General features: G+C 38.7%; 20 protein-coding genes, 2 long non-coding RNA genes and 5 pseudogenes across 47 annotated transcripts; 13 read left to right on the top strand and 14 right to left on the bottom strand.

The window, feature by feature from the left end:
• Nucleotides 1–3,568: 3,568 nt before the first annotated feature.
• Nucleotides 3,569–7,372, top strand: LOC121800877 (box C/D snoRNA protein 1-like). Of its 3 annotated transcripts, none has more exons than XM_042200372.1 (7): nucleotides 3,569–3,687; nucleotides 4,377–4,456; nucleotides 4,556–4,791; nucleotides 5,378–5,579; nucleotides 5,700–5,768; nucleotides 5,905–6,037; nucleotides 6,582–7,372. In XM_042200372.1, exons 3-7 carry the CDS (start codon nucleotides 4,563–4,565, stop codon nucleotides 7,188–7,190), a joined length of 1,242 nt encoding a protein of 413 aa, XP_042056306.1. In that variant the 5' UTR covers nucleotides 3,569–3,687; nucleotides 4,377–4,456; nucleotides 4,556–4,562; the 3' UTR covers nucleotides 7,191–7,372. The 3 variants fall into 3 exon arrangements, with proteins under 3 accessions (XP_042056306.1, XP_042056312.1, XP_042056310.1); XM_042200378.1 differs by having other exon boundaries at nucleotides 4,553–4,791; XM_042200376.1 differs by having other exon boundaries at nucleotides 3,596–3,735.
• A 4,435-nt stretch (nucleotides 7,373–11,807) lies between these two features.
• On the top strand, nucleotides 11,808–13,168 carry LOC121800871 (annotated as a pseudogene).
• A 9,564-nt stretch (nucleotides 13,169–22,732) lies between these two features.
• On the top strand, nucleotides 22,733–30,269 carry LOC121753134 (gamma-tubulin complex component 5-like). 4 transcript variants are annotated; one of them, XM_042148333.1, is made up of 17 exons: nucleotides 22,733–23,301; nucleotides 23,388–23,651; nucleotides 23,757–23,854; nucleotides 24,396–24,558; nucleotides 24,647–24,757; nucleotides 25,248–25,515; nucleotides 25,645–26,204; nucleotides 26,286–26,438; nucleotides 26,518–26,617; nucleotides 26,702–26,796; nucleotides 27,809–27,994; nucleotides 28,091–28,147; nucleotides 28,231–28,302; nucleotides 28,464–28,562; nucleotides 28,786–28,917; nucleotides 29,029–29,202; nucleotides 29,903–30,269. In XM_042148333.1, exons 1-17 carry the CDS (start codon nucleotides 23,194–23,196, stop codon nucleotides 30,041–30,043), a joined length of 2,781 nt encoding a protein of 926 aa, XP_042004267.1. In that variant the 5' UTR covers nucleotides 22,733–23,193; the 3' UTR covers nucleotides 30,044–30,269. The 4 variants fall into 4 exon arrangements, with proteins under 4 accessions (XP_042004267.1, XP_042004275.1, XP_042004258.1 ...); XM_042148341.1 differs by having other exon boundaries at nucleotides 23,388–23,451; nucleotides 25,248–26,204; XM_042148324.1 differs by having other exon boundaries at nucleotides 25,248–26,204.
• Nucleotides 30,270–30,569: 300 nt separating this feature from the next.
• On the top strand, nucleotides 30,570–33,149 carry LOC121753160. Of its 2 annotated transcripts, none has more exons than XM_042148361.1 (5): nucleotides 30,570–30,973; nucleotides 31,048–31,114; nucleotides 31,188–31,499; nucleotides 32,353–32,693; nucleotides 32,773–33,149. In XM_042148361.1, the coding sequence occupies exons 1-5, from the start codon at nucleotides 30,896–30,898 to the stop codon at nucleotides 32,989–32,991; spliced, it is 1,017 nt and encodes a 338-aa protein (XP_042004295.1). In that variant the 5' UTR covers nucleotides 30,570–30,895; the 3' UTR covers nucleotides 32,992–33,149. The 2 variants fall into 2 exon arrangements, with proteins under 2 accessions (XP_042004295.1, XP_042004303.1); XM_042148369.1 differs by having other exon boundaries at nucleotides 30,573–30,973; nucleotides 31,191–31,499.
• On the bottom strand, nucleotides 32,938–35,961 carry LOC121753177 (octanoyltransferase LIP2p2, chloroplastic-like). Of its 2 annotated transcripts, XM_042148387.1 has the most exons (5): nucleotides 35,659–35,961; nucleotides 35,322–35,586; nucleotides 34,867–35,017; nucleotides 33,662–33,883; nucleotides 32,938–33,072 (listed from the first exon to the last, which is right to left on the bottom strand). In XM_042148387.1, coding segments are annotated over exons 1-5 (753 nt in total). In that variant the 5' UTR covers nucleotides 35,772–35,961; the 3' UTR covers nucleotides 32,938–33,070. The 2 variants fall into 2 exon arrangements, with proteins under 2 accessions (XP_042004321.1, XP_042004314.1); XM_042148380.1 differs by lacking the exon at nucleotides 32,938–33,072 and having other exon boundaries at nucleotides 33,511–33,883.
• An 8,910-nt stretch (nucleotides 35,962–44,871) lies between these two features.
• On the top strand, nucleotides 44,872–46,867 carry LOC121803213 (annotated as a pseudogene).
• Nucleotides 46,868–47,108: 241 nt separating this feature from the next.
• Nucleotides 47,109–50,719, bottom strand: LOC121753113 (F-box/FBD/LRR-repeat protein At1g13570-like). 3 transcript variants are annotated; one of them, XM_042148305.1, is made up of 5 exons: nucleotides 50,458–50,719; nucleotides 49,627–49,713; nucleotides 48,400–49,245; nucleotides 48,005–48,160; nucleotides 47,109–47,644 (listed from the first exon to the last, which is right to left on the bottom strand). In XM_042148305.1, the coding sequence occupies exons 2-5, from the start codon at nucleotides 49,636–49,638 to the stop codon at nucleotides 47,366–47,368; spliced, it is 1,293 nt and encodes a 430-aa protein (XP_042004239.1). In that variant the 5' UTR covers nucleotides 49,639–49,713; nucleotides 50,458–50,719; the 3' UTR covers nucleotides 47,109–47,365. The 3 variants fall into 3 exon arrangements, with proteins under 3 accessions (XP_042004239.1, XP_042004247.1, XP_042004231.1); XM_042148313.1 differs by having other exon boundaries at nucleotides 49,627–50,719; XM_042148297.1 differs by lacking the exons at nucleotides 49,627–49,713; nucleotides 50,458–50,719 and having other exon boundaries at nucleotides 48,400–49,620.
• A 5,110-nt stretch (nucleotides 50,720–55,829) lies between these two features.
• On the top strand, nucleotides 55,830–58,916 carry LOC121800865 ((+)-bornyl diphosphate synthase, chloroplastic-like). 3 transcript variants are annotated; one of them, XM_042200362.1, is made up of 7 exons: nucleotides 55,830–56,162; nucleotides 56,251–56,530; nucleotides 56,982–57,360; nucleotides 57,499–57,666; nucleotides 57,812–57,953; nucleotides 58,101–58,352; nucleotides 58,487–58,916. In XM_042200362.1, exons 1-7 carry the CDS (start codon nucleotides 55,944–55,946, stop codon nucleotides 58,775–58,777), a joined length of 1,731 nt encoding a protein of 576 aa, XP_042056296.1. In that variant the 5' UTR covers nucleotides 55,830–55,943; the 3' UTR covers nucleotides 58,778–58,916. The 3 variants fall into 3 exon arrangements, with proteins under 3 accessions (XP_042056296.1, XP_042056293.1, XP_042056290.1); XM_042200359.1 differs by having other exon boundaries at nucleotides 57,448–57,666; XM_042200356.1 differs by having other exon boundaries at nucleotides 56,982–57,666.
• Nucleotides 58,917–60,362: 1,446 nt separating this feature from the next.
• LOC121753094 (protein DA1-like) lies at nucleotides 60,363–65,702 on the top strand. 2 transcript variants are annotated; one of them, XM_042148274.1, is made up of 13 exons: nucleotides 60,363–60,725; nucleotides 60,814–60,837; nucleotides 61,469–61,620; nucleotides 62,176–62,260; nucleotides 62,680–62,989; nucleotides 63,279–63,399; nucleotides 63,495–63,578; nucleotides 64,074–64,193; nucleotides 64,288–64,500; nucleotides 64,587–64,649; nucleotides 64,764–64,870; nucleotides 64,962–65,020; nucleotides 65,178–65,702. In XM_042148274.1, exons 3-13 carry the CDS (start codon nucleotides 61,510–61,512, stop codon nucleotides 65,483–65,485), a joined length of 1,581 nt encoding a protein of 526 aa, XP_042004208.1. In that variant the 5' UTR covers nucleotides 60,363–60,725; nucleotides 60,814–60,837; nucleotides 61,469–61,509; the 3' UTR covers nucleotides 65,486–65,702. The 2 variants fall into 2 exon arrangements, with proteins under 2 accessions (XP_042004208.1, XP_042004201.1); XM_042148267.1 differs by having other exon boundaries at nucleotides 60,363–60,837.
• Nucleotides 65,703–65,836: 134 nt separating this feature from the next.
• On the top strand, nucleotides 65,837–67,774 carry LOC121753105. Its single transcript, XM_042148285.1, has 3 exons — nucleotides 65,837–66,214; nucleotides 66,306–66,503; nucleotides 66,726–67,774. The coding sequence occupies exons 1-3, from the start codon at nucleotides 65,926–65,928 to the stop codon at nucleotides 66,773–66,775; spliced, it is 537 nt and encodes a 178-aa protein (XP_042004219.1). The 5' UTR covers nucleotides 65,837–65,925; the 3' UTR covers nucleotides 66,776–67,774.
• Nucleotides 66,787–67,688, bottom strand: LOC121792162 (lysM domain receptor-like kinase 4). Its single transcript, XM_042189998.1, has 2 exons — nucleotides 66,878–67,688; nucleotides 66,787–66,812 (listed from the first exon to the last, which is right to left on the bottom strand). Exons 1-2 carry the CDS (start codon nucleotides 67,686–67,688, stop codon nucleotides 66,787–66,789), a joined length of 837 nt encoding a protein of 278 aa, XP_042045932.1.
• A 5,699-nt stretch (nucleotides 67,775–73,473) lies between the features above and the next one.
• Nucleotides 73,474–74,822, bottom strand: LOC121800860 (probable galacturonosyltransferase-like 1). Its single transcript, XM_042200353.1, has one exon. It carries the CDS (start codon nucleotides 74,751–74,753, stop codon nucleotides 73,656–73,658), a length of 1,098 nt encoding a protein of 365 aa, XP_042056287.1. The 5' UTR covers nucleotides 74,754–74,822; the 3' UTR covers nucleotides 73,474–73,655.
• A 9,833-nt stretch (nucleotides 74,823–84,655) lies between these two features.
• On the bottom strand, nucleotides 84,656–87,187 carry LOC121803076 (annotated as a pseudogene).
• An 8,344-nt stretch (nucleotides 87,188–95,531) lies between these two features.
• LOC121753070 (B3 domain-containing protein Os01g0723500-like) lies at nucleotides 95,532–100,955 on the bottom strand. 5 transcript variants are annotated; one of them, XR_006040342.1, is made up of 8 exons: nucleotides 100,603–100,955; nucleotides 99,310–99,844; nucleotides 98,940–99,073; nucleotides 98,080–98,497; nucleotides 97,802–97,968; nucleotides 96,900–97,231; nucleotides 95,914–96,036; nucleotides 95,532–95,827 (listed from the first exon to the last, which is right to left on the bottom strand). XR_006040342.1 is itself a non-coding variant. In XM_042148232.1 (7 exons), the coding sequence occupies exons 1-6, from the start codon at nucleotides 100,666–100,668 to the stop codon at nucleotides 96,938–96,940; spliced, it is 1,614 nt and encodes a 537-aa protein (XP_042004166.1). In that variant the 5' UTR covers nucleotides 100,669–100,955; the 3' UTR covers nucleotides 95,532–96,036; nucleotides 96,900–96,937. The 5 variants fall into 5 exon arrangements, 3 of the variants coding, with proteins under 3 accessions (XP_042004166.1, XP_042004175.1, XP_042004188.1); XR_006040341.1 differs by having other exon boundaries at nucleotides 95,532–95,824; XM_042148232.1 differs by having other exon boundaries at nucleotides 95,532–96,036.
• Nucleotides 100,956–101,305: 350 nt separating this feature from the next.
• LOC121800855 (lysine histidine transporter-like 8) lies at nucleotides 101,306–104,262 on the bottom strand. The gene is made up of 5 exons (XM_042200349.1): nucleotides 103,716–104,262; nucleotides 102,912–103,045; nucleotides 102,257–102,684; nucleotides 102,036–102,167; nucleotides 101,306–101,951 (listed from the first exon to the last, which is right to left on the bottom strand). The coding sequence occupies exons 1-5, from the start codon at nucleotides 104,093–104,095 to the stop codon at nucleotides 101,466–101,468; spliced, it is 1,560 nt and encodes a 519-aa protein (XP_042056283.1). The 5' UTR covers nucleotides 104,096–104,262; the 3' UTR covers nucleotides 101,306–101,465.
• A 2,220-nt stretch (nucleotides 104,263–106,482) lies between these two features.
• On the top strand, nucleotides 106,483–110,845 carry LOC121792154 (annotated as a pseudogene).
• Nucleotides 110,846–110,872: 27 nt separating this feature from the next.
• On the bottom strand, nucleotides 110,873–113,965 carry LOC121753062 (thylakoidal processing peptidase 1, chloroplastic-like). The gene is made up of 6 exons (XM_042148220.1): nucleotides 112,984–113,965; nucleotides 112,231–112,299; nucleotides 112,077–112,145; nucleotides 111,910–111,996; nucleotides 111,748–111,815; nucleotides 110,873–111,474 (listed from the first exon to the last, which is right to left on the bottom strand). The coding sequence occupies exons 1-6, from the start codon at nucleotides 113,761–113,763 to the stop codon at nucleotides 111,318–111,320; spliced, it is 1,230 nt and encodes a 409-aa protein (XP_042004154.1). The 5' UTR covers nucleotides 113,764–113,965; the 3' UTR covers nucleotides 110,873–111,317.
• Nucleotides 113,966–114,750: 785 nt separating this feature from the next.
• Nucleotides 114,751–115,733, bottom strand: LOC121800848 (protein MIZU-KUSSEI 1-like). Its single transcript, XM_042200345.1, has one exon. It carries the CDS (start codon nucleotides 115,631–115,633, stop codon nucleotides 114,929–114,931), a length of 705 nt encoding a protein of 234 aa, XP_042056279.1. The 5' UTR covers nucleotides 115,634–115,733; the 3' UTR covers nucleotides 114,751–114,928.
• Nucleotides 115,734–121,666: 5,933 nt separating this feature from the next.
• Nucleotides 121,667–128,245, top strand: LOC121753055 (acylamino-acid-releasing enzyme). Its single transcript, XM_042148209.1, has 18 exons — nucleotides 121,667–121,944; nucleotides 122,748–122,935; nucleotides 123,386–123,490; nucleotides 123,604–123,675; nucleotides 123,764–123,911; nucleotides 124,413–124,495; nucleotides 124,886–124,941; nucleotides 125,503–125,639; nucleotides 125,773–125,863; nucleotides 125,970–126,035; nucleotides 126,224–126,446; nucleotides 126,575–126,676; nucleotides 126,776–126,861; nucleotides 126,946–127,068; nucleotides 127,398–127,467; nucleotides 127,550–127,641; nucleotides 127,757–127,861; nucleotides 127,927–128,245. The coding sequence occupies exons 1-18, from the start codon at nucleotides 121,682–121,684 to the stop codon at nucleotides 128,038–128,040; spliced, it is 2,124 nt and encodes a 707-aa protein (XP_042004143.1). The 5' UTR covers nucleotides 121,667–121,681; the 3' UTR covers nucleotides 128,041–128,245.
• A 588-nt stretch (nucleotides 128,246–128,833) lies between these two features.
• On the top strand, nucleotides 128,834–130,770 carry LOC121792148. Its single transcript, XM_042189975.1, has 2 exons — nucleotides 128,834–130,125; nucleotides 130,236–130,770. Exons 1-2 carry the CDS (start codon nucleotides 128,834–128,836, stop codon nucleotides 130,768–130,770), a joined length of 1,827 nt encoding a protein of 608 aa, XP_042045909.1.
• A 2,723-nt stretch (nucleotides 130,771–133,493) lies between these two features.
• Nucleotides 133,494–139,693, bottom strand: LOC121792131 (uroporphyrinogen-III synthase, chloroplastic-like). Its single transcript, XM_042189956.1, has 11 exons — nucleotides 139,682–139,693; nucleotides 138,344–138,400; nucleotides 138,004–138,111; nucleotides 137,513–137,600; nucleotides 136,845–136,911; nucleotides 136,119–136,237; nucleotides 135,842–135,937; nucleotides 135,115–135,170; nucleotides 134,307–134,392; nucleotides 134,061–134,195; nucleotides 133,494–133,824 (listed from the first exon to the last, which is right to left on the bottom strand). The coding sequence occupies exons 1-11, from the start codon at nucleotides 139,691–139,693 to the stop codon at nucleotides 133,716–133,718; spliced, it is 933 nt and encodes a 310-aa protein (XP_042045890.1). The 3' UTR covers nucleotides 133,494–133,715.
• Nucleotides 139,694–141,362: 1,669 nt separating this feature from the next.
• Nucleotides 141,363–157,183, bottom strand: LOC121753030 (xanthine dehydrogenase 1-like). 5 transcript variants are annotated; one of them, XM_042148171.1, is made up of 14 exons: nucleotides 156,867–157,181; nucleotides 156,377–156,476; nucleotides 155,713–155,821; nucleotides 153,311–154,816; nucleotides 148,327–148,569; nucleotides 147,389–147,703; nucleotides 146,640–146,879; nucleotides 146,014–146,298; nucleotides 145,632–145,853; nucleotides 145,362–145,523; nucleotides 144,681–144,815; nucleotides 143,425–143,661; nucleotides 142,259–142,432; nucleotides 141,363–141,815 (listed from the first exon to the last, which is right to left on the bottom strand). In XM_042148171.1, the coding sequence occupies exons 1-14, from the start codon at nucleotides 157,006–157,008 to the stop codon at nucleotides 141,573–141,575; spliced, it is 4,113 nt and encodes a 1,370-aa protein (XP_042004105.1). In that variant the 5' UTR covers nucleotides 157,009–157,181; the 3' UTR covers nucleotides 141,363–141,572. The 5 variants fall into 5 exon arrangements, 4 of the variants coding, with proteins under 4 accessions (XP_042004105.1, XP_042004114.1, XP_042004132.1 ...); XM_042148189.1 differs by lacking the exon at nucleotides 141,363–141,815 and having other exon boundaries at nucleotides 142,299–142,432; nucleotides 143,425–143,481; nucleotides 143,568–143,661; nucleotides 156,867–157,183; XM_042148180.1 differs by lacking the exon at nucleotides 156,867–157,181 and having other exon boundaries at nucleotides 156,381–156,476.
• Nucleotides 157,184–160,833: 3,650 nt separating this feature from the next.
• On the bottom strand, nucleotides 160,834–162,298 carry LOC121805576. Its single transcript, XR_006051512.1, has 3 exons — nucleotides 162,166–162,298; nucleotides 162,016–162,085; nucleotides 160,834–160,889 (listed from the first exon to the last, which is right to left on the bottom strand). It is a non-coding gene; the product is annotated as an uncharacterized LOC121805576 (long non-coding RNA).
• An 8,883-nt stretch (nucleotides 162,299–171,181) lies between these two features.
• Nucleotides 171,182–190,772, bottom strand: LOC121752991 (chromatin structure-remodeling complex protein SYD-like). 6 transcript variants are annotated; one of them, XM_042148121.1, is made up of 38 exons: nucleotides 190,607–190,771; nucleotides 190,151–190,260; nucleotides 189,995–190,056; nucleotides 189,358–189,473; nucleotides 188,354–188,500; nucleotides 187,720–187,934; nucleotides 187,435–187,598; nucleotides 187,280–187,344; nucleotides 186,506–187,201; nucleotides 186,148–186,329; nucleotides 185,341–185,438; nucleotides 184,913–185,098; nucleotides 184,642–184,822; nucleotides 184,361–184,549; nucleotides 184,194–184,237; nucleotides 183,853–183,909; nucleotides 183,570–183,666; nucleotides 183,281–183,453; nucleotides 182,977–183,190; nucleotides 182,730–182,855; nucleotides 182,549–182,638; nucleotides 181,907–182,023; nucleotides 181,546–181,626; nucleotides 181,225–181,332; nucleotides 180,795–180,964; nucleotides 179,919–179,997; nucleotides 179,752–179,826; nucleotides 178,425–178,522; nucleotides 178,228–178,335; nucleotides 178,043–178,100; nucleotides 177,717–177,947; nucleotides 176,311–177,568; nucleotides 174,462–175,742; nucleotides 173,177–174,322; nucleotides 172,812–172,889; nucleotides 172,556–172,627; nucleotides 171,766–172,380; nucleotides 171,182–171,619 (listed from the first exon to the last, which is right to left on the bottom strand). In XM_042148121.1, the coding sequence occupies exons 2-38, from the start codon at nucleotides 190,253–190,255 to the stop codon at nucleotides 171,324–171,326; spliced, it is 9,078 nt and encodes a 3,025-aa protein (XP_042004055.1). In that variant the 5' UTR covers nucleotides 190,256–190,260; nucleotides 190,607–190,771; the 3' UTR covers nucleotides 171,182–171,323. The 6 variants fall into 6 exon arrangements, with proteins under 6 accessions (XP_042004055.1, XP_042004078.1, XP_042004086.1 ...); XM_042148144.1 differs by having other exon boundaries at nucleotides 173,177–174,310; XM_042148152.1 differs by having other exon boundaries at nucleotides 187,435–187,586.
• Nucleotides 190,773–191,362: 590 nt separating this feature from the next.
• LOC121800838 lies at nucleotides 191,363–192,316 on the top strand. The gene is made up of 2 exons (XR_006050546.1): nucleotides 191,363–191,638; nucleotides 191,712–192,316. It is a non-coding gene; the product is annotated as an uncharacterized LOC121800838 (long non-coding RNA).
• Nucleotides 192,317–200,403: 8,087 nt separating this feature from the next.
• LOC121792120 lies at nucleotides 200,404–204,215 on the bottom strand (annotated as a pseudogene).
• Nucleotides 204,216–210,989: 6,774 nt separating this feature from the next.
• LOC121800829 (zinc finger A20 and AN1 domain-containing stress-associated protein 5-like) lies at nucleotides 210,990–211,808 on the top strand. The gene has a single exon (XM_042200332.1). The coding sequence runs from the start codon at nucleotides 211,198–211,200 to the stop codon at nucleotides 211,618–211,620; it is 423 nt and encodes a 140-aa protein (XP_042056266.1). The 5' UTR covers nucleotides 210,990–211,197; the 3' UTR covers nucleotides 211,621–211,808.
• The last annotated feature ends 10,460 nt before the right edge of the window (nucleotides 211,809–222,268 follow it).

Genomic DNA, 222,268 nt, shown 5'->3' with positions numbered 1-222,268 from the left:
TTTTTTAATGATTAGAGCATCGTTAACGCTCACGGCCGGGCCGCAAAAAACGAGTCCCGGCCCGAGCGTCGCGTTGGAGGGGGAGGATTTGCGGCCTAGGCCGGTCCCGGGGTCCGGCCCGGGCTCCTGTTAGATGGTTCGGGACGGGACGCAACGCTGCCCGGCCCAGGGTTAAATCGTGTTCGGGCCGGGCCGCAACATAATTTTTATTTAATAAAAAAAAAACAAATTTTTTTATAAATACCACTCCGTCCATTTTCATATACACTTTACTCCATTTCTCTTCCTAAAATTCGATAAAATGCCTACTCGTCAAAGATTTTTCGAAGCTGAAATGTTCCGATTTTTAGAAGAGGCGGTGCCGGCAATCCAAGAAGAAATCAAAAACGAAGTGGAACGATACCAAGCTGCTATTCAATCTTGGAACGAACAACAAATCCGGGTACCACGTTCTCGGATGTATATTCACCGAGACCGTGAACAAGCTGCTTTGCGGCTTTTCACAAATTATTTCTCTACCGATCTGCGATGGAGTGATCAGATGTTCCGTCGCCGGTTCCAGATGCGGAGGCCTTTGTTCCTACGCATTGTCAATGCAGTTGTAGCTCACGACTCGTATTTCTGCCAAACCACTGATGATGTGGGCCGGCAAAGTATATCGACGTTGCAGAAATGCACCTCTGCCATACGTCAACTCGCTTATGGTACTACATCAGATATGTTCGATGAGTATCTACATGTAAGCGAGCATACTGGATGGGAGTGCCTAGCTAAATTCTGTCGAGCAGTAGTTGAAGCATTTAAGGATACATACTTGAGAAAGCCAACGACCGACGACGTTAGGAAGTTGGTGAACTTGCACGAGCGGACCCACGGCTTCCCGGAGATGCTTGGCAGCATCGACTGTATGCAATGGCAGTGGAAGAATTGTCCAACGGCTTGGAGAGGACAATGCACTAGCGGGCACAAGGGCACACATCCCACGATTGTGTTGGAGGCCGTAGCCGACCAACGATTGTGGATCTGGCATGGCTACTTTGGTGTCGCGGGGTCCAACAATAACCTCAGTATGTTGAACAAGTCTCCATTGTTCAATGACTTGTGTGTCGGGCGAGCGCCGAACGTAGAGTTCACGGCCAACCACCGTCGGTATAGTATGGGGTACTATCTGGCAAACAGGATCTACCCTCGATGGCCCGTGTTCGTGAAGACTATCACATGTCCGACAACGAAACGGAGGCCATTGTTTGCCCAAAGGCAAGAGACGGCTCGGAAAGATGTGGAGCGTGCATTCGGAGTCCTCCAAGCACGGTGGGCTATTATTAAGGGAGCGGCCCGTGGTTGGCAACGTTCACTAATCGCCGACATCATGTGTGCATGTATCATAATGCATAACACGATCGTTGAGGACGAGGAAGAAAATGTCACTTTGTGGAGCGACGATCCACTCGCCAACACCGCGAGTGACTACGTTGTCACCGCCCCGCCCGTGCAGGGCCTTCCTCCCGACATCCGCAATGTCATGGCCCGTTCAACTGTGATGCGCCAAGAGGAACAATACACTCGCCTCAAAGCTGATCTAATCGAAGAGATTTGGACTCGCAACAACGTGTTCCGGCATTGACGATATGTTTTTAATGGTTTTTTTTGTATTTTTAAATTTCTATGTTGTAATTTTCAATCTTCGATCGAAAAAATAACTTTTTTGTGTTATAAATTTTCCGACGTTTTTTATTTTATGTGTGAAATAAGTTGAAGCTGTGAATAGTGTCATTTATTAGTTGCGACCCGGGTTGTGGTCTGCAGGATTAGAGCAGTTGGGGCCTAAGACTCAAATTTGGAGGAATGATGACGTGGATGGGACTTGGGGCCTGAAACGGGACCGGGGTTAATGATGCTCTTAGTTCTATCCTTTATTGCTTTTGTTGAAGAGTGCTAATAATTTGATTACTAATTGTTTTCAAGTAAATTTGACTATCCTTTCCCAATAAATTAACCTGAGATACTTGAATTGGGACTCAAAAGTTGTGTTTAAGTTTATCAAAGTACTCCATCAAGTCTTTCATAAAAGTAGAAAATATAATGATGTAAATTGCATAACATTTATCCAATTTCCACAAATATTGCTTATAATTGGTAAAGCTTTCTAAGATATAGTAGGTGATTTCTTTTGGACTTTTATTGTATAGGGTCTGTTTTAGGTATTCTATCGCACACTTTATGTGTGCTTGACAAATCGAGGTTTGATTTATATAAATTTTAGAGCAAAGGCCAAGATTGGTTCTAAACATATGCCCATTTTATCATTTTGGTCCTAAACATTATCTTTTGAATTTTTTGGTCCTGGACATTTCAAATCGGATCACAATTGGTTATCCGTTAACAATTTCGTTAATATTTAACGATCAAAAATTTTAATAACAATTTTGACCAACTTAAACAATTTTTAACACAAAAATATTTTTTTAAATAAAATCATAAATAATTTGATTATTTAAAAATTGTTTAAGTTGTAATAAACAATTTATGATTTTTTGATGATAAACACAATTTTGACCAACTTAAACAAATTTTAAGTATTTAATCATCAAAATTATTATTTTTAAATAAAATCATAAATAATTTAATTATTTAAAATTTTTTTAAGTTGTAATAAATAATTTATGATTTTTTTACGATAAACACAATTTTGACCAACTTAAATAATTTTTAATTATTTAATCATCAAAATTATTTTTTAAATAAAATCATAAATAATTTTGTTATTTAAAAATTATTTAAGTTGGAATAAATAATTTAATTATTTAAAAATTATTTAATTATTTCTAATAAATAATTTATGATTTTATTTAAAAAAATAATTTTGATGATTAAATAATTAAAAATTGTTTAAGTTGGTCAAAATTGTGATTAAAATCGTTGACCGTTAAATATTAACGGAATTGTTGACGGAGGACCAATTGTGATCCGATTTGAAATGTCTAGGACCAAAATTCAAAAGATAAAGTTTAGGACCAAAATGATAAAATGGTCATATGTTCAGGACCAATTTTGGCATTTACTCTAAATTTCATGAAATTAAAATTTTCTATAACATTTTTTAATATATTAAAATTAAACTAAATATATAAATTAAAATAAACAATATTAAATATGCGTTAAACGAGAATGTTGTTCACATAAGGTATGTAACATATAATTCCTCCGGATATAACATATTGGTGGTGCGAGATCAAATAAGGTGACATTTGATGATGACCTTTAATTTTCTTCCAAAAACAAATTGTACAAGAAATATTACCAATATTTATTTTTATAAAAATAATTATTTAGAAATGAATGATACGATGACGTTTATTATTCTTTCTCCGAAAAATAATAGCTTTAAGAAATATTAATATTATATTTTTAAAAATAATTTATTATAAAATGTAAAGAATTTGGTAGAATGAAAAATAAAACAAAAATTGGAACAGAATGATAAAATTAGCAAAAATTTGTTACTAATAGATTTATAAATTTAAAATAAATGTATAAACTTAATAAAGTAAGTATATATTCGATCATTAATCCCAATCCAAAATCATCTAAAAGCTTTCACAATACCTAACCCAAAACCTCAAATTGAAAGAACACACAAACCCTTCTTCTCTGATATCCCGCCACCGCCGCTCCCCGCCGTTAATGGTGAGTTACGATCAGCACTTGGATGATGATTACTGTACCTTCAAAAAAGTATGCTGGTTTCGCATATTTCCATGGTTTACCTTCATATTCACAATCTTGGGGATTCACATTACTGAATTTAGGGCTGAAGCTGTGTTTAATTTTGAGTTTTTGGCCTAAATTCATAATCTCATCATATATTTCAGTGGATATGCAATTATTAATATGGTACTTGTCCTTATGTTTTCCGCACTTATGATTCTATAATCATAATTAGACACATACATCACTTAAGCTTTTGACAATTCCCGAGCTCGAACTGAACTCACAATAGGTTTTTCAACTTGTTCGATTGACAAAAAAAATGGAGTTTTACAATTTTGTGTCGAGCCCAGTAAATTGAGCTGTTCGGAGCTGTTCGGCTTGATTCGGTATGACTTCATCAATTGTAATGAAATCCTACATACTATGAGCGATGAGCTTCGCACTGGGCTTCATTGTGTTCTATACTTTTTTTTTTCTTCTGAAAATTGAAACATCTGAATCTAAATAAATTGTCATCTTTTACTTATTGAGTTCACCTATTGGTGTAAGTGTTCTATTTCGTGCTTGTTTAAGCACAGTCTTCCGAATTTGGAATTTGACATGTACTAATGTCTAAGTATCTTCATATTTCATTCTGCATATAACCATATTGCCGGTTGTTGCAGATACTTATACCCAAATGAGATGGCTTTTTGAGGTTTGAAAACAATTGATTTTTTGATCCCCAAGAGGCTCTTAAAAGAAGGTATAGTATTTAAAGATATTTCATATTCGTGTAATTTCTTGTAAGATGTGTTACACGTATATGCTTTGTTACATAAGTCTTTTATGTGATCGGCAGCAGATTTTTAATGGAGGAGAAACAAGAACAAGTGACATCTTCAGACAACAAACCGAACCCTAATTTATGTAATGAGTGCAACATTAATGCATCAAAGTACAAGTGTCCAGGATGCTCGCTCCGCACATGTAGCCTCTCTTGTGTCAATTCCCACAAGCAGCGTACTGCCTGCACTGGGAAACGACCACTTACTAATTTTGTCCCGATTTCCCAATTCGATGATAACCAGCTTGTTTCAGGTATTCAATAATCACTTTGCGAAGTCATTATCTTTCTCAACTGTTTATGCATCAATTTATTGACCACTCTTGTGATCATTTTGGAAAAGTCTTTATATAATTTTGCGATTCTTTCATGCTTTGTGGGTAACAATTTTCTTGCTGGACGAAATGCTTGATGGGTTGTTGCCGAAGTAGACAATTGAATACTTAGTTTTTTGTAACAGGAAATATTAAGCTTACTTCTGTTTTTCCCTCAGTGGTGTTTCATCTTATGGATCGTAGTATAACCAACAGATGAATTGATTTGTTTGTCACTTTTGTCATATCCTCTTATGTTTTTATGGTGCTAAAATCATCTCTACTTTGCCTCTGAATATGTTTACCTATTATTACTGCATATTGTGGTGGCTAATCTGCTTATTTTTCTGTAGTTCTTAGCAATAACTTTAGGACTTCTCTTCTTCTTTGTTCTAGTTTCTTGATTTGATAATCTGTAGGGTGTCACGACTTAACTAACTTGTAAGTATGTGACTCTGAGTGGTCTTATCTTTTTTAGCTGCATTGGTAGGGGACTTTGTTTGTAATTATTTTGCCTATTTGATAGATTATAAAATGCTTGAGGATGTGAAGCGAATTGCTGATTCTGCTCAGAGGACCAGAGTTGCAGTATGTGGGAGTTCTCATTTTAGGCTTCCCCACCCCCTCAAACATCTTCGGGGTGCTGCTGCAAGTCGTAGGATAAAATTACTTTTTCTTTCCAGTGGAATGTCAAGGAGAGTGAAGAACAAGACTTTCTACAACCATAGGTGAATTTGCAACCTCATGAGATGAGATTACTTTCGTGCTTGTTCAAGACTTCAAGTGTTCTTCTTTGCCTTTTGTAATTAAGAATTATGGATTACTAAATTTGTTAACATTTGTTTCAGGAAAAAATCCTTATCTTGGACTGTCGAATGGCGGTTTCATTCCACTGATGTTGTGCTCCTTGATCATGGGTGAGAAGTCTGGGTGGATCATTTACAAGGAGAATTTCCTTTTTTCAACATTATTTCATTTACTCTGATACTCCCTTTCACACTTACATGTTATGTTTTAATTTGTAATCCTTACATGAAATTTGTTTGCTTTCAGAATACACGAAAATTCCACTTTCTTTTCCGTGATTGAGAACCACTTAAAGCCTGGTCCTTGGAACCACCAGTTGAAACAATTCTGTGATGAGAGCATAGATTCTCTTAAATTTTTCATCCGCAAGTACCCAAAGGTTTGTATTGCACCTTTTTCTTAGTGCTTACTCTACTTTTGGATTGCTGACTTGTGAAATATTCTAGATTTTAGATTTACCTTCTGTACCACATTCTCCGACATGGCACAGAGGTTCTATAAATACTTGAACATTAGCTGACTTGATTTTGGCTTTACATATTAAGTAAAGTTTATGGTGTAGAGATAGCTAGCCATTCTTGATTTGGTGTGATCACTGTTGAGTATGAAATCGGAAAGGAAGTGAATCAGTTCACGATCACACGTTTGTGGACTTCCGTACGTATGTTTTTAGGGTCAATCCGATTCATGTTGTTACTAGGATTGTTGGAGTTCACTGTTTTTGCCTATATATAACTGTTTCTCATTGTAAGTCGTATCTGAAAATTATAGTGAAATCTTGGCTTGACATTGCCCCAGACGTAGATATACATTGTACACGGTATTGGGTAAAAAGTTTCTGTGTTTATGTATTTATGTTCATGGTTACTTGTGCGTTTATTTCCTCACAATCACTCCTCTAATTTTTCTTATCTAACATGCAGGGACCAAAATCACCTTTTTGCCAACTAGACATAAACGCTCCCATCCGCGAGCAGTTAGCCAATGTAGTCATTCTGGAATATCCGGTTATCCATGTCTTTCTACCCTCACACAGCTATGATTTTGATGTAATACAAGTTGCCAATCGGAGCCAAGTGGAGCCTGCTCAACGTGATTACCCAAGTCCTAAAGGCGTAACTTTTAAGGAGGAAGAAATCGAAGATGGGGGCTCTCCAGATCCACTTGTCTCGGATTTGTTGAGTCATAAGATAAAGGGAACTGAGTCTCTACCAAACCAGTTGGTTCACAGCCCACGAGCTGTCAAAGCAGTGAGGTCAGCCGATCCAGATTCTCACCGTGATACATACACCATCACGACTGAAGATAAAAAAGGCGGCGGCCGTTCCTGCATTGAGGAGTTGGCTGAAATTCCTGATCTGGATATTGATTTTGAGTCTGGTTTTATTGATGTATACCCAAATCTGGATACTGCAGATGCCAACTCTGATGAGTTTCTTGATTTTGATCGGATACTATTATCCAAACAAATGGAAATCGAGGAAGGAGAATATTTAATGGAGGAAGAACTAGAGGAGGGAGAGATAGCATAAATACCTGAACCTTATTTTGTTGTAGCTTTGGTGCTACATAGTTTCTTTGTCCAAACCTTATTTTGTTGTAGCTTTGGTGCTATATAGTTTCTTTGTCCAAACCTTATTTTGTTGCAGCTTTGGTGCTATATAGTTCCTTTGTCCGCAATCAGTAATTTTTAAAAAGTATTCCATTTTTACAACATGGTTTGAATATGATCGCAATTATCCCAATATAAAAAATCTGGTCGCCTATATATATCTGACTGTTATGTTTCATCCAAACAAAGTTGTTTTATATTTGTATAAACGACATCGTTTATTCACTTAAGGTGGTATCCCTCTGCTTCCAAATGAACACAATTTCTCCAAAAACTTTTGCATTGGATGATTGTGAATAGTTAATTATATTATAAGTTTGATATTTTTCTTAATTTTCTTACAACAAATTTTTTTGGCATACTACATATCTGAATTTATTGGCGTGATGCGTACATGTCTAAAAATTAAAGACATGACTAACTAAATGTATTGAACAATGTATTTAAATAGTCGGATGTTTTATCAACATAGTATATCCTGTTTGCCACATCATACATATTATATTTCTCTCAAAATGTGAGATTATGATACAGTTAAGAAAGATATTAAATTAATAATATAATGGATCATTTTTAAAAATTACGGAATTGACCAAACTTGATGATTTTTCGAAACCATTTTCCAATAATGCATTTGTATCAAAATTAATAACTTTATAAAGACGGACGATATTATATGAGACATTATTCTTGATCTAAACAATGAAAGAAACATGTTGCTACGCATGAAGATTGATAGTAACCTACTCAGCCAGAAAACACATTTTTTGTTCATAGTAACTGCAAAAATGTTTGAAATCTTTGCGTGATCTAAATTTGTTAATAAATTCAGGAGACTTTGATGTAATCTAGATCTTTGAATAAAAAATAAATAGATATAATTATGAATACAAAGAAAATGTTTATTTTTATTTTTATTTTTATTTTTATTTTTATTTTCTATTCATACATGAATGACAGTACTACAACATAATTTTAAGGGGTAAATCTATTATGTGAAAATGATTTGCAACCTGAACCTGGAGTGAACTAAATGAAAAGAGAGAGATTTTTTAGGCTAACCATAAAAAATATCTCTGAATAATTGTGTTTGCATATTTTTTACATAATATCATTATAGGTTATAATAAACAAAGACATAATTATATTTGAGAAAGTTTTTACTATTTTTGGACTTATTGCCCTTGACTTTTTTTGTTATGGGTTGATTTGATACATTTACATTATGTATTTCTCTATCATCTTATTTTGACTATGATTCCTCTCTCTTCTCTCAATTTTTAAAATTTGATTTTATCATTTCTCTCTTATATTTATTCAATGTATCCATTTTTGTTTAATTTGGAATATGTTGTCTTATCATTAATATATCAACAAAATTAGACTTATTTTACAAAATTGTATGTACATCTGTTATATATATATATAGGATAGTGATCAAGATATAACTAATCTTAAGTGTATAACTAGAGAACAAATCTCAGCCACACATCATCTTAATCCAATGACTAAAATAAGTAAACATTTTTAGTTAATAAAAACTGTATAGGGGTATTTTAGGAAATCAAAAAGTTTCAATTACCTGCGATAGAATTGGTGGAATCGAGCAATCTCGCCAGACTCAATCGCGGAAGAGGAAACGCCCCTGGCGGATGCATCACACGGAAATCGGCTGGCCTATTCTGCTGAAACATAACTCGCCGCTTCTTTCCGACGGAGACGGCATGGCGCCGGCGAGGAGCTGAGAGGCGGGATTCGCTGCAGTGTACGATGAATGTGATAGGGACTATTACCGATGAAATGAAGGTTATGAAGATGCATGGAGGTGGACAGGAAACGCTGGAGAGATGATAAAATTAGAAGCATATTGAAGCATACGAAAACTTGGAGATAGATTTTTTAACCTAAACGAATTTATTGAATTGTTCATTTATTTCATTCAAATTGGTTATTTCTTGCTTAATGGATTTGATTGATGTTGATTGTTAATTGATTTCAGATTAATAGAATTATTGAATGGTAATTGATTTTTAGTTAAGGGGTGAGCTTTATGTAAAATGATACATGTGAACAAAATAAAGTAAATGTTGTGTGTTTTTCATTTTTATTTGTTTCTAAGGATTAATTGCAATATAAGTTTAAAGACGACCCAACTTGTACTTTGGGATTTAAGGGTGACAGAGAACACTGAAAAATCAATATATCATCCTTAACAAAACACATCACTCTTATTATGATTTTACTTCACTCTTGTTCACAAAACACATCACTCTTATTATGATTTTACTTCACTCTTGTTTACAAAACACATCACTCTTATTACGATTTTAATTCACTGTTATTCACAAAACACATCACTCTTATTATGATTTTACTTCACTCTTGTTCCCAAAATACATCACTCTTATTATGATTTTACTTCACTCTTGTTCACAAAACACATCACTCTTATTATGATTTTACTTCACTCTTGTTCACAAAACAAATCACTCTTATTATGATTTTACTTCACTCTTGTTCACAAAACACATCACTCTTATTATGATTTTACTTCACTCTTGTTCACAAAACACATCACTCTTATTACGATTTTACTTCACTGTTATTCACAAAACACATCACTCTTATTATGATTTTACTTCACTCTTGTTCCCAAAATACATCACTCTTATTATGATTTTACTTCACTCTTGTTCACAAAACACATCACTCTTATTATGATTTTACTTCACTCTTGTTCACAAAACAAATCACTCTTATTATGATTTTACTTCACTCTTGTTCACAAAACACATCACTCTTATTATGATTTTACTTCACTCTTGTTCACTCTTATTATGATTTTATTTCACTCTTGTTTACAAAACACATCACTCTTATAAGATTGATGGTAATATGATTCTAAATGCAAGAAGGTTCGTTTGAATATCTCCAATCCTCTGAATGCAAGAAGGTACGTTTGACTATCTCCAAACCTCCGAACACGCACTTCTCGTATTATTATATACTGATTAAAACACTAATTGGCCAAGTTCATTGAAAGGAAAAAAAAAAAGAAATTAGAAAAAGTCAACGTACAATCATGATTGCTAGTTGCATACACCTCCTGGCTCCTATAAATACTCATCAAATCCTTTCACTACTAAAATCATCACTCAAAACTAACACAATTGAAACAATTGTAATTGTAATATCCCCCAAATTAAAATCGTAAACACAATGGTTTGCTTCTGCTTCCTGGTTGATCAGACGAGAAAGGTGAGGCAGCAGAAGCCGGCAGCCGGAATATGCTCGCGATGCGGCGGCGGAGCGAGTGTGGCTGACATGAAGACGGCCACCAGATTCTGCTACGTCCCCTTCTACTGGAAGACCTGGAGAGCTATTAGCATGATTTTACTTCCGAGCTCAACTCCATTTGTCGGTTTAATTTTCAGAACAGAGAAGAGGAGAAGAGAGAAGAAGAATCGCAGGTTCCTTTTCAAATGAATTCAATTTGCCAACCTAACCTGACGTTGGAGTAAATTCAATTGGCTATGCAATGACCATAATACCCTTGTCTTGTTATTATGAAGTAAATTTGTGATTGAGGGAACTAATTTCTCCTTAAATTCAAAAATTAATACTAGCCTTTGATTTTCTTGATCTTGTGGCTATGATTTGTTCTCTAGTTATAGGTTTAAGGGGTGTTTGTCATATATCACTACCCTATATATATATATATATATATATATATATATATATATATATATATATATAATCATGCAATGCGATATTATATCTAACTATTTATGTATTATTGTTATAAATATATATTCTTAATTTTATTTTATTTTTTTGCATTTAAGTATTAATAGAGTATATAGGATTACGTAAACAGCTCTTAAAATTTAGTATGAAATTTATCTATTTTTATAAGGTACTGAACCACTATCCGGACCTTTTTATGGTTAATTCTATTTTATATTTAACGACGGATAATATTGTGTAATATTAAGTATATAGATCTAGTTAATGTAAACCCATTGTCATATTCTATACTTCTATACATAACTGTTTCATGAGACAAAATATATGTTAATGTAAGACAAACAATACCCATATTCAATATTAGTATTAAAGTATACAAGGGTGCATTACTTGAATTTAAATATATTTGCACTGGGGAATGAGTGCCCCTTACCATATGGTGTACTTAATAATTACTAAGAAAAATTAGGAAATAAAACTTGCAGTACTTTCATTATTCTTGAATTATGGTTACTCTATATTAGTCAAATAAATAATCCATTAAATATAGAAATTTTAAAAATCTTCAACCAGATCATTTCCCCATGGTATAGAATCCCTCAACAAACTATCTTTGGATTGCATTAATTGTGATTACCTTTAAAATCTTTATTTGTGAACAAAATATCAAGAAGGATATTTTTTTAAAAAAAAAATCATTAGTTTTGGTAAGTACACGAATTGCTATCCCACGCCTCGATTATAAATAGTGGCAATACCATTAACCTCAAACACGTCCAATTATAATTATTCCAATTTCTCCCTCAGTCTTTGCTCCACAAACATGGCAGTTATTCTCAAACTCAAGCTTTTTGCTCTCTTAATCATAGGTAAATTTATTTCTTCCAGTTATTTTCAAGATTGATTTCTTATGCTAATTTTTCTGTAATTGAATTGGTTATACTCCATACTTTAATTTTATATAAGTTAGATCCTTCAACCATCAATTTAGATGAGGCATGTCATTTTTTTTATTTAAACGAGCACATAAAGTCCTCAGCATATAACGATCACTTTAATATGTGAGAAATGTCGAAAAATTGTGATTGAGAACCTCCATCTGCTCGGAATCTCTATGTGATGTGCTCGGAAACTTATGGACGAGCCTAATATATACTAGCAATTTATGTGCTTGTATTGTTATTTTAATTAATCTGAACAATTTTTATTTGCAGGAAAATTATCAATATCTTCGGGGGCGATTTTCACTCTCCAAAATAGCTGTAGCTACACAATCTGGCCGGGAACTCTCTCCGGCAACGGCGCCGCCGTCCTCGGAGGCGGTGGCTTCGCCTTGCCACCGGGAGGCACAATCCAGCTTCCGGCCCCGCCGGGCTGGTCGGGCCGCGTGTGGGCAAGAACCGGATGCAACTTCGACGCCGCCGGAAACGGCCAATGCGCCACCGGAGACTGCGGTGGCGGGATCAAGTGCATCGGAGGCGGCGCGCCGCCGGCCAGCCTGGTGGAGTTCACCCTTGGCGGTGATGCCGCTGCCAAGGACTTCTACGACGTGAGCCTCGTCGACGGCTACAACGTGGGGCTCGGCGTGCGGCCGTCGGGCGGGACCGGCGACTGCCAGAACGCCGGTTGCGTGACCGACCTCAACGCGAGCTGCCCGAATGAGCTGCGCGTTGAGACCGGTGGCGCGGTGGTGGCGTGCAAGAGCGCATGCGCCGCCTTTAACACCCCCGTAGTGGCGACCACGCAACTCCGGATAAGTGCTCGCCGACGCAGTACTCGAGGATTTTCAAGGCGGCGTGCCCTACGGCGTATAGCTACGCGTACGACGACGCGTCGAGCACGTGCACGTGCGCCGGTGCCGATTATCTCATTACATTTTGCCCGACGGCCTGAGATGGAACGTTGGTGTTTTGGTTTGGAGCTACACAATTGTTTGCTTTGATATAGGTTGGTTGTTAGTTACATTTTTATTAATTATTCATGGGAAATATGATTATTTGTTTAGTTGCGAAAGATGACATCATGGCTATTGCGAGAAGAGTTGATGTCATCGATTTTCAATTCATCCTAAAGCTTGTAATCGTGTTGTCCACTTATTGTCCAGAAATCCAAACTTTATAGGAGTAAACTTATTCCAAAAAATATTTTGGCTTTTGTATCCGTAGAAACATCTTAAATTTATAAGGCCTCATCTTCTCCTCATAGGTATACGTGCGAATACAACTACAGCTAAGAGTATCCACTACGCTGCCCCCACCTCCCTTAACCGTCCCTTAAATTACTATTCATTCAATTTCATTTTTTATTTTTTATTTCCAACCCAATTCAATTAAAAAAACACACTTTATTAGAATTAAAATAACATTACAGCATAAAATAAAAATACAACTTAAAATTTCAAAAAAAAACATAATTAAAATCTAAAAAAAAATAAAAATGACATAATTTAAAATACAATTTTATATGGACATCTTTGAATGTTTTATGTTTCACTTTCGATGTGGGACAAAATCATTCTTGGATGTCTCTATAAAAGAGAAACAACCAAGAATGATTTTGTCCCATATCGAAAGTAAAACATAAAACATTCAAGGATGTCTCTATAAAAGAAGAACAACCAAGAATGATTTTATCACACATCGAAAGTGAAACATAAAACATTAAAGGTTGTCTCTATAAAAGAGAAGCAACCAAGAATGACTTTGTCCCACATCGAAAGTGAAACATAAAACATTCAAGGTTGTCTCTATAAAAGAGAAGCAACCAAGAATGACTTTGTCCCATATCGAAAGTGAAACGTAAAACATTCAAGGTTGTCTCTATAAAAGAGAAGAAACCAAGAATGACATTGTCGTCAGCGTGACGACAGCCCGTCCCGTGTCTCGCAGGCACGGGCCGCGGGACGGGCGTGGGACGGGACGGCGTGTCGCAATGCGTCGCGCGAGCGTTCCGTTCCTCCGCGACGGAACGCAGGACGGTGGCGCGCCGCGTAGTGGATGCCCTTAATGGTTTACATTATCATAACTAAATAAAGAAATTATCATAGGTATACAACCAAAAATGAACGGTTGTTAACATGCATATGTTTTTTAATTAAAAAAATTTGGAATATTTTGACTGTAAAACAATAACTAAGGCTTATTATAATTTATAATACTATACTTCATCACTTTCAAGATAGTTGGATCGTATTTCTTTTGGGGCTATCCAAGATAATTTATTCATTTTCTTTTCAATAAAAACTTTGTTCTCGCTTATATTTTATTCTCTTTTCTCTGTCATACCTTATTATATCCACTTTAACATTTAACCCATCAATTTCTTAAATCTTGTGTTAAAAAAAATATTTCAACTACCTTGAGACAAAAGGAGTACTACATTTTTTAGATAAATACTCGTACTATATATTAAAAAACGTGCCAAAAACGTCGTATGTGTTATAATAATTTGAATTCGCACGAGATCATAATAAATTGAAACACCATATTTTTTTTATTGCAACGGTTCATCCTTTTAGTATGATGTCGACAAGGTAGATCCGATGCACAACCTGACTTAGGGTGCAAGAATCTACGACGCCATGATGTGTTATTGTCAGCCAGTTCAATAGGGGGATTAGCCACAATCTTATATTGTGACAAGTTCAAAACACTATTTGAAAATACTACTTAGGTTTAAATGGCTATCAGATTCTGGATTTTTTTTATCCATGGAGAGCATTTTGTTGGAGTTGATTGGAGAGAGAATCGCTTCTCCAACGTGATATCAACACATGGTTTGACGAATTTGTTGCCTACGTTATGCACATCTAAATTCAATCAAACTCTGTGTTTCGTTCCTAAAAATTTGGTCAAAGATGTCAAAACTCTACTATTTCTAATCGAATCAGCCTTCGACTGATTTCAGATCTCAGAAAATGTGTTACGAAATATAACTCCAAGATGACGCGATTGCACATCTGACTTGATGCTTTACAATTCGACTAAGATAACAATTATGAAGGATTTTAGGAACACATTCCTAAACACGTTTACAAATACTACATTTGCTGATAGCTCCTCAAGAATAGGCTATTTTGTACACACCTATTATGTGCATGGCCACCTATATAGAAAAGTGGACACAATATGGTTAATAATAAGACGATAGCACAAGCCGTGAGTGATTGATACTTTGACCAGAGCGAATTCGAGCATACGGACATTTGCAACGACTTGCCACAGAACTACACTTTCATCCGTTGACAAACTTTTCTGCAAAAGTGTATGCACCATGAAATGCCACAAATTAATAGCCTTTGAATTCTAATTTTTATTTTCAGTTAATGAATGAAGGGTCAAAGTTTTCGGTTAAAAAAAACGACACCCCATTTAGCCCTGCCAGTTGTATGAGATTTGAGGCTTCGCTGAAGTGATCCCACTCCAACATTTTTGTGGAAATCTATTTGATGAGAAAACGAAGATGTGAGTGGGAGGTAATGCCATGCGAAGATGGTAAATTCTAGTTTATCTAGCAGACATAATATATACTCCAATATTTATAGAAATATACTCCATAATTATTACATTTTTGGACAAATCCTCAAGTATATCCAAAAATGCCCAGAAAAACGTAATATATGTCATAATAACTTGAAATTCGCACGCTGTCATGTTTACTTGAAATTAGCAAGGTGTCAAAATGACTTGAAATCCGCACGTTGTGATACGAACCTATATTATATTTATTTAGTTTAGATATTATAGGGATTTAGCAAATCTTTTCCATATCTTAGTTTTCTTATTCAATAAGTTAGGGTAGTATTCTAGTATTATAAATAGGAGAGCTTGTTATCATATTTAATCATCCATCAACAAATATATTATTTTGGCCAAATGCCTCGAGTTATGCTTTGAATCCATAATTCCCTACGCTATCTGCTGCCCGACGGAAGGTCTCCGCGCACAGCCGGAACGTATATCTGATCTGTAGCCGTTGCCCGACGGGTTGGAACCCGCGCACAGCCGCCCAGATCTTTATCTCCGCCGACCCTCACGAGCGCCGGATTATCTTTATCTCGTTATTGTCCGTTTTATCGGATCGTTAGGGATTAAGTCCTTAACAACTGGTGCTTTCATCGTGAGCTCACCCTCCCACCATCTCGAACCAAAGCTACACCACTGCCCGACGGAAAACATTCCGCGACAGTAACTGCTTTGGTTGTCGAGCCCCGCCTGTCCGCCGAGCTCTAGCCGCCGGACAACTCTACTTCTGCAACGCCCGAAGTGAAGGATTCCCGCGTGCCGCGTCGAAGTCAGACGATCATCACCACCATTTCTACCACAACCACGATTCAGTCCGTCGACATGTCATACGACTACGCCGGCTATTGCCATCGTAAATACAATTTCCCTCAACCCGTGCAGCCGTTTTACCCCTGCCACACCCGACAGCCCACTTGCTGGGACCCACCCTGCACCCGTCGGAGACAGCCCACTTGCTGGGACCCACCATGCACCCGTCGGACCACTGCATATCAACATTCTTCATCCTACGAGCTAGATATGTACTCACCATCACCGCCCAAGCGCCGACCTACTTGTTGGGACACACCTGTCTATCGAGAGACACCAAGGCAACGCCCCTTCAACGAGGTCTCGGTGTATGATCAGCCGCCACCCAAGTACAGGCAGGAACCCGTTTCCAGTAAACTAGATCGCGTTTTGGACATATTGGACAAATTCGAGGCTTGGAGCGACGACACAGATCACCGCTTCGAGAAGCTTGAGGAGTATCCGAGGCGACACCAACATCTTCATAATGGCCGCGCCGAGCAGCCTACATACCGGTCACCGCGGTCCGACCGATTTCTGAGTCACGGCACAGCTCCGTTGACTGTCGTTGCCCCGCCACGGTCCGGCGTCACGCATCGGCCACAACAGTCCAGCAAGTTTATTGATTCGGGGAAGCAGTGTGGTCTACCCAATACTCCCAATCTCATGGTTCAATCACTCACTCCTGTCCAACAAGCGGCCTTAGACGATTACAATGAGAAATTACGTATTTATAGGTTAGAGCAAGCCGCTTTGCTCGCCAGTTTGAACGGGTCGTTTGAGAAGAACATTCAAGATGAGAATTTAGCCGAAGAAAAAACTGATAATACTCCCACGATAGTATTCGGTGTTGAGGTTCCCAATGACATTACCGATGTTCACAATGATGGCGCTCCTCCTGATGTTCCAAACAACGAGTCCCCTGGAGAGTTCATCAAGAACAAAGGGATTGTCAAGAACGACAATGAGCCACCACAAGTGCTCGTTGGGGTATATGATGAGAAGATTGGTGAAAAGGAGGAGACATTGCTAGTAGATAAAGAGGAGGATGGTTCTATTGGTGAAGTGGAGAAGATAATCGCCTCACTCAATGTTGTTCAAGTGTCATCCAAAAATGTCGTTGGAAATTGTTGGGGCAAGAAAGGAGATAGTGCTTATACCGATTTGCCCGTAATTGCTTGTGTCAATGTGGATTTGAATGTCAGTGATGATCCAAATATGAATCATCGATCAACATCGTTCGACAAAGATGCAAGGTTGATTCCTCCGGGAAATGACACGCCGTGTTTGAGCATTCATGGAGGTGTGGCAAAACTTTTCATTTCAGCGTTGAATTGTCGTGACAACAATGTGGCGGGGGTGTCCACCATATCTTATACCCAACACGGTTCTCTATTGGTGATTTTGGGTGGAAATGATGAAGGGAGACGCCCAACTATTCGGTGGGCATTTGATCCAGGAGGAGATAAATCGCCAAAGCTGCTTCTTTCAACTCTTCGTAGCTTCGTGGTTCCCACCTTGAGGACAAGGTGGATTTTAACCGTGGGGGAGTTGATACGAACCTATATTATATTTATTTAGTTTAGATATTATAGGGATTTAGCAAATCTTTTCCATATCTTAGTTTTCTTATTCAATAAGTTAGGGTAGTATTCTAGTATTATAAATAGGAGAGCTTGTTATCATATTTAATCATCCATCAACAAATATATTATTTTGGCCAAATGCCTCGAGTTATGCTTTGAATCCATAATTCCCTACGCTATCTGCTGCCCGACGGAAGGTCTCCGCGCACAGCCGGAACGTATATCTGATCTGTAGCCGTTGCCCGACGGGTTGGAACCCGCGCACAGCCGCCCAGATCTTTATCTCCGCCGACCCTCACGAGCGCCGGATTATCTTTATCTCGTTATTGTCCGTTTTATCGGATCGTTAGGGATTAAGTCCTTAACACGTTGTCATACGGACTTAAACACCATTTAAAATTCTATGAAAACCCCTTTTCAATTTTGAGCTTCTTCTATGTCCTCTCTTTGATTTATTTACTCAGTAATATCGAACTCTGGTCTTCGAAATTTAAAAGGAAAATTTATCATTTCTGAGATTTACCATCAACCTAATCTTATGAATACTCAATTCTCTTCCATTTCACCATGATTTTGTGAATGTACCAAGATTAATGAAATCGTTGCAGTTCATCAACGAGAAAGTGGCCCAAAACAAGTCTCCAAACCTTATTTAAGCATAATTGTATCTCTCCACAACTAAAACCCCAACAAGAGGAAAAATTTAGAAACGAAGTTATAGAAACTTCAGGAGTATCTACCATGCCACCATTTTATCCGTTAGTACTAAATTATTGATATGTTCTAATTTTATGACCGATTGATATATGTAAGTGTTGACATGACTTGATGACTTATTTACGTGACACTATCAGACGCTAATGAAAATGATGTCACATTATAGACAATGAACCGATATTATATTATTGTTGAAAAGCAATATCGATCGTCAACAAAATCGTAATGTCAAGCTGCTGAAAATTGGAGAATTTATGCTGGAGTCGTCGATTTTCTTCGACAGCTATTTTGGGCATGTCATGCCTCTACCCCCTTGCAACAACATTGCTGCCTATTCCGTGTATGTGAATTGCAAGTCAATTGGAGGAATCAAATGTGAACAATGTCTTTTTTATTGGACCATAATCCACGTATCATCCTTTTTATTTTAGACCTTTTCAAGCTTGAGTAATTTTTTTTTGGACAAAAACACCTCCAGAGGGGTAGAAGGCAAAAATTGAAAAACAGCTAAAAAGTGAAGAATATTATAACGTGCATAACTACAAGTATATTTTTAAAGATGTTAGAGCATCCACAATAACCGGCGTCACCACCGCCACGCCGATTTTTCGCCCACGCCGGTTTGACGCCGAACCATTGGAACCGGCGTGGGCGAAATCGGCGTCAAAATCGGCGTCGCCATGCCGATTCCCGCGCTGACGCCGGTTCCGACGCCGATCCTCACGGGCGCCATTGTGCGTCCCGGATCGGCGCCAAACCGGCGTCGGATTTAATTTTTTTTTTCGAAAACACTATATATACGCGCGTTGAACCTCATTTTCATTCGCACCACTTGTTTTAACGAGTATTCTCTCTACCTTACTTTCTGTTCAAAATCAATTTAAGAAATGAGTAATGCCGGTGGTAGTGGTGGGGATGCGGATGAGTACGAGCGTATGATGAACGAAGAGCTAGATGCCTATACGAGCCGTGAGGTTGATCGATGGATGCAGAGTTATATGCAGCAGGCGGCACCTCGCCCACGACCAGTTGTCCAACGTCGACAAGTGGTGCATCGTGATCATGAAGCTGCACATCAGCGCCTGTTCACAGATTACTTCGCAGAGGAGCCGCGTTTTGACGCCAACCATTTCAGGCGTCGTTTTAGGATGAGGCGAGACTTATTTATGCGTATTGTTAACGCATTGGAGCAGCGATATCTGTATTTCCGCTTCAGGCACGATGCGGCTGGCAGACCCGGCCACACCCCTATTCAAAAGTGCACTGCGGCAATCAGGCAGTTGGCCTACGGCACCGCGGCAGACATGTGGGACGAATACCTCCACATCGGTGAGACGACTGCCATCGAATGTATGAAGTATTTCTGCCAGGGCGTGATCGAAGTATTCGGTGATCAGTATCTCTGAAAGCCTACCCCCAAAGATTGCCATAATCTGCTGCGGATGCACGGGGATCAGCACGGGTTCCCGGGAATGCTAGGCAGCATAGATTGTATGCATTGGGAATGGAAGAACTGTCCCGCTGCCTGGAAGGGGTTTTACACGACCGGCTACAAGGGAAAAAATCCCACGATGATCCTCGAGGCCGTGGCTGATTACCGGTTGTGGATTTGGCATGCGTATTTTGGGATAGCCGGTTCGAACAACGACCTAAACGTCCTCAACTCGTCGCCCCTTTTCAACGAGCAGTGCCAGGGCGTCGGTCCGACCATCAGTTTTGTCGCCAACGGCAACCAGCATGATATGGGCTATTACTTGGCGGATGGGATATACCCTAGGTGGCCCGTCTTTGTGAAGACGATCCGGTGCGCATCAGATCCGAAGAAGGCCTACTTTGCGACGCGGCAGGAGTCGGCGCGAAAGGACGTGGAGCGCGCATTTGGTGTGCTTCAAGCTCGATGGGCTGCAGTTAAGGGACCAACGCGTTTGTGGCATGTCGACTGCATTGCTGATATAATGTACGCATGTATTATCATGCACAACATGATCGTCGAAGATGAAGGTGTACAACTGACTGATTGGGCCACCGACGATAATGAAGCAGGTCCAAGCCACGGCGTCACCACCGCCAACGTACGAGGTGGGGTACCGCACGATGAAGAAGCCCTCCTCCAAGCACATGCCGACATGCGTCAGACGGAGGCTCATATTCGACTGCAAAAGGATTTAGTTGAAGAGTTGTGGGCGCGGAGGATTGCAAGGCGTTAGTTTTTATGCAAATTTATGTAATTTTTTAAATGTAATTTGTTTAATTATTGTACTTTTTTTTTAAAATTAATGTACTTTTTAAATTTTAATATTATTATTCGAATTTTCCGTATTTGTCTCGTAAATTAAATTCCGTATGTTGATACGAGTGTAAATTAAATTATATAATTGTTATTAGTGATATGGATAGGTAGTGTGAAGGCTATGTGAGGGCTATTTGATGTCCAGTTGATGTGGCAGGAGAATTGTAGTGCTGATGATGTGGCAGTGTGAAGGCTATTTGATGGCTATTTGACGTCCAGTGCTATTGGAGATGCTCTTACAAGTGTTGGGTCTATGAGCATCTCCAATGGTTCTGGACATGCAATAGCCCTGCCATAGCCTTCCCACTGTCACATCATCTGCACTAAAATCCTCCTGCCGCATCATCTGGACATGCAACTGGACATGCAATAGCCCTCCCATAGCCTATCCACATCACTAATAACAATTATATAATTTAATTTACAATCGTAGCAACATACGGAATTTAATTTACGAGACAAATACAGGAAAATTGAATAATAATATTAAAATTTATAAAAAAGTACAATAATTTATAAAAAAGTACATTAATTTAAAAAAAATACAAAAATTAAAAAGTAAAAAAAAAAATACATAAAAAATCACTCCTCGCCCCGTCCTCGCCTCCGTCGTCGCCCAGCCCTTCGTCGCCGTCGCCGTCGCCCCCAACGCCGCCGCTACTCCCGCCGGTATCCCTCTGAAACCCCTCCAATTCTTCACGCATGCTCCAGAGCAATACGCGAAGATAAGTCTTCTCCTCGGGGTCCATCGCCGTCCGGAAGTCGGTTAAGGTCTTCACCATTTGAACGCGCGTTTGTTGACGCGCGAAGAATTTGAGCTCATCGATGGACCTGCCGAGGGGGGATGCCTACTGGACCTCCTGGGAACTCGGGGTGCCCCCCTCGCTTCCCGTTGCGCCCGCCTTTGGCCAACCGGGCGAGGTCGGCGACCGAACGAACGAGGGGTCGGGAGCTCCTTGGCCGTCTCGGGGAGGTCGTGGGAACCACCGCTGCTGCCGCTATACTCACCGGTATAGTTCAGTTTCTGCTTCTTCGGCCAGCCAGCCTCGACACCTGCCCGGAATTTCTCCGACTCGTGGAGCACAAGGTAGGAGGTCCAGTAGGCGAAGTCGTAGTACTTCCCGGGATCCGGGTTGGCTCTCTCCGCAATCCTCCTGCAGTCCTCCTCTGTTTGGCCACTGGTCCGCATGCGGAGGGCGTTGGCGTACAAACCCGAAAATCGAGAGACGACAGACCTAATTCGGTCCCAGCATTTCCGGCACTCCTCCCCGGTTCGCGGTCTCCCTTCAGGGCAAAATGTCCTGTAGGCTGCGGCTACCTTGGCCCACAAGTTGACGATCTGGTTGTTCGAAATGAGAGGATCATCGCAGACACTCACCCACGCCTTGGCCACCGCAACGTTCTCAACGTCCGTCCACTTCCTCCGGACCCCGCTATCCTCAACCGGATGCGACGACTCGCCGAAAGCGGGTATATATAGTGTTTCGAAAAATTTTAAAATAAAATAAAATTATGACGCCGGTCTGACGCCGATTCGGGGCCTACAATGGCGCCGTGAGAGTCAGCGTCAGAATCGGCGTCAGTCCAAGAATCGGCGTAGGCGCGCCTATTTTGACGCCGGTTTCGTTGACGCAGGCTGCAATGGTTTGGCGTCAGCACCGGCGTCCGCGAAAAATCGGCGTGCCTACGCTGACGCCGCCATTGGAGATGCTCTAAATATGTTACACTCTTTTAATTATAAACTCTTTTCTTTTATTTGAGTGGGAATTTTAAATCTATTCCTTTTTCTGCTTATTTTATTTCAAAATTTCAAGTACTAAATTCTAAATCTAAATCACACTGCCACCACAGCGCCACCGCTGCTTCTCCCATCCCCCACCGCCGACCACCACAACTACTGCTGTTCTCCCCACCATTACCTCTTGCACCACCAACTAATCCGTAAAACCCAGCCCGAAGATACTCTAGATCCATCCCCCAGAGAGAGAGAGAGAGAGAGAGAGAGAGAGAGAGAGAGAGAGAGAGAGCACTAGAGAAGGCTGAGTGTCTCTAAAATTCACAATTCACAATTCCTTCCCTAGAATCTAAAATCCTGTTATAGCGCTTCACGCTCTCCTTAACAGCATGATACGGAAAGATCTCCTGAGGAGAGTGCGTGGCTGAACAATATTTCAGTCATTGCTGCTCAACTGTTTGACAAATTGCTCCAACCAAATTCTGTTTTCCTTCCATTGATTTTTACGACCATTAATTAGCACGGTTCGCGCAGAGATGGACGTATCAGCAAATCTAATACATACAATCCATAATTCCCTCACTGGTGGGGGAATACATTTTGCAACTCCTGTTGCATCTTTGAGGACAAATGAATCCGACTTGGTAATGTGCTTCAGTTTATAGGGAAAGAACTTTATTTCTAATACATTTTTCTTATTAAGTATTTGAATTTTCTTTCCCGGGTTTAGGTCCGAGGATTGTTGCAGATGCTTCAAGGTTTATCGAGTTCGCTATTTTATTGGGATGACACTGGTTTGTTTTTTCGCTTCAAAAGTGGGATCTATGTGACTCATCTTTCCCAGACAAGTTTGTTTCACATTCTTGAACAGTTTTTATATGCTGGAACATGCTTAAAATTGGTTGATATTGTGGTGAACAAAGTTGAGAAAACCAAGAGCTTGACTCCACCAACTTTAAGAGCATTTGCTAGCTCCGTTAGCACTTGGCTTAGAGTATGTCACATTAATATGGACTTTTTATGAGTATTAATTTTTACGTGGCCTATTCTTTCTATGCTTTTCATGATTTGATTCAACTAAGTCTTCTTCTCTTTGCAGAGGATAAGGGACATTGCTTTGCAGGAACATGTGAAAATAAACAACCCAAGTGTTAATACTGCTGTGTCTATCTTGGGGTTGTCGAGTTCTTTATCAAGGTTTGTTTGCATATCACTTGGTTTTGGGGCTGTAATATTGTGTGTCATATTGCTTATCAGAAATGGAATTGAAAAGCTTGTGCTGGCAATCAAATGGCAGTTACTCCCTCGAAATTTTTTTGTTGATGTTTTAGAAACTGAATTATGGTGCATCTCTCATTATTGGTATATGGATGGCTGTAATTGTGGGTATTCAAAAACTATAATTCGCCTTGATTCTTAGAAACAAAGAAAATGCATATTGTCAAAATCCAATCAAAGAACAGCACTAAATCTTTCTCTTTTTCGATTTCAGTGTGACCGACATGAATTATTTGTTCGGAACAAGCTTAGCTGTATTTTTCAAGACATTTTATATTCAACAGATGCTCTTACACCTTTCCGTTTCTGTTCTAGAGTGTGCACATCTTACAAGTTTAAGCTGTTGTATCTTAACTTCTGACTTAATTTCACTGGCCTTTATATTTGATGAGCTTGTCTTAAGAGCCTCCCTACCTTTCTTGGCTTCCTTTTATGGTTACTAACTGTTTCTGTGGTGCAGTCTATGCTCAGGAGCAGAATATTTGTTTCAAATAGTGCATGGGACCATCCCTCAATCATTTTTTGAGCTTGATCCCTCTGCCCCTGCGGCAGATATTGCTGTGCATATTCTGAACCATCTTTATGGGAAGCTTAATGAAGTTGCTCTTGTGCAAGGAGGGGAGGTTATAGCTAACTCTGCTAGTGAGATTTCATACTTCTGATATACACTTCTTAACTCTTGAGATTTGATAAAAAATATGCTTGTTACAGGAGGATGCATATCGGATGCTGCTTTATATATTCGTAGGAAGTTTGCTGCCATATATTGAGACCCTTGATTTTTGGCTTTTCCAAGGAACTCTTGATGATCCCTTCGATGAGGTAAATCCTTTTCAAAATTTTTTATTCAGGTGTATATTGATGATCTTTTGAAGTCAGAAATTCAGATTGCCTATTCTTCTTTTACTTGATGATCTCTTTTCATACGTATAATACATGCACCTTTTTGCCTTACTGAGGGACTGCAAGATCACTAGCATTCTCTGTGATTTTCCATTTTCTTAATCTTCTACTTAAAAGTCTGTACCTGGACATCCATTATTGAAGTTGCTGGACATCCTTTGATCTATTGCTGATATTAACATGCCTTGCTTATGCGCTTCAGTAATGTCATTGTTTGCCTTCATCTTTTGCTATGGCACCTGAAACCTCATTGTAGTTTTCTTTATTTTTTCTTTGTGATCTAAACTCGATGTTATACATTAATTCGGAAGCATGCCTTGCTGTTGATATGGTATTGTTGATTGTTCATCCTTCTTTATGAATTTAATATGAATGCAATTCCTATGTTGGTGCTGTGTTCTTTCTGCAGATGTTTTTTGTTGCAAATAAAAGAATTGCTATTGAGGAGGCTGAGTTTTGGGAGAAAAGCTATCTGCCTAGATCATCTACATCAGGGAAATTAAAATTTGCAGATTTAGCTCCAGATTTTCCTCACTTGTCTAAATTGAAAGAAGTTCTGACTGGCAGAGCTTCTGTATCTTTGTCAAGTGCGGTCATGGGAAAAGAAGATACTAGTAATGACTTTCAAGCTTGCCCGTTATTCATGAAAGACATTGCAAAAGCTATAATTTCTGCAGGTAAATCATTGCAGCTGATCTGTCATGCTCCTTTGACATCTCTTTCAGCATTTTCTGGTGATGGTCTTAAAAGTGTGTATAGCATAGCTGGGTTGACTTTGTCGGAAATCTTTTGCCTGTCACTAATAGCTCTTGTTGGTCATGGTGATCACATCGCTAAGCATTTATGGCAAGATGACAAACACTTAGTTGGATCTGTTGGAAACAGTGAGGAGCCAGATACGATTGATAAGATCTCAGCAGCAAAAAAGCAGCCAAAAGAATTCTGGCAGAAGTTATTGGATGACACCTTAGCCCAGAAAAGAAATGTTTGCTTGACATCATCTTCGAGGACAGGTGCAATTAAATTCGACAATCTGAATGCATTCGAAGGTCATTCAAATAAAACGGACACACTTTCCCAATTATATTGTTTGCAAAATCCAGCGATTACTGTTTGTCGTGAGATTCTTCATGAAAATAAGGATTCTTGGGGCTCATTGAATATTTCTCAGGCATTTCATCTCCCCCCACTAAATGATGAGTCACTGAGGCAGGCTATATTCAGTAACAACAGTGCAGGCTCTTTGGCATTTAAGAACATAGATAGTACTTTTCTTTTTGGTGAGTTACAAGATATGAGATTCCTGGAAGATACAAAATTACTGGAAGTCTTGCTTCCTTTTCCCACTGTGCTTCCATTTTTCCAGGTATTGTATCATGTATTTGCTTTATTGAAGTAAGATTAGCTAATTTTAATTTTGTCTAACATACTTTCTTTTATTTCACAGGAGGACCTTCAGATATCAGAGGTTTTACCTTTTCAGAACAATTGTACTCTTCCATCAAGAACCCTTACCTGGATCAATAATACTGAACATAAAACAACTCCTCTCCCTGTGGTTATTATTCAAGAATGTCTTATCTCCTATATAAAGAAACAGGTTCATGACAATGATTACCTACTTTACAATTATAACGCTAACGATGCATGATACTACAGCTTTTAGATTCCATATGCAGGCTGATTATATTGGGAGGACTATGTTGTCACAGTTACTGAATGACTGGAGATTGCTAGATGAGTTGGGTTTTCTACGTGCCATATATTTATTAGGATCAGGTAACAATGTCTTACTGTTCCAGATATTCACACATCACTATTATTTACGTATTATTGATTGGGCTGGAATCTTGCAATTTACAGGTGATCTGTTGCAACACTTCTTGTCTGTAATCTTCAATAAGCTAGACAAAGGAGAGTCATTGGATGATGATTTTGAGTTGAACACAATATTGCAGGTTAGTTCCTGAACTCAAAACTGTAGTATTCTGGAAATTAAAATAAGATAACCTGTGATAATCAAATGGATAGTTATGCTCATAACCTACTACTCTCCATGACGTAATTAAGTCTACTTTGGAGTATACAATATTCAGTTGACTGATTTTCAGATTTCATGGCTCCTGTTAGGCAATTTGGTTTTCCCTTTTTGGATCGTCGAGTGACTTGAGTCTCCTTTTGTGATGGTTATTTTCATCTCGAGGAGACTTTAACGAGCTAGACTTGGCTAGTGTTGTTTTTTGAGAGCATGGTCCATTAACCAAACTACTGCATTTCTCTGTATGCTTCTCCTAGATTGCAGAATAATAGCATCCAGAGAAATGCAGTGGTTTGGTTAATGACAGATTGCAGAATAATAACATCCATCCTGAGAGTTGTTCGTTCCTCTGTACTGGTGACTTTGTAGATTGTCTTTCCATGAGGGTTTTCTCTATGTGATTCCTCATTGAGTTTTACTTTTGTATAGAGTTATGTTTTCTTATCCTTTAATGTTAAAGTAGGTTTAACGTTTTAAAACTCAATCTTTTGTTTGTTGCTGATATTGTTCTAGAACACAATTTTTTATTGGGCTTGTTACTCTACCTTTTGTTTCAATAGCTGATGACATTCCATATTGCTCGCTATGTTTCTCAAATAAGTAATATGGTTCTCTCTCTTAGATTACGCCCCATATAGTGTTTTTGAGAACTAAAACCAGCAATTTCTTTGGAAAATAATTCTGTGTTATGCGAACCATGGCATTTGCAGGCTCAAGTTAATTTCAGAAATGAAAAGATCACTACATAGTGCAGGGACAAAATTGGGGTACTCTATTTGTTTAGAAGTACTGAAAAGCTCAAGAGTATAATTTATTGAAGCATGAGTGGCATTTTATTAACTTCTGCTCTGGAAGTCCTATGAGTAGTATTTCTTTCATTGTTTCTGAATATCAGCTAGAAGTGTTTTAATACCAGATTTACTTTATTTCAGGAGTCAATTAGGAATTCTTCTGATAATGTACTGCTGAGTACACCTGATTCGTTAGTCGTATCAGTAGGGAGAAATCTTGGTGAAGACGAACAAAGAAACCCATCTAGTTCTGTCTCCATGCCTCGCAAAGGCGGAGGACTGAGCTTTGGCATGGATGTCCTCGAATCTCTGAAGTTCACATATAAGGTACGTGCTTTCAAACATGTTTATATCTCGTTCAGCTTTAATTTAGTGGTGTAGCTACGATTTGAACTGAAACATCTTTTGTATAAAAAACAATAGGTCTCTTGGCCACTTGAATTAATAGCGAACCTGGAAGCAATGAAAAAGTACAATCAGGTACTATTCCGACGTGTTCATAGGAATAACTCTTGTTTGTGATAAACTAATAATTGACGATATCATCACTGTATTTTTTGCAGGTTATGAATTTCTTATTGAAAGTTAAACGTGCAAAATTTGTGCTTGACAAGGCTCGGAAGTGGATGTGGAAGGTACAGCTTGCTAATTTGCAGCCTTTATTTTGTCTAAAGTGGCTGGACGTTCATTTTTAAGACTATTCCGGCAAATGAAATTGGTCTATGTTATGTTGCACATTATTTGTCCTCTAATGACGGTATTTTGAATATTAATATTTTAACTTTGGATCTTTCAGGATAGAAGCACTGCAAGAAGGAAACACAAGCGCCACTGGTTGCTAGAGCACAAACTGCTTCATTTTGTAGATGCCTTTCATCAATATGTTATGGACAGAGTAATGTGGCTCCTAACTTCTCAAACATAAAAACTTCAATTTAATTTATTATTGTGCTTCATTGAAAATAACTAGGTGCTGAGATTTTTTTATGAACAATCTGTCATGTATGATAAATTTCATTTAGACCATGAACTGATAACTTTTGTGTAAGATAGCTACTGTGAATAAGAAGTGTTTGTAGAGATGTTCCTTTTAGACGTAACCTGGATATGATGAACAGGTCTATCATAATGCATGGCGAGAACTTTGTGAGGGTGTGGCAGCTGCTGGAACTCTTGATGAAGTGATTGAAGTACATGAGGCCTACTTGTTGTCGATTCAGAGACAATGTTTCGTGGTTCCAGACAAGCTGGTTTGTCCTTGCCGTTTTCTCTTTCAGTATTAGCAGTTATTGATGCAAACCTTTATAGAACCAACATTAAAATTGTGAGCATCTGATGAGAATATCCCTGTTTACCCACAGTGGGGTTTGATTGCTAGCCGTATAAACAGTATTCTTGGGCTAGCGCTGGACTTCTATTCTGTACAGCAAACTATAAACAGCAGTGGGGCAGTGTCTGCCGTAAAAGCAAGATGTGAGAAGGAAGTGGAGAGAATAGAGAAACAGTTTGATGACTGCATGGCCTTCCTTCTCAGGGTATATTCCTCAGTCATAAACTTTTTTTTCCTGAAGTTTTATCCGGATTATTTCTACTTTCTTATATTTCCACCTTTTTGCTGAATCCAGCTTCCTTCCAAAAGTTATAGAACCTTAGACCCCCACGAGTTTGTTTGGTGTAGGGTTCATCGCTAAACAATTCACGACCTTTAACTGTTTATGCAATTAGATCACACCATTTTAATAGTAGCAATGTCAATAGCCAACTTCTGTTGTTTCTATCTGTTTCCAAACCCCTAAGTTTGGCAAGACTAAACTGAAATTAACTCAAAACTTGACTTCTTAATCTGGAGTGTGTCAGCTGGGAGTGTAAGATTTTTCATCATGCAAACGTCCAAAAAAGAGTTCACTAAAATATAGTCCGTGAATTTCTTACTGACACAATCTTTGTTTTCTTATTGCTCTGTTTTTCACGTTTGTTGTGGAAACATCTCCCAAGTTATCTCTTTGGCTTCTCTTCATCTTTTTTTGGTTTCCCTGTAGTTGGTTCAAAGCACTTGGAGGTGTATCAGTAATGCCAATTATGAATGACCAACTAACTATAAGTACAGAGAGCCAGTAACTTCAAGCATTCTTCATGTGACCGAGAATATATCACGTACAAAACACGAGTATTAGGACATTAGTTTTATATGACAAATATGGTTTGCCTGTCTTAATTATCTATTTGGCATTTCAGATTCTCTCCGTGAAGCTCAACGTGGGGCAGTTCCCTCATTTGGCGGCTCTAGTTACTTGTATCAACTATAACCGTTTCTACATGTCCGATGGTGGGGTATTAACTAAAGCTCCTGGTTCAGTTACCTTGCGTCCATCATGAACAACCTATAATGTATGTATGTATGTATGCGAACCCCTGTTTCTCATTTAACCGCACAAGCTTGTAAGGCGAGCTCAGCATTATTCGACATGGTCTAGGAAGAGGTCTGGAGTCGTAAGTCCGTGCTGCGTGGGATGTGTGTATATTTTGTACATAAACTGAGAGGTACACTTAGATTGTTGTGAAATTCTTTGGAGGAGCCTTTGTTAGATGAGAGTATTGCAGATTTTTATCAGCTTGCCATCTATGATTTGTTATAAATTTTGTTTGGTTCTAAACATATGACCAATTTATAAATTTTGTTTAGAACATTATTACAAATTACAATCTAATTTTGGCTGATATTGATGGCGGGGGAGGTCGAATTTCCAAAATCACTTTGATACCGGAGGTCGAATTTTGGAGGCGAAACTAACGTTTGAATTCGCATGCAACGATGTTTCTCCATAAAAATCGTGTTCAAGCTCAATTTTATTAAAATCTCTTAAAAGGAAGCTAGAAATAAATGCTCGAAAAATGTGCTCTTTGATCAATGTGTTAATCGCTCAAATGAAGGTTTGACTATAGGCTCGATCAATATGTTACTGGCACTCAAATGTTGGCTTGAATCAACCAAGCATCATCATTATTGAGCTCGGTTTGATAAAGTTATCGAGCTCGAAATTGGGGTCGAGCTCACTCTGTTTATTATCGAACCGAGCTCGAAATTGGGGTCGAGCTCACTCCGTTTATTATCGAACCGAGCTCCGAACGAGCCTTTTTCTTAGCGAAGGGTTTTAGGATAATTCATCTCTGCTAAAACCCCACCCTTCAAAATTCCACCGAAATCGTAATCTATCAAACAACGGAAAGATGAAGCTTCAATCTGCCTCTGTCTTCCTTCAAACCTGTCCTCCCTCAATCCAAATTTCGCCCCGCCGCTTTCAAGCTGTAAGTGTTCTATCTTCAATCTCTCATTTCCTTGCGATAATTTCCATAAATTAACAAATATATCTACTCCCAAGGTCAACAAGCATCACAGAAATCAACCTGGTTTGATAATTCCGAGGCCCGTTCATATTCAGCTCAAATGTAAGTTTTTCCTAATTTTGTTCCTATTTTAAAAATAAATTCTGCGTAGCCGACTCATTTTCCCGCATTTCAGCAGTGGTTTCATCTTTAAGAAGCGAGGGCTTCATACGTGCTGCTAATTTGATTTCTCCAAGGAAGTTAGATTTTCGGGTTTTCGCAAGAAAGGGGTCGGATGAATTTCATGGGAAATCGGGCTCTGTTTCTTTTGGTGGGTTGAGCCATCAGTCGGTGGAAGAGGGCAAATTGGTATCGGCACCCTTTAAGGAAGGGACTGGCTCCTTACTGTGGGCTTTGGCTCCAGCTGCTTTGATTGCGGCGTTGATTGTTCCCCAGTTCTTTGTTGCTACCGCTGTCGAGGACGCTTTCAGGAATGAGATTTTTGCAGGTGTTTTGCAAGTTCTTTTAGCAGAGTATGCTTATTGATGATTGATTGCCTTTTGGATTGGTTCTAACTTGAATATTGTGATTGAGACTACAATGCCGTCATCTTATTTTACTGAAAATATAACTGTGTTTGAAGTTGCTTATCTCAGATGTTGAGTGACGAACTAATGTATCTGGTAGTGTCATTGTAATACTTGTTATAATCTTCATTCGTAATTTGCTAGCCAAGTAATAATGCTTGAGTATGACACTCCATCTGAGACTTGTTTTTACTATCCTTTATCTGAATTTATTTGCCTTACTGGAAATGGTACTTAGTGCAACTCAGTGTGGATAAGTTCTCCTGCAAATCGAAGTTCAGATACTTCAGTTAGCGATTTCATTGTTCTCTCTTTTATTTTCATTGAACTGGACATGATTAGGGGTGATTTGCTCGAATTTTTTCTGTATTATGTATAAATGCCATGATGTTTGCTTATGAAAAAGGCGGAATGTAATGTTACTTAGCAGATTTAGGTTTCACCATGCTTAAATGCCGGGCTTCAGAATACCTGAATTTGTTTTAATCAAAAGTGATCTTAGCCTATTCATAAAATGGACTTCAGCAAACAGGTGGTTGAATTGCATAATGAAAGAAAGTTCTTCTGATATTGCTCTTACTAGAATAAATTCATTGTCTGCATTTTCTTCTCATGTATGATAAAAAAAACATCAATTTACAAACATTTTATATATTAAATACTACATTTATTATGAGTATCAGAGGGCCAGGGATTTACTTTTTCTTATTGCAGGAAAGACAAATTTTCAGATCACAAAACCTTAACAATTTTTAACTTCGATGTTTGTTGCAGAAATTATCTCTTCCTTCTCAACCGAGATAATCTTTTATGCTGGACTTGCTATCTTTCTGCTTGTAACTGAACGTGTACAGAAGCCATATCTTGAGTTTAGCTCTAAGAGATGGTCCCTCATCACAGGACTTAAAGGATACCTGGCATCAACCTACTTTACTATGGGCTTCAAAGTATTTGCCCCGCTTCTAGCGGTTTATGTTACCTGGCCAGTGATTGGTATTTCCGCATTAGTCTCAGTCGCTCCTTTATTAGCTGGTTGTCTAGCTCAATATATCTTTGAGAAACGTCTTGAGAGGAATGGCTCATCCAGTTGGCCTCTTATACCCATTATCTTCGAGGTACAAAATGCTTGCATTGAATTTTCATTTATCTTGATTCAAATGGAGTCATCGCTTAAAGTATTTGCATTGTCCTCAGGTCTATAGGATATATCAGTTGACCAGGGCTACGAGTTTCATTGAGAGATTAGTATACGGGATGAGGGAGGCATCTGCAACCCCTGCAGTTATGGAAAGAACTGGGGCTTTGATTTCAATGATAGTCACTTTTCGAGTTCTTGGGGTCGTCTGTCTCTGGTCGTTCCTGACATTTCTACTTCGTCTATTTCCATCAAGGCCAGTTGCAGAGAACTACTGATGTATATAGCGGTAGATCTATTTTCATCCCCTTAATGTCGATACAGTATTTCGTTTTCCTTGCTTTAGAGAATGTAGTGTTCTGCATATGAGATCGAGATTATGAATTTTGCAGCATTGAAATACAGATTAGCTAAGAAATTTCTACTCCCTCTTTTAGTAGAATGTGGTCCACTTTTATATGCTAGATTTATATAAGATGAGAATGGACTTTCTACATCAATAGTAAAAGTAAAATAAAACTTATACTATTAGAAAACGAACAAAATGACAAAATGAGATTTTTAAGTGCGGATACCTCCTTTTAGATGATGTGAACTCAATAACTAAGTTACACTACGTCATCACTAAATAATTATTGAAATCGAATAAAAAATGAAACATAACCTCCTTCCATACATTCCAAAATTGCTTTAAAGATTCTGGATTAGACTAAGCTCTATAGTTATTAAGAGTGAATCTGCTCAAACCTTCTTCCTCGCTGTATTATGTTAATGAAGCACACAAATGCAATCAGAAGTACGCAGAATGCTGTATCTTTTCTAAATCATTTGTGAAGATTGGCTCTTCAAGATGTTAGGCCAACAGATTCCCAGTAGCTGGTCTTTGTAAAGTTTTTTGGCAAAAGTCAATTTCAAAAACATTGCAGAACTCCCTAACAAGCGACTTACAAGTAGTGTACATCAAATCTTGATCATCATTGAGATCATAATCTTCGACTGGGCGTCCATTTTCATTTAGAAGCCCCTTGATGCTTCCAACTTGACGATCCCTAATCCCACACGGGATGATCTGATCAAAGGGTGTTAAGTCTGTGGATACATTTAGTGCCAAGCCATGGTATGCTATCCATTTTGATACTTTGATACCAATGGCAGCTAATTTAGCATCACCTGAAACAGTTGAAGATGTAAAGATTTTATATTGTTCATGCCAAAACTCATGTAGGAAATCATTGCGTGTGCAGCAAAAAGAGGACAAGAAAGAAATAAAGATGCATATGGCCATTAATTTCAGTTCAAGAATGGTAAACCAAACTGAGGGGAGAGAAAGTAAGGTCAAAACAACTATCAGTAATTTCAAAATTTTCATAATTTATGTAAAAGCTTTGATATAGCAGCAAAGTTATGAATGGGGAATGAATATAGAAGCAGCAATCTGAAATGAGAAGACATCTTCCAATCTTTCATATACCATGCTAATTTCTTTGAATATTAGATGCAAGTAAAGATTGCCAAACACAAATGAATTGCATCCTTGAACTTTCTACTTACATTTTCAGTTTTTGTTTGTGATAACGAAACATCTCTAGACAATTTCCAGGACTTGAAAGCAAAAAGTATGAGAAGTCATTTGACATACACGATTTATATAACCAATACACCAGAGTTCCAATCATACAATACTCAAGAAGCTACAAGAATAAAGATCCTTAGTTCTGCTGTGCTGCTTTTATGATTTTCCTTTTTCTCTACTTGTTTTAAAAGATCACATCAACTCAAGGGAAATCACATATTTTTTTTGTTTATTGTGCATTTGAATGGGTTTTGCTATTACCAAATCAGGATTCTCTTATGCTCTCTGAAGCAAATTCTTTAGTATTATCTGTATCCCCCCACTATTATTACACATGAATCCGCAAAGGCAATCACAACAAGTCAATAACTCACATTCAAGTTCTAAGGACTCCATGATTTCCATCCCGCACTATCCGATAGTGCAGAGAAACCTATCTAGAGGGGATCCTTGTATGTCTTTTAACTATATAGGAGTAGTAACTTGGATGGACAAAAACATCAATCTTATCTGTTTCCATGCAAATGGCCGCGTGCCTTATAGACTAGCAAAAAAACGAAACTGAAATCACAGTACGTACCAACCCAAACACCAGTTAAGCCCTCAACTCTTGAAGCTTTAATAGCAAATGTCGAAGAAAGAGCCCGAATAACCACCTCTTCAAGTGATCTCAGGTACCAATGGAGATCCATCTTGTAATACCGGAGATTGATGACAGGATACATGACTAGCTACACAGAAAACAATCACATTGGTCAGACCAAAAGAACAATCACCCACCACATCTACAATGGAACACATTTATCTCTTCACACACTTCCTAAAGTGAAAATTCCTCACAAAATTTAGTAATTTTAAACTTCTGCCAAGCCTATTATGCCAAAGTCTGCATTCCAAGATCCATTATTCAAATAACTAGAACTGAGATAGTTAGAGAAATAAGAAATTCCTCAAATTTTGACCAATTCTCCATTGGTAACAAAAATATGAATAACTAACAAAGCAAACATAGTGAAAAATGAGGAAGAGTGATACCTGACCAGGGCCATGATATGTAACTTCACCACCTCTTTCGGTGCGATACAAATCAAAAGGAGCATTGTTGACATCAAAATTCAAGTAATTCTCACAGCTGCCGGTGCCCATGGTGTAAACAGGTTGGTGTTGTAAGACAATCAAACTGTCCGAGAAATCTTCATTTCTGTCACTCAGTGCACTTCTCTCCCTCACAATGGCCTTCTGCCACGACCACGCCTCTGCGTACGGCACCACCTCATTGTGCAAGTCATACAAATCGCAACTATATTCAAGCATAAATTAGTACTCCACAAAAACCATAAACAAGCCTACAAGTGGAATTCAAAGAAAATACCTTCTTCTGGTTGAGATGAGATGACAAGAATGGATTTTGCGGGTGGTTTTAGAGGGGTTTTGATTCAATGGCGTCGGCGCATAGCTTAGACTAGGATTGACCAATAAATTCATATTTGCACTTCATCTACTACGTCATAGAATCAGAATTCGAGTATGGAAATGCACAAATCAGACAAGAGGGAGGAGAGTGAAAAGTGGGCGAAGCATCAAGGCTGGTGTTGGTTTGTAGCAGCGGAGCAACCAAAGCGAAACCCAAAATGTACACCATTCGAAGGAGAAGACTGGGTTTTGTACATTTGGCTCAAATTGCAATTCGTAAAATAAAAGATATGGGCTTATTCGTCATTATTTACCAAGCCTTTTTTCCCATTTTCTCGTTAACTTTAAATAAATAAAATATTAATACTACTAAATAAAACTAATTTTTATGGTATTAGATTAAAATCAACTAAATATATAAAATAAATATTTTAATTTTTGTAACTTGTCCTCGGTAAACCAAATCGATGCCATATTTAAAAGTTTCAGTGGCTTTGATTCAGTTATACTAAGCAAGTTATATTTTTGGATTTTATTTATTTTTTAGTTTGTAGAATTAGTAGATGAAAAAATATAATAGATGAAAAAATATTAATTGTTTTTCCCTCACAAATTAGGTTTTCCTTATTTTCACTTTACTAGTTTTATTTTTCATAAGTTTAGAATTTTCCTTTGCCTATATAAAAACCTCATTGTTGATCTTAAAAATCAGACTTTGAATATTAATTATAAATTGAGTTTTTATACCCGAAGTAGTTCTGAATTGGTTGAGTTGTTTATTGCATCATCGTAGCCAAATGCTAAGGGTTCGTTTGATTGCCATGTTAGGCATTGATAGTGCCTCTTATCTATGCTTATATGATGTTTGATTGCCATGTTATTAGTATCTCTAGGCCCGAAAAAATGGTCAAAGCCCGCTGAGGCCCGATGGACTACCCATAAATTAGAGATTACACTATACCACCCAAATGTTGTGATAGTGCACTGTTTATCTAAGACAGCCACTTTTACCCTTTCACTTTCTCTCCAACTCATCTTTCTCTCACCCATTATTTTTTCTCTCTCTTCTGCAACTTCATCTATTTCTTCTACAACTCAACCCAATTTTTCTACAAGTCGTCTCTCTCTTCTACAATTCCATCCTCCATAGTCCCTTCCTCACTTACAATCCCACGAGATTCTTCTTCTTCTTCTTCTTCTTCTTCTTCTTCTTCTTCTTCTTCTTCTTCTTCTTCTTCTTCTTCTTCTCCCCCCGACATCTCACGCGCTCCATGGCTCGTATCGTCAGATAGCTCCGCGTCAACTCTCCGTACTGGAACCGGCGATCATTTCTTCATCTAGAGTTTAGGGCTTGAGTTAGTGATTTGGAACTTGCTCCGGTAACTTGGTCAGCCTTCAATTTGTTTGGAACTTGCTTGGCGGTTTCCGTTTCATCGTTATTTTGCTTGATTTTGGATGGAATGATAAGTTTGACAAAGATATGCGTTTCTCTTTGTCGAAATTCAGATTTAAATGTTTTCTTTTTGAGGATTCATTTGCTGAATTTTTATTTAATCATTAGAATTTTGATTTGTGGAAAAGCAATTGCTGCTTGGGAATTGGACGAAGGCGATGTATGAGAATTGAAATCAAGAACATGGGAATTGAAATCAAGAACATGGCTGTGAAGATGATATAAGCAAGGAGATTCTACAATGAAGAGCTTTTGTAGCAAGGACATTTTTGTCATGTTAAACCTTATCTATGAAACATTATCTTGTTAATCAAACAACATCATAAAAATACTATCTGACACTATCTTACTTTCGGCCCGAAAAGACTATCTTAAGATAACTATCTTGTTATTTTCTAACATGGCAATCAAACGAACCCTAAGAGTGGAGTCTTGATATACATAGAGGATTGCACAGAATTCAATCATCATTACAAACCAATGTGATATGAAGTAGTCACCTACAACAAGCCAAGCCCTTCCACAGGCTCAAGAATCGAAAGCACGATTACCCTTCTTCTTACTTTTATCACTTCCAATTTTAGGTTCAAGAAGATGAGATAAGACAATAAATATATGAATGCAAGCAACCAACTACATAAACTTGGCTTGTTTTGAAACTAGAAGTGCTCCGTCCCGTCTTAGTAGCATCTCTCTATATAAAATCATTGCCCAAATAAGTGAACTACACCATAATTCTGTGCAAATTCACCCCCCATACCCCATTCCAATATGAAAGCTTGTAAATTGTAATACTAGCTAGTATAAGGTTTCTACTTTCTAATTCTATGGTTTTGTTTTGTTTATACCAATTCAATCAAATGCATTTCACATTTTCCATAAATCAGATTTTAACAATAATAATCGAATCAACGCATTTTACATTTCGCTACCCTAAACTGCACTACATTAGCTAGAATATCCAAGTAACTTCTCCAAGTCCTCCGTCTCAATGTTGGGGTCTGCGACGGCGGAGGAGGGAATCTGGAGGAAGATGATATGAATAGGTTTCTGAGAGATTCAGGAGGAGAAAGAGAGGGATGAGGTGAGAGCAGAAATTGAGGTAGGGAGAATCGGACTTTGTATTATGCATACACATGCTCAAACCGAATCCAACGCGGGAATCGGAATCGGAAACCGCCGGTCAAAAAATATAGTACTATTAATCTTTTATAAAATTAATTTTCACAACCAAATATATACAGCAATTTCATAATAGCTCATATTTATTTGTTGGGCCTATGAATTCCAAAAAACTATTCTGGTTTGTTTCTCTTTTATAGAGACTTTCTCGAATGTATTATGTTTCACTTTTAATGTGAAACATAATATATTGATGTATTTTCTTTTAGAGTAAGGTCAATTTTGGTCCTAAACATATGACCGAAACATAAATTTGGTCCAAAACATTCACTTTTTGAAAAACAAGTTCATAACAAATGAAATCCGTGTCAATTAAGCCCATTTTTTACGGTTCCGTCAATTTTTTACGGTCAACCGTCGATTAGCGAAATGTTGACTCGATTAGGCAATTTTGATTACTATAGCATATATATACATTTTTTTTGAAAAAAATTGAAAAAGCAAAATTATAAAAGCAAAATTTGAAAATTTAAAATTAAAAATACAAAATTAAAAGCAAGTTTCTAATATTAAAATGCAAAATATATGACACTTTTAAATTTTCATTTCCCCCTCTCTTTCTTCTCCAAGAACCCTACTTTCACCTTTCTCTGCAACACCACCATACACCATCCGACCGACCCATCGGATATGGCCGACTCGAGGTGCAGCAGGGTTCCGGCGATGGCGGGGGCGAACAAAACCTACGATTTAGCTACGTTTTCTGCAATTGCAAGAAGGTAGCATCTCTTCAGATTGTCACCAACCAAGCAAAACCGGCAAGGGGGAAGCTTTACTTTGTATGTGACACCAAGGAATGTTGTTTCTTCAAGTGGTGCGAGCTATTCATGAAGTTGAAGCCATTTCTTCATCAACCTAAGTGGGGGTTCCGGTTTTGAGGGTTTAACATTGAATTTATCGGAAATAAAGGATAAAATTGAGAAACTGGTGAATGTTGTGTCGTATTGTATATGGTTTGTTGTTGTTGTAACAATTGTCTGTGTATTCAAGAAATTTGATGGATTTGAATGCCAAACCCTAATTTTGAATGATGAATTTTGGATGAATTTTGAATCTGAATTTGATTTTGAATATGGATGGATGGATTTTGAATCTCCTACATACCATTATGGGATGGATTTTTGACTTTCGATTAGCAATTTAGGATGGATTTTTTTATTGTGAATCTGAATCAGAACTTAATAAACGTCAAAGTAGTCCATGATATTCATAATCAAGCTCAAATCAGTCCTGGACATTTTACAATTAGATGACTAATAATTCAAGATTAAGCCTAATCGGGTCAACATTTCGCTAATCGACGGTTTACCGTAAAAAATTGACGGAACTGTAAAAATGGACCTAATCGACACAGATTTCATTTGTTATGGACTCATTTTTTAAAAAGTGAATGTTTTTGGACCAAATTCGTATTTCGGCCATATATTCAGGACCAAAATTGACATTTAGTCTTTCTTTTATAACTATATGGTTCAAATCATTCATTCATCCTTTTTTTCCAACGTGGGTTACAAAAGTTTCTTCCGTCATCTACTTTTCTTTATTATCCCTTTCTAGATAGAGTCCAATGTTATGTCGGCACTAGGCATTACCTTGAACTTCTAAGTTTTTAACCATATAAAAGATAATATGCACATGTTGCATTTAAAAAAAATAACATCCTCATATATTTACAATATTTTTAGTATATATATATATTACATTTAATAATAATTGTAATAATTACTATACCATTATTTTATTATTTAAAATATGTAACTAATATACACTCAATTGGTGACGTGGGTGCAGCAGGTCATATCTCCTGTGTTGATATAGTTTAAATCCACTTGAGATAAGTGTTCACCTTTCTTGAAATGTCAAGAAATAGGCTCAATTCTGTTCAATAAATGTCGTTTAGTGTCTTTTATTAAAAATTGACAGGCCTTTTATATGGATTGGGCCCGCACTGTAGCATTAAGAAAAGTCAACTTTTTATTTCTTGCACATGAGTTGATAATTGAAACTGCATTGAATTTTGTGTCAAGAATTGAGCACGAAATGACATTTATGTCCTGGCTTTTCAATATTTCACCCCAAATGGCCCTTGTCTCTGGGGGCTTTTCCGCCAACTCATAAAGGAGGAAATAATATTTAATTTTTATACAAGGCAAAACACACTGTAAATCTTGAAAACTGAACATCCGTTTTAAATTTTATTTTTGTGGGATCCACAGCCACATATCAACCATGTTTCATTTCTCATCTTCCCACGTCAAACAAAGTGAACAAGCAACATTGTTAGAATCTGGAATTTGACTTAATTCTATCTTTTCTACTAAGAATATTATACTCCTACTACATTTGTCTACAATAACTAATGATATTTTTCCATTTTGGTTTATCCAAAAAATTAATATCTTTCTGATTATAAAAAAAAGTATATTTGTAATGAACTGAGCTTCATTCTCTCTTAGTAATAATAAATCATATGTTCACTCTAATTTTCTTTAAATTTATTATTTTTTTATTAAAATACGTATAGCCCATGATTTAAATATAATTATCTATTTTCTACATTCAAGAATATTAATCTGATTCGTAAAAAAAGACATGTATACAAAACAAATAATCAAATAATACACTTTTGTATAATTTCTTTGATAATGATGTGACTTCGGGTGACCCAACAATTTTTATTGTACTTTTAATTCGTTATCTCTTCACTTCCTATATTAATATTCTTCGTGTATCATAGTAGATGTTATATTTGGGTGATGTCATAAAATTTTTAGAAGATGCGGTTTTGTGTGTTAAGTGAAGAGAAAAAAATATACTTGCATATATCGATATAAGGGAGAATTTTAAAAAAAAATGTGACGTTTTTTATACGACAAACTAAAAAGGAAAATATGACATCTACTTTTTTGAGACGGAGAGAGTGTCACTTTCTAATAATTCAGCTTCACTCTTTGACAAGCATCACCCAATAATTCAGCATGTGATTGAATAGACCCATAATACTAGGTTCTATGACTGTGTGACATTTACTCTGTGATAAAGGGTATCGCTAATTAATTAGCAATAATTCAGCTTCGCTATTTTGACAAGTCTCACCCAATAATTCATGATGTGATTGAATAAACCCATAATGCTATGCTCTATGTCTCCTAATAATTGTCTATTTTTATTCCGATACGGGTTTTAATTAGAAATATAAAGAAAAGTGAGTTGAAAAAATTAGTGAAAATATGAGTTCCACTTTTATATATTAATTTTATAATAAAATGTGAGCGAAATGAGTTAGTGTGGTAAAAAATGAAAGTGGACGATTTATAGGGGAAGAAATACTTTGAAATAAATGGAGTATCGCTTTACCAATTATTCAGCTTCGCTCTTTCACAAGTCTCATCCAATAATTCAACATGTGATTGAATAAACTCATAGTATGACGCTGCATGGTTACATCTGCCCTAATCTCACCTAATAGCACAACGTGTGATTGTCTGAAACTGCCCTACATATGAAAACATAGACAATCATAGGACATATGGCTTAATAATTTAATTGACAGGGGTGAGAGAGATGCCCCTTCTAACCAAGACAATATGGTACATATATGACTATAAAAATTTTGAGTGACTATCCATACACTAAATTTTTATAGATCATTTTAATAGTGGATATTATTTTCATTTGGAGCCATTCAATTTCTCCAAAGAGAAATACTTATATTACGCTAGACACTTTTGCATAAAACTATGATCAAGTATAGCTAGCCAACAACACATTTATGTCATTCGATATGAGTTCGAGTTCTAAAAATCGAATTATATTATACTAAGATATATAAATTTTTGGAAATTGAATTGCACACATTTTATGAATTCTATACCATTTTATGAAAAAATAGCAATAATATAGTTTGTAATTTTCACGATCATTCCATTCATTTCATTTTCGGCGAAATACATGATACACATTTTATGAATTCTATACCATTTAACGAAAAAAATAGCAATATTTTGTGTAAAATAATTGGATTTTCGCAATAGTAATTTAGATTAAGGATTTTAATATATGTCAAATTCTGATCCATCCTCAATTTTCAAAAGCAGAATTATAAATCATAGAGCTAGTAATTTTCATGATCATTCCATTCATTTCATTTTCGGCGAAATACATGATAATTTGGTAGCTTGTTTTAAACGCATGGAATGGTAAAGTAAGAGAGAGTCTCAGTCACTTTTGCGCACTCATTTTATAAATATGAGAATAAATAATTAAAGTGGAAAAATGATAAAGTAAGAGAGAAAAAATAACCTTCTAAACATTATTCTCTCTCTTACTTTACAATTTCTTCACTTTAACTATTTATTATCATTTTTATAAAACGAGTGCGCAAAAGTGACCGAGACTTCTAATGGCGGACAAAGGGAGTACTATGTTATGGACAGGGGCGGACACACGTAGAAACTGGGTAGGGCTGAAGCCCTTACCCAATTTTTTTTTTTATATTTTCTACTTTCAAATTTTTTTAAAATTTAAAAAATTGTATTAAGCCCTTACCAAATAATGCCACTGAAGACCAAATTATCTTGGAATGAATAACTGTGAGGGGCTGAAATTAAAGAAGGAAAAAATAAGCATCTGCAGAAGAAAAACGTAAAAATGGTGTTTGAAGAGTAAGGAAGATGGAAGTATATTCACAAATGAATTAAATAATTAATAGTATAAAGGTAAAAGTCAGATAGACCCCACTTTATATTCATTGACTAGTTTGTAGAGTAACTTTTTAAAAAGAGAATGTACTCCTATTCTTTAAAAGTGCTATCACCTTTTCAAGTTGGCACACGATTTTTTTGTTAAAATAAGTAAAATGGGTATAAAATTTAAAGTACATACATCTTTAGAATTTTAAAAAATTAAAGCGAGAGAAACAGAAGAGTTTTTGAAGTTTACAGAGAGCGGCCGCAGCAATACAGAAACGGTGCAATTTTGTAAAGGAGAGTTTGAGTCTTTGAAATTTTTGGAGAAATTAATATTCAAATTTTACACAAATTGTGAGTAGGGAGTATATTAAAGTTATTAATTATTAATTTTATATTATATCTCTTGTTTTTATAAGATTTTGATAGAATAGGTGCAAGCTAAAAAAGTTATAACAATGGTTAGTTGCAAGCTAATATTCGTGATTGTCGTATAGAATACAATTTATGTTAGTGAGTGTTGATAGTATCTTATGGAGTTATGGATATTGTACTTCAATCATTATTTTTTGGCTTGACCGTAGAAGATGGAACGCTTCTTTAAAAAAAAGCGTTGGAATGAAAACACATAGAATTCAGTTGCTACCACTTTAGATGTAAAACCACAGCTGTCACATGTTTTTTATTAGATATATTTTGGACTACTTCGTATTAAATATATATGCATTTTTACAATTTTTGCAATTTTTATATTATATAATTATATTTGACTGTAAAAAAATATATAGTGAAGTTCAGCCCTTACCGTCAATTTTTTCTGCGTCTGCCCCTGGTTATGGATGTTAGCTCACTCTCTTAACTATAACCATTTTTTTTCTGATTTGACAATTTTCTTTCAAAATAGGAGTACTACACATTTTCTGTTGCACATCGTATAAAACTTTAGTTTTCGCATGAACCCTTTTTTATTATTATTACTATTATTATTTTATTGTAAGTTCATTAAAATAAAATAGTCCACACACACAAAAATACAGTGGCGGACGCAGGATTTCAACTCTGGAGGTCCAAATTATTATTAATATTTACGAGATATTTTTTGGTATTTGCATCAACGAAATTAGTTGGGGCATGATGGCAGGGATTTGTAAGAGATATAAATGAACATTAAGTATCAAATAATAATAGGTTGTTGATGGTACGTAACTAGAAATACATATTGTGATTGTCGTTAAAAATAGGGTCGACATTGTTACAAAAGCATGAATACTCTTTTTTATGACTAAAACATGGTAACACCGATAAACAATAGTAATATCTTTTTTTCCTTTTATCCACCACTATTAATTATTAAAAAATATATAATTTTCATCATTTTGCAAAAGTGTATGTTGAATGAAAATAAAATATGTAAATAGAAATTTAATATCCACCACTATTAATTATTGAAAAACTTACAATTTTTCATCATTTTGCAAAAGTGTATGTTGAACAAAAATAAAATATGAAGATAGAAATTTTAAATCCAAAAAAAAAAGAAAATGCAAATGTAGAAACAAAAATAAAATATGTAAATAGAAATTTTAAAGCCACAGAACAAAAGAAAAAGCAAATGTAGAAAAAAAAGACTAGCAGGCAACTTCACGTTACGTATGTTAATACGATGTATAGTATATACTACAAACTAAAATTGTTGGGGGTTTCGTGGGACCCCCATACCCTTGTGTAGGTCCGCCCCTGCAAAAATATCTAGATTGTATATAGTTTTAAACTTTAGCAACTTGTTACATTACTACATTATATATAGATGAAACACAAGAGCTCATCCCAACTCAAACATTGACAGCTTTTCTTATATATATACTCCTCTTTATACGTGTATATTTTCACATTTCAATTTCAACTGAATTCGATGGAGTTCAATTTACAACCCCAAAAGGCTGACACCACCGTATTTGAAGGAGAAGGTGGCGGTTACTACGCGTGGACGGCGGCCAAAACTCCAGGCGGTGATCGGCGCCGGTAAACTTGTTTTGAAGCCACAAGGCTTCGCTTTGCCTCACTATGCCGATGCTAGCAAGATTGGTTATGTCATCCAAGGTAACTCAACGTTGATTCAATTTTGGTTGTGCTTGTAAAGCCATGTTAGTAACTTTGATCCATATCTTAATATAAATATAATAATATTAATAAATATATATTGAATATGAATTTCCAAGATATATATATACGTTCTATTCACAAGAAGTAAATTTGGCTTTTATCACTTTTATCCATGGACGTGGATGGAGTGAGTAATACTAGTATATGTTTAATTTTTAAATGACCATTTATTCATATAACATGACTCTTTACTATTAATATTGTCGTAGGTACTTGCACCGTAGGAATCAGACAACCCTCAAGAGAAAGTCGTAATCATCAATAAAGAAGACGCCATTCCATGTCCAAATGGGATAATTTCTTGGTGGTTTAATGCCGGAGATTCCGACCTCACCATAATATTCCTAGGCGAAACCACCCAATCGTATACCCCCGGCCAGTTCGACTACTTACTATTGACAGGTACTATAGAATTTATTTGAATGCACATCTATTAAATTTTGATTTATTACTCATTATTAAATGAGGAACATAGAAAGTAAAGAAAAAGGTAAAAATAATGTTGTTGATAGACATAGTTTTAAATTAGGTTAATCTATATTATACGTTCTAGTTTATAAATTCACCGAATATATTAAAAGTATGATTTTTATACGAGATAGTATGTATATATACTCATTCGACTATAAGAAAATAGTGATCACGTTCGACGTCTTCTTGATAGGCACCGTGGGCATGCTCCGTGGCTTCTCCACTTAACTCATCAGCAACGCATTTGGTCTGAGCCACGACCACTCCAAACAATTGGTAGAAAGCCAATCTAACGTACTGATCATCAAGATCGACGATCACTTGCCTGAGAAATCTAAGTGCAAGAAAGAAGAACATGTCATTGATCTCGATGCTATGTTTAAACAAGGAGGATCCTCCAGTGTAGAGATCACGTCGCGGGATTCTCCTTTGGTGGATGGAGTTGGGCTTAGCCCGAAATTGGTGAGGCTCGAACCTGAGACCGTGCTTGGCCCTTATTATAGCAGGGCACATCAGATCATCTATGTGACGAAGGTGGAGGTCGGGTTCAAATTGCTGGGTTGAATGGTGCGAGGGTGTTGGATGAGTTCGTTGAGGAGGGCCACCTCGTCGTTGTGCCCAAGTTCTTTGTGGCTGTGCTTATGGCTACTACCGATGAAGGGCTTGAATGCTTCTGTGTTTCCACGTCTCCGAGGTACGTATAAGTTTAATGGTGCGTTGTCTTTGGTTGTAAGAAAACGAAAGAGATAAGAAAAGATAGGAAACATTTTTTTTATCTACTCCTGTCTTGTCTTTTCTATCTCTCGTGTTCTCTAAGAGATAAAAAAAAAACTTTTTGCTTATTATTCGTTCACTTCAGACCGCAAATCATTAAATACTTAATAGAAATGTCCCACCAAAATTATGTTCAATATTTGCCACTGGGATCAATGATAAGTAATTTTATAATGTTGGACTCTAAATTGTTATTTCTTGTCAAACTAAAATAGTAGTAAATGGATTTATTTTATATTTTTGTTGTATGCCTTTATCAATGGAGTTAGGCGCAGCCTATATAAAGCATTGTCTTCATCAGTTTTGAAGGTTGCGTTGAATGTGTCCCCTGATTTGGTGAAGAATTTCAAGCATGAAATTTGAAACAAGCTTTAAATAAAATTTGGGGTTTAGTTTACTGGAAATAAATTTGTCATTTATTCTGTACACAACCTTAGCTGGTAAAACGTTTTATCTCCAACAAACAAACTAGAATTCGAGTCACCACAACACAGTTTCCATGTCCACGATGCTAGCTCACGGAAAGAGAAAGGATAACTAAACATGGACTATATCATAAATCAAGGGGTTCAAAATGAACGAAATAGAGAGACCCTTATTCACTCAACTTGATACAACTAACTTACTAGTAAATTTTAGTAACCTTTGAACAAATTGACTATATAAATTAGGACACCATTTTTCAAAATAATACTGTATTCACTAAAAGTAAAAAAACAAAAGTCACAGCACGCATCCTAGACATAAACAGCAACCAATTCCAAGCAAGCCATCATACATTCCAATATTTCAAAAGTAACAAGATACTTAGAAGAAAATGAAATGGATAATAATGATGTCTCCTTCTCTTTCAACAGCATGAAATGCTCATATTAAAAGAAGAAATTTATCGGCTGCTTTAATGTGGTTATACCATATTACCATGGTCGACTGCCCTATGGATCGAGATAAATGATCTCTGCAAACATGGAAGCTCGTCGAAAGCGGAGTAACTCCTTCACCAAATCCCATCCGCTATCCACTGAGGATGGTTTCACAGTCATTCGTTCAAGAACAGGTGTATTTGCAAGCAAGAAGTTGATGAAACTGAGTTCTTGTCTAATGCCAGAAATTCCAACAATCTTAATAAGCCTCAGTTGATTGAAAGGGAAGTTCTGAAAAATGTCTGAGATTTTAGAAGCCATTCTAGCAGTAACCTGTTCCTCTGGGCGAGCCTGTAAAACGAGTAAACGTTTCAATGTTGCGATGTGTAAAGGATTTGTTTGGTCCTAAATATTTGCAAAAGGCCACGAGCCTTGTAGCTTAGAGATATGTCTCCACTTTAAAAGGGCAAGAACAGTATGAATTCTAATCCCTACATCTCAAATTCAGAAAAAAATAAGTTACAAAGAGAAGAAATTTATATCCACTTTTCTATATTGTCATTCTGAAGGGCTACAAGGAACTAAAATATAAGAACCGAAAACTAAAAGGACAGAAAAGAAAACAAAAATGAGCACGTTATATCGATATGATGATTTGAAGCTGAGTAAATATGAAGTATACAAAGACAAATGAATTGAAAGAAAACTGACCAGTAGCTCAAGCTCCTGAAGATTGGGAGAACTTCTCAAAAGGCAAAGAGCAGCCAAGTTCTCTTCCATATCATTAAAATTGATGCGAATTGAAAGAAAACTAAGCTCAAGACACGGAGATGGTAGTTTTCCAGGAATAATACCAGCAGCCAAATACTGGAGATAAACATTAATGAGAGAAGTAGAAAGATAAAACATTAATGACAGCTGAGATGAACATTGTATGACTGCATGCAATAACTCTTCTGATGATAAATCTAGTTTTGTGTAAATTTTGGGGTTACATTAGAAATGCTTGGAAATAGTACAACAAATATCATCATATTTCTGCTATCAAAATGCCAATGCCACAATGATAGAGCACTCTGAACAATGACAATAAAAGGAGATCATACCTTTAAGAAAAAGCTTTGCACCTCAAGCCGTTGAATATGGGGTAGACAAGCAAAGAATTTAATCAAATTCCCCGTGCTGCCAAAAGCTAGATTCCTCTCAATTCCAGAATTAACATACAAACCAATAGAAACAACGGCAAGATGGAGAGTATCCTGGAAACTGACGTCTTCGAACACACCTCCAACATCAAAGAAAAGGAGATTTGGAGTGTGAATATTAAGAAGGGAAAAGCCATCAAAGTTCATTAATGTCAGCCTCTCCAGTAAGGGGCAACTTGATATCATAAGCTCAAAGGCCAATTGGTCCATCGTGATATGCTGAAGATCAAGGCTTTTCAAGCTCTTAAAGCCATTGAAGAGTGGTGGAGGTTTTAAGAGGCAGTTAAAAAGCTCCAAGTGTACGAGCTTTTGACATGAGTATATAGACGATGGAAGCCTGTATCTATGACCTTTCCATATTTCAAGAATAAAGTCTTTCACAGAACCCCTTGATAGGTATAGAATCCATCTATCAATATCGCTAACACCTTGGAGATCTTTATGGGAAAGCTTAAATTTGTGTATCGGACCATTGTGAAGCAGTAGGACATGATCAACAATACTCACTAGTTTGTTCTTTGTAAGTGTTTGATCTTGGGTGGAGACTAAAACAGAGTGATTATCAAACACGAGATAAGGGAGGGTAACCCATCTGTATCTCCACTTGCTCGACAAAATACTTGTTCGAACAGCATCCCTCAGAGGTAAATGCGACAGGATTTTGTCAACAATGTGCCCCGGTAAGTTGCTTATTGTGTCAACCTCTATATTTAAACTGCAAGGAATTTCATGATGTTCTCTTTGCTTCTGTAAATTTGAACTAAACAAGATGAGTAATATTGTCACCCAAAAACTTATGATAGCATGAACCTGATAAACATCAACGTACCCTAAAAAACCACAGCATATATGCACGATAAGCAACACCGATAAACATAAACTACTTGATGATACAAGCAAGTGATGACTACAGTATAGAAAATTAAAGTACTCATCCATATATATGCTTTGTAAATCACATGCAATGCATACCATTTTATCACATTGTCATTGCCTAACAACATCCAGAACCATAATCGAACCCATGAAGAAACCAATACAGGCACTAAGCACACATATATATGTTATTTATATGATCAAAATGAATGAAACATAGAAAACTAGCACCCAGTGAAGGTAGAAACATACCATATTACTCATGAAGCACAATAAAAGTGTTCGGTGCTTCGTCTAAAGAAGGCTAAAACTCCAGCTGGATGATTGTAATGGTCATACCTATTTTTCCAAACAACAATTTATGTGACGGAACAACACGACTGTCCAGGAAACTCTACATTTCTGAAATCTCTACATAATATAATACACAGAGCACATACTTTGAATTCTTGTAACATAAGCATATTAAACTGAAAATCACTTTTTAAAAATCAAATTAAGGACTATTTGTCTAAGTTCAAACAAAATAGGCCCCATGCATCACCAAATCCTCGATTCCTTGTGACTAACATACAAACTCACAACAGAAACATTCCCATCACCATTACTCAGAAAGTCAAACACTCAAAAAATGAACACATCACAAACAATATCTTGAGTTTTAACTTTCTAAAGTATGTCCCAACTAAACAAAATTGAATCCCTAGCAAGTTCTTTCAGAAGTAGTACCAAATATATTGAGAAGAAAAGACAATAATTTTAGGGTTTACCATCACCCTAATCTCATGAATACTTCAATTTCTCTTACATTTCATCACGATTTTGTGAATTTACCAAGATTAATGAAACTGGTGTAGTTCATCAACAATAAAATGGCCCAAAACATGTCTCCCAACTTTATTTAAGCATAATTGTTTCTCTCCACACCACAAAACCCAGCAACAGGCAAAATTTAGAAACGAAGTTATAGAAAATTCTAGAAGTATCTACCATGCCGCCATTACACAGAAACAGAAAAAAATTGTACAGTACTCCACAATAATTAGAGCAAAAACGGAGAAGCAAGAAGAGAGGAAGACTAACAGAGTTGAATGTTTCACATTACGCCCAACCAATCCACATATTTTTAGGAGTGACACTGAGAAGATTATGAGCTCTGGTGGGTTTTATCTGAATTGGTGAGGCGTTGATGATTTTACACAGACTACTGAAAAGATAATCTTTTTTACTCAAAGCAGAAGTTTTTAGCGAAATCGCAATGTCGGCCGGCTAGAAAATCGTTGTTGATAGTATCAATCGCCCTATTTTTATTATACTGTTCTTATCAAATTCTTGAGCAATTGGGTTCAGCACCATAGGTTCACAAGAAAAGTGAATCCTCAAAGCCCATTTTATTTTTATTTTTTACTGTTCTTATTATCTTGGATTTTGTATATCAATTTTTAAGATATTACTTGCAAATTAGTAGTACTAAATTATTGATATTTTTAGATTTTACAATCGATTACTAAATTATTGATATGTTTATAAGTATTGTTATGACTTGACTTACTTCCGTGACACTATCAGATATAAATGAAAATAACGTCACATTATAGATAACCGAACGTTGTTATATTATTGATGAAAAACAATATCAGATGTTAATTTAATTGGAATGTCGACCTGCAAAAAACTGGACGATTTATGTTTGAATCGGCGGTTTTCTTCGGCAGCTTTTGTGGGCATGTCATGCCTCTATTTCCCCTTGCAAAAAATTATTGCCTTCCATGTATGTAGACTGAACCAAAGGCAGTTACGGAGTCACGTTGGAACAAGGGATGTATTTGGTGCCAAGGATTGTTGGTGGTGCAGTGGTAATTTGCCCCATGTTTGTATCGGGATGCTCGTGTTCGAGTCCTTTCAGCAGCGTGTTACTTCATGTTAATTACTTTTATACTCCCTCCGTCCCGAACTACTTGCACTTATTTCCTTTCTAGGCGTCCCAAGTTATTTGCACTCTTTCCATTTTTAGTAAAAATTATCACCTACAGCCGCAATTGTTGACTTTGTTATACACTCATTCCTTAATCTCCGTGCCGAAAAGGAAATGTGTGAGTAGTTCGGGACGGAGGGAGTACTAGTCTAGTAGGAGTATTATATACTCTCTCCGTCCCGTAGAAATAGACCATATTTTCTTTTTCGTCTGTCTCATAGAAATAGTCCATATCCACTTATAGAAACATTTTTCTCCTTCTTTTTCCTTTATCATTTATTAGTCTCACAATCCACTATACATGTTTTAAATGAATAGCTTTTATTTTGTATCTATAAAAATTGAATCTAATTTACTCATATTTTCTTCTATATAATAACATTTCTTCTACAATAAATATTACCTTAGTGCTATAGTATTTCAAATATTTTTTTTAATTTATAAAAAAATGAAGTAAATTGACATAGTACATTTTTTCTGATACAATAAACATTATATCGGTTGTTATATCTTTTGAATTCAAGCATTAAAGTATATTATGTTAATCTTAATTTATGCTAACATCGGATTTTGAAGTTCCGAGTTACTTTACTTATTTATTGCACTCCCTAACTGAAAATCATAAATCCGCCACTGACCAAAGGTTAACAGTTTTATTGGACCATAATCCACCTATCATCTTTTCGATTTTAGTATGGTTTGGTTCAAAATCGTGGTCAATAACCGATAATTACCAAGCTGGTTATGGACCGAATCAGCAGTTAATATTGTTCTGATAGAAAGGTTGAATGAGATAAACTAAAATAAAATCATTATTATGTAATGGGATGAGACATGTGCAATACAATAAATCAACAAATATAAACTCAAAATTGATCATTAGTATTGCGTTATCTATACTTGTAAAATGGGCATAAATCAACAAATATAAACTCAAAATTGATCATTAGTATTGCGTTATCTATACTTGTAAAATGGGCATAATAAAATATTTCTCCTTTATTATGTTTATCAGTTGAACAATAATTGGACATAAATAAAATATCTTTCTTGTAAGATTGGACATGATAAAATTGAACATAGCAAATTAATCATTTTATTAATTATGTTCAAATTTACAAGTAAAAGATTATGCAATATTTTGATTTGATATAATATTGTATTGCTAATCACGTGTTGGACATACCACGTCTCGTTTTGCTTATTGTACTATATATTTTTTACGAAGATATACAATATTGATTTAATTTAATGGCAATTTGTAGCAGTTAAATCCTGTATTTTTCCCCTTTCCTTATTTTTTTTTTCTGGAGAAGACCACTTGAAAGTGATTATATACCCAATTTATATCGAAATCACGGCTACAGTAGATTTAAAGTTTGAATAATTTTTCAAACAAAATATCACACTTATCTTTTAGAGCACCCACAACCGTGCTCTTGCCAGCGAGCACGGTTGTGGGCCCGGCCCCACTTTTTCTGTCTGCTCTCTGGCAAGAGCACAACACCCACAGTTGTGCTCTTCCGCAAGGACGGACACAATTCAATTTAAAATTTAATTAAACAAAAACATTTCCATAATATGAAAATTCATTAAAAAACCGAAATAATATTACAAATTACAAATAAATTTAAAAAGACATAATTAAAATCCTAAAAATTAAAAATTAAATAATTAAAATCCTAAAATTAAAAAAACCACTACTTGTTGCCGAATTTTGCCCACATGTGTTTGATTAGGTTTTCTTGTAGCTCAATGTGGGTTCGGGTATCGCGCATTGTGTGCCTTGTTTCGATCCTCTGGCCCACCGTCGTATGCACCCCTCGGCGTGGGGGAGACCTCGCGGTTGAGCTTCCGGCTTCATCCTCGTCGTAGAAGCTAGCCGACCTCGGTCCTTCGTCGGCTATAATCATGTTGTGTAAGATAATAAACGTGTACTTGATGTCGGCGATATTATTCACGTACCACAGCCGAGCCGGGGCCTTCACAATGTTGAATCAGGCTTGAAGGACCCCAAAGGCTCTTTCGACGTCTTTTCGCGCGGACTCTTGACGCTGCGCAAAAAGAACCCGTCTCGGGTCTCACGGGTTGCTGAGCGTCTTCACGAAAGTCGACCACCTTGGGTAGATACCATCGGCGAGATAGTAACCCGTGTGGTATGTATTTCCGTTGATGGTGAAGACGATCGCCGGTGCTACACCATTCATCACATCATTGAAGAGTGGTGAAGAATAGAGCACATTCAAGTCGTTGTTGGATCCGGCAACGCCGAAATATGCATGCCAAATCCATAGGCGGTAGTCGGCGACCGCCTAAAGGATAAGTGTTGGGCCGCCACCTTTGTGACCGCTTAAGTGTTGCCCCCTCCAAGCAGTCGGGCAATTCTTCCACCTCCAATGCATGCAGTCAATGCTGCCAAGCATTTCGGGAAAGCCATGGACTGATTCGTGAAGACGAAGCAACCGTTGACAATCATCGGTGGTGGGTACCCGAAGGAATTCATCACCGAAAGCTGACCGAACGCCCTCGCAAAAAAATTTTAGACAAAGGGTTCCAGTGGACTCACCGACATGCAAATACTCGTCGAAGAGGTCGGCCGTTTGCCCCGTAGCGAGTTGTCGGATGGCACATGTACACTTCTGCAATGGCGTGATACTTTGCCGGCCGGCTGCATCTGGACCTGTTTGGAAAAATTCAACACGTAAGGACAATGTGTTGACAATTCGCATAAACAAGCGCTTTGACATGCGAAAACGGCGCCTGAAGTAATCTGCCGAAAACCGCGGCTGGTCGGCAAAATAGTCGGCAACGAGCCTTTCGTGGGCTCCCTCCCAGTCACGATGGATGTAGCGACGAGTTGATCTTGTTCGTTGAGGAGGAGGAGCGGGGGTATTCGCCGCGACATATGCTTCGTAAGCGGCACGATGTTGTTCGTAGTATTCTTATTCTTCGCGCTCCGCTTCCGCCATAAGATGGGTGAAATCCATTTGAGGTTTTGAGTGAGAGATGAAGGTGTAGATAGTTTGTATGAGAATTATGAATGAGAGATGAATGAGAGATAATTTGATGTGATAAATGGATGATGAATGTGTGTATTTATAGATGATTTTGGGAAAAAAAATTCAGAAAAACGGGCAAAAAACGGCCATATTTTTGGGATTTGGAAAAAATATATATATTTTTATCGGTTTTTAAAATAAATACCGAATTTAAAAAATATATATATATATTCAAAGGCAACGGCTATGCCATTGCCCAATCGCGTGCCGCCACATCACCTGCTCGCTGGCACGGACGTGCTCGATGCAGCGGACGACCTCCTCCGTGCCGCTGGCACGGACTGACGGACGGCGTCCGTCCACTGTTACACATGCTCTTAGTTGAACGAACACAGTTATCGGTGCAATTATTATATGGAAATTAAATAATAGGAGTAGGAGTATCACTTAATCCGATCTTGCAAGTAAATAAAACTTGCATAATTGGTTTTATTTAGAGACAAACAAAACACCTTAATAATCACATGTTCACATAATATAAGACGTGTTAGGTTAGTCTATCGATATCATATGTAGGGAACATTCGTGGGTTTCTTAATTTGGGGAAACACAATCAAGTTGTGGAGTAAAAGATGTTACGCAATAGATTTTATTTCAAATATCTGGATTTTAAATAAATGTTACACAAGTAGCTTTTTTAAAGCGCAAATAGTTTGTATGTTATTGTTGCACAAGAGTTGTCACACATTAAAAAATGAATTTTTTTGAAAAGAGACTAATTTAGTGATAAACGTACATAATTGAATTTTTTTTTAATATTTTACATTGAAAATTAATTTATAAACATTAATTTATTTAAAATAAGTTTCATGCTAATCATTAACTTAAATATTTATAAATTTAAGAAAAAAATATTTGTTTTTACTAAATATTGTATAATTAATTCGAATCAAGCTCGAAATCATGTTACAATTTGATATAAATTTTCCATATCACTTTTTTCTTATTGTACAGTAAATAACAAAACTAATTTTTAATTAAATTAAATTAAATTTAAAAATATAAGGATATTATGTACACGTACATTTATCTTTTCTCTTTAAATATATAGTAAGGTACTTTTTTTGTTATAAATTATTTTTCGGACTAAATTTATTAGAGTTTGGTAGCTCTTATACATATATAAGGTGTGCTTTAATGAATGGGACCACACTTAGTCCTCACATGTAAGAGCTTTATATGGTATTGGGACAAAAAAACACGAAGTAAAAAGAGATCAATTGCAGATCAATTGCAAATTCATGTATAGGATACACTTGAATAAATAATATCAAAACTAATCCCCACAAAATCATACAATCATTAAAGAATGAATAATATCAAATTGAACTAGTATCTTACCAACTCCTGCCACTACACGTTATATAACCGCACAATATAAACACAAAAGAAAAACAAATACAGTAGTTATTAAAGAAAGAAATACCAATTGTGTTAGTATCTTACCAATTAATGCCACTACACATTATATATTTAAAGAGCAACCAAACCCTATAAACACAAATTAAGAAAAAAGATTGCAAGTGATCACAAAAATGTCTACACTCAACATGCATGCAACTATCCTCGGCAAGCCAGTAAGTTGTCTCCACAACTTGAGAGCTTCAAAAGCGTGGCCTGTCTCGTGCACTGCACCCGCGGCTCGCCTCAGGGCTTCTTGCTCCGTACAACAAGAAGTTCGTCGATCCGGAAACTACCAGCCTACCCGTTGGGATTTTAGTTACATTCAATCTTTAAACTCTCCATATGATAAGGTATATCATTATATATCCTCAAATTGCTAATTCAATACTCTTTTCATTGCTGGTAAAAATTATACATATATATCCTAATCATATATAGGAGGAGAAACACTTAAGTAGGAGAGAGGAGCTGATTGTGCAAGTGGAGATATTGCTGCAAGAGGAAAAAATGGAACATGTTCAACAATTGGAATTGATTGATGACTTGAAATATTTGGGATTGTCTTACTTTTTTCAAGATGAGATTAAGGAGATTTTAGGTTTTATACATAGCCACCACAAATGCTTCCACAATAATGAAGCATGTGATCAAAGGGGTTTGTATTTCACAGCTCTTGGGTTCAGAGTTCTCCGACAACATGGTTTTGATGTGTCCCAAGGTACTTAATATTGTTAATTATATGATCATATTTTGTTTCTACTAAAATAACTTAGAGATATTTGTCTGTAAAGTACTAAACTTTCGTTAAATTTTGATTTTGCATTCCAATTTTATAACGTACATGTATATTGTTTAGTTATTGATTTGTTATGATTTTGTAACAAATCAAGATTTCAGTGTTGACGTAGCTTCATGATTTACTAATGCTAGCGAAACGTCGTTATATTATTAAATTAAATAGTATCATTTGGCATATTTCCTTCCACCTTGTTTCTCATTTTCTCCCTCCCATCTCATTCTTTCTTAATGTAAAGCTAGTATAATATGACCCCATTTTGATCCCATAATGTGACCTTGTTTTAATTGACATTTGTTACAAAACTAGAGTTAGGCAAAAAATTAGGAATTGACATGCATATGATCATATAACTAATTAATATTAATTGCAGAAGTATTTGATTGCTTCAAGAACGAGAAAGGGAGTGATTTCAAGGCTAACCTTGCTCAAGATACCAAAGGTATTTTACAACTTTATGAAGCATCTTTCCTTTTGAGAGAAGGTGAAGATTCATTAGAGCTTGCAAGGGTATTTTCCACAAAGTGTTTGCAGAAAAAACTTGATGAAGGTGGTGATGATAATCTATCATCATGGATTAAACATTCTTTGGATCTTCCTCTTCATTGGAGGATTCATAGACTAGAGGCAAGATGGTTCTTAGATGCTTATGCAAGAAGGCCGGATAATAATCCACTTATTTACGAGCTTGCCCTACTCGATTTTAAAATTATGCAAGCAACATATCAACAAGAACTCAAAGATATATCGAGGTATAAAATTAGAAAAAATTTAATATTTTTTCTACGTCTGTCCCTGTATATATATAGTCAAGCTTACTTGTTTGAGCCTTGTTATAGCTGGTGGAATAGATTATGCCTTGCTGAAAAACTCCCATTTGTGAGGGACAGGATTGTGGAGTCCTACTTTTGGGGTGTTGGTTTGTTTGAGCCAAGTCAATATGGATATCAAAGAATAGCATCTGCCAAAATGATTATGTTGGCAACAGTTATAGATGATATTTACGATGTATATGGTACGGTAGAGGAGTTGCAACTATTTACTGATGCATTTCAAAGGTTAGTATATTATATATTGTCTTCGTAATACGTATTATTGGGCGTAGCACTGAGCTTCTAGTAGGTTCAGTTTCTAATCAAACCAAATACTTTGTCAGTTCGAGTCAAACAATTATTGATTGATTAATTTAAGATTAAATTTCAGATGGGATACTGAATCAATAGGCCAACTTCCTTATTACATGCAAGTTTGTTATTTGGCACTCTACAACTTTGTTTCCGAGATGGCATATGACACTCTCATCCAAGACCAACATTTCATTAGTTTCCCATGGTTAATAAAATCGGTACCTTTTCTACTCTCTACGCAATCTCTAATCACTTGCTTTCGCAAGTAATTAATTGTGGCTTTTATTTATAAGAACAATCACTTTTATCTAAATGTACAATGAAAGAGAGCTCATACGAGATTTTTTTTGTTATAAATTTGGCAGTGGTACGATTTGGGTGCATCGTATTTAAAAGAGGCAAAATGGTACTACAGTGGATATATTCCAACCCTAGAAGAATATATGGGCAATTCAAAGGTTTCTGTGGCATCTCCAAATATAATATCCCAACTTCATTTCACATTGCCAAATTCAAGTTATGACAAAACAACCATCGACAGTTTGTATGAATATCATGACATACTTTACTTATCAGGAATGATTTTGAGGCTTGCCGATGATGTTGGGACGGCACAGGTAAGTACCTCAAGTATTCAAATTTTATGCAATTTGCAATCAAAGAGGACATGGCCATGATTAATAAAACTAGCTCCGTTTGGAACCAATTTATTTATATTTACTATTTACTATTCTTGGTTCAATTAATCTAGTTTGAGCTCAAGAGAGGCGACGTGCAGAAAGCAGTCCAATGTTATATGAACGACACAAATGCTTCGGAGAAAGAGGCGAAAGAACATGTGATGTCTATGTTGAGGGAGTCGTGGAAGGAGATGAACACAGCCATGGCTGCAGGTCATCCATTTGAGGATATTTTGGCGGAGTCTGCAGCTAATCTCGGAAGAGTGGCACAGTTTATGTACCTTGAGGGTGACGGTCATGGCGTCCAGCATTCTGGAATTCATAAACAGATTGCCGGCTTGTTATTAGAGCCATACGCCTAAATATTTATCTATAGATCGTTGGCTTGTTGTTAGAGCCATACGTCTAAATATCTATCTATCTATCTATTGTTGTCGTGACATTTTGTCACTTGTCTACCATAAGATGGACTTGCAATAAAGGTGGTGGAATTTATTTTTCTATTTCTTAGTACATAAACTTCAATTTTTTATGTAATTTTTCTCAATGAAACTTAATAGCTTGTTTATCACCAGATTTATGTTCAATTACAACTACATTATAAACACTAATTTTTACTAATAATTTTGACTGAGAGCCCCATATTATTGTGTAGCAGAATGAGTCGAATACTCGAACCTGAGCTGAATATTATCCTACTCAAAGCTTGGTTAATTTGAAAGTTAGGAGTGAGTTTTAGTAATCGAACCAATTAATAATTCAGTTATTATACCAATTAGTTATTTAAATTGTGATCAATTAACCTATGCTCAAAATCTTAACAACTTTCATTGATATTTTCCAACAAGATAAGTAACATGCAAGGAATCATAATCCATGTAACCATATACTCCGTGATTAATTGTATACTTTAATTATTACATTAATTAGCTAGATAGTTATTTAAATTTAATCGATTAACTAAGTTTAAAATTTAACAACTTTCTTTGATATTTGTAACACAGGATAAGTATACCGTCAACAATCATATCTTGAGAAATCATAATACATAACATTAAGGACAGGTTCACCCTCCATGATATACCATGATTTGGGGCTGTTCAATTTCCCAGAGTCAAAACGTGAAGGCCTAAGATAATATGTCAAGCCCGTACTGTTCATTAATATTTACCCTGAATTATATCCTACGCTGAGGGTGGTTTATAAATCTGGCCGCAAATGTTGACCATGATTTGGGGAGGTGTTTTACACAATTAACCCCCACAAATTCACGCCCCCCCACAAAATATGGAAAAGACGAGGGTGACTTGGTCCATTCAATTGAAAATGGACATATCACGTTGACTAAAACAAGCCCACTTATCAGGGAAACTAAACGCCTACATTTAATTCTTCTCAGTGGGCCTACAAAATTATTTCCTTCCAGAATATTTCATGGAGTGTGAACACGTCCTAATATTGTGCATTTAGTTTGCACTTATTTTTATGGTTTATAATTCAAAGTGCTTTAATTTCATGATTTTTTTGTGTTTTTAAATTTTCACACACAAACCAAGATGAATCAAACTTTCAACTTATGATTAGATTAGAATCGTTTTACAGTTTTACTAATTAAAATTTTATCACTTAAACTCTCAATCTATTAATTAGAATAGAATCGTTTTACTAATTAAATTATACTTTATTGTTAAAGATTCATTCATTTTTTTAGGAATGTATAATACGAGTAAATACGAGTCCTAGACCCGTAAGCAATAACTTAACATAAGATATGATAATGAAAAAATATGCATATCTTAGTATAGCAATTTTGATATATTTTATTTTAATTATAAATTTAATATATAAAAGTGAGACAGTAAGAGAATATAAGATAAATATTGTAATTAATTTTAACATTTAATTGAAGTCTCCCCTATTTTAGGAGTACAAGTATATATGTTGTTATCCAGCCATTGCAATTCAACAACCCAACGAAACGCCCACCTGCGTTTGATATTTCTTAGTCAAACGTTTATGGGGTTTTAATTTAACCTAAATCAGTCAAAACATGTTCATCTATTTTGACTTGGAGCAATTTTTCATGTGATCGCACTATTATAATAGTAGAATTTTCCCGAAAGATTTTGTTTTTAGCATCTTGGTGGGCTGCCTGAATTATAGAAATTTCTGGGTGTTCATCAATATGCAATTTTGTTTCGCAATTTTGTTCTAGTTGATGAAAATTTAATTTATTGCCGAAGAATTGAGGAGGAAAATACATTTGATTAAAGTCGAGTTTCTTTTGTTTGATATAAATCATTAAAAAAGGTTCTATCTTCAAGCTGTTCTTTGTTATGTTGTTGCTTTTTTGCTAATCCTTTTATTCCCCATTTTGATCCTTCTTCCATTCCTGCAGATTTTGCTGTCGATTTATATTGAGGTAAGCCGCTTCTCTAATGTGTAATTCATGGCACATGCATTTCAAGTTATGAATTTATAATAAATGGAGGGATCATTTGTTTTTGTATTCTTTGTTGCACACATTTTAGCTGCCAATTAGAAGTAAATATCTTACTGGTATCAAAAAATTCTGGGGTTTTAACCCTACTACTTGAAACATTTGGGGTCCTTGACTAATTGATTTTTGGGGAAATATTGTTTCCAATACAGCTTTATGGCTTTATCTGTTCTTATTTGGGCTTTTTATGATTGAGGATTATATGCTGTTGAAGGATTGAAATTGGGCGGCATAACACGAGTGATTGGAATTGTTTGATCATGTATCTCTGAAAGATATAAAAAAAACTAAATGATTTTACTTCTATTAAGACAATGTAACACGGAGAACAAAGATTGGTGCTACGGCTACCAACCCACACATTGTTCATTATTTTTAAATGGGAAGCAAACATATAAGTAGAGGGTTCAGTCAAAAATGTAATAACCGGCATTCAATAGTTGCATTTCTTTCCTCTCTGGTTGTATATGCCCTCTCTTTCTTCTCAGCTTCTTGGTTGTATACTTCATCGCTTTGCATTATTCTAGAACGTTATCCAATTGTTTGGTGGCAGGTTAAGGCTTTGTTGAGCATGTGGACACTGCATTTCACCTAATGGGCTGGTTTAACAAAATTTTCAAAGGTTCAGAGCATAAAGTTTCAGAGGGGCAGTATGATTGGAGATATGGAGCTGAACCAGTGGATAATAATCCATCTACTTCATGGGTAAGCATTATTACATACTCTTTCTATCACGTTTACATGAATCTTTAAATTTCATTAGATGTATCCAGATTTCTTTTACTTTTCCTTTTCTGGTATTGATTCTCAAGTTATCTATGCTACTTTGGAAGACTTGGAATATGGTTTATCAGCCATCATGTGCGAGAATGTTATGTTTCCATGTCCTGGGCATTAGTCATCCCCTGATATGCTCAATATTTCATTTGTGCAACAACAAGAGTTAGGTTGTTTAAACTAACTGCGTTAGGGCGTCATATGCTGTTCACCCTAAGAATGTGCGCCAGTTTGTGAGCTGTTGATTGAAATTTTATTTCACAAAAGATGTATGCCCCAATTTACCAAAACAGGTTGTGAGTTAGGTGTTTTCTATCACAAACCACTGATTATTTTTCAGACTACTACTTTGTCCTTGGTGATGGCATGAATTGCATGTACAAAAATAAAAAGAAACAGAAAAAGAGAAAACAAATCATTTTGTTCTCTTACGCTTTAGTTCCTTTAAGAGAGAACCTAATTTGTAAGGGTAAAATGGTGTAGGACTCATGGTCAGAGATGGAAGACATAGACCGTGCAATTGCATTATCTCTTTCAGAAGAAGACCCAAGAGGAGCTACTATTATCGGTGAGTGCTTTGAATTTTTTATATCTTGCACTTGTATTGCATTATACAGTTTACACTTTACATAACTTTTAGGTTTGGTAATCTATCTCTGGAATGCCTACTCTTGATTGTGTACAATCAATGATCTCGAATTCTACTATGGTGCAACTTTCTGAATGTATGTAATTGTCTGTTTAAGAAAATTTCACTCTATATTGGCTTGGAATGTAGTAGTTAATTGTATTGGTGCTATTTCCTGTTACTCACAGTTGGCTTCTCTATAGCGTGGTTAGTAAAAAATATGTGTACGTAACATAAGTATATAATTGCAATTTCTATCTCAGTTTTGGTATGCGCATTAGCTTATTTTCTACTATAATTTTTTCTCATTATGCCATTTATTTGCACCAGTTTATTAAAGTAAATTTCTGGATGGATAGATAGTGAACCACAATTGGAAGAAGATGAACTACTTGCTAGGGCTATCCAGGAGAGCTTGAATGTCGATTCTCCAGCACAGCCAGGGATCCCAAATGACAGTGGCGTAGGACATGGATATGGGCATGGAAATGGGTACGAGCATGGAAATGCACATGGAAATGGACATGGAATTGGAATTGGAATTGGAAATGGACATGGACATGGAATTGGAAATGGACATGGAAATATCCATGGAAATGGACATGGACATGTACATGGAAATGATAGCCTTTACCAACCTATATCTTTTCCTTATTCTTTAAATCTCAGGTAAACGATCTTCTCATACAACTAATCTACTAAGTATATAAACGAGTTACACTTTTTTTTCTTCATCAGATCTTAATGAAGGGATTAATGTACAAAATTTCATTTTTTTAAGAGGCAAAATGTTTTGATCTTCATCAGATCTTAATGAAGGGATAAATGTACAAAATTTCCCTAATTTCAGCATCAGATTCTGTTGAACCGTCTCCATGAGAGCCTTGAATGCAGATCAGTGAACTACCCAAGTTGAAAAGGTTGTGGTTAATAATCTTATTTGCATCTGTTGTGGTAGGATTTGTGCTGGATGCAACACGGAGATTGGCCATGGAAGATTTTTGAGTTGCATGAGTGCTGTTTGGCATCCGGAATGTTTTAGATGCAATGGATGCCGCCAACCGATATCTGATTATGAGGTTCAAACTTTTTACTCGTGTGCAAACTTTTTAATCGATTTAAGTTAATTTAAATAGCTTTATATCAATTTTTAAACTCTATTTAATGGCTGCAGTTTTCCATGTCCGGGAACTATCCTTATCACAAAACTTGCTACAAGGAGTCTTACCATCCAAAATGCGATCTCTGCAATCACTTTGTAAGTGTATCATTAGTTTGTCTATAAAATTTTTCTTGCAAGGATCTCTTGGTCCTTGGTTCTTTGGAAGGTTAAGGTTGTTTCTTATTTAGTGTATTTCCAGCGATTGAGACATTTGGATGCTCAAAAAATGTAAATGGATGTTGTCATTGTTTAACATAAAACACATATAGCTCAATGAAAAACTCATTCTCTCTTATTTGAAGAAATAATATTTACAGGGTTGGTTATGTAAACTACTCAAAATTCTTTTTTGCAACTTGCATTTAAATCATAATGATGTCTTTTGAATTGGTTGACTTGTTAGATGGAAAAGCAGTGCCACTTGAATGCTTTATGTACTTGAATACCTGAACTTTTTGCTAGAGGGTGATGCATATCTTAATGATCATTTTCACGCTTATCCATTCATATTTGTGATTGACAGATTCTTCTTAATGATCATTTTCTTCTTGTTTGTTTGAGAAGGCTTATATTATGTTTTTCCGTTGACAGATTCCTACAAATGCAGCTGGTCTTATTGAATATAGGGCACATCCTTTTTGGTCACAGAAATACTGTCCGAGTCATGAGCATGATGGAACTACTCGATGTTGTAGTTGCGAGAGAATGGAGGTAAGCTGGAGCAAGCTCCTATTTTTCATACCCTTTATTTTGCTAATGGGACTTCAAGGCTTTTGTCTATTATCCATGTTTCCTTGATTTGCAGTCATGGGATGCTAAATTTGCTGCCCTTAATGATGGTCGAATACTCTGCTTGGAGTGCCTGGACTCTGCAATAATGGATACTGATGAGTGCCAGCCCCTGTTTCTTGATATACTAGAGTTCTACGAAGGGTTAAATATGAGAGTGACACAACAAGTACCCTTGCTTTTGGTAGAAAGGCAGGCACTAAATGAAGCAATGGATGGGGAGCGGCATGTAAGTAATGTTTCTGGTTCAATCCGGGAAAAACCTAATTTCATTTCCATTCTTATTTATCTCAGTGTTCTGTGTTCTCTTTCCAGGGGCATCACCACATGCCTGAAACCCGAGGTCTCTGTCTTTCTGAGGAACAGACAGTCAGCACTGTACATTTTTCTATCACCATATTTAATTTCTATTCTCTCGCGATAGATGCAAGTTTGGCATCTATGCACGCTTTTGATTTAGTTACAAACTCTTATTCTGGTATGGATCTCCAGGTAATGAGACGCCCAAGGACAGGAGGAAACCGCATGCTTACTGAGCCTTATAAATTAACACGCCATTGTGAAGTAACGGCTATCCTTATTTTATATGGCCTTCCAAGGTTTTTTATTTATTCTTGGATTTTGAGCACATCACAGGTCTATTTTAGTCTTGAGTCTGATATTTTTATTTGAAATCCAAAACGTGTTCAGGTTGCTAACTGGATCAATATTGGCTCACGAGCTGATGCATGCCTGGCTGCGACTTAATGGTGCTTTTTCACACCACTTAATTAAATTTTATCTCATAGTTTTTACAGCAAGCTATCAAGTTTTTTTGGCATTCTTTATTCTTTTTTGTTTCCTTAGTCGATCATATGGAAGTTCAATTCGTTTTTTGTGTTTAATTATGTCTTTATTTTGTGTAAGGCTATCGAACTCTCAGACAAGATGTTGAAGAAGGTATCTGTCAGGTCCTTGCCAGTATGTGGTTGGAGTCCCAGATTTTATCCATGCCCGATACTAATAACGCATCAACGTCATCGTCTTCCTCATCGAGCCTAGGAGCACGATCTCCATTCGAGAAGAAACTCAGCATCTTCTTTAAACATCAGATTGCAACAGATTCATCTGTAATATACGGAAATGGTTTTAGAGCTGGAAATGAGGCAGTGCTCAAATACGGCTTACAAAGGACCTTGGATCACATGCGAGAGACAGGAAATTTTCCATATTGAGTTTGGTCCCTAAAATGGATAACTTATTGATTGTTCTTTTGTGAAATTATTGCTTGGCCTTTCACTGTTAGCAGTAAGGCCTTCCTCTAGGACATACATGTCAGTACAGAAGTTTTCAGAATAGGTTAGAGCGTCATTCTTAAACCTTGTTTAATTTAAAGTCCTTACATTTATTACAAGTACATTGAAATTCATATTCATTCTTCTTTTGCTGTGACGGCATGGTTTCTCAGTCACCAAAACTCTGAAGCTCTGGCTTAACTGTCTCTACCCACGTAGAAGTGATTATTATGAACTTCAATGGAGGGGACTCGTTTATTTCTTTTGCAGGCTAGTTTATAAATTACAGAGGATGAGCAAATGCCCTCTTATTCTTAACTCCTTAGTGTGGGGTATGTATAATAGAGTACATTTTCTGAAGAATCGAGACAACCTCGACCATGTCTGGTCGATCGGAAGGGTCTTGTGTCAAACAGCTTAAGCTTAGCTTCACCACCTGGATGGCATATTTTGTCCCACCATTTCCAGCGAGACCAGAGGCAATTAAACTGCATAGGTCAGTTTCTGCATTCAAGCTTTCCATAAGAGCAGCTATCGTTGTTGAAAGAAGTCTTCCTCCACCATCCTGCTCAAAAACTGGGAATTCATCTGTTATAAGCTCCAGCAGTACTACTCCGAAGGCGTATACGTCGACCTTGGGAGTAACTCGACCTGCACCAAGACATTCAGGTGCCATGTATCCTCTAGTCCCCACAACCCTTTTTGTATCACTGCAGTTTGCTTCTTTTGCAAGACTGAAATTCGCAATTTTTGCTCGCAGGTTTCCATCAAGAAGAACATTGCTGCTTGTTACATCATTGTGCACATGAGCTGGGTTTGCGAAGTTGTGGAGATAGAGAAGGCCATTGGCAACATCAAGTGCAATACGCATGCGTTGGTTCCAGCCCTTCATATGCTGGGATCCTCTTCTGTTCAGCCAGTCCCGAAGGGAGCCGTTTGCCATGTGCTCATACACGAGGTACAAGTCATCTTTATCTTGGCAGAATCCATGAAGTCTTACTATATTAAAGTGATTTATCTTATACAGCATCTTCACCTCGTACTCTGCATTCCCGCTACTCTTTTTAACAGCCAAAACTTCCCGTTTGAAAGTTCCCCGGTACTCGTGGTCTTTGATCCTGCTTCTGGACCCAAAATTTCTTGTAGCCTTCTTTATTTCTGAGAATTTGTATGCTTTCAGGGCTCGATGAATTCCTGCGATTTCAAGAATCAAGTCTTGTGGAGAAGTAGCATTTCTTCCTCTACCATCTGCAAGTTGTGCTCTTTTCTTCCAAGACAGAAACAAGAGAACTAGCAGGGATATTAGCAGGAAAAAAGCTCCGACAGTAATGCCAACAATCAATGGTGCCCTCTTTGGTTGGCTTTTCAGAGAAACGGGAGGAGGCAGAGGTGGTGAAGTAGTCATACTACGCTTCCTGCTTGTAGCTTGCAATTGTGACGGTTCACTTGGCAAAGGGATGAGGATGGTCGTGAAAGGCTCGATTTCAGCAAACTCATCGTGAAAATGGTTTGCTACATATACACTCACTGCACTCACATTGAATCTTTTGCTTAAACCAAGAAGAGTATCACCATGGTCAACCGAGTAAGTTAGCAAATATTTCGTCCCAGCATAAGCTTGTTCTGCGGTTGGACATGCACACCTCAGTGGAACTCGCAACTTCTGCCCAGGCAACAAACTCGTCTCCCGGTACATATTCGCATGTTTAAGAGCATCACAAGTGGACAATCCCTTGAAAGTCTTGTCTGCAATTAAGAAGTAAGTCTCGCCGGGTCGGATCTGATAAGTGGTGGTGGCTTGGTAGCTTCGACCCGAACACGAGCACTCAACTGGGACGACGACCTCTTGTCCTTCTGGGAGGACTCTGGACGCCGTGATGTTGTTGATTCGTGAAATTTCAGCTTGGTCCGACGAGGTCAGATTAGCAACGGCCGCAACTGTAACATATGGAGACTTGGCTGTGAAGATCAGGAAAGCCCGGCAAGAAGAGAATTGGCCGTTGCACGTGTGGAGGGACTCTGACAGCGTCGTTGCTTCGTTTCCGTTGCACCGGTAAATGGCAGCTCCTGAATAGTTCTGCTGAGCAATGAGGCATGGTGGAAGGAAAATGAGAGGTAAGACAAATTTCAGAAATGAGTTCATGGTGGTGAAGTTATTATCTTGAGGTTTTCTATAAGGTTGAAGGGAATCTTGTTTCTGAATTTATGTTGATTGATTTGCTACAGGAATTAGCGCGTTGATTATTATAAAAATGATTTAGGGGATAAACATAATTGACTATAGTAACAAGAATCAAGAACTCACAAGATAATATATGAAGCTCAGACAAATTCTTAATCAAAATGCCATAATTTGAGGGTGATCGAATAAAATATGGTTGTCTTGAAATGTTGTTTTCCTTTTGGAATGGAATGCACAGTAGTAGTTCAGTAAACCATAATCGGATTTGTTAATCTATAATTATAGTTTATCAATTATTGTGTAATTATCTGAGGTAGAGACAGGTTAGAGTTTTAAATTTTGCAATTGTGTATATTTATGTATTTCCATATGCGAATACTATTAAAAAAATACAAATTTTATTAAAATTTTAAATGACCAAAAGTAATTACACAATTAAAAATACAAATAACTTTTTATAAATTACATAATTTAAAAATGAAAATTCCTTCTCAGTATACCATTAAAAAACAATAAAGAAGTAAACTTAGTGCGTGTGTTTTTAGGTCAAGTGGTAGAGTGGTTAATGTTCGTAATAAAGATTACAAGTTTGAGTCTTCCATCTCGGTATGCTCCTCGCCTCAAACACAGTGTATGTACTCACACTGTGTCATGCATCTTCTTCGGCAACTTAGTTTTAGTTATGCATCATTCATTATTCTCGTTTTTTCAATTATGGTTGCCCACAAAAATAAGCCATATTTTACTTTGTCTAAGTTTTTTTTTCTCTATTAATGTCAAATAATATTACATTTTTTTTTCTATTAATCAATTTTTTGTTCACTTCAAGACTGATAGTGAACGATAAGAATAAAATTTTGACTAGGTCCGCGCGCATTATGATTTGGACAAATCTGTCATCAAATCTCCGACAGAATCTTTATTGTCATAGACACTTTGAAACATTCAAAGGCATATCCTATATTTCTTCATTTGAATATTACTTAAAAGTTTTATCTGTTATATTGCATAGTTTATCGGTGCAAATTGTGAAATATTATATAGGCGTTATTGATAAATAAATAAAAATTTAAAAATCATGTTACGACAGACTCAAACACTAAACCTCACACTACTCTACTATTAAGTCTACAAACACACAAATTCTTCTTTTTGAACCTTTAGAAGGTGAAATCAAAATAGGTTTTGATGGGCTCAAAAAAATATCATGACTTATGAATCTCATAATAATGCCCAAATTAATAATTACAGCCCAACTCATTTTATTAACTCTGCCCAGTATTTAGTTAACTAGCTTGGCCCTATTGCTCTTTTAATTAGCTTAAGTAAATCTAAATTAAATCAGTCCCAAATACTACCAAAACTTGAGGCTACTCTATTTAATTTATTAGGCCCAATACATCTCCCCCGTTTCCCCTTTCTCGAGTTCCGGCGACCGCTCTGATACCGGTCCTTCAGACACAGTCAAAGTCACCGTCAACAATAACTACCTAATCTTATCGCAAAGGCTCTGTTCGCCGAATTTAGAAGACAAGTAAAATTCGTCGAATTCTAGCGCATTGAAAGGTGGGACAATTGGCCCAAAAAATTAAGATTGCTCCGTACCCAGAGTCAATGTTCGAACTCCTGATCATTTGGTTTAGGATGGATGAGTACATGCCATTCGACCATGCAAGGATTAAAATAAATTCTTTTTTCCATTATGAGAGATGTGAAATTTATGCGTATCTAATTGATCTATCTCTGTGTGGCTGTTTCTATGTGCTTTCGTTGTTCTACCGACACATCTTCAAACAAAATTTCAAACTTTTGACATAAGTTTATTCCTAATTAATCATTTGATATATTTTGAAAGTCATAAGCAATCATTTTCAAATTTGGAACATACGATACGACCTTTCAATGTTTGGTTGATTGGTTCTCCAGAAATAAACATGTTTTTTTTTTCTTTTCTTTTTGTTTGATGTTATGTTTTAGTATCGGTTAGCAAGAGAGAAAAGTACTATAAATAGTGACACGATATTAATTAAATGAGACTCACGAATATCAGATATAGTATTAAATGGAGAAAACTTACTAAATTCGTCGAACAAATTATGGAGACAGAAATTTATTTTAGTAGGATTGTATATAATACTCCCTTTGTCCACAAAAAATAGTTCCAATTTGCCATTTTTGCATGTCCACTAAAAATAGTCTCATTTTGATAAATGAAAAGTCTCTCTCTTGTACTTTATCCAACTTTTCTCTTCTCTCCCATACTTTGCTTACTTTTTCTCGATATCTCTCTTACTTAAACTATTTTTTCTCCTTATCTCTTACTCACTCCGTTCCGTGTTAATGGAAGCGTTTCTTTTCGGCACACGATTTAAAAAAAATTGTGTAAAATGAGTTAAGTAAAGGAAGAATAAAGTAGGAAATGAAAAATGTAGAGAAATGAAGAGAGAATAAAGTACTCCGAGAGAGTAAAGTAAGTGAAAAGAAATGTGTTGACTTTTACTAAAAAGAGAAATGACTCCACTATTATGAAACGGATGGAGTACTTTACTAAATTTCTTATTAAAACCCATGACGTCTACAAATGAGACTATTTTTTGTGAATGGAGGGAGTAAAATTTTAAGCTCATAATTTCAAGATATAAACTTAATTATATTTCATTATTTTGTTATGATGATAAGGGGTTTTCCACTAAAATTTACATAAAATATCAAAAATCGAGGATTTTAATAAATTAAAAAATTTTCGTGATAAATTATGATTATATGGCTAGAAATTCAAACCTAAATAGTAATACTCCTATGTGACATAAAACCATGAACATGTACGAAGGGCAAAATTAAGTCAGAAGCCAAACTCTATTAGAAAATTGACTATAAGTGAAATACCCTCAGATAATACTTGATTAGATTAATTCATCTCTAGATTCTAAATAACTGAAATTGATATTAATTCAATATGATATTGAATTTTAAATAAGAATAGCAACTGGAATTAGCTGTTCCATGTTAGGTGTGTTTAAAAAGGTCAGCATATGTATTGCAGGCTCTATTTTGTCCATTATAAAAATTAAATCGAATTGATTAGAAAACAACAACTAAAAGAGGCATCGTAGCATTTGAATTTAGTTAACAGATAATGTAAGTGGCTGACTTTTTATGTTCTGAAAAGAAGCCATCTGTTATTTCACATATACTAATGATGAAAGTTAAATAAAAGGTGTCACTATCGATTATATTTATATGTGCTGAATCATTCTTCTTTTGTCTTTTACATTTCGAGTTTTTGTTTTTTTTATCATTTCCGCATTCATTGAGAGACATTACTCTTGTTACTACGTTAATTCCCTTGCCATTTACGCTGATCTCTTTTATTTCATGTTTATACAAAGACATTATGTTACTTCTATATTAATTAACTTCTACTAGTTCACTGTATTCATACAATTCACATGTAAATATTTCAATATATAATATTTGAATAGGATCACTTATGCCCCCATCACTTTTGGCGATACACTCAGTTTGAGCATGAAATCTAATTTGATAGCATATTAGATTTTACGAAGATGATGTACGATCTCATTCATTGACATACGAAAGTTAGCGGCACACTCAACTCGAACATTAGGTCTGATATAACAATATTAGATTTTATGAAGGTTATGTAAGATCCCATTCATTGACACATAAAAATAGATTAGCCAAATTTTGGTGAAGTTCCATTCTAAATCTAATTGATTAAAAAGAAATGAAATACTACTATAGTATTAAAATTTTTTGCTTTGTACTACTATTATCTATTCTTATAAGTTATCCTCCTTGCTCCTTAGAGCATCCACAACCGTGCTCTTGCCAGCGGCACGGTTGTGGGCCCGACCCCACTTTTTCTGCTTGCTCTCTGGCAAGAGCACAACACCCACAGTTGTGCTCTTCCGCAAGGACAAGCACAATTAATTTAAAATTCAATTACACAAAAACATTTCCATAATACTAAAATTCATTAAAAACCACAATAAATATTACAAATTACAAATAAAATAAAAAAGACATAATTAAAATCCTAAAAATTAAAAATTACATAATTAAAATCCTAAAAATTAAAATTACATAATTAAAATACTAAAAATTAAAAATTACATAATTAAAATCCTAAAAATTAAAAATTACACAATTATTGGCTAATATTACCCGAGGAAGACTACGCATCCGGCGGCACCAACCCCAATTGTTTTTGGAGACCCAATATCATGGTCTCGTGCGTTTGAAGGCCATATTGAGTTGGGCCAAAAGGGCCCACAACGAGTTGTTCGGGGGTGGAGGTGGAACATAGGGTGTGGGTTCGGGAGCGGGGGCAGATGGAGTCGCGGCGTGACGGCGTTCGGCCGCCGCCTTCTTCCTTCCTTGCGGTCGGCGTCGGGAACCGCTTGGTCCGGCGTCGGGGCTACCCAAGTTAGCTTCGGCGAGTTGGCTAGCCACTTCTTCGCCGGCGTCGGATAGGGATGCCGACCGTGACCGTTTGGAGGAGCCGCTAGAGGAGGATGTTACGCCTCCCAGATACTTCGGGTGCGTCCTCGTTTCCTGCCAAACATTTAGGTACTTGAACGACTTACCGTTCATGAATTGGTAGGTGCTCAGCGCCGCAGTGATGATGTCGACCTCGCTCCGGCCGCTCCCGGCATTCCGCGACTCCTGGAGGAAATAGCCATTGAACTTGCCAATTTCGTCGTTGGCTCGGCCGATGCAGTTGCGCACCATACTCTCGTTGCGCTCGATCGTTCCCGGCGGCCGGTTTGCATTGTACCGCCGAGAGACGCGCCACCAAAAGTGATCGCCGGATTGGTTCGTGTCAACCACCGCATCTTCGGATATTTCCAAGTACGCCTTGAACAATCTATCCATCTCTGCCGGTGAGTACGGTGTGCGGACACCGGCGCGAGATGGAGGAGTCGGAGTTTGGGAAGGGACGGGAGGCCTAGGCTCCGGTGTCCACCCGTATCGCCCATCGGAGCCACCTTGGTCGTCGACCGGGTATGGCCGGTAGCCACCAGGAACGCCCGAATCTTGGGTGAGAGGAGGGGCCGAATAGTCCGTTTCCGGACTAGGAAACGGTTGTGAACCGAACCATTCGGGGTTCCAACCGTGGGAGCCGCTTGGGTTATCGTCGTGACCGAACATAGTGGTGTTGTAGGGTGTGAGAGAATGAAGATGAAAATGGATATGAGAGATTGAAGATGAGAATGGAGATGGGAGAATGATGATGAGAATTGTGTAGTTTGATGTGAATTTTTGGGAGTGAAATTGAGGGTATTTATAGATGAAAGTGTGTATTTTTGAGGTAAAAAAAATTAAAAAAAAATTAAAAAGTGGGAAAAAAGGTTATAAACGAATATAATTTTTTTTTATTTTTTATCGGTTTTTTTAATTAAAAACCGATTTTTTTTAAAAAAATAATAATTTAAACATAACGGCTATGCCGTTGACGAATGAGGGCGCGCCACGTCAGCTGCTCGCTGGCACGGCGCGAGCGCAGCGGCGGCGGGTGGCGTCCGTGCCAGCGGCGCGGACCGCCGTGGCGACGGACGCCACCGTTGTGGATGCTCTTAAGCTAATGTAATTTACCTCACGCTGGCACGGACCGCCGTGGCGACGGACGCCACCGTTGTGGATGCTCTTAAGCTAATGTAATTTACCTCAATCATGAAAAAGAACTTTCATTCATCTTCAAATAATCTAAAATTATGGCACATACAATCAAATTATTATACCCAAAGACAAAATAATCGAGGACAACATTATTCTTCGGTATATTGTGTAGTAGTAACATTTAATAAAATGAAAAATTTATGAATGTAACATCTCTCTATACACCAAAAAAAACAGAGTTTACCAACGAATTTACTTACAAACACGAAAAAATTCCCTTGTCAATCAAGAATCGAATGAATAGGGAGGCTTGAGCAGATCGTAAGGCGCCCAGAGCGCGTCGAGCGGGCAGGGCCTGCTCGCGTCCAGCCGGGCCCACGGCTTGCCCTTCCCGCTCCAATGCAGCAGGCTGACCGGGCCTGGATGCAGGTCCCGGCACAGCCCGCGGAAGTTATCCCCTCCGAGCCCGTGTTGGTTCCACCGGTGATCCACCGGCTCAATCTCTCCGGCGAACACCAGCAGAAACGGCGGCAGCGATCCCAGCTCGTAGATCCTCATCCTCTTCTGCAGCTCCATCCATTCCTCGATCCTCGCCGTGTAGCCGCCGCTGCGCCACCGCCGGAGGTCGATTACCATGACGCCGGTGTTGAAGTAACAGGCATTCCGGCCGGCGAAGGTGCCGGAGAGGGAGGGGCATGACCAGAACGTCGGCGTGAAGTAGGCGGTGAAGTTGGCGTTGCAATACTCCGGCGCCGCCAGGACCCTGCCGGCGGCGAGCGGGATTCCAGCGAGCTTGGCGATGTCGTCGACGAGGACGAGGTCGGAGTCGAGGTAGACGACGCGGCGGACGCAGGCCGGGAGGAGGTCGGCTAGGTAGCTCCGGGCGTAGTTGAGAGGGCAGTCGAGGGCGGACCGGATGGAGGTCGAGATTAGCCCGGCCACCGCGGAGTCGCGGAAGGGGTAGATCTCGAAGGCAAGGTACGGGAAGGAGGCCGCGATGGTGGAGCCGAGGAGGGGCGCGTCAGCCGAGGCCGAGGCGACGAAGTGGAAGACTACGTTTTGCGGGCACGAGGTGTGCTGGAGGATCGAGAGGATCGCGGCCATCGAGCCGCGGATGTAGGCCGCGTCGAGGGTCATGGCCACGTGGACAGCATCGCTAGAGCAAATAAATTGTTTGTTGACGCCGCGTCTGCTATTGTTGTTGTTGTTGTCGTCGTCCTTGATTGGAGGGCAGGATGGGGCATTGTAGAATTGGGGGGCTTCTCTAAATTGTTGTGGGATTGAGGTTGTGACATTTTGTTGAGACGAGGGAGTGGCAAATAGAGAGAAAATAATTAGAGTGAGAGACAGAGAGAGGAGTGGTGGTTGTGTGCTCTTCTTCATGTGGATTGTGGATTTTAGGAAATGAGAGAGGGGGTGGGGCTTTATTTGATAGGGGGGAATTGGATGAGTTTGAAATTTAAATGACTAGTTTTGTCTCTCTTTTTGTATACCATTATTCCTTATGCTTATATAGGTGTATATTTATGATGAAATTTAGTACTCACTTTGTCCTATAATAATCAACACATTTTATCTCTATACTATTCTTTATCATCTTTTAATCTAACACATTTAATCTCTACTTAATTCTTTATCTGTCTACACTTATCTATCGTTGTACCACTCCGTATTTACCTTTTGACTATATTCCTTCTTTAATCATTTTTTATTTTATGTACACTCAACTTAATGAATATCAATATTTTATTAATTTTCATGGTAAAAAAACGTCTCAACTATAGTACTACTGAATGGAGTGAGAAGATGTGCAGGTGTGGGGTTATGCATAGCTGGATGGCTGGCCGGGCCGAGTCAAATATTTTGAAATGGAAGTGGTTTCATACACATTCTAGGTCAGCCATATGTAATAATTAGTAGACGACATGAAAGATATTTATGAAATTTATATTCTTGGCCATTAGTAATGAATGAATTTATTATTTATCCATTCCACTTGTAAAGGGTACCTTCAATGAGATTATGATCTCCTTGTTATTAATATACAAGCTGTATTTCATATATCAAAAACTTCAATATATAGTTACAAGTAACCACAGTACAAAACAATCAAGTACAAATTCATATAAGTGACGTTCGATTTAGTTAATAAGAAAATGTCGGTTTTGATATGTCAAGATTTAGATAAGAATACTCACAAGTTAGAATATTTATCTCGTAAATTCAAATGAGAAGATAATTACTAGTATAAGTTAGCATGATCTTTTAACATTTAGGTAATATTTTGGTTATTCTTTATATAATAATCAAACATTTATAGTTATTAATTTTGAAATATATGCAAATTAAATTGTTAGTTGGTCGCAAATGTTAGGATCGTCGACTGCAACATTAGTTTGATATTGTCCGCTTTGGGTCAAGCCCGCACGGATTTGTTTTTGGGTCACTCCCAAAAGGCCTCAAACTAATTGGGGTTGGACAGGAATTATATACACCTTCCAACTTCCCTCACTCATCCGATGTGGGATGGGTTTGTAACCCAACAAACCTCCCCTCAAACCGAGACCACATCGGGAACGCAGTCGACACGAACATGGGTCGTTCCAGCCCTGGCCCCTGGGTCATCCTGGCCCGACTCTAACTCTGAGTCCTTCAGGGCCCGACCCTAACCGGGGCTCATCCAGGCACAACCCATAGCCACCTGGGCTCTGATACCACTTGTTAGGATCGTCGACTGCAACATTAGTTTGATATTGTCCGCTTTGGGTCAAGCCAGCACGGATTTGTTTTTGGGTCACTCCCAAAAGGCCTCAAACTAATTGGGGTTGGACATGAATTATATACACCTTCCAACTTCCCTCCCTCATCCGATGTGGGATGGGTTTGTAACCCAACAGCAAATGGCTGCTCGGAGGGGCCATATAGTCCTAGGCTCCTAGCAATGTTCAATTTCAGTCTCAAACTTGATTTTAGTTATAAGTATTTCTGCAGAGTTATACCTTAACCTTATTACGCACATGCATGGGCGGACCCATGTAGAAATAGGGTAGGGCTAAAGCTCTTAATAAAAATATTTTTTAAACTATTTTCTTTTATAAATTTTTAAAATTTATTCAAATTTAATGTAAATTATTATATAAAAGCCCTTATAAATGATCTAAAACACCAAAAATATAACTTTAGAACAAAATTTAGAAATCACAGCCCTCAATCATATTTTTTTCTGCGTCCGCCCCTGCGCACATGCACGATACTCGTGTTTATTGAGTGACTCGAACTCTTATATTGCTGGTTGCAGATGAATCGTCTTGCAAATTTAACTTGCTATTGTAGATGAATCATCTTATCAATTGAGGTGTGTCTTATCATCCAATTATAATAATAAAAATCCCTAATTACTCCTAATTAAGGTTAATTAATTAATCATAAAATCATAGTAGTATCACTAATTTCCGATTTTTAAACAAGCCATCCATTTCATTAATCATTAAATACTAGTACATTTTATTAATAATAGTAGTACTAAATTAAAATAAATCAGGACGAAATCCGATGCATCGGTATTTGCCTCTGATCCACACCCAAGGCCAAGGGTCAGCTAAAGTAAAAGCAAAAATTATTAAATATATCGAAAACACACTCCTCAAATTTGTCATATTTAATTTTTTTTTCTTCACACTTCAAAAAAAAAGTAAGGGTTTGTTGAAAAATCTTTGTCTGAATTGATATCTCCTCTATCATATATGACGTATAACAGTAGTTGATAATAATGCTTCATCAAACCTTCTCACTTAGACGTTCAGCATGTGGCGGATTCAAGTGGAGTCGAGGTAGTTCAAACTCATCGTATTAAATTCTGTATTTTGAGCTATAGCATGCCGCCGCACCGCTTCTGCTCTCCGACGTTGCGAATCTTTTTCAACGTGTCTGGTCCAACAAAGTCCGTTTTTTAAATCCATCTTTATTTTTGGCTCGTGAAACACATGGATTTTTTTTATCTATTACTCCTAATTTTTTTTCTGTGTATCAAAGAATACTGGACTTTTGCTTTGTTTGCACATTGAAGTTTACAGGCTGAGAGTTGAGAGAGTCTTGGGAATTTTCCAAAAATGACAGTGCAACTGCAACATCCTCTTATCAAAATTTGTAGTACTATATTTTTTTGTTACGCGACTCCATCTTCCTTTATTTTTATCAAGTCATACACTCTAATGCAAATTTGTGTAGTAACTTATATTGTAAATGAATGTGTCAATTTTATGATATATGAGTTTTAACTAACGGTGTATCATTATCTATTTCTAAATTTAGGTAAGGAAAATATTAATCTAATTAGTATAGCTTATCTTCATATTTATAATTTTCTTATGAATTTTTTTTTATATCTTTTTGCATTTTTTTTGTTGGATATATATTTTGCAATTCCCTCCAAAGTCATCTGAGTTATAAATAAAATTAACCATTTATAAATGCCAATGACTTTTAGATGAAATTTGACACACATGAATATAAATAAGGTAATAGAGTCCTCCAATTTTTGTTGATAATAATAGTTTTACAAGTTTTGGGCTTTAAAAATATTTCGAAAAGAAGCCATGAGAACAATTTTATTGGGCTGGCTTATTCAAGAGGTAAGTCCTGGACTTGGGCTCACTAAGATCAGATTACTACATGTAGGGATGTCAATGTAGCCCGCAACCCGTGGGCTGACCCGAATAGCCCGCCAAATTTATAGGGTTAGGGCTGGAAATTTCTAGCCCGATAAAATTAAAACCCGATTAGCCCGCACCCGATTAACCCGCGACCCGTTAGGGCTAGACCCGAAAACCCGATGGCTGGCCCGAAAACCCGATAAAATTTCTATTATTCTACTTTTTACTCATAATTCGACATTTTATTGATTAATTTTATAATATAGATAACTAAAAAAATAACTTTCAATTTTATATTAAATATACAAATTATATATTGAATTTTTATTAATATAATAATTGATAAATAAATTAAAAACTTCAAATTCACTTAAAAAAATATTTAAATTTCTACAACATACATTAAAATTTCTCGAAATATCTCAAATATTAGTATTTGATCATGTTTATGATTGAGTTTGACCATATATCTCAAATGTATCATAATTAAATATTTTACATTTTATGAATATAACTAATTTTCATCGTTATTTATTGGATTGATTGCATGTTAATCTTATCGGTAGCAACCCGATTAACCCGCTGGGCTAGCCTGAAACCCGAGCTTTTAGGGTTAGGGTTGAACTTTCACAACCCGATTAGCCCGCACCCGATTGACCCGTAACCCGAGTAGGGCCGGCCCGAAACCCGATGGGCCGACCCGATTGACATCCACATGCATATACTAAAATAATGGGTTAAATATCAAATATTTTCACTAACCAATTTAAATATAGTATAGTACGTAGTAGATATTGTAATAATGGAGTGCTCATTTCAGTTGGAAGAAGAAGGCAGAGTTCGGTAAGCTCGGCTTACCGAGCTGGAACTAGCCTGGAACTAGCCGAGAAGAAGAAGGCAGAAGAAGGAAGCTCGGCTTTGAGCTGGAACTAGCCGAGAAGGAAGAGTTCGGTTGTGAGCCGAGAAGGAAGAGTTCGGTTGTAAGCCGAGGAAGGAGTTCGGTCTTGAGCCGAGGAAGGAGTTCGGTCTTGAACCGAGAAGGAAGAAGCAACCTAGCCGAACTAGGCGTTGGAGCAGCAGTTAGTTAGCTGAGATGTAGCGGTTATTCTTCTTGCTTTCTTGATTCTTCTTGTAGTTAGTTAGTAGCAGTTGCTACTTGATTGTAGAGCTTTAAATAGCTCACCGTGTATGTAGTTTAGAGAGTTTAATCAATAAAGAGTTTTCCAGTTTCTCTCCAAGATTATCATCTTCAATACTCAAAGTGTGAGTGTGTGTGTTTTCTGCATTGTGTGATCTCATACAACAGTGAGTGTGTGTGTGATCTTCTTGAGTGTGTGAAAGCCTTGTGTGCGTAAATCCCAACAAGTGGCGCCGTCTGTGGGAAGGGATTTTGAAGCTGATTTGCAGAGGATCAAACGGTTTCAGAGATGGCAGCAAGGCTTGATGCAGAAAAGTTCACAGGCAAGAATGATTATGGCCTGTGGAAGATGAAGATGAAGGCGGTTTTAATTCAACAAGGCTTGGCGGCAGTTCTTGCAAAACCAGAGGAGAAAGGAAAGTGATGGTTGGACGAATTTTTGATAGTAATAAATGCGGGTAAAAAATATATAGATCACGACACAAGGAATTACGTGGTTCGATTTACTGAGGTAAATCTACGTCCACGGGAAGAAAGGAGGGCAAGATTGTATTGCTTGATCTGGTTTACAGCTTACAAATACAGACTTGCTATATGTTATTTGATGTCTAGAGAGCTTTTTTCTTCCCCAGTCTATCTGATCTAAGTTCTATTTATACATTGAACTAAGATCGTGGCTTGCATCACCACTAACTAGGTCGTGGATGTCGTGGAGGTCATGAGATCCTGCATGGGTCCACTATCTCTTTGTTTGGTCCGCTATCCTGCATGAGATCCTGCATGAGTTGACACCACTAAATAGATCGTGTAGTGGAGGTTCTGCATGAGTCCACTATCTCCCAGTTCGGTCGAATACTGAGACCGAACTGCTGAACTATTGCCGAGCAGCTTTTGCCGATCTGAGAGTAGAGCTTGATTGGTCGGCTTTTACCGAGCTGTAGGCTGGGGCCGAACTCTTTGGTAATGCCGAACTGATACTCTTCCTTGGGCTTTGGGCTGATGGGCCGTCACTGCTATTGGGCTTGTTTAGTACGTACCCCATCAGAAAGGCTCCAGTGCTTGATGAAAAAGCTCAGGCAAAGATGGAGGAGATGCAGCTCAAGGCACATTCTGCAGTGATTCTGTGCCTTGGAGATAAGGTCTTGAGGGAAGTTCAAGAAGCCAAGACTGCGGTGGAGATCTTGGACAAGTTAGATGAAGTTTACTTGGCCAAATCCTTGGCTAACCGGCTGTATCTCAAGAAGAGGCTGTATGCCTATAGTTTTTCTGGAGATAGGTCCATCATTGAGCAGCTAGAGGAGTTCAACAAGATCATTGATGACCTGGGATCTGTTGATGTCAAGATTTCAGATGAGGATAAGGCCATTCTCACATTGAATGCCTTGCCTAGCTCGTATGACCAGCTAAGTGATGCAATTATCTATGGAAGAGATAAACCTATCACCTATGCAGAAGTCTATTCAGCCTTGATGGCCAAAGAACTCCAGAAGACAGCCAACAGAGGCTCTGCAAGCTCCAATGTTCAAGCTGCAGAGGCCTTGAATGTGAAGAAGTTCAAGAAGCAGAACTTCAAGAAGAAGTTTGAGGGCTCTAAACCCTCAAGTTCTGATGCTCAGAAGGAAACCAGAGCTTGCTATTGGTGCAAGAAACCTGGACATTTGAAGAAAGATTGTCATGCATGGAAGAGAAAGATGGCCTCTGAGGGACACAACCAATCTGATTGTGTGGAGAGTGCTGATCCCCCGGCTCAACTTATGAATATTAGTGACAGTGGGGTCAGTCACAGGTGGATAATGGACTCGGGGTGCAGCTTCCATATGTGCCCCAATAGAAGCTGGTTTCATGATCTTCAAGAAGCATCGGGTACGGTTGTTCTTGGAAACAATCATATTTGTCAGATCAGAGGAATAGGGAAGGTAAAGCTAAGCCTACAAGATGGCTCTATAAAGATCCTAACTGGGGTGAGGTATATTCCAGAAGTGAAGAGCAATCTCATCTCATTGGGAATGCTGGAGCAGAAAGGGTTCACCATATTGATGAGTCAAGGAAAATTGTTTGTTAAATCTGGAGATGCAGTGATGATGGAGGCTGACAGAGAGCATATTCTCTATTATCTGAAGGCTAAGGCTGTTGATGGAGAAAGCAATGCAGTGTCAGATGATTCCATAATGCTATGGCACAAGAGATTGGGCCACCCAGCTGAAGGAAGCTTGAAAGAACTCATCAAGAAGGGTCTGATCTCTGGAGATTTCAACAAGATGAACCCCTGTGAGCAGTGTATACTTGGAAAGGCTAAGAAGGCACCCTATCCTACAGGTATTCACTCTTCTACAGCCCCTTTAGACTACATACATAGTGATCTTTGGGGGCCTTCACCGGTGTGTTCAATTGGTGGAGGAAAGTATTATCTAGCTATCATTGATGACTATACAAGGAAGTTGTGGGTATATATTCTTAAAGAAAAATCTGAAACACTCACAAAGTTCAAGATATGGTGTAAGGAGGTTGAGCTAGAGAAGGGTAGAAGTGTTAAATGCTTGAGAACAGACAATGGCCTAGAGTTCTTGTCTGCTGAGTTTGATCTGTTTTGTAAAGAGAAGGGTATGAAGAGGCACCGGACTGTTCCTGGTAATCCTCAACAAAATGGTGTTGTGGAGAGGATGAATAGGACAATCCTAGAGAGGGTGAGATGCCTACTTCTTGGTTCTGGTTTGAGCAGCAGATTCTGGGGTGAGGCTGTGTATACAGCAGCCTATCTCATCAATAAATGCCCATCTACTGCCCTGAAATCTGAAACTCCTGATTACATGTGGTATGGAGCTCATAGTGACTACTCAAAATACAAGGTGTTTGGGTGTGCAGCCTATGCTCATGCTAGGCAAAGTAAGCTTGAAGCTAGGGCTCTGAAGTGTATCTTGCTGGGATATCAGAGGGGTGTTAAGGGGTATAGGCTCTGGTGTATTGAGCCCGGTAAGCAGAAGGTCTTGGTGAGTAGGGATGTGGTGTTCTTGGAGGATCAGATGCCATTCCTGAAAGATAAGCTGGACTCCAATGAAGATGAGGGTGATTTCTTCAAGGTGGAGCCTGTGGGGGTTGGCCTAGGAGCAGGTGGAGTTATTGACTCAGGGAGTGAGTCTGATTCAGATAAAGAAGAGGCTCCAACTCAGGGCAACCAGGCTGGTGAGTCTATATCAGACTCTATCAGAGACTATCAGCTTGCAAGGGACAGAGTTAGAAGAGAAACAAGGCCACCAACAAGGTTCTCTGATGTTGTGTATTATGCTCTGTGTGCAGCTGAAAGTATTGATGGCGCAGATCCACTCACATATAAAGAAGCTATGCAGAGTAAAGATAGAGAAAGATGGATTGAAGCCATGAATGAGGAAATAGAGTCTTTACTCAAGAACAAAACATGGATTTTGGTGGACAAATCCAAGCTGAGTACAGATGGTAAGGAAAGGAGGCTGGTAAGCTGTAAGTGGTTGTTTAAAAGAAAGATTGAGACCACTGATAAGGATAGAGACAAGTTTGATCATTGCAAGAAGTTGATCAATGTTTGTGCAAGAACTGAGATGAGCCCTCAGGTGGAGAATTGTAATAATGGAGTGCTCATTTCAGTTGGAAGAAGAAGGCAGAGTTCGGTAAGCTCGGCTTACCGAGCTGGAACTAGCCTGGAACTAGCCGAGAAGAAGAAGGCAGAAGAAGGAAGCTCGGCTTTGAGCTGGAACTAGCCGAGAAGGAAGAGTTCGGTTGTGAGCCGAGAAGGAAGAGTTCGGTTGTGAGCCGAGAAGGAAGAGTTCGGTTGTAAGCCGAGGAAGGAGTTCGGTCTTGAGCCGAGGAAGGAGTTCGGTCTTGAACTGAGAAGGAAGAAGCAACCTAGCCGAACTAGCCGTTGGAGCAGCAGTTAGTTAGCTGAGATGTAGCGGTTATTCTTCTTGCTTTCTTGATTCTTCTTGTAGTTAGTTAGTAGCAGTTGCTACTTGATTGTAGAGCTTTAAATAGCTCACCGTGTATGTAGTTTAGAGAGTTTAATCAATAAAGAGTTTTCCAGTTTCTCTCCAAGATTATCATCTTCAATACTCAAAGTGTGAGTGTGTGTGTTTTCTGCATTGTGTGATCTCATACAACAGTGAGTGTGTGTGTGATCTTCTTGAGTGTGTGAAAGCCTTGTGTGCGTAAATCCCAACAGATATTTTTAAGATACAACAACACAAATAAAATATGTATTCTTGCTAGGGGTGAGCAAAAAAACCGGAAACCGAATATCCGAATCGAACCAAACCGAAATTTTGAAATTCGGTTCGGTTTTTTCAGTTTTTCGGTTCGGTTTGGTTTTAAAAATAAAAAAATTTCGGTATTTCGGTTCGGGCGAAGAAAAAAACCGAAAAACCGAATTATATATATATTCTATTAAGTTAATATATTATATTATATATAATATATATATTCTTTTAATATATTCTACTATATATTATATGTATTATTAATTTTATATTATATATAAATATTCTATTAGTATATATAAAATAAAATAAAATACACATATAAATATATATTTATATTATATTTATTTTTTTCAGGTTTTTCGATTTTTTTTCGGGTTTTTCGGTTTTTTAAGTTCGGTTTTCAGTTTTTTGGTTTTTCGGGTTCGGTTCGGTTTGAATTTTGAACTAAATTCGGTTTTGGTTCGGTTTTGGCAAAAAACCGAACCGAAACCCGAATGCACACCCCTAATTCTGGCTGTTAATATCTCAACAAGACAACAAGAAGGGATAAAACAATAGAGATTGAAATTAAGCTCTTGTATTCTTGAACGAAGATGACCGAATAGTACGCACAAAACCTTTTATCTATTGGTGTCTGATAAGGGTAATTCTCTTATCAAGATGCCGGAGAGGATAAAAGAGATAAAAGAGAAGTTCCGGGATGTGGAATCCGGTCGACAACTCAAGCTTAAACAAAGTGCGTAAAATAAAACAGAAAGAAATGTAAATTCATATATTCATTCATTCGTTGGAAATAATAACAATGTCACCTATTTATAATGCTAGTAACTTAACAACAAGAAAATAGATATCCTAAAGATACGGTAAATCAAAACTAACTAATTAATAAAGATATGAGGATAGATATGCACGTATCAGTGTCTTAAATTGAATGTATAGTGACTCAAATATGTATTAACATGACGACATGAACAGCTAAACAAAAACTTTTTGAGCTTAAGTAAAAATTAAAGGAAAAAATAGTAACAATGTGACGACAATGACGACTAAATTAAACGACATCTTTTAAACTTTAGTAACTAAAAGTAAAACAAATCTTGACAAATAAAAAATTTAAGAATTTTTACAACTTTATTCATATTTTGAAAAGTATATGAAAAAATAAAAAGTAGAAGTAACATATTTTTCGTGATTTTACAAGCAATTAAATTAGTACTACTATTAACCCATGTTGCATATGTATATAGAGCAATATGAAGGCTAAAAGGATGGAAAATGAACCTCAAAAGATGGCAAATAATGTTGGGAAATTAACATAATCAACGAGTGATACAATATACAGTAGAAACTAACCTTATACTATCATCACATTACAATTAAATCAAGAACCTTTGAATTGATTCCTCAATACTTCGCCGACGGAATCGAACTTGATTCCCAATCAAACTGGTACGCCCCCCGCCGCATGTCCGCCGCCGCCACCTCCGACACACTCCACAGTCCACACCTTGACCGATTTATCCAAACTACCACTATACACCACCCACTTCTCCTCCCTCTCCCTATCCCTCTCCACCGCCAGGCATTTAACCGGGCCCGTGTGCCCCGTCAGCACCGACAGGCACGTGTGAGCGCACGTGTCTACCTCCCTCCTCCACACGCATATCGTCTTGTCCGCCGACCCGCTCATCACCAGCCTCCCCGCCACCGCCAGGCACAGCACCGCCAGCTTGTGGCCCCTCAGCACCCCGCCGTGCCGCTCCGCCTCCCAGAAGTTCACCACCCCGTCCGAAGACCCCGAGTACACCACCCTGTCGGCGTCGCTCACCGCCAACGCCGTCACCGCCGACTCCTGCGTCAGGAGGGTTCTCGTTGGGGTGTGTTTGTATGATTTCCCCTTTTGCTCGCGACGCCACGCTTTGACTGTCCCGTCGGCGGAGCCGGTGTAGATCATGGCGCCGGTGGTGGCGACGACGGAGTTGACGGCGTCGTCGTGGGCCTTGACGGATTCGACGCACTTGGAGTGGTCCGGCTGCCACACTTTGAAGGTTTTGTCCCAGGAGGCGGAGTAGAGGATCCCGGTCTCCTTGTCCATGCTCAGACACGAGATGGCGTCCGTGTGCTTGATCCACACCGCGGTCCTCTTGCGCCGGACCTTCATAGGGAAAGATCGGGAGAGAGAGAGAGTAAAGTCAGTTTACAACCAATAACCATATTTTTATCATAGATAGTGGAGTGATATTATTAAAATTAATCACTTTCTATTTTTACTAAATTAATATCTCTAATAAAAGTTTTTCGTACTAAACTCATACTGTACTACTGTTCACTATCAATATTATTGATAGATTGTGGATAGATACTTATTAATTAAATTTTATATGAGACTATACTACATATTTATAATCCAAGTAAATTAATCACAAAAACATGGCTAAATAATTCCATCCAATTTGTTTTATTTTGCCAAAAATGGACGTTTGTGATAAAATATCTTATTTCATTCTTATTTACTGTATATTCTATCAATCCATCCAATTCACATTATACTTATACAGTACTCCTCCATCCCATATTAGAAGTTCCTAATTCATTTTTTTAAATAGGTTCCACATTTTATTAACCCCATTACATTTATATTTTATTAGTATAAAACTATTACTCCCTCCATCCCCCATTAATTGACAATAATTTTCCCTTTTTTCCGTCTCAATTAATTCGCACCCTTATTTTACTACTTTTAGTAATGGACTTCACATTCCACTAATACATTTATAATAAATTAATATATGAAAGTATGATTCATATTCCACTAACTTATTCCAATCATTTTCTACTCTATTTTTAAAACTTGTGTCATATTAAAATGTGTCACTTAATGGGGATAGAGGAGTACATATATAAGTAGGAAATACATTTCACTACCTTTTCAATACACCTTCCTTTGCATATTGCTAAGTTAAAGTGAGATAATTTATGATGAATGAAGGGAATAATATGTAGAATCTTAACTTACTTCATGATATAAATATGACACACAATTTAATGTTAGTGCACGTACATAGGCGCACTAATTATCATGCAATATTTAGTGTATTATTAGGCATGATTTGGCAGTGCGCAGAGGAGATCTCCTCAATAAATAAATAGAGTATATTCGTATCACACCTCGACGTAGTTCCCAGGCTTGATCGACGCCTTAAATATGTCAAAAAAGGTCGGCATCGTCCCCGACCGCTTGTACACATTCGGGTTCTTCGGGCTGATCTTCCAAACCCGGATCTTCCCATCCTGGTGCCCCGTGAAGATCTTTTCATCCGCGATGATAATGGCCTTCACGAGGCCGCTATTGGACTTGAAGGCCGAAAAGTCCTTCATGCCCTTCCACACGCGGATGTTCTTGCTGTCGGACCCCGTGTAGAGCACGTCGTCCTTGGCCGCAAGGGAGTATATGTGGCCTTCCTCGCGGACCAGGGAGCCGATGAGGCTGTTCTGGAGCTGCTCGGACAAGTTTTTGCTAGCCTGGCCCAAGGGGCCAGGCTGGTTCCACGGGGACATCATCATCGGGGAGCCCTCCCCGCTGTTGCGGTTGGGCTCGTACCCGTTGAAGCTGCTGTTGCGGTAGTCGTCCATGTCGCCGACGCCGCTAGAGGAGGACAGGTTGGGGTCGGGGTGGACCATGTTGCCGGCCATGTCGTTCTTGTCCGAGGACATTGGTTGAGTAGTTGTGAGAAATTTGTGTTGGATTGAGAGATTGTGAGGGGAAAAGAGGTGGAGAGAGTGATGGGGAGAGAATTTAGGGAGATATTAACGGCCAAATGAATTTAGGAAATGGACTAAACTAGCACTACTTAATTTATAAGTATGTATATGGTCTAAGGTAGATGGCTCATAGTACTATTTTTGTCATCGCAATTATAACAAATTAATGTGCCCGGATATAATATACTCCTCTCACATGTCTTAATTAATTCGAGGGGACTATTACCTTAAAACAAATGTAGTGCCTCGTCGTCTCGTGGTATAAAATATTAATCTATAATTTAGATTCATCAACAAAGATCTTCTATCCCAACTTTATAATAATCGCTGCCCGAGATTTTCAAGTGGAACCCTCCAAAAAAAAATACTACTATGAATCACACGAAATGGGACAAAGAAAGTGTACATAATTGATCTTTCGACTATGAATAATGTATGTCTTGACTTGAGTCTTGAGACTCATGATAGTATAATTAGTGGTAATAAGATGACATGACGTTTGTGTGTTTAGACAAAATATGCAGAGTATGAATCTTATCTAAGATTCTGATTTAAATTTGTGTTATTGGATTGACTAGATTGTTTCATAATTTTAGTACGGTGGTTGGTAAATAAGCGGGCGGAACCTAACCTATATAAATTTGGAATAAATAAGCATAAGCTCTTGCAATATTGTGTCACATCAAATGTATTAATAAAAGTATGACATGTGTAGTGCAGGTACTTCTACGGGTAAATAGGTGACACATGGATCATTTTTTTAAGGCTAGGGATTGGGTACAAAGTTTACATAGTACTTGAGCATCAGCAGTGGCGGACGTCACCGTTGAATTCCCACTGACATGCGGGAATTCCGTGGCGGATGTCCGCCATTGTGCGTGGCATGCACGGATACGAAATTCCGTCGAGGAATTCGCAGTTCCGCAGCGTTCCGCAGAATTCCGCGGGAAATTCCGTGTGGACGTCCGCCATTGCGTTGAATCCCACGGACGTCTGCGAGGAATTCTCGTTTATTGCATTAAATGTTTTTTTAAATTTCAGCGCATCCGGAGAGTACAGTAGCAGTGCTGGTTCCGATGAACTCCCCCCGCCGAGGCAGAGTTCCCCACACCCACATCGTCGGCCCGTCCCCGTCGCCTGGTTGGGCAAAAGTCCGCCGCGCTGATGTCGAGGGGAAGCACCAGCGGATCTGCCAAGGCCCAATCGACAGCACCCCCAAAACGATCCCGAGAACCCCTCATTCGCCCGCATCGCGGCACATGAAACCTTGTTACGTGCGATGGTTGAATGGCGCCAAGCGACCGACCCCCATTACAAGCCGAAGCTTAAACCCATCCTCAACAGTATGCGGCGCGATTTGGGGTTCGACGAGATGTCGGATAGCAACGGCGAGGGGGGCGGCGGCGGAGACGGCGAGGGGACTGGCGACGGGGAATCCGAGGAGTGAGAAGCCGGTTTTTTTTTAATAATACTTTTTTTAGTAATTATGTATTTTTTTTATAATGAAGTATGTTTGCATTTTCTCCGTATTTACGTCGAAGTTTTAATTCCGGAAATGGTTTAATTTGTGCATTTGTGAATTTTTTTTATTGTGGGAAGTCCGTCGAAAATTCCGCGGGGAATTCTGCCACTGTGCAGTGAGAAGTCCGTATGACGTGACATGAGGTGTTTTTGGTAATTATGCTGAGAATTCCGCCGGGAGCTCCGTGCCACTGATGATGCTGTTATAGTTTTCCTCACATACGGGTGATATCAAATTATCAATGATAGCCACCATCTCCCTTTTCCTTTAATTGGTTCAAGATTAATAAATACAGTATATAAAAAATGAACTGTTTATTTCTCGTGAAAATCTTGCAAATGAGTATATTGTTATGTTTTAAGTACTTATACTAGTGTTTTAAAAACCGAACAGTCAGGTTCGACCGCGGATCGGTAGACTGTCCAGACCAGTTTGGCCATTTAAACCGTTAAGCAATTGGACCGTTTCGAACCGGATAAACTGGCCGGTCGGGCCGGAAACCGCCGGCCGGTTGAACCGTATTTTTGAACCTTTTCTGAAAATCACTGATTCAGATGCCGTCGGGAACCACAAGTGCAGCTTACTCTCAGCTCCAAGTATGTAATCCCTGCCCACTGTATCGTTTCATCCCCATCTCCACACTCCCTCAAAATAAATATCATTAATGTTAAACTCACTTGCTAATAGATCGAAAATTTGTAGATCTAAAGCAATAAACATCACAAGATTGAGAGAGAAGATAAGAAATTAAAAGAAATTGAGAAAGGTTGGAAGAATATCTCAAAAGAGACAGGACAGGGGGTTGAAATGGAGATGGTGAGGACTGAGGCGGCAATTTTCTGAGAGTGGCAGGTTGTGGGGATTGAAAATAGGGTTAGGGTATATAAATATGGATTTAATATGGTAAGTGGCGTTTGGAAGTCTGGGGAAGAATTTTTATTCTATTTTGTAAATAATATTAGAGGCATTCTTTTTTATTCAATTAGTATTAACTTCTAAGAGTCAGGGGATTATGTTAGGATAAGTATGTTGGATTTTAATTTTGAACTCTATTTTGTTTAAAAATACATTATATATTTTTTATGCAATAAATATTATTGCTACAGTATTTTGGTTCAACCTGTGGTTCGACCGGTCGAATCAGTTGAATCGTGAACCGATAGCTTCACCGGTTCGGTTGTCAGACCGATTTTTAAAATATTGCCTAAAACACTAATATCATGTAACACAATCATATACTCCATCCATCCCTTAAATATTGTCACAGTTTGACCTAGGGGTGGCAAAATGGGTAGCGGGTAATGGGTAATTCCCATTACGACCCGTTACCCATCGGGTATCAGGTACCCGCTACCCGACGATAACAGGAAACGGGGTGGGATCAGGTAGTGTGTTTTAGAGTTTTGTGGGTAGCGGGTATACCCGCTACCCACGCGGGTATACCCGTTAATCTCGATAATACCCTACTACCCACGCGGGTATACCCGTTAATTTCGATAATACCCATTATTATTAGTATTAGCCATAACCATCTTTTAATACTCCATCTGTTCCATATTAATTGAAGCGTTTCAAATAGTTAAAGTAGAGAAAAAAAAGTACTACTAAGTAGTTAAATACTAATAGCCATATACACACTCATTTTGAAAAATTAAAAATAAATATTTATAATGGAGAAAAAGTAAATAAGAGTGATAATAATGTAGAGAAGAGTATTTATATTATTATTTTTTCAAAATGAGTTAAGAAAATGAAACACCTCTATTAAGGCGGAATAGTGGGAGTACTTTATATACTCTAAGAGTTCTTTTGAAATATTTTTATATTTCGATGAACATACAATTGAAAACTCACTAGAACTAGCTATAGAGTGTCCCCTCACTTTTATTCTAAATCTATTCAAAGCTTACCATCGATATTAATAAATTAAATTAGATACATTGACGGCTATTATGGTTTTCAAATTTTTTATTAGGATTTCGGGTCGGGTACGAGATACCCGACACGGGTATCGGGTAATCCCGGTATGTCGCGGGGCGGGTATTGAGACAATAAATTTGGCTAAAATCGGGTACGGGTACCCGACTTGTCAGGTGCGTGTACCCGCTGGCAACCCGTTTCGCCACCCCTAGTTTTACCGGGTATGTGTTTTAAGAAATGTAATGGAAAGTGAGTTGAAAAAGTTGGAAGGATATGAGTCCTACTTTTAAAGTTTTAGTTTTATAATAAAATGTGAGTGGGAATAAGTCAGTAGAATGTGGGGTAAAAGTAAAATGTTACAAATTTTGTGGGACGGACGAAAATGGAAAAATGTGACAAAATTTCAGGGAGAGATGGAGTAGTATATATTTACCCAGTTAATTACTTAACATCGAATAAAATCAAATATTTATCCGATTGATCACTTAACATCCACGACACTTTTAGTTCTAACTCCCACTTTGCATGTACTATATATATGCTCTATCTTAACGTATTTCTATTCCCTTCTTCTTTTTTTAATCTTTTAATTTTTAAAACTCTGTACAGTTTGGCTTGCTATAAATGCAAAAACAAAGTCTTCACCGCAACAATTTAAAAGACAAATCAAGTTTACAAATTAGATTAAATTATTTTTATCAATTGAAAATTAACCAAGCTAAAATAATGAGGGCCCCAATCCCTCATGGGAATGAACGGCTTGAGGGAAGAGTCCATTTGGTAAACGTGTAAAAAATATAGTACATCTCGGCAGGTCACATTGCTCTACATCACAACATCCATGTAATATAATTCTTCTTATTTAATTATTTCCATTCAACTTAATAAGTAGAACATATCATTAATCATTGTGATCGCAGCAGAACACTTGATACAGATGGATGTGTGACGCCACAAATGAGATGGATACACACCGTTTGATAAGTTGTAGGTGGAATTATTGACACTTCGGATAAAAGTTTCGATGTTATGAATATTCAATAGAGATAAACTCACAAAAAATGTTCATCCCTCATAATGGGGCCTTTATATACGCAGAACTCAGAAGATAAAACTTAAAGAAAACAAATTACAAAGTAAGCAAATTAAAAGAAACCCTATTTGGTAGAATAAAGTATATAGAATAATAACTTTCTATCTGCGTATTTTAATTAAAACAACTTAAAAAATTTATGATATCCTAATTTAGAGAGAGGGAAAACAAATCAAAGTTATTAGTGTTGAATCATGTCCCCATATCTTTCTTGTATTAATTTGTTTCTTAACTTATTTGTCTTGTATGATTGTCTGATTGGGTCCGGAATCAGAAAAGCTTTGCTACCATGAAATGATTTGGGGCCTTGTTGCTCTTCTCCTTCAAGCTAAGTGTGCTTTTCGAGGTTTTGGACTATATACACCAATGCACTTTATTATACTATCTCAGCTTTCAAGTTATCAAAATTAGCCAAATATAGGATTACTTGAAAACACCATCATAGTTTCACATGCATCCATCTTTTATAATTGATTTTAGATGTTCGTGAATTGAAAGTGTATATCACATTGCAGAAACTTTGGAGCATGCGTTAGGTTGAGAATACAGTTGATTGTTAATAGCAATTTGTGAAATGATTGAGTGAAAATCAGGTCCCAAATTTTTAGTAGTTTTGTAGTGTTTAACTTTTTTTAAGTAATTTGTATACGTAGATACAATAAAAATGTGATTTTATATGACTAAAACATTCAAAATGAAATGATGTTTATGTGTATTAGTAATTGTTAGCAAATGGGGATCTCATTTTTGACAAGAAATTGAGAATATTTCCATTTACAATATTAGAGCTAGCAAGGAGTATAATGGATACCAAACCAAATTAAGATAACCATTTTTACAAAATTAGACAATTAAATTTTTTTAGAAGAATGGTATTGCAATCATTAAGTTTTTTTTATAGTATATAAGGATATTTTCATTTGAAGAAATAACTAAAGAGCATAGAATGAGGTATTTCCATTTACAATATCTAAGGACTCAAAAAATTCAACAAATTAGTTGGAACACTATGTCCCATTTATTTGCTATATGTAGGGGGCCTAAGGATAGGGAAATTCTTGTTTTTTTCCCTAAAACTCCTAAACAAAACTTTCATAAATCCACAACCAACTAAAAGGAAACTAGGATGTGACTGCAAGGCTATAGTTCACGGACACTTGTAACAAGTTCATAATGAAATATCAGTATTACTATACACTACTACTTTTAAGCTACGCCAAGTCATCATACATAGAAAACAACATTATTAATATTTTTCCTATAAGTGAAACTATATAATTGCTTCATCAAATTGATACCATTATTGTCGATTATGTGTTGATTATAGTGGAAGATTAAGGTGGGTGTCAGTCATCTGGGTAGGATTGGGCTCGATCGATTCCATCGCCGACTCAAGGGTACCCAGATTGGGCTCGATCGATTCCATCGCCGACTCAAGGGTCGAAAAACTTTATTAATTTGGTCTTCTTTGGAATTTGTAACTTTTTTTGGGGTTGAAATTTACTTGTGATTTTTCTTATTATCCATTGTCGGTGTAGGTGATGACATCGCACGCTCTCTGTAAACATTAACATTTTAAGTTAATTTCATGAATTTTGTTTACAGCTATTATTATTATTATCATCATTAAACTTGGTTAGCCGATTACGTTGTGTTCAGTAAAAACTAGAGTAATATAAATATTTTGGTCTATATTTCCGAAAAAATGGTTTGCCTCATGGACTAGTTCATTGGGCCTCGTTTGGGCTAGGATTAAATTCATGGACTAAATGTTAATGGATAAAAAATATTGGATCATCAATCATTAAATAGTGTGGCACAATGTCCGCTCGCCGATCGGGTGGCCGTTAAATAGCTGTATTATTTTTAATATTTTAAGAAAATTAAATTTTGTAGTACTCCTAGTATATAGTAATTCATAATTTCCTTATTTTACATCGTTTGGCACCGAGTAACAATGACTTAAAATTAAATTGGTTGATCATTTATTTAAGTCCATGAATATACAAGATCAGAATATTGTAATAAGTATACTCCTGTTGCTATGAGTCATTCATATTTTTGAGAAAAAAGTAATCCCCTCTGTTAATTTATTCTCTCTTCTTTTCTATTACTTTATTCACTTGTCACGTTATTCTTAATCTACGAGAAATAAAGAATTTTCTCTATTAACCAGGAACGAAGGGAGTAATACTTAGTGCTCTTATTTTGTATGATAAAAGTGGAAAATAAAGAATTTAAAGCAATGTCAGCGAAAATGAATCAATTTATGATAAACAGATCATTATTATTAGTAGTAGTATTTGTGGTTAACGGCGTATACTATACTTTATTCTCGAAACAAAATTGGTTCTCATCCTTATTTAAATAGACGGGACGAGACTATAGTCATCTATCCATTAACTAATTGAAACTGATAGGGTACTTGGCTTGCCTATTCGGACGAAATTCCTCTCAATCTCCGGGCTGATTCGGCCTTCCCGGTCGTTTCGGAGTCCCGCTGAATCAAATTGTTGTTGTAGATTCTCGCGTATTCAACCGACGTCGTGTCTCCTCCCGCCGATGGTGATAATAAAAAAATTATACTTAGGCACAAACATATTTTTTAGAATGGTTGTGCCTTTTTTTATTTTTTAATTTAATTCTTATTGAACCAAAATAATGAGTTGTGATCATTCACGTCATCCTTTTTATGCCTAGCCCAATAAATCCAGTAAGGCCCACATTAAACAAAATCAAGTACTAGGAGTATTCAATTTTGAAATGTTTACTTTGACTAGTTACTAGTAGTATTAAATTAGATTAGATAAAAATAAGTACACTACTTACTATACCCACAAATAATATCCAATATTTGATTTATACAGGCTTTAAGAAAATATTTGCTAGATGTTTGAGTGGATAAAGGATATTGCCAAAAATTACACCACGTAATAAATATTTTGATAAATAAAGGGTGTTTATAAGACACCAACCATAAAACTAGTAAAACATTACAACTCCTATCGTTTAAACTAAGAGTAAAGGTCAAAATTGATCCTGAACATATGCACATTTTACGATTTTGGTTCAAGACATTATCTTTTAAAATTTTGCATCATAAACATTTCAACTCGGATCACAATTGGTCCTAAACTAACAATTCTGTCAATTTTTAAACGCTCAAATTAGCTAAGTGCTTGTTCTACTCAGCCGTGTTTTTGAATGTCCCATTCTATTTCATTATCTTTTTTAATATTATTTATTTTATATTTTAAATGATAACTTATTAAAATAATTAAGTATACAATTAGGGAGTAAGTAATCATACTTAACAGCTTTAATTAGTCAAAATCAGGTTAAAAATGTTGACCATTTAAAAATTGGCGAAACGGTTAGTTTATGACTAATTGTGATCCGAGTTGAAATGTTCGGAATGCAAAAATTCAAAAGATAATGTCTATGACAAAAATCGTAAAATGGGCATATGTTCAAAACCAATTTTGGCCTTTACTCTTAAACTAATCTTGTTTGCTTAGTATCCCGATGGAATGGTGGAAATGGACATATATAAGAGATTCCTCGGTTCAGGCCGACAAACTTAACTCAACCATTATCAAACAGACTACAACTTTTTTCGGTCCGTGAAGATCCCACCAGCATAATTGCTTTCTACTTCTACTAGGCCATGAACTAGATCCTAATAGTAATGATACAAAAAGACCCTTGTCAATCATGAAAAGTAAACGTCTCGTTAGAGTAACTTTTGCAATACAGTACTACTAGGAGCTAAAAGGTTAACAAGTTGCAAAAAAGCAGTCACATATGAACAAGAGACTAAGCTCTAATTGCTAACTACAAGCTGTACATGCTTACCATTAGTCTCCTTGTCTTGTTTTCATTCAAGAAAAATGTAATACAACAGACCCTAATGGAGTTTCAAGGCAATTAAACTTCAGTTACAGACACCAACAACATCCAGCTTAAGTTTACACTGTTAAAGAAGACATACAGTCAATAAATGTCTTCTCCTTTGCATTAACCAGTTATTCCCTAACAGTGCCAGTACAAATATGGTGCAGATGAAGAAGAAGACCTGCTTTCACAATCCTGGAAGTGCACTCCGCAAAAACTGAAAGCCGTGATCAAAACGATACATAGCCTGCTGAAAACGAGAGGGGACAACGAAAAGCATAAGTCGAAGAACAGCTCGCACTAAAAATATTCAATTAAGAGCTTAAAATAAGTCACCCATCAACTCTACTATAATGGGTCGAATAGTCCACAGCACTAAATCGGCCCTTCCAAAAGTTCGCAACACAATGACCCACTATGATGGTGCGTATATCACGTTCAGTTACAAACATGAGGACACTGCACAAAATGTATAAAGTTACTGCATTCACCGTTAGTTTAACTACATTCAGCATATGTGCAAATTTTGATGCTTCTGTGAATCGAACATAAGAACTGCATGCATCCTTATCACAGTTCACAGCAAAATAAATCAATTAACAGCTTCTCAACAAAGAAAGGAAAACTATAATTGCATAAAATGACATTAGAAGTCATGTTTTATTGCATTATTTATAATGTTATCATGAGTGAAGGGCTATGACTAGGAAAAGACAGAATCTCCACACAAGAACACAAAAGAACTATGCCAATGTGATAATATGACAATGGATAGGAAAGAAACAAGTCAAGACCTGAACTTAGAAAGGAAAATAGTTGTGCCCACATGGTAGATGATAAAACAAACATTTTCTTCCCAACTCTGACTAAATCCCTTATACAATAACAGTCACCACTAGTTCCCAATTCTTTTCTTGGTTTATTTACATTACAACTAAATAAAATAAAGAAAACCATTGAAAATGCAATCTACATTTACATGTTAACTCCCACATTATCCAATACTTACCAAATTATAGCTCAAAACGTGTATGTCAGACTCATTTAATAAATGAAAAATAGTCAATAATAGTATAGTACTCCTTCCGTCCCATAGTAGATGTCACACTTTCTTTTTTAGTTTGTCCCACAAAAGATGTCACATTTCATTTTTTTGAAAAAGTTCTCTCTCACATTAATATAAATATATTGTTTTCTCTTTCCACTTAACACACAAAACAACACCTCCTAAAATCCCGTGTCAATCCCCAAGTGTGACATCTACTATGGGACGGAGGGAGTACTTATTTTTTAAGGCAACGGTCATATAAAGTAAAGCTAACCTTGGTAGTTACTGTACATATTAACTGGCATCCAAATCTTAAGGCATGGGAAGATTCTTTGTGCCATGCTGGTAATCCAATCCTTTCTTCCCAATTCCACAGATGTGAACACGCATTTCACATATCCCAACAAGCTCAAAGATGCAAATATCTCCCATTTGGATATCATTATCACGAACAAAAGCCATCCACCCTCCACAGAAAGTATGCAAAGTCTGTACCTTTAAAGTGGGGATAGAGTTTACAGTCCAGCATTTTCCACTTAAATTACGAAGAACAATCTCTGTTTTGCTGTGTGGCAGATGCTCCATAGAAAATTGATACGGAATTTTCTGTATTATATAGTAGTGCAAAATTTCTCAGCAATTGATCATGTACAAGTTAAAACAACACATTCATTATACTAGAACCATGGACTACACAGTAGATACATGGCAACAATATAGCAGATAATATCAATCTACAGCTTATATTGCCATCTTCAACAATGGTTACAATGATAATCCTATGTTACAAATGAACAACAGGGACACAACCTCCTTCTACTACATAAATGTAACATTCTATCAGCCGATCCCAAGATCAATGAAGTATTATAAGAGTTGTCTTTCTATTAATAGATTAGAGATGTCAAAGTTCTATTAGTCTCTCCTATATTTATGCCTGCATAAAACTCACCTAAGGTAGAAGAAGTAGAGCAGGCATTGATGCCAGAGTTAACATTAATTAATACCAATGGCTTTAATTTTCGGAGTTTTATACATAAATTTCAAAATTTAAAACATATGTGTGAACTACCTACAATACAAATTCATGTGGTCAACAATGCTAATACTCTACACAAATAATAAAATACAAAAAACAGAGATAGCCGGGGTAAAATGAAACTAAGAACTGCTCACCAGCGTGAATGAACCACTGATGTTGAACTTTTTCATAACTCGAACAAAATGGGGATAACTGGAAACGAAATATTGAGCCGCCATTTTTTCTTCAGGAGCAGACTTCATTGACATACAGCCTTTAAGAGAACCTTGTTTTTCAAGGGAGCCAAACGTTTTAAGGATATCTGTGCAAATTTTTGAATGTAACAAAGTTCAGTGGAGGTGGAGGTCTGCAGAGTCTTAGAAATTGGAAGATAGAGTAGCACCTTTAGCATAAAAAACAAGAGATTTGTCACCTGATTCTGTGACGCAATTATTTGATAGAGAGCATGCAGTAGATCCTTTCATACTATGAGAAGTTTCACTTTTTTTCTTTGGTTTGCGTCGTGACAATTTATTTGATGTTGTTGAGCAACCATTGTTTGTCCCTCTATGATCTGCCTCACCATGATGACCATCTATCCCTTCCTTTCTTACTCTAAAAATTCTCACCTGCATCTCAAACTTGAGCAGAAGCTCAAAGATACAAATGTCTCCTACATCAATATTGTTGTCCCGTACAAAACTCAGCCATCCTCCACAAAAAGTATGCGATGTTTGAACTTTTGTTGTGGGAATTGAATTCACTGTCCAACTCTCTCCTCTTAAATTACGAAGCACAATTTTTACTTTGCATTTTGGAAGGTGTTCGGTTGCAAACTGATAGGGGACATTCTGAAAAGAAATCAAAAGAAACGGTAAATATTAGTGCAGAAAAAAAAGGAACTGCAAATACTTAAGAGGTCTGGTCCTTCCAACACAATAAAATAATGCTACAAGTTCCACATTGAAGTGGCTTCACTAAAGCAAAATCTAGGAAGACATTGCATCTACATGTCATCGGCACGCTATGCTCAAGAGGGCTTAAGAAAATACGTACAGATAAGTTCAGTAGCATTAAACAGCGAATTCATCAAAAGAAGTAAAACATAAAAGAAAATGAAGACGAAAACAAGCTTCAAAAGATGGCCATGCAGTAATTGAAATCACTTACTCAAGGCATTATTACCATTTGTTTTGCCTAGTGTCGTCCACTGCTGAATAATTATAATTCAACATACAAAAAAAATGTTGGCTTAAAAATTGAGAAGAGTCAAGATAGCAGTATAGTGCTTACCAGAGTGTAAGAACCACTTATATTGAATTGCTTCATGACTTTCAGAAAGCTGGGGAAAGACGACTTGAATGATTGGGCCATTTTCTCTGCTTCTGAAGCAGAAAGCAGTACATCTAGATTTGTGGTTCTATGATCTGCATTAAAAGCCTAAATTAGTGAAAATAATTGTAGACAAATAGGAGAACAAGAACGACTCTTATAACGTTAAAAAGCCTAAATCAATTTGATAACAAAACTAGAAAAGTCTATAAGTAACAAGATCCCAAAGCCAAGTTCTGTACAGTGTACGAAATTTGATTATGTCAGTGATAAATTTATATTGGCCATTATTAACCATAGCCTCACAACTAGCACCTCCAACCAACACTACCTGCGTAGTCACGTGGAACCGCTGCAAGAGGCAGTGCAACTGTAATAAGATTCTTCATGCTACTGTTTCCATCAGCTTGCTGCATCCAATCTTCTGTGTTGACCAAATTTGAATGGTTCTCATGAGCATTGCACATGCTATCAGATCGCGGTTGGGAGCATCTCATCTTATTGGGAACTCCTTCAATAATGCTATCTAGGTGAGATGATCTTTCCCTTTGTCTTTTTCTTACCACAGTACTATCATATCTACTCACATCTTGGCTGCTTTTAGCACTAAATGCAGCTTGCTTCTCACACATGCTCCGGTCAAAAATTTGCAATGTAAAATTTGAATCTCCATCATACCTAAAAACTATTGAATCACCATGTTCAAGAAAGTGATCTTTCGCAAAATCAGCCCAACCATCATTGAGGAACAAACCGTTTTCAACCAGAATCAAATCAGCAAACCAACTGTTCCCACTAGGACCTACCAAAACTGCTGTCCCAGGAGCCGTTCCTTCCAAATATTTTACAAAATTACACGGTATGTTCTGAGGGAAAAGAGGTTCATGTTGTCAGTAAGAGGTCAGAGCAATGAATTTAAAAATGAAATGAAATCTACAGACATACTGAATGGCCCCACTCATTCTAAAAGACTAAAACACAGTTCATGCAAATGGTTCGCACAAATGAAGTTTATACTGAACCGTTGATGGTTGAACTGCCTAATATATGTCCCTACCAAAGTATATCTATGAAAGTTAACATTGTTGGCAGCCCTTCTTTAGTTCTTCCAGTGCATCAAAGCACAAAAGGCATAACTTCTAGTACATTTTTCAATTCCAAACTGTCCCTAAACTGATCAAATGCCACTATCTATTATACAAAGAAGAAAGATTTCCATATCCGAGAACGACAAAGGGAGTGACTCGATTTGTATCTCACAATCTGTGAAACCTAAGGTTCTTCCAACAAGATAAGCCGCTAGATAAAGTCGACTTTTCTATAACTGCATATCTATTAGCTAGTGAGGTGTTTGAATAATGTTTGGATTGCATGTCAATCAACTCTTTCATTCTTTAACGATCAAAAAATGTGGGTCTCTAATCTTAGTGGAAAATAATTTTGAAAATTAACTCTCTAACCCATGATTCCAGAAGCTAATAAATTTGATTATGAACCATCAGACACAATCTTGAGCCACATTACATCGTAATCCACTTATTAAATTAAACATATACATAAAGCAAGCATGGTAATATAGAAAATAAGAGATGCACACTGGGAAAATTGCAGAGGAGATATTTACCAGTCTTTCAGAGCAAAAGGATGGGTCAAAACCCAGAAGAAAGCGAGGCCTTCTCGGATTCCACATCTTCTCTATCCCTCTAAAAACCAGAGAAATTATTGATTCTATTGCAACTCACATCTTCTCGAATTGTAATTCGGAAAATGTTGTGAAGGAATCGAGAAAGCTGACAAATCAAGGTGACTAATCGAATTGGAATTTGATGGGAAGGGTTTGTAGCATAATAAATGCAAGCTCGTGAAGTGATCGTTTGCGTGAATCACCAACAGGCGCGTGTGTAGAGATGGTAGCAATGGGAAAAGATCCTCTGCAGCATTTGCGGTGATTCAAACGACGCAGTTTTACCTCAAATTGTTTGTTTCGTTAATTAAAATTGTCTAGCAAATCCAAATTCACGTTATTAAACCCAAGAATATATAAAACCATGAATTTAAGATATTTTAATCTTATTGAGCTCAAATTGACAAATTAAAGTGTTTCAAACAAAAATCCAAAATCATTTATTGCTAAACACAAATGAAAAATGAAGAAACAAAAATTAATAAAGCAAAATTAGGTAAAACAAAATGAAGTTCTTTGTAGTAGTAGTAGTATGTGTTTTTACGTAGATGTATTGTATCTCTAATTTTAAATGAAATGTTTAAGAAATTTGGTGACGAAAACAATCCATGATACAGAAGAATTGACTAATGAATCAAAGGAAAAGGTAAAAACACTGATACTAATTTCCACTTCAAAACCACAAATTCACACACAAAATGTCCCTCTCAACTCAAACCACATTTTTTAGGATCAAAAACACATTACAACAAACATCTATTATCATAAACTACAAACATCAGAGCAACTCTTCAACCCCATTATCAGTTTGGTTTGAAAAACTTGAGCTTGAGGCCACTGTTAACCATGCTCCAAATCCCACCGATCGAAAACGCCAAGCTGAAGGCGATGCCCAACCATCCGAGAATCCAGTTCGAATACCAGTTGAAGCTGTATTTCGGAGGCTTCTTTATCAGAACCCACATGAAACATGGGTATGCAAACGTCACTGGTAGCGTAAGTCCACCCAGTAAACCAGCAAGGCTTGACAGAAACGGAAGTGCAACGCCTATGAATAAGTTGACAAACCCGTAGAACACCCTGAAACCCGACCTCACCCAGATTGAGCATGGCCGGTTAGTCCTGCTCGTGTAACCTGCTTCGAAACTGTCAAACACTGGCATTGAGTATATCTGGAAGCTGCTCAAGCAGTTGAAGACGACAAGAAGGAACGTTACAGCCAGGAGGCCCCTAGATATGTCGTGACTGTGGAATCCGAACAGTGCATTTAGTATCCCTCCAGAAGGCATCTGCAATGATTGTCATTAGCATTAGGACAAGCAATAGCTTCTTGCATATCATTATAGTAAGCAGCAGAAAAGGGAGAGACGTACGAGGTTTCCATAAGCCCAATAGCCTCCGATTGCAACGGGAAATATGCACATAGCTATGAAGACATAGGCAACCTTTGCTCCTCTCCACATTGGGACATGAGCTGGTTTTTTGAAGGTTGATGGCATTGTTGCCTGGGAAGATATCAGATAACTGATTTCATAAATTTATTCGACACAAATGTGTACAAGTGTATATATGTTTGTGAGGAGATGAGACAGACCTGAATTTCGAGGACTAAGTTGTGGCCTCGGAAAGCAAATGCTATGATTCCAAGTGCATTAAGTACAGAAAAAAAGGAAGCTGATGCGGTGGGCATTGAGACCGGTTCATATGTCATGGTCGGGGGGCGGTTTTGGCTCACAGAAAGCACCCACACCATGGTGCAGTATGTGATTGCTGTGACAGCGCCCACGAGTGAGAGCCCCGCAATGGAGTTGAGATTCGGAAGTTGGGATAACACGATGCACAGAGATGTGAATACCAGATACCACTCGACTGTGGTCAGAGGATTCGAGGAACACAGTGGACCGCATACAGTTTGGAAGAACAACTTCATGGTCTCTCCTCCAACTAGAATTAGAGCAGTTGCAGTCCCAGCTGAAAGGTAAACGGTTGGAAACAACGCGAGCCAGACGCCTAATCGCTCCCCTGAAAGAATCAAGTAAGCATACCATAAGTAAACATGTAGAAGAGACATTTTGTGGCAAGATTCTATTTTTATCAGAAATGTCAAACTGAAATAACTTAAAAACAGTGGTGCTTATGAAGTTTTGATATCCAGAATGATTTTCGTAGAGAAGAGAAAGTTTCATTAATTTATGATTAAAGGATGTATTTAGATGTTCTTAATTCTTCTTCAATTGTAAAAGACTCACCAAATGCTGCTTGAGCAAGTTCTACATATCTGTTATATCTCTTTCCTGGAACTGCTTCATGCAGCTGAACAAGTATCCACAGCGTGTACAATTGCCAGAAGTAGGCTATGATCAACGATATTATTCCCCAACTCCTGCAAAATAAACAGAATTGAAACATCGATGTCAGAGTATTACCAGCAGATGGTTCATTGATATTACAGTTATCCGCATCATAGAAGTCACTATAAAAACCATATCTTTACCCAAAATTTCGGTATACCAATATCGTACCTATTTTCGGAATGACATACGGAAATTCGGCATATACGTAAAAAATACAGTGTATGCTGTAATTTATGGTATATACCATACGTCGTGATAGAGACCACGGTATATGGATATTTATAATGTTAAAAAATTTAGTATTTTCAGTAAATTTTGGTATGATAAGTCCAGTAGCATTTTTTTCCCAGCCATAATTAAATATGTGATGGACCGCCAGCTCTAACTATCACTTTCGAAAAAGAAAAAACGGGAATTATACTCTTGGCGGACCCAATTGAAACCGGCGGCACTTCTTCTTCAAAAAAGAGTCGAAGAGACCATCATACCAAGAATTTTTCTGGGTTCCACCAAAATCAGGTTCATAATTCCGAATCTAAAATGAATCTACCACAAACAATATCGACCTTCTAACCAAAAAAAAACCAATGAATTACAGCTACTAGATTAAGTGAAAAGGCTTAAAATTAGCAGTCAATAAAGAGAGAACGAAACAATGTGGAGTAATTAAAATGGAGGGTGAAATGACAATAGCAATACCATCCGAGAAAGGAAAATGCGACGGGGAGGAGCAAGGCCTGGAAGCCGACGCCGGCGTTGAGGTTGTGGAAGGCGGCGTAGTGGGCGTTGCCGTTGCGGGACTCGGTGATGGGGAGCCAGGCGTCCTGAGGGTTGAGCTTGGTGAGGTGGCCCACCTCCTCCAGGTAGCCCTTCATGTTGACCAGCACCCTCTTCATGGGGGTGCCGATTGGGCTCAGGAAGCGGGGAGATATGAAGGAGGTCGGCGTCCACGACTTCGCGGTGGCGGCGCCGGCCTCCCGCCGCGGCGACCGCTGCCCCGAGGGGGTGAGTATCTCCGGCGTCGAGGGGCGCGGCGTTGCTGGGATGGATATCAGCTCCGTCTCCGGCCGTTCTTCCATGAATGTGATTGGAATTGGTTGGGAATGTGGGATTTTTTGGGGGGTTTGGTTTGGGTTTGTTTGAGTTGAGAGTTGAGATTGAGAGTGTGGGTTTTGATGGTTTTGGGTGTTGGTGCTTTTACCTCATGCGCGAATCTCGGTGGTTGGAGAGAGAGAGAGAGGAGTGGGACCGAGGTCTGACTTCTCTGACTGAGGTTTGAAATTTTATGCGAAGAAAAATAAGCAATGTTGGAGTGTGGTGGGGCTAGGCGTGGATGTGCTATCATAACATTGACATGTGAAATTATATTCAATCTCTCATATATGTTTTGTTTTTTTAAGAGAAAATAATTCAACTAACCATCTAAAATACAATATGAATGAAGTAATGTGAGATTGAGATAGTACAATGAAATGATACATACTATAAGAGGTGGATTCAGAAAATGAAATTCGCGAGGTTGGACAAGTCGAGATCATGTTATTGGCATTGGAAGATATAGATGGTTATTTTTCTATGAGCAATGAGTATATTATTAGCTAAAGAAAAAAAGTGAACCACAACCCTTAGAGTTACAGTTGCAGTTGAACCTATGGTGCGGCGACTCCGCCATTAATGCTAACCGTTGTTGCATGAGGTACGCTCTTGTGCGAGAATGTGTTTTTACTATTAGGAAATAAACATATATAATCATAAATATAAATGAGTGTTTACCCAGTTCGATACTATGTGTACTCACATATAGGGTCAATACCGACACAAGAATTTTACTAGTAGTATAATTTATTAATTTTTGACTGTATGATTTACAATGAGAGAGTAACTCTATGTATAGATAATATAGAGAGTCTTAATTATAGGCACACTATCCTTATAGAAATTTATCACAAGGAAACAAATTATAGTTATGATAGGAAATATAGTGGGTCTTATTTACTTTCTTTCACGCTTCATACTCAACATGTAAGCTCTTATGCATGCCACAAGGAACACATAAGCAAGAGGGGGCGACAGTAAAGGAGAAGATTCAGAGGAGACAACGCACACATACATGCATGCAGAGTGCATATGTACACTAATATTTTTCTTTCTGTATATAGATGTACATAATTATCTTTAATCCTTTTTATATATGTCTCTCTTTCTCCTTGTGATCTACCCTTCCTTCGGCAACAAAACATGTCGCCATTGAAGTCGTTCCCGAAGAGAAAGCATCATCGGAGCAAATAACCGTAGTCCACACTAAATTAATTTTGTTGTTATGATAGCATTTCCACGCTGAGAACCCCACCCACTTTTGCATAATTCCTCGCTACAATTTCAAAACTCAAGTAAGAGCTTAGATGTCCCATTCATATGCTCGATGATGATGGATCCATAAAACGAAATTTATCATTTTAGAAATTAGAATTATGCATCTGATTTTAGTGGAACCAAATAATACTTATATTGGAATGATGTTCTTTATCAACTTTTTTCTTAAAAAGAAAAATTGGCGCCATTTTCAATTGGTCTGGTTTGGTACATATTTCCACTTTTTTCTTTTTCAAAAAGTGATACTAGTTGGCAGCCTTGAAGGGTTTTCCGTATAAATAATCAATCAAAAGTCTTTTTTCGTATATATAATCATAACTTTTTTCTACATCCTCATCTTATTGACTTTTACTTTCCCAGATAGAATGAATCTTCGATGGTTTGGTATCAGTATACCTTTTTAGCTTTGCCTCAAGCTCAAACTCCTTTTAAAACCAAACTGAAGTTTGGATGAATTTTTAACTAGCTAGTATATTAAATACGTACACCAACTAAATACATAATTAGCATAAATCATGATACATATTATAGCAATAATTACTCTATCTTGCCGAAACATTTATAATGTATCAAACGACCCTTTTTAAGTATTTTAAGTGGCCATCAACTTAATGTTTTAGACCACTGATCATGGGCTTAATTACGTAGACCTAATTTTTAATGTAGTCACAAACAATCAATGTGTGTGTAAATAATTATGGACTTGCCTCATGGGCTATGACTTTTAGGTTGCTGCCTTATAAGCTATACTCCTCAGTATACCTTTATATGCATTCAAAGTAAAAAAAAATATATAATGAAAGTTTAAATCCTTTCTTTTTGTCTAAATTAAAATATTACAAGAAGAGAACAACTATTACTATATTACTATACCTACGCATCACATAGTACAATAATTAGTTTTAAAAATTAACTACATTACTTTACTTTATAATTAATTATTTTTAAAACATGAAGCAGTTTATGAAATTAATTTATGTAAGAATGGATTTTCTATTTATTTAATTATTTTACTTAAAAGATGTAATATGCATACTAAAGCTGATTCCAATTATTTCAAATTTGTACAAGATAAATAGTAATATTTATGATAATGAAGCGCACCTCAGTTGGTAAGACGTTCAACTATTTTTAAAAAAAGATAATTAATACTTATCATAAATTAAATGAGTTATTTTACGAAATTGTGGGTCTAAAAGCATCCTCTTCTTTTTTTTTTTAAGTTAGTTCACAACAGGGAAAAACATGTTTTCGATTATTGTCTTTAATTGAAAAGCATATAGTTGAAAAAACACAGCATAATATTGCATCATTAGCTAAGCATGCGTCTCTCTCACCACTTAATTAATAAAGTTGAAAAGATTGAATTAAAATAAATAAATGTTGTCGTCGGCCTGCCAATTGCTGACCCTCCGTATTCTTAAATGTGTAATTAGTCAAAGCTGAATATATATTCATGTGTGTTACTATATTATAGACATCAAATCATCATGCATAACTGTTCATTAAATTCAAGTGGGAATTTAAGATCTGCGTTGTGTTATTAGGAAACAAAGACACAAATAATCACCAACATAAATGCATGAATTGTTGTATATAATATAAACAAACGACTCAACTATAGAAGGACGAAGAGGGTACTAAATTATCTTATTCTATGCGCGTTACATGTATCATCCAACTATACATTATTACAGATATGGTTATACTTTAAGATTTGTGTAATTTTGATACATCGCCCCTATCATATTTGATGGATGGCATCTATGAACTTGGCCTTATGCAACACCACCTAACCTAGGATTTCGTTTACAGTCAAAACTAAATAATTATGGCATACTAATAAACAAAGTCAAACATCCATGTCAATCTTCATCTAACTACCTATTTTTGGTTGTCTTAATATTGCTGGATCAAGAGAGTGATAGAGAGAGAAACAGAGAGATCAATTTACAAGAGACAAAAGATGACCCCTTTCAGTTAACTAGGGATAATTATACCAAGATTCCTCACCTTGATTGCCTATCAGTATATAAACACAGTTCAACAGATGGTTTAAGCCATCATTGAAACCCTCATTGGAGCAAACAAACAATTTCTTCAAAATTGGTAAGTAAACTAACCAAACTTGCTTTCTTGATTCTTCATTCTTGATAATATCCTCCAAGATGCCTTCTTTTAGCCTTGATTATGAAGAACTAATCCACTAATTGCTATAGGGGATTCTTGGAAATGAAAATATCCAACATAGGAAGCAAGTGGCGCAGGGAGGACGACGAGCAACTCTGTTTGTTTTTGGTAAGAAACCAAAAAGAGTATCAATGAGTTTGATGTAGGCGGCCACGACTGGATTGGCAAACGCTGTATATTTTTTCAGTTTTTCTCTCTTAGCTGAATCGGCTAAAATGTGTATTCTCGAATAAAATTTAGAAAACGTAAACTTAACTAGTATTTTTTTTTTCTTTTCATCACTCGGGTTTTGAATGATGATATGTATGATGCAGCGATGACAGCCCTGGAGACAATGACGTTCCTTGCAAACAGAGTAAGCTTAGTGACATACTTCTACGGTTACATGAACTTTGGCTTAACCAAGTCAGCGACAACACTTCATGGGGACTGCGTTTCTACTCTCGTTATTCGGAGGATTCATCTCAGACACACACTTGTCTAGGTTTAAATCGTGCATTGTCTTCGGATGCTTAGAGATACTGGTAATTGATACTCCTTATCATTCCTTCTTCATTTAACCAGAGTACAAACCGCACTTCACTTAACAATGTTCATGTTTCACGTCATTCTTTTTCTTTTAAATTTTTCTTATTTCATACTGTTGCTATTTTTGTTCGTGTAACAAAATTAGTCCACATCAATTTTTGGAAACTTTTTAGCAACTTGACAAACTAATGATATGGATCTTATTATTTACTAATAGTACTTCAACTACTTTCTTCCCTCTTACTTCAATTTCGCATTTAAATCAGAACATCATCAAAGTCACTATTTTTAGAAGACGGGGAAGTATAATCATACAATGTGCGGAAAAAGCAAAGAATGTGGGAAAAAAACCCTGATCATTAACACTCACAACACAGTACTAAAAATACACACTGTGTGACATTATTTATGGTTTCTCATCTCTCATTCTTGTAATTCTTTCTTATTTCATAGTATAATTTGCAATTATATGAAAAAAGCGTTTGAGAAAAGTGAGTGTTTTTACCAGTGGGCTATGTTATGTTTTTGTATTACGGTTACCTCAGCGTGCGACTCCCCTCCAACGCAGCACGCCGACACGCGCTTCTCCCCACTCCGTTGCTGAAGCTCTAGCATAAACAGACAGGATTTATGACAAAATGTTATTGAATCTGCAGGGGTACACGCTGCTAGCAGTTCAAGCACACATGAAACAATTGAGGCCCTTCCCATGCAAAGATGTGGATCCAACCAAAGGCATCGAGTGCGAATCAGCGAGCGACAACCAAGAGGCAATCATGTTCACAGGGCTCTACTTGGTAGCACTGGGCGTTGGAGGGATCAGGGCTGCTGTACCTGCTCTTGGAGCAGATCAATTCGAGGAAGACGACACGGCTTCCCTTTCTAGCTTTTTCAACTGGTACATGTTCTCGGTCACAGTCGGTGCATCCTTTGGCGTCACATTTTTGGTGTGGATAAGTACCAACCAGGGATGGGATTGGTCGTTCGGAGTGTGTGCCGTGGCTGTTGTAGTGTCTATTCTGTTCCTAGCTATGGGCAGATCAGCTTATCGCACCAACGTGCCAAAGGTTACGAGCCCATTAGTCCGAAAACTACAGGTACGCAGTATTCGGAACAGTTTCTTCCAAACACCAACTTTCTTGTTTATTCAAGATTTTCGCTGCATGAATAGGTATTGGTGGTAGCTGTTAGAAACAAGAAGCTACCTGTACCAGATATGACACAAGAGCTTCATGAAGTTCATGACAAGGAAGTAGGAAACAAGGATGTCCTTCAGAGGACTGATCAGTTCAAGTAAGTACATACATTTTTTAATACTAAAGGGATAATCATGTTCTGCGTTCTCAACTTTTAGTAAATGTTTCAACAAACGGTAGAATTAAAAAAAAAAAAGTCCCCAGGTTGAGAGCTTGTTAAGGTATACCATTAAAATTGGCTACACAAGTTAGATTTTATGGGGGCTAGGGGCTAGTTACGGTTCCACTCACTGAGAGCTTTTTAAGGGAAAACATGAATTGTCTCACATCGAGAATGTAAAGTAAAAAAACAGCTACTTGAATACCTAATAAACCATTCCTATCACTGATTGGGTTTAGGATGGAACCTCACTTTTGGCATGGAAACTCACTATGGTTTGGTTAGCCTCACGTTGACGTATATGAGACCAAAAACCTCATCAACTAAATTATAATCCAGTTAAGAATTCATTGAGCCGCCTCATAAATTAACACACAAAACATCATAAACTGTGGATAATTCTCAAAAACGTTAAAAAGTACACACAAAGCCACATAAACCGTGAACATTTTCTGAAAAGATGTTTAAAAAGTTAGGAAACTAAGCCTTGAAAGAACCCATTGTGAGGAAACATACCTATTTTTTTCAGGTATTTGGATCGTGCAGCAATCCCAAGGAACTCAGAAGATGCAGAGCCATGGAGAGTGTGCACTGTGACACAAGTAGAAGAGACGAAGATCTTGATCAGGATGCTACCAATCATAGTGAGTACTATTTTCATGAACACATGCTTGGCACAGCTCCAGACATTCACAATACAGCAAAGCATGACAATGGACACAAGCTTAGGAAGTTTCCAAGTCCCAGGGCCCTCAATCCCAGTCATCCCCCTTGTGTTCATCGCCATACTTCTCCCAATCTACGACCGTTTCTTCGTCCCACTGGCACAGAAGGTGACAGGCATCCCCACAGGCATCACACAGCTCCAAAGGGTCGGAGTTGGGCTGGTCCTCTCAATAATCTCCATGGCGGTGAGCGGGGTGGTCGAGACGCGCAGGAAGAGGGTGGCTGTTGAGCACAACATGGTGGACTCGGCGGGGCCTTTGCCGATGAGTGTGTTCTGGCTCGGAATACAGTATGCTATATTCGGGATGGCGGATATGTTCACTGTGGTGGGGCTGCTGGACTTCTTCTACGCGGAGAGCTCGGTGGGGATGAAGTCGCTGGGCACGGCCATCTCGTGGTGCTCGTTGGCATTCGGGTACTACACCAGCACTGTGGTGGTGAATGTGGTGAACAAGGTCAGCGGGGGTTGGCTGTCTACCAACAATCTCAACAGGGACAGATTGGAGTATTTCTACTGGTTGCTCGCGCTTTTGAGCTTCCTCAATTTTGGGTTCTATTTGCTATGCGCCTCCTGGTACAAGTACAAGAAGCTGGAAATGGATAAAACAGAGGATAGAATTGATATCACTGTTAGTAGGAAATCCAGCCACTAAAATGCATTATATATGGAGATACATCCATCGTTACCCACCAAAATAAATCATTACCACATGGATTATATATAGCTCAAACTTTGATCCTATAGTGATTCATAAGACAGAGCTTAAAACGTTACAAATATAGCATGTAAACTATCTCCATTGTCCACTTAGTAGCGGGCTAGTTAGGAGCCCCTACTTTTATTCATGACTTCACCCCATGACGGAGGAGCTATCTATAAGACACTAGGAAAGGAATTAAAAAAAACTAAGAAACCAACAAGTTCACAAAAATAGATGAATGAAATTAAAACAATATTAGCATGTATTAATATCAGCCATTTGTAACAATTGATTCTTCAAAAGGAAGATCCATCGATGCAGCAGTTGAAATGGAACGCATTTGACAGTTGCCATCTTCAAAGGCTCTTGCTAGTCTTGTTATCTGGCAGATTTTTACTGGTACTGATATGTGCGTGTACAAGAAAGATTAGATAAGCCATCTGAATAAACCAGAAGGCAATCCATCAAGAACATGTAACAGCACTCCCCTCTGAGATGCACCGTACATTGTATCAGAAACTTTAGAAGGAGGCCAATACCGGAAGACTGATCTACCAACAATGTTTTCAATAGGCAATGGACCCCTGTAACATCAAAAGTTCTCGATTAAAATCTATGCAAATCTTAACTGTCAACAAAAACACTTCTTTATTTCACCATGTGTCAAAATATTAAAAGCTTACTTCCTCATTTTAGCAAGTTAGGTCAGACATCTTATATTCATCATCACCATACAAAAAATGGCTAATGAACAGAAAAGAAAGAATGAATAACAATAGATCATAGATAGTCTCTTCCTGGCATTAAACATGAATAAATTGTTGGAGTGAGTAATCAGCTAGCAATGAAATTTTTACCAGTTATGAGAATCAAAGCTGTTATTCCTATTGTCTCCCAGCACAAACACATAGCCTTCTGGTACAAGCTGTGAAAAAATAAATACTGATTAAATTTCTTTCCTCATTATATAGAGATGATAATTAATAAGATACAAACCAAAAATAAACACAAAACTATACCACTGGATCCATTTCATACTGAAGAGGTTCCAATATGAATTCTTCATTTTGGGCAATTCCATTTACCAACAATTTCCCATCACGAACCTGAATAAGGAAAAAAATCAAACCATATGAAGGACAAGATGACATAGATACATATAAATTCAACAACCATTTCATATTACCTCTACATAGTCACCAGCTTTTGCTACAATTCTTTTGATGAACACATCAGACGAACTAAAACCAATTTCCTGAAACAAGGTCACAAAAGTCATTAACATGTTAGCATAATCATGTTGTCAACGATGCTAGAACTAAACCCACATGGCCACATACCTGAAGAATCGAAGGAGCTTTAAAAATCACAATATCTGAGACTTCGGGCTTCTTGAATATATAAGAGACCTGGAATACCCATTAAGAAACAAAAGAACAATATATTAGCTTGTGAATCTCAATATACAGAGGTTGTTCTCTAATTGAGGCGATCAGAAGTACACCAATCCTACACATTTTAATTGGAAATCAATCAAATAAGTTAGCTCAAAGTGGAGAAATTGTCAAGGGCCTTATAATATCCTAAAGTTCTGATCCATAATATATTAGCCTATACTATATCTATTTATCCAGGCTAAAGCTCAACAGTCAACACCCTCTAAAAGCAATGCCATGAGCCTCAATAAGCAAGTTCCCATGCTAATTCACCAAAAAAACTGTATTTGTTTTTCGGTCAGTAAGTTCTTATGCTAATACACCAAAAAATACTGTACGTATTTGTTTTTCAGGCACATCAAAGTTGATCGTAAGCCTCATAATCACATCCATGTTAACATGCTGATAACAAAACGAAATGCAATTGCATATTAAGTTAACAAAGGATACATGGTTCAAGTTCTTCGTATAACACAGATTCACACCATAATACCGAAAATCCAGTAGAGATGATTGAGTATTTTTTATCCAATACAACTAAGTAAATAAGCGATTAGCCTACACTATTCTTATCTATCTAAGCTAATACTCAGACGTAAATGCTCCCTGAGAGTGATAAATGAAGTCCAACAGATTCTAACTAGGTAAAAACCGTACCTTTTCTGCTAGAATCCGATCACCCACATCAAGGGTAGGGCACATTGAAGTGGTGGGAATAGACCTAGGCTCGGCCAAAGTTGACTTAAACAGAATCCGAATGCTTAAAGCAGTAAAAGTGGCCTTGGCATCTTCTGAGGTGAAGCCCAAATTCTTCAATTTGAATAACCAACTATTACCACCATCACCAGAAATCGTCTCCGGTGAAACGCCCAAATTTCGAGCAACATCGCCACCGTCCGCCGCTAATCCATTCACACCTCCAACACTCTTTACCTTGACTGGTGCTTCACCACTGGCCGCCGCTAATCCATTCAAACCACTAACACTCTTTGCCGTGACTGCTGCTTCACCGCTGCTGGAAGCGAGGGTTCCTCCTCTATCCAGAGAAGGTTCGTTACATGGAAACCACTTAGAAAGCCGTAAAAAGGAAATTGCCGACGACGCCTTCAGCGGCGAAATACTCATAACGCCTGAGGCCGAAGAAGTCCCCATTGACTGCATCACCAGCGACATTAATCCGACCACCAGCGGCGACTGGGAATCTCCTCCCAGAATCTCGCCGGCCAGTTCGGCGGAAGTAGGGTTGATCGGATTTCTCTTCCATTTAGTGCTGCGGAAGTCGGAGTAATTGGAGTCGGGAGAGTGCTGAAAGATGCGGGAGTGTTGTATGCAGTCATCGATGAAGCGGGATGCGACGAATTTGCCGGAGGCGGCGCAGGAAGCCGTCATGTGGGAGGCGACGGACGCCGAGTAGTTGACGGTGAACCGAATAGCCATGGCGGCTTATTCCGACGAATTCGATCAAGAATGAGTAGGTAATTGTAAAATATCGAGATATAGGCTAATCATCAATTTGAAAGGCTTTTTTCCCCCAAAATCTTCATCAATTCCATGAAAGAAGATATTGGGATCGATAAAAATTGAAAAGGGATGCTTGGTTCTTGAATTAGGGATTCAGTCAAAAGGAATGTTCAAAGTCAAATTATTAGGGAGTATACATATGGTTTGAGTCTATATTGACAATATCATTTTTTACCATTTTTTAATTGTTGCTTAGTCATTAAATTCAAGCATTATGTTTTCAAGTAAATTAGTTTTATTATTTTTTGAACTAAAATTAGAGGTTATTCATAAAGTTCCACACGAATTTATGCAAAAAAGTTAGAGGTAGTAAAAATTCAATTCTATTTTTGAATATCCACAAAAGATGAAATTCAAAAATGAAGTCTTTCAAGTTCCCCACTAGTAGATGAGTTTATTTCAAGCTTTAAATGAGATTATGCACATAATTCAGTATTAGTCTATCATAAACCAATCGGAATAATAATCATAAGTCAATTTTTTATAAACAATGAGATGGTGCCGTGCCTATAAGTCAGTATTAATTTTTAGCTTTTCAAGCTTCAAACAAGATGCTTCTAAAAAGTCAGTTCTCGTATATCAAGAATCATACGAAATAATGCAATGAATAAATTATAATCCAATGATATACTTTAGATCTTTCAAACTACAAATCAAAAGATAATTATAAATTAAATATGATATTTTAAGCTTCAAATGAGTCCAAGGAGTACTATATGATCTATGAATTACCAAATTAGATGGTGTTTGAATAACTTTAGAAAAAGCAAATTAATCATCGATTTCCATCATATTCTACGTCAAATTTACCGTACTTACTATATTTTTAATTTATTTTGTAGAACTTTCAATCCAACGTCAATTTTGCATGAAATTTTCTCAAATGAAAATGTATACTAGGAGTACTATAAAATACCATTTTTATTCTCTCATCCAAAAAATCATTATTCAGAAATACCATTTCATATGTTGTGACTATTGAAATAATATAAATCACGACGTAAAATAATTTCCGTCGAATTTCAACGTATTGCAACTAGTCATGATCTTACTATACCAAAACAAAAAAAAAAGTCAAAATTCATCGAAGCCTGAGAAAGAAAATACTAAGCTCTTGTGGCGAAGAAGCACCTTCGGGATTGATCATGTAAAACGACTCGGAATCCTTGGATCCAACAACCCTATCAAACCTCGCCCTTATATAGGTGAGTTCGCCGTCGGCTGCATACTCTTTTTCCGAGAGGCTGGGCAGCACCCCGGCGCCCATGGAGACTCCTCTCAGCAGCTGCATCACATGCGCCTCCTCCTCGCTCATGTTCTTCCTCCTGATCGAGTACCCGACCTTCCGGCCGTTGCAGTACACGGCCCACACGTACTCCTCCAGCAGCCTCTTCTTGTGGCTCCTCGTCTCCGTCTCCAGCGCGATCCGCAGCATGTCCGAGGCCATCTCCCGGTGGAGGGCGGTGGTCAGCATGGGGAGCTCCACCACGAACACTGGAGGGCGGTGGGGGTCCTCCTGGATGGCGAGGCACAGTCTCGCCTTCCTGTACCCGAACAGGGTCACTGTGGTGGCCCTGTCCGTGAGGAGGGGCTTGCGGTGGAGGCTCCCCAGGAGGGCCGCCATCTTGCATCCGTTGGTGAGCATTGGGAGGAGCTTGAACATGCGAAGGAGGCCTCCTCCCTTGCTCCCGCCTCCGCTCTTGGATGATTTTTTGGGGTTGGTGGTGTGGCGGAGGAGGGAGAAGAGGGAGGGGCTTTCCATGTGTTTGGAATGTGTGGATGGCATTTGGGGGGATGAATTAATTAAGTGTTGTGGATTGAGGTTTTGGGGATGGATGGGAATGGCATATTCGAGGGTTTGAGGGAGAGTTATAAGTAATGTGGGATGATTGGAGGAAAGTGTGAAAAAGGGAGTTAGGGAGGTTGATTTGTCATTGGAATCTTTTTAAGTGGGGAATGGAAAGCACTAAGTTAGATAACATATGGGCTCCGATCACAATTTCAGGTATTTTCATACACTTTCTCTCTCACACACTTGCATATGCAATCCTATCTTTATACCAATTTTAAGGATTGGTTAAGTAACGAAGCATTATATTGCATCACATATATGCAATTTGATTTTTATGTTGATCGCTTTAGGATCAGTTACGTAACTAGCCTTAGAGCACTCTATACATGTGATATAACTACATCGTAACATGAGGAATAATACCACATTGCACACAAACAAGATATTCCCATAATATGGAAAATGTACCATATTGATCATAAATTCTACACTACACACAGATTACACAACTACACTCCATCATAATATGAGAAATATACTAGATCGATATTGCACGCAGATCACCATAATGTGGGAAATATACCATCCGATCCTAAGGGTGTCCACTATGGGGTGCCCATAGCTATAGCCGCGGGTTGGGGCGGAGGGCGGGCGGGCTATAGTGGAGAGGTTGTCCGCCCGCGGGGCGGACACCGAAATGGGGGCGGTAGGGGCGGACGGGCTTCAGCCGACTCCGGGGCGAGGACGCGGCTATAGGCGCGGCGCCTATAGTGGCGGCACCGACCGCCGCGGCTATAGCCGATTTTAATTTTTTTTTCCATTTCAATTCACCTATAAATACACCCCACTCCATTCATTATTTTCACACCATTCCAACTCTACATCTATAAAAATTTCTCTCACTACAATTTGGGGTCGGAAATGAACAATTTGTGGAGAAACAGCTGGAATGCTCAGATTCAACAGGTGCAACACCAGGCTGCCCAGGAGGAAGCGGCCCGTTTGGCGGAGGAGGCGGAGAATGCGGAGGATGCGATCCCTCGTGCCATTACTCATCGGCGGACAATCCCACGAGACCACGTCGGTGCGCACCAGCGTCTAATGGATGATTACTTTGTGGATAACTCCCGTTATCCACCCGAGATATTCCGCCGGAGATTCAGGATGTCGTGACGGCTGTTCAACTATATAGCGACGAATTTGGCAGAGCGTTACCGGTGCTTCACCCTCCGGCGTGATGCGGCTTGCCGGATCGGGCTGTCTACGCAACATAAGTGCACCGCTGCAATCCGGCAGCTTGCCTACGCCGGACCAGCGGACATGTTCGATGAATACCTACAGATGGGTGAGACGACTGGCCTCACGGTGCTTAGGCAGTTCTGTAAGGGGATCCGGGAAATTTTCGGTGGGGAGTTTCTACGGAAGCCCAACCCGGATGAGTGTCAGTGCCTATTGGATATGCACGGTTAGATGCACGAGTTCCCAGGAATGAATATTTGATCCAACGCTTCGCTGATATGCGCAGTACCACATCACATAACACACTGTAGGCCGATTTGATTGAAGAAGTGTGGGCACGTAGGGGAGGTGGTGGCGCAATGTAAACATGTTAGTGATTTGTACTAGATTAAATGTAGCGTGTAATTTTAATTTTAATTTAGTGTGTAATTTTAATTTTAATTTTAATTTTAATTTTAATTTTACTTGTAATTTTAATTTTAATTTTAATTTTAATTTTAATTTTAATTTTAATTTTAATTCTACTTCGTATAGTCGTGTTCTTCTAATTACGTATAGCCCGATAAATTTGTTCATAATTACTTGAAACATTATAAAATGAAAGTTGATTAGAATTTGGGGGCTATTGGGGGTGTCTACTATAGTGGCAGACACAAAATTTTAGGGCTATGGACAACAAAACTGGGGCTATGGACAAAAACTGAGGCTGGGCTATTGGGCGTGTCCGCCTTATAGTGGACACTCACTATACTGCCCAGACAAGTGACACAACTATATATACTACCATAACATGAGAAATATATCAAACCGTATGCAGGTGAGACACTGCAATAATGTAAAAAAATACTCACGCGTACAAATCTAGCTAATGAGAGTTTTGTGATGTCTTACATTTATTGATTGAGATATGTTTCACTGGCAATATTTTGGATAATAATGCGTAAACTTATCGAATTTTAATCAAATTCGATTTTGCATACCAAAAAAATTAAAATTATATAGTGGCGTACTTGTTATATTTTTAATGAACTTTTGTTTTACAATGCATATAGATTTACCCCTAATAGTAGGATTTTAGGATTCATGATATTAGAGTGGTGGAGACCTCCTGTCATGGTTTTTTTTTTTTAATTTTAATTTGCCACATTGATGTATCCACATACAAGTAATTATATGCCACATGATAGCAACAACCCAATTCTTATTTAGGGATAGATCGAAATCAATTGAGAGTATAATAATTTACAAGAAAAACCATTTTGTGAGTTGATTGATACTTGTGAAGTAGTATGATTTCAAAATTGGATAAAATCTCTCTCGATTTATTTGTTGGGCAAGTGTGTGTCAAAAGGGAAAGGGTGATTTGAAAACTAGGAAAGAAGTGGGAAGAAAGGGGAGTGTAAAGTGATGCTTTATTGGTTTGTATGAAGTTTTGATGATGTGACAAAGTTTTGAAAAGAATGGGTCATGAAATAAAATTTTGATAAGATAAGAATATTGGAAAAGCAATGTTCATAAGCATGTGATGTGCCTTTCCTCCACATAATTATATTATGCTCTTTGTTCGTTCTTTCACAATCCATTATCAGCCACACTCTCTTACCTCAAATATTTCTAGCCTCTTGTCAATTGCTACTTTTAAGTGATTTGCCTTTTCTTCCTACAAACCCTTCTTTTCTTTCTTTCTTTCTTTCTTTCTTTCTTTCTTTCTTTCTTTCTTTTTTGTAGAATCAGACTTGGCAACGGTTGGTCTTTAGATCTAGCCTAACAAGTAGTATGATCTTAAAATGCACTTAGAAACAATTGCAATAAAGTATAGAGTGATATAACAGGAAAAAGGGGTGAAATCAGTAGTGCTAAACGAGGTTTTGATTGACTGATTGATGTCTAGTTGTCGAGTCTGTCGACTTCAATTTTATTTTTTAACCATAAAATTGTATGTTTGGTACTTTATGGGAATTACTTAAATGTTGAGACATTTTCGAGTTATCGCATCAATTGATTGTACAAAGTGTGTTTAACCGATAAAAAGAATACTAGTGTTGCTAGAAAGTAGAAACAATGTTGAATACCTAGTACAATCATCACTATACGAACATCTATGTGCTTGTACAAAAGTAATAAAAAAAATGGGTATTCATGATGCTAAAAGTCAAAGTTCTTACACTTGATTCATCGATCATTGCTTACTCGATCGATATGTGTTGTTTGCAAAGTATTGTATATGAATGTGAATACTTACTTAGCAATAATAGCATATATATACCTCGAAGTGTCCCAATGTTGTTCTCCAAATATAAAAATCATTTGCCTATGCTTCAATTCTATCATGGAAAAAGGGAAGATGTAAAATAAAAATCTGTATGATTTGGTCCAAGAATGAGCTGGAGAAAGAAGAGAAATGTATTGTCAAGACAGTTGCCTAGTCAATTTCCAAGTCGGGCCCATTAATATGAGCTAGAGAGATAACTGTGAATTAGAGCATCCACAATAGCGCCCAGGAAAAAAAAAAGAAATTGAAAAGGCATATATGCTGCGAAATAACAATCTGTTTTGCAAATTGAAGTTATTTACTACTCCATCCGTCCCACAATAATTGTCACTTTTATGGTGGACACGAGTTTTAAAAAGTATAAAGAAAGTTGGTTGGAAAAGTTAGTGGAATGTGAGACCCATTTTTTCATATTGATTTTATAATAAAATGGGAGTAAAGTGAGTTAGTGGAATATAAAACCTACTTATGTAAAAATAAAGTGTGAAAATTATTGTGGAACGGACCGAAATGGAAAAGAGTGACAATTATTGTGGAACAGAGGGAGCATAAGATTATGAAAAAAAAGTAAGTAAGAGCTTACTTTTCACATCTTATAAGATGTTTGAAGAGTGAAAACTATAATTTGACACAACCAAATGCCCCATTAGAGCATTTCCAATGGCGGCGTCGGCACCGACACGTCGATTTTTCGCGGACGCCGGTGCTGACGCCGAACCATTGCAGCCGGCGCTGGCGAAATCGGCGTCAAAATCGGTGTGCCCATGCCGATTCTTGGGCTGACGCCGATTCTCACGCCGATCCGCACGGCGCCATTGTAGGCCCCGGATCGGCGTCATACCGGCGTTAGATTTTAAATTTTTTTTTAAATTTTTCTAAACACTATACATACGCGCTTTGGTGTGCTTCAGGCTCGATGGCTACAGTTAAGGGACCAACGCGTTTGTGGAATGTCGACTGCATTGCTGATATAATGTACGCCTGTATTATCATGCACAACATGATTGTCGAAGATGAAGGTGTACAACTGACTAATTGGGCCAACGACGATAATGAAGCAGGTCCAAGCCACAGCGTCGCCGCCGCTAACGTACGAGGTGGGGTACCTCACGATGAAGAAGCCCTCCTCCAAGCACATGCCGACATGCGTCAAACAGATGTTCATATTCGACTCCAAAAGGATTTAATTGAAGAGTTGTGGGCGCGGAGGATTGCAAGACATTAGTTTTTATTTAAAATTATGTAATTTTTTTAAATGTACTTTTTAATTTAAACGAAAATAGTATATTTTTGCGTATATGTGTCGTATATTTAATTCCGTATTTTGTGTGATTGTTAATTGTTTGTTTTTCATAATTGAGTGATGTGGCTGGGCTATTGCATGTCCAGTTGCATGTCCAGATGATGTGACAGGAGGATTTTAGTGCTGATGATGTGGCAGTGGCAAGGCTATGGGAGGGCTATTGCATGTCCAGAACCACTGGAGATGCTCTTCCTCTACACTGCTTTGATTTATACCATTTTTTATTTTTGAGAAATGTTATTTAATCATCAGGAATATGTTTCAAGATTGGTTTTCCCATCATGGATCATTATTTGAACTGTGTTTATCTTGAATTAATGATTTGTTACCTTTAGATTTGATGACATATGATTAGGCTCAAAAGCCATTCCCAAAAAGAATGCATTGCATTAAGTCTGAAATGGCATGTGCCTAGATTCCATGTATGTGGTGGGATCCTAGTTTAACATCTATATTAATAAGCCTGGAACTTATAATTTTAATCCTGTCATCAATTTTTAAAACACAACCACGTTCCAATATATAAATTCTTTTTGCATAGGATAATTTTGTCTTATCCTAAGCCTAATTTGTGGTAATGCTCAAGTAAGAAATGAGTATGTAAGGACAAGGTGGTGGATCCACAATATGTTTTGACAAAGCTATAAATTTTGAGTTCGGAATTTTCTTAAAAAATTTATATGTTCTTGTCATCATGAGTAAAATCTTGTACAACAATTCACAAAAAATAGTTTTACACAACCTATATATTGGCATGTTTCTATTAAATAAGCTTCATTCCGCTCATACCGCCCATACAATACACTAACCAAACTTTTTTTATTTCATAATTTTCTTTATTTATTCAAAACACTATCACTTTTGTAATTGTCACTTTTAATTATAAGAAGTACCACTTTTTTTTTATTACCACAATCAGTTTCATTTATAAAAAATTAAATTTAAAATTACGTAGTCATTTTATTGTTCAAAAATAATTATTCTAATTTTTAAAATGATTTTCTTTAGTAACAATATGATTTGAAATGCATAACTATGACAAGAAAGCAAATAATGTCGTATTTTCCCCAAACCTCATAGCATATTAATATTGATTCAAGTAATATTTCAACTCCAACTAAATAAACTATTTTATACCCTTTTCTTATTTTAATCAATCAAAAAGATTTTTTTACTAGTGTTATTATCCAAAATCTAAAAATATGGGAAAGACAGTATTCATCAACACATGGCATTTTGCGCAGTCATCACTCTCGGTCGCCACTATTTGCATATTTCCAGAGCCCCCAAATCGCCTTTTTATTGCAGAAGACGAGCTTCGACGATTGTAATGTCTTCCGCTTCAGAAATCAAACTCACGGCTCCCTATGGTTCTTGGAAGTCCCCTATCACCGCCGACGTCGTTTCGGGCTCCGAAAAACGACTCGGCGGCTTCTCCACAGACTCTCTTGGCCGCCTCTACTGGCTCGAATCCAGGCCTGCTGAGTCTGGGTTGGTTTTTTACCTACTCTTGCAATCAGGGCTAATAAATACGCTTCTGTTCATTACGAGTGTTCTTCGTGATAAAGAATGTTTACCTATGACTGGAAAGATGGGATTTTTATTTTGACAGATACGAGAAAAACGCTGTTGGTGCATATTTCTTTTTGTTTTTTAGATTGAGTTTGCTGTGCAAGCGTGTGTTCGGATTGATTTTATGAAGTACTCCCTATATGTTGATTTGGATAAATACATGAAGATTGTAGTGACGAGATTGTATTTTAGGAACTTGGATGTTGCTGTTTTAGTGATGCAAATAAGAAGTTTTTGAGGCTAATCTTGATCATGAAATGATACAAGGGATGTAGCCAAGAAATTATCTCGGAGGGGCAAAAATATATATATGGGTTAATTTTGAGAATTTGAGAAGTGGCATTTAGTTTGCAAATGTAGAATGGCGAGGGGGAATTTTCCCCTCCTAGCCAAAGGCTGGCTCGATCCATGATTGCTGTATTAGAAGTGTATGAATATGTACGAGTGTGGAGTAGAGAGTTCAGCTTGTTCAGTGCAAATGTCAAATTGGAGCACTGGTTATCTCACCTTTTGAAGTGTATGAGTGTTAACGCATTTTGGTTGCTTTACTAGTAACCAGTCTTATAATATTGGAAGTTGTTTTGCTTTTTCATGGTTTTAGGAAGACTATGATCTGTGTTTATGGAAATGAATTCATTCTTTTGTACAATACTGGTTGCGTCTATGGAAATAGGAAATCTCATGTTGCATTTTTTAATGATTGGGGATTTTTGGCATTACAGAAGAAATGTGTTGGTAAGACAAGCGGACAGCGAAAATGATGAACCGACTGATATTACACCGAAAGATTTTGCAGTGAGGACTGTGGCACAAGAATATGGTGGAGGGGCTTTTAGCATTTCAGGGGACTTTATTATCTTTTCAAATTATAGGGATCAAAGACTCTACAAGCAGTCGATTTCATCCAAAGGTCAATATCTTTTTTAGCCTGCTCTTTTATATTGATAATGCTGCATAGTGTTTGTCTCATTAAGTCTGTGATCCAGACACAAATTTTAATTTCATGTGTGAAATGTTGGTTACGAAATACATGTTGAAACTTATCTACATCAACTACCGACATCTAAGAGCATGTCTCCATGTGGTCACAAGTTTTTCTTTGGGAAAAAGTGTGTTAGCCTGATTCTTATGGTTCAGTCATATCATCAATGCAATTTTGTTGGATGAGTTCTTGACCTCTTGTATAACAACTTATCTCTATTATAATCCATTTGGCTCAATTAATTTTGTTGTCAAAATGAAAACATTTGGTCAGTTCACTAAACCTCTAAACTGAGTTTTGGTCTATTTATATCTATATATATATATTTTAGCTTCACTTCCTAAACCTTTTCGCCACCCTGTTAATTTATCTTAGCAGATTCAGCTCCTGTACCACTCACACCAGACTATAATGAACCACATGTGTGCTATGCTGATGGAGTATTTGATTTTCGATTAAACTGCTATCTGTCAGTAAGAGAAGGTACTAGGAATTTCTATTTATTTTATTTTGTTTATATCAAATAAAATTTGTTCATTCTTTTTGTTTTTCATTCAGATTTATTTATCTATGGTTTGTGATTGCGTTTCTGTTAGATCGCCGTGAAAGTAGTACAAATGCCATCACAACAATCGTATCTGTTGATCTCCACGGAAATGGTATAAAAGGTAACAACTGCATATGTGTTTGTGGCTTTGTGCCTATATAATTATCATTTTAGAATACTTAGAAGTGGAATATACTATGTATTTGCAGAACCTAAGATATTGGTTAAAGGCAATGACTTCTATGCTTTTCCACGGATTGACCACAAAGGAGAACGTATGGCGTGGATTGAATGGAGCCACCCCAACATGCCCTGGGATAAGTCTGAACTTTGGGTTGGATATATATCTGAGAATGGGTAGATTGATCTGAACTTATTTGCTATCTTGTGTGTACTACTTTCTTTCACTTCCATTTACAAAGGTTTGATAATGCGCCTGGAACAATTGCAAAAGTACAAACCTAACTTTTAAACCCTTGTAGACTATCTGAATGGCCCATTATCATGTTCAAATTAGGATTTATACTATTTTGCAAATTATTTCCCTGGTTCCCTTGTTGACACCCCCATCCCGTTTCTGCTGGCAAACAGTATTTTTCTTTTTCTTTTTTTTTTCCCTCTGCGCTTTTTTTGCACTTATACTGTCTGTTGTTTCCTTAGCTCAAAATGTGGCAACACCAGCAAGTAGTCATGATAGTATCACAATCTTTGTGATGATTGCCGTATCAATCTTGAATGTAATGTAGATGGAGCCTCTTCCTCCTCATTTTAGTAAAAGTTTGGTCAACTTAATGAAATTTTTTTGAGAAATCCCATCTTCATCATTTCCTGCTTCCCTTAATTAAAATTTTCTTCCAGGGACATAAAGAAAAAGATTTGTGTAGCTGGTGGTAATCCATCAATTGTGGAATCACTAAGCGAACCTAAGTGGTCACCGGAAGGTACTGACATATTTCACTAAACTTAGTACACTCTTAGAATGTAAAAATCAATGAAAATAAGCTTTAGATAGTTCTATTTGATTGTGGAGGTCCAGTTATATGTGTTTCAATCATGTTACTGAATTTGCTGCTTTTAGCTTGTTTTGTGAGATGCAGATGTCTGTCAACTGTCAAACAGAGATCTGTCTAGAATTCTAGAACATTGTTTTGATTCTGAGTGGATAAATTGATGCATTTTTATGAGGTCACTGTTGCTGAAAGTAACAACTATGATGTATGTGCTTTAATAAATAGTCTAACATTCCAACTAATTTCGTATGTGACAAAATACAAACAGCCTATTACTGTTACTGCCCATTTGCACTAATTTTACATTTCCTAATATTTCAGGAGAACTTTTCTTTGTTAGTGACAGAAAAAGTGGGTTTTGGAATATTTACAAATGGGTATGTATCCCATTATTCATTTTATTTTTTGTAATCAAGTTGTCTGGAGACCTGTTTTTAGTCGTGCTTTGATTTTCTCCACCATGGAGTTTTGATGCATATGGTCATGTTTCTCTACCTATATAGTTTTACAAGAATCCAATTATTTCAAGTTGCCTCCCTGTTAAATCTTCAGTACCCAATTTTTGTACATGTTCATGACTTAGAAATCTTCAGTACCCAATTTTTGTACATGTTAAATCTTCAGTACCCAATTTTTGTACATGTTCATGACTTCATAACTTATAAATATCAAATGCCAAATGTAACCTATGAGTGTATGTACTAGACACTTGTTTGGCTTAAAAATAGAAGTAATAGATAAACTTAATTTAACTTTTATTTCATGATAAAGATGTTGTCTTGTCAAGTTTTGATGGTTGGCAGATTGTGTAATAAAATTTACCCCTCGAAATATTTTGAGCAGTTAGGTTTTTAAAGCACGACTTTGATGCAAAATTAGACTTAATGAATACTGTCAAGTGTGATTGAGATGTTAATTTTTTTCTTAAATTTTTTTAGGTGGAATCCACAAATGAAGTACTGCCAGTCTATACTTTAAATGCCGAGTTCACTAAACCGCTATGGGTTTTTGGCTTGAACTCGTACGACTTTCTGCAGAAACCTGATAAAAAGAACTTAATTTCTTGCAGCTATAGGTATGAAGGAAGAATTGGTAAATTAACATTATTCAGTATGGTTTGCACGAATTTGTACTGTTATGTTTTAATACGACAACTGTCTAATTTTCATTTTGGTTCTTATCTATTCGATGGTGGAAAATGCCTGCAGGATGAATGGGAGGTCATATCTTGGAATTGTGGATGTGATGCAGAGCAAATTCTTGCCACTTGATATCCCTTTCACTGATATAAATAATATAGTAAGTAACGTTCCTTTTGTTCTGTTTCATTTAGTCCTTATTTTTAACATAAAATTAGTTGTTTATATACAGTTTCAATTGTTCAAATTTATTCCCATATATGCAGCAATCTGGACTTGACTGCCTGTATGTTGAAGGGGCTTCTGCTAGTCATCCTCTATCAATAGCTAAGGTGCTGGTTCCAATTATTTTCCAATATAAACAGACATGATGGCTTGATGTATGGCAGTGGTAACACTTGAAAATGAAACTTCAATATTTTTGCATTTTTGTTTCTGTTTTCGTGTTTCATTTTCACTGTCACCATCATCATCATCGTCAGCGGGCTCATATGCAAAAATTCCGATCATGTCTTCCCAGGTGATATTGGATGATCAGAAGTCTAAAGCAGTTGATGTTAAGATTATTTGGTCGTCCTCTTATATAAGTCCACCCATTCAATCATACATTAGCACACCAGAGCTGATAGAGTTCCCTACTGAAGTCCCCGGTCAAAGTGCGTATGCATACTTTTACCCCCCAACTAACCCTCTATACCAAGCTACACAGGAGGAGCGACCTCCACTGCTGTTAAAGAGCCATGGTACTATTATGTCCTTTGAAATCTGCATTTTACCAAATTTACTTTTAGCGGTTGAGCTGCATAACTTCTGTCTTCTTCACAAATCACCAGCATGACAGATTGTGACAGTCTATTCCTGCACTGTACAGGTGGCCCAACTGCTGAGGCTCGTGGCATTTTAAATCTCAGCATCCAATATTGGACCAGCCGCGGATGGGCTTTTGTTGATGTTAATTACGGCGGAAGCACTGGTACATTTTCCATTTCCTCCTTCTCTTTCCTCTTTTTGGGTCAATTTAGCGCTCTCTCTAGTAGTATAGTCTATACTTACCATAAAGTAAAATTTGAAGGTTATGGTCGTGAATATCGAGATCGGCTCCTTGGCCGCTGGGGAATCACTGATGTGAATGACTGCTGCAGCTGCGCCAAGTTCTTGGTATCAGAAAATTTTATGTGTTTCTAGATGATGGGCGCTATAATGACTTTTCTCTATATATGGTGATGCAATTATTGTTTCAAGGTTGACAGTGGAAAAGTCGATGGTGAAAGATTATGCATCACTGGAGGTTCTGCTGGTGGATACACAACCCTAGCTGCACTTGCATTTAAAGACACATTCAAAGCTGGGGCATCTCTGTATGGGGTGAGTGCTACTGACTGTATATAACTTTTTCCATATTTTCATAGTCGTCGTCCATAAGACCATCAGTGGTCAGTATCTATAAATTGATTATATATCAAGTGCTTCTGCTGAAACAAATTCCAGTGCTTGCTTGTAGTATTTCTTATTTATCGCTGGGCTTCATCGTTTTCTGTGTAATGCATAAGTAATGGGACTAAATTGTGGTTCTTGGTTATATTTCCTATTTATCACAGTGCTTTCTGTGGTATCTTATCTGGAAAGAGAGCTTTTGATGGCTATGCTATGTTCGTTCTGCATAACGAATAGCTTTGTAACTTATATGCGCACAGGTGGCTGACGTGAAATCATTGAAGGCTGACACACACAAGTTTGAATCCCACTATATGGATAATCTCATGGGTAAAAATTTAAGCATACAGAGATGCACTAATCTTCATGATACTAGCTAGATACTCGATGGACTTACTTCAAAACATTGCAGGGGATGAGAAAGCTTACTTTGAGAGATCACCTATCAATTTCGTGGACCAGTTTTCCTGCCCTATGATTCTGTTTCAAGGTTTAGAAGACAAGGTATGCAACTATGCATGGAATGGACAACCCTTTTTCCATATTCGTCCCCTTCAACTTCTCCAGTGCCGCACCATGATATCAAGTGACCAGCATAGTTATCTGTTTCATGTCACAGGTTGTTCCCCCTGATCAAGCTCGTAAGATCTACCACGCATTGAAGGACAAAGGCGTCCCAGTCGCTCTTGTGGAGTACGAAGGGGAACAACATGGTTTCCGCAAGGTATGGTGCTCTCTATTCTCTGCTGTCAATTCTCAAATGCTACTCTGACTAAGCTGTATATGCAGGCGGAAAATATCAAGTACACTCTTGAACAGCAGATGGTGTTCTTTGCCCGTTTGGTCGGGAAGCATACAGTTGCAGACGACATTATTCCCATTAAAGTCGATAACCTTGACTGAGAGGGAACTGATTAAGAGGAATGGATGGAGAAGTTAAGGTCATACTTTGAACTTTTTGCAGCTACTTGCATCTACTCTTCATGAGTATCTTGACTTAGAATGCAATGGTGAAATTCGAATATTATGTAACCTCATGGTCCCTCAGCTGTATGAGCAAAAATTCCCTAGCGATGATTAATGTTTATTTTATTTGGTCTTTGCGATATTTTATACTGTATATTATTGATTGATATTTATTAGAAATTTAAAATATAAAGAATATAATTATGAAGTTAATACATTTAAAAAACATACAAATTCTCAAACTTCTACATGTTTAAAGCTGCCAATGGAACCAAATGTGATACGGCAGGGGCATGGAGGGTCTACCGCCGAGGAAATCGGGAGGTAGTTTGGCCGATGGAGAAAAATGAGGAAGCAGATACGGCAGGCACGGCCTGCGGAGAGAAATAAGGAAGAAAGAGAAGGCAAAGGGAAGCGGCTAGTTTATTAGTTTGTTCCTATTTTATTGTGATTCAATTATTTCTTGTTATATCCATAGTCTATAAGTAGACAGACGCTAGCAAGAATAATTATCTAGTTAGTGATCACTTGTTTTGGACGACGGATTTGTCGTAGGCCTCCGTAGTGAGGATTGTCTTTTGAGTCTTGAATTCTATCAATAAAGTCCGCACATTTCCCTACAAACATTATCGTGAGCTTGTGTGCGTGTGGTGATTACAACCAAAGGGGTACATCTCGTGCCCGACTCAACGTTCTGCCTTTACTCCGCTAACAATTGGTGCGGTGAACGATGGTGAACTCTCGAGGTGATTCTCGCCTTGACGCGGTGGAGAAGGCAAACGAGGAACTCAACGAACGGGTCACATCATTGGAGTCCAAGCTCGACTCCTTGTTGGCCGTAGTGCGCGCGGGATTCGCGTCCCTCACCCCCGGTACCAAGGTCCCTCCGGAAGACGAGGCTTCCTCCGGGAACCGGGAATCAAATTCGGTTTCAACTGGCAACCAGCCCCCATCCCCTATGCCGACGTTTGACGGCACCGACGCCCTCGCATGGTTGGCAAGGGCGGAGCAATACTTCCTGATTTCGGATACGGCGCCCGAGAAGCGGGTGGGCGTAGCCATGGTGGCGCTGGCTGGCGCCGCCCTCCCCTGGTATCAGCTTCTGCGGAGACGGAATCCAGACCTCTCCTGGGCCCGGTTTGCTCGTGAGCTGATGAAGCGTTTCGGGGGAAATGGGGCCCTGGACGAGTACGAGGCCTTTGCAGCAGTCCGGCACACGGGCTCCCTCGCAGAATATGTAGCGGCATTCGAGGCACGCCTCGCTCAGGTACCAGATATAGCCTGCCACCAGTACCTCGGTTTCTTCATGGCAGCCCTCCGGCCGGAGGTACGCCTCCAGATGAAGGCCGCAAAGATCACATCTTATGAAGATGTTGTCGAGTTGGCACTGGACATAGATGTGCTCGCATCACAGCAACCTCCGAGGACTGCCCCTGCCCCCTCCCACACGGTGTCGCAGCCCTACACCGGGCACCAGCGTCGCCCGTCGACCACCGGTTACTCAAGCGCGCCCTCTCCGCTCCCTTCCACAGGCTCGTCCCGGCCAATATCCAAACGCTTCCGGAATATCTCCCCGGAAGAATATAGGCGGCATATCGCGGCTGGCACCTGTGTCAAGTGCGGCCTCAAGTTTAGCCCGACTCACAAGTGCCCGCCCAAGACCCTCAATGTCCTCATCTGCGACGACGACGAGCTGCCAACTGAGGACCTGGAGCTCGAGGAGGAGCTGGAAGATGCAAGTAAACCGGAGCTCTCCGTCCTATCCCTACATGGCCCGGACACGGCAAATACCATGAAATTGTTCGGCCATGTGGGGCAGCAGCAGGTCAAGATAATGGTGGATAGCGGGGCAAACTACTGTTTCATCTCCGAGCAATGCGTCCAACAGCTCCAACTGCGGATCACCCCAACGTCTCCCTACTCCGTCGTCCTAGGGGATGGCTCCACGCGGCGTGCGGCTGGAATCTGCAAAGGGGTCACGGTTACAATGGCAAACGAGGACTTCACCATATCTTGCTATGTGTTCCCCCTTCGCAACATCGATATCATTTGGGAGTGTCATGGCTCGCCTCCCTGGGGTACGTCATGGTCAATTGGCAACACTCCTCGATGGACTTCTCGGTCCACGGCAGACCCGTGGCCCTTAAGGGAAACCCATCACTCATGCGGCGGGCCTGCTCCACCGGGGACCTCCGTCGCTTGGAGGACGGCGACTGCGGTTGGATCCTCCACTCCATCGACACCACGCCGTCGGCATCCCCCTTCGGCATCGACCCGGCCCTGTCGGCCAAGGCCACCGACCAATTACGGCAGCTGATCAAGCAATTCCCCGCGATCATGGAATCCGCGTCCAACCTACCGCCCCGCCGCCAGATTGGCCACAAAATACCACTTCTACCCGGTACGGCACCCGTCTCCGTTCGTCCATATCGTTACAATCATCTACAGAAAGACGAAATGGAAAAACTCGTGGCAGAAATGCTGGAGTCAGGCGTAATTCAGCCCAGCACGAGTCCATTCTCCAGCCCGGTACTCCTCGTTCGCAAAAAGGATGGCTCTTGGAGGTTCTGCGTGGACTACCGGGAGTTGAACAAACGAACGGTTCCGGACAAGTACCCTATTCCGGTGATACAGGAACTGCTGGACGAGCTACATGGGGCCCGTTAGTTCAGCAAGATCGACTTGAAGGCGGGATATCACCAAATCCGGGTGGCGACCGAGGACGTCCCAAAAACTGCTTTCCGAACCCACTCCGGCCATTACGAGTTCTTGGTCATGCCATTCGGCCTCACCAACGCCCCGGCTACCTTCCAGAGCCTCATGAATGATATTTTCAGGCCGGCATTGCGGAAGTACGTGTTGGTTTTCTTCGACGTTATCCTCGTCTACAGTACCTCGTGGCCCGACCATCTACGCCACCTTCACTTGGTTTTCACGTCCCTGCAGGCTCACTCACTCGTGGTGAACGCAAAGAAGTGCCTCCTGGGCCGCGCCAGCGTCGAATATTTAGGCCACATCGTGTCCTTCGAAGGCGTTAAGATGGACCCGGCCAAGATCTCAGCAGTCCTCCGTTGGCCCACCCCATTTTCACTGAAGGGCGTGCGCGGGTTCCTTGGCCTAACCGGGTATTACCGCCGTTTCATCCGGGACTACGGCAAAATTGCAGCGCCCCTCACGGAACTATTAAAAAAGCCGCAATCCGCGACCCCGAAGCGACCATGGGCATGGCCACCGGCGGCAGCCGCTGCATTTGAGGCACTCAAGACGGCTTTGACATCAGCCCCCCTCCTCAAAATGCCAGATTTTTCCAAAGAATTCGTGATCGAGTGCGATGCCTCGGGCCGCGGCCTAAGAGCGGTCCTAATGCAAGATCGTCAACCAATTGCATACTTCAGCAAGAACTTGGCCGGCCACAGGTTAACCAAATCCGCATACGAGAAGGAACTTATGGCTCTCGTCCTCGCCATTCATCATTGGCGGCCATACTTACTAGGCCGCCGGTTTGTGGTCCACACCGACCAACGCAGCCTGCGGCAACTCCTAGCCCACCCCTTGGCGACCCCGGCTCAACAAAATTGGGCAGCAAAGCTGCTAGGATACGACTTCACAATCGTCTATAAGGAGGGAAAGCTGAACCGGGCGGCCGATGCCCTCTCCCGGCGGGACGACGAGCCCGTGGAGCTCTCGGCTTTGTCCCTCCCAGCTTGGCCGGAATGGTCGACCGTCCAGAGCGATTTAGCCGCGGACCCCACACTCCTAGGCATCAAGACAGCCCTCGAGGCAGGCCGACCAGCCGCCCGACACTACGAGCTGGTGCACGGCACCCTCTTCTACAAAGGACGGATCGTCGTCCCTCCCCACTCCCCATGGATACCTAGGCTCCTCGCCGAGTTCCACGTGACGCCAACAGGAGGGCATTCGGGGGCATACCGCACCTATCGCCGGTTGGCCTCCAACGTCTATTGGCCGGGAATGATGAAGAGAGTCTCCCATTTCGTCGCAGCATGTGCGACGTGCCAGAGGCACAAGTCCGACACAAGATCGCCAGCGGGCCTGCTGCAGCCACTCCCAATTCCAGCTCGTGTCTGGGAGGATGTAAGCATGGACTTCGTTTCGGGTTTACCTCGAGCCGGAGGGTTCGATTGCATCTTCGTGGTCGTCGACCGACTATCCAAGTATGGGCACTTCATCGGATTACGGCACCCATTCACGGCCAGACAAGTAGCAGAGCTGTTTACCAACGAGGTCGTTCGCCTCCACGGTATACCCCGGTCCATCGTATCCGATCGAGACCCCATATTTTTGAGCTCGTTCTGGAAGGAGCTTTTCCGCGCCACAGGAACTAAACTAAAGATGAGCTCTGCTTATCACCCGGAAACAGACGGCCAAACCGAGGTACTAAACAGATGCTTGCAGACATACTTGCGTTGTTTCTCGTCGGACCGACCAAAGTAATGGAATAAATGGCTGGCTTGGGCGGAGTACTGCTATAACACCAGCGTTCACTCCGCCTCGGGGATGACACCGTTCGAGGTGGTCTACGGGCGACCCCCTCCTACGTTGCACTCATTCCTTCCCGGGGAAATTCGAGCACAAGCAGTCGTCGACACACTTCGCTCCCGCGATGAAGTGCTGGAATTATTGCGTCATCACCTCCGGCGGGCACAGGACCGAATGACGGCCTCGGCCAACAGGAAACGACGGGATGTGGAGTTTGCCGTAGGGGAAATGGTCTATGTCCGGTTCCGACCACACCGGCAATCCACCCTGTTTTCCTCCCGCAATAGGAAGATGGCGCCCCGTTTCTTCGGGCCATTTCGAATAGAGTCCCGCATCGGGGCAACAGCCTATCGCCTTCAGCTCCCCGAGACGACACACATACACCCCGTGTTCCACGTCTCGCTGCTCAAACGGGCCGTATGGGAGGCCCCCGGCAGAGGCCAATCTGCCCGAAGGCCTGGGCGGAAACGACCCTCCCTTTCTGCTCGAAAAAGTGCTGGACACCCGAACTGACCAGCGGGATGGCGAGGCACACAGCCAAGTCCTCATCAAGTAGCAAGGGATGGACGACGATGAGTCCACATGGATGGACGTGGCGGACGTGCAAGGCCAATTTCCTTTTTTCAGCCTTGCGGACAAGGCTGTTTCGACGGGTGGGGCAGTTGATACGGCAGGGGCATGGAGGGTCTACCGCCGAGGAAATCGGGAGGTAGTTTGGCCGATGGAGAAAAATGAGGAAGCAGATACGGCAGGCACGGCCTGCGGAGAGAAATAAGGAAGAAAGAGAAGGCAAAGGGAAGCGACTAGTTTATTAGTTTGTTAGTTTGTTCCTATTTTATTGTGATTCAATTATTTCTTGTTATATCCATAGTCTATAAGCAGAGAGACGCTAGCAAGAATAATTATCTAGTTAGTGATCACTTGTTTTGGACGACGGATTTGTCGTAGGCCTCCGTAGTGAGGATTGTCTTTTGAGTCTTGAATTCTATCAATAAAGTCCGCACATTTCCCTACAAACAATATCGTGAGCTTGTGTGCGTGTGGTGATTACAACCAAAGGGGTACATCTCGTGCCCGACTCAACGTTCTGCCTTTACTCCGCTAACAAAATGCTACTCCAACATGGATGGATATATTCTCCAAAAGTTGCCAACATCCAACCCTACACCTTCTGCAACTGGTTTTGGGACTCTTAAGGCTTCCAAAATACTATCTATCCATCTGCCAATGCCAAACCAAATTCAGAACAGCATAGATAGCAGATGAGAGTGGTAAAATGTAATTGAATATAACAGTACTAGCATGTCGATAGAGTTGAGAAGTTAAACTGATCGTAATACTAGATAGCTCTGATTTCGTCTATGTTCATGAGTTATACAAAGGGACCACGTACAAGCCTACAACTATAAGGGTCATGGAATTTTCACAAAATGTCACATCAAAAACAGAAGACATACCCTTCAATGCCTGGATTAGAAGGGAAGAATATATTCTTCATCCCCAACTTTTTAGCCACCAAAGCAGTTGTCTCCCCAATGCATGCAACGGCATTATCCCACTGTTGCTCTTCTGGTATTAAGCTGACCCAAGCACTGTCGGGAATAACATCACATATGCATGAGGTAAATAGGTAAACAAGATTTCTATAGGGATCAATTAGAGGCAATCTAGGAAATTACATAGTAAGGAGAATAGAAAGTTACCGAAGTGCAGAAGGTGATGCTACGGCTATAACAGGAGTAACAAGCGCCTGATCGAAAACCATTTGATCCACATTACTAACGGGTTCCTACATGAAATACCCAAAACAATTCAAGATAATTTAACTAATTTATACTCCATAAATTCCACCTTGCTTTCCTGAGCAAAGATATATTACACCTCCTCATGAATGAGAAAATAATTAAATATATATACAGAACTCAATTTGAATACATTGCAGTTCATCCTAACAAATGGAATCCAACCCAACACCTTCAAATTATGAGTGTGTTCTGCCAAGCAGAAGTATTTTGTTTAAAACCTCCAAAATTCTCTAGACTTTATCACTACTATCATAAAATAAAGTTAAACTGAAATGGCACATGAAGAATTGATTGTTTTGGGAAACTCATTACCCCTTCTCTTTTGTCAGTTCATCAAAATACTTATCCAAGATGGAGTGTCAAACCTAGAATAAAGTCAAACTCTACAAGACTCAAAACTTGAGGTATATTATTAATGTTACATAGCTGAATTTTATCCACAAAAATTATCGATAAAGAATAGATATATTATAAAAACAGCAGATATCATCTTGTTCTCGGCCAACGCGGAGAAGTGTGATCTACACAAAACAAAGCCCTACATGAGTAATAGGGAAAAGCAGAAAACTCTTTGAACAGCTTGGACAAAAATTGTCTAATTGAAGACTAACTAAAAGCTTGTATTCTTTTGCTCGCTGCATTTCTGGCCACTAAGGCGCTAACAATAAATAAATGGCATAAAAGTAATATAACACAAATATCATACCGTAGTATATGTGTTTAGTCTCATAACCTCAAATCCACGCTTTGCAAGTCCTTCCTCTAAAATTGAAAGCCATACAGTTAATTGAAATTAGTTTAGAATACTCTATAAAAAGAGGTTTTATGAGTATCGAAAATCCATTACTAACTTCAGTCGGTATTGATTTACGATGTTGATTACATATTTCATGTACTGCTAAGCAGATGATATATTCTAACAGCAACAGCAGAAAACTCCACTTTCGCTGCAATTATTTTGTTTTCAAATGTCAATCTTATCATTCTACCATCTGCAACTACTTTGCATACATCCTTGCTATAGAAAATGGCAATTCATATCTCCAGAGAAGTGGATTCAACAAGTTCATGTGGCCTCTTGGATTTCATATTAACAAAATTTGCATGTGCCAGATATTTTAATAAATTGCAAGCACAAAAATAAGTGGTAAGAGAAGGAAGAGCATTATACCAGCTGTAGACATCTGAAGCAGCAAGAACTCAAATATTCTTATTGACATGCATTTACATGAATGTCAGATAAAGTTTAAAGCATTTGTTTCTACAAATCTAGATCAACTTCAACTATTTAAACTCAGAACATTAATTAATCAATTCCATGTTACATCATACTTTTTCAACAAATTTTTTTTGTTTCCTTGTAGGTACTCTGTAAATATCATTGTGAAAAAGCAAGAATGACAGGGAAGGAAACTCATAATTTCAGAACTCACCAATCTCATTGCTAGCTTTTGCTGATGCTGGGTACAAAACAGTGCACCTTGCATTTCGAAGTTTTGGAAGCTCAGCTGCCAAAACCTTGCCAATAGCTGAAATTAAAAATGAAATTACTTAGCTTCAAGCATTCAATCTGACTGGTATACAAGCTGGTAAATGACTGAGTCAATATGGAAGAATATTACACACTGAACAAAGGCATTCACATATAAGCACCCTCACCCTCTTTAGTTGTTACTTATATTGCAGAAATCAGAAACTAGCTTAAAACACCTTTGGATGGTACAAAAGCTACATTCAGGATTTCTTTTAGAGAAGGCCCGATTTTCCCAAATACACTTGATGTACCAGCTCCAACAACTCCAACCCTAACATTTGGAGTTCCGGCGGCTCTGGAGATTAAAGAGAAAAGCTATGAAATCAGCCAACAGGATTTCAACAGAATCCATCGACAACAATTTAATAAGAGACTCAATGTTAGAGATTAATTCCTGCAGATTAGAAGAGAAAATCTCACGGTTTCTTTCCCTACCTTGTTTCCATAATTAGCAGATTTAGACAACCTAGCCATACTGTAATAAACAAGGATAAGCAATGACTGGACATTGGTTCTATTGAAAATAAAACTAGAGAGACAAGCACACTTGCGAAAAGAAAACAAAGTCAACTTGAGTATTTCTAAGCAAATGCCAAGAAAGTTCCAGCCATGGAGATTTGGAGCCAAACCAGAATTCATGATTTGGACCATGAGATGCATGCCAACGAGAATAGAAATGTCCACCACTGCTATAGAGATTAGAGATGAGAACTGAAATGTTTGTCCAAGAAAAATGATGGTTGAGTCATCTCCTCAATGTAAAACTTGAAAATCACTTAAAAGACTTCGGATCATCACTTGAAATATGATCTTAATTGCATTGGAAACCCACGGACCACTAAGTGATTTTCCCGAGCGCTTAGAAAAAATCTTAAAGTTCTGATAAGGCAGCTGAACCTTACGTCCAAGCATCAAGAAAAACAGTGCCAGCTTCAGGTGAGGTTATGATGATCCAATCAAATGAATTACCTGAAGCATAAATAACTAAATTATTTTATATATTCAAGGAAACAGTGCAAAAGAACAACACAATCTAAGTTGGTCTAAATATGCAGAGAGAGAGAGAGAGAGAGAGAGAACAGGTCATCCAGACAGTAACTTAAGTTTTTAGGAGAAAAATAAACATCCAATAGTCCCTCGCTCACACATCCATTGATCATCTCTCAAGAACATAGCACATACGAATTCACAAGTTGCATGAGAGCTGCTCCAGTCAGAATGATCACAACATCATTCTAGTAAATTATGAAAATGATTACCCAAGAAACATTACTTTTTATCCAATGGTTCATTTTTATTTTAATTCTTACGTAGAATCATTTGGAGAGCTTAAAGGATGCCAATGTCAAACAATATCACTTGTTCGAAAAGAAAAGTAACCAGCTTTAGCTTATATCTATCCTTTTCCTTATCAAACACATAATGAAATCTCTCAAGAGTCAGAAGACGTAAGGGCAATGCAATGACACACATACTTTGCTTGTAAGTATATGACAAACAAAATGCAATCTTTTCCGACAACCACCACTTAAAAGAAAAACAACAAGCGGTGCAATCATGCACATCTTACTGCGTAGTAAAGAAGAAAGCTTGTCAAAACCAGGCAACTGAGTATGCTGAACAAGAGGAAGCTCTAGACAATTAATGCCGCGATTTGCCTGAAAGATGACAAACATTACAGCTTCAGACCATTGTTCTATGATAATTTGCTTGAAGGAGTTTGTTCATTCAGAAAAGGCTAACTCGTCCCGAGTCATAATATTCACAGATTAGCTAGCCAAATTGAATAGTTATTAATAACATTCGGTAATAAAGAAAATGACAGTTCAGAATTATAGGTCGAAAGAAAATGATGGTTGCACCTTAATTTAACATAACAAGTATTCCAAATAAGAAAATAACACTCATAATTACTAAGTATTATTATCATAATCATTTGCCTAAAATGATTGACATTGCAATCAATATACATTTAAGTGCAGAATACAACGGAAATGCCCAAACATTGAAGAGGTTTGAAAAAAGTGATTCGGATAATTGGTAGAGTAAGGATAGAATTACCAAAGCGTCAATAAGTCCGCCATTTTTGCCGCGCTCTCTTGTGACAACAACTTTGGGATTTGAAAGAGATGTAGAAGCAATTTTAAGGAAAATTCTTCTGTTCTTGAACTGGCAAGATGAAAAGGAAGACGAATTCGAAAACGGAGACCACCGATGTGGAGAGATCGAAGAGAAAGTGGTTAGAGAGGTTTTGGCCATCATTTCCAACTCGAGGGCCGTCGCCACAGATTTTTTTTGTTTTATGCTATAATCTGTTTGTAGTTTATCTTCTAAAAAAATTCAATAAACGGTTTATTTCAGTGTTTTAAAAGCCAGACCAGCCTTGCTTCTTAAAACCAACCTTTGTGTTGTTTGGCCGTTTCAGACCGGATAAACCGGGAGACTGGACTGGGAATCGCTGGCCGGTTATCAGCTATTTATTCTCATCGTGTCAAGACCCTTTTTTGTGTGCCCTTCTCTTTACCACAACCCAAAATTATCCTACATGTGAGGCGGTGCAGATCTACAAAATGACCAACAAATATTGAGACAGAGAGTAGGGATTAAGAAGTAGAAGAAAATTAGAGAAACTATCCGATGGGAAAGAGGTTTCAAAATATGGAGGTGGAGGTGGAGGTGGAGGTGGAGGTGGAGATTGGGGGTATTTTCTTAGACTAGGGTTGAGAGTTGAGGTTTAAATATATCGGTGTGCCGTGTGATGGTGTATGGGTAGTGAAGTTTAATTTTTAAAATCTCATATTTTATTTTAATTTAAAAGTATATTATTTGTACATATTTTCACTTCAATATTTGGCTATGAATATGTACCGAACGGGTATAGGGAAAGTATTATTTGTACATATTTTTCACTAATTGTATGAACTCATGTGTAATTGTGTAGACTTATTCGCATTTTAAGTTATTAATGAAATAACACATATTTATTATATATGCTACATTATTTCGGCTCGACCGGTGGTCCGACCAGTTGAACTGTGAATCGATAACTCCACCGGTTCACTTACCGGTTCGGTTTTAAAAATATTGGTTTATTTCCATTATTAGAGCATCCACAACGGTGCTCGTTGGGACGGACGGCGTCCGTGGCGCTGGCGCGGCACCTCCCTGCTCGCCGCTGGCACGGCGCTGCTCAATGCATCGAGCTTGTCCGTGCCGCTGAGCAGGCGACGTGACGCGTTTCTATTAGCCAACAGATTTTTCGTTGGAATTATTTTTTTTAAATCGAAAATAATACAAAAAATTTAAAATATATGTTTTTCAGATTCCCAAAAATATAGCAGTTTTTTACCTTTTTTTTTTATTATTTTTTTGCTTTTTTTTAATAATTTTTTAAAACCCGAAAATCATCTATAAATACACACATTCATCATCCATTTTTCACATCAAATTTATCTCTCATTCATCATTTTTCATACAACTCATCTACAACTTCCTCTCTCACTCAAACCCTCTCTAAAATTGGATTTCATCGATATCATGGCTGAAGCGGAGCACGAAGAACAAGAATAATATGAACAATATCGTGCCGCCTATGAAGCCTATGTCGCCGCCACCACCCCCGCCCCTCCTCCTCGACCAACTAGATCAATTCGCCGCTACATACCTCGTGACCGGGAGGGAGCCAACGAGGCTCGTTGCCGACTATTTTTCCGACCATCCACGGTTTCCGGAAGATTACTTCCGGCGCCATTTTCGCATGTCAAAACGGTTGTTTATGCATATTGTCAACACATTGTCCGCCCGTGTTGAATACTTTCAATCAAGTAGAGACGCAACCGGTCGGCAAAGTCTCTCGGCGTTGCAGAAGTGTACTTGTGCCATCCGACAACTTGCTACTGGGCAAACGGCTGACCTCTTCGACGAGTATTTGCATGTGGGTGAGTCAACTGGAATCCTATGCCTCAAAAATTTATGTGACGTCATTCGTTCTGCTTTCGGTGAGGAATTCCTTCGGGCACCCACCACCGAAGATTGTCAACGGCTGCTTCATCTTCACGAAACAGTCCACGGTTTTCCCGGTATGCTTGCCAGCATTGACTGCATGCATTGGAAGTGGAAGAATTGCCCGACTACTTGGAGGGAGCAATACTTAAGCGGCCACAAAGGCGGAGGCCCAACGCTTATCCTTGAAGCGGTCGCCGACTACCGCCTATGGATTTGGCATGCAGTTTTCGGTGTTGCCGGATCCAACAACGACTTGAACATGCTTTATTCTTCACCACTCTTCAATGATGTTTTGAATTGTGTATCACTGACGATCGACTTCACCTTCAACGGAAATGCATACCACATGGGTTACTATCTCGTCGATGATATCTACCCAAAGTGGTCTACTTTCGTGAAGACGTTAAGCAATCCGCAAGACGGGTTCTTTTTGCGCGGTGTCAAGAGTCTGCTCGGAAAGACGTCGAAAGAGCTTTTGGGGTCCTTCAAGCCCGATTCAACATTGTGAAGGTCTCGTCTCGGCTGTGGCACGTTAAGAATATCGCCGACATCATGTACACGTGTATTATCTTGCACAACATGATTATAGCTGACGAAGGACCGAGGACGCCTAACTTTTACGACGAGGAAGAAGCCGGAAGCTCAACCGCGAGGTCTCCCCGACGCCGAGGTGTGCATACGACGGTGGGCGAGAGGATCGAAACAAGACACACAATGCGCGATACCATAACCCACACTGAGGTAGAAGAAGACCTAATCAAACACATTTAGGCGAAATTCGGCCACGAGTAGTATTTTTTTTAATATTATGAATTTAATTATGTACTTTTAATTTTTAGGATTTAATTATGGAATTTTTAATTTTTAGGATTTTAATTATGTAATTTTTAATTTTTTAGTAATTTGTAATGTTATCAGATATTTTTAATGCATTTTAATATTGTGAAAATGTTTTTAGTAATGTAAGTATTTAAATTAAATAATAGAATGATGAGACCCTGAGCATATCCTTGCGGAAGAACATGAATATAGGTGTTGTGCTTTTGGGGAATAGCAGAGAGTAAAAAAACAATAAAAGTGGATTTGGGTCCATATCCGTGCTCTTTGGCAAGAGCACGGATGTAGATGCTCTTAGTTTTCACTATATTACCCATTAAACTACGAGCCATAACTAAACAATTTGCATTAATAAATGAAAACCAAATTAACTATATTCAGATTTACTATCTTACTCGTGTTCAATTCTTTATCCATCCACAAAAATTAGCTTTAGTAATGAACGGCACATGTTTTTTCAAAATTGACGAGATAAAAAAAAATGATTGAAATATTATTAGTTGAAAATTAGATTTAACTCAGAAAAATTTACCATAGTGAACGTACAAAAATAATACTAACAAATTAGAGCCATGAAAGAACTGAACGTGAAGATCCATTTGCAAATAAATATGGAAGTTGAAGAAGCTGTTTATGGATGTGTCTCTTGTAATACAATGTACATGTTCAGGGCTTTGCCCTAGGACCACATGAAGGAACTACCATTGCATTGGGAATTCAATCTATACTAGAAGACATGATTGGTACACAAATTTGATTTCCTTCTCTTTTTCCGAGCAGTAATGATACTAAACACTGAGCTTCGGATGGAAATCTGAGTTGATGAATGGCTTTGTGAACTCATCTACGCAAGCCATCCGTATACGTTCAGGAGTTGCCGGATTATCCAGAGGAAACCAACCACTAAGACCAGCATCTTCCCTCGCAGCTATGATAGCATCCTTGATTGCGAAGAATACAGCCGAGGCCAGAAAGAATGGAGGCTCTCCCACAGCTTTGGATGAGTGGATTGCCTTCGGATTAGGGGCATCCTAATAAACATGGGTCCACAATATATGGTTTATGCAACGAAATGAGAAGGTACAGAAGTATCTGAGTATCTCCAACAAACAGATTATTAAAATATGTGTAGAATACCCCACCATTTCCCCCCGACTGACTTAACCATATGAGAACGAGGGGGAAAAAAGCTTATACTGCATACGAGAATTATGGCAAGCAAAAAGTCACATTATTAATCTGATTACAGTTTTTTTAACATAGTTATGGGTTAGTAGTATATCTTGCTCTTCTTTATATGTCTACATCTCTAGATTCTAACTCCTTTTTTAGCCTCCTTGGGTATTACTGCTGGTTCATCCCTTCTATTACCTTGACGACAGTTTCTCAAATATTGCAGATAATAATTTATTAACACCTTTGGCAAGCAGTAACTAATACCCAAGGAAGCTGAAAAAGGAGTTAGTATGTTTACCTTAAGGAGGGAGATACTGAATTTCAATGGGACGTCATCCATGGATGGAATCTTGTAGCTTCCAGGACCACAAGTGTACAGACATCCTGCCGGTAACCACTTATGAGCAGCATCACCCCATTTTAGCTCTTCCAAAGCCACCCATCCAAGACCTTGTATAAATGCCCCTTCAATCTGTCGTCAAGGTCCAAATGAATTCTATAAATAAGAAAAAGCTGATTTTTTATTGGAACGCAGGCAATAATGAGAACAGAGGAAATAGATAGTATAGTTGTAGGCAATGATGACAATTATTCCGCAGATTATCATTCAAGCATCCACAGCATTAGAGTTTAAATTAACAGTTTCAAAGCATAAGAGATCAGCCAAATCACTGTTGAGCGTCCAGTCCCAGTTGGAAAAACACGCCCAAGGCTAGTATTTATTACCTGTGCAACACTAAATGATTGGAAGAAAGGTAGAGAGGTATTCAATGGAAGACCTTGAAATTACTGAGCTTATCAAGGTTATTAAATGCTGATCTCCAAGGACTAACTATCCCCCTATGAGTCTAGCTCTGCCCTGGAAGAGTAGGTAAATTAATATATTCTCGTCGTAAAAGCATCCCACTCTAGGTAACAGATTCACTCATCTCAGCATAAGAAATATTTGCTTTATTTCTTCAAGGATAGAGCTAAACATGAATGTTGTTCCTGTCAGAACTTCCTACAAGTGTACAACCACAAGTTGGATGATGTCCCAGAAAGGTGGTGTGCTCTGAAATACTTTTGGAAAGCTTCTCCGCGACTGTCACAAGGATTCATTTTTTTCTTTTTATGAGTCAACCTGGTAAGTTTCTGATATGTTTTATCTGGGGTCCAAGTCATATGGTTTCAAGGTGCATCACATCGGCTCCTGTTGCCGACAAGTCCATTTCCAAGTCAGTTTGAGACGGTTTAATTTAATTTTGTTTTTAGGGCATCATGTCCAGACCAGAATGTTTTAGAGAAAAAGATGAATTGATGCATTGATTACATAACAAACACTAAGGAAAAAATATCAAATTAAATGAGTGCTACCAAACCTTTTTTTGAGAGAAATTATACAAATAACAGAACCATTGATGAGTGAATCTAGAAATTCAATATGTCAGTGATGAACTTCATACAAAGAAGCAGGGAACATACCTGTCCAACATCAATAGCTGGATTCAGCGGAAGTCCAAGATCCAAAATAACATCTGCCTGTCTTGTATGGAAGTCTCCAGTTAATGTGTCAATTTCAACCTCAGCAAGTGCTGCCCCATAAGTGAAGTACCTGAATGGATTACCTTTACCAGCTCCCCAATCAAAGCCAATATCAGGAGTTTTATAAAATCCATGAGCAGAAAGGTCTATCCGCTCCATGTAGCATGCACTGACGAGCTGATAATGAAAGTAAACACTTGGTGTTATTGACTAAAACTAATTAATTCGTCATCATAAATAAAACCCTGCACGGCGAGTCTTGCAAAATGTGTATTTAAGAATAAGAATATACAGAGCATATAGAAACGACAGGCATATATCCAGCTACTAACAAGGAATAAGAAGACGAAACAAGAGGACATTCAAAGCTTAAAATACATAACTTTATGTCTTCACTACCCCTATATTTAGTTTGCACCAGCCTCCAGTTTGTCAAGCTTAGCCCATCAATAGTTCTTCCAATCACAGTTAGATGCAAAACAGCATCAGCATATATTAGAAATAGCTTTTTGTAGATTTATAAAATATTGATTGGGATATCAACACAGGGTTGCTAGATTTTGTGTCGAAGCTGAGTACATAGCTGTGGCTCACACAGTTACTAAGATAATTGGGGTAAACAATCTGCTTAAGGAATGGGGGTTCACTTGCAATGAACCTTTGCATTTGTGAAGTGTTTATTTAGTTATTTGAATATAATTTCACTCTAACATCAAAGACTATGATAAAGTGCACCAAATATATATCCTTCAATTCACATCATGTCCAATATCCTTTTCCTGAGTTTAGAACTTATTCTTTTCTAGTTTCTTCACTTCATCAAATTTATCGATGATGCTGGAGTTCCACTGAAGATATTTTATTATATTATAGGCTGAATGAGATCATTTTGGGCTATTATGGAATCCTATATAACTATAAGGTTTTCATTATTCATACAGAAGAGAAACTTTTAATTGAATGAATCTTCATGATCATTTTTACGTTTAATTTTGCAATTCCAATCAATGTTTCAACATGCCAGCATACACCATTAGAATGACAATTTTCTACCAATAAAAACACATCAGTTTTCGTGATTTCGCCTTTCGGCAACAGAAAAGAAAAACAGATCTCATAAATTTTAGTAATCTGCAAGGCAGCGGTGGAAGTTGCAGTAGTGAAACTCACTAAAATAAAAACAGCAAAACTATTACCTCGGCAAATGAAACAAAATTGTGTTTTGATGATATAGGTTCCATGCGTGCTTTTATTTGCTCACATGCATCTAAAACTGCAGCACCATATATATCAGAACTTGCAGAAGCAGCCGTTGGTGATGCATTTGGAACCTATTTGCGCAAGTATACAAGAAATTTTTTTGAGTCCACACAAAAACTGGTGAATCACGTACTTAAATGCAGGGCATGTCAAAATTATGGCATGAGGGCATTTTTGTGACTTTTCCAGTTTCCTAAACATAGGTATAAAAATAGTACTCCCTCTGTCCCTTAACAATAGACTAGTTTTACCATTTTGGGCCGTCCCCCAGAATTAGACAGTCTAAATATGGAAAGTTTTTCAACAAATAATAATCCTATACATCATTTATAATGTGGACCCCACAATCCACTAACGCTCATTCCACTACCTTTTTCCTCTCTCTCTTACTTTTTCTCACCTCTCTCTTGCTTTAGACACTGGGACATTTTTGTAAAACAATCAAACATTGGGATAAAAGTAGATATATACCCCCAAAAAACCAATACTAATAAGTTACAAATTAGGCACCTGATGTCACTCAAATGTGCAACTTGCAGGTAGCAATTTTGGCAACATTGGTCATAACCACATCTTTAGAATGACCAAGGAGCATCAGAAAATGCATATTCATTCACCTTATCTGTACTTGTCTCTGATATAAATACAGAGCTCAGCGGAATGTCAAAAGAAGACGCAGCCACCTGTGCAACTTTTGTATGCAAACCCTGTCCCATCTCAACGCCCCCATGTGTGACTAGCACAGTTCCATCTGTGTAAACGTGGACAAGCGCACCTGCCTAGGACCCACAATCATAGTATCATACAGACGAATCAAATTCACCACCGGAAGTTGAATAGGTTGAAGACACAAAAGCCTTACCAATGAGTATACAACAAAATACTACCTGATTCATAAATTTTGCAGTAAAAGATATGCCAAATTTTGTAGGGATAATAGCTACTCCGCGCTTCTTCCATCTATTATCAGTATTGAACAGCTTGGCTGCTTGTTGAACAGTAAGAAAGTCAGAGGATGTCTTGAGTTGATTCCAGAGACGCTCCAAGGTGCAGTTTTCAATTTTTTGACCATAATGCAACACCGAACCATCTCTCTGAAAATTCACCTCCTGCAAAACAGCAAAGAGAATAGATATATGAATATATAAATAAAAATATATATGTATATATCAAAACCTATTACTGCGTCAAACCACTAAGCAGAAACATACAAGCATAAGAAAATAATAAACAATGACACTGGACACTGCTTCGAGATAAAACATTTACCCTGATCACTTCCGGGCTTATCTTCAGTTCCATTGATATCCTTTGAATCCAATTTTCAGCAATCAGCATACCTTGTGGACCACCGAATCCTCGGAAAGCAGTATTACTAGGCAAATTTGTGAAGCAGACCTTTCCTTTGACCCTAACATTAGGGATCTCATAAACATTGTCAGAATGGAACATGGCACGTTCAAGCACCGCAAGTGAGAGATCAAGTGAGTTTCCTCCATTGTTGAAGATCTCAAGATCCAAAGCACGTATCTTTCCATCTTTCATAAAACCAACCTACAAAATGTATTTCCACAGAGTAAGTTAACCAAAAAATAACTAAACTAAATGAAGAATCATCAGTCAAAACATGTTCTCATTAGTAAGAGAGGCATATTAAAGAGGTTGTACCATAACCCTCTAGATCTTCCTACACACAGAAAGACAAGTACTCTCCCCCCCCCCCCCCCCCCCGAGGCAGAAAAACAAAACCAAAATAAAAGCAGCTTAAGATGTTGAGGACTTAACCTAGTGCATATTGTCAATTTACATGAAGCAATCCAGATGCAAATTCTACATGATGATATCAGGAATGCGAAAACTGTTAATTCTTAACCATTCACAGAAATAAGGTATACCTTATACTTCCCGAGAAAGCTATGCCGTTGTCCTGTTATCATCATGTCAATATCCCTATCTAGTGTAAGCTTTACTGGGCGATTTAGTAAATAAGATGGAGTGGCAGCCACGGCAGCAAGGAAAGCAGACCTTGTTTCTTTCCCTCCAAATCCACCACCAACTCTTTTAATCTTGCATACCACTTTTGACATCGGAAGACCAAGAACACGGGCAACATACTGTTGATGCTTCTTAGGGGCCTGGCAGAAATTCAGAACTTTAGCATGGACATAGAATGTCAATTTTTTCCACATTCATTTTGTAAAACAGACCAAAAAAACAAGAAGAAGGAAAAGTGCAATGGAAGCAGAGGCATGGCAAAAGAAGAATACAAAAATACTAAGTATAGAGTGCATCGGTCTGAACATGATGCGTACACAATCATGCCAAGATTGTAAATTCACATGAAATCACTGCCAATTGAGGTAATAGTACCAAATTAATAAATTGAAATAGGGTGATCAGGAAGGGGCCAAAATAAGGTAAGTCACTTGTTCTAAGAATGTGGAATTCATATTGCAATGATCTCCAAACACTTATAATTGTTAATAGAACTTTGGAAGCATTTTATGGGTGAGTATTCTCTAAAATGAGTATGCATGTCTCCTGCCACAATTAAAGCTTGCGCATGGCAAGAAGACTAAAGGAAAACTCCATCAAAGGCCACGCGCGAACCATGCATCAGTCAAATTCAGGTTAGTGAACTTACTTGAGTAGATGAGATCATATGAACTTCATTTCCACCATCAACAGTCCAAACTAAAGTGCTATTTGGCTCCAAGTAGAAATGTTCCTGACCACCAACCTGAACCTCTCCTTCTATTACTTTATCACACTGTTTTGATGAGAAACAGTGGTCCACATCACCTTTCCTCAGGAACCTTTCAGTTTCAGGGTGGAAACTGTTAGCTGCAATGGCTTCTTCAATAGATAAGACTGCTGGTAGTTCTTTATACTGAATTTGGACTTTCCGAGCAGCGAGCTTTGCATTTTCGTGTGTATCTGCCACAACCACCCCAATAACCTGAAAGGTAATGATTCCGCAACCCTAAGAATTTGATGATTGCAAATGAGGGGACAGCAAATTGAAAGTAAAAACAGTAGTTGGCCTCTTTTTTCTGCAAAGATTTCATTTCAGTGACAACATTCTCTTGTGCTAGATCATGTATCTGGGATACTAAAGTAATTCCATCTTATAGATTTAGCATCTAACATTTTTGTTTAGCAAGTATCTAGTTTACTGTCTTAAACCTTCTAATATGAATATATGATATTGCTTCATGACATTCTGGATAACATGTAGTACTACTACTATATGGAGTTCACGTCCAACCCTTCTATGAAATTGCTATCTCCAACACCAGTGAATAAGCTAGTATATTGTAATTACATAGTCGCAATCACTAGCACATACTATTGTAGAGGTCATGTATTAGGTTCCCTTGTTTATCTAATTATTTCAGGATTAGATTGTAACCTAGTTCTCTGCTCTCCCTGAAGGCATTTGGTTTTGAGTGTTAAGGTGTGATTGATAAATAATTCAACTTAATCAAATGTTTGGTTAGGCCACTTACTGACACAGCTCAGCCACATACCCAAACTGATGAAGAAAATATTTCCCAGCCATGGAAGAAATTGGATATTTACCTGACCCACACACGTGACTACTACTGAAGCAAAAAGTTCTTCGTCCACGACAACTGGTCCAACCATATTGATCCCTGGCACATGTTTTGCAAAAAAAATACCTGCGAACCCCGGAGAAGATTTTGCCACACTATCGTCAATCGCTAGTATACATGCATGAGGCTTCTTGCTCAATATCAATGCAGCATGTAAGCCATTAGGAGGCATAGGAACATCATCTGTATACTCTGCCTCTCCTGTAACCTGCCATCAGATAACACTTGGTTTGACTTCAGCAGAAAAAAGGGGCTGGCCAGAGGAATCAGAATGTCAATTTATTTTCAAGTACCACAGGTGGCTTTATTTTTCTTTTTAACTTTTTTTTTGTAAATAATTAACAAAACAAATATTTATTATTGATTTGAAGTATAGAGAGTGGACAAGATATACACCCTGGTACATAACAAAGTAAAACAAATAGTCATATAGCTAGAGTCGGTCTCTGTACCAGCTCCTGATAGTGAATGCCTGAAATCATTATGTTTTGGACCCATAAAGCTACTCACTCCAAATGCTAATCACTCCAAAACAATGAAAATAAATGGTAGATAAAATAATAGATGTCATGAACACAGAACATGAGTCCTCAGGAAAATGATAGTGTTCATAATCGTCTTGGTGCCTTTTGCATTGAAAGTGAGGACCAATATAGAAAAGGACATCTATCAACCATTTCTACTATTTTAGATAAAGACTCTTCTAGCATGAGTTATGAGAAAGTTGCAGCATCCGAGTGGTACCACACACCATCCCATCTTTCTCTTAGATGCTGATGCAAAAATCCAGTTATTGAAGTACTGAAAGCTACATAAATGCATCTTAGAGCACATGTGCTGAATATATATATATATATATATAGGTCCATGATCAATTGAGATTTTTTAGGCTAATTAAGAAATGAGATGCAACATCAGCCACTCATTTTTATTAAATGAGTGGTCCAGATTTTGCCACAAAAAATATTTTTAGATTAATTTATTATGAAAGGGTATAATGGTAAATTTAGTTGAAAACAAATGAAAACTAACTTCTCCCCTCCCATTCTTCTTCCCTTACGCCTCCACCTTCTGCTCATCTCCTCCTCCACTCTTTTCCGACCCTTCTCGCTGATGCTCCGCCTCAAATCACGGCAGCGCTCCTCCTCAGCCCGTCACCAGCTCCTTCCTCGCCGGAGACGCCGCCAGAGGTGGAATCCCTAGCTCGTCGTCCGACGCCTCGAGCAGATAGCCTAGATCCGGCCGCAATTCGCCGGAATCCGACACCAATTCGACGATTCCTTCCTCAACCTCTCCGGATTCGCCGCAATCCGACGCCGATTCGACGATTCTTTCCTCAGCCGCTCCGGATCCGTGACTGGAAGTGGGAGATGTAGTGATTTCCTCCTCGAAACTCTTCATGAACGAGTCGAGGTCGTGGATGGAAGTGCAGAGATCGGAATCCTCGCCGATTCCGTCCAACAGATCCTCCCTCAACCGCTCCACCTCCGGCGAGTCAATCTCCTCCGACTCCGTCTCCGTTTCTGTTATGGAATTATCAATTAAGCTATTGCATAGTTGTATACTATGATGCTTAGAGAAGATTAAGTCAAATAGTTGTTATTTTTTAATTACAATAATTGTTTTTGAGTTGTTGACAATATATACAAGCTTTTGACAAGCTGTTGACATTTGATATACAAGCTGATACATTTTACTATAAGTTGTTGACATTTGATATATAAGCCGGTGACACTATGACAACTATGGTGCATATCGTGTCAACGGCACATACATGTCATGTCAACTACGGTACGTATCGTGTCAACTACACATACAAGCCATGTCATCTGTGTTACAAGCCATGTCAATTACACGTACAACCATGTCAACTGCACATAGAAACTATGTCAACAACAATTATAAGTCATGTCAACTAGACATACAAGCCATGTCAACAATCCGACACATTAAAACACGAAATGGCACTTATACCCCCGTGTTGACATAATGTGATAGCTGTTGACATTTAGTTAATCTTGTGGATAGTGGCTGATATTGCATCTCATTTCTCAATTTAGCTAAATAATCTCAACCTAACAAGACCCTATATATATATATATATATATATATATATATAGGGTCATGATCTATGGCAAACACCTCTTAACCATATAACTAGAGAACAAATCATAGCCACAAGATCAAGAAAATCAAGGGCTAGTATTAATACATGTAATTTTCTAATTTAAGGAGAAATTAGTTCTCTCAATCACAAATTTACTCCATAATAACAAGGCGGTGGTATTATGGTAATTTTGTAAAAGCTTGATACCAAAATCAGGTTAGGCGCCCAGCAGAGGCTTCGAATCCACTTCCTCTGCATCTTCCGCAACGGCACCGGCGTCTCCAACGGCCGCCCCGTCTACACAGTGGTCTCTGGCACATCGCCGCCAAGGTCTTCTCCAACATCGTCACCGCAGTCGAAATTCAGGTGATGGTGTAAAATCACTGGAGACGATCATCTACAATAGTGACGTGCATAGGAAGGGGATGAGACACTAGCGCAACTTCGTAGTGGACAAATTTTTGTTTCTCTTTAATTTTAGAGCACATGATATCCCAGCTCTCACAGAAGATTGTTTCGATCTTTCAGCCTGTACAGATGGACACTTTAAACGGATTCGAGGATGGTAACTTCTAAATGCCTGTTTCTGCAACTAAATAGATAAGAAAGCTACCAAATTAGAAAGAAAAATACACTAACAAGCATGCATGTGCCACGACAAACTATTGCAAAGTTCTACCATCCCCCATCAAAATTTGAGAATTTGAGAGAGCTGATGTTCTTTAACCGAGTAGGAATTGTTATATATTAATTATATATAACAATTTTACACCATAAACAATTTTACCACCACCACCGTTACCGATGTGTTTTGTAAACAAGAGTGAAGTAAAATCATGCTAAGAGTGATGTGTTTTGTAAACAAGAGTGAAGTAAAATCGGAATAAGAGTGATGTATTTTGTGAACAAGAGTGAAGTAAAATCGGAATAAGAGTGATGTGTTTTGTGAACAAGAGTGAAGTAAAATCAGAGTAAGAGTGATGTGTTTTGTGAACAAGAGTGAAGTAAAATCAGAGTAAGAGTGATGTGTTTTGTGAACAAGAGTGAAGTAAAATCAGAGTAAGAGTGATGTGTTTTGTGAACAAGAGTGAAGTACAATCTGAACAAGAGTGTAGTACAATCAGAGTAAGAGTGATGTGTTTTGTGAACATGAGTGAAGTAAAATCAGAGTAAGAGTGATGTGTTTTGTGAACAAGAGTGATGTGTTTTGTGAACAAGAGTGAAGTAAAATCAGAGTAAGAGTGATGTGTTTTGTGAACAAGAGTGAAGTAAAATCAGAGTAAGAGTGATGTGTTTTGTGAACAAGAGTGAAGTACAATCTGAACAAGAGTGAAGTACAATCAGAGTAAGAGTGATGTGTTTTGTGAACATGAGTGAAGTAAAATCAGAGTAAGAGTGATGTGTTTTGTGAACAAGAGTGAAGTAAAATCAGAGTAAGAGTGATGTGTTTTGTGAACAAGAGTGAAGTAAAATCAGAATAAGAGTGATGTGTTTTGTGAACAAGAGTGAAGTAAAATCAGAATAAGGGTGATGTGTTTTGTGAACAAGAGTGAAGTAAAATCAGCTGACACTAGTTTTAATTTAGCAATGGATGTGCTTCCTATTTTTCCTATCACCCATGCACATGTAGAATATTGAATTTTGAATATAACCAACAAATAATTTAAATCAACTAATTCAGTAAAAAAGGAGCTACGAAGTACCAGAAGCTTAAAATTACAAAATTCATGTATTTCAAAGTACTGTATTAATTATTATAAATAAAATTTATTGGTCTTCTAAGGGAAGTCGATTTTTCTTATAAATTACGATAACAACAGTTTGGTGAGATTACTCCTAGTTCCAATAATTAATTCATATAAATTTGTCAGCATAGTGACCGCAATCCGCCTTGATGCAATTTGTGCCGGCGCCACCAGGACCGGCAAGTTGTATCCTTTCACGAGGCTCAGGTCGTAGATGTCCATCCCGTTGAAGCTGTCGAGTGCGAACTCAGCCAGAGTCCGTACTCAGGCGTACGCAATCGCCGAATCTCTCTCTCAAACCGAGCATATGCGGAGTATACCAGAAAGCATTAGATGGCCTCATTGTTCCACAGCATCAGAAGCTGGAGAGGCAGTGCTGCCATTAAAAAATCTGACATGACATAGCTTCCCACCAGCTTCATCAGCAAACATGATCTTCCTCTCCACCTTCGGGAAACTATCTTTTGCTCTCCCGTTTTCTCAATTCACAATCAATCATCCCTTTTTACTCTCCAAGTTATCAAATATTCTTGCTGTAGCTTTTCCACTTTCTGCAAATCTTCTGGAAAAAAAACAGAGAATCATGCCGTGATCGAAAAACGGAGTTCACCACGATTCCAATTTCAGTTCGAACGTTGTGACAATCGATGTTGGTGGCCAGCTTTTCCAGACAACCAAACAAACTCTATCTTCATTCGGCTCCAAATCCTTCTTCTCTAAGATCATTTCCGACTCCAGCGCCGCCGTCCCCTTCATCGACAGGGACCCCGAGCTCTTCTCCCTCTTCCTCTCTCTCCTCCGCACCGGAAATTACATAGTTATTTAAATTTCATAATGTAATTTACAAAAATACCCTTGGTCTATTTAATTTTATTAAAATAAATAATATTTGTTCCATTAAGATGTGTGGCTGAGATTTGTTCTCTAGTTATACACTTAAGATTAGTTATATCTTGATCACTATCCTATATATATATATATATATATATATATATGATAAACATCTACCCCAAACAAACAATTGAAAACAAGCTGCAGGTGGCACACTTCTTGAATATTAAAACACTATTTAACAGTCTAAATTATGCAATAGAAACCTGCAGCCTTGAAGAAAGATGTACTTCAGGAGCACCAACAGCAGTCCCACGCCTTACGATTTCATAATCTTGTCTTCCTATAGTAGAAGGATAGTGAAAAGATTTTATTGTGGAAAGATAAGATGCTGGTACTGCTCCATTGAACCCTGGAAATACATCCATCTGGTGAGACACCCACAAGAAATACTTGAAGAAAAAACTTAGGATTAAAGATCTCCGAAACTCCACCATCCCCCCTGGAGCCTCATCCTTCAGGATAATGTCCTTCTCCAGTACTTCTAAAGAACCATGATACAACTCCTTGTTCCAATGCTTCCCTAGCAGAAACTTATTGGTTTCAATTGCAGAAATAGAATAAGGAGCAACACCCCCATAAACAATTGATGCATCAGAAACTATCCATTTCTGGTCTTTCTTTTCAAGACAGGCGCGCATTCCAGCATTCACAATAGCTATGTCATCATCTCGCCTATGAGCTTGCTTAAATGCTTTCACAAATTCATATCGAGAGTTCCAAGGGAGTAAAACAAAAAGAAGGATCTCATTACTTGCCAGATCAACTTTACGATAATCCAGGAAAAAATATTCTGCTGCACATATCCTTATGTTTCCTTTACAATCAGAAATGTGAAACTTCGCTCCAGCAGCCATCCATAGAGGGTTGAGGTCTGATATAGGACTAGCTGTACAGATATTTCCACCAACAGATGCAACATTTCTTATTTGTGTCCCAGCAAACCATTTTAACTGTTCAAGGATGGCTCTGCAAGATGAAGTTTGAAAAGGAGCACGCTGGTCTATAACTAATTTTAGTACTTTGACTAGTTCTGAAAGTTTAACAGCTGCACCAATCTCCAACCCCTCATCTTTTATGTTCAATATATTAAGTTCAGGCACGTGAGCAATATGGACAAGAACTGGATAGTGCAAATTTTTAAGCCTTGTTTCAACTCCCACCTCGGTGTTACCAACAACTAATTTTGCATTCGGGTATCTTGTTTTTATATCAAATACATGCTGAAGGCTTAGTGGACGATGCCACTTAAGGCCATTAGACCCAGTCAAATATAAAGCAGTTGATTTCCTCATTAGAAGCTCCGGGGGGAAAATAAGTTCTTTACTAGTGTATGCAGCTCCATCAGTATCACTGTAAGAGATTGGCTTTAGAATATCACTGCTACAGCTACTTATTGTGGTAGTTACTACAGCATCCTTAATATTCTGCCCACATGAACATGGTTTACCTGTTGATGGGCAAACAAACTCACTGCTCGAAAGGCCTGAGGATTGAATTGTGTACAAGGCATCATCTGTTCTCGCAAATACACGGAAAGCATCAATTATCGGCCTATAACCCGTGCATCGACATAAATTTCCAGCAAGATTTTCTTTGATGTCCTCTTCTGTGGGTGGGTTTTTAGAAGACCTTAGTAGGGCATACATGGACATAACAAAACCAGGGGTGCAAAAACCACATTGTGAACCATGTGAATTTGCTAATGATTCCTGCACCAGGAACAAGTGTATCACAATAGATGTCTACAAAGTATGTCATCGAGCAAATCCATCACGGGTATGAAATTAGATAACCTTGTCCTTGGTACAAAATGCATATGAGCTAGTACTTGAGCAAATAGCAAATAGCATGAATTTACATGATGTCGCACAGGGCTAACTCCCAGCATCATCAACAAACAAAGAAATCAGGAAGCAAATGTGTGTCTACATTAAGAAGAAATCCTTAAGTCTTTAAGGCTCCTTAAAGGTATTGTTTCCCTAAGAGAAGTATGTGAGAGTTACCAAATCTATCTTTTGAATGCAAGGTCAATCAAAGTACCCTTTGTGAACAGTAGAACTAAATTCCATAGATTGTAATGTTGGGGAAAACTTGGAACAAAAATCTACTGGTAAGTGTTTTTCTATCTCAGCATGTCCGAGTTTAATCATAAAGAGAAATGGTCTGTTTATTGCAACTTAAACCTAGAGCAACTGTGATAACATTACCAGAAAGTCTAAAATGGAAGTTTGCCTACTTTCTGTACAATGACAGTGGCTAAGAAAATGGAAGAAGAGAAAAGCTACAAAATGTTGCCACTCTTTTATTCTGCTACTCCATATTTATTGTTCTCCTTAATTTTTATGTATGATCAACTCACAGATATAAGGAGTCTATCCATTGACATGGAGAAGTAAGTCCAGTACTCAAAATTTAAGGTCATTGTACAAAGAGATAGAAACAAAAATGAAAGACAGAAAGCAGATTTGCATCCAAGTTAAGATAACTACTAACCGCGTTATAAAATTAAAGGCAATACACAAAACTTGCAATATCAGCAATGTTATAATTTTTAAGTTGAGCATCATTCAGACTATAACTATCATTGATGAAATAAGGATTCTACCTGTATAGGATGTAACCCATATCTGCAACTACCAATACCCTCAACTGTAATTACATGCATTCCTTCGACAGAATACAAAGGAGCCAAGCATGCATTAATAGCAAGATGCCTGAAATTTGTCAAGAAATGAAAATTAAGAGTAATTCCTGCTCCTTTTATCATTAATTACCCAAAAATAACAAAAATATTGGCATGTAGGCGAAGTGCAACATCACCAGAGAGAACATGTTCAGATGAAGTTTAAAAGCTACCAATGAAGACACTGTTATGTATAACATAATAGCATTAACATTTACAGAGTACTGTGCAAATGAAAGTCTGAACAGATCCAAGTAGAGAAAGACTTCATGGCTCTGATGCAACAAGAAATTTGAGCCTGAACCGCACAGTGGTGAAGCATATACAATACGATAATTACATGGCACAATTGTCGTGTTAGTCACAACAATGATCAGTTCATCCAACGTCATTTTATATCTGGATATTCATAAAATTGGAGTCTGACATGTTTTGTTATTATCATTGTAAGAAAGCTTATAAATATGTATTGAAGTTTTACTCATGTCTTGTCATTATCATTGTGACAAAGCTTATAAATATGCATTGAAGATTAACTCAAATGTGAGCTCACTCACACCAGAGAGAGAGAGACAGAGAGACTCACACACATTTCTTCAAGTTTTGGTCAAGATAGGAAATCATCACCGTGCATGCTCCACAACCTCCTTCACCACAACCAAGTTTTGTACCAGTGAGGCCCGTATCTGCATTACAGATGAAAACACAAGACACGCTCAAACACACATTTATCTTCCCATAAGCATCAAATGTAAAGAGTTGCAAAGGTAGTAGCTTTTGAGACACATTCTATCATACAATATAAGTCCTCTCCCCTCGCCTCCTTTAGCTTCATACTCGTCTTTTCCTTCCCAAACCTGTTCTTCTTTGTTAAGTTTTATTGAGTATTTCTGAGTAACCCATCACACATGTTTTATTCTCTAAGCTAAGCAATCGGAGCATGAACTGAACACATGCTTTCCCTATTACTGACAAGCGAAATCAGTTTCGATTCATTTCCATCAAATCAAAATTATCGTATGCAACAGTAAGAGCTGGAAATTAAAATGAAGAGAGTAGCAGAAGAGTTGTGTTACCTCGGAGATATTCGAGAAGGGTGAAGTGAGCCAAGCCATCGGGTAAAACTCGACGGACTCCATTAACGTAGAGAATCGGTTGATTTGATTCGGATTCTGCGTCATCTCTCTCCAATTCGTTCTCTCTAAGCAAAGACCCCATCTTTCGCGCGCGAAGCTCTCTGCTCCTTCCCGATCTTGCTCTATCCTCTTAAATGTATGGGATAATCAAATGATGAGTCGGTGCTTGCAATGGAAAGGCGGTAGGAGATGACAGTAGAAAGCTTGCTTACATTTCTTGTGATTATTTTGGAACAATCCAATTAGACTGTAATCAAGCTGAGTGGGGACACCATTATTAGGAGTACTTGATCATCATTTTCTTATCTCTTAACTCAAAAGTTGGGTTTGGTCCCCTGTGCTTAGGCATGCACAATCCGAACCGGACCGCCGGTTCATGAACCGAAACCGGCGCTGGCGGTTCAACGGTTCAAGCGAGCCGGTTCAGGTTCAGAAATAGCACGAGCCGGTTCAGGTTCAGAAATAGCACGAGCCGGTTCAGGCAGTTCAAAACCTGCTGTTCGCCGGCTCAAACCGCTGGTTCATAACATGAAAAAAAATAATTGTTTATAAAAATCAACTTTTATATATAAAAATCAATTTTCACAAATAAATAAATACAATAATTTCATAATAACCCATATTTATTTGTTGGTCCTATGATTCTAAGAACCATTATTGGTTGTTTCTCTTTTATAGAGATATCATTGAATATTTTGTGTTTCACTTTCAATGTGGGACAAAATATGTTGAAATATTTTATTGTATAACTACATGTTTAGATCATTCATTCATCTTTTTCCAATGTGGGATACAAAACTTTCTTTTGTTTTCTACTTTTCTTTATTTTTTACTACATTTTATTATTCACTAACTTTATCTTTATTTTTGTTGTGATTCATTTTCTAAGACAAATTTATAGATAATAATATAATCAAATAGAATAGTTCAATTAAATTCGAATATTGCATGTTACTCATAATTTGTATATTTATAGAATGTGGGTGTGTTCAAATAATAATAATAATTGGATTTAAATGTGCTCACTTTTAAGAATTCTAAGAAACCATTCTTGGTTGTTTATCTTTTATAGAGACATCCTTGAATATTTTTTGTTTCACTTTCAATGTAGGACAAAATATGTTGACGTATTTTCTTTTATAACTACATGTTTAGATCATTCATTCATCTTTTTCCAATGTGAGATACAAAACTTTCTTTTGTTTTCTACTTTTCTTTATTTTTTACTACATTTTATTATTCACTAACTTTATCTTTACTTTTGTTATGATTCTTTTTCTAAGACAAATTTATAGATAATAATAGCATCAACTAGAATAATTTAATTAAATTTGAATGTTGCATGTTGCTAATAATTTGTATGTTTATAGAATGTGAACGTGTTCAAATAATTGAATCTAAATGTAAGTATGTTGCTAATTTTTCTCAATATATTGATTAAAATGTGAAAAAACAATAATTAATATAATTGGTATAATAATGATAAAAATAGATAACTAAAGAATGATTTGTTTAGTGGTATATATAGTTTAAATATTTATATATTAGTAGTAGACTAATAGTATGATTTTGTATAATAATTATTATTCTAATAGATGTAGTATAATTTATATAAATAAAATTATTATTTGTGAATATATTCTTGATAGATAAGAATAAACCATTATTGAGTAATATGATTTGTATATAGATAAATAATTATTCATATTATAGTTATCACTAGATTAATACAATTTGTATAATAATTATTCTCTTAATGTTTATACAGTATAATGGTATTTATTAGTTAACATACACATAAACTTATACACAAACAAATCGATATTGATAAAGAATTAAAGAATAATACTTTATGTAATGTTAAGTTGTAATAATAGAAGATAGTTAAGATATAAACAAATATAAACATAGATGATGGAGATGTATCATGTAGTTATAAATAAGGAGTTTTATCCCACATTGAAAGAAGAGCAACACGTCCAAGAACATGTAGCTATAAAAGATAATCATCCAATACACTCTCTTTTAACCCAAAGGCTCAAGTCCAACATTAAGTGTAAATTGTAACTTATAAGTTGTGACTTGTAGTCTCGTTGAAATAAACACAAGAACGAGAAGAAAAAAAATTCAAACCGCCGAACCGGCTCGGAACCGGCGATTTCGGCCAAAAATCGGCGGTTTTCAACCGCCTCGTGAACCGCCGGTTTTTTGAACCGGAACCGGAACCGGAACCGCCGGGACCCTTGGCCGGCCGGTTCCGGTTCATGGAAATGGTGAACTGTGAACCGCCGGTTCCGAACCGGAACCGGTTGTTTTTGAACCGTGTGCACACCCACTTGTGCTCAAAGCCACACCAGAGGTGTTGTTAGAGACATGCTATTATTTTATATAAATTAAACTTAATATTTTTTAACATTTTTTTTATAAATAAAATATGTGTATATTAGAGCACACCATGGGTTCCAGATCCGTCAAAAGTTAGCAAGTAGGCCTCCCATATCCAAATGTTATTGGATAGGCTGAACCAATAACTATTCAATTTATGCAATTTGTAAAAGAAATTTCCAATCTAAACGTGAAGCTTATTATCTTTAAATTCGAACACAATCCGCACTAGTGATACGATTCTTTATGGATTGACACGGTACCATAAACATACAGATCATAATACAACAACCAAACGATAACGACAAAAAAAATTAATATCATATTTACACGAATAAAACCTTATAAAAAATGAAATAAATATAATTAACTCAAGCAATTGTTACAAAATCGATAATTGGCGGTCTTGGCTATGAAATCCACGATGGGAAGAACGGTGGCCTTATTCAACGACACATGGTGCATCGATGATTGGTCATCGTGGTGGACTGGCAACCGTTGAAGATTGGAAGGAAATAAAACTAACTCTATTTCTAAATTTAAATAAATGTTAAAAAATAAAAATAAAACTATATTGCTTAGTTCTTAATGGTTATATGAACCCAATTTGAAATCATCTGGTCGTCATCAAATTGACCCGATAAGATTCGTTAAAACTTAATACTAACCATGTGTTCAATGTCAGGTCAAAAACTGCAAACCCTATGTCACGCCCGCATTTCCTAAGGATAGGAAGTACGGTGGACCGCGACTAGGGGAGGAGTAAAGAAGCGGGGAAGAAAGGGGAAAAACAAGAATATTTGACCCAAAGACATTTAATAAAAGGAAATTCATTTTAAAACAAGGTACTGTAGCGACATTTCAAAAGTTTAAGTAACCAGAGTTTAAATGAAAACATTGTTTCGGATTACAAGCAGCGGAAAAAGATCAAGAGACAGATAATGCCGGGTATGACGACACGACATTATCCAAAACAAAGTGAAACGCATTTTGACTTTAACTGTTCAACATCCGTCCTCCCCATCGCCGCTCAACCTGCACATTAAGAAAACAACATGCAGGGCTGAGTACTTATTGCACTCAGTGGACACACGCCAAAATCATAGTTTGTCATGCCATAACAGTGTAACATTGGGGTTTTGAGTGTAATGAAAATAACCCAAGTACACCAAAATATATTTCATAAATTCGACTGCGCAGTCATTTTCCGATATTGCCACCCTTATTCCCTCAATCATACACTATCTGATCCAAACGGTGACAAGGGGCGTGGCCACACCCCAGGTCATCTAGACCGGCCAACTTGCTCTCAGATGGCACCCAGTCTCGTGTACACTAGCCTGAGGGTTCGCAGCCCAACAGACCCGAATTCGATTAAACATATGTGGTAAACCACTTCAGATAGGTTTCAAATCAAAACATTTGGCAAGACAAACAGTTCACCTCCATAAACAATTCCGGAACAGAGTCCGTATTAAAAACAACCCACGTAAAAGTAGGGTAGAAAAGCCCACCTCGATTGCTTAGCTTTTAAAATAATTCCCTTCTTCAACCACACTTTCCTCGTAAACGATCACCCTTTTGAAAGATAAATTGTATCATGATTAGAGTCAGAAGAGACGAGACTTTAAACGACAATGCATGATTCCTACGTGGACGACTTCAACATCTAGCACGTTACACGTATACACACTTAACAACATGTTACAAAACAAACACACAAAGACACACGTTCGAAACACACCCCGCACGCAAACGACGTACCCAAAACGCGCACACGACACACGAACACAGCACTCCAAGTCCTGGCATACCCTTACTGTGCAAACGGCTCACTTGGCTCGGAAAAGGTTCGGAAAAACTCGGAAAAAGGATCGGCGTCTCGACATGGCTCGGTGTCTCGGCCGCTGACTCGGCACCTCGGCCACCTGTTCGGCACCTCGGCCGCTGGCTCGGCACCTCGGCCGCCTGCTCGGCACCTCGGCCGCCTGCTCGGCACCTCGGCCGCTGGCTCGGCACCTCGGCCGCCTGCTCGGCCCCTCGGCCGCTGGCTCGGCATCTCGGCCGCCTGCTCGGCACCTCGGCCGCCTGCTCGGCACCTCGGCCGCCTGGCTCGTCCCGTGCACACTCACTTTCCTCCAACTTCCGATTCTCAAACCCTATACAACATTCACACCACACATTCTCCGTCCCAAAACACACCCAGACACCTGGGATCATCCCTTCAAAACCCCCCCACAACACTGCCCTAGGCCGGCCCCTAAAACTCTCGGCCAACCCACGCAAAACCCTCGAACCAAACACTGATTTTCCCGAGCCATCTCTTGGTCAAACATACCCACATTCATCACAAAAACATAGCACTCAGAATCACGCCAATTGCACATGAAAACATCTCCCAAAAACATACAACTCGCGAAACTGCGCAGTTTACTTGCAAAAATCATAATAAATTCATACGACATCCAAAGAGGCTGAAAATTACACACCACACAGAAGCCACATTAACCTTTATACAGTTCAAAATTCGTACCCAACGGAGATCGTTTGCTTAGATAAAAAGGGGTCGGAACCCACTGCCAGTTACTACCAAAAACATGCTCAACCATATCACAAAGCCACAAACCCTATTCAGCATCTAAACCATCCAAAACGTCCTATATGCATGAGTTTTCGAATTAAACAAGGGTTAGGGTTTGGTTACCTTTCTTGGATAGTTCAAACGTAAATTCGAAGCTTTCCCTACACCGATTTACAACGTACGAGCGTAACACCTTGAAGAAGCCAAGATGATGATGAGAAGGGGATGAATGGGGAAAGGTAAACCGAGAGAGAGAGAGGGGCGAGAGCTTACCGTGAGAGCACACTTCGAGAGAGATGAGAGCTAGAGAGCGAGAGAGAGAGAGAGAGAGAGAGACCGAGAAGAGAGAACGAATGGAAAAGAGGGGGAGGGAAATCGGTTATGAGGGAGTGGGGGCGGTTGAGAGAATCATGGGGTGATGGGGGGAGGTTTTTTTTTTTTCGAAAAAGAAGAGAGAATTGGGGAGGGAGGGATTTAATTTGTTAATTAGGAGTTTTTATTCATAGCTTAATTACTTAATTCCATTTTAATTTGCCTAGGTAGAAAATACCACATCCACAACAATCAAATAAACACAAATAATATTTTCCACACCATATTTTAAACACAAAAACATAAAAATTTCATCCTTAATTAAAAGAATAAAATTCCACAAATTTTCGGGTATTACATTCCTCCCACCTTAACAAAATTTCGTCTCGAAATTTGTTAGATTACTCAAACAGCTCTGAAAACTTCTCTCTCATCTTATCTTCTGATTCCCATGTTGCCTCTTCGGTTCCATGATTCCTCCACCGTACTTTCACCGAAGCAATTGACTTATTCCTCAATTCTTGCACTCTTCGATCCAAAATGGCCTCGGGCTTCTCCTCATAGCTTAGATCGGGATTTAGGACCATCATCTCTTCTTGGTGAACTATGTGTGTGGGGTCAAACACGTACTTCCTCAATTGTGACACATGGAAGACGTTGTGCACATTTCCAAAGCTTGGTGGTAGAGCCAACCTGTATGCTACCACGCCGACTCTATCCAAAATCTCGTATGGACCAATAAATCGGGGTCTCAGCTTTCCCTTCACTCCAAAACGAGTTATTCCCTTAGAAGGGGAAACTTTCAGAAAGACCTTTTCCCCGACCTCGAACTGTAACTCGGTCCTTCGAACATCCGCATAAGATTTCTGTCGATCTTGTGCCTCCTTGATCCTCCCACGGATTTGTCGGACAATCTCTATCATCTCTTCTACAGAGTCTGGTCCGAGAATTCTTCTCTCACCCACTTCATCCCAATAAAGTGGCGATCTACACTTCTTTCCATACAAGGCCTCATATGGGGCCATCTTGATAGTCGCCTGGTAACTATTGTTGTACGCGAATTCAACCAATGGCAACACTTCTTCCCAACCCCAGCCTCGATCAAGCACCACGGCTCGTAGCATGTCCTCCAAGGCTTGTATCGTTCTCTCCGACTGCCCGTCGGTTTGAGGGTGGAAAGCTGTACTGAAATTCAACTTAGTCCCCAACTCGCGTTGCAGGCTTGTCCAAAATCTAGAAGTGAATTTAGCATCACGATCAGATGTGATTGTCGCTGGAACTCCATGCAAGCGTATAATCTCCCGTACATATACCTTAGCCAACTGGTCGGATCCATAAGTAGCGCGAACCGGTACAAAGTGGGCAGATTTGGTGAGACGATCTATAATCACCCAAATCACCGTGTTCCCTCGCTGGGATTTTGGCAGTCCTATCACAAAGTCCATTGCAATATGTTCCCACTTCCATTCCGGAATCTCGAGGGGTTGCAATTTCCCATAGGGCCGTTGGTGTAGCGCCTTTACTTGTTGACACGCTAGGCATCTCTCCACAAAAGCTGCAACATGCTTTTTCATACCGTTCCACCAAAACTGTCTTTTCAAGTCTTGATACATTTTGGTGCTCCCTGGATGAGCAGCGTATGGGGTTTCATGTGCTTCTCTCATGATTTCCATCCTCAAGCCTTCATCCTTGGGCACACACAACCTTCCCTTGTAGGTGAGACCGTTATCCGCTGCCTCACGGAAACTTCCGGGTTCACCCGTCCTCACTTCTGAGCGAATCCTTTCTAGTAGCGTATCTCGCCGTTGAGCTTCCACAATTCTGGCTCTTAAGTCGGGTTCCATCACCAACGTGGCTACTATCCCTTCCACAGTCTCGGGCATTCTCACCACTTCCAAGCGCATCTTACTGAACTCTTGGATTATACTCTCCTCGATAGTAAGAAAGGTGGCCAGCTGAGATTGAGACTTCCTACTAAGAGCATCGGCCACTACGTTTGCTTTTCCCGGATGGTAATTTATACCACAATCGTAGTCCTTCACCAACTCGAGCCACCTACGTTGGCGCATATTCAGCTCCTTTTGCTCAAAGAAGTACTTTAGACTCTTATGGTCCGTGTATATCTCACAACGGACTCCATAGAGATGGTGTCTCCAGATCTTCAAAGCATGCACCACAGCTGCCAGTTCCAAGTCATGCGTCGGATAATTCAGTTCATGGGGCTTCAATTGTCTCGATGCATATGCAATCACTTTCCCCTTCTGCATAAGCACACATCCCAGTCCCACCTTCGACGCATCCGTATATACCGCATAGTCAGTCTCTGGCTCCGGCACAGCTAGGATTGGTGCGGTGGTCAATTTCTCCTTCAACAACTGAAAGCTCGCCTCACATTCTGGCGTCCAAATCATCTTGACTCCCTTTTTCAGTTGTTGCGTCATTGGCCTTGCTATCTTCGAGAATCCCTCGATGAATCTTCGATAATAGCCCGCCAGTCCTAAAAAGCTTCGGATTTCGTTTTGTGTAGAAGGTGACTTCCACTCCTGCACCGCTTCCACCTTGGCCGGGTCTACACGAATTCCATCTGAGGTTACTACATGTCCAAGAAAGTTCACTTCCTTGAGCCAAAACTCGCATTTACTGAACTTGGCATATAGTTTCTCGTCCCTTAGAGTTGCTAAGACGGTTCTCAAGTGCTCTTTGTGCTCCTCTTCGTTCTTTGAGTAAACGAGCACGCCATCGATGAAAACCAGGACAAACCGATCCAGAAATGGATGGAACACGCGGTTCATAAGGTCCATGAACACTGCCGGGGCGTTCGTCAGTCCAAAAGGCATTACAACGAACTCATAATGACCATATCTTGTTCGGAACGCCGTCTTGGGTACATCTTCTCGCCGAACCCTCAACTGATGGTACCCAACCTCAAATCCATCTTAGAGAAGACTCCTGCCCCTCGAAGTTGGTCAAACAAGTCGTCTATCCTTGGTAGTGGATACTTGTTCTTTAGCGTTAGTTTGTTTAGCTCCCGATAGTCGATGCACATCCTCATCGTTCCATCCTTCTTCTTTACAAACAACACTGGTGCTCCCCATGGTGACACGCTAGGTCTAATGAATCCCAATTCCAGTAGCTCTTGCAGTTGCACCTTAAGCTCCTCCAACTCTTTTGGCGCCATTCTATAAGGTGCCTTGGATATTGGTGCCGATCCGGGCTCCAGATCGATCGTGAATTCTACCTGCCTGTCGGGTGGGGGTCCCGGCAATGCATCGGGGAAGACATCGGGATATTCACTCACTATCGCCACATCTTCTATCTTCCTGTCTTTCTTCTCCTCCCCATTCAAATAAACAAGGTACGCTGGACATCCCTTCCTCATCATTGTAGTGGCTTGCAGCGCAGAGATAATGGACTTGCGTCGGCTCATTGGGACTCCGTGAAACTTCATCGGCTCTTTTCCGGGGGTTTCAAACGAGATTTCCCTTTCTCTACAATGAAGGGTAACGTGGTTCTCCGCTAACCAATCCATACCCAAGATTATGTCTACGCTACCCATCGTCATTACTTGCAAATTATAAGCCACTAAACTGAGTTCACCTATTCCAAAGTTCACACATGCACAAGATCGGGATATATCTATAGTCCCGCCTACCGGTGAGGTCACACTCATAGTGGGTTCGGTCTTAACAGTAGGTAATTCCAAAGTATCCACACAAGACGTTGATATAAAGGAATGCGACGCACCCGTATCAAACAAGACAACTATAGGCATATTGAGAAGTGTGCCCATACCTGCCAAGTTTCCTTGCTCAAAGGTTTCTTTCCCGTTTGCCAGCTGTTTCCCCTTCAAGGCGTAGGCCCTTGCTTGCGATGGCAATCCTTGGCGGCGTTGCTGTGGTGGAGGTGCAGGTAAAGCCTGGGGTTGTGGACGGAAGCCTAGCTGGTTCTGTCTCGTTCCCGTTCCCATGTGCTTGTTTGGGCAATTTCGGATGTAGTGGCCACTCCCACCACAGTTGAAGCACCTAGGGTCTCGACACTCCCCGGTGTGATACTTGAAGCATCTCCCACATTGAGGGTTCCTCGGCGGAAAGTTTGCCCTCGGTTGGAAGGTATTCTGTCTCCCGCCATTGTAGGGTGGGTTCCTCATGTGTTGTGGCCTCTTACCACCATACTGAGCTTGATCACCATCCCACCTCCTCTTCTCTTGGTGGCCTGACTGAGCTTGTAGGGGTGTCGCGTTTGTTGTTGCCACAACTCTTGGCTTAGGGAGTGCATCTTCCACGTCCAGTGCACAAGTCAAGATCTCCGAGTAGGAGAGTTCTCCTCGACAGGCCAACGCGGCCTTTATCTCATCTCTGAGCCCGGCCCGGAACTTCACCGCCCATTTCTCATCGGTGTCCATCAACTCGGGCGCATATCGTGCCATCTGCGCGAGGGCTCGGTCATACTCGGTCACAGTCATTCGGCCTTGGCTTAGCGTGTGGAACTCTACCACCTTGGCCCGTCTGTACGTCTTTGGGACATACTTGTTGTCAATCTCCACCTTAAACTCCTCCCATGTTAGCGCCTCCAGGCGGGCAGGATTCATAGTTCTTTGCCGAGTCTCCCACCAGTAATCGGCAGCACCTGACAGTTGAAAGGTAGCGCCAGCAATGCGCTCCCTATCTGTGCACTCCATGACCCTGAAGATACGCTCGAGGCCGCGTATCCACTCTTCCGCTTTGGATGGGTCTCCTTGTCCGTCAAATTTTGGGGGATTCTGCCTTGAGAACGTAACTATGAATCTTTCTTGTTGAGGCGGGGGTGGAGGTGGTGGTGGCGGTGGTGGTGCCTCCACGTTGGGTCCTTGTCGTGGTTGACGTCCCCGTCTTGGCGGCATTCTGATTCAATACCCATAAGTGTTACTTTAATTCTCATCCAAGATTACCACTTTCTCAAAAATTCTTATAAAACCTTCATGTAGTATAAGATGCAACACATAGGGTATAAATCAAAATCAAATTCTCATTAAAAGAAAGAAGGCCAACATTGTTCCCAAGAGTAGATCGTACTGAAAGCAAAAACTGAAAAGACAACGAACTATTCTAATTCTAGACTACGACTCTATCATCCTCATCCATAGGCCCTTCCTCCGGGTCTTCGTCGTCGTCCTCCTCGGAGTTCTCTTGCAGAGCCACCTCGGGGTTCCCTTGCGGAGCCTCCTCGGGTTCTTCCCCGTAGTCATCTTCAAACCCTTGCTCATCCTCGTACATGCTCACATACTTGTCCTGATACACAATCCTCTCTTGCACATCCTGTGGGGGCTGTTCCTCTCGAGAGTCCACCAGTGCACAATACACGGCTTTCCGAAAGCCAGCCATGTCACCCACCATGTCATCGGTAGCGGGCTCATGCCACGTGTACCTCCTCGCCGTTCTTTCGGCCCACTCCTTCCAGCTGTCGGGGAGCAATTCTATTAGCTTCTCAATGCCGTCATGCTCTGTCACTCCGAACTCCTGAGCTGCCCTCCAGAGGGTATCGAAGTGTGCCACGAACTCGATCAATGGTACGTGATCCTTCTTCCGGTACACTCTATAATCTCTGAGCACCCTCTGTGCCCTAAGTCTATCGCGATCACTCCGTCGCGGGGTTCGGAACATACGCGCCATCTATAGAAAAACAGAAACAACCGCCTCGCGTATAAAAACAGAGTGCATAACCGAAGAAGAGAGAGAGATATGTGTATGCAGACGTATCGATGTTCTAACTCCCAACCCGCTGGTGTTCAAAGGCCAAACGTTCTTATCTACTATAGGTCCAAGAAGCACTAGTGAAATCCTATCACGTCTAAGTTCAAACATTCAAAAGGCCAACACATTCTCCCATAAAAGCTCACATCAACAATCACGTCATCAAATCATCACACATCAGCCACATGCTTTCATATAAGTTCATCATACATCAACAGTTCATAACACCATAACAGTTCATAACTCAAATAATTTCCAACTTTTCCACATCACTTTGTACCCTTCCACATGTCTCAACATTTACTTAAACTTTACATAAAAATCATTTTCAACACCAAAATCACAATTTCCTCCACTTCCATATACTTTCCAAAATTTCGAAATTTTCATTACCTCATTTCAGGTTGAGTGCGATGAGTCGGATGTTGAGCCAATGACACTTTTGAAAACTTACTCCAGTCAGAAAAAGAATTTTTTGGGTCCAGAGCAGAAAGAGAAAACCTGGCTCTGATACCACTCTGTCACGCCCGCATTTTCTAAGGATAGGAAGTACGGTGGACCGCGACTAGGGGAGGAGTAAAGAAGCGGGGAAGAAAGGGGAAAAACAAGAATATTTGACCCAAAGACATTTAATAAAAGGAAATTCATTTTAAAACAAGGTACTGTAGCGACATTTCAAAAGTTTAAGTAACCAGAGTTTAAATGAAAACATTGTTTCGGATTACAAGCAGCGGAAAAAGATCAAGAGACAGATAATGCCGGGTATGACGACACGACATTATCCAAAACAAAGTGAAACGCATTTTGACTTTAACTGTTCAACATCCGTCCTCCCCATCGCCGCTCAACCTGCACATTAAGAAAACAACATGCAGGGCTGAGTACTTATTGCACTCAGTGGACACACGCCAAAATCATAGTTTGTCATGCCATAACAGTGTAACATTGGGGTTTTGAGTGTAATGAAAATAACCCAAGTACACCAAAATATATTTCATAAATTCGACTGCGCAGTCATTTTCCGATATTGCCACCCTTATTCCCTCAATCATACACTATCTGATCCAAACGGTGACAAGGGGCGTGGCCACACCCCAGGTCATCTAGACCGGCCAACTTGCTCTCAGATGGCACCCAGTCTCGTGTACACTAGCCTGAGGGTTCGCAGCCCAACAGACCCGAATTCGATTAAACATATGTGGTAAACCACTTCAGATAGGTTTCAAATCAAAACATTTGGCAAGACAAACAGTTCACCTCCATAAACAATTCCGGAACAGAGTCCGTATTAAAAACAACCCACGTAAAAGTAGGGTAGAAAAGCCCACCTCGATTGCTTAGCTTTTAAAATAATTCCCTTCTTCAACCACACTTTCCTCGTAAACGATCACCCTTTTGAAAGATAAATTGTATCATGATTAGAGTCAGAAGAGACGAGACTTTAAACGACAATGCATGATTCCTACGTGGACGACTTCAACATCTAGCACGTTACACGTATACACACTTAACAACATGTTACAAAACAAACACACAAAGACACACGTTCGAAACACACCCCGCACGCAAACGACGTACCCAAAACGCGCACACGACACACGAACACAGCACTCCAAGTCCTGGCATACCCTTACTGTGCAAACGGCTCACTTGGCTCGGAAAAGGTTCGGAAAAACTCGGAAAAAGGATCGGCGTCTCGACATGGCTCGGTGTCTCGGCCGCTGACTCGGCACCTCGGCCACCTGTTCGGCACCTCGGCCGCTGGCTCGGCACCTCGGCCGCCTGCTCGGCACCTCGGCCGCCTGCTCGGCACCTCGGCCGCTGGCTCGGCACCTCGGCCGCCTGCTCGGCCCCTCGGCCGCTGGCTCGGCATCTCGGCCGCCTGCTCGGCACCTCGGCCGCCTGGCTCGTCCCGTGCACACTCACTTTCCTCCAACTTCCGATTCTCAAACCCTATACAACATTCACACCACACATTCTCCGTCCCAAAACACACCCAGACACCTGGGATCATCCCTTCAAAACCCCCCCACAACACTGCCCTAGGCCGGCCCCTAAAACTCTCGGCCAACCCACGCAAAACCCTCGAACCAAACACTGATTTTCCCGAGCCATCTCTTGGTCAAACATACCCACATTCATCACAAAAACATAGCACTCAGAATCACGCCAATTGCACATGAAAACATCTCCCAAAAACATACAACTCGCGAAACTGCGCAGTTTACTTGCAAAAATCATAATAAATTCATACGACATCCAAAGAGGCTGAAAATTACACACCACACAGAAGCCACATTAACCTTTATACAGTTCAAAATTCGTACCCAACGGAGATCGTTTGCTTAGATAAAAAGGGGTCGGAACCCACTGCCAGTTACTACCAAAAACATGCTCAACCATATCACAAAGCCACAAACCCTATTCAGCATCTAAACCATCCAAAACGTCCTATATGCATGAGTTTTCGAATTAAACAAGGGTTAGGGTTTGGTTACCTTTCTTGGATAGTTCAAACGTAAATTCGAAGCTTTCCCTACACCGATTTACAACGTACGAGCGTAACACCTTGAAGAAGCCAAGATGATGATGAGAAGGGGATGAATGGGGAAAGGTAAACCGAGAGAGAGAGGGGCGAGAGCTTACCGTGAGAGCACACTTCGAGAGAGATGAGAGCTAGAGAGCGAGAGAGAGAGAGAGAGAGAGAGAGACCGAGAAGAGAGAACGAATGGAAAAGAGGGGGAGGGAAATCGGTTATGAGGGAGTGGGGGCGGTTGAGAGAATCATGGGGTGATGGGGGAGGTTTTTTTTTCGAAAAAGAAGAGAGAATTGGGGAGGGAGGGATTTAATTTGTTAATTAGGAGTTTTTATTCATAGCTTAATTACTTAATTCCATTTTAATTTGCCTAGGTAGAAAATACCACATCCACAACAATCAAATAAACACAAATAATATTTTCCACACCATATTTTAAACACAAAAACATAAAAATTTCATCCTTAATTAAAAGAATAAAATTCCACAAATTTTCGGGTATTACACCCTATGGAATAGTTCAAATAATAATAATTTCATACTATGGAAAACCTTGGTTGAAAGACAAATTTATTAAACCGAAATAAATTCCAGTTGTATAAGGGCGATTGGTACGGTCGAACGATATATAGAGTGAAATTGGCGTTATGTCTATTTCCATTGAGAGTCTTCCTCTCGAATGAAGCCCATATTAAGATTAATGTGAGAATGATTACATCAACAACCATAGATTTACTATTCCATTAGGCAAATATGCATAATACAAACGACACCTAACATATATATAGGGAGAATTACGGTCAAAGATATATATTCAAACTTATACATTAAAATGCTTCTACAACACATCCATATCAGGGGTTTTTCTCACTAAAAGTTATATTGGCATCTTCCTTTCCGCTGGGAGAATCCATCTGGTCACTCACTGCAGGAAGTGATGTTGGAGCGAGTATTTCCGCAGCTTCAGCAGTACTCCGGTTTTCTTCCAAGTCATCGGAGTCGTTATGCGTTTCTGGCCGGCATTGTGAATCCTCAGCTGTTCCATGATTGTTGTCATCACTTTGAGAAAGAACAGTCGAAACCGAAGGACTAACTCCACAATGATCCCCATCATCATGTTGGGTTCCAATTCCAGGCTCTTCACATTTTCCTGCAGATAGATTCTAACACTTGAAAACCACTAACTGCAGCATCTAAAGTCGAAACTGAAGGCAAAGTATTAAAGGGCATATTTCGAAGCAATAACTTCAATTATTCGTCTGTCTAGAAAAAAATTCACTTATACGCACGCCTTACCATCCACTGTTTTTTCCTGAATTGGATCCTCTAGCTTCGCCACATCAATGCCTGCATCGTTGGCATGCCCTGCATCCACACCATCTTTTTCCACTGTATCTTTTTCCTGAATTGGACTGTCTAGCTTCGCCACATCAATGCCAGCATCGTTGGCATGGCCTGCATCCACACCACCTTTTTCCACTGTATCTTTTTCCTGAATTGGACCCTCTAGCTTCACCACATCAATGCCTGCATCGTTGGCATTGCCTGCATCCACCCCATCTTTTTCCACTGTATCTTTTTCCTGAATTGGACCCTCTAGCTTCACCACATCAATGCCTGCATCCTTGGCATGGCCTGCATCCACACCATCTTTTTCCACTGTATCTTTTTCCTGAATTGGATCCTCTAGCTTTGCCACATCAATGCCTGCATTGTTGGCATGGCCTACATCCACACCATCTTTTTCCACTGTATCTTTTTCCTGAATTGGATCCTCTAGCTTTGCCACATCAATGCCTGCATCGTTGGCATGGCCTGCATCCACACCATCTTTTTCCACTGTATCTTTTTCCTGAATTGGATCCTCTAGCTTCGCCACATCAATGCCTGCATCTTTGGCATGGCCTGACTCTATACGTTAAATATGCAACTTCAATTAGGCAGGCAACTTAAGTTATGAGACAAGACAGAGGCCTAGTTAATAATCCACCAGGAAAGTGCAAGCCTGTATCAAAGGGCATTTTTCGAAGCAATAACTTCATTTATTCTTCTGTCTAGGAAAAACTTCACTTATACGCACGCTTACCATCCACTGTATCTTTTTCCTGAATTGGATCCTCTAGCTTCGCCACATCAATGACTGCATCTTTGGCACGGCCTGCATCCATACGTTAGATGTAAAACTTCGATTAGGCAGACAAATTAAGATATGTGACAAGACAGAGGCCTAGTTAATAATCCACAAGGAAAATGCAATATTCTGTATTAAAAGGCATATTTTGAAGCAATAACTTCATTTATTCATTTGTCTAGGAAAAACTTCAATTATAGGCGCGCCTTACCATCTTTTTCCACTGTGTCTTCTTCCTGAATTGGATCCTCTAGCTTCGTCACATCAATGTCTGCATCTTTAACAAGGTCTGCATCCATAAAATAGATATAAATCTTCGATTAGACAGACAATTTAAGCTACGAGACAAGACAGGGGCCTAGTTAATAATCCACCAGGAAAATCCAATATTATGTATGATACTTACCTTTTCACAGAGACCATTCAGATGCTAGCATTTTGGTAAGGGAAATTGTTTACATGCTAACAATATCAAGAGTTAAAAAGTGTACCACAATTGTTTTATGCCAGAATGCCACATTATAAGGAATTCATTAGCATTTAAGATTTTATTTCCTTAAAGAATAAGAAGCCTACCCTCCGGAACTTGCCCTGCAGAAGGCTCTGAAATATCTTCTTCAGTAGCTTGGGCACTCGACATGCACGTCGTGACAGGAGCTAGTTGATCAGAACTTGCCACATCCATTGGATTGGTTGAAGCATGAGCAGAAGCCGTTAAGAAGCTCATCGGGATTCCTTTTTCTGAGTCTGGTTCAGTGCGGACATCTTCTATTGCCGTGATAACAGAATGATCCACATGAAAGTCAGAGGTAGAAACAGCAGGTACTTCATCAGGAGGACTAGTTTCATGTTCATTTATTACAACTTCTCCAGGTACTTCATCGGGAGTATCAGTGTCATGTTCATTCACTACAACTTTTCCTGGTATTTCATCAGGAGTACTGGTTCCATGTTCATCCACTATACCTTTTCCAGATTCATCTTCTGTGCTTTTCATTACCCCAGAAATTGAATTCAACTTTCCAGATTCTTCTTCTGGTACTTCATCAGGACCAACAACTGATGCAAGCTGAATCTCTGCATTTTGTAAATGTTGGCATTCGCCTGTGTTGATGGAGTTGCTATCAGATACAGGCAAAGACTGGGTATATTCAGATGGTACCAGAGCATCTGTATGATTAGGTAACTCAATAATTGAATCTGTGGGATTATAATCAGCTGGTCCTTTTGATATATTATCTGATGCAGGAAATTCATCCAAGTTAGGGTTATTGGTAGGACTAAAAATTCTATCATCTTTGCTTCGACATTCAGGATACAACTTGTCAATCCCATCACCAAGAGGCATTGATCCAGATGTTGCAGTAGCAGCCGCAGGAGCACCACTATGCAAGCCTTGATCTTTGTCAATCACAGCAGAGTTAAAATTTGTGCCTACCAAGGATTGTGACCCTCCAGATGTTTCACAAGGCTCCTTAATATCAAGTTCTTTACCACAAGATTCTACATTTTCCTCTGTAAACTTGGGAACCAGAGAAATACGCGCTCCATCTGCTGGATCGTGCATCAAAACTGGTGGAAAATTATCAGATATGTCAGATGTTGAAGCAATTACTTCATTCATGTGATCGTTACTTGGTTTAAAACATGCATCTTGCTGAGGAGGGTTTTGTAACTTGGCTGCACCAATCTCTGTTTCTAAAGTAGCGCCTGCAGAAATATCTTTAGCATCAAATATTTATCCATCAGTGTATGGAGAAGTGGGTAATCAAACAGTACGTCGCATGTAAGAGCACAATTTACAATCACCAGAAAGCCATACATTTAACATTTTTATGTCCTTAAAGAATAAGAAGCCTACCCTCTGGAACTTGCCCTGCAGAAGGCTCTGAAATATCTTCCTCCGTAGCTTGGACACTCGACATGGACAAAATGTCAGGAGCCAGTTGGTCAGAACTTGCCACAGCCATTGGATCAGTTGAAGCATGAGTAGAAGCCGTTAAGGAGCTCACTGTGATTCCTTGTTCTGACCCCACACCAATATCAATTGGGCACAGTGCTGACGATAGCATAGTGGCAGGTGAGGCTGAGTTTGGTTCAGTGCAGACTTTTTCCGTAGTCGTTATAGCAGAATGATCCACATGAAATTCACCGGTGGTAGAAACAGGTACTTCATCAGGAGTACTGGTTTCACATTCATTCACGACAACTTCTCCAGATACTTCATCAGCAGTATTGGTTTCATGTTCATTCACTGCAACTTGTCCTGGTACTTCATCAGTAATATTGGTTTCATGTTCATCCTCTACAACCTTTCCAGATTCATCTTTGTCGGTCACAGGAGAGTTGACATTTGCGCCTACTTTATCAGGAGTACTGGTTTCACATTCATTCACGACAACTTCTCCAGATACTTCATCAGCAGTATTGGTTTCATGTTCATTCACTGCAACTTTTCCTGGTACTTCATCAGTAATATTGGTTTCATGTTCATCCTCTACAACTTTTCCAGATTCATCTTTGTCAGTCACAGGAGAGTTGACATTTGCGCCTACTTCAGGAGTACTGGTTTCACATTCATTCACGGCAACTTTTCCAGATACTTCATCAGGAGTATTGGTTTCATGTTCATTCACTAGAACTTTTCCCGGTAATTCATCAGTAATATTGGTTTCATGTTCATCCTCTACAACTTTTCCAGATTCATCTTTGTCAATCACAGGAGAGTTGATATTTGTGCCTACTAAGGATTGGGACCCTCCAGATGTTCCACAATTAATATCGGTCTGTGGTGGCACAAGAACTGAGACAATAGAAATATCATCCCCACAGGGCTCCTTAATATCAAGTTCTTTACTACAAGATTCTACACTGTCCTCTGCAGACTTGGGAACCAGAGAACTACGCGCTGCAGCTGTTGAATCAAGTTCTTTACTAGAAGATTCTGCATTGTCCTCTGCAGACTTGGGAACCAGAGAACTAGGCGCTCCAGCTGTTGGATCAGGCATCGAAATTGATGTTAAATCATCAGATGGGTTAGATTTCGAAGCAAGGACTTCATTCCTGTGATCCTCACTTGGTTTTTCATTTGCATCTTGTTCCTTAGGAGGGTTTTGTAACTTGCCTGGACCAATCTCTGTATCTAAAGCAGCATAAGCAGAAAAATCTTTAGTCACAATTATTTATCCATCAGTGAAATGAAGAAGTAGGTAATGAAACAGTAGATCTCCGGAAAGAGCATAATTTACAATCACCAGAAAAACATACACCCTTTGCAAATGGATCGAGATATTTTAGCTGTATAGCTCTGTAGATTACACATTTATGAAAATGCCTATATTTTAATCCAGGACTCTATAAAAAGTTACTCCATACAGTACAGAACAAGACATATTAGACAATAACTTTGTGATTAGAATTCAACTTATTACATGCTATACATGCCAGAGAGTAATTACCTAGTCGACTACAAATGAGAATAAATAAATACTCCTAGAATGAACAATAAATACGAACAGTATCCTACTCTATCAAATGCTAGTGCTACTAAGCTCCACCTTATTAAGATTAAAACAGATAACTGAATCCCCCTTTCATTGCTCACCATCTTTTCCCCCTTCCAAAACTTATGATATACTCCGTACTAGACATACTATTAAAGCTAGTTGTAATATATAACAGTCATTTGAAGCTAATAAAGAGTTACCTACCCTTAGTAACTCGTTCGGCCAGAGAATCTTGAATACCCTGTTCAGCAAATTGACTTGCATTAGTCACTTCCTGAACCTTCTCACGCCGTACGGTGTCTTTTCGTCCAACAGAAGCCCGAGTTCTTTTCGGTTGAGGTTCACATGACTCTGAGTCCTGACGAGTTAATGCACCAGAAACAGTGGATGCTATGGGCTCCTGCCTCCTTCGCCTTCGTTGCGGTGCCTCTTCACGACTTTGAGCATTCTGCCCTCGCCCTCGCCCCCGTCCCCGCCCTCTACCTCTACCCAGTGTTGTTACAGAGAGAGAAGCGCTAATAGGCTGTGGGGGAGGTGTAGCTTCAGGATTTGAAGTGCGCACAATGTCTGGATCTGCCTGATTTACAATAGCTACGGCGACGGAGCCAGTAAAAGTACTATCAGAAGCCATTAAAGAGTTAGGTGTAACTTCTTTATGGGGCTCCACGTCTGAATTGCTTGGACCAGAAACTGATGGAACCACAGGAGAAGGTGACACAGAATCCGGTTCAGAGCCCAGTTCTTTTGTAATGCTAGTGACAGAGACAGAAGTACAACTGGTAGTGATAGCAGAGCTTCGGGCAAGTTCTCCTTTTATTTCAACAGATGGATTATCAGTAACAAGTGGCAATGAAGATGTTTGAGCTGTTTGTAATGCTGTAGTCTGTCTTTTGCCTCGGCGTCTGGGAGCAGGAGCTTCTCCACCTGTCTGAGACTTCCGACCACGTCCTCTACCTCGCCCAGATGATGGGGGTGAAGCAGGAATGAGAGAAGGGGGAAGAGGTGGCCCGGAGTTCAGAGTAGCAGGCAACTTCAACTCTTTTGAGCTCCCAGTGATACCTCCATCATCAGTAGTGCAGACCATAGAATCAGGACCAGGTTTAATTTCAACTTTGGAAATTTCTTCAGTTTTCACAGGTCCCAATAGTCCAGGAGAACTAACTGTTGGAGAAACTTCCACCACTCTTTTTGGCCTGCCACGCCCTCTTTTAGATGGTGGTGTAGCCTCTTTGTTCTGTACGGCCAGAGGCTCCACAGTTGGATGTTGAGGAAGCGAATGAAGTGGAGGAAGTTGAGGGACAGCCGGTGCCTGCATCTCACCCTTGACTACGAATGCGCTGTTTGTAGTGACTGCCATTGTTTTTCTAGTAACTTCTTCCTTCATTGTGGGAGAATTTGGAGATTCAACCTGACACAGTCTTTCAAATTCTTCTTCAGTCCATTGCTCTTCATACGAACGAACCTAATAAAGCAAAAAGCAAACCATCACAACTTAAGTCTTGAATATATGGTGTCAGGTCAAATTTATGCATTGCACGATCAACATATATCAGAACAATAACTGTATACAAGCAAGGACAAATGTTTATGAAATTGTGATGTAAACAGACCTCTCTAGCACGTTTGCCTCTCCCATACTGATGGGTATCAAGACCTCCAAGATACCCACTTTTCCTCTTCATCCCTGAATCAGGTAATACAACGGGAGTTGTTGTTTCAGAGATCTTCATCACTTCATAAAATGATTTTAAGTCATCGTCTGTTATGAGCCGAGAAGGCAATTGAGGTATAAGCTTGCTTTTATCTGACCCTTTCACACCACACAAATTTTGCCAAACAACCTGCAGAAATTATTTATATCTTAAATAAATAGACAGTACCTTTCTTATCCAAACAACTAGAACTACAGCACATCATTTCTAGGATTTGCACATACCATTTCATCTGCACGCCTCTGTTTGTCAACTGATTCAAAGATATCAATTTCTTCTTCACTGAAGAGAAGTTGGTAATACAAAACATCAGAACAGCAAAAGAAACTCCCTCCCATTGGAAGTTAAGAAGAAAAAAAGGCAGGGAGATTCTCATAACCATACTTATTATTATTGTAACAAATTATACCTGCGCGCTATAATGTCATTGAGGGAATCATCATCCAGAACAGGTGCAACTTCCTCTTTCTTGCACTCCCGCAAGAGAGACTCTAAGTATTCCCTTCGATCCTCCGCACTATATTATATTGTTTAGATTAAAACTGACTAATATCAAATACAAGTGTCAAATCAAAGTCATTTGTTTTACCATGTACTTTAGCATACCTCGTATTATTGTCAAAAAATCCAGCAGTTATACTCTGATTCGCAACCCCAAGTTTGTGCTCAGCAGAAGCTCTAACTTGCTCCTCCACAGTTTGGACCTATTTCAGATTTAAGCATTATAGGAAAAACATTCAACACAATTATAATTATGCTCAAACAAAAGGCATACATAAAAATAAATGTGAAACGTTCATTGCACAAAAAGAATCATTACCCTCTGATCCAATGCCTCCAAAAAAATTTAGATATAGTAACTAACAATTATCTACCTATCCGCCATTGCTTCAAAACTATGATATATAGATATCACGCTCACTGGTGTTACTACAGAGAAGATATAGGACACAATACAATGCCTCACTCTCCGAGGTGGCCTTTAAGTTCAATTGTTTTTGGTTTAATATGGTATTGATATAAATAGTTGTTTTTCTAGTTTGTTGGTCCCCGATTATATGTTCTCGTTGACCATGACCTATATGAACCAGCCTATCTACCACTTTTAACCCAGTTTGCATAGGCTCCACAGATTTACGTTCAATAATTCCAGCAGGTTTTAGAAAGAATGGTCCTAGGAATTGTGAAATACTTGGCATAAGTTTAATCTTGTTACACACAAAATGGAAGTAGATAAAGAGCATAATAAATAGCATTCAAAATATTTATAGGAGCTCCACAGCAGAATCAGACATGTAGCAAAAACAGCACCTACACTAAGTAAGAAACAAAGAAGAAAGCCAATGCCGAAGAGACTATATCAGTGTCATTTTATCCCAAAGAGCTTTGTCATGTCCTTATAACAGAAATAAATCTAATTAAGATTAATATAGGAGTGTATTATTACAGTATTCAAGACTTCTGCAGTGAATAATTGTAGTGTTTAAAGCCATTAACTCGAGGAGCAGTCAGATTGCTGGTCTAGTACACACAAAAATGATTTGTTTTCAGCTTTTATAAAGCAGATATTGAAATTGTAGCTTTATCGAATAGTTCTAAGTATCAAGGGAAAATATTAAAGGAAGAGAAAAGTAAACACTATAGCTGGAATCAAGTAAGAATGTGAGATTACCACATGGAAATATTCTATCAAGTAAAGAATCAATATATTAATTGCAATACAACCATTATATGGAAAGTACGATAATATAGGTTATTATTATAGATTGGAAGTGTAATCATAAGAAATTATACTCAGTATATATGCAAAACAATTTAAATTTCTAATTTAATGAAAAATAATCTTTATTAATTCAAAAGACAACAGTTATGTTCTCATTAACAGAAAAAAAAATTCAACAAGTTAATCAAGCTCAGGGATTAAAGTATTTACAGTTTCTAAACGAAGAACAAGAACTTCTTTCTTTTGCCCAATCCTATGAGCCCTGGCCTGTGCTTGCAAATCCACCTGAACAAACACAAACAAAATAGAATGAGACTTTATTTTGAACTCAAAAGTGACATTAATGAAGTACTGAGGAGAACGGCATTAGATATAACCTGGGGATTCCAATCTGTATCAAAAATAATGACTGTATCAGCAGCTTGGAGATTCACACCAACTCCTCCAGCTCGGATACTAAACGACATATTGTTGTAGATCAGTGTGTGAACAGAGAGATAGTAAAAACAAATAACAGAGCCAGTTTATTGAAGAAAGTAACTTTTTGTGCAAGAATAAAGCCCTCTCAATCTTGATCAGTATTATTGCAGTAGCCATCGGTCCTAGTAAGATGGAACCTTACCTGAAATAGCGTTGAAACTGCCTAATATTACATAGTTAACAGCATGAGAAAATATCTCATTTTACTTCAATCTGTCATTACCAGAAACTCCATGCTTTATTCAAGGGAACCAAGCCAACACAAATTTGGCAATCATCAAGCATCATACACAGACAATCTATATCTATATTATACTTTCCGTAAGTAGCAGTAACATTTTTCTGCCCAAGATTACTTTCTGAATTTGGTAGTTATAAACAATGAATTGATCTCAAAGTCAACTTATAAATTTTTCATTATATTTTGTCATTCAAAGTAAAACTGTACTATTCTAAATAGGTAAACAAGAACAAGGTAATCAACAATCAATTTCTATATAGTATTAATTACTTTTATATAAATGTTCTTAATTATAATTCATTGCTACAGCAATTTTTGAACTTTTATTTCATTTCTCCATTTTCAATATATATACCTTCCATTTCTATGTGTAAATTTAAAAGCCTGAATTATTTCATTTATAAAGGAATGCAATGACAATTCCCCAAAACCATTTCAGTCAATATGTCTGGGGAGTGCATCGCTACTAAAACCAAAGTACGAATGCATGTAAGCATGTAACTCAAACAGAATCCTTAGGGGCTGTAACTACCTGAGTAAAAATATAAAGTACGGAGAGCTAGGATTATTGAACTTCTCGATGAGGCCACCCCGATCACCACCAGATGTATGTCCATCCAATCGAAGGTATTTATACTGTTTCCAGCAAAGATAGTCCTCCATAACATCAAGTAGTCGAGTCATTGTCGAAAAAAAAAGAACCTGAAAACAAAAGACATCCAGTGATGAAGATGAGGGGTATTCGTATTTCAATTAGCTTATCTTTACATCTTCCAATTGCATCCACATGATGCGAAAAAACAGACATGGTAAAGAAAATAGGGGGGAAGATTAGTAGTAGTATATTTTTAAGGAAAAAAATAAAAAAGAATCCAAGCTCCTAAAGTAAAATTACTAAAGGAATGAACACAAATGTAATATCGAAAAAAAATATAGTAGAAAACTTTGTGAAAACAACTTACTCTGTGATCGGTTGCCTTTAGTTTAGGTAATAACCTATCCAACATCTCAAGTTTCCCACAAAGTCTGATAATGTTTGGAAGGTAATGCTTTGGAACTAGGTCATGAACCTAACAAAGACAACAAAAAAATTTGGTAGATTAAAGCACTGTGTGCAAACTGCATTCAAGAATATGCAAAAATAAATGACAATTGGATGGAAAATTTTATCTAGTTCAAGAAACAAATATTCAAAATTTTTAAGAAAATCACCACAAACACGCATCTTACTCATTAGCCAAATGTATCAAGTTCATAGCTACAGTTGAAGACAGAGAGAGTACCTCCTCCACATGAAGTTGGCTAAGATATGGGTGGTTGCATATATTCCGTAGCTCCATCACAGAGTTGTGCACAGAGCGAGCCTGATGATGTTGTGAGATCAAGGTAATAAAAAATATGAATCATCACTCCACACATACATTATACATTATTTTTCCAGAATTTTTACGAGCGGAGTGGACATAACACCACAGTGCATACATATTAACAATTGTGGTTGCTCACCTATGTGTCTGCGTGCAACTACATATGTTCATCATTACATAATACATATGAATAAGTGCATACCAAAACAGAGAAAATCATCTGCATATGCATGTCCGTATACAATGAAGACAATAAATTCTAAAATAATAAACCTACCTTTGAAGTTCCAATGGCACCAAGATTCTCTTCAACTCTCTTCATCAATAACTTCTGATATGCAGAAGCCTCGCATCTAACTAGTCTTTCAATCTTCTCAGGTAATTGATTTTCCACCTGTCCAGGTCATAAGTTTCAAGTGAATTAAGACAAGCCAACAAGCTTTGAAAGCATGTCCCAGGGTACTTCCATGAAGTTCTACACTTTAAGTGACAAAATAAATGGTATCTAGCAGAAGTAATGGGCAATTGAAAATATGTTTTTCTCTGTTTCACAAAGTTAAACAAAGAAGGGAAGAATGCAGAAACAGAAATAAAGAATCGTCATCTGATCTAGAACCAGCTACTGATGCAAAAGATTTCAGGTTAGCAGATGCCAATGCTGAATGGCTTTTGAACTGAAACTATTAGCAGACTATCTGTCTTCACTCTTGACAGCAAAACAAATCTAATTAACATTATAAATTCATATTTAAATCTCAAACAGAACCACCAGTAGTAAGTCTTTGGGGTGATTCTCCTGTTCAGAACAATTGCTATGCGCATATTTGAAGAATGAGCCATACTGTAGCAGTATATGATAATTTTAAGTGCTAATGCACAGAAGTTATCCTGAACCATATAATGAGACATCAGCCGGTACCTTGTGTTTTAATCTTCGAAGTACAAATGGCCGCAGAACTTGGTGGAGACGATTTATTATCAAAAGATTCTCCTCTTCAGAAAGTAAGGCCTAGTTGTGTTTGATATTTATATGAGAAAAATCTGAAGAATAATGAAACACCAGAAAAACATAGTAGCGCATGACGTTTTAGTTTACTTACTTCATCTGTGGTACTGTCACCATTACTCTCAAATGGTTTATTAAACCATTGAGAAAAATCTTCAGATGAGTTAAAGATGTTTGGTAACAAGAAATTAAGCAATGCCCAGAGTTCTTCAAGATTATTCTGCAAGCGCAACCAGAAAGAGTAAATATATCTAGAACATCCCAAATAAAGGTGCGAGTGTTGAACATCTAAATAGAAAACATGCATAGATCATAAGCTGATGAATTAGCAAATATAAAACCTGCAAGGGAGTTCCAGTCAAAAGTATTCTGTGATTGCTGCGATAATGTTTCAAATCAGCATTTAACTTGCAGGAAGCATTCTTAATGCGATGACCTTCATCAATAATAATATAATGCCACTGTATTTTACTCAATTTTGGACGATCATATTTGTTCATCAAATATTCATATGTTGTCAGAAGAACATTAAATTTTTGATGAACAATTTGTTCCCTGCAATGAAAAAGTCACATATGAACAGCTGAAGCTAAATTGGAAATAAAGAAGCGACAAGAGATTATCCAATGATTTTATAAAGCTTACTTAAATAGCCTCCGACGCTCCTCAGGGGGGCCACAGTAAACAATTTTGTGGATACTAGGAGCCCAGGTAGAGATCTCCAACTCCCATCCAGGTAGCACAGAAGATGGTACAACTACTAGAAAAGGTCCTCTGTCATTCTTATTTTCCATTAAGTAGCAAATAAGAGATATGACCTGCAAAGTGGATTTTATGCATATCAAAATTGTTCCTCCAAATAAGGAGGTAGAAAAGAAAAGGTATGGTAGGTGTGCGGGGATTGTAATTTCGTATAATCAAGCATATGTCATACCTGCACCGTTTTTCCCAAGCCCATTTCATCTGCTAGTATGCCATTCAAATGGTTATTATAAAGAGAAACCAGCCATCTAAGCCCATTCATTTGGTACCTTACATGGAAACACAAAGCAGAATATTTAGGAAGAAAATCACAGAACTTTGTGCTTCTAAATTGCCACTGACAAGGTGGAAGCAATAAAAAATTGGAATCGGAGCTGAAATAAAAAAAAGAAAAAAAATCCAGAAAAAAACAGCAGAAAAATGAAAGATAAGACAGAGTGAATAAATGGACTCACTCCCTTAGTTTTCCCCCAATCAACCCGGTTGGCTGGTCAGTAATGTGCTCTTTCACACTGTTAAAAAATAATCAAATTTAAAATAAGAATCAGCATCAACAATAAAAGATAAAATTATAAGACCTAGATATATTGGAAGTGAGTGGAAATTAAACCTGGACAATCTAATTGAGTAGTACATCTGTATTAAATGCATTTAAAACAGTACTGGTGCAGATATGTAAATCACAATACAAAACTAGGGAAAAAACGAAAGAAAATAAGTTTATCTATATGCTGGATCTACTTAAAACTAAATGTTAAACATAAAGTTATCTATTGAGTTAAGATATCCACATTACCTATGTGCCATCGTGTAGTATTTCTCATTGCTTTCCAAATAGTGCTGTAGAGATAAGGCCAATGAAAAAGGTATGAGAAAAGTATTGTGAGGTCTAATCAAACTTTTTCAAAGAATGATAGGAGAACAGTGGAATGAAATAATGTGCAACGGAAGAACAAAAGAAACCTTGGCCTGATCCTTTTCATCTTCATTCTCAACATCTTCACTCTCCTCAATGGTACCACCCTTACTCGCCTCAATATCTGTCCCAAACTGTCCGGCCATTACCTTAGCATCCTTCAATTTGGACCCAAGTTTTTGCAGATATTTCTCAGTCTCTTTTAGCAGTTTATTAACTCGATCAGATTTTGCATCCTACGGCATATTACAACAATTTCATAGATAAGAAAGATTACAGATGAAATTCAGTGTCAAAGATGCCAATAGTGTTTAGGACTACAAAGCACCTGAACCATGCGAAGATATCCTTCAACGTCGTTAATTTTCAATAAATTAATCTTTTCACGCTGGATTCTGTCTATCTTCTCACGATGAAATCTTTCCTTCCTCTTGTGGAACTCCCTTACATACCTATTGAATCCTTTACAGCACTCTCTCTTTACTTTAAAACCATTTTCTAGTCTTTCTCTGAATGTAAATAGAAGTGATCAGATAAAGGTAACTAGATTTTAGCAGAAGTAAACAACCCAGATAAGACACTGCATAGAACAAATCTACCTGTGAACTTCAATATCACTAAAGAATTCCTTCTGCCTTTCCTTAATTCTCCTATGTCGCTCCTCTTTCATTTTCTGCTCATATCTTTCAAATTGTTTTGATCTCCTTCCAATCCTGTGCTTCTTAATTGATTTCAATCTATCCATTTCACTTGCTATTGGTTTAAAAAAATCATTCAAGATGTCGCTGCACGAAAAAGTTATCAACCGTCATAACCAGACACGATTTCAAATGGCTAAGTGTGCGGCTATAGAATCAACGAAGATATTCTATCAAATGGCAAGTGCACAGAAATAGAACCAAAATAGTTGGATTTAGCAAAGTGGATGAAGCTCATCTCTGCTTGTATGAGCTGAGACAAAAGACGAAAGCGAAGAAAAAATAAATGAATATTTTATTTAGGGCAAGCATAGACAGATTAAGATTACCTCCGAAGACGTCGCTGCAATTCTAGCAACTGAAGCTTTTTTAATTCAATTACACTTTTGGTCTTCACAGAAATATATTCAGAAGAGCTCACAGCTTCCTGCAGCATAAATGCATAGGTGCAATAAGCACGCTTTCCACCGTTATGAGCTCATTGTTCAAGTTTGTTTAATTAGTATATTAACTTTCTACAATGCATTAAGTCAATGTTTACACAACACAATGAGGAATGCATATGCGCAATAAGCACGCTTTGCACCTTATTAACTAAGGATCAGAGAGTTATCATTGGAAAAACACACACGCATGCATAGAGGGAGAGATGCACAATTTCCTCAAACAAAGTAAACTGTCAGTTATCAGTGTACAAGGCAAGGTTCAATTTGACAAAGGTTAATCTGCTATATATAAGTTAAGAAATTTTAGTACCTTCGGCTCCACAAATCCACTGACAGACCTACTAATGATTACGATGTTACAGAACTAAAAGAGACAATAATATTCTATGATCCAGCACAAAATAAGATTATTATGATCTTATGTACCATTTTAACAGGGAAATATTAATAAGAATGGAGATCCTGATAGAACGCAAACACTTAAAGTGGATATGAAGCAGATACGCCACAAGCAGGAATTTCAAATCCTTTTCCCATCAAGAAAATGTTTCAGAATATTTGTAAGATACATTTTTTAACTGTCTCGAGATATTAAACGTCCAATAAACAGACAGCTAACAAAATGATCAGTGTGGCATATGACTATGTGAATTCCGAACTTTAGCTTGAATGTCCAGTAATAATGCTAACCTTTAGCCTATCAGAACAACCATTTATTTTTTGTGATGTCTTCTGCTGTTTTTTAGCCCAGTTGTGCTCAGCAAAGACTTTCCTTTTCTGCCGGCCCTTGATCCATTTTTCTACAGTTGTATGCTTCGGTGAAGGTTGCCTGTTCATAGACTTTGAAGGATAACCCTCTTCCTGGTCTGTCCCTGACAATGTAAATGAGCAATTGTGTTTCAGTGCACCAGAATAATCATTCAACAGTTAGCTTATCATTAAAATATAGCACAGTGACTCTCCCACTTCAAATAATATAAATATATATATATATATACACACACATATTAGCTTTTTCATGAATGAATGAGATTGCTTATTTACTAACCTTGATAAAAGTTTCTAACAGTTACATTGGAATCCTTAACTGCCATGGCAGGGTAGTTTTGGCCACTCATTCCTGAGGCAGGCTTCCACTTGTCCTTTAACAGTAAACTTGAATACTTCTTGTCAGAGTAAGACTTCCCTGGATTATTGCAATCCATCGAATTCTGTGCATGACTAGCGCTATCTTCTGGTCTTTGTAGCACCCCATCATTAGTAAAAAAAGTGGTAGGCACTGGTGCATTGGTAATATCGTTAGCAAAACCATCTACAGATGGACCACTATCCTCGAGCATTGATTGTTCAGAAGGGGTCATAACTGCAGAGGGTATGGATTTGCGCTGGCGGCGGTTCCCCAAATCATCCTCGTGATCACAGCTATATGATTCCCTTATACTTGAATCATGTGATGCATGTGATTTTATAGCATCCTCTCTTGTAATTTCAATATCTGTTTTCCCTCTTGACACTGAACAATTGCCATCCTGTTCATTTTCAACTGGCACAACAGGTTGATTAAATCTTTCATCTGGAAACTTCACAGCATCAGATTCTTTTGTTGAATTAGAATCCAAGTGAGGGGGGTTAGAGTTGCTTCTATCTGGCCTTTCAATCGACCTTGGGGCTTCTGGAACAGTGCTTGTTTCATGAACTAGCTGCTCCTTCCCTTTCTGGTCAAGGAGATCTCTGCGGGTCCCATCTGCAAAACACCATGATATTATTAAACGCAATAAAAGAAATACTTAAATAAAAAGTTAAAATTAAGCATACTACAGACCTTCTTTAGAATATATGTCTCCAAGAGCAATTTCAAGATGAAGTTTCTTCGGCATCAATCCATTTCTGAACATGTAAGCAACAGTTCTTAGAAAAGAAAAGGTAGAGTTCTTACTATAAAAACATGTCATAGTATTTCTAGCAAGCATTCACAACCTAAAAGCCAAAAAAACAAGGCACTGCGCTCTGAGTTGTTTTAATTGCTGTTCCTTAAATGGAAGGCCTGCATTGGAAGTCTGAGGAACTGGAGATTTCCCAGTATCCCTGGAACCAGCATTTCTGGTCATGTTTTGCTCTGCTATACTGCCCTGAAAAGAACTCTGCCAAGACAAGGTCAAACAACTAAATAAAACTGATACAGCCTGCAATGAAACTAACGCATGAAAGGGTGTTTAATACAGTAAAATTTTGAATATCTCCAATTTTTCAGGGCAGCAATACCATATTTGCATTTGTTACTAGACTAGATCCACCAGCAGCTATTTTTCCAGTAGAATGGTCACCAAAGGCTTCCACACTTCTGTCCTTGGACATCTTGGCAGCAAGGCTCTGACCATCAAATGAAGAGTTAGCAAACTCAACCCTATTTGTTGAGTCTGCTGTTAAATAAGAGCCCGGAGCACCAGGAGGAACCCCATGAACCTTGACACCAACACCTAAAATTTGCTCCCAAGTTAAAATTAAGATATTCATCATAGGGAAAGTACTGCTACAAACTTGGTGATCTGCAGGAAAAAAAACACTTGGAAGGGCATAAACTACAAGAAACACCAAATAAAAAACAAGTTACTTCCATGTGCCACATATTAAGGAAAAAATACCGACAAATCCTTGAGCAGATAAGCAAACAGCTCAAATCTCAGTCTTAGGGAAACCTACCACCTTCTAGACTAAATGTTGCCATAATTTGATATAAAAAAACAACTTGTGTTAGGTTTGATAGCCCTTCTGTCAGTTTAAAGGACTACATGCTCTATTTGCTCAAAAGTGAGGATTGATGAGGGACAGAGTAATTAAATCCGCGTCATTGGTCTAAAGACACAAATAATACCAAAATTTATAGACGAACACTAACCACCTATATGAGCTGTAGAACCTTGATACACGTCTTGCCCACCACTTACTGGACCACTAGGTGTCCTAGTTAATGCATATGTCTCCGGTGTCTCAATCTCATTCCCAGATTTAGAGTCTTTAGCAGTCCCAGCCCGCTGAGAAGATCCTGCAGTAACATATAGCAATCATAAATTTGAGCCATTATAGCAATCATACATTTTATTACCTTAGTTAATAGTTCACAACTTCACATTTATATTAATTTGTACTTCTGATGCTATAAAGCGCATGCCTTTGGAGTTGCGCAGTGATGTTAGGGTCGTGGGTCGATGAGTCGACGCGGTCGAGAGACCCACGAATCTAGGCTAATTTTTTTGCCTTTTAATATTAAATCAAATAATATATTGCTCTAATGTTTATAATATATCAAATAATATAAATGTAAATGTAATTCATGTGAATAGAGATAAAGTGAAAAATAGAAATTATCAAAAATATCAAAACAATTCATAAGTCATAACACAAAATAAATAATTGAAACCATTGTCTGAAAATATCAAAAGAAAGGAATATATGAAGGGTGGCAGCAAAAGATCTTTGAACCGAATTCTAAAGTGTAGAAAGTAGGTTTGAAAAGTTTGATGTGGTGCATGCATATATATAGAAAATTGAGATTGAGAAAGTCAGAAAACGTGTGATATATTTGAGAAAATAAGAGAGAGCAGATTTTTAGGTAAGTTTTACTTTTATATTACGTTTATTTTAGTAAAAACAAATTAGCATCGAAGGGAAAGATTTACATAAAAAAGATTTAGGGATTTATCTTATAACATGACTGTGCAGCATGTGTTTGGGCGACCCAGCCGACACACTCGACCCGGGCGACCCAGGCGACCCAGCGGCGACCTTGTATCTCGATCAACCCACCCATGATGGGGCGGTGATGGTCTCGACCCAGGCGACCCGAGCGACCCGAACGACATTTTGACAACACTGGAGTTGCGATAAACATAAATATTTTACCAGCTAATTGTTGTGATCCAGTATCTCCATCTTGAGCTCCAGCAGCCAGTGGCAGGCGCGACGACATTAAAGTTTCAATATCAATATTGTGTTCTTTGATTACAGTTTCCATTGCCCTACGTAGATTGCAGACAGAAAGAAAAGTGTGAAATATCTAAGCAAATAGAAGATACCTATTCAGAGAAAACAAATGCCAGAATATCATCGAAAGCAACATAACATGACATAATATGCTAGTTTAGATATGTTCTACTACATACTAACAAGGCATCACAAACTAAATTATTACTACTTTCAAAACTAATAATATTGTGAGGATGTTTTGACCGTTTATGATGCATGGAGGTTGCTGGTTAAAACTATTCCAACACGCCCTAGGATCGCCTATTGATGATAAAAACTTAAAACTATTCCAACATTCACTATTGGGCCTGGGCTCAACCTTGGCCCAATATAATCTATAAATTTGCACTCTAAACATGTAAGCATGTAACTGTATGGTATTGGTAGGTGCCTTTACTCAACAAAATGTTATAGGTATCATTCTCAAGCATATAACATGAACTAATAAGCAATTAAAGATAGTGACATAAAAGGCTAAATTAGTCTGTCATTTACAGTATATTGGGCATCTTACCTCGATATGACTTGATAAGGCATGGAATTTTCTTTCCCACTAGACCTCATGTGCTGCAAAATCTGTTTGACCAACATATAACGCCCATATGAATCAATCAGATAGGCAGAGAACGAAACAAAAGCAACAATATGATTCAGGAAAATTATGACACACCACATAGAGCTTTGTAGCCAGTTTGGAAGGCTCATCCTTAGACTCCTGGATGAGTTTATGCAGAAACTTGGCTGCTTCCAGCTCCACGTTCTGAGGATTAGCCATCTCACCTGATATCCCAATACACAATGTAAACCCACTAAACAACTCTTAGTGTTGAAAAAAAAAACAATTAAAACCTGCTCTAAATATATTGTACTAAACTACCGATCAATTTGGGTTCGAGGGTTCCAAAATCCAACAATACGAAATTGCATAGTACATATGTGTGTGTATAATATTGTCACTCCAGATTTCCAGAATAAGAAATCAAGGAGGCATCCAGATTACCAGCAAGAAGATAGCTGGAAATGCATGCCTTAGAAGAGCTCAAGAATGACTCGGCAACTGTAGGCGAATTATTGTTTTGCCTAAGAAAAAAAGTGTTATGATTTAAAGACACGAAAAAGAACCTACAGCCGTGAGCATCAACTCCCGGATGATCTTAAACCCGTGATGAATTGATGATTTCGCAAGGAAGGGCTAGAGCCCGGTGATCAGACGAGTTGGTGGGTGAAGTCCGTCGAGCTTCGAAGCGATGAAAGAGAGGGTTTCAGTCTTTCTGATTTGGGTGTTTTTGCAAATTTTAGATTACTGTCTTTTCATTTAATTATTTTTACTCCGTACGGATTTTGTGGGTAAATATAAATTTTATCGCAACGACCTTTTGAAGGAAGAAAATGACGTGAATCTATTGTGTACTATAATATAATATAATATAAATAGAAGGATATGTTAAGGTCATTCGCATGTTCAATATTTTTTTTAATCACAATCATTGGATCCCTGAATTGGATGGTTATGATGATCTGCATTATTTGACTAAAAATTTGTATTATTAGTCGGTGTGCATTATTCAACTGAAAATCTGCATTATTACACAATAATGGTGCATTATTAGTCGGTGTGCATTATTAAACTGAAAATCTACATTATTAAATGACACGTGGCATCAATCTAACCGTCGGATAACAAAATCGTGAGGCTGAGGTTAAAAAGAACAATAGAACAAAAGATATAAAAAGGAAATTAATACATCCCTAAATAATTATAGTATGGTTTTAGGTAGTAATTAAATAATTTTATTTGTTAAATTACGATTTGTAGGGCACTATGATGGGCCTTTATAAGGCATCCTATCTACCTTATATCAGTGCTTCGGTTGCCCTGATATACAACCCCTTCGACCCGGGATATGCTCCATGACCCGCATGCATTTAAGATACCAACCTAACAAAGCGAGATGAGCCTACCCAGCAAATCTCCCCCGATAGCACACTATGTTATTGTTCCGGTGAGGGGACTTTGAGCAGCATTGTCTATTACACCATTCCCCTTCTTCCCCCTTCCATCGATTTTAGCCCCAATTTCAATTGATTTCAGCCCACGGTCCTCATTACCCACGGCGGCTGACGTTTGTACGTACAACAACTGCGCCGACGAATTTAGGTGCTCCAATTTTGACAGTTCATCTCAATACGGGTATTAGGTCGTTTAATTGAAATCATTTAATTTGATGCAGTGCGTTCGACCTATCTGAGGCATTTATCGGCGGATAAGCTCGATTCTAGATTGAATCTCCATGGCTGTTGAAGATGACGATCCTAAGGTACACCCATTGCATCAGTCATCCACTTCGAATTGTTTTGAATTTCGTCTATTTGTACCCAATTTCGCAAAATTGACGACGACTACGCGTGGGATTACATGGCACGATTTGGCCTGGGTTTAAGTTTGGAAGCTGATAATGGAATTTGCCGACGATTGCCTTCAATTATGTTGGGTGACTGGATTTTTAAGTTATGGGTGTCAATTGCATTATACGTCTTGATAGAAACATGAATGTTGGCTTTGATGTTAGGAATTAGTTCACAATTGGGCAGGATCGAATAGTGAGTGAATGGTTTCGTTAATTGAGTGTCTTTTGATTTCGAACGTATGCTGCGTATCAGGAACGAATAGATGGGCATTCACACTTGATTATACATACAATTAACTAATACCAGCTTGTGTAGAAGTTCTTGTGTTTAGTGATGATTCTTTGTTCATAAGCCTATTGTGTGTGTCAAACATTCGACAAGATTCTGGGACATTGTGAAGTTTATGATCTCTGCATTCACTTGCAAATCTGTGTGTAGATGTGTAATGACTCTTCTTTGTAAATTTGGTACTTTTTGTTTAGAAGTTCTTGTGTTTATTATTGATATTTCTTATGTTCAATGGGCTATTGTGAATTTAAACACCTTTCATTGAGCTGCAAATCTGTGTTGTGTTGCTTGATCAGGGTGAACGTAGGCGTAATGAGTTGATTTTACTAGAGGAGATACTGCGGAATCATCAAATTAATTTGTTGCTCATTTCTTTTAGTTCTCTAGTTGTTTTTAGTTCTCTACATTCCTCATCCTTGATCTACATCCGTTCTCTTTTATTTGCTTTTAGTTCTCTAGTTGTTTTTAATTATTTTTACTTTGCTTTTAAGTAGATTTAGACAAACAAAACCATTTGTTTCATCTAGATAGTAATTGAGGTTGGTTCGTGGTACTTAGGTTAACGTCTTTGTGGATACCATATTATTTGCTTACTATTTGCTACATTAGCCTCGTACACTTGCAGGTATACTTGTGTTAAAAATAAGTTGAGTCATATGGATAACGCCCGCATATGCCGCAGTATCAACTACATATTTTTAAATAATAATATAGCAAGAGTGGGTACATATTTTTTGAATAATATACATAAATAAGAGACAATATCAAATACATATTGGCATTGATATAGGCACGCATGATCCCAGCTTTTCCTGAAAAGGTGCGATTTATGTGGTCGTTTTAAACGTTACGTAATGGATGGGGATTAATGCACCCCAATCTTCGTTCAATAAATGGTTATAATATTATTCAGAATCTTTTAGGATATTAGATATGCAATATTAACGGGCAACTCCCATATTTTCCTAAAATTTAGTAAGTCTTTTTTTAAAACATCGACTACATATGTTTAAAGATTAATACCAACTACATATTTTTAAAGATCAATACCAACTACATATTTTTTTATAAGAGAAGTAAATCAAATACAATATCAATTATATATTTGCGTATAGTTAATAAATCAACTCAATTAATATCTCAATCGTAATGTGAACATCGTGTCCTCAACTAGTATTGATATATTATATAATTGTTAATTGATGTATAAATTCGCCATCTAATAAACCATGACGAAAATATTAGTCATACTACAAGCAATTACAATATTGAGCGGATGAGGACGAATATTTGTAGTGGTTATATAGGCCATGATATGTCATACACTACCATAAATATTTGTATAAATAATTTGCACCGATAGCCCATATATTTCTAATTATTTTACACGTGTTTTTATAAAAGATTGAGGTGTGTGGTTTGTAAACATCTAAATATATGCAAAGCTTCTAAGACACGTGTGTTTCATTAACCTCATTTATTCACAAAATATATCAGTCATTTATTGGTAAATATACGAATACCTACTCTAATTTTCTCGATTGCATGCATGTATGGTCTTCAGTCACCTCCTCGTCAACTTTTTTTGCTAAAACACGGTATGTAACCGAGGTCGGCTCCTCCCTAAACCCTAGACTAGACATTTATCTACCACCAAGGTTAATTGCTCAACCACAATTCATTAATGAAGCCGGAAGAGGTAGTGTAGCTGGTGTATATAAGGTGATATACACAGACAAGAAAAATAACAATCTCGCCGAAATGAACTTCCCCATTCCTCAACAAGCAGCGTTCTTCTACCGAGGGAAATGGAATCGAGAGATGGATACCCTCCTTCTTTCGACTATGGTGAATATGAGGGGCGGCTGGGAATGGGACGACGATTGCGGGACTGATGAAGTGCTTCGTGGAGTGATCAACCCTCCATTTGGCGCTAAGCTTTCAACCGAAGACATATCGATTCGAGTGAAACTGCTGAAGACCCGATACATGACGTTCAAGAAAGCATATTGGAATATGAAAGACAAGGTGGTGGTTGCGACGAGTCGACATGAGAGGTGATTTTCCAGGTTCGTATTATCGTATACATCCGCTCTTCAATATATTGTAGTTCAATGATTGTGCAAAATGTCCAAGGTCAACTCACTAATGCACTTTGATTGTATAGAGGGATGTCTTGGCCGGCGCATATTTGACCCCAGAATTCTGCCTTCTTGCGAGTTTTTTTGGCTTGTTCGACGTCAAAGATGAGTTCCCTCATGAGGTTATTACCCTATCGGACAACACTGAGGTCATCGTGTTAAGTGATTCACTCGTACCCGACGCTCCCATACGGGGGATGCGATATGATTCCCCGGCCGACTCCAACGAGGTAACCTCGCCGATGTCAGACCCATCCACTCGAGTTCGTCGTAAGCTATTTGATGTGGGTGGTCCATGCTTCGATGAGGCGTCGTCTACCAAATCTCCTACGCGCTTTAACCCCCCGAAGGAGGAGATATTAGGGTCGCCTAAAGGGTCATCGTGCGCGGCGTGGAGTCCTTGCCCGATTTCTCGTAAAACAGCCCGTAATGGGACGGTTTAGTGTTTTGTAGGAACCAGCTTGCGATCGTTTTCCTTTGTCGTTGGAAATTAGCTCTGCTTTTGGCTGTTGTAGTATTCCGTTTTAATGGTTTGGGATGGAGTGTTAATTGATGGATGATTATTAGTTTGGAAATTAGCTAAGGACTTGGAGCATTTTTTGTAGTGTTAAATGGATGGCTAAGTATTTATCTAATGTGTAATCCTTGCGCAAATGAAGTAAAATGTGAGGTCTGCTCGAAATAATTTCACATAGGGTTTCACAGTCCACAAACACACACGACATAAACCGAAATAATCCTTCTATCCGAAGTGAGGTCTGCTCGAAACTGGTTGATAGAAAACTAACCGCTGTAGATCAACACGAAGCAAGTTATCGAAATTTGATTTGTGGTAGTCGTTCCCCAGCGGCGGTGTTGAGCGATTTTCAATCTGGGAAGAGGCGCGCTACTCAATTTGTGGGTGGGTGGGTGGGTGGGTGTTTTAATTTGGGAATGAAATGAAGGGTTGCTGAGGACAAAATTGGCAATAAGCAATTTTAATGAGAACAGTTTTGTCCAATCAAGTTGCTATCTGTGGTTTGTGTATGCTGAATCAAAGCACGTACTCTCTCCGTCCGCGAATAGGAGTCCCGTTTTTCCATTTTAGTCTGTCCGCGAATAGAAGTCCCGGTTCACTTTTACCATAAATGGTAATATGGTCTCACCTTCAACTAACTCATTCCACTCATATTTCATTTAAAACTAATATATACAAGTGGGACCCCTATTCCACTAACTTTTTTCTACCCCATTTTTCTTAACATTTCTTAAAACTCGTGCGGCCAAGGAATGGGACTCCTAATGACGGACAGAGAGAGTATAAGTTAGAGTATCTCCAATGGTGGAGGACATCCAATAGCCCTCACATAGCCTTCCCACTGCCACATCATCAGCACTAAAATCCTCATGCCACATCAACTGGACATGCAATTGGACATCCAATAGCCCTCACATAGCCTTCTCATAGCCTATCCACATCACTAATAACAATTGTATAATTTAATTTACAATCGTAGCAACATACAGAATTTAATTTACGAGACAAATACGGAAAAATTGAATAATACTATTAAAATTTAAAAAAGGTAAAATAATTTTAAAAAAAGTACATTAATTTTAAAAAAAGTACAATAAAAAAATTACATAAAAAATCACTCTTCGCCGCCGTCGTCGCCTCCGTCGTCGCCCAGCCCTTCGTCGCCGCCGCCGCCTCCGTCGCCACCAACGCCGCGGCTACTCCCGCCGGTATCCCTCTGAAACCCCTCCAATTCTTCACGCATGCTCCGGAGCAATACTCGAAGATAAGCCTTCTCCTCGGGGTCCACCGCCGACCGGAAGTCGGCTAACGTCTTCACCATTTGAGCGCGTGTTTGTTGACGCGCAAAGAATTTGAGCTCCTCGATGGACCTGTCGAGGGGGGATGCCGACTGGACCTCCTGGGACCTCGGGGTGCCCCCCCGCATCCCGTTGCGCCTGCCTTTGGCCAACCGGGCGAGGTCGGCGACCGAACGAACGAGGGGTCGGGACCTCCTGGGTCGTCTCGGGGAGGTCGTGGGAACCACCGCTGCTGCCGCTATACTCACCGGTATAGTTCAGTTTCTACTTCTTCGGCCAGCCAGCGTCAACACCTGCCCGGAATTTCTCCGACTCGTTGAGCACAAGGTAGTAGTTCCAGTAGGTGAACTCAAAGTACTTCCCCTGCGGATCGGGGTAGGCTCTCTCTGCAATCCTCCTGCAGTCTTCCTCTGTTTGGCCACTGGTCTGCATGCGGAGGGCGTTGGCGTACAAACCCGAAAATCGAGAGACGCCAGACCTGATCCGGTCCCAGCACTTCCTGCACTCCTCCCCGGTGCGAGGTCTCCCTTCAGGGCAAAATGCCCTGTAGGCTGCGGCTATCTTGGCCCACAAGTTGACGATCCTCTGTTCGTTCGAAACGAGAGGATCATCGCATACACTCACCCACGCCTTGGCCAGCGCAACGTTCTCCGCGTCCGTCCACTTCCTCCGAACCCGGCTATCCTCATCCGGCTGCGACGACTCGCCGACCTTCTTGGCCTTGCCCTTCTTCTTAGGGGCGCTCCGACCCCACCCTACTCCCCGGCTTTGAATGGGAGTTTCCGGAACCTCGTTAATATCAAAATCCAACTCCTCTAAGGAGAAGGTCTCATACTGCGTGTACTGTGCATCCGTTGGGGTCGATGTGTGCGAAGAACCGGTGGAAAATCAAAAGACGTCCGATAGACGTTTTCGATGATTTTGACGCCGATTTCGACGACGCCGCTCGCAATGGTTCGGTGCCAGCACCGGCGTCCGTGAAAAATCGGCGTAACGGTGCCGACGCCGCCATTGGAGATGCTCTTACCATGGGGTATGAATCAGGGCAACCAAACCGCCAATGAGATATGGTATTCAAGCAACAATCATGGAAAGCCTGATAGAAATCACCCTATCTGACCCAGCCCATCATACCAATCAAACGAACCTGTAGTGTTAAAAAATAATGAGATGGGTTTGATAAAATGAGAAACGAGATAGAAGGGGGTATATCAAATGACTCTTTTTAAGGGCTCGTTTGTAGTGTGGATTGGAATATAGCATGGTAAGGAACCTGGGATAAAATTTCGGGCTGAAAGCATGATAGAACTTGGATTAGATTTTATGTTATTGTTTTGTAGTGTGGATAATTTTCCAGAAATATTGATTATTTTGAATGTAAATGACTTTATTGCCTTATTTTAAATACATAGCTATCTACAGTTTTCTGATTTCAAAAATTATAAATCCAGAGTAATCAACAACTCAAAAATCGATGAATACTTCCAGAATCGAAAATCTATGCATTGAAGATGAGTTTGAGTCCAAAATCAAGAATCAAATTCCAAAATTGAGAGTCTCATGATGCCGAATAAATAGAAATCGATACCATATCGACACCAAACCTAGAGATTCATCCATAATTTGACAAAAAAAACAAAATACAAAAATCGCAGAACAAATAGGCCCCAAACATACAGAAATCCACTACAAGAAGACTAAATTGCATAAATTAACATGAATTTGGATCTATATTTAGAGCAAGTACTCCAACATTCCCTCCCCTGCAATGTTTTTCAGCATAATACAGAGGGCATAGAGTCCGAAACCAAACGACGCCAAGCACGCCACTACATCAACGACGACCCCTACGCTGTCACACTTCTCCAATAATATCGTTCTGGAGTCGAACGTGGGTTGTTTTTGGCGCATGTCGGCAAATGTACGGACTCGATCGACGTCGTCATGGGGAATCCTCATGCGTACATTGCTAGTGGCCACGCCGCGGCTTGGACCCGCAGCATCAGCAATGGCGGGATAAAGCGGAATTCCGCGCGGAATTCCGCCGGAGTCGACGCAATGGCGGAAGTCCCCGCGGAATTCCGCTTAACGCTGCGGACCTGCGACGTCTTCAGCCTAATTCCGTATCCGTGGCGGGCACGCCTAATGGCGGACGTCCGCGGCGGAATTCCAGGACGTCCGTGGGAATTCCGCGCGGAAGTCCGCCATTGCGGATGCTCTTACGTCCGGCCTGGATAACTTCGACAAGCCCGTCGGGCTTTCCCAAAAATAATCCATAGTACAAAACGTAGGCTTAGAATTAGGGCTGGCAAATCGTGCGGATTGGGTCATTATCGGGTCAACCTGATAACGACCCAACCCAAAAAGGTCTAACCCGAACCCGACCTGTTAAGGAAACTGTAAATCCGAACACGAACCCGACTTGCTACCTTCAAATCCGAACACGACCCGCACCCGACACGAACCCGTTATCGACACGATATAATATGGGTTGACACGACACAATAACGACCCGAACCCGATATTAAACGAATAAAACATGATATTACACGATTAAACCTTATTTTTCAACCTAATTTACACGATTAAAATACGTTTTATACTATTTAAACCTAATTTACAAGAAATTAAAAATTAAATTAATATACATATTTTAAAAATAATAATAAAAAATATTATTATTTCTTAATGGGTTATCTGTATCCGACCCGCATCCAACCCGCACCCAACCCGAAATTATCGGGTTCTTACTGGGTCAACCCGATAAGGACACAGACCCAATAAGACTTGACCCCAACCCAATAATTTCGTGCGGATTCGTGTCGGATTATCGTGTCGTGTCAAAAATTGCCAGCCCTACTTAGAATAGATTAAATTAGGGCTGGCAAATCGTGCGGATTGGGTCATTATCGGGTCAACCTGATAACGACCCAACCCAAAAAGGTCTAACCCGAACCCGACCTGTTAAGGAAACTGTAAATCCGAACACGAACCCGACTTGCTACCTTCAAATCCGAACACGACCCGCACCCGACACGAACCCGTTATCGACACGATATAATATGGGTTGACACGACACAATAACGACCCGAACCCGATATTAAACGAATAAAACATGATATTACACGATTAAACCTTATTTTTCAACCTAATTTACACGATTAAAATACGTTTTATACTATTTAAACCTAATTTACAAGAAATTAAAAATTAAATTAATATACATATTTTAAAAATAATAATAAAAAATATTATTATTTCTTAATGGGTTATCTGTATCCGACCCGCATCCAACCCGCACCCAACCCGAAATTATCGGGTTCTTACTGGGTCAACCCGATAAGGACACAGACCCAATAAGACTTGACCCCAACCCAATAATTTCGTGCGGATTCGTGTCGGATTATCGTGTCGTGTCAAAAATTGCCAGCCCTAGATTAAATGCCCCAATCCATACGTAACCCTGAAGATACGAGTCATATGACCATTGTGGCAACCTGCAGAATTAGACTCATTTTTGTAAGGTGTAATTTTTGAATTTTTATTCTATTTTTATTTATCGTAATAAATTTGTTATTTATATTTATAAGGGTGTTTGATAACAATAATTATACACTTATACTATGTATGTTTAAAAGTTGTAGCTATCTATATTTTACCAATTTATCATTGTTTAGTTCACGTTAGCATTATTATTGTGTTTATACACATTTATTTTGATTATAAACAAAATTTATTAAAATACATAAAAATCATTACGTGATTTATTTATTTCTTCTATAATTTCAAATAAATCAATAAAAGAACAAATCAATATTTAATTTTTCTGTAATTTATAAAATTAACAATGTGAATAACAATTTAAGTGCTATATATATAAAGCAAAGCAAGTAATATTAACACGAACTAAACAAGAGTAGTGACGTTGATATACGAAGTTTAGTTACTACATCCGTGCCACAAGAATATGCATTTTATAATTTTGGAAAGTATTTTCCCTCAAATGAGGTGGAACTCATTCTCCACTAACAATACTTTAATTACTTTTTTTTCTATCTCTCTTACTTCTTATTTTACCAATTTTACATTCAAACTTGTGTTGAAATTCTTTAGGGACAGAGAGAGTGTAACACTTCTCATTATCACATTAAAAAGAATGTTAAGTAAATTTCAAATATGACACGCCGAATATATACACACACCGATGTTTTAAAGTTTTGACAAGTTTTATAATCGATACAATCCTCGTATATTATCCTAGTTTTGGCAATTATTTATGCCTAGACTTTGAGCCCCAAGCTATGGCTTCCGCAACTGCTTTCTCTCGTTCTCGCGATGTTGTTGCATCACTCAAGCGGGTGAGGGTGAGGATATGGGGCGGGAGCACCCTGCATCCCCTTGCAACGGAAGGCAACTAAGCGCAGTCACCACATCACTAATCAAAGGTCGAACCGTCGTATCTTTTTGAAGACACATGGCTGATATCACAACCGCCTGGTTGAAGCTCTTCTTCGGGAAGTCGCCTCTAAGCATAGGATCCGCCAGCTCCGAGAATTTACTCGGCTCCATGAAAATGGGTTCAGCCTTATCATCACAAGAGGTATTATATAAACATCTATCAGTAACTACATTTGTAGGTTTATAGTTTTGGGTTTAAGAGCATCTCCAACCATTTACACTAAACTCAAACTCATTTTATTGTAAATATCACGCCAAATAGTGATTTTACTCTTACCATTTACACTAAACTCAAACTTAAGAATATTCTCTATCCACTGTCTTTTTTACTCCCAAATTTGAAAAATTGATTTGGGTTTGTTTTAGTGTAAACCCAACAATAGGTATATTTTAATCAAAAATAAAAAATGAGATTGGTTTTAAAGTACCATTGAAGCTAATTGCATACTACATTTTAGGTTTTAGTGTATCGTTCGAACTGATCTAAAACAATTAATAAGGTGGACTTACTTACCCATGTCACAAGATTTTGTTGGTCAGGGCTTCTTTTGTTGTCAACAGCTCTTTTTCCTGTGATTAGTTCCAAAAGGACAACACCGAAGCTATGTACGTCCGATTTTACGGTGAGTTGGCCGGTGCGTTGATACTCAAGAGCGCAATAGCCGTACGTTCCCATGACCCTTGTGGAAACATGGCATTTGTCTCCAACAGGCCCAAGCTTGGCTAGTCCAAAGTCGGACAGCTTAGCGTTGTAGTCCTTGTCGAGCAAGATGTTAGATGACTTCAAGTCACGCTAGATCACTGGAGGGTTTGCCTTGTCGTGCAAATACTCCAGACCTTTGGCAGCATGTAACGCAATATTCATCCTTGTAAACCAAGGTAGTGAAGATCGCTTGGGCGATATATCTGCACCCAAATGAGATTATATATTAACAGTGGTCGATTCAAAACATAACTTAGAAAGGGTAAATGTAATACTCCAATTGTAGAACTTAAAAGTAGATATATACTCCCTCCGTCCCGTGCTACTCGCACGTTTGCTTTTCGGCTCGTCACAAAGTCCTTACACTATTTATAATTTAAGTTAGAATTAATGCATTTAATTAATATGTTAGTTTAAGTTAAGAGCTCTTTTATTAAGTGATGTCTCATTACACCTAAAATTCTTTTTTAATTACACAAAAAAATCAATCTCAAATTTACGGCCTAAAATGAAAAGTGCGAGTAGCATGGGACGGAGGGAGTATTTTTTTCCCTTACCATATTGATCTGGGTGTTACCCTATTGGGAAAAAAACTTATTAATTACTTTTTCATAACAATCAAACCAATTCATGAGTTTATAGGATTGAATAAAATTTAATTGGTGGTTTAATATAAAGACCTGCTCAGGTGAAAAAACAATTCACCACTTTATATTATCTAGATCTAAATAAATAATTACACTTCATTTTTTTGTTTTAAAATTTCAAGTAGGTAAAAAACAAATTTTTTTGTTAAATCCTAAAATGTCATCATTTGACGTTTCTTTTAAAAAAATTATATGGATCGCGAAGGGAGACCATGGTGTTTTCTCAACCGACCCTAAGGTAATATTAAGCCCCCAACCACCTCTGGTCGACCCCTAATTTCGTCATAGATTGTTGGTAACTAACTTCAAATTTAATAAGCATTTACAATTCAAGAGATATGAATAGGTGTACCAAGTAAATGGTCTTCGAGAGATCCCAATTGCATATGTTCATAGACCAAGAGCCTCTGTTCACCATTGGCACAGTAACCGATTAGGTTCACCAAATTTTGGTGGTGTAGAAGGCTCAACATTAGAACCTCTACAAGAAACTCTCGGTTCCCTTGCAGCCCATTGCGATCAAGTTGCTTAACTGCCACTAGCTGAACTAAAAAGGATCAAATCTTATGAGCGATTTAACCCTAAAAATAATCACAAATGCATGAAGATTTTTCATAAGAGAGTAGTAAATTAAATCACCTGGTATGTTTTGTGGAGACAACCCTTGTAAACACGACCAAATCTGCCTTCACCGAGCATATATTCTTGCCTGAAATTCTTTGTGGCTGCAGTCAACTCCCTAAAAGTGAAAGTTTGAGCTGCAATATTGTTGTTGTCTCCTCCTTCTTTGTTTGTTGCCTTGTTAGTTGTTGCTTCGGCGGTCTTTCTCGGATTTTCTACATATACGCATAAATGAATATAATTAGAAACACTTCACCATCATTTGAAATACTTAGCATCAAAACTTTAACGATGCTTTGCTTTAGTATCATTATAGAAATTGGAGTACATGCAAAACTCGGTTTCCAAATTCAATGAATTGCGATAGTTTTTCTAGTCAAGAAGTATATAAGATTCCTTGTTTGGGTGAATGGAGATATTATAAGCATTTCATTAGTTACGTACGAGGGTTCCAAAAAAAATACTCGTATGCATAACAAACCCCAAGTTTGGCGGGGTAAAATGCATTAAAGGAATAGACAAATTTTACAAATGGTGCTACTATGAACGAGTCACATTATAGATAAAATTCCTATATGTATATATATTACTCATTTTGTTCCATAGTAGCAGAGTTATTTTGCTATTTTGGTACGTTTCATAGTAGTGGAGTCATTTCCCTTTCTAGTAAAAGTCAACACATTTATTCTCATTTACTTTACTCTTTCTTATTTTATTCTCTATTCATCTCTCTACCTTTTTCATTTCCTACTTTATTATTCCTTTACTTAGCTCTCTTAACACAATTTTTCTTAAATCGCATGCTGAAAAAAAACGTCTCTACTACTAGAGGTGCCCACGGTTCCGGTTTTTGGAAATTGCCGAACCGAAACCATACCGCAAGGGTTTTCGCGGTTAGGGTTACGGTTCCGACCCGCCTATTTTTGGAGGTTTTTTGCTGTTCCAGCTCGATTTCACGGTTTGCCAGCAGTTTTTCGCAATTCCGATTTGGAACCGTACGGAACCGGCGGTTCCAGCACGGTTTTGGTTCAGAAATTTTTGAACCTAAATCGAACCACGGTTATAAAATCGAAGGTTTCGGTTCGGAACCGTAACCGCCGGTTACAGTTTTGCGGTTAACAATCGGAATCGTAAGCCTTGGGCACCTCTATCCACTACTATGTAACGGAGGGAGTATATGAATATACCTAATGAACTCGTAGTGGCTATAATCAAATGGATTTTCCTAGAAAGTGGGCAAATGAACTGTAAAATCAATTTTCTAGTCACCGTTTAGTTAATTGAATAACTAATTTTCAAGTGAAGCTTTTTTTACATAATCGTTACATGCGCGATACTTAATCTGGTGGGAATAATCATAATATCAGTTGCATCGACACTAATCTTGAAAAATAAATAGCAACATTTGAATTAATTATACTTAACATAACATGCAATTTTTGTGAGAGATATCCATAACAAAGCGAGCAATATTTTTTCATTTCTTATGTAGAGATTAAAATGATAATGAAATTTACCATTGCATGGGTAATTAGGGCGTGGTTGTGGAGAGGGGTCTTGATGGGGATTGGAAGGGGGGAATGCTCCATTTCTCTTTTCATTAGACCTTTTTGATGCTCTCCTTTGACATGAGAAGCATGGAAAACAGCTCATTGCTATAGCCTTTTATATCAGAAAGGCATGCAGCATTCCCTGATCAATATTCATATAAACCAATGTTGCGGAGAAATTGATAGTGGAATTACAAGAGATAAACAATATCGGGCGTAATACAACTCAAGAAGAAAGAACTAAAACTGAAAATTACAATGAAATCGAAACTGTAAACTGGAAATAAAACTTAGCCGAGTCGAGGAGGCCTCTTTCCGCAAGACGAGATACTCCCCGGTAGTGCTCTCGGTTTGGCGTGTCGTCCCCAAAGATAAAACGGCTACGTCTCTGGTGAAGCAGCACTGCAATCAACAGAACTTCGGCGAACTGGAAGAGGAGAGGGCAGAGCTTCGGGAAGAAAGACAATGCAAAGAGAGTATGATGCTTGCGAGTATGTTCGTATGTTGTTCTATATTCCTAATGCAAGGAATGACTACCCTATTTATAGGCTTGGTCCACTGCGGGGTCAACTCAGCCTTGATGGTTGTCATCATGGCTGGCCTGTAACCGCCGGCCGTTACGAGTTTGAAAGCTGGAGTGGTTGACGTTGAATCTAGACGCTGTACACGCCCTAGTTCAACCGTCACATGTGGACTTCGTGAAGCGACTTGATCAAGACACAAGGTGCAGCATGTCGAGTTGATCAGGCTGCTGCCCAAAACTGAGGTGGTCCAAAACATTAAGTCTGGATCCAGGGACAAGCCCAAAGACCAATTGCCAAGTCCAAGTCCAAGTCCACAGGCACGGCTCGGCTCGGCGCGCGTGTGGGCTTTTTCACCCATCTTAGTCCACGATAATTACTAAGTATAATAAGTCACTTAATAAATACACATTTAAAGATGTGTCTCATCTCCTATGTGGGATAATTAACACTAGTTAATTACTCCCTACACTTTCAACTCATAACTTTATCAAAAGCTACAATGTGACCAACTTTTATCCACTATTTCTCACTCACCGGGAATCGGATTTGAGAAAATGAATATACTACGACCATATATGCGGAATGTAGATTGACGCTATATCATTTAATTTCAAAAAATTAAATGTCTCGTCACATTTATTATTGGTCAAACTTCGTTGACCGGACATCTTAAATTCAAGATTTCAACAATCAAATCGAAAGGATTATTTTTTTGATTCACAACGTACATATAAAAATATAATATAAACTATTGTTGTGTTGAATCATTAGACATATATCTAAATAATTGTTTAAACGATGAATACATGTATGCAGAATTAACAAGACGAAATATATTTATTATGTGGGCAATTGTATCGAGGAAAAAAATAAGGAAAGATTTGAAGAAATTAATTATAACCCAGTCATTTCCAAAAGCCATGTTTTTAGAGGAAAGATGAGAAGGAAGAACTGCTTTTTATTTTTTTCTGCACATTTCTCGAGGAAATGGATATTGAGTAGTACATGTGAAGGAAATGGCTAAAATGGGAAAAAAATTGAAAAAAATTGGTTATTGATGAGGTGTATCAATCTATCTCAAGGTTTTAAGGCCATCCACCATGCTGTCTCTATACCGTCCCTTAAATACTATTAGACCACTATTTGAGGGCCCCACTGTCCTTTTTTCCTCCATCCCTTAACTAAGGGACGGAACCTGCAACGCTCCGTCCCTTAATTACTATTCATTCAATTTCATTTTTTATTTTTTTTTCTCAACCCAATTCAATTAAAACAAACACACTTTATTAAAAAACACACAACATAATTTAAAATACAAATTTAAAGAAAAATAAAAAAAACTACTCCGCCGGCTAATCATCCTCCGGAGGCGGTCGAGGTTGAGGGGGAGTCGGAAGGCCAAGTTGTGCTGCCATATACACAATTCCGTTCCACCAGGCCGTGAATTGGGCATACGAGAAGCGGGAAGTGCCCGCCATTGTGGCGGTCATGTACGCCACCATAAGTGTGTCCGAGCCTCCCCGCGAGCCCGATCCCGAGGCCGGCTGGCTTGATTCGCCTCGGCCCTTCCTTGCTCTAGCCGCTTTCGCCGCCTTCGTCCCTTGCGGCCGACAGCGCCCACTCGCGGATCCTCCAGCATCGCCGACCGTACCCGCAAACTCCTGCGATTCAGCCTCAGGTTGGCTGATGCCCTCAGCGGTGTCACCACCAGACGAGTATTGGCCACTCGCCGTATGCTTCGTGCACTTCGAGGTTGAGCCCGAGCTGGAGCGAAAACCGCCGGCCCACCATTCCTCGTCCTTGACGGCCTGCCAAACATCAACAAATCTGAATTGATGACGTTCGTCCTGGTAGTAGGCGCGCAAAGCGGACGTCAAAATGTCGGTTGCCGTTGCGCCGCTTTGGTAGCGCGCCTCTTCGGCCGAGTAGATGCCGCAGAATTTTTTGACCTGTCGGTCGACTCGGTCAAAGTGAGAGCGGAGCATTTTAAATTTGCGCTTGCGGGAGCCTTTCGGCTTTATCTGGTGGTAGACCTTGCAGACCTTTTCCCAGAAACACTTCCGAGATTGTTGATTCCCGACGATGGGATCGTACGAGACGGTGATCCAGGCGTTGTACACCGCCAGCGTTTCGAGGTTGTTGTACGGATGTCGCCCTAGATCCTCTTTCTCTTCTTCCTCTCATCCTCGTCCTCACCCGCCTGGGGTTGTACACCGCCTCGGCCACCTCCACTGCCTCGGCCTACTCCCGGCGTGGGATCAACGGGAAAATCCTCCCGGATCTGGGATAATCCCTGCGAATACCGCGGGGCGGAGGGACGGACATATGCATCAAGGTCAAAATTGGGTGGTTGGTACCCCCCTGGCGTCGCCGAACCCTGGGTCCCCGGCGTTGACGAACCGGAACCGCCCAATGTGTTGATCATGGTCTCCCAATCGCCGAACGCGTTGAGATCCCACCCGCCGGAGCCGGAACCACCGAAGTTGTCGTCGCCGTCGCCGGACATCTTGAGTTGTTATATGAAAATTTGAGAGAAAATTTGAGAGAAAATTTTAATGATAGGAAGAATAGATGTGTAGTTGTGTGTGAAATGAGGATAAGTTTAGGAGTATTTATAGAGTAAAAAATTAATTAAAAATAAAAAAAACAAAAAAAACAAAAAAAACGGTATTATTACCGTTACAAAATTTTTATTTTATTTTTTTTTTAAATTTGAATTTTAAATAAAAAATATTTATTGCGTCAGCACGTGACGACGCCCACTCGCGGGCCGGCGAGTGGGCGTCACGCACGACGCCGGGTCGCGCCACGTCGCTTAGGCGCGTGGCGAGACAGCCCGTCTCGTGGCTCGACGTGGGACGAGACGCGGGACGGCGAGCTGCAACGCGTCGCGCCGGGGTCCCGTCTCTCCGGGACGGGACGCGAGACGCCGGCGAGACGCGTAGTGGATGGTCTAATTAGCTAGGCGTGCTACGATTGTTTTTATCTCTGGTATATTTTGGTATGGGTTTTAAAATTATTATTGCCTCTCACAGGCTTGATCAGAACCGCACAACAGTTTTATCAATTTAATTTCAATTCAATAATTTTTTGAATAACAACAAACAATTAACGGTCGGTTTTGGGCCAAAATAAAAACAGCGAAAGAAAATTTCCAAAATTGCCCGAAAGGAAAATCGAAAACAATTAAAAAATTTAGGAAAAGAACCACCCAAAAACACAACAATTACCATTTTGAAATTGGAACCGGAATTGATTCAAAATTGAAATCGCAACGGTTCCGATTTATTTAGAATTGGACAGTCAATTCCGAACTGCAACATGAGATTGTGTTGTCTTAAAGGATTTCAAGTTCAGATATTTCTGATTCATTTTTTATTTATACATATAAATATTTAAGATATTTTTTATTTTATTTTTTATATGTAAGGTGATATCGTTTCTCCTTTTGCCACCAGATAAATAAAAAACGTGAAGAAATCGAGTTTATTGACGATCTCGAACTATACATTAAAACTCATTTTTAGTGTATAAAACTTCTTTAATCATACACTAAATTGAAACTCATTTTTGTGTCTTTCTATGGAGCAACACCAAATATGGTACGGTGCTACTGCAAAATATTTGTGAGACATATACTCAAAAATGGTGTACAATTTGAATTTAGGGTAAAATGATTGGAGTAAAACTACTTTTTTTTTGCGAAATATACTAAAATGAATTTGAGTTTGGTGTAAAACTATAAATGTAAATTATTGTAGATGACCTTGTAACAAGCAATACAGAGCTAGAGAAAATTTGGATACTTTTCTATGATTTGAGATTTTTTTTAAGATCACATATTATCTAAATAAAATTAAACATAAATGAAAAGATTATGATTAAATTTTCAAAAAAGTTGGGATCGATCAATCCTCTTGTCGGCCTACAAACACCATGTCCCTTTGTATTTGTCCGTTGTGATTTATTTCTATTTCTGTCCCTGATTTATTATGAGCGAGGATCACCATCGCACCAACTATAAATTTCTACGACCACTTTCTTTATTATGTCTGATACTATTAGTTATAAATTACCTTTCCGGATCATTAATATAACTGATTAATACTAGTATATGATTAAATTTTTAAAAAGTTGGAGATCGATCCTCTTGTCGGCCTACAAACGTTTGAAAATTCTCATTTTGAATTTGTCCGTTGTGATTAACTTCTATTTTTCGTTCCTCATTTATTGTGAGTGAGGATTGCTATTGCACTGACTATAATGTTCTACTCCCTCCGTCCCATGATAGTTTAAAATTTTTCTTTTTAGTTTGTTTCATAAAAAAATATCACAATTTATTTTTTGAAAAGTTCTCAAACATTAACATAAATATACTATTTTTTCTCTCCACTTATCATAAAATTACATCTCCTAAAATCTTGTAACATTATCCAAATGTATCATTTGTTATTGCGTCGTTACAACCGGTGGTTATAAGAGCATCCGCAACGGTGGCGCTACTTGCCACCGCCGTCCGCGCCGCTGGCACGACGCTGCTCGATGCATCGAGCAGCGCCGTGCCAGCGAGCAGCTGACGTGGCGCGCCCTCATTCGTCAACGGCATAGCCGTTGGGTTTAAATATTTTTTTTTTAAAAAAAATCGGTTTTTAATTAAAAAAACGATTAAAAAAAAATTCAATTCCCAAAAAATTTATATCCGTTTATAACCTTTTTTCCCACTTTTTAATTTTTTTTACCCAAAAATACACACTTTCATCTATAAAATACCCCCAATTTCACTCCCAAAAATTCACATCAAACTACACAATTCTCATCATCATTCTCTCATCTCCATTCTCATCTTCAATCTCTCATATCCATTTTCATCTTCATTCTCTCATACCCTACAACATCACTATGTCCGGCCAAGGCGATAACCCTACGGGCTCCCACGGTTGGAAACCCGAATGGTTCGGTTCACAACCGTTTCCTAGTCCGGAAACGGAATATTCGGCCCCTCCTCAAACCCAAGATTCGGCCGTTCCGGGTGGCTACTGTCCATACCCAATCGACGACCAAGGTGCCTCCGAAGGACGATACAGGTGGACACCGGAGCCTAGGCCGACCGCCCCCTCCCAACCTCCGCAAGCTCCTACTCGCGGCAGCGGTGTCCGCACACCGTACACGCCGGCGGAGATGGATAAATTGTTCAAGGCGTACTTCGAAATCTCCGAAGATGCGGCGGTTGGCACGAACCAATCGGGCGATCACTTTTGGTGGCGCGTATCTCGCCGGTACAATGCAAACCGGCCGCCGGGAACGATCGAGCGCAACGAGAGTATGGTGCGCAACTGCATCGGCCGAGCCAACGACGAAATTGGCAAGTTCAATGGCTATTTCCTCCAGGAGTCGCGGAATGTCGGGAGCGGCCGGAGCGAGGTCGACATCATCACTGCGGCGCTGAGCACATACCAATCCATGAACGGTAAGTCGTTCAAGTACCTCAACGTTTGGCAGGAAACGCGGTTCCACCCGAGGTATCTGGGAGGCGTAACATCCTCCTCTAGCGGCTCCTCCAAACGGTCAAGGTCGGTATCCCTATCCGACTCCGGCTCCGAAGAAGTGGCTAGCCAACTCGCCGGAGCTAACTTGGGTAGCCCCGACGCCGGACCAAGCGGTTCCCAACGCCGACCGCAAGGAAGGAAGAAGGCGGCGGCCGAGCGCCGGCGCTCCGCGACTCCATCGGCCCCTGCCCCCGAACCCGCACCCTATGTTCCACCTCCACCCCCGAACAACTCATTGTGGGCCCTTTTGGCCCAACTCAATATGGCCGATAGGTCAACTATGACCCCCACGCAACTTCAAACGCACGAGGGCATGATAGTGGGTCTCCAAAAATAATTGGGGTTGTTGCCGCCGGATGAGTAGTCTTCCTCGGGTAATATTAGCCAATAATTATGTAATTTTTAATTTTTAGTATTTTAATTATATAATTTTTAATTTTTAGGATTTTAATTATGTCTTTTTTTATTTTATTTGTATTTTGTAATATTTATTGTGATTTTTTAATGAATTTTAGTATTATGGAAATGTTTATGTTTAATTGAATATTAAATTAATTATGCTCGTCCTTGCGGAGGAGCACAGTTGTGGGTGTTGTGCTTTTACCAGAGAGCTGGCATGAATAGTACCGTCCGGGCCCACAACCATGCCGCTGGCAAGAGCACGGTCGTGGATGCTCTAAGTTCCCTTTTTCCTGAATCATTAATTTTAGAGGAAAAATATAAAAGCGAAGAGGGCAATAATGTCATTAACATGGCATCAACTCATGACGCCCATATCAACGCGTTCCGATATTCCAACTCCTCAAAATACTCGCCCCATATTTTATTCCAAATCCTAAATATAACCCACAGATTCCTCCACCATTCCAAATTCATTTCCCTTTCCCCTTTCCCCTTTCCCCTTTCCAAAATCAATTCAACATTTTCCACTCATTTCTCTCATTTTTCTGCCTCTATCTACAAACCAAGGACGCCTCCTATCTCTCTATCTCTCATCCAACAAAAACAAAGGCAGATGGGGCATAAGAGAGACAAGGAAGAAACCGAGCTGAAGGTCGCGGAAAACCTACCGATATGCAGTCCACCTCAGACGATCGCCGCTCCTCCGCTGCATCTCTCCGCCGCCAGTCTACCGGAGACCTCAGATGCGGCGTCCGACAGGAGAGCTGGATCCGCGGCGGCTCCGGAAAGGCCCGATCTAGAGATTCGAGTAGCGGTGAAGAGACCTAGGGAGAAAGAGGTCTCCCGCTGCTCCGGATCGGGCTGCAGGAAGCGGATCGGGTTGGTCGGTTTCCGGTGCAGGTGCGGCCACATGTTCTGCTCGGAGCACAGGTACTCAGATCGGCACGACTGCAGCTTCGACTACAAGGCAGCCGGCCGAGACGCGATTGCGAAGGAGAATCCGGTCATCAGAGCGGCGAAGCTCCTCAAAGTTTGACTCGGATTTTCGATGATTGAATTCTGTGTATTGGTGCGAGGCGTGTGATTTGTTTGTTGTAAATTTGGTTGGGTGTTGGGGGTATTGTTGTCATTTCGTTACTTTATTTAATCAGATAAATGACTGGAAATTCTTGTAACGAATAGTAATTAATTTATTAAAGGTATACTATTTTTTCCATTGGCTAACGAATTCAAATGGGTCGGCTGCAATTGTATGGTCCACAATTAAACATACTGGGTGTCCACTATAAGGTGGACACGCCCAATAGCCCCGCCCCAGTTTTTTGTCCATAGCCCCGGATTTTTGTCCATAGCCCCAAAATTCTATTTCCGCCACTATAGTGGACACCTCCAATAGCCCCCAAATTTTATAATCAATTTTCATTTTAAAAATAAAAAATTTTGCACGCGTCGACCGCCGCGCCGGAAGCTGCGGTCACTATGACCGCCGCGCCTATAGGCGCGCCTCACCCCCACCAGCCGCGTCCTCGCCCCGCACGCGGCGAAGCCGTTTCCGCCCCCCTCCCCCGTCCTCAGGCGCGGCGGCCACCCCAGCCACTATGACCGCCGCGCCTCCCGCCTCGCCCCACACCCCTCTTCGGCGACCGCCGAGCCGCTCCCATAGTGGACACTCTAACAGCATCTCCAATGGCGGATGTCCGACCGGACATCCGGTAGGACGTCGCGACGGGCGATCGGGACGTCCGCCATTGTGGCATTTAGGTCGGATACGGACGTCCCGTGAGGACGTCGGGTGTCCTCGGACGTCCCGGCGACGGGCGGGCGGACATCCGCCACTGTGGCAAGGGTCGGACGTCCCGGTCGGACGTCCGGAAATTAATTTTTTTAAAAAAAAAAACTCTATATATACGGCTCGTTGAACTTAATTTCAACGCGGAGTGAGCCGTGGATGTTGGATTATGTAGAGGTTTAGGATGAAACGTTGCATCCCTTCATTTCACAACCGAAAATAACTGATTGTTGGCGGGGTTATAAAATTGCAATTTTGGTCCTTCAATTATCGAAAATTCCATTTCCGAATGAAGATTTCTGCACAGTTCGACCCCAGCCAGGGGCTCTGCCCCTTGGACCCCGCCAGGGGCTGCCGCCCCTTGGACCCCTCTCTCGGGGGCGCTGCCCCCGAACCCCCGTCTAATCATAACGAATTCAAATAAGTGTGCACTCCGCACTTCCAACTTATTTGATGTCTCGTTATAATTATATTGATCAATCAAGTTAATCCAATTACACTAAAATATCCAACAGATTATGTATTTTTCTTTTTTCGAATGACTATGTGTTTTGCTTTTTTCTAACTATGTTTTTTTTATGTTTTATGAATATGTATTTTTGCCCGTATTTTGCTTTCCCGTATTCCGTGTCAAAATTATATTTCCGTTTTTACGTAATTAAATTATTGTGATTTTTTTTATTGTGAGATGTCCTAGTGGGAAGGGCGGACATAGGAGGGGATGTCCTAGTGACGTGGTAGTGGGATGGGAAGTCCTAGTGACGTGGCATGAGGTGTTTTTGGGATGTCCTAGTGGATGTCCGCCCACTGGAGATGCTCTAATGGTTCAATTGGTTACCTAAGGGCTCCACGGGCTCCGCCACGTCAGCATTTCATCTTCTTACCCTTCCACCCGCACTGGGATGCCCTATAGGCCGCCTTATAGTCTGCTTTAAGCATTTTATTTATTTAAATATTTAAAACGCTACAAAAATTAAAAGAAAAACTTCATTTCATTAAAATTCAAACATTACACTATGAAATAAAAAAACTACAAATTCTCAATGGCAGTTACTGTCCCAAACTTCTTCAATCATGTCATTCATGAGCTGAACATGGTCTTGTTGGTTGCGCATTGAGAACTGTCTAGATATAACCTCATTGAAGCCCATCGGTAATCCTCAAACGTGGGGCGGGGCCACCGTGCCGGAGCTAGATTCACATTCATCATCGCCCCAATCGGTGACTCTTCCACCTTCGACCGCGGTGTGGGAAATGGGTGACCGGCAGGTATTATCCGCGATATCGTCCACGTGACCCGCAATGGGGCGGACGATGCGTGTTCTGACGCCATTGTCCGTGGGCGATGTATAGGGCGTGGACGATGCATCGGGCATCGTCCGTATGGCTACAGTGGCGGACGATAGCCCGCCCAATGTATCGGGCGGACGATGGATGCTCTAATTAAGAATGGACATGGATGTCTTATTTAGATGGATATGAATCACACAAAATTATTTTAGTAAAAATTATATTAACTATGTTACTATAGCTATTTATGTAGGTGTAGCTTCGAAGATAATGCCATCTGCAACGCTGTCTCTTATCCGTATCTTAACCGTCTCATCCCTTAACTATTCATGGGTTCCACTGTACTTTTCACTCCATCTCTTAACTAAAAGACAGAACCTGCAACCCTCCATCTCTTATCCGTCTCTTAACCATCTCTTAACTTACTATTCATTCAATTTCATTTTTTATTTTTATTTCCAACAAATTCAATTAATAAAAACACATTTCATTAAATAAAATAAAATTACAACTTAAAATTCTTAAAAAATAAAAAAAAACATAATTAAAAATCCTAAAAAAATAAAAAATACATAATTTAATTTCTTCCGTCAACTTTTGTCCAAATGTGCTCCATTAGATCATCTTGGAGTTGGACGTGGGCGGTAGAATCTCGTGTCCTTGCCCGAATAGACAACCGATCTTGCAAACACGGATGCACTCCACTGCGAGGCGGACTACTTGCGGTAGAGCTTCCGGGGGTTTCAGGGTCGAACCAATTTCCCATCTCAGGTCCTTCGTCGACGACAATCATGTTGTGCAAGATTATGCACGTATACATGATGTCGACCTACTCTCCATGAACCACGTACGAGTCGGAGCTTTGATAATGTTGAAGCGCATTTGGAGGACCCCGAACGCCCTCTCCACATCCTTGCGAGCAGCCTCCTGCTTCTGCGCAAATAGAGCCTGTTTTTCGTTCACCGGCCTGTTGAACGTCTTCACGAAGGTTGGCCACTTCGGGTAGATGTCGTCGTCAAGATAGTACCCCATTTTATACCGCCGGTTGTTAGCGATGAAGTTGATGGCCAGCTCTTTACCATCCAAAACTTCGGCGAAGAGGTCAGATTGGTTGAGCACGTTGACGTCGTCGTTCGATCCGGGGACCCCGAAGTACGCATGTCAAATCCATAGCCGGTAGTCGACAACGACCTCGAGTATAACGGTGGGGTGGGTGTCTTTGTGGCCGCTCGTGTATGACCCCCTCCACGCCATAGGGCAATTCTTCCTTTGTCAATGCATGCAATCGACTCTCCCAAGCATCCCGGGGAATCTGTGCACTTATTCGTGAAGGTGGAGCAGAAACTGACAATCTGTCGTGCTTGTCTTTAGGAGAAATTCGTCGGTGAAGGCTGTATGGACGCCTTTGCAGAATTGCATCAAGCACATTCTCCCAGTGCTTTCTCCAATGTGGAGGTATTCGTCGAACAAATCCGCCGTTTGTCCAGTCGCAAGCTGACGGATTGTTGCAATACATTTCTGCAGCGTCGTGTGGCTAGGACGGCCAACGACTTCGAACCCTTCTTGAAAGAACTCTTCCCGGGCTGCCAATGTATTTGCGATGCGGAGAAATAGCGGTCGCCGCATGCGGAAACGGCGATGGAAGTAGGTATCTCCCCATACCGGGTTATCACAGAAGTAGTAGTGTACTAACCTTGCAGCGGCTTCCTCCCGGTTACGATGGATGTAAGTCCGGGATCGTCTTTGGGTCGGCGCGGCTTCCTCCGCCTCCCTACGTCGATCTTCTTCAAGTGATTATTCCATTATTCGACGCATTTGCTCAAATGGATCCATGAATGTATTAACTTTGGTAGAAGAATAAAAGAGATGATTTGGGATGAAAATTGGAGATGAAATGGAGGTAATTTGAGAATAATAGATGTGTGTTTGTGTGTAATGAGGATGAAATAGGAGTATTTATAGAGTACAAAAATAAAAAAAAGGAAAATGACTGCTGAACGGTCATATGACCGTTTTTAATTTTTAATTTTTTTATTAAATTTGAATTTAAAAAAAATTATTTATTGCCTCAGCGTGACGAAGCCCACTCGCGAGTGGGCGAGTGGGCGTCACGCATGGCGCCGGAGCGCGCCACGTCGCGCAAGCGCGTGGCGAGACAGCTCGCGCGCCGTCTCGGAGGGACGGGTGTCTCGGCGGGCTGGGGATGAGACGGGACGCTGCAACGCGTCCCGCGCCCATCTTGTCTCGGAGGGACGAGATAAGGGACACCCGCGAGACGCGTTGCGGATGCCCTAAACTACCTGAGTTACTGGGTTAGAGTAGCCTATTTCATCTAGGTGAATGACACATTATATGTGAACATAATGAATATATGGGAATACTATTCATTTTGTGTGTAAATAAACCAATGTACCTCTATTAAAATTAATTTTAAAAAATCGGTTCACTTATAAAAATTCAAAACTATGCCCAAAACTTTCATAGAGATTGTAGAAATGATTCGATCCTTAAAAAATTTACACCTTTTTTTAAAGTTGCAAAGATAACTGGAATTACATTTTCGAAAAAGATAACACAACCATAATTTCTACAAACATTTTAACAAATACAATAGCTATTTTGAAAATAGATATTTTCTAGAATATTTTTTAAATATTTATCTTTTATTTGTAATATTTTTTACGTACTTATGAGACATTTGACTTGAGTGACAATTATCATTCCATCTTAGTTGTTATTTATCTTAGATTAGAGTTCATTTTTAGTTAAAACATGTTTTACATATTTGGTTTAATGATAGGACCATTTTTGCCTAATTTTGATCGACGTATCATGTGTTTCAAATAAAAGATACTCCTACAAGGTTTCAATGATTTCAATTATAGAAGTATGGAATTGGTTTGCAGTTTAATTCTAAGGCATGTTTTACTGACCTTAGTTTGACATTGAGCAATGCAGTTGTGAAAAAGTTACCGTCGAATAAAATTGACAAGATTCATTACAGCATATTATCAATCAATGCTAATTGCAAATGGATGAGAACAATACTCCATGTTTGTGGCTTGTTACTTTAACTAGTGTTATCACCCGTGCTATGCACGAGACATAAAATTTTCAAATAATGAATACAAATTTTAATAAATTTATAGGAAAAAAAAAGTCATAACATTATGAACACTTACAAAAGGAGAATGTCCTTATATTATCCCACTCCAAATGAAGCATTTGGACTTCGACATATGATTTTATATAGTTTTAATCAACTGATGTGAGTGGAGTAAATAAAATAAAATAGAGGATATCATTGCATGAATTTTAGCACATCTTGAAATGCATGGCCAAAGGCCAAATAAATTTCGATTAGGGATAACCCGATAAATTATAGGGTTAGGGCTATATTTTTACAACACGAATATAAAACGGGCTATATGGGCCAGTCCGAATGGGTCGGCAGGTTAGGCGGGCTGGCCCGATATGGTTGCGGGTCAACCTGACGGGTTGCACTTTTCAATTAAAAGAATAAATTTAAGTTTTGTTTTGAATATAGATCATGCTTTCATAATTTTATTAGTTTTTGCTTTCATAAATTTTATGGATAAAATTACTCATTTTAGAAATCATAATGAATACTACAAACGAATTCAATTATATGCTAACACTTTTGTGTTTTGCAAATTTATGATTATATTTTTTAGAATACATTAATATTGAGATTATTATTTTTCTAAAGTTCATGATATTATATTTAAAATATTATTATTATTTAATAAATACATATTTTTATTTTTATTTTTATTTTATACTCCCTATGTCCCTTGCTATTCGCTCTTTTATTTTCTTTTTTTGTCTAGTTTTAAACTATTTGCACTATTATTTTATGTAAGAATTATCATATTTAATTAAAATATTATAATTAATTAAGTGTCACTTATTGAGTGTTTCCTTATTACACTTAAATTATTAATTTAATTACACTAATTACTCAATTCTTAATTTACGGTTTAAAAAGAAAAATGGGCGAGTACCATGGGATGGAAGGAGTACAATAATTGTGTTATCATTATAGTAATAATTATATTATTTACAAAACAAAGAAGATTAAGTAATTCAATTACTTTATTATGTGAAGTAGTGGAATTGAATTCTAAGTTTTAATAAAATAAAAATTGGAACTAAGCATTGTTGAATATTTTGGCCTGATTAACCCCAAACCCGAAGGGTTAGGGTCGAAAAATTGCAACCCGTCAGAATAACCCAACAACCCAAGCGGGTTGGCCCGATTGACATCCTTATTTTCGATATTAGACTAAGATAAAAAAAAATAAAGTAGATCTTTGAGAAACAATATCTAGGGGTGAGCATTGGTGTTTCGGTTCGATTTTTTACTCAAACGAACCAAAGTCGAACTTAAAAACCGAAAAAAACATGTATATATATATAATATAATCAATATTATATATAATTAGTAATATATAGTAAAAGAATATACTGTAATATAACATATTAAATTAATAGAATATATTGGAGGATTAAAACATTGATCTCTACGTCATTTACAAAGAGAGCTAATATATTCTAAGAACATGTAGGATTGAATAGTAAAATGCCATCAACATCGAAAAATTAATCTACACTTTATAATATTCAATTTTGATTTAAATAAAACTTCTTTTATCTTATTTAAATTAATACTAATTATTAGTTTATGTTTTCATAAAAAATATTGATATATTATATAATGTTAAAGCACTAATAAGTTTTAAGAAAGAAATTACATAATTTGTGCATGATAAAGTAATTAGGTATATCATCCCAAGCCTAACAAATAAAAGCCCATATAAGAATCATAGTAGTACTTAGTATATTTGGTTACCACTCAACTCACTATAACCCTAAAAATACTAACCCTAAAGGATAATACATAAAAAATTCATCTCCAATCAAATCGGCGCCGCCGCCACATCTATCTCTTGCTCCATCTCCGATTCAACCGGTCTTGCTAGCATTCTCACTCCGGCCATCTCCAGTCTCGCCGACCTTCCCCAATACGATCCTCTGCCTCCCGACGCCACACTGTCAACGGCCCCATCCGCATGCAACCCAGAAACGCTCTTCTCTGCCACTGTCAACACTGTCCCGACTAAGATCTCGGCAGCACTCCGGCTCGCTGTCGTATATATGGATCCGCATCCGTTTCCTATTCTTTCAACAATTTTTCTTACTCAGGTTCGGTTCGGAATTATTACCTTTTGCATACTTGGCTTGTTCAATTCTATTTGGGCATGCCTGTAGTTTGTAGTTTCTGTAAGAGTAATGCCAATATGTGACTTGTTCAATTCCTAAATCTACTTTCATGTTGTAATCTTCAATTATTTGTAAATGGCAATGTCTGATACTCCTTCTAGTTGAGCTTGAATTTGGGCTCTCATAAAATCAGTCTAGACAACAAATTTCGTCCAATACGAAGAATTTTTCAAAGAAAATAAGATTATTTACCCCTTCACTTTATTCTCCATTTTTAGTTGAATTCTAAGTTGAATTTATGCTGCATTTTCCTCATGAAACTGCATCTTTTTCTCCTCTTCCGGTGTTTAAAAGATTTTTCATACTACATTCTTTTCAGCTTTTCGACGTCAAGAATGAATTATCCTCCTCATTTGTTGTCTGAAATACTTTTAACTTTACTCCTTTATGCTTTTTCACTGCAATACTTCAACTGGGTGAGAAGATGCTGGAGCAAAGCCAAGTAGTATGCACACTGTTTTTTTTTAATTAGAAAAATACTAACGCCATATTATAAATATTTCCTCATCTTTGATCTTCTTTTTTGCAGCCTAACAGATCTTAGGATTCATGAAGAATGATTTTATTCAGTGAAGAAAAATAGACACGACACAAATAATAGTATAAAAAAATTAAACAATAAAGACAACAAACAAACAATAAAACAACTGAAAAAATAGCCAAAATCAGATACAAATGCAAGGGAGAAGTAGTGAAAACGATAGTTGAAGAATGTAATTTTGGAGAAGAGAGTAAATGGACATGGAAAACTAATTGATGGTGATATGTATTTATAGAAAAACGTAGTGCATTTGGCTCTGTTTTTAAATTTGAATAAAAAGTCACAGTTTCCTAAAATCGTAGCTTGTATGGTACTACTCTGTAATCTTTCACACTTTCCCAACATCTGCACAAAATAGCTCACAAAATAAAAGGCTTTCACAATATCCTATGTGATGCGAAGCATATGTCCTACATTTTGTCCCCTTAGACTAGACATATATATGTAAATTACGACTCATCAAATCGTGTTTTCATCATTATTTAGGATGTAAAAAGTTGGTTGGAGATCACTCAAACAACACTTGGTGTGCAGCAGCGTAGAGGACAGAAACCCGCCGGAAATCCACCGGAAATGAAGCCCCATGCTCCGAAATGAGGCACTAATTGCTGCTGCACTCGGCAAAGCAGCTAGACACTCCAGCACCCGGCCGGGTGTGATTCGGAACACATAAAGAGTCCAGACGGGGAAGAATTTCAGTCACCCGGCCAGGTGATTTTGTGGAGTTAATATTACACCCGGCCGGGTGAGATTCAGGAGGCAGCGAGAGTCAGCAAGGGTCGAATTTCTAGCACCCGACCGGGTGATTTTTCAGTTGTAAAATTCCACCCGGCCGGGTAGTTCATTTGTAACTGCAAACTTGCAGTTTCTCGGCAGTTTGAATGCATAAGATTGGAGAGGGGGCAGACGACCAGGGGGGGCGTTTTTTGGGGATATGAAATTGGAGAAGAAAATCTGAGGAAAAGAAGGGAGATGAGGAAGAAGAAGAGAGGAGGATCCGGCATCCAATCTTCATCGTCTCGGAGACGGACTACCGCCGGCTATCGGAGAACACCATTAGTCTTACGGTTTTTCTTCTTTAGCATGTGTGGCTAGTTTTTTTTCATTGCTCCTAACACTAGTAGGATGAATTGATTGTAGATATTCTATATTTAATCATTTGCTTTGGTTTTCGTCTATGGTTTGCATTTTATATATGCTATGTTATGATGCATCTAATGTAGTATATTATTTGCCTATTTCTAATGTCTCTTCAACTTGGAAATTGGATGATAACATAGATGAAGAACTTATGAATTTTACCTTGTTCAGAGATAAATGCATAAGTGAATATTGATGTAAAAAGTCTTTGGAGTTGAATTATTACTTACTACGCATCCGTGGGAGTTTAGTTTGATGAGAAGATGTTTATGTGTTAAGTGTTCAGCTAACCATAATATTTGTTGGCTTTGAGAGTTAATCTAATATTTACTGCGCTTTCGCGGGAATAATAGTCTAATGAGTAGGTACTTTTGGCTATGTGTTCAGCTAGCATTAGTACTATAATTCTTTAAGTATGTTCAATACTTTTAGAGTGTAAAATTGATCATCGTTCTCAATTGCTTATGAACTTGAATATAGAATCAATACAATAGTGATTCATCCGAATGTTGTTGGGAGCAATGTCCTTTATCTCTTGAGTTTCTCCATTTTCGTACCTTAGTTCTTAAATTTAGTTTATTAATCTTGTCAATTCTTGTTAAATAACCTACGTCTCCATGTGGTTCGACACTCAAAGTACTACATTCGACGTTGTATTCTTGCAGTATCGTTGTAATATTAGAGTTATTTTTATTAAACTTGTGTGATCTTGCACTTGATATTTGAACTCGAAAATTACACATCACTATGCCATGCTTTGTCTTAAGTTTCTAGCGTTCTTAAAATGACCAAAAGGGCAAACAACATAGCTTCACAATTTCTCGTCAAAAAGGGCAAATAAGTCTTTTCATTAAACTGTCACTTTAGATTATGATAGATTTATAGGTTCTGAGATGGGTTTGGGTTTTGGTAGATCTCACGTTTCGAAAATTTTGATCCAGAACTTGATGAATCACTTTTGAAGTCAGAGATTGTGGGAAAAATGAGGAAATTGAACAACGTCGTCGGAACATCTCTGCAAACAACATATACAACATACGAAACATCCATGATCAAAAATGGAGAAAAAAGAGACGAAAAATAGCTCAATCATCAACTGCAAGTGGAGTTTTGATGAATGAAAGCAAACACGCAAGACCATAATGTAATCAGAAAAATAAATTTCATTTATGTGTTTTTTTAAACAATTGATATACAACCAATACACCATCTAAAAGGATGAATGTTTATGTGTGTGAGTTGGCCATGCGGTATAGTGTTAATGTTTGAGACCAAAGTTATTAGGTTTGATTCTACAGTGACACATCCTATAAATTTATATTCATTTGCATATAAAAAAAAGATGAATGTTTAACTATTTGCAATTAATTAGACCCTTCACGATACTCATAATTCGATGAATGGATGGTAAAAAAACATGTTTGAATCCAATAATAATAAATTTGAGTGGCTCACATTTATTTAATACACAAATAAACACAACATATTAGTAAATACCTCACTAATTTCTCTATAATTGGTGATGAAATGAAACCAATACCCACCCTTTCAACTCCAAGACAAGAGATATACAATATACACATACAATATGAAGTAACGTTGTCGTCTTGACCATCAATC

The sequence above is a fragment of the Salvia splendens genome, chromosome 1 (genome assembly GCF_004379255.2).
Source record: "Salvia splendens isolate huo1 chromosome 1, SspV2, whole genome shotgun sequence".
Lineage (NCBI taxonomy): Eukaryota > Viridiplantae > Streptophyta > Magnoliopsida > Lamiales > Lamiaceae > Salvia > Salvia splendens.
The sequence above is the reverse complement of the archived record's forward strand: the minus strand, read 5'-3'. Positions and strand labels throughout refer to the sequence as shown.

Coding starts and splice junctions, on each gene's coding strand:
- LOC121800877 (XM_042200372.1), top strand. CDS start 4,563: ATGGAGGAGAAACAAGAACAAGTGACATCTTCAGACAACAAACCGAAC. Junction 5,769..5,904: donor GTTGTGCTCCTTGATCATGG/GTGAGAAGTCTG, acceptor GTTTGCTTTCAG/AATACACGAAAATTCCACTT. Junction 6,038..6,581: donor TCATCCGCAAGTACCCAAAG/GTTTGTATTGCA, acceptor TCTAACATGCAG/GGACCAAAATCACCTTTTTG.
- LOC121753134 (XM_042148324.1), top strand. CDS start 23,194: ATGGACGTATCAGCAAATCTAATACATACAATCCATAATTCCCTCACT. Junction 26,618..26,701: donor CATATATTTATTAGGATCAG/GTAACAATGTCT, acceptor TGCAATTTACAG/GTGATCTGTTGCAACACTTC. Junction 28,563..28,785: donor ATCAATATGTTATGGACAGA/GTAATGTGGCTC, acceptor TATGATGAACAG/GTCTATCATAATGCATGGCG.
- LOC121753160 (XM_042148361.1), top strand. CDS start 30,896: ATGAAGCTTCAATCTGCCTCTGTCTTCCTTCAAACCTGTCCTCCCTCA. Junction 31,115..31,187: donor CGTTCATATTCAGCTCAAAT/GTAAGTTTTTCC, acceptor CCCGCATTTCAG/CAGTGGTTTCATCTTTAAGA. Junction 32,694..32,772: donor TTATACCCATTATCTTCGAG/GTACAAAATGCT, acceptor CATTGTCCTCAG/GTCTATAGGATATATCAGTT.
- LOC121753177 (XM_042148380.1), bottom strand. CDS start 35,771: ATGAATTTATTGGTCAATCCTAGTCTAAGCTATGCGCCGACGCCATTG. Junction 35,587..35,658: donor CTCATCTCAACCAGAAGAAG/GTATTTTCTTTG, acceptor GCTTGAATATAG/TTGCGATTTGTATGACTTGC. Junction 33,884..34,866: donor CTTAACTGGTGTTTGGGTTG/GTACGTACTGTG, acceptor CAACTGTTTCAG/GTGATGCTAAATTAGCTGCC.
- LOC121753113 (XM_042148297.1), bottom strand. CDS start 49,473: ATGGTATGCATTGCATGTGATTTACAAAGCATATATATGGATGAGTAC. Junction 48,161..48,399: donor TGCAAAGCTTTTTCTTAAAG/GTATGATCTCCT, acceptor GTTTATCTCCAG/TATTTGGCTGCTGGTATTAT. Junction 47,645..48,004: donor TTCAGGAGCTTGAGCTACTG/GTCAGTTTTCTT, acceptor CTCGTTTTACAG/GCTCGCCCAGAGGAACAGGT.
- LOC121800865 (XM_042200356.1), top strand. CDS start 55,944: ATGTCTACACTCAACATGCATGCAACTATCCTCGGCAAGCCAGTAAGT. Junction 56,531..56,981: donor TGGTTTTGATGTGTCCCAAG/GTACTTAATATT, acceptor TATTAATTGCAG/AAGTATTTGATTGCTTCAAG. Junction 57,667..57,811: donor TTTACTGATGCATTTCAAAG/GTTAGTATATTA, acceptor ATTAAATTTCAG/ATGGGATACTGAATCAATAG.
- LOC121753094 (XM_042148274.1), top strand. CDS start 61,510: ATGGGCTGGTTTAACAAAATTTTCAAAGGTTCAGAGCATAAAGTTTCA. Junction 62,990..63,278: donor CCTTATTCTTTAAATCTCAG/GTAAACGATCTT, acceptor CTGTTGTGGTAG/GATTTGTGCTGGATGCAACA. Junction 64,194..64,287: donor GTAGTTGCGAGAGAATGGAG/GTAAGCTGGAGC, acceptor CTTGATTTGCAG/TCATGGGATGCTAAATTTGC.
- LOC121753105 (XM_042148285.1), top strand. CDS start 65,926: ATGTCTGGTCGATCGGAAGGGTCTTGTGTCAAACAGCTTAAGCTTAGC. Junction 66,215..66,305: donor ACCTGCACCAAGACATTCAG/GTGCCATGTATC, acceptor TTTTGCTCGCAG/GTTTCCATCAAGAAGAACAT. Junction 66,504..66,725: donor GCCATGTGCTCATACACGAG/GTACAAGTCATC, acceptor GTATGCTTTCAG/GGCTCGATGAATTCCTGCGA.
- LOC121792162 (XM_042189998.1), bottom strand. CDS start 67,688: ATGAACTCATTTCTGAAATTTGTCTTACCTCTCATTTTCCTTCCACCA. Junction 66,813..66,877: donor GAGGGCACCATTGATTGTTG/GCATTACTGTCG, acceptor CTGTCTTGGAAG/AAAAGAGCACAACTTGCAGA.
- LOC121800860 (XM_042200353.1), bottom strand. CDS start 74,753: ATGAAGAAGAGCACACAACCACCACTCCTCTCTCTGTCTCTCACTCTA.
- LOC121753070 (XM_042148232.1), bottom strand. CDS start 100,668: ATGTGGAATCCGAGAAGGCCTCGCTTTCTTCTGGGTTTTGACCCATCC. Junction 99,845..100,602: donor CCTTTTGCTCTGAAAGACTG/GTAAATATCTCC, acceptor CTTTTCCCTCAG/AACATACCGTGTAATTTTGT. Junction 98,498..98,939: donor TAAGTGGTTCTTACACTCTG/GTAAGCACTATA, acceptor ATTTCTTTTCAG/AATGTCCCCTATCAGTTTGC.
- LOC121800855 (XM_042200349.1), bottom strand. CDS start 104,095: ATGGAAGAACGGCCGGAGACGGAGCTGATATCCATCCCAGCAACGCCG. Junction 103,046..103,715: donor GCATTTTCCTTTCTCGGATG/GTATTGCTATTG, acceptor TTTATTTTGCAG/GAGTTGGGGAATAATATCGT. Junction 102,168..102,256: donor ACTTAGTCCTCGAAATTCAG/GTCTGTCTCATC, acceptor ATATCTTCCCAG/GCAACAATGCCATCAACCTT.
- LOC121753062 (XM_042148220.1), bottom strand. CDS start 113,763: ATGGCTATTCGGTTCACCGTCAACTACTCGGCGTCCGTCGCCTCCCAC. Junction 111,997..112,076: donor AAGCTGGTGACTATGTAGAG/GTAATATGAAAT, acceptor TTCCTTATTCAG/GTTCGTGATGGGAAATTGTT. Junction 111,816..111,909: donor AGTATGAAATGGATCCAGTG/GTATAGTTTTGT, acceptor ATTTTTTCACAG/CTTGTACCAGAAGGCTATGT.
- LOC121800848 (XM_042200345.1), bottom strand. CDS start 115,633: ATGCCATCCACACATTCCAAACACATGGAAAGCCCCTCCCTCTTCTCC.
- LOC121753055 (XM_042148209.1), top strand. CDS start 121,682: ATGGCATTTTGCGCAGTCATCACTCTCGGTCGCCACTATTTGCATATT. Junction 127,468..127,549: donor CTATATGGATAATCTCATGG/GTAAAAATTTAA, acceptor AAAACATTGCAG/GGGATGAGAAAGCTTACTTT. Junction 127,862..127,926: donor AACAACATGGTTTCCGCAAG/GTATGGTGCTCT, acceptor CTGTATATGCAG/GCGGAAAATATCAAGTACAC.
- LOC121792148 (XM_042189975.1), top strand. CDS start 128,834: ATGGTGAACTCTCGAGGTGATTCTCGCCTTGACGCGGTGGAGAAGGCA. Junction 130,126..130,235: donor TTCACCATATCTTGCTATGT/GTTCCCCCTTCG, acceptor GGTCCACGGCAG/ACCCGTGGCCCTTAAGGGAA.
- LOC121792131 (XM_042189956.1), bottom strand. Junction 135,938..136,118: donor AGCTTTTGTACCATCCAAAG/GTGTTTTAAGCT, acceptor TTTTAATTTCAG/CTATTGGCAAGGTTTTGGCA. Junction 134,393..135,114: donor GACTAAACACATATACTACG/GTATGATATTTG, acceptor TATTTCATGTAG/GAACCCGTTAGTAATGTGGA.
- LOC121753030 (XM_042148171.1), bottom strand. CDS start 157,008: ATGGGGTCTTTGCTTAGAGAGAACGAATTGGAGAGAGATGACGCAGAA. Junction 156,477..156,866: donor CCTTCTCGAATATCTCCGAG/GTAACACAACTC, acceptor TCTGTAATGCAG/ATACGGGCCTCACTGGTACA. Junction 146,299..146,639: donor GCTTTCTCGGGAAGTATAAG/GTATACCTTATT, acceptor TACATTTTGTAG/GTTGGTTTTATGAAAGATGG.
- LOC121752991 (XM_042148121.1), bottom strand. CDS start 190,255: ATGGCTAATCCTCAGAACGTGGAGCTGGAAGCAGCCAAGTTTCTGCAT. Junction 184,823..184,912: donor AGTGATATTGAAGTTCACAG/GTAGATTTGTTC, acceptor ATTTACATTCAG/AGAAAGACTAGAAAATGGTT. Junction 180,965..181,224: donor TAAAGGCAACCGATCACAGA/GTAAGTTGTTTT, acceptor TTTTGTTTTCAG/GTTCTTTTTTTTTCGACAAT.
- LOC121800829 (XM_042200332.1), top strand. CDS start 211,198: ATGGGGCATAAGAGAGACAAGGAAGAAACCGAGCTGAAGGTCGCGGAA.